We start from the raw sequence: 249,514 nt of genomic DNA on the forward strand, positions 1-249,514 counted from the left end.
AAATTTCTTTAAACTTTTTAAAAGGGAAATTTTTTTAAATTAATACAAAGAAATGAATGGATTTCCCAGGACTTTCCAAAAATGAAAATTATTTATCAGTTACTTTATGACACTTCCTCTTGTATTTATTATTATTGGTTTTTTGAGACAGGGTCTATTTATTATTATTGGGTTTTTTGAGACAGGATCTCTCTGGCTGCCCTGGAATTCACTCTCCAGACCAGGCTGGCACTGAGAATTCACAAAGTTCTGCCTGTCTTTGTCTCCCAAGTGCGGGGATTAAAGGCGTGCACCACCATGCCCAGCTTTTCCTATTGCATTTTAAAATTTCATATTACCAGTACCTTATTATTAGAAATACAATAGGTTGTTAATTGAAAAATTATATAAATATATATGACTTTATTTATATATGCATATGTAAGTTGAAAAAAAAAGGCAACATTAAGCCATGATATTAAGACAAAAAACTATATGGCAAAACTTCCAAAAAACATAGGCAGTAAGAGATTATCAGGTCAAACAACAACAACAAAAACAACAACAGCAAAAACTGAACTGTGACGAGCAGCTGAGGGACAGCTAAGTACGTGTGCCATGCAAAGTCCTTGTTCAGATTTGGTCTCCTTAGTGCTGGGATTACAGGCATGTGCCACCAAGCCTCACTCTTCCTGTAATTTTCTTTATGTGAGCTTTGGACAAGAAAAGTGATTTAAAAACAGTTCTTGACACTCAGGCCTTTGGACAGTTTATTTACTCTCAGAGTTTCCTACAATATGACTCTGACTCTGTGAGACTCCAAGACAACACACAGGAACAGGCTTTACATTCATAGTATTGTTCTTGCTTTACTAACTCATTTTTCCTAGAAATAAGCCACAAAGACACATCTATTTTTCTAATCTGATGTTTTACACTCAAAGTTTAAGAACAACAACAATAGAGACAGAAGAAAAAAATAAAACAGATCCAAGGTTAAAAATTGGTAAGCGGTGGTGGCGCACGCCTTTAATCCCAGCACTCGGGAGGCAGAGCCAGGCGGATCTCTGTGAGTTCGAGGCCAGCCTGGGCTACCAAGTGAGTCCCAGGAAAGGCGCAAAGCTACACAGAGAAACCCTGTCTCAAAAAACCAAAAAAAAAACAAAAAAAAAATTGGTAAGAAGCCAGTAGCGGCACACGCCTTTAATCCCAGCACTCAGGAGGCAGAGCCAGGAGGATCTCTGTGAGTTCGAGGCCAGCTTGATCTACAGAGTGAGTTCCAGGACAGGCACTAAAGCTACACAGAGAAACCCTGTCTCGAAAAACCAAAAAAAAAAAAAAAAAAAAGGGTAACAAATGGGCTAGGGGAATTTACCAGTGTTAGCCCACTATCGTGGCATGCTTGAAACCCTGGGTTCAATCCCCAGCACAAAAAAATAAAACTTAAAAAAGTCACTAAAATATGACCAAACCCAAAAGGTGCCAAAATCAGTGATTTGATTCTACCCAACTCTTCCAAAATTCAAATTATGCTACATATCAGTTAAAATAAAGTGGGCTGTTAACTTATATTAAGAAATTATTTCCTTGGCCATGCTGGTGTACATCTTTAATCCCAGCACTTTAGAGGCAGAAATAGGGGGATCACTGTGTGTTTGAGGCCAGCCTGGTCTACACAGTGAGTTCTAGGACAGCCAGAGCTACATAGTAAGAACAGAACAAAGCAAGCAAACAAAAAAACAAAAAAAACAAATTATTAAGTCACAACAGTATCTCAAACATAAATGAAGCCATAAGTATAGGACAGTTTAATCAGACATTTATATGCCACCATTCAACTATCTTTACTTTTAAATTTCCACTCTTTCACCTTGAGTGTAACATACCCAGTTTGGTAGCAAACAACGCCAGTCAGATACTATTATCAGCGGATAGCACACAAATCACATAAAGAGTAGTCAAAGGAATGAAAGTTGGGGAAACAAATGATTTGGGCCCCATACACAGAATAATAGCCTGAAGGCTGGGATACGGCTAACAGCAGAATAATGTGTTTCTGTGTGCACATTAGGGCTCCTTCAACAGTACCAGAAAATAAACACTAACAGTTGGAAGCAGAAAGGGGCAAACTTTGATGCAAGATAAAAGGGGAGGTGATATTTATATAATTCTATGAACATACTAAAAAATACTTAATTGTCGGGGTTGGGGATTTAGCTCAGTGGTAGAGCGCTTGCCTAGCAAGCACAAGGCCCTGGGTTCGGTCCTCAGCTCTGGAAAAAAAACAAACAAACACTGAATTGTCTATTTGAAATGGGTCAACTGTAAGCTATGCGAATTATACCTCAATAAAATTGTTACTAAAAGGGAGTGAATCCAAACAGGGAAAGTAAGGAGGGACAAGACAAGCAGGGACGTGACGGGCAGGACACTGGCAAACACAAACGAGGAGCCAGGCTTCCAGTCCTGGTCCAGTCTCTCACAAGACTCTCAGTCTGAAATCTAGAAAGCTCTCAAGAGTACTTGCCTAGCATATATGAAACTCTGGACTTATTTTCCCAATGTGAGTAAAACAAAAACAAAAACAAACAAACAAACGAAAAAAAAACCCAAACAAAGCCAAACCCCCAAACAACCCAGAACAACCCCACAAACCCTTAGTCTTCCTGGGCAGGAAACAACCCATTCACAGAACTAGAGCACGCACGCACGCACGCAGCAGACTCTTTCTTCTTTAAAATGACTGGTTGTAATTTGCAGCAGAAATGTTAAGATGTCTGAAATGACATATTGCCCAGACTCCGATGGGATAATAAAACAAGCTAAATGCATGTTATTACCCTAGAAAAAATAAAAAAAGAATTCCCAAATCCTGGATCCCAAGGCTCTTGGGACAGAATTATGGAAAGAGGGAAAAGTCAGAGCAAGGTGAAAACACCAGGTACAAAGCTGATGACGGGACCTACAACAGGGACAGGATGGTGGAGGGGAGGGAGACGCTATAATGCATACTACCAGTCAATAAACTTAACAAAAGAATTCACATTAAGACAAAGCACCAAGCACGTTTAGTAAAAGATAGTTAATACAATTTTGACAAGGCAAAGCTCTTCAAAAACTTGTTCCTCTTAAAAAATAAATAAATAAATAGTCCCTGCTCCCAAAAAAAAGACGTCAATCAAAGCCAGAAAGAAACCAAACACACAAAGACAAATCAAAGAAACAAGACATGGATTCAATAAAAAAGAGGCTCTTACTTTTCTAATTCTTCAGGATCAAACTTCCACCAAGTTTCCGGTTCATGAAACTCTACTCTGTATCCTTTTCCTATGGCCTACACAGGGGAGGGAGAAGACAAAGCCAGAGAACATGCTTAAGGAGAAGAAGGCATACAGACAGGCGTTTCATCTGACAACAGGAAGGCCGCTCAACCAAGAAAAATGCTTCTTGGCAAAATGTGGCTTAAAAAAATGTTAAGACTAGCCGGGCGGTGGTGGTGCACGCCTTTAATCCCAGCACTTGGGAGGCAGAGCCAGGCGGATCTCTGTGAGTTCGAGGCCAGCCTGGGCTACCAAGTGAGTCCCAGGAAAGGCGCAAAGCTACACAGAGAAACCCTGTCTCGAAAAAAAAAAACCAAAAAAAAAAAAAAAAAAAAAGTTAAGACTATATAATTGGACGAATTCCAATTATTATCTTCAAGTCCAGGAGTAACTAAGAAGAGCACATTCAACCATCATAAACACCATTCCCAATTTTTTTTTTTTTTTTTTTTTTTTTTTTTTTGGTTTTTCGAGACAGGGTTTCTCTGTGTAGCTTTGCGCCTTTCCTGGAACTCACTTGGTAGCCCAGGCTGGCCTCGAACTCACAGAGATCCGCCTGGCTCTGCCTCCCGAGTGCTGGGATTAAAGGCGTGCGCCACCACCGCCCGGCCCATTCCCAATTTTTAAGCTAAAAAAAACCCCACAAAACTATTTAGAAAACAAGGGAAAATGTCTTAATAATAAAGACAAACAGACCAAAATTTCAGAATATGAAAATCTGTTAAGAATAAAAAGACAAGCCAGGCGGCAGTAGCGCATGCCTTTAATCCCAGCACTTGGGAGGCAGAGTCAGGTGGATCTCTGTGAGTTCAAGGCCAGCCTGGTCTACAGAGCGAGATCCAGGACAGGCACCAAAACTACACAGAGAAACCCTGCTGAAAAACGAAAAAAAGAAAAAAAAAATTAAAAAAAAATAAATAAAAAATAAAAAGACAAAAACTTGCATGTCAATTACTTACCATTTCCACATATGGTTTCATTTCCCAGGCTTGTGTATTAGTGTTGTCTATTATAACTGGAGATCTCCCCTGATCAATAGCTTGTTTTGCTGAAATAAAAACATATAAGTAAAATTTGAATATTTGATATTAAGAAATACAATACATCTTTGCATTTAAAATGAAAACTGTAGTAGCTCTTCAGTAAGTGCCATGAAATAGAAGACATAGAGATAAAATACAAGATATGTTCTGGACTGGATGCTGGTTTTAACAAAACAAACAAACCAACCCCAACAAACTACAAAAACACATCTTGGAGTGTTTTGTCCACTTACGGCTAACGAAGTTTTCAGTCTAGACCCAAATTTCATTAACAGGAAATAAAGGTGATAAAGAGCAAAGTACAAGAAGCAAAGATTTACTTACACAGAAGGAAATTTTTACATGAAAAGTCTAACACAACACTGAGGCAATAAGTAAGATCTTTTATAGGTCAAAATAGTTTTTCTGTAATATAAAAATGATGTGAGAGATGGCTCAGATAAGCGCTTGCCATGCAAGCCTGAAACCTGAGCCCATTCCCTGGAAGCTATGTTAAAAAGCAGGGGCAATGGTACACATCTACAATTCCACAACTCTTACAGCAAGATGGAGGCGGAAACAGGAAAACGGGTCTAAAACTTCCAGTCCAGCTAGCCTAGAGTAGAGTGCAGCAACAGATACAAGAGAGATCCTGCCTCAAAACAAGACGGAAGGAGAGATCACTCTTGAAAAGAAGTTGTTCTTTGATCTCCACACACACTGAGCACATGTTCACCTGCTCTCTCTTTCACACACACACACACACACACACACACACACACACACACACAAACACACACAATAAATAAATAAAAATGGAAAAGAAAGTTGGGCATGGTGGCGCATGACTTTAATCGCAGCACTTGGGAGGGAGAAGCAGGTGGATCTCAATGAGTTCAAGGTCAGCCTGGTCTACAGAGAGAGTTCCAGGACAGCCAGGGCTACAGAGAGAGTGGTACGATAAATATACTTAGAATTACTAATGGGGAAATAGCAAGGTTGTTTTTTAGATTTGTTTGGTGAATAAATACTTTGGAGTGATTATTGGTTGGAAAGGTGGTTAGTGAGGTGGAGAAAATTAGGCGTGTGTAGAAGGTAAGTTGAGTAGGGCTGTAACTGCTATTAGTGTGACTAAGGGGAAGTTGTTATTTTTCAGTAGTTCAGTGATAATAATTCACTAGGTGGAAACCCTGTTAGCGGAAGGCGGCTTCCCCCAGAAAGGAGAGCTAGGGAGATGACAGGTAGTATGACTGACAGGTAGTATGACTGGTGTTTTGTTTCCTGTAAGTGACATGGAGTTGACTGACATAAATGAACAGGTGTGGAGCATAATGAAGAATGAAACTGTGAGGAGGATACACAACTTTAGAAGTGTGAGGGAGAGGTTGTAGGGGAGAGTAGAAATTACTTATCCTATACGGGTAATAGATGAATATGCTGTAATTCTTTTGTGTCTGTGTCTAGTTGAGTTCATTTCATGCTCCAGTAAGGACTGAAAGGGTTGCTGATATGATGAGGATATTTGGGTCTATGAGTTCATTAATTTGGAAAAGAATTGAAAGGGGGGGGGCAATTTTTTGTCACGTAAGGAGAATTAGGCCTATGTGGAGTGGGATTCCTTGGGTAATTTCTGGTAGTCACGAGTGGAATGGTAATAATCTCAAAGGAAAAAAAAAAAAGGAAAGAAAACTTTTTAAGTGATGCTTTTGAACATTAGTATAAAAGAAAGGCACTACCCACAAGTAAAATTTCCTATGTCAAGTAGCTCAATACCATAGTTCAGCTGATTTTTGTGGAATTTCCTATGTCAAGTAGCTCAATACCACAGTTCAGCTGATTTTTGTGGATTTCTTAGAATCATGATTCTCAAATGTGTGACTGAAGGAAATGCAACTGTAATTCTAAACTCTCTTTACTGCAATGTCATTCACTGACCCTGAGGGAAGAGTCACTGTCACAGAGAGCAGAGAGCCATTTGTTAATGACAGGAGTGTATGTATACCTCAGGGATAGCAGACAAGAAAATTAACTTCTGAGGCCGGGCGGTGGTGGTGCACGCCTTTAATCCCAGCACTCGGGAGGCAGAGCCAGGCGGTGAGTTCGAGGCCAGCCTGGGCTACCAAGTGAGTTCCAGGAGAGGCGCAAAACTACACAGAGAAACCCTGTCTCGAAAAACCAAAAAAAAAAAAAAAAAAAAAGAAAAGAAAATTAACTTCTGAAAAATGATCAGTTGAATGCAAAGATGGAAATTTTCACGATATACAGGATTCAAACTACTAAATTCAATATAATGTAATGAGGCATGTCCAACCTGCATTTCATAGGCCACATGTGGCAGAGAATTGTCATGATTTGTGGCCCACCACAAAATTGTAAACTCACTTAAAACATCATGAGATTTACTTTCCGCAACTTTTTTTTTTTTTGTAACCAGGCTCAACAGTTCTCAAGAGTGAACTTTGCAGAGCACAGGGTTGGGTTGCAATGTCAAAGGACTGGACACACCTGTTTATGGTAGGAAAGGGGAAATGCCCCCCATGGGCTCACATGTTCAAACAATCAATCCCCTAATGACAGTAACACTGTTTTGGAAGGCTGAGGTACCTGTGAGAGGTGGGGGCATGGCTGGAGGAAAGGGGTCCTCTACTTCCTGACAGCAGATATGACGATGATGATGATGATGATATGACCAGCTGCATCACTCACGTTCCTGTCATGCCTTCCCTGCCAGGTATCCCTTCTTAAACTGTGAGCCCAAACAAACCCTTCTTTTTCTTTTTTTTTTGGTTGAGACAGGGTTTCTCTGTGTAGCTTTGCGCCTCTCCTGGATCTCGCTCTGTAGCCCAGGCTGGCCTCGAACTCACAGAGATTCGCCTGGCTCTGCCTCCCGAGTGCTGGGATTAAAGACGTGCGCCACCACCGCCCAGCTAACAAGCCCTTCTTTAAGTTGCTTCTTGGGTATTGGGTCTCAGCAACAAGAAAGTACCAAGTACAGATATGTTTAGGGCAGGCAGATCCTAGAACCTAGTTAATGCCTTACTCACTGAGCCATCTTGTCAGGCCAAAAGTAGGTTTTAAAAAGTAACTTATAGCACATGTATTTTTTAGATAGTTCTAGATCTATCCCAAATTATAATCATTTAGAGGATTAAAAACAAAAACAAACACAAAAAACCTGGGGCTAGAGAGATAGCTCAGCTGTTAGGAGCACTGATTGCTCTTCAGGGATGCAGGTTCAATTTCCTGCACCCATGTGGTGGCTCACAACTGTCTGCAATTCCAGTCCCAGGGATCTATATCCAAGTAAATCACCCATACGCATAAAAATTTTTAATGAAAATATTTATTTTAGGGGTTGGAGAGATGGCTCAGAGGTTAAGAGCACTAGCTGTTCTTCCAGAGGTCCTGAGTTCAATTCCCAGCAACCACAAAACACATGGTGGCTCACAACCATCCATAATGAGATCTGGTGTCCTCTTCTGGCATGCAGGAAGAACACTGAATAAACAATAAATAAATCTTAAAAAAAATTTTTTTAAAGGTCCAGTTTTTAGGCCTTATTCTAAACCAAATTGAAGCAGAATCTCTAGGGCTGAGCCTCAAGGACAGGCCCTTTTTTAAAGGTGAGGGCATCCCTATATGATTCAAATGGATTATCAGGATTGAGACCACTATTTACAATGGAAAGAAACTGACCCATGTCTTCTAAAACTGAAGTATTTGACAGGGTTCTCATAATATCAATGAGGAAAACTAACACAGGCATTGTTTAAGATTTAAGGACATCAGCATTATACAAGGTGGAAACAGCTTTCAGAATACAAAATAAAGGTATAAGATTTCTACGAATTAGTTATAAGGTGCAAAAACAGGAAGCATATTGAAATGTCCCCCACCTGTATTTTATCAGCTTATATTTTCTACAGGCCATCCCATTTTATCTAAGTTCACTGATTCTTACAAACTTTACCCAAGAGGGCAAATATAATTACTATCATGTCTTACATAACAAATTGGGACTCTGGGTTATTAACAGTCTGTCAAAGTCATTCAGCGGTAAAAGTGTAAGTTAAAATAAGACCCAGGTACGACTCAAGGTCAAATACTCCATCCCAGGAGCCTTGGCCCAAAACAAACCTCTGCTCTGGTTCCAGTCATGGGCATCACCAAGTTGATTAACATTGTACCTGTACCCATCTTGATGATGAAAATAGTCATCAGTGCTGAACACGATGCCATCGCGACTCTGACCAAGCAGAATTCTGTTAACAAAAGAAATCATAAGGTCTATGACAAGCTAGCAATGGACACCTGGCGTTGACTCCTTAAGGCCACTGCAGGCAGTGGAGGAGTAAAGGAGCCAATCCTTTCAGACTGTCCAGATTCTAAACATCACTTCAAACTTCACTCTATCCAACGACAGATATGAAAACTCTAGACCAGCATTTGCATTGTGACTTTAAAACACCATGCATTGCTTCCCAAATAACATCAGCTAACAATTATGCATGTTTTAACTTTGTGTGAATTGGTACTGAATACCTAGAACTGTCTCTCTGGTACAAGTAATCTAAAAACCAAGTAAGATTAAGTAAGAGATCCATCTAGGAGAAACGTATTTGATCCAAAACAGCTTTCACAAACTCATTTCCATTAAGCACAAACATAGAAGATTCACATGTGAGAGTAAGAAATAGCCTAAGACATAAGATTGCAAACAACTTGTGCTCTTCCAAAGTATAACAAACTTTAGAGATTGTTACATGAAATTAATCACTGAATACTAAATAAAAATGTCTTAGATCAGATCAGTAACAAGTAAGCTCTGCTTTGAAAAAAAGAATGATGCCATCTTACAATGATATAAAGTAAGTGGGGATACGTGGACAGAAAGACAACAGAAGCTGAAAATTCAGAATCCTGGACTACCAGTTCTAAAGTTCTTGGCTATTCAACCACAGTATTTTTCATAAACAACAAACAAACAAAAGGAAACCAAATCCACTACACTTACCTTGGCCTGTACAAGTAATTTACTTTACATATCAGGAGGCAGAGCCAGGCGGAGCTCTGTGAGTTCTCGGCCAGCCTGGTCTACAGAGCCAGATCCAGGACAGGCACCAAAACTAACAGAGGAAACCCTGTCTTGAAAAACACCCCAAAATAAACAAACAAACATGCTCAAGCCCTGAGTATACAACTGTGTGATATTTGCATATGAACTACATACATCTTACACATACTTTAAACCATTTTTGGATTACTTATATTACCTAATACAGTGTAAACAGCCATGTCCACCACACTGTTTAGGGAGTGATAAGAAAAGCCGTCTGTAGTAATGAAAGTTCCGACTATCAAGAGAATTCCCATCAGCAGTGAGACTGGGGGTGAGACAAGGATTTGGACCCTAGAGAAAACATCCTGCAGTCTCACTCTTCCCTCTCAATCAACAACCAGGGAACATAGGACCATGTGAAGGAGGTAGAAGGGGTAGTTGGTAGAAGTAACTGAAGAGTAAAACAATCCAGTCCTAGGATGAGTCAAGAGTACCTCCTACCAAAAAGTAGTAGGGAGGACTTCCAACTATTAACATGACAAATGCCTTTGCTCCACCCACAGCTTTTAAGACCTTATAATAAAAATATAATATCATGTATCAAAGTGGCAAACTTTAAATTTAAATTATTAGTGTATTTTGTAGTAAGTTATAGCAGAATTACAGCAAATTACATTAAATAAACTAAATGGAAGTTAAGGTTTGTGTTGTCTATGTATCTCTTTGGAGGAAATAGAGTTGGATTTCAAGTATTTTTTTGTTTTTGTTTTTTTGGTTTGTCAAGACAGGGTTTCTCTGTGTAGCTTTGGAACCTTTCCTGGAATTCATCTGTAGCTCTTGAACTCACAGAGATCCACCTGCCTCTGCCTCTCAAGTGCTGGGATAAAAGGCATGCGCCACCGCCCTGCCAGATTTCAATTTTTTATAGTTTTTTCCGAACTATAGCTGACATATCTATATTTTCTTAAGTAGATAACTTGAGATATAAAAAAATGCTTCAATTATGTGTATTTATCTATGTGCTGTTTCTAGGTCAGAAAATTAGAAAAGGGTCACGAGAGGACAGAGAGCTTACGGGAGGGAGAGAAATGAAGGTAACATACCACACGTGAGATAAAGCAGGAGAATTAGCTGAGGAAGAAAGGAAGCCAGGTGGGGTGGGGGCGGGGAGTGAACAATAATTCATGAAATGCCACAATGTAATTGATTAGTTTGTATGTTATCCTAGAAAGGCTGATTTCAAAAAAACTACAAAAAATTTTTAATCCTTTTTTTGTGAATGGAAAACAATTTTTTGAAATTTTTTTTTTAAATTTGTTGTTTTTTTTTAAAAAGATTTATTTATTTATTATGTATACAGTGTTCTGCCTGCATGTATTCCTGCAGGCCAGAAGAGGGCATCAGATCTCATTATAGATGGTTGTGAGCCACCATGTGGTTACTGGGAATTGAACTCAGGACCTTTGGAAGAGCTGCCCAGTGCTCTGAACCTCTGAGCCATCTCTCCAGCCAGGAAAACAATTTTTAAAGCTAAATGTTGGGGCGATAGAAATGGCTCAGTGGTTAAGATCACTGACTGCTCTTGCAGAAGGCTCAGGTTCAATTCCCAGCACCCAGCTGACAACTATGGAGGGAATCTAATACCTCTTTCTGATCTCCAAGGGCACCAGGCATGCAGACACAGGCAAAACACTTAACACATACACTTTTTTGTTTTGTTTTTGTTTTTTCAAGACAGGGTTTCTCTGTGCAACAGTCCTGGCTGTCCTGGCACTTGCTTTGTAGACCAGGCTGGAACGCAGAGATCTGCCTGCCAAGTGCTGGGATTAAGGCGTGCACTGCCACTGCCCAGCCCCGAAGACCTTCTTAAATACATAAATCATAATGAGTAACAGTTGAGGCTGACTTGAGACATTTTCTTCCCAGACAGCAGGAAGTGTGCACGCATCCTTTTCAAACTCCACGACTATCTCAGGTATGAAGCTTCACTTCAGGAAATTAAAAAAGAGCTTATCAACCTAGGGGAATGGGATACTCTATCAAGCATCTGAACCAAAAGAACAGTATTTTCAAAATTCTTATACTTGAATTATCTCATCAAGTCTTCTAGATGGATTCTCAAAATATTAGTATCTTGGAACTAAGTAAATCAAACAACTAATTAAACACTATCAGTGGCCATTTGAGTCACAGTTTCTCAAAAGAGCTATCTTTTGAGAACTTACCATGACTCACACATCTCTATGATCTCATTCAATTCTCAAAACCCTGACAATCTGGTATTAAACAAGTCCAGGAAAGAAAATAAATACAACAGTTCTGCTAGTGAAGCTGACTATGCAGTAGGAAACAAGGGTCATGAAATCAAATTCTCAGTGCTGGGCAAGGGATACCTCTGCCTCCCAAACCAGTGGCCTATAATGATCCTGTACAGTCTCTTCCCCAAGAGGCTTCTGAATAGATTTGGTTACTAGCTTTTAAGGTGGACCTCTGGGTTCCAGGGCAGCCATGAGATCTACACAGTAAGTTCTAGAGTTCTAGGCCAGACAGGGCTAGTATTCCAAACAACCAAAACAAACAATCTAAGTGAACCTGGCACAGGCTGAGACCCTAGTGCAGAAGCACCGTACTCAAGCACTTTGGAGCATCTACCTTATTTTCTCAGATAAGACATAAAGAACTTAAGACCAGAAACAAGTATCTCCTACTGAGTTCAACTAAGACCACTCTCTTCCAAAGAAAGGTAGGAAAAAAAATCTCTTTCATTACTTCAAACAGTGCTTTTAATTCCTATAGTTACTGTAACAAATGATCTGAAAACAACCAGAACTTATTATCTTGCAGTTCTGAAGGTCTTTCTCTGTGCTCTAGAGAGTGTTGTCTTGTCTTTTCTAGTTTCTAGGTTAGGCACACTCACTATCTTGGTTTATGGGGCTTTTGACCATTAGTACAAAGTGGGCAATGTGGAGTCTTCTCTCCTCTCTGACCCCTGCTTCTTGTGTTTATATCTGTGACTTTCCTTCCTGCTACCTTCTTATTAAGAAGCTTTGTGGGGGCTGGAGAGATGGCTCAGCGGTTAAGAGCACTGACTGCTCTTCCAGAGGTCCTGAGTTCAATTCCCAGCAACCACATTGGTGGATCACAACCATCTATAATGAGATTTGGTGCCCTCTTCTGGCCTGCAGGAATACATGCAGGCAGAACACTGTATACATAATAAATAAATAAATAAATAAATCTAAAAAAGGAGCTTTGTGATTATACTGAGCCCACACAGGATAAAATCACTTCATCTCAAATATTTAACCCCAAGTCCCCCTTTCCTCAGAAAGTAACATGTACAGCACTTACCACACTAAATGGTTTAAAGAAAAATGTTAGCACCAGCCAGGCGGTGGTGATGACCACCTTTAATCCCAGCACTTGGGAGGCAGAGGCAGGAGGATCTAGAGTGAGTTCCAGGGCAGCCAGGGCTACACAAAGAGACTTGTCTGGAAAAAAACATAATCAAAAACCAAAAAAAGGCCAGGCGGTGGTGGCGCACACCTTTAATCCCAGCACTCAGGAGGCAGAGCCAGGCGGATCTCTGTGAGTTCAAGGCCAGCCTGGTCTCCAAAGCGAGTTCCAGGAAAGACGCAAAGCTACACAGAGAAACCCTGTCTCGAAAAACCAAAAAAAAAGTTAACACCAAACGTTTTCTCAAGGTTTTTTTTGTTGTTGTTGTTGTTTTGTTTTAATTTCCTAGATGGTAAATTATTAGGTATTTTTAGCAGCTCTTTACTCTTTAGCAACAGTTATTTCGTGTGTGTGTGTGTGTGTGTGTGTGTGTGTGTGTGTGTGTTGTGAGGGCACACATGGCATGTGGGTTCCAGGGATCAAATTCTGGTCATCAGGCTTGACGGCAGGTGCCATCATCTTGTTAGCCCAAATTACGATATTTCTTCAAGGTATTTTTTAAAGGTTTATTTATTTTATGTGTATGAGGGCTCTAACTGCATGTATACCTTTAAGCCAGAAGACGGCATCAGATCCCACTATAGATGGCTGTTAACCACTATGTGGTTGCTGGGAATTGAACTCAGGACCTCTGGAAGAGCAGCCAGTGCTCTTAACCACTGAGCCATCTCTCCAGCCACATCTATCTATCTATATATATTTACTTTAGTCCTTTATCCATCTAGTAGTTACTTTTTGAATGACAGAAGGCAGAGTTTTACATTTTTCTCATCTACTGTCAATTATATCCTCTTACCATTGCAGCACATTTTCCCAACTGCTCTAAAATACCAGTTCACAGTACAGAACTAAATATGCAGCATTTACATTGCATTGGTATTTTAAGGAATCCAGAGATCATTTAAATACACATGTGGGAATATATGTATAAGAAATATACAAATGTGATACCCTTTTACTCAAGGGACTTAAGTATCAAAAGATATATGTATAAGAAATATACAAATGTGATACCCTTTTACTCAAGGGACTTAAGTATCAAAGGATATATGTATAAGAAATATACAAATGTGATACCCTTTTACTCAAGGGACTTAAGTATCAAAGGAGTTTGATATCTGTACAGGAGCCCACAACCAACTCACTCAAGAACCAAGGGACAACTGCATAGTCTCTTGCCTTAGAATCCTCAGCAAAAGCTAGATATGGCGGTGCAAGCAGGAAATTCACAAGTTTTAGTACACCCTGTACTACGTACTGAGACCTTGAATAAATAAATGAAGCCATCAGTAAATGTCTAGGGCATGTATCATGTTGGAGACTACATCGTTTTAGAAAAAAACAAACAGGCAAGTTCTGAAGTTACCTCTAGAAATCTAAAGTTCTAGTTCTAGAGATGGCATGTTATAAGCTTACTAAACCATTCTATATCCTCATTTGTATAATTATTAATACCTCCTCTCAGGGTAGTAGCTCTGTATATAGACACTGAACAAATTACAGCTGCTGTCGCCAAGCTTGGTTCTCTGCTCACAATACTGAATAAATTTGAAATATAAAGTATATACTATATCCAACATAACTGTTATAATTTACCTTAAAATATTTTAGCACAGATATGAGACCATTTGAATGATTTAAGCTATGGCCCAGGCAGTTGTCTAATCAGAGAAATCATATCCCTTGCTAACTAAGCAAAGATGAGTCTCCGAATGTGGACTACAAACTGTTACAAATGTCTCAACCTCCCTTTATCTTTGATAATCCCTCTTTTGGCCTGCAGTTGTATATGCAGGCAGAACACTGTATACATATAAATAAATAAATCTTTAAAAAAAAAAAAAAAAAAAGCTAGCAGCAAGCCAAGTGTAGTAGTGATTCATGTGTGTAATCCAGCACCCAGATGATCCTAAGTTTGAGGCCAGCCTCTGCTACATGGCAAATTTCAGCAAGCCTTCGTTTTCTAGAAAGACCCTATCTCAAAAAAAAAAAAAAAAAAAAAAAAAAAAAAAAAAAACACAAAAACACCAAACAAACAAACAAACAAACCAACCAAAAAACCCTAGGGGGTAGGGGATGAAGTTCAGTGGGAGAATGCTTGCATAGGATGCACAAGGCTCAGGTTCTATCCCCAGCACACACACACCCCCCAAAAAAATCAAATAATAATAATAAATAATAAAAATTAACAAATGGTGGTGTGGTGGTGGTGGTGGTGGTGGTGGTGGTGGTGCATGCCTTTAATCCCAGCACTTGGGAGGCAGAGCCAAGCGGATCTCTGTGAGTTCGAGTCTGGTCTACAGAGAGAGATCCAGGACAGTCACCATAACTACACAGAGAAACTATGTCTAGAAAACCAAAACAAACAAACAAACAAAAAACCAAAACCAAAACAACCCAAATGGTTGGTAGAGTTTCCCAGAAACAACTAACTCTTGCCTTCATATAACTAAAATGGCTTAGGTCAACTGTTAATGAACAAAAAGATAATGCTGACTTGTACAGCTTATACTGAACACAAAGCAGTAACGGTAAAAGCTATATAAATTCAGAAACTACTAAGGATGCACAAGAGAAAGAAAAGCCTCAAAAGTAATGGCATATGCCTACAATACCAACACTTGGGGAGCCGAGGCACCAGAGAGCATGAGTCACAGAACAGCCAGAGCTCCTCAGTGGGTTCCGGGACATGCTGGACCATACAGTAAGTTCCAGACTAGCTCAGGCTACTATAGTAAGTCAATATCTCAAAACAAACAGGAGGCATCTAAAGCAACCTTTAAAGAAGCCACTGCACAGCAACAGGAGCAAACTAACAATGCAAACAGGTAGTGTGGAGGTGGTGAAATAAGGACTAAACTAGGAGTGGGGCTCATTAGCAAAGGGAAGCTGGCTTACTTCTCCAGATCAGCAGGGTTCTGATCCAACAATTCTGTATTCTTTCCTTTCGTCAAACCTTGTGAAAGCTAACACCTCTATGAAGCTGTGTATGGTTTTATATTCGATGCCAAATAACTCAGGGGTTAGAGACTTAAAAGTAAAGGAGTCAAGCCAGGCTGGTGGTGGACCTTTAGTCCTAGCACTTGGGAGGCAGTGAGTTCAATACCAGCCTAGCCTATAGTGAGTTCTAGGACAGCTAGGGCTACATAGAGACCCTGTCCCAAAAAACCAAAATCATACCAACCAACCAAACAAACAAAACAAAAACCACAACAAAAAGAGGAGGCTGTCTTCATTAAACAATGTCCATCAATCTAAAGAGGTACTCCTGTGTGTTTTGTGTGTGTTTTCCTAGCTCTTTAACCAAGCTCCCTGAAGTGAGGAATCACACATAAAGTACGTATGTAGTAGGTACTAGAAATGACGGCAGGGACACCGAGGCATACACACGTAAATACAGCAGACAGACAGATAAATAAAAATTTAAAGCCTTTAAAAATGAAAACATGGGGGAAAGCACATTACCATTTTGATCTCTTATTTTCCATTCTGAGGGAGGAAGGGGTTTGGTTTTTAGTAGTAGTAGTTTCTGTTAACCTCAACTATTTCCTCTAGGCTTTGAGCCTATAAAATGAAAACAACCCAGCTCCCCAAACTTTCCTATGTCAAAGTACTCTCTAAACTGAAAACTGACACAAATGGCCCTTGCTACTAAGCATCCGCTTAAGAGACTGGTTCTCTATGTTGCCCAGGCTAGCCTACAACTTGGTCCCTAGCCCAGATTGGCCTTGAATCTGAGATCTTGCTGCAGCCTTCCAGTCTTAAATGTTCCACCTTCTTCTCCTCAAGCAAATACCCACAGACATAATCACCTCTACCTAATCTCTCAGGTCTTCTTGAAATTCTATTGAGTTCCATTCCAATATTCTCCAACCTGTTGTCCTAATTTTCTTTTATTTTTTAATATTCAGTTCTAACTAGTAGACCTACTTCAACAAATTTCCAAGTCTCAACTATCTGTTTTCTCTGATATAGCCTAAATCCAGAACACTGTAAGACAACTTCACTCTTCTGAGTCTCAACTTCATATTCTCTACAAAACCTTCACAAAAACATGAATCAAATAAAACAGCTTAACTTGCTTGAAAATCTATACTATAAACTGAATTTCTGTTGTTGTCTAAAGAAATTTTATTTATTTAGGTCATATTACAAATAAATATAAGTATCTGTAAATTCTTCAGATACTAGTCTTCACACAAAGATACTATTTTTTTTAACCTTTCCTATATAAACTACAAGAAATTTATAGTTTGAGTATTTTCCACACTTGAGCAAATTGTGACAATGCTGTCTTTAAATTGTAAAGAAAATTAGAAATCTGAAATATTTTGTAACAAAAAAACACCACCAGTTCTAACACCACTAATCAGAGTGCTCAATTCAACATAGTAAAAATTTAAAACTAGGGCTAGAAAGATGGCTCAGAGGTTAAGAGCACTGACTGCTCTTCCAGAGGTCCTGAGTTCAATTCCCAGCAACCACATGGTGGCTCACAACTACCTGTAATGAGATCTGGCAACCTCTTCTGTATACATAATAAATAAATAAATCTTTAAAAAAAATTTTTTTAAACTAAATAGCAATTCAGTCCCACAGGGCTGGAAAGACAGCTCAGTGGCCAGGAGCACTGCACTGGCTGCTCTTGCAGAGGACCTGGATTCAATTCCCAGCACTCACATGGTGGCTCACAACTGTAACTCCAGTTCCAGGGGAACTTTTCTGGCCTCCTGGAAGCAGTGCACAGATACACATGTAAACAAAACTCCCATACACATAAAATATATATATATTTTTAAATCACTATCCTGGGCTGGAGGGATGGCTCAGCGGTTAAGAGCACTGGCTGCTCTTCCAAAGGACCTGGGTTCAATTCCCAGCACCCACATGGCAGCTCAAAGCTATCTGTAATCCAGCTCCAAGTGCTCTGACACCCTTACCAAACAAAACACCAACGCACGCAAAATAAAAATAAACCTTAAAAGAAAAAAATCGCTATCCTAATTAGGTACGAACATGGCATAATGCTCAATAAATTCTACGAAAATAAATATTCCTCATTCCATTAACAAGCAGCAGAACTTGCCCAACAGCAGAGTGAAAAAGTACCAAAGCCCAGATTTCTTAGTGCCGAGTCCAGCTTTTCTTGAATAGCTGACTTTTACTGGCTACCCAATTCTTAAGTAGCATTGCTTGTTGCCGTTTTACTTAAAGTTTACTTTTAAAGCTCGTATAAGAAACTAAATATATATACAGCAATTCTCCCTTTTCCACTGGAATACATCTTTTAAAGTATTTCTAGTCAGATGTCACTCCCAAACACAGTGGATAAATTTTCTACTAGAAACATGAGAGCGTTTAGCACTGATCACTCATTTAAGTAAGGAATCATCAAGTATTCTCTTGGTATCCTTTACTTACCGAGACAATGTTGTTTTTCCAGACCCAGGGAGACCTCGCAGAAGAATAAGTAATTTCTGCAGTTTGTTTAGCTTCTCCTCTGGAAACCACTGGCTCACCAACCTGTCCGCTCCATTGTGCTCTCCCAGAAGAGGCTCTCTCCAGCACTCTCTGATTTCACAGAAACCATCCCTCACACTTTCCTCCTGCACACTGTAGCCATTTCTGAAGGGCTGAACAGTACTGCTAGTCATACCGTAATGAGCATACTCATCGTTCTGATCAAAAGTTAAACAGTTCCAGCTATCCTGATAACTATCTATGTAACACTCGTTCTGCATCTGAGAGTCATCTTGCCCATGGAAAATATTTGGTGGTGGATTTAGTGAGGCATTGAATCTTGGAATATTAAAATGATAATTAAAACTGGGAAGAGGAGGACCATGGGGTATGACAAAAGGATGTACTGACTGCCATTCAGGCCCGAAGGAAGAGAATGAAGTATCACAAAACGGAGGCATCACTTGTTCATCACAGGGATGTCTGCCGGGTTCATTCGCCAAGTACTGCTGGTAACCACAATGTGACTGAAGAGCATCACTGAGGTCTTTACTCTCTTCCTCGGACTTTAAGGTACCATAGGCTTGGTCATAAGGAACAGTTTGTTCTGGGGAAGGCTCTGGTACCTTACAACTGCCTTGTGAAGCATCATTTTCATTTTCCAGCTCTTCAATTTCTTTGTAAAACTGGGATAATTCCGTGTCAATCTCCAATTTTTTGGAGATAAATTTCTGTTTTTCTTCTCGTCTTCTTTTGTCATCTAAACTATTGAAACTGTCCGTCTCATGCTTCCTTTCTCGGCATTTCTTTTTTTCAGGGGGTTTGTAAATGGGGCCTATGAATGCTTTACTTGTGCTATAGATTTCGTCATCCTTGGATAGCGATGAAGGCTTTCCATCCTGCAAAGCTTTCGAACCACTGGATTCAACACCACCTAGTTTATCACCAGGCATCTCCTTGTACAAAGGCTTCAACACATCTGTAGTTCTGGTTTTGTCTTCCTCAGGACAAATACGTCTTCTAAAGTTAATGGTGGCCACGGGGATCCTATTATTTCTGGTTTTCTCTTGGAGTCTGTGACTTTCAGGACCACCTCGATGGGACAAAACACAATCATCTGCAGCTGATTTCAATTTTTTAGAGCATGGTTCCCTTGTTAGTTCTTTTCCAGGTCCCAAAAACTTAGCTTCAATTTCACTAGAGGGCATCTGAGGAGTAAAGCACACAATTATCAGGTCATATTTTTAAAAATTTAAACAAAAGCTTTTTCATAAGGAAGAAATGTGAGAAAAAGATTTTGTGACATAAGCATTTAATAACCAAAGCCAAAGTGTAATTTTATAACCACTTATTTTTTTTTTTTTTTTTTTTTTCGAGACAGGGTTTCTCTGTGTAGCTTTGCGCCTCTCCTGGAACTCACTTGGTAGCCCAGGCTGGCCTCGAACTCACAGAGATCCGCCTGGCTCTGCCTCCCGAGTGCTGGGATTAAAGGCGTGCGCCACCACCGCCCGGCTATAACCACTTATTTTAAGTCATAACAATTTACAGGAGGAGTCTCACTGAAGTTAGTATCATTTAAAAATATATGTGCACCTCATTTTTTGGAGGTGCAGAAGATGAACTTATGACATCATGCATGCTAAATGAACACCTTTTTCCTGCTGAGACAGTGTCTCACTAAGTTGACAAGTGTGGCCTTGAATTCTCTGTGTAGAGTTCAGTGAGGCCCTACCTGTCCATCCTCCTGAGTAGTTGAGATTACAGGTCCGTGCTAACAGTCCTGTCTTTAAACAATCCATTCCAGAGTTTAAGGACCTACGTTTGGAAACCTGAGTCCGTATCTCGTGTATCTACATATCTGCATGTGTGTGTACAGATACATCACTGGCATTTGTTTCTGAACTGGCTAAGGTACACTGTATCATGAATCCCTTCCTGTTTAAAATCACTGTCTTTTGGAATACGGGCTTCAGTTTCCATACTTCTATCACCTGTCTTTAGCATCGATACGAGATGAACTAAATTACAGTCTTTGTGAACCTTTTTCCTCCAAGTAGTATAAAGCAGTTCCAAATTGAGTGCAATAATTTAAAAGAAAAAAAATAAGAGTTTGAGGATACAAATTATGCTTAGGAAAAATAATCAGAAAACTCGTCAAAATCAAAGCATTCATCTTTTCTAGCAGTTTCTCTAACTTAAAAATAAACTTTGCAGGCAGGCTGGTTTATAACTGCAATGCTAGCATTTGGCAGATGGAGGAGGAAGATCACGAGTTCAAGACCAGCCTGGACTACATAGTTAAGTTCAAGGTCAGTCTGCAGTACACAAGACCCGTCAATAAATTAATTAAAGCTACACTTCTCTTGACAGGCAGTGGCTCAAACCTGTAATCCTATCAATAGGCGATTTCAGGCCAGTATGGGCTGACTACACAGTTGGGTTCCAGAGCGTCCTGACTTACAGAGTGAGATTATGTCTACAGAACAAAACAAAACACACCTTCGCGTCTCTTTAAATTTCTTCGAACCCTTAAGAAACCAAAAATCCCGTACTTCATTCGGCCCGCTCTTGGACTCAAAACCCAAACCCCACAAACCAGGGAAGAAAGCAGACAGGCCATTAGCAGAGTCCAACAGTGGAGGAAGCCATTCTCCCGGAAACAGCCCCCACCTCAGGCACATGTTCCCGTCTCCCCATTCAGACATCGAGATCGCCGAGAAGAGTGAAGGGTGCACTGACGCGGCCAGCCTCCTAGCTGCGCCTCAAGGCCTCCTGACCGCCAGGCAAGCCGCCCGGCCTGCGGCCCCCCGGCTTCTCCGTCCTTAAGGAAAACGACAAGGCCCCGTCTAGAACCTGCGGGGGCTCCCGAGGCTGAAAGGTTCTCTTCGGGCGTCCACGCTCACAGTTAAACGAAGGAGTCGGGCCAAGCCGCGAGTGAACACTTGAGCCGTTCGCCTCAGACGACACCGGAAGCACCTCCCCCAACTACACCGGGGCGTCTGCTCACCGCAGCTCTGCGTGCACGCCCACCCACCCCCTAAAACAAAACAAAACAAAACAAAACTCCCGCAAAGACACGAACCTCCGAGGGAGCGAAAGACCGTCCGAGAGGCAGCTACAAAGCCGACCGGGAGAGATGCGGGGCTGGAGTAGCTCCATACGCAAGATGGCCGCCGCCGCTCGGATTTCCCATGCAGAGCCGCGGGCTTGCGCCGGGCATTGTGGGAATTGAAGTCCAGCGGTCCCTGCCATGCCAGTTTACCTCGTGGCACCAAGACTCGGTCTTCCAGAGCCCCTTGCGTGACGTATGCGCTGATTTGGCAACCAACGTAGGTGCAGGCTTGTTCCCCGCCCGGGAATGGGGAAGTTATTTAAAGAAACACTAACTTTGACCGAAAAAAGCGACCGTCACTGGCGTTCTCCTCCGAAGGAATAGTGTTTGGCGCCTCCAGGTGGATGCTTAAGCCCCTCGCAGAGAGTGAACGGTTTTCTGGTTCTTTTTAGGACACAGAAGAAATCAACCTACATTTCAAAGGAAAAAACATTTTGTATAGCAGAGTTGGGTGGCTGTGGTTTCTAAGAAACGCTACCAAGTATAATTTTGAGTTCCTGAACTTCTGTGGAAGGATAGAGAACCTGCACCGCAGAACCCTGTAACAGAGAGGTGTCGCTTAGGGGGAAAATTATAACGGATCTTACTGCCAGGTAAGAAAAACACTGTTATATAAATATGTGTTGAATTAAAAATAAATATCAACCAAACAATGACTAGCTTCACTTATCGGCCTTTTTTTTTTTTTTTTCTCTTTCCCACTACCATTAGCCTGCCCCTTTCCACCGCCCCCCCCCCCCCATGTTTCATTTAAGTCTCTACAAGGAAATCAGCAGTCTCTTCATATTTGAATAATTCTTGACTACAGCACAATAATGTCTTAATTTATAAGTATAATAGTTAAAAAACACAAGGTAGGATATTTACATCAGAATACTTAACACCATTGTGACCCAGAGGGCTCACAATCTATCTTTCCCCTTGCTGAGTCTTCCTGAAATTTTCACTGCAACCTTTGTTTCCTCGTGTTTAACTTCGGGTTATGCATCTTTTTTTTCTTTAATAAGCACATATTTTATTTTACACGTGTGACTGTTTTACCTGCATGTATATATGTACACAATGTGCGTGTCTGGTGCCCAGGGAAGCAAGAAGAGGCAGAATTTCATAGAGCCCAGGCTAACTTCAAACTTCCTGTGAGCAAGGAGACTCATGGAATTCCCGATTCTCTTGCTGGGATTACTGGCCTGCGTCACCATGCCCACCCTAAGAAATATGATCTTTTTTTTTTTTTCCCGACATTCACGGTGATATATCATTTTAATACTTTACATTTTGATAGTGTATTATTTGTTTGGATTTAGAGATGAGATGAAAGGCTAATTAGTAGAAATTCTCTCTCTCTCTCTCTCTCTCTCTCTCTCTCTCTCTCTTTCTTTCCCTCTCTCTCTCCCTCCTGAGTTGCTAGGGGTCGAACCCAGCACCTTGTACATGATGGGCTGGCAGTTTTCTACTGCCATACCTCCAGGCCAGTATTCTGTCACATATGTGGGTCCTGGGGATTGAACCCAGGTTGTCCGACTTACTCACTGTTCCACCATGTGTTCTAGGCTGGCCGGCCTGTAAGCTTCTGGCTCATTCTCCTGTCTGAGTGGCCCATCTTGCTGTAGGACTGCCAGGATTACAGATGTTGCCACCTCATCCAGATTCCTATCCCGGCTTCTGGCGCTTGAACTCAGGTCCTCAGTCAGGCCCCACACTTCTTTCCTGAGCTACCTAGACTCACTCAGGTGGGCTCTACAATAAAGTTCATCACCCTTAGTATTGTCAACTGGTGACTAAGTTTTGAATATGAAGGGAGGGACACGCATCTAGACAACGTCTCTGCCCGGAGACGAGAGGATCCAAAGAGTCCCCCAAGCAGAGTGAGGTGTCAAGAGGCAAGTGTCATAAAGAGCCCCAGAAGGGGACTTGAGTGAGGGGCCAGTGACAGTTGACACTTGTTGAGAGTGAGGATGCTATAGACAGGTCAGAGTGAAGAGGTGGGGGTGGCAGAGAAAGGCCATTATCTAAAAGAGAGAAAACCCACGGACTTCATGAAGCAACGCAAAGCTGCAGCCAGTGTCCTTGCCATGCTTGTGTTTAATCCCCATTTCTACGCTTCGGTTGTGAAGAATCTGGTGGAGTTTTCCGGAAGGCAACACCAAACCTTTTGTTTCTTTGGCACATTGATACCTCTGTACCCCTAACACCCCCCTACATCCCATCATCCAGCAGCAGCTGGAAACATGCCAGACTGGTCATACTCCTTTAACAGCCACTGACTTTTTTTTTCCTTCAGTGCTGAGACTTGAACCTAAGACCTCAAGTGTGGCAAGCAAGGCCTCTACCACTGAGCCACCCGTTCCACTCTCCACTGACATCTTGTAACATATTTGATATTCATAAAAGTGTATGTGCGCCGGGTGGTGGTGGCGGTGGTGGCGCACACCTTTAATCCCAGCACTTGGGAGGCAGAGCCAGGCGGATCTCTGTGAGTTCGAGGCCAGCCTGGACTACCAAGTGAGTTCCAGGAAAGGCACAAAGCTACACAGAGAAACCCTGTCTTGAAAAAAAAAAAAAAAAGTGTATGTGCAACCCTCTTCAGTTTATGCTTACTATGGAGCACCGGGAGCTGAGAGCATCCTCTGAATAAAAATGCCCTTGTAAACAATGCTTCTGGTCTAGTTGTCAGAGATCACATCTGTGATGGCTATCCTGTCTCTCTCTCTCTCTCTCTCTCTCTCTCTCTCTCTCTCTCTCTCTCTCTCTCTCTCTCTCTGTTGGAGCCCACAGAGGTTTCCTAGTGAGATCTGAGCTTGCTTTACCCAGCAGGACTGCATAAGAGGATGGTTGGACCACGGGCCTGGGTACCAGGTGTTTGGAAGGCATTGTTATGAAAAGCCCTTTTGAATAACATTCTGGGCTGATGAATATTGATCCAGGTCCTCTCAAAGCTATCCTGTGTTTCTGTGTTTCCTCTTTGTCAGCTAGGCCTATCATTCTGTCATTCCTTATTCCTCTCTCCTCCTCATAGGAACCCTGTAAAAGGTGGGGGCTGGTCCCCTACATCTCTCTCTCTTTCTTTTGTGTTTTTTTTTTTTTTTTTTTTGAAACGGGTTTCTCTATGGAGCTCTGGCTGTACTAGAACTCAGTCTGTACACCAGGTTGGCCTCGAACTCACAGAGATCCTCCTGCCTCTGCCTCCTGAGTGTTGGGATTAAAGGCATGCACCACTACTACTGACGTGATGGCTATTCTTGGTTGTCAACTTGACTGGATCTGTCATGAACTACAATCCTAAAGTGGAGGGCACACCTATAACAGATTTTCTGCTTAGTTTGAAGTGGGTGAATCCATTTCTAGTCTGGACTTTGATCTGGATCTTGAGGCAGGAAGACACAGGCCTTTAATTGGATCTTGAGGAGGGAAGACACACCTTTAATCTGGGCTGTACCTTCTGCTGGAAACCTAAGACAGAAGAAAGAGAGGTTTGCTCTTCTGCTTACCCTCGCCTTGCTAGCCCATCCACCCCTTCACTGGCACTGGAGCCTACTTCTCTGGGATTCCAGCACATACAGAAGACCCGCTGAGACAACTAGCCTTGTGGAGCTGAGCAACAACTGGGGTCTTGGGCTTTTCGTTCACAGCCAGCCATTGTTGGATTAGTTGGACCGCAGCCTGGAAGTCATTCCAATAAATCCCCCCTTTACACACACACACACACACACACACACACACACACACACACACACAGATTCATTACATAAGTTCTGTGATGCTATAGAATCCTGGCTGCTACAACCTATCACCATTCAAATATATAGCAGTTTGATGTGTCATTTTGTACAATCTATTACTGAGATTTTCAGAACTACTGCAGCATATTTCAGAAGACTCCGTTGCTGTAATCTATATTCATAAATGATGGGTTCTCAATCCCGAGCACTTAAGAAACAGTTCTAAGTGTATTATATATTTGATTCAATCTACTTTAGGTAGTGCTCACCTTGTTGACTATCTTGTTTTATATACTCCATCTGACTTACCCACATCTATATTGTGAACTGATGTTCCCAGAAAAAAAGAAAAAGAAAGAAAAGAAAAAACAACAAACAATGATTGTGTTAAAGATTCTAAAAGGGGGTTGGGTATGGTGACACCCCTCCCTTAATCCCAGTATTCAAGAGGCAGAGGCAGGCAGGGTCTCTATGAGTTCCAGGCCAGGCTGATCTACATAGCAAGTTCTAAGCCAGCTAGGGCTACCAAGTCAGTTCTGTTTTTAAAAAAGAGAGAGATTCTAAAAGGGTGATTGACTGACCATTACGTTGTGATGATACATACTTGGAATGCTGCAAATCTACACCAAGGTTATCCTGGGCTCTCTTTAGTCCCCTAGTAACCATTCATGCCTTTCTCTATCTCTGAGCTAACATCCTTTCAATTATCAAGGAAAACCTTTGGAACATAGCTACTTAGCAAACCGCCAAAGAGCTAAGGACTGTATCATATGCAATCTGAGACATAGAACAGAGATTTTCACCTTTGCTGTGATCTGCCTTCCTGCGGTTCCCCATGAATGTCTGGAAAAATACTTTTATTTCTGGTTTTGTGTTCTGTAATTTTAATTCCACCCCTTTCATCACCATAAGAGCTGGACATAGCAGTATGCTTCTGTACCATTGGCACTAGAGGATCAAGACAGGCAGATCCTGCGGGCTCACTGGCCAGTCAGTTTAGCCAAAGCAGTGAGCTCCACTCCAATGAGAGACCTTGTCTCAGAAAAATGTGTGTGGAACAATGATAGGTAAAGACACCCGACATTCCCCTCCATATGCACACATGGGTAAGTACACCAACACACATACACACACACACACACACACACACACACACACACACATACACTTGCATGTAACCATTTCTATGCTGAAATGTGGTTATTGGCCAGTGTGGTACACACGCCTTTAATCCCAACACTTGGGAGGCAGAGGCAGGCAGATCTGTATGCGTTCCCAGCCTGTTCTACATAGTGAGTTTCAAGCCAGCCAAGGCTACATAGTGAGACCCTGTCTCAAAACAAAAACAACAACAACAACAAAAACCAAACCAAACAAACAAAACAACAACAAAACCCCAAAAACTAGAAACAAAACCAAAAACCCAAATGTGGTATTGAGGGCAACCCAATTGAGGCAATCCTGGGCCATGAGTCCTCATGTTTAGATCAGAATTAACACTCTCTTATTTCCTTTAGGTAAGGTAATTGGTTTTATGTTTTTATTTCTGGGCTGGAGAGATGGCTCTGGGGTTAAAAGCACTGGCTGCTTTTGCAGAGGACCTGGGATTGTTTCCCAGCACCCATGAGGTACCACAACTGTCTGTAACTCCAGTTCCAGGGATCTGATGTGCTTTTCTGGCCTCCACAGGCACCAAGTTTGCATGTGGTGCATGAACATACATGCAGGTGAACACTTACACACGTAAAAATAGATACATCCTTAAAATAAAATAAAATAAAATTCATTTCATAGTTTCATACATTAACCTCTTCCATCCATTCCCTGTCACTGAACTTCTTTTTCCAGACAATTCTACCTCTCACTTGCTTGTCTTTGGTGTGCGTGTGTGTGTGTGTGTGTGTGTGTGTGTGTGTGTGTGTGTTTCATGAGAGGGGACCCCCTGAGGTTATGATTATAGAATCAAAGGAGCAAATGAAAATGTAGAATTAATAAAATCGTTTGAGATATTCCAGACATTGAAGAAAATCTGTAAAGTATAAATGGCTATAGAGACAGGGGGAACCTATTCGTTTTTCTTGGTTTGCTTTTTTTTTTTTTCTTTAAAGTCCTATTTATTTTTCTTTTATGTATCTGCAGTGACCAGAAGAAGGCATCAGATCCCCTGGAACTGGCGTTAGAGGCAGCTGTGAGCCACCATGTGGGTGCTGGGAATTGAACTCAGGTCCTTTTTTTGTAAGAGCAGCCAATGCTTTTAACCACTGAGCCATCTTTTCAGTGCAATTAAGAAAATGTGTTTTGCTGGCATGTATGTATGGGCACCACATGCATGAGGTACTCAAGGAGCCTAGAAGGGGGTGTCAGATCTCTTGGAACTGGAGTTACTGATAGTTGTGAGCCACCATGTGGGTGCAGGGAACGCAACCCAGCAAGAGTAACCAATGCTGTCATCTACTGAGCTATCTCTCTAGGCCTGGCTTTCTTTTTTTTTTTTTTTTTTTTTTTTTTTTTTTAGCACATACTGTATTCTTGATTACTTTAACTGTACTTATAATTTTTGTATCATGGGATGAAAAGGTACACAGAGTCTGCAGAAGTCTCCAGGTGGTATCTGTCATTCTCCCACTCTCTGCAGTTTACATCTACTTTCTGGGACTGCACATAATAAGTGTGGCATCCTTTCATGGTCTCCTGGGAATTTAAGTCCTGCCGCAGACTGTCGGGGATCATTTGACTGGCCTTGGGGACAAGCCTTGAGTTAGGTCGGTCTCCTCGTTTCCCAAAGCCCAGCCTGCTTTGTGGTGTGTAGTAAATGTTCTGTTGCTGTTGAGAAATCAATTATAGTATGTATAGGCTACATTCAAAATGCAATAGCACAGTGGAGGTCTGTTTAGGGTAGACTGGTATTTTCTAACTTCCTAATCTCTCTAACCTTAATTTTGGACCCCATCAAAAATAGCTAGATAACCAAAACAAGCATGATGTGGTTGGCAGAATGATGTCTCCCAAAGATACTCATGGAGACCCTTTTAATATGTGAGGGGACATCATGGTTAAAGATTGAATAGAGTTTTCTTATCAGATTATTTTAGACTAGGGAGATTATTCTGTATTATTCACCTGAGCCTGAGTCATCAGGATTGAAAAGTGGGCCAGGCAGTGGTGGCGCACGCCTTTAATCCCAGCACTCGGGAGGCAGAGCCAGGCAGATCTCTGTGAGTTCCAGGCCAGCCTGGTCTACAGAGCGAGTTCCAAGAAAGGCGCAAAACTACACAGAGAAACCCTGTCTCAAAAAACAAAAAACAAAAACAAAAAAAAAGAAAAGAAAAGAAAAGAAAAAGAGAGAGAGAGAGAGATACTGCGGTATTGACTTTGAAGACAGAGGAGAACAGACATGAACCAAGAAAGTCAGCTTCCATAGGCCAGGAAAGGCATCTATCTAGCATCTTTCTGTCCACCAGCCTCCAGAAGGGACCACGGCCCTGTGGACACTGCAGTATTAGCTCAGGGAGACACGTGCTGGGCTTCTGAACTACAGCTGAGTAAGTCAGTTGGTGTTGCTCTATCCACAAAGCTATGGCAGCAAGCATGAACGAGGACGAATGGGGGCTGGATGTGTGCTTTTCATGATCAAAGAAAGTTATAACCACGTTTGTGTAAGACCAGTGGTTTTATACCATTCCTTCTTCCAGGACTAGAAAATACAACTGAGTTTTGGAATACTTCCTATGTCCCATCAATTATTTTATCCTGATGAATTTCAATTTGTCTATTTTTTTTTTCCCTCAAGACAGCGTTTCTTTGTGTAGCCCTGGAACTTACTTTGCAGACCAGGCTGGCCTCGAACTCACAGAGATCCACCCGCCTTTGCCTCCCGAGTGCTGGGATTAAAGGTGTGCACCGCCGGGAGGCACTCGGGAGGCAGAGCCAGGGGGATCTCTGTGAGTTCGAGGCCAGCCTGGGCTACCAAGTGAGTTCCAGGAAAGGCGCAAAGCTACACAGAGAAACCCTGTCTCGAAAAACCAAAAAAAAAAAAAAAAAAAAAAAAAAAAAAAAGGTGTGCACCACCACCACCTGGCTAAGTTGGCTATTTTTAAATCCTCAAATGTGAAGAATATTTTTGTTTTGTGGGGATGGAGAGATGGCTCAGAGGTTAAGAGCACTTACTGCTCTTGTAGAGGACCTGGGCTTGGTTCCCAGCACCCACATGGTGACTTCCAGCTTCCTGTGACTCCAGTTCCAGGGGATCTGACACTGTGTCCTGACCTCCAACCCTGGACTCATTTGGCAGCATTATTGGGAACTGGTGGAAATTAGGATAGGAACTGTCGTCAGAGGAAGTAGTCACAGGGGCCAGGCTCTGAAGTGTAAACTGTATTCAGAGATGTCTCTCTAGCTGCTTTCTGGCTGCCAGGAGGTGACCTGCTTTACCATGATGCTCTGTTTCACCCAGGCTCAGAAAGAAGCCAGCTAACCATAGACGGAAACCTCGGAAGTCATGAACCAAAATAAACCATCTCTCTTCATCAAGTATTTTGGCACAGTGTTGAAAACTGACTAATGCCTGGTAAAACTGGCAACACCTCAGAAAGTAACTCTAAAACTTTCGAGGCCCTACCCCGCACACATGTGAAATGAAAAACAACATTCTTAGCCAGTTGCACCCCCAAACAGGACTATTTACTGAGCACTCGTTCTATGCTGAGTGCCTGTTGTGTATAAACAACAGGAATCATGGCAGTGAGTAGTTTCAACATTCTTGCTCTCAATCTGCTGCTCCTAAGAAACTTACTTGGTTTGTGTCTTTTTTTTTTTTTTTTTTGGTTTTTCGGGACAGGGTTTCTCTGTGTAGTTTTGGTGCCTTTCCTGGAACTCACTCTGTAGCCCAGGCTGGCCTTGAACTCACAGAGATTCACCTGCCTCTGCCTCCCAAGCACTGAGATAAAAGGTGTGTGGCACCATGCCATTTCAAAGAACCAGAGTTTTTTTAGACTTACATGGGTCCCCTATTCTGTCCTTGAGGGGAAACTTTGAAGGTGTATAGGGAACTTCTCCAGGCTTAGTGGATGTGTAAAATGGGTAGAAGCCTGTAGTTCTGCCTGTCAAAAGAGTGGATGGTGAGGACAAGCAGAGCTGCCCTGGGGAACCTGCTGTAAGAGGAAATGAATAGGTGTGAGTGTCTGAAGGTGCTTGGCCTGCCAGGATTTATGGCTCTTCTTTTCTAGTACAATAACCTTGGCTTATAACGCTGTGTTGCCTGTGCTTTGTTTCGAATGATAAATATCCTAGCATACACTACTAATTCACCTTTTGTTTGTTCATTGTCCAAACACACCCTCCAACAGAGTCCTAGTACCAGACACTCATGGCAGGGAACTGGTGCTCACTGCAGGGATGGGCTCTAGCAAAGCAAAAAGAGAGCACGTCTCTGGTCAGCTCTGGCAGGGAGGCCACAAGTGGCAAGGGGGGTGGTGGACAAAACTCATTTTCTGGATGGCATCTTTGTGGCCTTCACATGACATCCCTCCCCCCCAATAAGGGGGGTTCTGTGAGCAATGAGATGCTTTGCTACAGGCTGAACACTGGATCCCTAGGTCAGCCACCTAGTAAGGAGCCAAGTAGACATTAATGCTCACTTCGTTTATACAGCACAAGATCCGTGCTGCATCCCAGCGTTTAAAATATCACACAAGGTGGCACACACCTTTAATTCCAGCATTTGGGAGGCAGAGGCAGGTGGGGCTCTGTGAGTTCCAGAGCAGCCAGGGCTACATAGTGAGACTCTGTCTAACTAAACAACAACAATAAAAGCCAGGAGTGGTGGCACATGCCTTTAAACACTCGGGCAGTAGTGCCCGGAGGCTTGAGGCCAGCTTGGGTTACATAGTGAATTCCAGGCCAGTCAGGGCTGCATATGAGACCCTATTCTCAAATAAAATACTTTACACTTTTTTTTTCCAGGAAAAAAAAAAGAGCGGGACATAGGGCACACACCAGTGCTAGGGAGGCAGAGGCAGCCAGATTTCTGTACTTGAGGCCAGCCTAGTCTACACTGTGAGTTCAAGGCCAGCCTGGTGAACACAGGGCTGTATAGGGAGACTCTGTCAAAAAAAAAAAAGGAAAGAAAAGTCGGGCGGTGGTGGCGCACGCCTTCAATCCCAGCACTCGGGAGGCAGAGCCAGGTGGATCTCTGTGGGTTCGAGGCCAGCCTGGACTACGGAGAGAGTTCCAGGGCAGTCAGGGCTGAGGGCCGTTACACGGAGAAACCCTGTCTCGAAAATCCAAAAAAAAAAAAAAAAAAAAGACAAGAAAAAAGGCAAAAGCCAGCGGCCTACGGCAATCTACAGATTTCCCGCCAAAGCCTGGGAGGCCGTGTCAAGGCTGAGGACGCAAATGACAGCTGCCCATCCCTCTGCTGCTAGGGAGACGGCGGCGGCGGCGGCGGCGGCGGCCGCGCGCGGGCAGGGGCGGGGCCTGCGCGTGCGCGCCGCTGGGCGGGCGGGCGGGAGGGGCGGGCTGGAGGGGGCGGAGCCCGGCGCGCGGGCCACGGGGCGCCTGCGCGCGCGCCTGGGCGACCCGCCGCGCGGCCGGGCGGGCGGCCGGCAGGGGGCGCTGGGGGCCCACGCGCCGCTCTGCCTGCCCCCCGGGCGCCGTCCGCCGCGGTTCGATTGGAGCAGCCGCGGAGCAGCTCTTGGCGCCATTTTGAAGCGGCAAGGAGGAGGAACGGCCTGGACTGGCTGCGGAAGGGGAGGGGGGGGGAGGAGGCGATTGGATGCGGCGGCGGCGGCGGCGGCGGCGGCGGCGGCGAGGGCGGCGGATCCCCGAGAGCGGCGGAGCGCGAGGCGTGTAGGAGCCGGGCAGCCGGAGGTAGGAGCGACTCGGGTAACGGAAAGGGAGCGCCCCTTCCCCGCCTCGGCGCTCCACGCTCCCATTTTCCAGCGGGGCGTGCGCGCGTGGAGCCGCCGCCCGCCGAGCCTCGCGTGTCCCGGTGTCCTCGCGGGGCCGCGGCGGGGGCCGGGGGCCGGGGGCCAGGGGCCGGGGCCGGGGCCGGGGGGCGGGGGAGGCCTCGGGCCGCCGCTGGCGCCGGCCGCCCCGGAGTGACCTTTGCGGGGGCCGCGGCCGCGCCCCTCCCCCTCCCCCCGTCGAGAAGCCCCCCGCGCGGCTGGCTTCCCCCTTCCGGCTGCCCGAGGGGAGGCGCGCTCGCTTGCCGCGCTGCTCGGGAGTCGGGGAGCCGCGGCGAGCCGGGCGGGCGGGCGAGCGGGCGGGCGAGTCCTTGGGCGAGCGCGGGTGCAGCCCCACGGCGGTGCGGAGGGCGAGCGGTGCGGGCTCGCCCGCCTCTGCACCGTTATTCCACTGACACTTGAAAAGTTTGCGGTCCGGGAGAAGCCCTTGGCGGCGGCGGCGGCTGTGTGGGTCTGCTTTTTGTTTTGTTTCGTTTTTTTTTTTTTTTTTTTTGCTCTGTACGTTAAAGACTGCTGTTTGCACGTCGTAGCAGGCATGGACCCTGCAGCCGACAGGTGTTTGCAGGGCTGACTCTGAACCCCGAAATTCAGCACCTGCTCTTCGGAGGTGCGTGCTATTCCGGTGTGAGCTCCGGAGGGGTTTGAAAGAGGAGTGAGCCACCCGCTCCATCCTCAGGAACCCGACCAAGAGTTAACAGTCTCCTCCCCCCACTCCCCCTTTTTGATCTCAGAGAACGCTCCTCTGATACTTGTGTTAGGATCTGATGGGTGGAAGTACTGGCTCCTAGGTCTCTCTGTTGAGTACTTGTGGAAGCTTTGAACGTAGTGTTTCATTTTGAAGGTTGGTCTGGGGCCCTGAGAGAGTTGGGGAGTCCTGTCACCTCACTAATAACCCTTAACCAGCCATGTGTGTTTAGATGTAGGAGGTGGGCTGTAGCTAAATCGTGACTGAAATCTTGAATGGCAGTGTAAGCATTGTTCCCAACACATGTAGATAAGAGTTCTCTGTGTTAACTCTCCAAGAAGTCAAGTAGAATAGCACACACTCGGGTTTCATCTCTTAGCTGTGCAGAAGTCATGTCAGATGGGAGTGTTTCGGGACAGTAAAATGAATACTTGTGTGGTATGGCAGGTCACTGTGGAACCTCATGGTGACAGCATAAAACCGAACTGGATTTCCAGCGGTGAATTTGGAGGTAAAAGTTACATGGCACATAAGATTAATAAGATAAATTTATTCTCAGAACTGAAGTATAAAACACTTTTTGGGGGTGGGGGTAGTATCTCCCTATGGTAGCCCAGACTAACCTGGAACTGGTGGTGCTCCTGACCTGATATGCTGGGATTACACTACCACACCCAGCTCATAAAACACATCTTGAATCAAAACGTTATTTCTTTGAACTTATATTTGCATATGATGTAAATTTACAAATGTGTGTGTATATATATATATATATGTATATGTAGAAAAGGTGTGTTGAAGTTACTACTAAAGTAGTAACTTTTCCCTTAAGGCACAGATGTTTTCCTCTTATCTGGGTTCTGTTTGAAGCGCCCCTGATGAGAAGGTAATGCTGGTCTTTTTGCTTGCTTGCTTTTTAAAAGAACTGTCTTTTGGTTGTAGTTTCAATGAAGGTTCGTGATTAACTTTGCTTTTACTGCAGCTTTTGTTAACACTTGCAGTTGCCTGTAACCCCCGGCTTTGGTCCCCTCTCCTTTTCTCCTCAGTTACAGGAGATTGTGTGGTGATGGTGATTCTTGTCATAGGATGCTGTGTTCATGTTTAAGTTTATCCTGAAGTTCTGTAGCTTTGTTTGACAGAACAGTCTGAGGACCAAGCTGTTTGATGATCACAGTTTTCATTTACGTTTATCCTGAAGTTCTGAGCTTTGTTTGACAGAACATTCTGAGGACTAGGCTTTGTCAGTCACTCGCTGAGTCTAAGAAAAGTGACACCTTGTTTTAGACAGGTCTTGCTCAGGTGAACAGAGAGGTGGTGGGCTGCCTAAACTTTGAGGAGAAGGTGGTGATGTGGGGCTGTGTTTTTTCCTCATTTCCCTCGGCACATTTCGAGACTGCCCTTTGGCTCCCACCATGCTACCTCTTGGATCACATTTGCTTAGCATTAAGAGGAGAGCTCACTCTGATGGGTTACAGAGTCGTAGTTAACACATACTGTATATAACACTATAAAAGCAGAAATTTATGTTTCCTTTGTAGGTGGTAGAAAATTAGAGAAACTTGGGGATGGTTGCCAGCCTTTTTAATGGATGAGAAATTAGGTTCAGATTATAATGTACCTGAAATTAGCAGGGTCACAGTCGTACCAAGTGGGGGAGTGAGCAGTCTTAGAGCTTCAGAAGCCAAGAAGTTCCCTGGTGGTCTGTGTGGCTTCGTTTCGGACTTAGCTGGAACTACAGTCATCGGGATAGAACACCTTAGTCTCCATCCTGCTCTCACTTTCACTCATTCAGCCATGGATGTAAAGCTTCAAAGTCAGCTGTCTGTTTTAGACTCCAGCTTTAAGAACTACTATCCTGGATTTAGTCCACCTAGCTGCTCTTCGAAGATGACTGTCTTGCAGCCTCTGTGTCCTAAAGCTGCTTGCTCTTTTGTTGTTTGACACTGTTTGATATTTATTTGTCTGTCTTTCTATGTAAATAACAGTTTTTAAACTTGTAAGCCAAACTGATTTGAAAAAGTTAGTATTGAGCTTGTTTTGTGACTATGGTGTATATAAGTATATTGTTTATATACACACGTGTGCACACACACACACACACACACACAGAGTATACTCGTACTCAAACTCAGTTATGTGACCCAAGTCGTTTCTCACTGCCATTTACAACACACGTTTTATGTTTTGTGTATTCCTGCTTGGCGTTGTTAAAGATTCCAGAAGTAATGTCGTTTAAAAATAAAGCGAGTGATTTCCCAAGAATGTTAGTTAGCCTTTGTTTTTTGAGACACTGTCTCACTCTGTAGCCCAGGCTGTCCTCAAATTCAGGAATCAACCCTCCCATCTCAGCCTCCTGAGTGCTCGAATTACAGGTGGGAGCCAGCATGCTCTGCCACTGTTTTCTAAGTTTACTTAAAAGCTGCCAAGTGCTTTGTGGTCCTGACACCTTGGAGAGTGAGCCCTTTCTTCTCATTACTCTTTCATGAGCCACCTGATTTTCACCATTTCCCTCAGTACTTGGAATATACTTTATAATCCTTTCTCACTAATTAGTTCAAAATTAATAAGCTTGCAACATTGCGAGTTACTGTTTTTACTGGCACAGATTGTTATGTGCCATGAGAAAATTAAGATGATAAAGCGTAGTGCATAAAAAGTTAATGCTTTAAAGCCATCAATCTGAGGTATCTAAAAATATCTATAATAGTTATTGCACTTTAATGATTACACATGAATAGTAAGCAGCTTGTCTTGGTTGAGTTTCATAAAACTGAAAAAGTGTGGAGGACAAACTGAGCAAAGCAGGAAGCTATTTTGAGACATCTTTTAGGTCTGAAAGGACTCCTCTGCTCTGCTGCACCTCTTTTTGAAGAGAATGCTGTGAACTGATTCATTGAAAATGTATAAATACCCACTTGGTGTACATCCCATTCTAGGGATGATAGAGCAAACAGAATGATACCTGCAGACCTGTAGCAGTAGGGAACGAGGGTTGCAGACCTGTACCGAAGTGATGAGAGCTGAGTGGAGTAGCATCCCTGCTGCATGGATGAGGTGAGGTTGCTGTTCCTGTAGCAGAGGGAAATAGGCCAAGACTGGGGACTGTAAATAATGACCACAAGATGTTACAGTCCCAGCAGTGTCCTGTAGCCAATGGTGAGGGCCCTGAAAGGGAAAGAGAGTTGGAGGCAGTAAAGTGTTTGTTTTCTTCCCTCCTGTTGTGTGGCAGAGGTGATTTTAGGAAACGTCCATATTCCGAAGTATGTCTCTTACTGAGATTCAGGCAGTTCTAGTTAGCTAGCCTTCAGACTGGAGACTGGTTGGGGTGGAGATCGGTGCTGGTGAGATGGCTCAGTCGGTAAAGAAAGGCATTTGTAGCCAAGCTTGACAACCACCTCTGGGACCCATGGAGGAAGAACCAACGCTGGCAAGTTGTCCTCTGATCTCCACATGGACATGTGTGTACACACACAATAAAGTAAATGCAATAAAAAAAATTGTATATTTTAAGCTAAAAAGTTATGCATGTAAAGAAGAACCAAATCCTTCTAGTGGTACAGAAAACTGAAAATAAAAATTATAGTTCTTTTGGAAAAGTAACCCATTGCTAACAAATGCCAGAATATTCACTTTAAAATATTTCTAGAGAAACTCTTAACGGGCGGTGGTGAGGCATGCCTTTAATCCCAGCACTCAGGAGGCAGAAGCAGGCGGATCTCTTGTGATTGAAGGCATCCTGGTCTGCAGAGTGAGTTCCAGGACAGCCAGAGCTACACAGAGAAACCTTGTCTTGAAAAACAAATAAGAAACAAAGACACTTCCCCCTTTCTGCTAAAGAGTTCTTTCCATACTGCCATATAGATATCACCAGAATCGAAGATAGAGTATTTTATTCAAATGCATATCATACCTGAGTAATACTAGTCAGCAAGGACTAGACATCATTGGAGGTTTATTCAACATTTTGTTGTTGCCAGTTTGAAGTGCCACATGTGCTGGCTGCTCTATGTCGCTCTATGTCAACTTGACACACAAACTAGAGGTATCTGAAAGGAAGGAACTTAATTGTGAAAATGCTTCCATAAGATCCGCTGTAAGGCATTTTCTTAATTAGTGGTCGATGGGGGAGGGCCCAGCCCATTGTGGGTGGGGCCATTTCTGGGCAGGTGGTCCTGGGTTCTATAAGAAAGCAGACTAAGTAAGCCATGGGGAGCAAGCCAGTAAGCAGCACCCCTCCTTGGCCTTTGCATCAGCTCCTGCCTCCAGGTTCCTGCCCTGCTTGAGTTCTTGTCCTGACTCCTTTGGTGATGAACAGCAATGTGGAATTGTAAGCCAAATAAGCCCTTTCCTCTCTGACCTGCTTTTTGGTCATGGTGTTTCATTGCAGCAATAGAGACCCTAACGAAGGCACCACACCTGTCTTATTTTGAGTTTGCATTTCTAAGACAGTATAAACATTGTCTCTGTGTTCATTACTGGGAAGTCACTGCAGTCCGGTTACAGTAGTTTAATTTACTTGCTGACTCTTCCTTACCTGGGAACTAAGGTATCTGAGAAAGAAAGGTGAGACTTTTGGACTTTTGAAGAGGAATAAGATTTGGAGATAATGGCACCTTGAGGGGGATTGATGTTCTGAAGGAAAAGGCTGCTGTGCTAGGCTTTGAACAGCGAAGAGTCAGGCTGAGGTGTTGTAAGCCCAGAGGAGAGGCAGCCCAGAGGAAGGGTGGGGATGTGGGAGCCAGGAGAGATGCATTCTGTGTAGAGTCAGCTGCTCTGCACTGTCCCGCCGCTCACTCCCCACCTTCAAGTGTTGTTACATCTACTCAGACTGTCATTTGAGTCATTACTCTGCCCTGGCATGGGTGACACTCTGGACCTTGCTTTTCCAAATTTGAGGGCTTAGCTTTCTTAGAAGAGAAACTGAGTTTCCGTCAGAGCAGTAATGGTAGCAGTTGTCAGCATCCGTTAGTTCTAGTTCCTAGTCCTTCCTTGGACCTCACTGTAAATTTCTGCCTCTTATGCCGAAGTGTGTAGAAAACGTGGGACGTTGGTATGTCTGTAAAAGCTTTGGCTTCTGTTCAATTCCTGCAGAGTGTATCCCCATCCCTCCTCCCCTGCGGGTGCAGGTGTGTGCAGATGCATGTGTGCCACAGTGTGAGTGGTGTAGGTCAGGGACATACAAGTGTTCAGGAGTGGGTTTTCACTTCCCACCTTGTGTTTAAGGCAGGATCTGTCCTTTTTTTTTTTTTTTTTTTTTCCAAGACAAGGTTTCTCTGTGTAACATCCCTGGCTGTCCTGGAAGTAGCTCTGAGGACCAGGCTGGCCTCCAACTCAGAGATGTGCCTGTTTCTGCCTCACGAGTGTGGGGACTGAAGGCGTGGACCACCAGCAGCAGCTAAGGCAGGCTCTTTCTGTTTCTGCTGCTGCGCTGCACCCTGGAGCTTGCAGCCAGCTTGTCTCCACCTCCCATCTCCCCACAGGAGTGCTGGGGTTGGAGATAAACACTTACTTACCAAGCAATCTGGCAGCCCCAATTTCACTTAAAAAAGTGTGTGTGTATGGGGGGGGGGCAAGTTTGTTTGTTTGTTTGTTTTAGCCTAGGAGATGACTGATTTAAAATACTCTTGTCTCTACTTTTCATATGTATACATATCACTATCAAATGCTGGTACCTTGGTCATGTTTATCCCTAGTCTAGGCTATTGGTTTTCAAAGGGATGATTTTGGCCCTCAGTAGTTCGTCCTACTCTGAAGACATTTTACAGTGTCTGAATTTAGTTACTACAAATAGGGGACAAGATAGGTTTGCTGCTACTGGGTAGAGGCTGACATGGTGTCTGCTGAACATTCTGTACTTAGAACATCTTTCTACCACAAAAAGTTACCTAGCCTAAAAATGTCAGTTGTGCTAAGCTTGAGACACCCCTGTCTGTGCAGAATTGGCCTGGTAGGCTTGTATTCACTTTTGGCTGAATTAGGCATCCCCACAACTTAAGTCATGGAAACCAAGCGGTAGTGGTGCTTCACAGCCTTACACTGGATCTTTTGGGGAGTCTCTTCTTTATTTTCAGCACCTTTCTTTTGACTTTTCCTCCCCAGCTTGATGATGTGTCATGATTAGATCAGGTCTTCATAGTCTCTCAAAGTTCTAGCATTTAAGACTGAACATCCAGCCCAGTGTGGTTGCCCACGCCTTTAGTCCCAGCACTCGGGAGGCAGAGGCAGGTGGATCTCTATGAGTTTGAGGCCAGCCTGGTCTACAGAGTGAGTTCCAGGACAGCCAGGGCTACACAAGGAAATCCTGTCTCAAAAACAACAAAAAAGTCTCCAAACCAACTAAACTGAAGGATTGAACAATTATAGCATATTTAAGCATTTGATAAGTTGCTTAATGATTGAGGACAGCATCAGGAGCTTGACTGTTACTCATTTAATTTCAAGTCAGGACTGCTAGAGTTTGTGTCCTGTTTCTGTTACTAACTAGCCACGTGCAAATCACTCAGTTTTGAAAAATCTCAATTTTTTTTTTTTTTACCATCTGTAACTAAGAATAGTAACAGATAACTCATTTTTAAAAACAGCTTTACTGAGGTATAATTCACATATCATATGATTTTGCCTACTGGAAATATATCATTCATTGTTTTCCAGTATCTTTAAAGGTCCCTATAACCGTCACCACAGCCTGGTTTTGGAACATCTTGTTACAGAGAAACTCCAAAGCTAGGAGGCATTACTTTCCATTACTCCTTATGCCATTAGTTTTTGGGATAAGCTAGGACAATGTTTAGAGTGGGGACAACTAGGTAAGGACAAAGTCAAACGTTCTTGTGACTTTTTGTGGGGTGGCAGGTATTGCAGTGCACGTCTGTATATCCCAGCACTAGGCAGTTGCTGAGGCAAGAAAATTGGGAGTTTGAATCCACTGTGAGCTACATATGATACCCTGTTTCAATCAAACAGAAATAACCAAACTGCTTGCAGGGAGACTATTGGTGATAAAAGGTCTAACTACATCACTTTATGGAAGATAATGGATATTTGCATGTTTTATTGTTGGAGAAAATTGCTCTCAGTTCTGGCTAGAGATAGAAAGATGGAAAATATTCTTGTAATAAAAATATATGCCCCCCCCCACATATATTCATTGCAAAAGGGGCTGTTAAGAAAATCATAAAACGCTGGGCAGAGGTGGCTCATAACTTTAATCCCAGCACTTGGGAGGCAGAGCCAGGTGTATCTCTGTGAGTTCGAAGCCAGCCTGGGCTACAGAGCGAGATCTAGGACAGGCACCAGAACTACATGGAGAAACCCTGTCTTGAAAAACCAAAAAAAAAAAAAAAATCATAAAACAAGGTAGAATATGAAATGCATATTCAGCGACAGGAAGGAATCTGATCAAGGTGAACATGTTATTCTGTGTAGGAGTCATGAAAGACTCTTGTCAAAGAGAGACATTTGGTCAGGCATCAGTCAAGTCCTGCAGAGATGGGCCTTTTGGTCCTGGTGATGGCCACTTAAAGACAGGTCTTAATTTCCCCTTACGTTGCTTTAAAAGATTGCCTCTGGCAGCCCCACCCACCTTAGATGTTTTTAGTTTACTGTGGACCTGGGCAAGTAAGTGTTTTCACCAAGCTTTAAGTGAGTGCTTGCTGTCTTTAAGAAGAGGAGCCACCTGCATTCTTGGGACTGAGAACTTGCCTTTTAGTTTATGCTCTTGAGGTTTGGTTTCACCCCAGGTTAATTGGCTTTTTATAGGAGAAGTAATTCCTAAATTAATTGGGTTTTTATACACATTTCCCTTTGTCTCCCTCCTTCATTAATTGCATCCTGTGGCTTCTTCCAAATGCCCTTTTTCTAGTGGACTCTTGGATGTGTTGTCTCTGGTGTAACGTTTCCAAACTCAGTTTCCTTCCTTTTCTCTACCGTTTTCCCAGTGTTCGCTTGAGGTCAGTAACAGACCCCCAACATCTGTTGTCCTGGGTGACTGCTTTCACACTCAGGTGGGGAACCGGAGCGGCTGTCATCCTGATCCTCCGTTTCTTCCACCTCTCCCAGCAGGTTTTAGGAAGCCACACCCACATGTAAAGAGCAGCCTATACTCTTTTCATGTGTGTCATTTCCAGGGGCCTGTATAATTTGTACATGTTAATGATTTCTTTATTTTTTTAAAGAATTATTATTTTTAACTACATGTTAGGGGTGTGTGTGTGTGTGTGTGTGTGTGTGTGTAATATGTGTACACGAGAAGCAGGTACCTGTGGAGGCCAGAGGTGTTGTCAGACTGAGGGGGTTGTAAGCCACCTAATGTTGGTGCTGGAACCGAACTCAGGTCCTCTGAAGAGCAGCAAGTGCTTTTAACCACTGAGCCGTCTCTCTGTTAATGATATTTTAGTAATAACAGCTGCGTACAGATACATCCCACCTCAGTCTTCTCTCGATTTTTACCTAATACTGGGAACCATTAACTTCTCTGCCTTTTATTTTGAAAAATATACCCTGGAGATCTCCCCTTACTTGTATATAAAGTACTTCTCTCCCTCTGGACAACTGCAGTGTTCATTTTTATGCCATACTTTGACTAGCTTATTGATTGTTTCCAGTTTTTACTGTTATAAAATTGCTATTATTGTGTACAAGTGAAGGTTTGTTGGTAGTGCAGGTTCTAGCCATGGAATTGCTGAGCCAGAATGCAACAGATAAAATTTACATAGTGTCATGTTGTACTTCATAAACACCCTTGTAACACTGTTGTATCTCTGAAAATACTTGTTTCTCTGTAGTGTTCTAACAGTACATAATCAACCTTTTAGGAACTTTGTCAGTCTGACAGATGAAAAACAGTATCGCCTGTATTTTAACTTACATTTTCCTGGTGCATGAACCTGAGCATTGTTTCTTGTGCTTGAGTCATTTTTATATTTTCTGAGCAGCGTGTTTCTCATTTTCCTCTCTCTCTGTGTGCATGGCTCTTTCGGACATTTCAGGCCTCCCCCTGTACCTTCGTGTCTGCTAAAAAGAAAAGGTTGCTTGCTCACTGCCCTGCATTTGTCGTCTCGGTGGCCTCCCTGCCGCAGTGTCACTCCCTGTGTGACGTTGTTCTCAGTCCTTCTGAACATGTATTTGACTCGCTCATTCTTCCGGTTGAGAATCCTTACATGAGCATGGCGCCACATTTACTTCTTCTGGTTCCTTCTAGTGTCCTGGAGCCCCACGATCACTGAGCTGTTGTAGCCCCCTCACTGTGGTAGACCCTGTGCCGGCTGTATCCTCCCATGCATCTTTCGGCTGACTGCCCGGTGCTCATTTCTGCTTGTGCACACATCTAAAGTTGAGCATATTACTTAGCATTGACTTCAAATGGTCAGGTTTTTGTGATTTCACTCTTTATTTTTTTTTTTTTATTTTTTTTGGTTTTTCGAGACAGGGTTTCTCTGTGTAGCTCTGCGCCTTTCCTGGAACTCACTTGGTAGCCCAGGCTGGCCTCGAACTCACAGAGATCCGCCTGGCTCTGCCTCCCGAGTGCTGGGATTGAAGGCGTGTGCCACCACCGCCCGGCTGATTTCACTCTTACTTAGGCAATGAATGGACAGAGCTTTCTTCTCATGTATTACTTGTGTCAGTGGGAACTTCCACACTTCATGTTATTTAGGATGTTTGTGCTTCCTTGCCCTAGAGTTATTTATTTATATTTATTAGTATTGACAATTTTTCCATGTAGCCCTGGATGGCTTGGAGCTTGATTGATATTTAGACAGACTGGCCTCTAATCTGCAGCAGTGCTCCTGCTTCTGTCTCCTATAGTTGTGTACCTCCATCCTTCAGCTTGGGTAGCTTTGATACTGACATTGGTAATGATCGTTAGGTAGTCACATAGTTACTGACAGTTACTGTGTTTGTTTTGGTAGAATTTCCCTCCCTCCCTCCCTCCCTCCCTCCCTCCCTCCTTCCCTTCCTCCTTCCCTTCTTTCTTTTCCTTTTTTTTTTTTTTTTTTTGAGACAGGTTCTCCCTATGTAGCTCCAACTTTCCGGAAACTCACTATCTAGAGTAGGTTGGCATTGAACTAATGGAGGTCCACCTGCCTCTGCCTTCCAAGTGATGGAATTAAAGGTGTGCACCACCACTCTCAACCTGTGGTAGAATTTTTCTTCACATTTTTTTATTTGTTAAAAAATTGCTTTGCCACCTTTAATCCCAGTACAAGGGAAGCAGGCGGTTCGAAGCCAACCTGGTCTACAAAGTGAGTTCCAGGACAGCTAGGACTGTTACACGGAGAAACAAAACAAAACAGAAAACAAAAATAAACAAAAAGTTGCTGTATTGGTTGGTGGATGGTGGTCCACACCTTTAATCCCAGCACTTGGTAGGCCAAAGCAGGTGGATCTATGAGTTCAAGGCCAGCCTGGTGTACACAGTATGAGTTCCAGAACAGCCAGGAATGTTACACGGAGAGACCCTGTCTCAAAAAAACCAAACCAAAACAAAATTGCTGTGTTAACTGTCCCCCTCCACCCCCATCCCCCCGACAGGGCTTCTCTGTGTAGCTTTGCGCCTTTCCTGGGTCTCACTCTAGCCCAGGCTGGCCTTGAACTCACAGAGATCCGCCTGCCTCTGCCTCCTCAATGCTGGGATTAAAGGCGTGTGTCACACTACTTTTTTGTGTAGAAGATTCTTGGTTGTGTTTCCTTTACTATACCAAATAAGTGAGATAATTAGCAGTAAAGAATTGGGTTGCATTTGATTACACCTCAGTAAAAGTAAGAATAATTATTAATGAATTCGTGAGCTTGATGTTGTATTTATGTCCTTCTTCAGCTGCCGTCTGTGTATTTGGAGGTTCCTCTCTGTGATCTGGTAGCCATTGCTGGTGGATGGGGTGTGGCTGGAGAGTGAGAGGGTGAGAAGGACCTGGAGTCCCATGGCCCGGCCCTTTTGAGGGACTACTTAGTGACTTGAAGACCTCCCGATGGGCAGCACCTTTGATAGGTTCCACTAACACTTGGGGATCACATAGGCCTTTGGACACCACTCAAGATCCAAAATGCAGTCTTTCCATACAGAGATTTGGTCCATTTCAAACTGTGTGTGTGTGTGTGTGTGTGTGTGTGTGTGTGTGTGTGTGTGTGTGTGTGTGGTGGGGAGGGAGGCAAGGAGGGAGGGAGGGACTAGAGGGTTAAGATTCATTAAAAGAAAAACAAGGCGTCTTCATTCCAGCACCATTGTTAGCTTCCCTGCACTTAGTCGGTTGGTCGGTCGGTCGCCTTTGTCCCCTTCCCCTAAATATTTGAACCTTACATGTGTTTCTTTGTGGCCTCTCTATTTGAATTTTATTCGTCTTTTTGTTCTATGAAGGAATCAGATTATCTGGATTACTGTGGCATTATATGGAGAGGTTTGTTTTATTTTGTTTTGAGACAGGGTTGCTCTATGTAGCCCTAGATGGCCTGGAACTTGCTATATGGACCAGGCTAACCTCAAACTTGGAGGTTCTCCTGTCTCTAGTTTCAAATTGATAGGTGGCTAGCTATACAGTGAGCTTTAAAATTGGCTGAGGGTGGGGAACGGCTCAGCAGTTCAGGGTGCTTATTGCTATTTTAGACGCTAGAGTTTGGTTCCCAGCACTCCTGTCAAGCGGCTCACTACTGTCTGTCCCGTCCCGTGTCCCGTCCCCCCCCCCCCCCCAGACAGGGTTTCTCTGTGTAGCTTTGTGCCTTTCCTGGAACTCACTCTGTAGCCCAGGCTAGCCTCGAACTCTCAGAGATCTGCCTGCCTCTGCCTCCGGAGTGCTGGGATTAAAGTCACTACTGTCTTGTAACTCCAGCTCCAGGGAATCGGATGATGACCCCTTCAGTCACCCCTTAGTGCTTCCCTAGGCACTTGCATGTGTGTGAGCTCGTTCTTTCTTCTTCCCTCTCCTGCTCTGTGACATACACACACACACACACACACACACACACACACCCCACAAATAATATAAATCACATAACATGAATCCTCTTAACATTTTTATCACCACTCTAGTTTTCTTGTGTTTCATCATATATTTTAAAGTCAGTTTTGTCAGTTTCTAACAAAGTAAGTCTTTGCGGGCACTGAGTGTGACTGTGTTGAGCAGTAGATATAGGTATAACTGCCTCCCTAACATCACTGAATTTGGTAGTCAGCCTCTTTCATGGTCCTAGTAATCCCTGCCTCCTGGTATTTTGCGCTCTTTTGTAGCCACCTTGTACACAGTACCAGCATCGGTTTGTGTAGCAAGAAAGCGCTATTTTTGCTAACAGATTATAAAAGAAAAATCATGACTTGTGTATTGGTTATCAGTGGTCATTCCAAGGAAAGCCAGTTGCTACTAATTAGAAACATTCGAGATTTTCCTTTGCTTGTTTCCTAGCAGGTTGTACTGCTGCTGTTTCATATATGCTTAGGGACAGGAGACTCCTGGGTTAGGAGTCGAAGGCTCCTCCAGTTTTCCATTGACTACAGACCTAGCTAACTTAGTTTGGCTGCGTCTTCATGAAAGAATGGAGCCATTGGGGAGCTAACTGGGCCTTTGCACATGCTAGGCAAAGCACTCGCCACTGAGCTGCATGCCTAGCCGGTTGGTGGACTCCCCCCTTCTGTCTCCTTTCTTACTCTCTTTAAGGCAGTGTCTCAGGTGGCGTGGATGGCCATGAGCTCAAAGTGGTCTTCCGGCTTCCACCTCCTGAATGCTGTTCACACCTTCCTCCGGTGGCTTTCTAAGCTCTGCCCTGTAATTTTGTAGTGGTGCTCTAGGAAGTCCTTGCTCACTGTTGACTCTCTTAGCTGGATCACTGCCTATCAAAGACCCTCACAGTAGGATTGCGTTCAGCCTTTGTGCTATTTACATGTTACTTTCTTTAAATAGTTACTTCTTAAAGAGTTTAAGAGAGATTTTTTTTGTTTTGTTTTGTTTTGTTTTTTAAGACAGGGTTTCTCTGTGTAGTTTTGGTGCCTGTCCTGGATCTCACTCTGTAGATCAGGCTGGCCTCGAACTCACAGAGATCCGCCTGGCTCTGCCTCCCAAGTGCTGGGATTAAAGGCATTCGCCACCACTGCTTGGCAGATTTAAAGACTCTTGTAAGTAATTACATATTTGTTATTCAAGTTTTCTTTATCTTGTATTTGAGTCATTTCTTGTCAACATTTATTTATTTTTTTATTTTATTTTATTTTATTTTATTTTTTTAAAGATTTATTTATTTATTATGTATACAGTGTTCTGTCTGCATGTATCCCTGCAGGCCAGAAGAGGGCACCAGGTCTCATTACAGATGGTTGTGAGCCACCATGTGGTTGCTGGGAATTGAACTCAGGACCTTTGGAAGAACAAACAGTGCTCTTAACCTCTGAGCCATCTCTCCAGCCCCCTATTTTATTTTTTTAAATACAGGGCACTGTATAGCTCTGGTTGGCCTGGACCATGCTATGGAGAATAGGCTGGCCTCTAGCCAGCACACCCAAGGAAATACTCTTAAATGTTGTTGCAGAATGTACATTTTAATGATGGTCTTTCAGCTTTTAAGTGATTACATAGTTTACTCCTATTTTTCTAGTTTTTCGTTTTGATTGTTTTTCTGGTTGTATAATTGTAACTTAATAGTGTAAAAGATTTTTTTTCAGGTTTCCATTCAGTTTTAAACAATCTGATATGTATTTAATATTCAATTTGGAGTTTGCTGAACTTAATTTGTAATTGATATTCTTCAAGTTTGAGACGTTGTAGCCATTACTTAGAAAACACCTTTCCTACCCTATTCACTTTTATTGTTCTTTCCAGGATTCATGTTGTGTGCTGTCCTACAGTTATCTTTTAAATGTATAAAATTTTTCCCTCAATTTTTCAGTTTGAATAATTTCTGCTGTTTCGTCATTTAGGTAACTTTTTTGTGTTATTTCTTGTGTGCCGTTAAGGCCATTTTCAAATAATGTACCTTTTAGTTCCTGTTTTCATTAAACACTCTGTCTACTGAGATGCTTGATGGTGGCCGTGCTTTTCTCTATGCACTGAATGTATTGATAACAGCTGCTGTAAAAGCCTTGTCAAGTTCCTCACCAAGGTTATTGGAAACAGTCTTTCTCTGTTGGCTGCCATCCTCTCATTTGCCATTGGGTTACAGTTGTTTCTTTTCATGTTTAGAGAGTTCTAATTGTAGAGTGGACTTTGGATCATATGTATCTCTAAATTCTCTTATCTTCCTCTTTGAAACATTTATTTTTAATTATGTGTGTGAGTGTATATGATCATATGGCTTCCTTCAGAGGCCCAGGGAGAGCATCAGCTGTCCTGGATGCCCTGGAATGACAGGAGCTTGTGAGCCGTCTGAGGGAGTGCAGGGAACTGAACTTGGGTCTTCCGCAAGAGCAGTACATGATCTCAACCTCTGAGACATCTCCCAGTCCCCTCTTTGTCTTCCTGTTCTGAATAGAGTTAGAACTACACTTAGTGGCTGGCTGTTCGGCTTCACTTTATATAGGTGTGTAGGAAGCCTGGCCATCCACTCGGCCTTGCTCACCTGACCAGCTCCTCTATTCTGCAGTGGAGCTGAGCTAGTGCTTTCCTGAGCCTTTGTTGCTCTTTGGGAGGCTCCCTGAGATCCTAGGGTGTGTGAGGCTCAAGGATCAGTGAAGAACTCGGAGGGATTTTTAAATTAATGCTGTCCTTGTGGCTCTGACCATTTTGAATTTTACCTTGTAATTTGCTACATTGTAGTTGTGCTTCCAGAACAAGGTGGTTTTCCACTTGAATCGCAGCTGTCCTATACTGCTGCAGACTCTGCAAAGAACTTGCAGGAAAAGCTGGTTGTACACAGGTGAACCGCCCCATCTTTCTTTTCTTCCAGTGCTCAAACCTCTGCTGTTTTCTTTCTCAGGCTTGCTTGCTTCTGCTTTCAGATTTCCCTTAAAAATATATTTTTTTAAGACTACAATTGAGTGGGAAAGGCTAATTTAATGAGTTGAATGGGTGCTGTACTACCATATCGAGAGAACTTTTTACATATTCATTTATAGTAAGAGTATGTCTTGAAAACCATTGCTGATTTTATATGCAGCATGTTTTAGGGTTGTGTGTTTTTAGAACATGATACAAACTCACTATCACTTTCTTGCACATTCTTGGTCTGCACAGGTAATATAGTAGATATATAGCACTCAGAGATGTCTGGTGAAAGGAGCAGCTGCATGTCTACAGCACCACATACATGACTAAGGCACCACATACATAGCAGACTTACACATGATGTTACTAGATGACACAGGGAAAAGGCAGCACTTTTCATGTTTAAAAATTTATTTTTAATTCTTTTGGTATTTGTACTATGAGGAAAAAAATCACTAAAATGTAAATATTTATCTGAGTGGTTTCTGTTTCAAACTTGATAGGGTGGTTGTATGCTTATCTTTAAAATGGTTAGCCAGGACTAGCTCAAGTCCAGAGGACCATACATAAGATCCTTCAGGGTCGTTGCACACCAAGTTTATGGACTGCTCTAACTATAGAGATATTACAGTGTAGTTAAGAGGGAACTAAGTGAGCGAGTTTTAGAGATGGTATATATGTTTTTATAAATCTTTTTTAAAGATTTATTTATTAATTATATACACCGTGTTCTTCCTGCATGTATGCTTGCAGGCCAGAAGAGGGCACCAGATCTCATTATGGATGGTTGTGAGCCACCATGTGGTTGCTGGGAATTGAACTCACGACCTTTGGAAGAGCAGCCAGTGCTCTTAACCTCTGAGCCATCTCTTCAGCTTGGTACTTGGTTGCTGGGAATTGAACTCACGACCTTTGGAAGAGCAGCCAGTGCTCTTAACCTCTGAGCCATCTCTTCAGCTTGGTACATATGTCTTTAAATGGATTTGTTTTGTATTGTTAGCACAGATATAAGGGGAGACATTAGTATCATCAAACACATATATTAAAGTTTGACAAGTTTTAATTCTTTTAGATTGTGGACAGTAGTCACTCCATTGTGTTGGAGTAAATCACTTGCGAGAAGAGTATATTAAAACCTTCTAACATTTATTTATTGTCTTAGTTGGGTTTTCTATTGCTGTTAAGAGACACCATAACCACGGCAACTCTTATAAAAAAGAAACGGGGTGGCCTATAGTTTAGAGGTTTAGTCCGTTATCACTGTGGTGGGACATGGCAGCAGGCAGGAAGACATGGTGCTAGAGAAGGAGCTGAGAGTCCTACATCTTGATTGGCAGGCAACAGGAAGTCAACTGAGCGTGTAACACCGAGTGAAGCTTGAGCAAAGGAGACCTCAAAGTCCGCCCCCACAGTGACACATTTCTTCCAGCAAGGCCACACCTACTCCAACAAAGATACCTCCTAATCAGTGCCACTTCCTAGGAGCTTATGGGGGCCAATTACATTCAGACTACCATATTTATTTGCTTGTGTGTGCACGTGCGCACACACACACTGGCATATATGTGAGAGTCAGAGGACAACTTGTAGGAGTACTTTTTCCTTCCACCAAGTGGTTTCTGGATTTATTAAGCCAAGTGACCAAGGCCTAATAAACATCCTAGGATTTCTGTACACCCTTATTTCTGTATTCAGTGCCACAAATCAACACAAGTCAGCCATTAGGCATAGTTATAACTATATTCAAAAAAGACAGACAGACAGACAGATAGATAGATTGTGTGTGTGTGTGTATTCCACACCTGCTGGGCCATCCCATTAGTGAAGAAGGTACATTTAAAAATTGGAACAACTTGTTCTTCTAAGAAGTAAATACCTTTGAACCGTAGTGTTGGTTGGTTTGTTGTCTTTAAACTTAAGTCCTCAGATAGTTTTGCTGATAACAGGAAATGAGCACATGTCCAAGGTTATGTGGGCATGAGGTACAGTAGCTGGAGATAGGCAGTGTATATGCATGGTGTATAGAGTAGCCTGACTCACAGCTGTAGTCTCTTCTTTGCCAGTTTGAGTCTGGTCAGAGAAGGAATTGTTGTGATTATGTGGGGGATTGATTTATTTACCTTTATTAGATAGAAGAATTCATTCTCTCTGCTCAGTCTGCTGGTGCTTGAAGTGTGTAGGATTGACATTTTGGAAGGGAACGTAGACATGAAGCTGAGGAGAGCTAACTGGAATCTGCAAGGTGGACTTGCAAGTCATGGAAATGGGCTGAGCCATTAGCCCAAACCTGTAACTTTGAGATTTGAACCCATAATAGGCGGAACACACTTTGCTTTGAAGGTGGACACAGATGTCTCAGTACTGTTTGAGGGAACCAAAGGAGATCTCACAGAAGCTGAAAGACCTGTGGGCCCAGGTGAGCCAGGTGAACCAGAGACCTAGATGGTGACAGTTTCTGACCTTTTTTGTTATCTTCTGAACAGAAGCATGGCTACTTCTTCACTTTCTGTCTCAGGAATTTCTTTGAGGCCATCCCTAACCCATGGCCATGCAGAGAAAAGAATTTGGAGAAATGTAGTTACCATCTAAAGACATTAATATTGTCATTCATAGTCTGTCCTTTTAATTACACCTTTGCTGTGTATTATACAGGTGTTTGTTCAGATAGCACACAAGCTTAAAGTTATGCTCTCCAGTTTTAAAATAGTTTCTCTTTACATAAGTCACAATGAATACTCACTGTTTTGTAACTTAAATATCGTACCATGAGGTTAGCTGTTAGTAGGTGGATATATAGAAAGGGAGCTAAAACTGTAAATTGGTTAATATATACATACTTTTGTATTAAACTAAAGCAGAAATACTCAGTTATTTCTGCAGCTAGTTATGTGGCTCTTGTCATCTATAATTACCTCTTCCACTGTCATTCCCCAGTCCCTCTGTCTTTGGCAGGTATTCCAGCTGTTTGTGGTTTCTCGTGTGGTGAGGTGACTCAAACGTATTCTTGAAGGGTCTGGGCAATTAGCAGTTCTCCTGGACTGTTTCACTGCTTTAATTACAGTACACGGAATGTCAATGCATTCTAGAGGAGCGTCTGCAGTCCAGACGGTATTTGTCAGTCTTCTTGTGCAGTGGCAAGCCAGTCACTCTAGGTAGTTGGTTGATTGAAGGCAAGGTGGTGGTGGTGGTCTCCGTTTACAGTTTAGTGACACTGTTGCAGCATCCCTTCGTTAGTAGCCAAGAGAGCACCCTCCTGAACGCTCTCCTCCACCCCATACTGGGGATGCTAGGCAAGAGTTACCGCAGAGCCATAGCCCCAGCTGTGATTAGGATCTAGATTAACAGGAATCTTAAGTTGGGAGAATAGGAAGAAAAAAAAAAAAGGTGGAAGAAATAATAACATCTATATGCAGGTAGAAATAAGCTGATAAAGGAAAACAAATGATGAAGATAGAAATTTATGGTTTTCTGGAGTAATGCCTTAGAGGAAGAAAGGGTTATCAATGCAAGGGTGTTTTTTTTTTTGTTTTTTTTTTGTTTTTTTTTTTGTCGGAGCTGAGGACCGAACCCAGGGCCTTGTGCTTGTTAGGCAAGTGCTCTACCACTGAGCTAAATCCCCAACCCCGCAAGGGTGGTTTTATTTGGAAGTGCTGACCCTTTCTTGTGTGAGGAGATATATGTGATCATAGCATACATATGTGATAGATGATGTGATCTATAGCTCTCAGTGACTCAGGAAGCAAAGCTGGCAGTTAGAATGAGAATGAAAGCCTGGAGTAGTGGTGCATGCCTGGAATATATAAACAGATCATGAGTGAACTAACCAGTACAAGCTAATATCCATTCTCAAGTTAATTGTACCTAATACAACAGTGTTTACTTACATTGTTAGCCCTGAAAAGTACAGACTAAATTAGTGCACAGGTATAGCTGTTAGCAATTAAGCTCTTCTTCTAGGTAAATCTGGTAGACATTCTGATTTTTGGGGTGAGGTTTGTTTGCTTAAGGCAGACAATTACATTAGAGTTTTTACAAGTTAATTTTAAATTAATGTGAAATGCTTTGGATAAGATCTTTTCAGAAAGGAAAATACTACTGCAGCATTGATGCCAGGGTCACTTGTGCTTTGAGGAAGGGCAGTTTCCTGCCCAAATGGCTAGCTTTGCCACAATGAAAGCCAAGTCCACGTGGAGGTTATTCTATGCCCATCATCCTCTTAGGAAGTATTAACCATCTTAAATGCCGTATTCTGTAGGTCTCTGAAGCATTTGAAGGTCATCTATTTATCTCAAATATATCTGTTTAGCCTTGAAAACATACCTCACATGACTACAAGTTTGATTGTTATAGATGCCTAACTACTAACCTGCATTTTTTAATTATCCTAAACAGTTTGAAATAATAACTTTCAAGGACTAGAACTTTATATTACATATTAAAATGAGCTGCATAGGTACAATACCTTAAACAAGAATAGAAACATATATACAGTATAATAAAAATAACCTTAAATTTCTATCAGTATACAAAAATCCACACCAATGTGAAATATTTGAGATGAATAGTTGTCTTTTTATCCTATATTCCTGTATCCTCCAAACGAAGACAAACATTTTTTCTTAAAAATTTTTTAAAAATTTATTTTGCAGCCGGGCGGTGGTGGCGCACGCCTTTAATCCCAGCACTCGGGAGGCAGAGGCAGGCGGATCTCTGTGAGTTCGAGGCCAGCCTGGGCTACCAAGTGAGTTCCAGGAAAGGCGCAAAGCTACACAGAGAAACCTTGTCTCGGAAAAAAAAAAAAAAATTTATTTTGCATACCAACCAGTTTCCCCTTCCTCTCCTTCTGTTCTGGTGATATTTTATTTTGTACTAAAATGTTATTTGTATATTAATAAATAAAGTTGCCCAGGGGTCAGAGCTATTAGCAAGCCATAGGAAAGCCGGGCGGTGGTGGTCCATGCCTTTAATCCCAGCACTTGGTAGGCAGAGCTAGGTAGATTTCTGTGTGTTCAGGGATACAGCCAGCATTGGAGACACATGCCTTTAATCTCAATACCAACCATAGAAGACCTGGAGGTCTGTACAGACAGGCAATGACGAGGCGGTCATGTGGTTGGGTTTACAACCAGTGAAAAGGCAGAACCGAAAGTCTTTATAAAGACTTTAACACAGGAAGTAGCTCTCTTTCGGAGAGGTAGGCCCACCACAGGAGGAAGGGTAAGGTTTTAGCTCTTAGCTCTGACCTCTTGGCTTTCTTCTTTGCATTGGTTCTGTGTTTCTTATTTAATAAGACGGTTGGTTACATCTACATGTTCCCTTTCCCCACCTCCTTTCTACCCCCTCCATCCACTCCTCAGAATGGATCAGGCCATCCATAGGAGTCAACAACGCGTGGCATATTAAGTTGAGGCAGGACTGAGTTCCTCCTCAATGCATCAAGGCTGAGCCAGGCATCCCACCGTAGGGAATATGTTTCATAAAGCTAGCTCATGTGCCAGGGACAGTTCCTGATCTCACTGCTAGGGGCTCCACAAACAGACCAGGCTACACGACTGGAAGACAAACACTTATAACTGACCAAATGACCAAAAACCACCCATCCCACCTCTTAGGAATGTGGGCATTGTGTACTCTAGACTGCTTCCTGTTGTCTGGGGATGACAGCATCCGCAGGGGGCCTTGAGAGAATGGAGATAATGGTCAAGTCCTGAGAAAACTAATTATAATGTTTGCTGTCCATTCTCTGTGTAATGGGAAGTGTAAGGCTTATCTGAAGTCCTGGCTACAATAGTCTGTGAGGCTGGACCATCTCAGCCAGCAGCCTTGAAGTTGTTCTGAATGTAGAACTGAGGAAACTGCAGCAGAGATACTCTGAGAGGCTAGATCACCTGGGCCACCCGTTTTCATTGGTGTCTGGTCCCCTTTCTCTGAAAACACACAAACTTTCAAAGGTAATATACGTATCTGCATTAACACAATATGGACTGTGTGTCGTACACAAGCCAGCCAAAGATGATTTTTTTTTGTTTGTTTGAGCAGGTAAAAGACATCTGTGAACTTTATACGTTTGTTTGGACTGTATAACCAAACCTCTATCCATGCCATATGAAAGGATGGCATGTAATAATAAGTCATGAGGACTCTGTAACAAACAAGACTTATGTCTCATCTATTCTCAGAGCTGTTCTCATGTCAAGAGATCCGCATATATGTCACCTGTCTTGCAGTTTTTCTAGGTTTATTTCTTTATGTCTGTAGCCAAGATTTTCAGGGGGTCTCCCCCAGTCAAATCTGGTCTCTATTAATTTTGAAGGAATCCACAGCCTTGCATTTCCTGTGGAAATAAAAGCATAACCTCTCCCTCAATTCAATACATTTTCTGAATTCCATTTTAAAGTTAAGATTCTTCTTTTGAGAATTCTCTGTTTAGCTCCTTTAGCCCATTTTTTAATTGGATTGTTCAGTATTTTGATGTCTAGTTTCTTGAGTTCTTTATATACTTTGGAGATCAGTCCTCTGTCAGATGTGGGGTTGGTGAAAGTCTTTTCCCATTCTGTAGGCTGTCTTTTTGTCTTATTGACCGTGTCTTTTGCCCTACACAAGCTTCTCAGTTTCAAGAGGTCCCATTTATTAATTGTTGTGCTCAATGTCTGTGCTACTGGTGTGATATTTAGGAAGTGGTCTCCTGTGCCAGTGCATTCAAGAATACTTCCTACTTTCTCTTCTATCAAGTTCAGTGTAACTGGATTTATGTTGAGGTCTTTGATCCACTTGGACTTGAGTTTTGTGCATGGTGACAGAAATGGATCTACTTGTAATCTGTATCATGTTGATAGCCAGTTATGCCAGCACCATTTGTTGAAGATTCTTTTTTCCATTGTATAGTTTTGGCTTCTTTGTCAAAAATCAGGTATTTATAGGTGTGTGGATTAATGTCAGGGTCTTCAATTTGATTCCATTGGTCCATATGTTGGTTTTTATGACAGTACCAGGCTGTTTTTATTACTATAGCTCTATAGTAGAGCTTGAGGTTAGGGATGGTATGCCTCCAAAGGTTGCTTTATTTTATAGGATTCTTTTAGCTATCCTGGGTTTTTTGTTTTTCCATATGAAGTTGAGTATTGTTCTAAGTCTGTGAAGAATTGTGTTGGGATTTTGATGGGAATTGCATTGAATCTGTAGATCGCTTTTGGTAAGATTGCCATTTTTACTATGTTAATCCTGCCTATCCATGAGCATGGGAGATCTTTCCATTTTCTGATATCTTCTTCAGTTTCTTTCTTTAGAGACTTAAAGTTCTTATCATACAGGTCCTTCACTTGTTTAGTTAGTGTTACCCCAAGATATTTTATATTATTTGTGGCTATTGTAAGGGGTGATATTTCTCTGATTTCTTTCTCAGTCCTATTATCATATGTGTATAGGAGGGCTACTGATTTTTTTTTTTTTAATTAGGCTGGCCTCGAACTCGTGATCCTTCTGCCTCCCTCCTTCAGCAAATCCTACCGGCGTGCGCCACCACAACCGGCGGCTACTGATTTTTTTGAGTTGCTCTTGTATCCTGCCACCTTACTGAAGGAGTTTATCAGCTGTAGGAGTTCCCTGGTAGAATTTTTGGGCCACTTATGTATATTATCATATCATCTGCAAATAGTGTAAGTTTGACTTCTTCCTTTCCAATTTGTATCCCCTTGATCTCCTTTTGTTGTCTTATTGCTCTAGCTAGAACTTCATGTACTATATTGAATAAATATGGGGAAAGTGGACAGCCTTGTCTTGTTCCTGATTTTAGTGGAATCACTTTGAGTTTCTCTCAGTTTAATTTGATGTTGGCTGTCGGCTTCCTGTAAATTGCCTTTATTATGTTTAGGTATGTTCCTTGTATTCCTGACCTCTCTAAGACCTTTATCATGAAGGGGTGTTGGATTTTGTCAGTCTTTTTCAGCATCTAATGAGATGATCATGTGGTTTTTTTCTTTCAGTTTGTTTATATGGTATATTACATTGACAGATTTTCATATGTTGAACCATCCTTGCATCCCTGGGATGAAACCTACTTGGTCATGGTGGATAATTTTTTTGATGTGTTGTTGGATTCGGTTTGCCAATATTTTGAGTATTTTTGCATCAATGTTCATGAGGGTGATTGGTCTGTAGTTCTCTTTCTTTGTTGCATCTTTGTGTGGTTTGGGTATCAGGGTAACTGTAGCCTCATAAAAAGAATTTGGTAATGTTCCTTCTGTTTCTATTGTGTGGAACAATTTGAAGAGTATTAGAATTAGCTCTTCTTTGAAAATCTGGTAGAATTCTGCACTGAAACCATCTGGTCCTGGGCTTTTTTTGGTTGGGAGACTTTTAATGACTGTTTCTATTTCTTTAGTGGTTATTGGTCTATTTAAATAGTTTACCTGGTCTTGATTTAACTTTGATATGTAGTATCTATGGAGAAAATTGTCCATTTCTTTCAGATTTTCCAATTTTGTGGAGTACAGGTTTTTGAAATATGACCTGATGAGTCTCTGGATTTCCTAGTTGTCTGTTGTTATGTCTCCCTTTTCATTTCTGATTTTGTTAATTTGGATGCTCCCTCTTTGCCTTTTGGTTAATTTGGCTATGGGTTTGTCTTTCTTGTTGATTTTTTTCAAAGAAATAACTCTTTGTTTCATTGATTCTTTGTATTGTTCTCTTTGTTTCTGTTTCATTGATTTCAGCCCACAATTTGATTATTTCCTGGCATCTATTCCTCCTGGGTGAGTTTGTTTCTTTTTGTTCTAGAGCTTTCAGGTGTGCTGTTAAGTCATTGGTATGAGATTTCTCCATCTTCTTTATGTGTGCATTTAGTGCTATGAATTTTCCTCTTAGCACTGCTTTCATAGTGTCCCATAAGTTTGGGTATGTTGTACTTTCATTTTTGTTGAATTCTAGGAAATCTTTGATTTCTTTCTTTATTTCTTCCTTGACCCATTGGTGCTTCAGGTGGGCATTATTCAGTTTCCATGAGATTGTAGGCTTTCTATAGTTTTTGTTGTTGTTGAAATCTTAACTTTAAGGCATGGTGGTCTGATAAGATACAGGAGGTTATTCCAATGTTTTTGTGTCTGTTGAGATTTGCTTTGTGACCAAGCATGTGGTCAGATTTTGAGAAGGTTCCATGGGGTGCTGAGAAGAAGGTATATTCTTTTGTGTTAGGGTGGAATTTTCTATAGATATCTATTAAGTCCATTTGAGTCGTAACATCTGTTTGGTCCTTTATTTCTCTGTTAAGTTTCAGTCTGGTAGATCTGTCCATTGGTGAGAGTGGTGTGTTGAAATCTCCCACTACTAGTGTGTGGGGTTTGATGTGCAATTTAAGCTTTAGTAATGTTACTTTTAAATGTAGGTGCCTTTGTATTTGGGGCATAAGTGTTCAGAATCGAGACTTCATCTTGGTAGATTTTCCTGTGATAAATTTGTAATGTCCTTCCTGATTTCTTTCGATTGATTTTAGTTTGAAGTCTATTTTATTAGATATTAGGATAGCTACACCAGCTTGCTTCTTAGGTCCATTTAATTGGAAAGCCCTTTCCCAGCCTTTTACTCTGAGGTAGTGTCTGTCTTTGAAGTTTAGGTGTGTTTCTTGTATGCAACAGAAGGATGGATCCTGTTAGCCTGTGTCTTCTTTTTTTTTTTTTTGGTTTTTTCGAGACAGGGTTTCTCTGTGTAGTTTTGCGCCTTTCCTGGATCTCGGTCTGTAGACCAGGCTGGCTTCAAACTCACAGAGATCCGCCTGCCTCTGCCTCCCGAGTGCTGGGCTTAAAGGCGTGCACCACCACCGCCTGGCGCCTGTGTCTTCTTATAGGTGAGTTGAGACCATTGATATTGATGGATATTAATGACCAGTGATTGTTAATTCCTGTTATTTTTTTGTGGTAGTGTTGTGTTTCCTTCTTTGGTATTTGTTGGTGTGGATTATTTTTTGCCTGAGTTTTCATGGGTGTGTTTAATTTCCTTAGGCTGGATTTTTCCTTCTAGTGCTTTTTGTAGAGCTGGATTTGTGGATAGGTATTGTTTAAATCTGGTTTTATCATGGAATATTTTGTTTACTCTGTCTATGGTGATTGAGAGTTTTGCTGGATATAATAGTCCAGGTTGGCATCTGTGGTCTCTTAGTGTCTGCATAACAGTTGTCCAGGACCTTCTAGCTTTCATAGTCTCTATTGAGAAGTCTGGTGTTATTCTGATGGGTCTGTCTCCCTTTATATGTTACTTGGTCTTTTTCCTTTGAAGCTTTTAATATTTTTTCTTTGTTCTGTATGTTTAGTGTTTTGATTATTATGTGGTGAGGGGACTTTTTTTTTTTTTTTAATCCAGCCTATTTGGTGTTCTTTTATCTTTATAGGTATTTCTTTCTTTAGGTTAAGAAAGTTTTCTTCTATGATTTTGTTGAATATATTTTCTGTGCCTTTGAGTTGGTATTCTTCTTCTTCTATCCCTATTATTCTTAGGTTTGGTCTTTTCATGGTGTCCCAAATTTCTTGGACGTTTTGTGTTACAACTTTTTTGGCTTCAGTGTTTTCTTTGACAGACGAATCTATTTTCTCTATTGTGTCTTCAACATCAGAGATTCTCTGTTCTAGCTCTTGCATTCGGTTGGTTATGCTTGCATCTGTAGTTCCTGTTCGTTTACTCAGAATTTCTCTTTCCAGTATTCTCTCAGTTTGTGTTTTCTTTATTGTCTCCATTTCAATTTTCAAATCTTGAACTGTTTCCTTCATCAGTTTACTTACTTTTTCTCGGCTTTCTTTGATTTCTTCTAATTTTTTGTTTGTTTTTTCTTCCATTTCTTTCTTTCTTTTTTTTTCTTTAAAGATTTATTTATTATGTATACAGTAAGTATTCAACGTGCAGGCCAGAAGAGGGCAGCAGATCTCATTGTAGATGGTTGTGAGCCACCATGTGGTTGCTGGGAATTGAACTCAGGACCTCTGGAAGACCAGTCAGTACTCTTAACCTCTGAGCCATCTCTCCAGCCGTCTTCCATTTCTTTAAGGGAGTTTTTCATTTCCTCCTTAAGGGAGTTTTTCATTTCCTCCTTAAGGGCCTCTGTCATCTTAAAGTCTTTCTTTTTTTTTTTTTTGGTTTTTTGAGACATGGTTTCTCTGTGCAGCTTTGCACCTTTCCTGGAACTCGCTTTGGAGACCAGGCTGGCCTCCCGAGTGCTGGGATTAAAGACGTGCGCCGCCGCCACCACCACCCGGCTTAAAGTCATTTTTAGGATTGATTTCTTCTGCTTCTTCTGCCTTGGTATGTTCAGGTCTTGCAGGTGTAGAATTACTGGGTTCTGATGGTGTCATATAGGTCTTTATGTTGTTGCCTGTATTTTTGCACTGTTGTCTACTCATCTCTTCCTCTGCTCGGTGTAGGCGGTGTCTGTGTCTGAAGGTGCCTCTCTTGTTCTTCTGATTGATAGTCTTGGTCCACTAGGAGTTCTTGGTCGAATGGGTGCTGTTGGGCTCTGTTTCTCCGGGAGCAGCTTAGTCCAATCAGTGTTAGTGGGTTCTGTCTCAGCAGTTGTTCCCAATTGGTGTAGGGTGGGCTTATGGCTCCAGTGGTTGTTGGGTTCACAGGGATTGGTTTTTTTTTTTGTTTTTTTTTTTGGTGAGGGAGCAGGGAAAGGAAGCTGTCTGGTCCCTGGGGCTCTGATGGCTGGGGCCTAGGGGCTAGAGACCTGGTCTGCTGGACTGGAGATGGGGCCTTACCTGTTCCCAGTCGGTGTAGGGTGGGCTTATGATTCTGGTGATCCAGGGGCTGGAGAGATGGCTCAGAGGTTAAGAGTACTGACTGGTCTTCCAGAGGTCCTGAGTTCAATTCCCAGCAACCACATGGTAGCTCACAACCATCTATAATGAGATCTGGTGCCCTCTTCTGGCCTGGAGGCATATATGCAGGCAGAACACTATATACATAATAAATAAGTAAAATCTTAAAAAATTAAAAAAAAAAAAAGGAAAGGTTTCTGGTGATCTTGTTCAGTGGCTGGGCATTCTCAGGTTGTGTTTTGCTCACTTGGCAACTCCTCAGCTGATCCTGTTTCCTCAGACTGCAGGCTATAGGCTTCTGAAACCTCTCCCGAATGGATCTCAGCTGAGCCTTTTTTTGTTTGTTTGTTTGTTTGTTTGTTTGTTTAGACAGGGTTTCTCTGTGTAGTTTTGGTGCCTGGATCTTGCTCTGTAGATTAGGCTGGCCTCGAACTTGCAGAGATGCACCTGGCTCTGCCTCCCAGTGCTGGGAATAAAGGCATGCACCACCGCTGCCTGGCTCAGTAGTACCTCTCAAAGGAGCTGTATCTGGTTATTGTTTTTTTCTTTTCTTTTTCAGCTTTCTTAGGCTCTATGTGGAAATTCAATTTGGGCCCCAGGTTAGGCGCCATTTGCAGTTGGCATTTTCTTTGGGCTGCCAACCAGCTTCCAAATATGGAGACTTATTATTAGTTATGAATGCTCAGCCTTAGCTTAGGCTTGTCTCACTAGCTCTTTTAACTTAATTTAACCTGTTTTTCTTCATCTACATTTCGCCTTGGGGCTTTTTGCCTTTATTCATTATGAATGTCCTACAATCAGGTGCCTTAGGCAGGCAAGGTAAAACAGCAACACAGCTTTACATAATTAAACAAATTCAACACGTCTTTACATAGTTAAACAAATATTCCTCAACATAAACAAATGCAACACATTTTTACATAGTTAAATATTCCACAACATAAGCAAATGTAACACATCTTTACATAGTTAAACAAATATTCCACATCAACATGGGAAGCATCATTTATTATAAGAGTAATAAGAATTACTCATGTGCTGAGCAGTGGTGGCACATGCCTTTAATTCCAGTACTCGGGAGGAAGAACCAGGTGGATCTCTTGTGAGTTCAAGGCCAGCCTGGTCTACAGAGGGAGCTCCACGACAGGCACCAGAAAACCTGTCTCGAAAAATAAAAAACCAAAACAACAACAAAAAAGAATTACTCATGTACTTTTTATGACTAAATTCTTACAATAATCCTGTAATACTTCCATTATTTCCTTATATTTGAGGAGACAGGGTGCCTAAGTTAATAAAGCAATGGTTCTTAACCTTCCTAATGCTGTGACCCCTTAATACAGTTCTTCATGTTGTGACCCCCAACCATAAAATTATTTTTGTTGTTTCTTAATGACTGTAAAGAATCGTGATGTAAATATGTGATATGCAACCCCTGTGAAAGGGTAATTTGATCTCCAAAGTGGTTGTGACACACAGGTAGAGAATCACTATACTAAATTGTCAGTTAAAATTTTTTTCTTTTAGTTAATGTTAATGTAAACTCTACATTTGAATAAGTTGCTGCCCCCTTCGCGCGCGCGCGCGCGCGCGCACACACACACACACACACACACACACACACACGCACACACCTACACCTTTAAATACAATGTTCTTCCCCCCTCGCCCTAAGACAGGGTCTCTCTGTGTAGTCTTGGCTGTCCTGAAACTCACAGAGATCCTCCTGAGTGCTGGGATTTAAAGGCATGTGCTACAATGCCTGGCCCAAAGTTCTTGTTCAGTTGTTAAATACATGGGCTTTGGAACCTTACTAAGTCTTGTTCTGCCTTTAGTAGCTACTGAGCTTAGGACAAACAGCAAATCCATGTCTCTGTCTAGAAAAGAGGGTGCTCTGTGGATTAGTTTATATTAAATGTTTAGAATTGTGAGCTGGGACTAAGTGCTCAGTATGTTATTTTCGAGACAGAGTTTAGCTCTGTAGACAAGGCTGGCATTGAACCTAGAGATCCTCCTGCTTCTGTCTTCCCAGTGCTGGGATTAAAGGCGTGCACCATTACCTGACTTATCTAAACCTTTTAAAACCTTCTTTATTGAAAAGTTTGAGTGAACCCAAAATTGTTACCCTTTTAGTGCCATCTAAGTTTTTTTTTTTTTTAAAGATGTATTTATTACGAATACAGTATTCTACCTGCATGTGCCCCTGCAGGCCAGAAGAGGGCACCAGATCTCATTACAGGTGGTTGTGAGCCACTATGTGATTGCTGGGAATTGAACTCAGAACCTTTGAAGAGCAGTCAGTGCTCTTAACCACTGAGCCATCTCTCCAGCCCCTATCTAAGTATTTTTTTTTTCTTTTTTTTCCCTTTATTTTTTTATTTTGGTTTTTTGAGACAGGGTTTCTCTGTGTAGCTTTGCGCCTTTCCTGGAACTTGCTTTGTAGACCAGGCTGGCCTCGAACTCACAGAGATCCGCCTGCTTCTGCCTCCCGAGTTACTGGGATTAAAGGTGTGCACCACCACCGCCCCCATCTAAGTTTTTAATGAGTAGTAGTTTAAAATTTTTTTTGAAGTAGTAGCTTTTTAATTAAATCTTTATTAAGTGGTAGTTTTTTAAAAAATAGTAAAAAAATTATGATTAAATTCCCTAATGTAGTAATGTTTTATTTTACTAATGTGAAATTGCTACATCGGGGCATTTCGGCTTGGAGAATGATCCCATAGTATTTTCTCCTTCTCCTCCCCTTCCTGTACTCTCCGAGGAGCATCCGTGGATCCCATGGTGTTTGCTCCAGAGTCAGCTCCTCAAGTTTGCACTCGTGACTTTCACACGCTTTTCTTCTCTTTCTATATATGCCTTAATCCGTCTCTTCCTCTTTAGGCTTGCTGCTCTTGGTTTAGTCAAAGTCTTTATCGTTTCTAATAAAATATTTCCATTATTAAATTACTTTAGCAGCTTAATTAATTTGTACTTTTTATTTATGACTAAATTCTTATAATAATCCTGTAATACTTTCATTATTTCCTTATATTTGAGGAGACAGGGTGCCTGAGATACTAAAGCAGTGGTTCTCAACCTTCCTAATGCTGTGACCCCTTAATACAGTTCTTCATGTTGTGCTGACCCCCAACCACAAAATCAGTTTAGTAGCTTTCTAACTAGCCTTCCAACTCTATATTACCTCTTCTACTTTATCATTTAGGATGCTGTCAAGACAGTTATTGTGAGAGACATTTGATCATTTTACACCCCCCCCCCAAAAAAAAAAACCTTTCCAAAGTTTCTAAGGGAAAAAAAAAAACAAACAAAACACCTGAGCAGCCAAGGTTTTTGATAATCTGCTTTCTTCTCTAGCAGGGTCTTCTATTACTCTGAGAAGGATTTCTGAGTTATGGTGTCTGAGATGGTTGGTCTGTTATGCTCCCTCCACTTCTGTGCATGTGCCTGCACAGCGTGTTCTCTTGGTAGTCTTTAAGATTTCACTGTGTGGTTTCCCAAGGGCATTCAGACTCCTGGAGTTTGGACTTGCTCTGGTACATGCTGTTCATTATAGCAGTCAAATCACATTGGATATATATCTATAGCTACACAATATCTCTAGTATATGCTTTTAAATTTTTTCATTATGTAAATTCATTGGACATGGTACCTCTGTGTCTTAATGTTCTATTGCTGTGAAAGAGACACCATGACCAAGGCAGCTTAGAGGAGAAAGCATTTAATTGGAGAGTTACAGTGTATAGGGCTATTTCATGACTATCATGGCCAGGATTATGATGACAGGCAGGCAGGCAGGCTAGGTACTGGAGCAGTAGCTAAAATCTTTCATCTGATCTGTAAGTTGTAGGCAGAGGTGGTTGGGGGAGCAGAGGCAGAGAGACCTAGAGACAGGGCCTGGCTTGGGATTTTGAAACCTCAAAGCCCACCCCCAGTGATAGACCTTCTCCAACAAGGCCACACCTTCTAATCCTTCCCGAACAGTTCACCAACTGAGAAACACAATGAGCCTGTGGTGGGCCACATATTTTTCATCAATCCCTTTGTTGGACACCTTGGTTGGTCATGTAAGTTAGCTATAATAAGTAGAGCTGCAGTGAACACCAATGTGCAAGTGTCTCTGTATTGTACTGACTTGGAGTCTTCTGGGAAATACACAGGAGTGAGATGTATGCATGCCCCTCCCCCTCCCCCTCCCTAGTCTGTGTATTTATTTTTTGGCAGCGCCAGGAATCGAGCCTAGGGCTTTGTACATGTTAATTAAATACTGACCACTAGGCTGTATCCCTGGCTCTGCATGGGTTTTTAAAAACAGCTTTATTTAGTTATGACTCACTTGCCATATAATACACTGAAGTGTACATTCAGTGGTTTAGATTTTTCTGTCTCTGTCTCCTGAGTACCAGGACCTTTGCACATCTTGTAAAGATTTATTTATTTTCTAAGATTAATTAATTAATTAATTAATTATGTATACAACAGTCTGCCTGCAGGCCAGAAGAGGGAGCCAGATCTCATTATAGATGGTTTTGATCTACCATGTGGGGAAATTGAACTCAGGACCTCTGGAAGAGCAGCCAACTCTTTTAACCCCTGAACCAACTCTCCAGCTTGTAAAGATTTATTTTTATTTATGTGTATGTCTCTGTGCAGGTGCCCATGGAGGCCAGCTGAAGGTATCCAATCCCGTGGAGCTGGAGTTACAGGCGGTTGTGACATGCCAGTATAGATGCTGGGAAACTATGGTCCTTTGGAAGGGCTGCAAGTGCTCTTAAGTCTGAACTGCTGAGCTATCTCTCCAGCCCCGCTCTTCCTTTTAAAAGTTAGATTGTCTCTTTAATCATTAAATTGTAATAGTTCTTTATACAGTTTAGGGACAGGCAAGTTCCTTATTGGGTACATGATTTGTATAAAATTTCCTCCATTCTGCAGATTGTTTTTCTCATTTTTGATGGAATTTTTTTTTTTTTTTTTTTTTTTTTTTATGAGACAGGGTTTCTCTGTGTAGCTTTGCGCTGTAGCTGGAGTTTTCCTGCCTGGCCCACAGTCAGGATAAATCTCTCTCACCTGCCAGTCCCACAGCCACTCAGACCCGACCAAGTAAACACAGAGACTTACACTGGTTACAAACTGTATGGCCGTGGCAGGCTTCTTGCTAACTGTTCTTACAGCTTAAATTAACCCATTTCCATTAATCTATACCTTGCCACATGGCTCGTGGCTTACCGGCATCTTCACATGCTGTTTCTCATCGTGGCGACTGGCAGTGTCTCTCTGACTCAGCCTTCCACTACCCAGCTTTATTCTCCTCCTTGTCCCGCCTACACTTCCTGCCTAGCCAATGGCCAATCAGTGTTTTATTTATTGACTAATTAGCAACACATTTGCCATACAGAACATCCCACAGCATTGTGCCTTTCCTGGATCTTGCTCAGTAGACCAGGCTGGCCTCGAACTCACAGAGATCCACCTGGCTCTGCCTCCCGAGTGCTGGGATTAAAGGCGTGCGCCACCACCGCCCGGCGGAATTCTTTTTCATACAAATTTTAATCAGTTTATTTTTGTTCATCTTTTTGCTGTCATAGCTGGGAACTGTTTGCACTGCCTAATTAATGCAAAGTCATCAAGATTTAAACCTGTTTTCCTCTGAGAGGGGTGTGTGTGTGTGTGTGTGTGTGTGTGTGTGTGTGTGTGTGTGTGTGTATCTTAGATTAAACCTTTATTTTTTCCACAGTGAATGTTTGTATATGATGTGAAGTTGTTCCACACACTACTATTTAAAAATCTTTGTGTGGATATGCCATGTATATTCCCAGATAGACAGCAAGACCAGAATAAGCTATAGTTATTAAGGCAGTGAGTCACTACAGGGAATCTTGGCTGTTTGCTCATATAAATGAAAATATCTTTAAGGGGCCTTGAATTTATATTTGGGGTGCTTTGAGGTACTAGATAATTTGAAAGCTCTTTGAGGTCCCTTAATATTTGTATAGATCTGTGGAATGTTTTGAGAGGAGGACTGACATTTTTAATACTAAACATCTTTAGATACGAACACAGCATATCTTTAATCATTTAGATTTTATTTAATGCTATTTAGTAAAATGTTATAATTTTCTTTACATAGATTTGGAATATTTTTGTTAGCTTTTAAACAAGGAAAAGTTTTGCTTTTGTTTCTTTTTGTTGTTGTTAAAGATTTATTTATTTATTATATATAGTGCTGTGTCTGCATTTTGCCTGCAGGCCAGAAGAGGGCATCAGATCTCATCTTAGATGGATATGAGCCACCATGTGGTTGCTGGGAATTGAACTCAGGACCTCTGGAAGAGCAATCAATGCTCTTAACCATTGAGCCATCTCTCCAGCCCTTTGTTTCTTTTTTGTTCAAATGAAATGAAGCAATTTTCTTCTTTGAATTTTTGGAAATTTCTGTGAGCCTAGTGTTTCTTTGTGGGAAGATTTAAGTTTTCAGTGATATTCAAGACTTTTTTATTTTCTCATCTTGAGTATTTTTTTTTAAAGATTTATTTATTAATTATGTATACAGCATGTATAACTGCAGGCCAGAAGAGGGCACCAGATCTCGTTACAGATGGTTGTGAGCCACCATGTGGCTGATGGGAATAGAACTCAGGACCTCTGGAAGAGCAGTCAGTGCTCTTAGCCTCTGAGCCATCTCTCCAGCCCCTTGAGTAGTTTTTGTTACTTAAGTTTTTCTAGGAAATTATGTCACAGATATCAAATTTATTGACATAAATTAAGAGTCTTCAGCCAGGCATGGTGGCACATGCCTTTAATCCCAGCACTTGGGAGGCAGAGGCAGGTGGATCTCTGTGAATTTGAGACCAGCCTGGTCTACAGAGCGAGATCCAGGACAGCCAAGGCTGTTACACAGAGAAGGCTTGTCTCAAAAAACCAAGAGGGGTAGGGGGAAAGAGAGCCTTCAGGGTGTCTGCTTTTTTGCTAATAAAATTATATTGAAACATATTCATTCATATTGTCTGGTTGAGATGTGTAGTTATGAAAGAAGATATGAGCTCCAGAAAAAACCTGTGCTATGTGATCTTTTATCTTAAAAAAAAAAAAAAACAACAAAAAAACAACAACTGATTCCTGGTTTGAAGTACTATTTTTTTCTTCTTTAAATTCTTTAGTTTCTAGTGCAGCAGTCTCCGTTTTACTCCCCCCGTTTTATTCCCAGTGTTATTTCTTTCTTTTCTATTAATCATCCACTTTAGAGACTTGTCCATTCTTTCAGCTTTTATGCAGCCTATTTAATTTCAACTCTTAGCATTTTTACTGCTTGTTTGGAACCTTTCTTCTTTTCAATATGAATGTTTTACACTCCAAGAGTTTCTAAGTATATGACTGTCTCTTATTCCTGTGTTTTATATGTAATATGCTAATTTTAAAATTATTTTGTTTTATGTGTATGGGTGTTTTGACTCAGTATCTGTGCATCACATGTGTGCCCGGTGTCTACAGAGACCAAAAGAGGATGTTGCTCGGGTCCCTGGAACTGGAGTTACAGATGGCTGAGAGCTGCCATGTGGGTGGTGGACTGATCCTGGGTCCCAGTGCTCTTCTGCTGTACCATCTCTCCAGTTAGAATTATTTTATGATTTGTTTGCCTTTTACATTTAACATAGGGTATCTCTCTCTCTCTCTCTCTCTCTCTCTCTCTCTCTCTCTTTTTATGTGGGGGCGATTTTTGAGACAGGGTTTCTCTGTGTAGCTTTGCACCTTTCCTGGATCTCCCTTTGTAGACCAGGCTGGCCTCGAACTCAGAGAGATCTGTCTGGCTCTCCCTGCCGAGTGCTGGGATTAAAGGTGTGTGCCACCGCCGCCCAGTTCAGGGTATGTCTTTTTGATTTATTAATTAAATTGCATTTTAGTTAGGAAGATATGGTGGGTTAAGGTTTGGGTCCTTTTGAATTTGTTAAGACATGCATTGTATGACAGATGGTCATCAATTTTTGTGAATCTTAGATTGCTTGTTTGAAAAGATTCAGCAAGGGCTCTGGGTTCTGTAAATCTGAGTTTCTTAAAACTTTTTCTACTCACGCCGGGCGGTGGTGGCGCACGCCTTTAATCCCAGCACTCGGGAGGCAGAGGCAGGTGGATCTCTGTGAGTTCGAGGCCAGCCTGGGCTACCAAGTGAGTTCCAGGAAAGGCACAAAGTTACACAGAGAAACCCTGTCTCGAAAAACCAAAAAAAAAAAAAAAACAAAAAAAAAAAAACTTTTTCTACTCATGACCCCATCTTGCCTGAGAAATGCTTATTTGACCTAGGGTATAAATGTAAAGTCAGATGTACAATTATAATATTTATTGATAATTATATATATTTATATATAATTTATTTTTTCATTTTTCAAGACAGGGTTTCTCTGTGTAGTCCTGGCTGTCTTGGAACTCACTCTGTGGACCAGACTGGCCTTGAATTCAGAGATTCACCTGCCTCTGCCTCCTTGGATGCTGGGACTAAAGACATGTGCCACCACCGCCCAGCTATTTATTGATAATTATAAAGAAATTTATTTTAAAACAATTTTTGGTATTTATATAATTTTACCATTTATCAAAGAAAATAATATATCTGCATACTAGCAAAATAGACCTTTTTTTAAAACATAAAAATTGAGTCTTGGCCGGGCGGTGGTGGCGCACGCCTTTAATCCCAGTAACTCGGGAGGCAGAGCCAGGCGGAACTCTGTGAGCTCGAGGCCAGCCTGGGCTACAGAGTGAATTCCAGGAAAGGCACAAAGCTACACAGAGAAACCCTGTCTTAAAAACAAAACAAATTGAATCTTGGCTGAGTATTTGATACTGCAAAATTAAACATTTCAACATTTTTCAGCAATCAGTATTTTAATTTTATAGTCATCAATGCTGAGAACAGCCTTCACCTAAATATGTAGTACAGAATGGCAGATGCATGCTTAGGGCTGTTTTAGAAATTGTTTGAAATTCTGTCTTAATCACAAGCCAAAATATAATGATTTTTTTGTTGTTTTGGCCATTGTGTGTGTTGTAGTGCGTGCCTGTGTGCCTTTGTGCCTGTGTTTGTGTGTGTATGTTGGTGAGTCAGAGGCTGGTGTTGGATGTCCTCCTTGGTAATTCCATCTTATTTTTGAGATATGTATTTCATTAAGCCTGGAGCTCACTGATATGGTTAGACTGGCTGGTCAATGAGTTCCAGGGGTCCGCCTGTGTCTCCTCTTCCAGCTGGGGTTACAGACAGCATTGACACATTCAGCTCTGACATGAGCACTGGGGATCCAGACCAGGTCCTCATGCTTGTTCAGCTGACTAAGCCAGTTTTCGAGCTCCGTAGTTAACACTTTCCTAATGAAACTCAAGTTAGCAACTCAGAAGGGCTGTTTTTATAATCTCGCATGCTAACGCAGTACAATCTGAAGATGACTTCTTATTGACATGCAGAGGAATGACAGTAGGAAATAGTAACTACACCACTAAATTCTATAAGAACAGAAGACTGTGTGTCCAGTGAAAACAGCACAGTCTACTGCACACCTCTCAGAGCTGGGCCCAGGTGCTGTGTGGTGGTGTTGGTGGTGGTGTGTCGTGTGATCTTACATACAGTGCTGTGTGTTTAGAACCAAGGCTGCATGAAGTTGTGTGGTGCAGAATTGGTGAGGTCTTATTTATGTTGTATAGTCATTGTACACCTATCTGATTTTGGTCATTATGTGCTAAGAAACATTTGAGTACTGCCAGAGTTTTTACAACCCTCATATTCAATTACATGACCCCAAATGGGACTTGTGATCCATAGCTTAAGAAGCTGGGCTCTAAAAATTAATCAAATTTGTTAATTATAACCTCTAGTTTTTCTAGTGTATAATCTGTCAGTAGTGGGAAAGATATTTTAAAACTTGTACTGTGAGACAATGAAAAACAAAAAACACCCCCAAAATTTGTATGATGTTTGTATCTGACATAAATTAGGTTGATTAATTTTCATGTTTAATAGTTTACATAAATTTGAATCACTTTGCTTGTGGCTTGAATCCTAATCATTTCTGGATGGAATCTTAAGCTAGGCTGCCTGGCTGGCCAGAAAGTCCTAGGGATCCTCTTATTTTCACTTCCCCAGCACTAGGATTATGTGTGTAGGGGTGTGTGTGTGTGTGTGTGTGTGTGTGTGTGTGTGTGTGTGTTATAGGTTCTGGAGCACAAACTCACATACTTACGTTTTCAAGGTGAGCACTTTACTGACTGAGTCATTCTCTCCAGCTCTTCTTTGTGTTTTAAAAGCTGCTTGGTCTGTTAAGAATATAGGCATTAGCCAGGAGGTGGTGGCACACACCTTTAATCCAAGCACTTGGGAGGCAGAGCCAAGCGGATTTCTGAGTTTGATGCCAGCTTGGGCTACAGAACAAATTCTGGGACAACCAGGACTACCCTGTCTCAAAACAAACAAAACAAAAAAATTATATATACATAAACATGATATATGCATAAATATATATGATACATGCATAAATATATCATAATACACACACACACACACACACACACACACACACACACACAGGCACCGAGGCTCAGTGGTTAAGAGTGCATACTGCTTTTGAAGGAGACCTGAGTTCAGTTCCCAGCACCCACATTAGGCAGCTCACAACTGACTGTAACTCCATCTCTCTGGGTTGGATAGCCTCTTCTGGCCTCCTTGGGCATTGTACTTAAATGCACATATCGAGACACATAGACACATATTTGAAAATAAAATAAATGATACAAAAAGAATATAGGTACCTGATTTTTGTTGTTGGCTTCTAGTTTATTTTTTCCTTTTCTTGGCCTGTTAAGACAAAATCTTGCTGAGTAGCCTAAGGTGGCTCAGAATTTTCTGTGTAGCCCAGACTAGCATCAAACCTGCCATCCTTCTGCCTCAGCCTCCAAAATGCTAGAATTTTAGCATTTTGTCTTTTGCTTTTGTCTACCATGTCTGTCTTCTGTGTTTACTTGCATGCTTTAAAATGGTTCTCTGCATTTGTCCACGTTTTTCTTTTTCTTTTGGTAGGAAAGTTACCTACAGTCAACAATGTCCTTTTTCTTTAAAGAAACTGTTACCTTTGGAATTCTCACTGTTAAAAAAATTGACACTAAAGCTGGGCTGTGGTAGCACATGCCTTTAGTCCTAGCACTGGGGAGGGAGAGGCAGGCAAATCTCTGAGTTCAAGGCTACCCTGGTCTACAGAGTGAGTTCTAATACAGCCAGGGCTACACAGAGAAACCCTGTCTTAAACAAAACAACAAAATTGACATAAGCACAAAGGCCTTTCTGATCACTCTCCTCTTCCATTATCCATGCTAAAGTTGTTTAGTATTTTATTTTATTTTAGTTTTTTTTTTTTTGGTTTTCAAATTATACTTGTTTTTATGTGCAGTGATTGATTTTGTATGTATTTATAGTTTTTTTTTTTTTTTTTTTTTAAGAGGCGTTCTCACTATGTAGCCCTGGTTGATCTGGAACTCTTTAGACTGGGCTGGCCTTGAATTCATAGAGATAGGCCTTGAATTTACTCTGCCTTGAGAGTGCTGGGATTAATGTGTTACTGTGCTTAACACAATTTTTAAAAACCCATTTATTTATTTTGTGTGTATGTATTTGTATAGTGAGATACTGCATGCTTGTGGAAGTCAGAGGACAAATTGTGGGAGTTATTTCTCTCCATCTACTATGTGTGTTCTAAGGAGCGAACTCCTATTGTCAGGCCTGATTGCAGGTGCCTTTGCCTGCTGAGCCGTCTTAACTGGCCCCTAGCATGTTTTGTTTTGTTGTTTTGATTTGTATTGGTGGTGCTTGCTTTATAGAAAATGCCGTCTTGTATTCATATTATTCATATATTGTACATACATTTAAGTGCAGATTACAGCATATTGGCTATGCCAGCACAACTTCTTTTTAAAAAAAGTTTCTTCTTACATTTATTTATTTGTGTATATGTATTATGTGTGTGGGGACACATGAGGAGGTCAGAGGACAACTTGGGGGAAAGTAGGTTTTCCTACTGTGTAGGAAAATCAGGTCACCAACCTTGTCGCCAAGAGCCTTTACCCTGTAAGTCATTTCACTGACCAGATGTACACCCATGTAATGGTTATATACTGTATTCTACACTTCATGAAGCTATAGTCTTGTCGACGCCAGATTTTTCTCATTTTTACAATAAAAATATTTTTTAAATTAAAAAATTTTAACTATTATACACTATCTCCTCCCTTAAGAAAGGTTATAATTGCATTTGAATATTTGACAGATGAGTAGTTTTCAGAATATTCACTGAGTACCTTCTTGACATACAAGGAGTGTGTTCATTGAACTGCTCTTCACTCAGACAAGCACTGGGCATTGTTAACCAGGCTTTGGTTAGAAATGAGCTTCATGAGTGAAGTGAGTTTGAAGAAGCCTTCTTCTGCAGAGTTACATACCCTAGATTAACCATACCTTGTGATCACTGGCCTTTGGGTATCTTATGTTGCTACACATTGCTGCATGACTTGAATAGTCTGAATTGTACTTTGGCTTGCATTGAGATATAAAAATGAGTAAATAAAATGAACTCCTTTAATTCTAGTATAGTGCAGGTTTTTGTTTTATGTCCATAGGAGTTCAGTAAAAACTCAGTTGTCAGGAAAAAACTCTTTATTTTTCAACTTGTAGATGATGTTGACCTTATAGTTGATATTTCTGTCTTACTTATTTTAGGATCTTTGAAGCTTGTTAGATTATTAGTTATCTATTTAAAGTGCTTTATATTTTATTTTGAAATCTATAAAGCCAGAAGTTAGGAACTACTATTCTTGTTTCTAGTCATGCACAACATAAGCAGCAGATAGGGTCTAGTTCTCATTCTGCTGTTCAGGAGCTTTTGTATGCTAGACGAGTCATTGATATTCTCTTGGCTGTCCATTTTATTCACAGAGGAAATAATTAAAAGTTGCTTTCCCCAAAAGAACTTTCAGCAAATTCAAGGACTATATGTGGTATTCCAAAAAGAGGGAAAAAAAAAGAAAGTATAAAGTAAGGCAGTGATCAAAGTGTAATCAATTCTAAGTGAGTATTTGGAAGGCAAGTAGCTCAGAAAGGGAGTTTATAGGTATTGTGTAATCAGAGGCTTTTCTCTGTCTTGCCAGTGATTTCCAAATAACCCAGCAGCTGCTTTCCAAATAATTGACTTGGAGGTTTAAAATTACTTATAAATGCTTGGCCAGTAGCTCAGGCTTATCACTAGCTAGCTCTTACACTTAAATTAATCCATAATTCTTATCTATGCTTAGCCACGTAGCTTGGTACCTTTTCTCAGTACTGTATTCTCATCTTGCTTCCTCTGCATCTAGCTGGCGACTCCTGACTCTGCCCTCCTTCCCATCATTCTCAGTTTGGCCTTCCCACCTAACTTCCTGCCCAGCTACTGGCTTGTCAGCTTATTAATCAATGACAGTAATAAATACTTACAGTATACAAGAGGATTACTCCACAGCAGTGTTGCACTTTATAACTTTAAATAGTAACACACAAAACAACACATTCCTGGGCCACAGTTAAAAGTGCTTACTGGCCAGGCAGTGGTGGCGCACACCTTTAATTCCAGCACTCAGGAGGCAGAGCCAGGTGGATCTCTGCGAGTTTGAGGCCAGCCTGGTCTACAGAGCAAGATCCAGGACAGGCACCAAAACTACACAGAGATCTCAAACAAACAAACAAACAAACAAACAAACAAAACCCAAAAAAGTGCTTACCGTGTGGATTCCTAGAACCCGTTGGTGGAAGGAGAGAACAGACTCCTAAAGAGTTGTCCTCTGACTTCCGTGTGTGTGTGTGTGTGTGTGTGTGTGTGTGTGTGTGTGTGTGTACACGTACATACTGCATACATAATAATGACATATAAAAAAAAACAAATTGAACATGATCCTTAACTTTTCATTTGGGGATCATGAACCTTCTAGAGAATATATATAAGCTATGGATTGTCTCTGAAAACGTACCCTGTTCCTATGTATGCAAACTTTATATACTTATATACTCTTTCACATGTCTAGATAGACCTTCTATAGACCATTGATGGGTTTCCTACATGAACTTCTTTTGGGGTGGCTGTTCATCATCTGGCTCTTACAATCTTTCCACTCCGGTTACACATAGATCCCTGAGCCTTGAGAGGAGGAATTTGATAGAGGCTGCATGCTCAAATCTCTCATTCTTTGCACGTTGTCCAGTTGTGAGTTTCTCTGTTAGTTGCCATCTACTGCAAGACAAAGCTTTTCTGATACGGGTGGAACGAGGCACTGGTATAGTGGTGTGTCATTAGAAGTCATTTTATTGCTATGCATCTGTTTAAGAGCTGACCTAGAACATTAGTTCTCAATCTGGGATGATTTTGCCTAGGAGGGGACACTTTAGGTTTTCACACCTCAGAGTGGTAGTGATGTGAAAGTGCTACTGATATCTAGTGGGCAGAAGCCAAAGCCACTGCTAAATTCCTGTAGCACACCAAATGCTTGATCCAGACTTCTTCTGGGTAGACTCAACACACACATCTACTCATCCCAGATAGGGAACTCATGACAGACCAAATATGGATACCACCAAAGTCCGCATTGGTGAACCAATGAGTTTTATTGGGGCTACTTAATGAACTGAGGGCGAGGGGTTACTTAGAGGAACAGAAAAGACCCAAAGACAGCTGTATCATCAAAACCCACTCAACATGGGTAACAGCTCATAAAAACTGGGAATCTGGAGCATGCTGCACAGCCTGCAGGCAGCTCAATATGTTGAAGGGTATCCTTTTCCAGGTGGCTCAGTTGGTCTAGACCTCTTCTATGTAGCTTGGCCGTTTTCTGCTTTTTACAGGCAGCTGTTCGGGTCTCAGTCTTATTTTTCTTTGCAGCTTGTCTTGTCTGAGAGTGACTCTCAGTGGTCTTTATTGTTCACTCTAGAGGGGAGAGGCCTAGTCAATCTGGGCAGTTTCAGGGACTTCCTGAAGCTAATTGGAATGGTTTACTTTTGTATTGAGGAGCTTCCCTGGGAGATGGAATGTTTCAATCTCAGAATGTTCCAATCTCAGAGAAAGCTGCCGTACAAAAAGAGGCTGGGTAGCAGGGAAAGAAGTAAAGGGGCTAAGTGTGACCAGTAAAGTAGAAGAAAAAAAAAAATGAGTAAAAAGTAAAAGTGTACTAGAGATGTAAGGAAAGTAGTGTCTCAAGAAGGAAGCTCTGATCAGCTCTATGACATACTGCTTACATGGAGTACGTAAGGGTCAGAAAGTGTTTCATTTGATTTAGTAACTTAGAAACCTGTGGCTTCCTTCAACTTGGGCTGTGCAGCACATCACCCATGACTTAATTTCCAGTTCCAGTTCTACAGATTGACAGTTTGTATTTGGACGGAGTTGAATGATCAGGGTTGCTCTGCTGATCTAGGTAAGGCTTCTCCAGGTAGGTATGTATATGTAATTTCTTGGTGGTTTGCCTAGGGCTGACTTTTGGATGACCATGTGTAGATTAACTGGCTCCTTTCTTTTCTTTTCTTTTCTTTTCTTTTCTTTTCTTTTCTTTTCTTTTCTTTTCTTTTTTCTTTAAAGATTTATTTATTTATTATGTATACAGCATGTATGACTGCAGGCCAGAAGAGGGTACCAGATCTCATTACGGATGGTTGTGAGCCACCACGTGGTTGCTGGGAATTGAACTCAGGACCTCTGGAAGAGCAGTCAGTGCTCTTAACCTCTGAGCCATCTCTCCAGCCCGGCTCCTTTCTTTATATGTTTTTTAATTTTGGTATTTTGAAATGGGGTCTCATATAGCCAACAAGCTGTCTTCAAACTTGGTATGTAGCTGAGGATGACCTTGAACTCCCTAGTTTGTCTACCTTGTTTGGATATAGATATATGCCACCATGCTTGGCTCTCTATTCTCATTTAACTAATGGATAATTACAAAGGGATATTGTAGGTTCACTCAACTGTCCAGAACCCGAGGCTAGTAAACTCAACACCAAGGACCTTATTGAGTTTGCCATTTTCTGGTCATGTTAGGTAAAACCCTGGTCAGATTTAGATTCAAGGCTAGAAACCTTTCTTAACTTGGTGGTACTATGGATCAAACCCAAAGACCTCAGTCATGGTAGGCAGATGCTCCACTGAGCTATGCCCTTAGTCCATCCTTACATCTTAATTTTTTAAAATTATTTTATGTGCATTGGTGTTTTGCCTGCATGTATATCTGTGTGAAGGTGTCAAACCCCCTGCAGCTGGAATTACAGACAATTGTGAGCTGCCATGTGGGTGCTGGGACTTGAACCCAGGTCCTCTGGAAGATCAGCCAGTGCTCTTAATCATTGAGCCATCTCTCCAGTTCCCCATCCTTACTTCTTGATGGGAAAAGCAAGTCACATTGCATGTTTGTAGAGAGGGAAATGGTTGCCCTTTCTGCAGTTTGCCACAATGATGATGATGGTGAAAAAATTACAGCTGATTTTAGTGGATTTGAGAAGCTGTATTGGAACAGTATGAGAAATGTAGTCTAAGCACATGTGCTGTTTGTCTTTCCTTCTGTGAACACACCTGCCTGCCTTCTTCGAAGAGCAGTGTTTAATACTGAAGAGACCTAGAAGATAGAGTAGGATAGGTTGAAGAGACCTAGTAGAGTAGATAGAGTAGGATAGGTTGAAGAGACCTAGTAGATAGAGTAGGATAGGTTGAAGAGACCTAGTAGATAGAGTAGGATAGGTTGAAGAGACCTAGTAGATAGAGTAAGATAGGTTGAAGAGACCTAGTAGATAGAGTAAGATAGGTTGAAAAGACCTAGTAGATAGAGTAAGATAGGTTGAAGAGACCTAGTAGATAGAGTAGGATAGGTTGAAGAGACCTAGTAGATAGAGTAGGATAGGTTGTGGAGAGACAAGAGAACTTGAGAGAAGCTCTCAGGCAGCTGCAGAGCCTGCGAGCCTGGGCACCACAGTGGGCTCCACAGTGGGCCCACAGTGGGCTCGTTCCTTTCTGGGAACAGTAGAAGATGGGTGCAAATGTGTCTAGACATTTGATTTGGTGATAGGAGGCTAAGGAAGTTCCTCTTGAGCTTCCATATTCTCAGTGGAGTCGTCTACTAAGAGAAGGGGTGCAAGAATGTCTGCCTGAGATGTGATAGTAGAGAGGTTCAGGAATTTTACTCTGTGACTAGAGAAATGAATGGCTCTCAGTAAATGACAGAGGTTTGCCCTGTTTATATAAAACATACAACCTCTAACGAGATTTAATGGAACACTGTTTTTGAGACCAGGTTCTATTATGTAGTCTCGGTTGTTCTTGAACTGGGTAGACCCTGCTGGCCTCAAACTCACATAGATCCATCTACCTCTGCTGGGACCAAAGGCATGTGCCATGCCCGACTTTTTAAAAAAGATGAATATGAGATAATGACCATGCCTTTTTAAAATATAACATTAACAAAACACAAACTCAAAAATTGGTCTGTTTTCTAAAAGAACTATTGGAAACTGCAGCCATTTCCCAGGGTCTGTTGGATTGGTTCCAGAATCCTGTTGGATTCCAGAATCTGCAGATGTTCAGGTCCCTTACTTAAAATGACCAAATATGTACACATAGACTTCCGCACATTATCCTTTTTTTTTTTTGATGTCTAGATGACTTTGTTTCCTAATACAGTGAATACATTAAGTAAAGATTTGTTAAAGCTGTATTGCTTTGAGAATAATGTTAAGTCTGCACATGGCACAGAAGTAAAACAGAACATTTAATTGAGTTACGAATGTGCACCAATACAGAGGGAACAACTCTACTTTATTAATAAGAATAATCAGTAAACGAACATGTTTTCCCTGAAAAGAATGAATTAAAACCAGGTGTGTTATAGTGGTGGGTTTTCTCTCTTCATCAGACAGGGCATTGCACACACTCCTGACACTGGGAAGTAATCCTCTTTCAATAATGAGGGACGACGCTAACACTGTCGTCATAGAAGCCTTAAGGAGTTCTGACAACGCCTGTGCTGTTTGAATTCGATGCTAGCTGAGTTTCCACTGTGCGGAAACAGCCTTTTGTTTAAACACTTGGAATATAAATAAATGTTGCTGGAAGGATATGTATTTAGGGGAGAATAGCTTCATTTATTTGTCTTTTTTTCCCCGTTAGGAGTTTCTCTTATTAGATTTTTCCATTGTCCTTGACAAGAATAAGCCCAATTTCTCATTCTGTTTAATTGCTGTATGGATTGTCTTTTAATGAGTGTGCCACCTGCTGGTTCTCAGATGTACAGTGGTGGGGAAGACTTTTGGTTTAGAGTTTTTACAAACTCTATAGTTCTGCCTTAAACCTGGAGTTGAAATCCCAGGAGGAAAAACATCTCTTAATAAACACGACCATGTAGGGATTCTAGTAGTAGCTTGTTTTGATTCTGTAATAGTGAACTAAATGAAACATTGTGACTCATTAAGAAAAATCATTAAAATGTCATGATTCATTTCTAACTAAGTCTTCTGAAAAAAATAAGCTGTTGTCTTGCTCTTGATTCCTCTCAGTGCTATTTTCCTGTTCCATCCAGTGGAAAGATCTTATATATCTTGAGTCAAGAATTAATGATTAAATTGATTTTCCCTCCTTCTTCTTAGGACTGTTGGTGTGTTTGTAAAAGAGACAAATGTTTCTTGTAGATGGTAGAGTGCTCAGTCCTAAATGGACTATGCCTATCACACTCCTATCCCTAAGGCTCAGGGATCTTTGAGGAAGAGGGAGCAGGAGTGATTTTTAGAGCCACAGGTAGTGGATAGCTTCAAGGAAACAGTGTTCTGTGGACACAGTGGGGGCAGTTGCATGTATGAACTCACAGCAATTGAGATGGGCACAAAATCCCACCAGAGCTGAGGAGCTAGTGACATGTGGTAGCTCCTGGGAGAGAAGAGTCAGTTTTCTTAATGGTATTACCCTAGTAGGCCAACCACACTAAGGGCAAGGCCCTGTTCTGAGTTGTTGGGCAGCACACCTTGGACTCCATGGGTTTAAAAAAGAAAAGACAAAAACAAACAGACAAACAAACAAAACCCCCACAAAACTCAAACTTCGATGGATTGGGAGGTGAAGAGGAGGGATGTGGCTATGACCAAAATACATTGTATGAGCACGCCTTTAATCCCAGCACTCAGGAGGCAGAGTCAGATGGATCTCTATGAGTTTGAGGCCAGCCTGGTCTACAGAGCGAGATCCAGGACAGGCACCAAAATTACACAAGAAACCCTGTCTTGAAAAACAAACAAACAACAAACAAACAAACAACAAACAAAATACATTGTATGAAATTCTCTAAGTATTAATAAAACTACTTTTTAAAAACAAAGTATACTTATCTTGTGTGTGTGTGTGTGTGTGTGTGTGTGTGTGTGTGTGTGTATTGGGACAGGATCTCACTATGTAGCTCTGGCTGTCCTGGAATTCACAGAGATTCTCCTGTCTCTGCTTCCCCAGTGCCGGGATTAAAGGTGTTTGCTGCCACACCTGGCTTTAAAAATAAAATACATGTTTCTTTTAAATAACTGAGTTTTACAAAGATTATACTATTTAGATTATTTCCTTATATCTATTGTTTATACCAGACACAAAATGTAAATGCAACAACATACATATAATTTTTAAATGTAAGTGCTTTCTGAACCTTTCAAATCATCCACGAAAAAGTAGGAGAATCCCAGGTTGTCATCTTTTTATTATAAATTCAGTTGAGTTTTTTTATACTTATTTTTATTTTATGTATATGAGTGTTTTGCCTGCGTGTATGTATGTACACCACATGTGTGCTGTACCTTCAGGGGTCAGAAGAGAGGCATCAGATCCCCTGGAACTGGAGTTACAGTTGGTTGTGAGCTGCTAAGTAGGTAATGAGAAATGAACCCAGGTCCTCTGTAAGAGCAGCTAGTACTCTGAACCACTGAGCCATCTTTTCAGCACAATTTAAAAAAGTGTGTATGAATGTTTTGCTGGCATGTGTATATGTGCACCACATGCATGTGGTGCTCAAGGAGCCTAGAAGAGGGCATCAGATCTCTTGGAACTGGAGTTACTGATGGTTGTGAGCCACCATGTGGGTGCAGGGAATGCAACCCAGCAAGAGCAACAAGTGTTATTAACCACTGAACCAACGCTCCTGTTGTAGGATATTATTTTAAGATGTGTTACATTTATTTATGCTGGGGAATATTTGTTTAATGATGCAAAAATGTGTTTCATTCTTTTATGTTGCATTTGTTTAACTCTATGAAGCCGTGTTGCTTTGTCTGCCTAAGACACCTGATGGTCTGATAAAGAGCTGAACAGCCAATAGCAAGGCAGGAGAAAGGATAGGTGGGGCTGGCAGGCAGAGAGAATAAATAAGAAGGGAAATCTGGGAGGAGAGGAAGAAGGAATGAAAAAAGGAGGACATCAGGGCCAGCCACCCAGCTACACAACAAAGCCACGGAGTATACAGAAATAGAGAAAGGTAGAAAGCCCAGAGGCAAAAGATGGACAGGATAATTTAAGTTAGAAAAGCCGACTAGAAACAAGCCAAGCTAAGGCTGGACATTCATAAGAAAGAATAAGTCTTCATTTATATTTAATTGGGAGCTGTGTGGTGGACCCCCAAAAGAGTAAAGAGTAATAAAACAACCAACTATACTCTCCAGCCCACAAAGTTTGTATTTTTTTAAATTTGGTTTTTACTAATTTATTGTTCATCTTTTGGAGATAGTCTCACTATGTAGCCCAGACTGGCCTTGAGCTCTAGTCTTCCTTTCTCCGCTTCCCAAGTCCTGGGACCATAGGCATGTACCGTCACCCACAGTTAAAATTTGTGTTTCGAAATGGAGAAGAAAGTAAATTAGTACATTGTTTCCTAGTATGTATTGTATATAAAATAGCTCTAGTAGGGTACATTTTTATATAAATTCTTTTTAAAGCAGTTACTCTTCACTCTTGTTTTATGGTTATCAGGTGAATAGTTGAAATTCTGTTGGGATGAGCCCTAGCAGATCCCCTTAGGTCTGTCTGTCAGTCGGGAGGAGCATGTCTATCTCATTTTCCCCCCAGCAGGTGTAGATCCCGTTTCCTACATTCTCTCTTCTGCCTTGTTTCCTTTCTGCTTCCTTTACACCTTTTTATTTGCCTTGTAATTTGGTTTTATCTTCCAAGAACATTTTTTTTTTTTGTTTTTTTTGTTTTTTTGTTTTTTGGTTTTTTGAGACAGGGTTTCTCTGTGTAGCTTTGCGCCTTTCCTGGGACTCACTTGGTAGCCCAGGTTGACCTCGAACTCACAGAGATCCACCTGGCTCTGCCTCCCGAGTGCTGGGATTAAAGGCGTGCGCCACCACCGCCCGGCTTCCAAGAACATTTTAAAAATCATCCAAGTTCAAGGCAGTATTTGCTGAGGTCATTTTGTATGTCTTCACTGAAGTACTCGCCACCGTGTGTCACCCTGTCTTCAGATATCCTCGTCCCCAGGCGTTTGTGTCTGTTATGCTTCTTGACGTTCTTTCTTGATTTCTCCCCCATCAATCAGTATATTTATCTCCTCAGAGTTCAGTCTTGGAATTTGAGCTCATCCAACCCCATCTTTTGAGACAGTCTTACTTCTGGCTGGCCTGGAGTTTGCTACACAGACAAGGCTGACCCTGGCCTTGTGACAACCTTCCTTCTGTCACCTGCCTGCCACTGTGCTGGAGTTCACGTGGTCTGTCCTCCCTCCATCACTCCCTCCACTCTCCCTTCATCTGTCTTTCCTCTTCTCCCTTCTTGTGTGCAAGTATGTGTTTTTGTGCAGGTGTGTTTGTGGTTGTGTGTGTACAGGTACATGTGGAGGTCAGCCTTAGGAATTGTTTTTCAGGAGGCCATTTCCCCTCTTGTTTTGGGCCGGGAATCTCAGGGATCTTTCCATTCCTATCGCTGCCTCCCTTGTTCTGGGATTGATTACAAGTATGCACCACCACACCTGTCTTTTTATGTGGATGCTAGGGATCCAGCGCAGGTCCTCAGGCTGAGGTGACAAACACTTTACTGCCCCAGCCATTTCCTCAACCTCACATTCCATTTTTTTTATGCATATGGAGGTTTTGCCTGCATCACATGTGTGCAGTGCATGCAGAGGCCAGACATGGGCATTGGATCCCTTGTGAGTCTCCATGTGGGTGCTGGGAATCATACCCATGTCCTCTAGAAGAGCAATTAGTGCTCTTTAGGGCTGGGCCATCTCTCTATCCCCCGCCTCACAGTTTCATTATTAAACTTTTAAATTGGCATAACATAAGCAGTAGATGTTATAAAACAGTATAATCTTACTTTTCTATTAAACTTTAGAAGCTAAAGTCTAGTTCTATAAAATAGAGTTGCCTGTTAGATGAAACTTAATTTACCTCAAGATCTGGTGTGTTTTGTCTACCGTCTCTGTTATAACCAGGGCATACATCTTACATATTGCTTATTACTGTACTGGTGACTGTGTGCTGGCCTGTGTGCTCTTGTTGCAGCCAGAGCTGATGTTGGGTACTTCCTCTGCAGTCCTCCATGCCGTGGCTCTCCCTGAGCTTCCTGGTGAACCTGAAGCTCATGTTTAGCTCGACTTTCTGGCCGTCCAGCCCTGGTCTGTGTGCGTCCTCTCCCAGTGCTGGGCTGCAGGTCACGCCACTGTGTCCAGCCTTTGTGCAGGTGCTAGGGGATCAGCACTCCGACCGAGCCTTATGCTTGTGTAGCCAGCGTCCTCCACATGGAACAGTCTCTTCAGCTGCTCACTGTTGTAGTTTTAGTACCTAGGCTGTTGCACCAAGTGAATTCTCAGTTAAGATTTAAATAAGCAGCTTTTCAGGAACTAATACTTTGAATTTTATAGTAGTCTTCTCTTCTTCTATTAGAATTATCTGTAACTGAGTCCGTTTTCTTGTATTATAGCCACTGCCTATATTTCTTTCTTTATCATTGTTTCCTAACTGGTTTCACTCTGTTTCAGCGGTTCTCAATCTGTGGGTTGTGATCCCTTTGGGGGTCAAATGGCCCTTTCACAAGGGTTGCCTAAGATCATTGGAAAACAGATATTTTACATTATGGTTCATAACAGTAGCAAAATTACAGATCTAAAACTAATTCTTTAGTTGGGGGTAACTCTAACATGAGGGGTTTTATTAAAGAGTCCCAGCATTAGGAAGGTTGAGAAAATGGTTCTGTTTGGTTTCTTTCCTTGTCTACTCTGTACAGTTTATTATAACTATAATTTCTCAAAATAGTTCTCATTCATTCAGCAAGTACTTTCTGAGTACTTATACTAGTAATGCCTGTGATATGTAATAACAGCAGCATACAGTGATACCTGTGCTTGTCTTAAGGAGTTAATATCGAGGGGAGAAAGAAGTATAGTGAGTACAGTGTGATAAATGCCGTTTGTATAGGCTCAGAATGTGACTGGGTATTGGGGGAGGAACACAGCTCTGCTAAGTGGAGGTCAGAGAAAGAGAACATGTACACTTAGACCTTTCAGGTTCATGGAGCTTGTTTAGTGGGTAGGGAGTGGTAAGTGTGTCTCGCTCTTGAGAATAGCCTATGTGTACTCACAGCCGATTAAACTCTGCCTATAAGACTCAGTGCCAGCTCAGAAACCTGCCCCCTTGTTGTCTCTTACCTTTTCTTTTTTAGCTCCCTTTTCTTTCACCTGCATTTTCCATGGGTCATAGTCCTGTGTCTCCCCCTCCTTCCCCCTCCTTCCCCCTCCCTCCCGCTTCAGTGATAAATTCTGAACCTTGCCAGTCTTTTTCTCAGTTATACCATCCTCTCATACCTTTATAGATTCTGTTTGCTTAAATCCTTTCTCTAGGCTTCGTGTTTTCTGTTTCTGTTAGGACGATTTAAAAATCGACTGTGGTTTAGTTATTTAGGGTTATGTGTTTCTCTTGGTAGACTCTGAGTGAGGTCCATTTTAACTCATTTCTCCCACAGTTACTGCTGATATATTATGCAAAAAGTAGGTGCATAGTAACTTGAGTACATGGCTACGCGCATTCTGTACTGTCTACACTTGTCTACACAGCTCCTCTGTGCTGACGATTTGTGACGCCTGCTGCATTTAGGTATGCTCTCCTTTGGGGACTCTTGTTTGTGTAAAGGAGCACACCTGTGAGCTTGGATCTTGGCAAACAGTGCTTATTCTCTCATCACATTCTAAAGGCTTTTACATTGGGGCTTGATACCTGGATTCCATCTACCCAGAATTCATCTGCTCTTTGTGTGAAGTATGGGAACAGCAATACTTTCTGTTCTGTCCTTACCGGCAGATACTGTATTATCTTGTCACTGTTTTCACATAAGTTTCATGTTTTTGAATCTGTTTTTTTTTTTTTTTAGATTTATTTATTTATTATGTATACAGAAGAGGGTGCCAGATCTCATTACAGATGGTTGTGAGCCACCATGTGGGTGCTGGGAATTGAACTCAGGACCTCTGGAAGAGCAGTCGGTGTTCTTAACCTCTGAGCCACCTCTCCGGCCCCTTGAGTCTGTTAGGCCTTCTCTTATGCTACATTGGATCTGTTTCCTCTTACCAATACCACATTGTCTAAATTACTTTAGCTTTGTATTGACTTTGAATATTTGGTAGGACCAAGTCCATTCACTATCTTTAATTCCTTTAATGTCTTGGTATTTGAGGCCTTTTATATATATTTCTAGAATAAATTTTCCAACTTTTTTTTTTTGCCTCAGCCTCTTTTCTCCTTTCCTTCCCTTACAGTCTTTCCCTCCATTCTCCTTTGTCCCTTTTCTGTCTCCTTCCTGTTTTGACCTTTTTCATATTTTAGTTAATTTTTAAAAATTAAAATATGAGTTTTACCTTCATATATATATATACATATATATATACAGATATATATGTATATATATATTTGTCATACATGTGTGAGTTACAAATGGTTGTAATCTGTCGTGTGAGTGCTGGGAATTGAACCTGGGTCCTCTGGAAGAACAGCTAGCACTTCTAACCACTAAGTTATCCCTCCAGCCCTAGGATGACCCCAACTAAGACTCCTAGCAATAGTGGAGGAATTGCCTGAACTAGCCATCTACTGTAATCAGATTGGTGACTACCCTAATTGTCAGCAGAGAGCCTTTATCCAGTAACTGATGGTAGCAGATCCACAGCCAAGTACTGGGCCGAGCTCTGGGAGTCCTGAAGAAAGGGAGGAGGGATTGTAGGAGCCAGGGGAAGCCCACAGAGACAGCTGACCTGAGCTCGTGGGAGCACACGGACTCTGGACCAACAGTTAGGGAGCCTGCATAGGACCGACCTAGGCTGTGTGTGTGTGTGTGTGTGTGTGTGTGTGTGACAGTTGTGTAGCTTGGTCTGTTTGTAAGGCTGCTAGCCATGGGATCAGGACTGTCCCTGGTGCTTAGCTGGCTTTTGGGAACCTGGTCCCCATGCTGGATTACTTCGCCCGGCACTGGGAGGAGCTTGGTCCTGGTCCTGCCTCACCTTGATGTGCTGTGCTTTGTTCAAGCCCATGGGAGGCCTGCCCTTTTCTGAATGGAGCGTGAGGAGGAGTGGATGGGGAGGGAGGTAGATGGAAGGTGGGTAGGGAAGGAATAGGAGGAGAGGAGGGAGGGGAAACTGTGGTTAGTATGTAAAATAAACGAAAAAATGTTAAATAAATTAAAATATGATTAGATCATTCTCCCCCTTTTTCTTTTCTTCCTATCTCCTAATTGACACCCCCAGCCTCTACCTTTACTCCCTCTTGAAATCATGATCTCTTCCTTTGTTATTGACAAACACACACACACACACACACACACACACACACACACACACACACACACACTAAATGTATACATACCGTCATGGTTTTTGTTTGCTCTTTTTTTTTTTTTTTGTTAATACAAAGCCTCACATAGCTCAGGCTGGCCTGGAAATTGCTACCTATCAGACTAGTCTTGAACTCCTGATCCTCTGTGTCTAGGATTACAGGAGTGTCCCCTGTGCCCAGCTGTCATGTCGCTTCCCCCAGCCAAAGGCCTCCTTGATGGAACCCAGGCTCCACTCACGGAGCCGCATCCTCAGTTCAGAACCAGAGCTGAATTTGATGATGTCATTGACTGACTCATCTGTTCGGGAAGATGTATTTTCGCAGTGTTTCTGACTTTTAGTTCTTTATTTCATGATTTCAGTATCTTTTCAGATACTTAGAGTTTTCATAATTTCTCAGGCTTCAGGAAAGGGCATCTTTCCTTTGTGCTTTTCTGTCTGTGTAGATTGTGTTTTTAAACTTCTCTGTTGTTTATGTGACTAAAGGTTACTTTTTTTCAATTGAAAAACTTTCATTTTGGAATAATTATAAACGCAAAGTTATCCAGGTGGTGGTTTTTAATCCCAGCACTCAGGAGGCAGAGGGAGGAGAATCTCTTGAGTTAGAGGCCATCTTGGATTTACAAAGCAAATTGAAAAACCAAAAACCAAAACAAAACACAGAAAGTTGCAAAAATAATATTTTGAACCCATCATGTATCTGTCCCCTGCACACTTATGTAACTATAGCAAAACCAAGAAGTTGACATGGGTATGGATTTCACATAATTTACTCTTGAATTTTTTTTTTTTTTTTGAGACAGAGTTTCCTTTTATAGCCCTGGCTGTCCTGGAACTCAATCTGTAGACCAGATTGGCCTCAAACTCAGAGATCTGCCTGCCTCTTCCTCCCAAATGCTGGAATTAAAGTTGTGGACCACCACCCCCAGTGAATTTTTTGTTTTTAATTTATGTGTATGGGTGTTTTTGCCTGCATGTATGTAGTATGTAAATCATTTTTGTGGGTAGTGCTTGCAGAGACCAGAAGAGGACATCAAATTCCTTGGAACTAGAATTAAAACCAATTGTGAGCTGTTACGTGGGTGCTAGGAGTTGAACTTGAGTCCTAGAAGAGCAACTAGTGCTATTAACGCCTGAACCATGTCTCTGGTTCCCTTATTTCTAAGTTTTTGCTCAACATTCTTTGCAGTATCTGTGTGCCTGAATCCTTTAGAGCATTGGCTTTCAACTTTCCTAATGTTGGGACCTCTTAATACAGTTGCTCATGTTGTAGTGACCCTCAACCAAAAAATGATTTTTGTTGCTACTTCTTAGCTGTAATGTTGCTGCTGTTAGGAATTGTAATGTAAATACCTGTGTTTTCTGATGGTCTTGACGACCCCCGAGAGGTCCCAGCTCCCAGGTTGAGAACCACTGCTGCAGAGCTTCAGTAGACGCAGTTGCCTGTTTCCTCCACTTGGTTTCCTGGAAGCTGCTCACCTGCTTTCTGTTTCTAGGTTTTTATCATTTCAAGACTGTTAAACAAACCATACCATATATAACCCTTTGAGCCTGACTGCACAGGGACTGTTAAATTACTGCATGTATCAGCATTCTTTAATATCAGTTTTCACTGAGCAAAAAACATTTGGAGCCGGGCGGTGGTGGCTCACTTGGGAGGCAGAGCCAGCCTGGTCTGCAGAGTGAGTTCCAGGACAGGCACCAAAACTACACAGAAAACCTTGTCTTGAACCTCCCCCCCCCAAAAAAAAAAAAAAAAACCCACCACATTTGGAATGCCTTCAGTTTGGGGATATTTTCTATAAATGTAAGTTTTCATTTTTCTTAGAGAATGTCTAATAATGTGTTTACTGGCTCTGGTTAAATACTTGTTTTTTCATTTTAATAAGAAAGTGCCAGAATTATTTTACTGCGGCTATACAACAGTAATGTCTAACAGATGAGCTTCTTCACACCCTGCCCGCATGACTGCCACTGTCATTTCATTTGGTCATTTGTCTGGAGTATGATTGAGGTTTAGTTTGCACTCTTAGAGAAGATAAATACTGCCGAATCTTAAATTCGCCTGCACTTACCTGTTGCTTCTGTGCTTTCCAACATGTTTGTTTCTTTGGTCACTCTGTTGTATTTTTCAATTTAATTTATTTATTTTACAGCCCGACTGCAGCCTCCCCTTCCCTTTCTTCTCTCCTTCCGTTCATCCGGTCCTCTCCACCCCACCCCATCCACTCCTGTTCCACATTCACTCAAAAAGGGGCAGGCCTCCCATGGGTATCAATAAGGCATTTATATATCACAAGTGCTGGAAGATCAAGCACCGAGATTCTCCTGTGTGCAGGCTGGACAAGGCAATCCAGAATGAGGAATAGGTTCCTAAGAGCCAGCCAAATTACTAGGGATAGCCGCCAAGGAAAGCATCTCTGAACCAAGAAAGACAGTGGAAAAGTCGAGATATGGTGATGATAAGAATACTCCAAAAGCGGAGGGAAATTAATTCAAAATCTCTTAGCTTCCCTCTACCCAGCTCTCCCATCCCCTGCTCCTATTGCCAGGAGTCCCACAGATAGACCAAGGTACACACTGTCATATGTGCAGAGGGCCTAGGTTGGTCCCATGCAGCTCCCTGCTCATTGCTTCAGACTCTGAGTTCCCGTGAGCCAGACTAGCTGTTTCTGTGGGTTTTCCTGTGATGGCCCGACCCTCCTGGCTCCTATGATCCTTCTTCCCTCCTCAGCAGGACTCCCCGAGCTCTGGGCTGTGGGTCTCTGAATCTGCCTCCATCAGTCAAAACTCACAGAGATAATTTCTTAATTCTGATATTTTTACTATCTGCAAATGAACTTGTCTGTTGACCTTTTGTTTATTTGCTGCTCTGTTTGCATGCTCGAGCTTTTGTTTTTATAATTATTCCTTACAGATTTTCAAAATTGTCTTTTATTTAAGTTTGTAAGTCTAGTTATTTTATGATTTCCATAAATGTAATAATAGCTGAAGGAGCCGGGTGGTGGTGGTGCACGCCTTTAATCCCAACACTGGGAGGCAGAGGCAGGCGGATCTCTGTGAGTTTGAGGCCAGCCTGGTCTACAAAGTGAGTTCCTGGAAAGGCGTAAAGCTACACAGAGAAACCCTGTCTCACAAAACCAAAAAAAAAAAAAAAAAAAAAAAAAAAAGCTGAAGGATTCTGGTTTTGTTTGATACTTTGTTTTTAGTTGTTGTTGTTGTTATAAGAAGGATACCCTGTCTCCTCAGGTGCTTGCCTATTTTTTAATTCATGCTCTCTTAGAAACACTGTGCTTGAGTTTCTTCTGTGCCTAGGATGAAGATGCTTTCTCGCAGACAGAACTTGAATTTGCTTATGTTTGGGTTCTTGGGATTCCTACCACTTGGCTGCTGTGGATGGGCTTGTGTTCTGAGGGTCTCAGGACGGTGTGCAGGGTCATGACCAAAGCCAGCGGCTCCCGCCCTGTGTCCGTTACTGCTTCACTCTGTTGCCTTCTCTGGTTTCTGGGGGACCAGATTGGTCTCTGGTCTCCTCTCTTGCTGTTGTAAGTGATTCTCTTCCTCAGGCGGGGTGAGGGGCTGGGGAGAAGTCCATATTAATTTCAGGAGAGTCTCTTGACGGGTGTAGATATTGTGTCCCTTTTGTCGCATGTGGACACTGGAGCCAAATCCTGGTTTTCTCGGTGTTGGCAGAGAACTTCAGAGACCAGAGAGATAGAAGCTGTAGTGTTCAATTCTCTGGGTTCTTGCTTTTCCTAGATTTTTTTTTTATCTGAATCATTTATGATACTTTATTTTTTTAATTAAATAATATATTTGTATTCTTGGAGAATTTCATACAACTTAGTTTGATCATAGTCACCCTCATTTCTGTCCCACACTTTAAACATTTATTTTGGTTATTTTTTTCTATTATATAGCTTGCTACAAATGGAAATAAATTTGTTTTCTTCAGTAATTTTGGGAAATGTTCAGTAAAGTAGTTTTCATACAATGACTAAATTAGGAGGCAATTACAAATTGTGGAGGAACAACTTATCTTTTATATTTATTATAGTACATGTCTGTTTTTACTTGTACCTAATAATTTTCTTGCTTTAGGGGTACAGACATTTCCATCATGGCTCATTCAAAGACAAGGACCAACGATGGGAAGATTACTTACCCTCCTGGTGTCAAGGAGATCTCCGATAAAATCTCTAAAGAGGAGATGGTGAGGCGCTTAAAGGTATGTGAACAGTGTGTGGCTCCGACAGCTGGGCAGTGGGGGGCTTTCCTGGGGGTCGTCCTGCAGGGCCATGCAACTTGCTTTGCTAGGGTAAAAAAATTAAAGGCAGCCAGTGGCAGAGAGTGAGTTTGTAGGAGTAGGGCAGATAAGGAACAGTGGGACCCTACTGCTACCGGGAGAGTGATTGGCACATACGTGTCCCATGATATTTTCATCCTGTCCACTTGATGCTCACTGAAGTCACCTGCCCCCACAACTCTTCAAGTATGGGAAAAGGAATTTTAGGTATTTCTAGGAGTCCTCGGCTGTAGGTCACCTCCTGGTAGCTTAGTTTTAGAGTAGTCAGAGCTTGACTGATAGCGGTTTTTTCTGTTTCTGGCACACAGTAACAAACCACAATGGATGCTTACCCTTGCGTGAGGCATTTTCCTTGACCAGGGCCTCTTAGATTATGTTTGAATAATGCTTCACCTTTTTATTTAGGGCATTAACAGTCCCTGAGACTGTTATCATGTTTAAAGTAACATTAACAGACAAGGTGCATGTGAACCTGGTTGACCAGTTGCTCAAGATCACTTTTCTTCCTTCCTTCCTTCCTTCCTTCCTCCCTCCCTCCCTCCCTCCCTCCCTCCCTCCCTCCCTCCCTCCCTCCCTCTCTCTCCTCTCTCTCTCTCTCTCTCTCTCTCTCTCTCTCTCTCTCTCTCTCTCTCTTCTCTCTCTTTTTTTTTTTTTTTTTTTTTTTTTAGCTGAGGACTGAACCCAGGGCCTTGCGCTTGCTAGGCAAGCGCTCTACCGCTGAGCTAAATCCCCAACCCCTCAAGATCACTTTTAACTTGAGCACTTTTTTCCTTCTGTGTGTATTATCTAGACATTTGTCTTATATAACACTCATTTCTTTGAACTGATGCAAAATATAAAATTATACTTATTAGTGGGTCATATGTAGTATTTCAACATGTACATTCTGTAATGTTTACTGATCTGTATTCTGATTGTCAGTTTTGGAAAACTTTTCTTCATCACTGAAGGTCCAGAAAACCTTACAAAATAGTGATATGTTCAGTTGCTGTGTGGTGTATGCACATGTAAGTGATGCTAATACTACCATAAAGAGGTCTGGATATTGTTTACTTTTCCTTCATCTATTAGAATTCAGCTGTCAGAAGTATAGTACTGAAAGAAAAGGTACTTTATCGCAGATAAGATACCCATCCACCTCCTGACAAGCTCAGTCTAATAGGAACTTGTGTCTGTCTCATTTGGTAGAGCCAAGCTCAACTCTTTTATGTATGAAGTGTTTACTCTTCTATGTATTTATCTTTTCTTGACCTGTTGAAGTTTTGTGAAACCAATACATTTATTTTCTCAGGTTTATCCTAGAAATGATATTTACTTCTCTGTCATGCTTGTGGAAAAAGTGCTATGAAGACAGCATACACATACAAGCTGATTAACACTTAGTAACTTTTATGCATACTATTTTCTCAGATATATCTAAAATTTAGAGGTCTCATCTGAGTTATAATTTAGGGCCCCCCCTGCCCCTCTTGAGGCCATTCTTGCTGTGTAGCTCAGGCTGGCCTGGAACTCCATATGTAGCCCAAGCTGGCCTTGAATTTATAATCCTGCCTAAGCCTCTTGAATGCTGGGATTAGTGATAGTTGTTAATGGAATTTACAACACTATTTGAGTACACAATAGTGAAAAATTGCTGTTATCTGGGCTCAGAGCAAATTCGATTGTTTCATTGTCTTCACGTTCAGTGTTATGTAGTGTGCTTTTACTGTCAGCTACTTATCAGCAAGCTGGCTAATGCACATTTTCATCGTTTTCTGTATTTACACCTGCCTTTGTGATTTTTAGCATCCTCCTCCTCCTCCTCCTCCTCCTCCTCCTCCTCCTCCTCCTCAGAGAAATAAAAAATAGATTTAATTTTGGATGATAATACTTTTTGCTATTTATAAATACCTATATAAGCTTTATGAATTATAATTTGTTAACATATAGGTTGTCGTTCTTATATAATTTCTGGGTTTTCCTATACCATTTTATTAAAATACACTTCATTTCCCATTCTTGTTTCAAGAGATTGTTAGGAAAAATAATTAGTTCTATGCACCTAACTCTTTATCCCCTCCTGTGTCTTTTTATAGGCACAAAGGTGTTGAGAGCTTACATTTTGAGAATAGTACAGTTTGTCCATGTTGTTCTGTTGGATTTGGCATTGGGCATGGCAAAGCAGAGGGTTGCTAACAGCATTGTCCCCACGGCTGCTCCATGTGTTCAGTGTAAATAAAGCATTTTTTACTGCAGAACTCCAGGACTCCAGCAAGTGGAAACCACAGGCTATGATGCTCAGTGGCCCTGTTCAGCGTTTAGTATGTGTAGCACCACCTAGTGGATGCTGTGTGGCTACCTTTTTGTCGGAGTGAGAGCGGAATGTATTCTTTCAGGTTCTACAATTTTCTTGATTCTCATTTGAAGAAAGAATACATTTTGTTGAGTTTTATTTGAAGTAAGGATAGGACAGCTTTAGATAATCATTTCTACTAATACTAAAGTTACAGAAAATGTTATAGAATTTAAGCTCTATAAATTCTCATTTAATTTGGTTTCAATCCCTCTTTTATAAAAATAATTATGAAGACAGATCTGTTTCTTGCAACTTGTTTCTGTGTAACATATATGTGGGTTATCTCATTGAACCAATGATGTCCATATTGTATTTTCTTTTACTGTGGCCCAGAAATATTTTTTTTACCTATGCTGTACTGAATCACTTCATGGTAACTGAAGGATGCATTTTTGCTTACGAATACATCTTTGAAATCCTTTAAAACAAGTGTTGTTGTTGTTTTAATTTTTTAATTATGTGTGTCTCTAAGCTGAGTATGAGCACACATGAGAATGCAGTGCCCACAGAGGCCAGAAGAGGGCGTTGGATCCTCAGGCTCTGGAGTTGCAGGTGATTGTGAGCTACCTCACGTGGGAGCTCGGGAGGAGCAGCACATGCTGGGATTGTTGAGCCAGCCTTAAGCCCCAGACATTCCTTCTTGACTCTGCTTTCATAGTCTTGTGGAGAGGCTGAAATAGAAAAGTCACAGCTTGAGTGGGTTAGTGGCTAAAATGATATTGTTGCTATGGCAAAATACTCGGCAAAAGCAATTTTAGGAAAAGAGAGTTTATTTGGGGCTCAGCTTGAGGGTACAGTCCATTATAGCAAGGGAAGGCCTGGAAACAGGAGTGTGAGGCAGTTGGTCACATTGCATCCACAGTTAGGAAGCATGGAGATGAATATAGCTCTATACTGTTTTTCCTTTTCATTTAGTCAGGAGCCCAGGCCACCCACACTCAGTAGTGGGTCTTATGTCTGTAGGAAACAGTCTCATAGACACTGCTAGAGGTATGTTTCCATGTGATCCAAATCCAGTCAGGTTGATAGTGAAGATTAACCGTAACACATGGAAACTGAAATGTTCATACTAGGGTTTTCTTAGGATTAGGACTATTAGAAAAAAGGAGAAAGGGATGTGATTTTTAAGCACTATAGAACTCTTACTATACTTGTACAAGTGAGGCAACAAATCTCCACAGATGTAGACCCTGAATAATGGCCACAGCATAGGGGGAATTTGAAATTTAAAGATATGGACAAATGACAAATACTTGCTTTAAACCAGTGGTTCTCAGCTCGTGGGTTGTGACCCCTTTGTGGGTCACATGAACCTTTCACAGGGGTCGCCTCCCTTTGTGGGTCACATGAACCTTTCACAGGGGTCGCCTAAAACCCTTGGAAAACACAAATATTTACATTACAGTTCATAACAGTAGCAAAATTACAGTTGTGAAGTAGCAATGAAATGATTTTATGGTTGGGGTCACCACAACATAGGAACTGTATTAAAGGGTCGAAGCGTTAGGAAGGTTGAGACCCACTGCTAAAGTTAAGTGTGTATACATATACACTTATATATATGTATTCTTTTTGAGTTTTGCTTTGTAGCCCAAACTAAACTTGAAATCATTCTCCTCCTGCCTTATCCTTCTGAGACTTGGGATGACAGGCATGTGCTACTGTGCTTGGTTAAAAATACTTTAGTTATACTTGAGTTATATTTTCAGGATTGTTCACCCTCCCCTTGTAGAAGGATCTCACTCTATACTGTTCTGATGAAAGTGTATTTGAGTGAACTTTCCTAAGTACTGTCTCTTTCATCTGACGTGACTGTTTACAGGAAACATCTGACTATTTGATGATCTTTGTTTGTGTATAGATGGTTGTAAAAACGTTCATGGACATGGATCAGGACTCTGAAGAGGAAAAGGAACTTTACCTGAACCTAGCTTTACATCTTGCTTCTGACTTTTTCCTCAAACACCCTGATAAAGATGTTCGTTTACTGGTAGCTTGCTGCCTTGCTGATATTTTCAGGATTTATGCTCCTGAGGCTCCTTACACATCTCCTGATAAACTAAAGGCAAGTACTGATGGGAAGCACTGCCACATTGACACTTTTCTTTGCATTAAATTGAATGAAATAGTTAAGTAATTCCTTTGAATTCTGCTCTATTGGCTGGATCAATCTTTATTATTAAAATTCTGTTTCCTGTGACACTTAACTTTTGAAATACAATTTCTCACTTCCAGAGTAAGCAGATTAAGACAGTGTTATTCTGGAGCCAAATATGAATGACTTTGGCCCAAGAACATGGGTTTAGGTTATCCAAAATACCACATTCTCCAGGTGGTAACAGTTTCATGAGGTGTCTATAGTAACAGAACAATAGAAGTCATGAATCAAGGCCTCTTTTAAATACATTGGTGGAAACACCAGGTAGATGGATTACAGCAGTATGGAGACATCTCTGCTACAGGCCTATGTCATAGAGCCTTTGGCTTGGTGGAAGCATATAGTCCATTTACATATTCCAGAGGCACAAGGTTGTTAGGTCAGACACAGAGGTCTGGACATGAAGGGTTATGAGGAGGGCTAAAGAGAACCCAAGATGGTTTGTCTGTAGACCTGCAGCATGCAGCCATGTCATCGCCACGGGACTTTTGTTACGTCAGTCACTTTGTAAAATGTCCAGCATCACCAAGGCTTTTTTTTTCTGGGAACTTTGGCTTATATAGTGAATGCTGTAGTTTTCATATTATAAAACCATGATGCTGTGTTTTTCCATTATGATTTTGGGACACTCCTTTTCCTTTTGAAAATTTATAATAAAAACCATGTTCATTATTTCAAAGATAGCACTACTAGAAACCTGAATGAAAGCTGTTCAAAAGATACCAAGTGACTGTGTGACAAGTCATGTAAATGATTTTGGAACTATTGGTCAGAAAATTACTTTCCTTAGTATGATTATTTATCCATTGTAAGAAAAAGTAGCAGAGAGTTTGCTTCACTTAAGAAATGGTATTGTTAGTTATTTTTCATGAACTGAGTGCAGGGTTAAGGGAAAGCAATAACACTCAAATCAGACATGGACCTCGGGCTTCTGTAATTTCTTCCTGACCCTTGACCACCTCTGCCAACTGGGCAGCATCCCCAGTCTGGTTTGGGATGGTAGTATTACAAGGAATATCAACACGAGGGAAGTAGAGGACAGTATTATTGGTCAGTAAATTCGGATCAAGTGTCAGACTTAGAGTAGTAGGTCATGTGAACTGGTTGTGTAGTTACTTTTCCCCTGGATTGCATGATACTTGAATGGGTTAGAGAATGATATTTTGTGTGGTGGAAGCCAAGGCTCTTCCTTACCATGTGTTTTGTTGACGTTCTCTCAACAAGAACTATAAAGAGCACCACTGTGCAACTTATTTACCTCTCTTGTGGACCTCTCAGTTGGTGTAAACAACTGAGAAGTGACCTAGCTTCAGGCTTAGGAGTGGTGAAAAGGAACCCCGAAAGAACAGGTACAGATCTGTTCTCTGTATCAGGACAGTTAGGAGAGGACTATCCAGTAGAGGAGATAAATAAAGGCCTGTGTGGACTATCTGAAACACTAAAAAAGTCGTTCTGCTTCTCTGTCTCTAGAATCAATCTTTTGGTCTCATTTTACATACTCCCTTTTTCTGTCTTGGGGATAGAACTGAAGAATCACTGTGTTTTTAAGGATGCTTTCTAAATATTTGTGGGGTAGTTTTTAATTATTACTAGCTCCAAGGCCATATTTTTGTCTATATTAGTGCCACGTTGGTTAATATTACAGAATAGAAAAATTTCCCTTTCAGTCTCAGGTTGTTACTGTCGTGAACAACCCTGATTGGACATTTGGCTTGTTATGAGTTAGGAGTGAAGTGACAGTTGTTTCCAACTTCTGAGAGATCTAGTATGCCAAGTACTCTCTTTCAGACAATAGAGGGAGATTGTCTGAAAAGCTCATTAACGAAGATTGTTTTATACATTACTTCTCTCAAAGCAGCCAGTTTTCAAAGATGTACTTTTTATAGTGCTCAAGTCATTTGCATATAATTTTGCCTTTTCAAATGTATATTATTTTACTTATAGAGGAATGTCTTTCTTATTGATTGGTAACAAAATTCCTTTGAGGAATTAGTTTTTACTATTAGTTTTTTAAGTCTTTTCGCAGTTTTCAAAAACTGAAACTCAGGAAAATTTAACTGAAAGTGAATTTTTTGTCTGTCTTTAAAGACCCAGGTAGGTACAAAGGGAAATATTTAAAAAAAAAAAAAGGCTAAAATAAGGATAAGGAGAGATTGAGAAATGATTTGGGGAAGCAATTGACTCCAATGTAATGATGATTAAGAAGCTAGACAAACTGACTTCAATTTCTCCTTCTCAAATGTCTAAGCTTCTAAGCTTCTATAGTGATGTATTGTGTTGTTATTTGGGAATTTGGGGATTTTATGTTTCCTAAATTGTTTCTTGCTACATAATTGTGTTGTTTTCATGTATAGTGCTTTTTGAAGGGAGTCCTTAGCTCTCAGTTATTGCAATACCTTTATTCTAATAGTAGCATGGATTTTATTTGACTCACATTTTGAGCCTATTTGTTTAATTTGCTGAACATTTTCTTTTTGTATATTAACATTATGTGATATATGTAATGATTTCCTATGAAGGATAATAAGTGTACCATAGTTTTCATGTATCAGGATCTTTATGTAAAGCTGTACTGTAATCTTTTTGTTCTTTACTACACTTTATCCCTCTGTGCTTACAAAGCTGGTGAGTAGCCGTGGTTAGTCCTGCTAGTGTAACATGTGTGTCCATTCTGTGTCCATCATCTAAGCACAGCTCTGTTTCTTTAAAGGATATATTTATGTTCATAACGAGGCAATTAAAGGGACTGGAAGATACAAAGAGCCCCCAGTTCAATAGGTATTTTTATTTACTTGAGGTAAGCAATATATTATAACTTGAGATGATACTTAAATTTAGTGTTTGTTCTTGTATACTTTAGCAACTAAAATATTTGCCTTTTCCCTTTTACTTCTTTCTTTTAGAACATTGCATGGGTTAAGTCATACAACATATGCTTTGAGTTAGAAGATAGCAATGAAATCTTTACTCAACTATACAGAACATTATTCTCAGTTATAAAGTAAGTTCATTTTCAAATAAGTAACACTTCTTAATTGTAAACATTTTCAGTTTACAATGGATCCACATAAACTGTTGTGATAGTGGCTTAAGATTATAAATTAACTTACATTTATTCTCTATATAGTTCTAAATGGATAGAACTTATTGTTATGTATTTATTGGTTAGAAGAGCAAATTAGACTAATTTTTTGGTATTATTACTTGTTTACATACTATATTGACTTTTGTTGTTGTTGTTGACATAGTCTGTGTAGCCCTGGCTGTCTTGGAATTAACTGTATGTAGACTAGGATGGCCTCGAACTGACAGAGATCAGCTTGCTTCTGCCTCCCAAATGCCAGGATTAAAGCTGTGTACCACCTCTTCCAGTTCATATTGACTTTTTAATATATGTGATTGTTTGAAATTTTTGTGTATCTATAAAACTTAATAGCATTTCAAAATACTTTGTCCAAATTTAAGATGAAACTGAGATTGCATTTCGTTTAACTACTTTGGTTGTGAGATGCTAAAATTATGGGCAAATAATTTAGTGTAGTTTTTTCCCCCTTGGTGTTTTTTTTGGTTTTTTGAGACAGGGTTTCTCCGTGTAGACCCAGCTGTCCTGGAACTCACTCTGTAGACCAGGCTGGCTTGAACTCAGAAATCTGCTTGCCTCAGCCTCCCGAGTGCTCAAATTAAAGGCGTGTGCCACCACCACCAGGCTTAGTTTAAAAATTAATTTTTATTACCGTAAGAGCAGAGAGAAAGAAGCTTGACAGTAATATAGTTTTATCTCACCCTTTTTATAAAGTATAATGTTTACTAGTATCATATCATATCTATCTCAGATACATTTGAAATAAAATAACTGTTTTGGATTTCAGCAATGGCCACAATCAGAAAGTTCATATGCATATGGTGGACCTCATGAGCTCTATCATTTGTGAAGGTGATACAGTATCTCAGGAGCTCTTAGATACAGTTTTAGTAAATCTGGTACCTGCCCATAAGGTATGTGAAATGTGTCTAAACTCTGTTACGTGAATATTCAAAATTTATGCTTATGTTGTAAATAGAATTTATCCTGCTTTAATCTTAGTTTTGTAGACTCTTGATATTAAAATACTTACTGTTTAAGGTATAACAAACTCATTGCATTTCTTAGTCACCAATTAAGTGAATAATTAATGGATTTAACTCATACGATAAAAATATTTGTGGTCAATGAGTTTTGTGTAGGGTGCATTTTACAGTGTCAGGTCCAAAGTAGTTTGGGACCCATGGCAGTCTGTGGTGCCTACTAGCATACCAAAGCACATGCTGACTGACGTTCTGACTCTTCTCACCCTGCCCCCACCCTGAACATGCTCGGCTCATGGCCTTCCCACTCCTATGTAATCCCACCGTTTTGGCCGTGTGCTTTCTTGACTCTCTCTGTATCTCCTCTCTTGCTCCTCTTCCCTCCTCTCTTGGCCTGGTCCAGGCTGCCGACTATGTTCAGTCTACTACTTTGTCTCTCTGCTCTGGACTCTTCCAGATGCCTCTGCCTGTGCTTTCCTTCCTACCTACAATAAAAACCTTCCCCTCAGCACACCTTAGAGAGGTCCTAGCCTTACTTTTCTCCTGCCCAAACCACCACTTTATACAGCAGTGAGTCCTAGCTGCTTAAATACTGTTATAGGACCATGTACTGGCACAGGGAACTAGCTGGGATTAGTTGAAAGACTGGACGGATGTAGAGACAGAGGTTAGAGACCACTGGTTTTCACCTGAGTGTTGTCAACCAAGAGGAGTGTGCATTTCACCTGTGTGTGTATGTGTGCTTTGACTTTGGGAAGTCTCTGACTCCGGTAAGTAGTTGGAACGGCAGTTGGATGATTGAGAAGGGGTTGGATTTCAAAAGAGGAACCTAGGAATTACCAATATAAACAAACATTTATTTAATTTTTCTCTATTTAAATTTAAGGACGCTGTAGCATTATATTGTCTTAGTGTACAGTTACATAACATTGGCACAAATAATCCTTCATTGGAAATTAACCCCATTTTTGGATTTTTTTTTGGGGGGGGCAGGTGGTTTGAGACAGTGTTTCTCTGTGTAGCAGTCCTGGCTGTCCTGGAACTTGCTTTGTAGACCAGGCTGGCCTGGAACTCACAGAGATCCGCCTGGTTCTGCCTCCCAAGTGCTGGGATTAAAGGCGTGTGCCGCCACCGCCACTGGCAGAAATGAACTCTTAATCTAAAAATTTAAAACATTGGAAATCTATTAATGCTAAGTTAAGAGTAAGCAGGCTCAACAGTAAATTAACATTAGACCTCAAAAATTCAGATGCTGTATTTATTAAATGAAAAAACGGAGGTGTTGATGTGGGCTCTGATTGCCTCCATCTATTCTGTTGCTATGCAGGTGTTTGGTTTGCCTCTTGCTAATTCTGTCAGTTCAGCTATATACCTGTCACTGATAAATAACAACCGTGAGAAGGGAGGCAGGAAGTAGAGAGTAGACTCCAGTGAAGCATATTGTACACGCCTCCAGGCACATTGCACCCCTTCCTGAGGCTCCTGGTACCTCCTTTGCCTAAAGGGTAGGGGCCCAACCTGTTTGTTTGAGGCAACCCACCAGGAGCTTGGTCTGTTGTCTCAAGCTCTTCACTCTCTAATGAGGGAGGAGGCCCAGTGTCAAGAACTCTACCGTAGGGCATCTTAGGAAGGCTTTCAAGAGTTGATGAAGCAGGCTCCCCAGATTCTTAGTTAGCCCTCAGGAACCCACATCCATGCCAGTACCTGGGAGAAAGGGCTTTTCCAGACACAGGTTAAGTACCAGCTTGTTGTCTGCACTCGGCAGGTGACTACCAGGGAAGCCTAGACCTCTGTCTCTCCAGACTATTGTCATGAAAAAGTCCGTTTGTCAGGGGAAATAAATAGGCACTGTTTATGGAGGGTGTAGTTCGGGGGTAGCTAGGTTGCCTCGCATGTGTGAGATCCTGAGTGTACTTCATAGAGCCACTGAAATAACAGCGTACACAAATGGATACTTCTGAGTCCTGTGTGTTCCTTGGCCCACTGCATAGACCTGTGTAGAAACAAGAATGCTGGGATCTGACCTCTTCTCTGTGAGAGCAGCTGAGCTCGTCTTGTTAGCTCCTTACAGTTTAATCCTTGGCTTAGCCTGCTTAACGTAGATGGAACAATTTAGGGGTAATTCCTGTTGTCAGCCATTTATATAATTGTAGTTCTTTATAGCTTAGTGAATGCTGTGGTACTGAATAACACACTCAGTTGAAGTAACGCAAACAGAGGTGCAAACGAATCTAAACAGACTAAAGATGGAGTATATTTCAGTTAATTCAAGGCATCTACAGAGAGTTAAGGTCATTGAAATGGTCAGTGATCAAAGCTTGGTGACCTGGAGTGTGACCCCTGGGGTCCCCAGGAGAGAATCCTCGCTGAAAGTTGTCCTTTGGCCATCCTGTGCTTGCTGTGGCCTGTGTGTGCGCACCACACACTTTCTAGACAAATAGAGTAAAAATAAGAGTGGAAACCATAGTCAGCCGGGCGCTGGTGACACATGCCTTTAATCCCAGCACTCAGGAGGCAGAGACAGGTAGAGCTCTGAGTTCGAGGCCAGCCTGGTCTATAGAGTGAGTTCCAGGACAGGCTCCAAAGCTACACAGAGAAACCCTGTCTCGAGAAACAAAACAACAACAACAAAAACAACAACAACCAGAAAAGTCCACAGTAGGTGGGCATATAAAAATAAAATTAGGAGAAAAACATACTAGGAGTGAAGTCTAATCATTGGGCTAGTTGAATGTGGACTGAAGTGTATTCTTAAACTTTTAAGGAATAAGAGAAGGAAGGTTGGCAGTAATGTAGACTACTGAGTTTACCACATAACATAGGTTGTCACATTGAGCTGAAGATTAGTCCAGTTGGTTGATGATAAGAAGACAAACAGTTATAATATAGCCATGGAAAAGGCTGATTTGGACAATTCTGAAAAAGACTTGACAGGTTACTTTATATTAATATTAGTGACAGGGACGTAGCTCCGTTTATAATCTGATTGTGGACCTAAATTTGATCCCCCAAACCCAAGTAAAGCCCTGTGTAGTCTTGTGAGTTGTAATCTGAGTGCTGGGGAGTTGATGCCAGATGAATCAGCTACCCTAGCCTACTGAAGGAAAAAAAAAAAGGAAGAGGAGGAGAAGAAAAAAGATGATCGGTGTCTAAGGAGTGACACCCCAGGCTATCTTCTGCCTCTGTCATGCATGTGCGTACATATGTGTATACACTCCCTCCTGTCTAGAACATGTATGTGCATACACCCACACAAAATAGTATACAGAGTAGGCTTTTGAAACAGGAGCTCATGTATTCCAGACTGACTTCAGATTCATTTTGTAACTGACTATAATCTTGAGGTTTTGATCCTCCTGTCTCAACCTCTTGAGGTCTTCTGGGATTACAGGTGTGTGTCACCATACCCAGTTATAGAGTGCTGGAGGTCTAACCCAAGCAGTCTCCCCTGTTGGACAGACACACTCTACCTGTTGATTTTTATCTTTAAACAAAAATTATTTACTTTAAATTGGTGTCCATTGGTGTTTTGTCATGGTTGTCTGGTCCACTGGGACTGGCGTAGACAGTTGTGAGCTGTCATGTGGATGCTGGGAGCTGAACCTGGCTCCTTTGAAAGAGTAGTCAGTGCTTTTAACCACTGAGCCATCTCTCCAGACCCCTGGTCTTTATCTTGAGCCCACACGTAGTCTTTATTGGATAAAAACAGGGTTTATCCGGTAAAGTAGGTAAAGCAAAAATTAATGAATTGTGAAGAGAATGAAACAGTCACTATTTATTGGGTCATTTTAAGGTGCTTCCTAGTGATTATAAGTCAGACCAAGGGTTTGTAGAAATACTGAGTGTTTGGAACACAATACTACAAGCTTAATGTCAAGCATCATCAGTTTGATAAGTTATGATGACAGCTGTCTGGTGTAAGAAGTCATAAAACTATCAGAATAAAATATACAAGTAACAGAAAAGCAGTTGAGTTGAAATGAAATAGGAAACAGTGACATTGCTTGAAAATGCACATTAATATTTTGAAAAATATAGTAAGTAGACAAACAGCAAATTGAATCAAAGAAAGGGTTATGATATCAATATACAGTTAAAATGAGCAAGAAATATAAAGGCCATTAAAGGACAGTTACATGAATAATAATCTCTGTGAATACATTTGAAATTAGAATAAACTAATTCTCAGAAAAATATTATCTGCCCAGTGCCCTAAGCAATAAAAATTAGTTGACTCTTAAAACTCTACTCAGAGTGTAAGTCAGCAGCAGCAGCAGCAAAGTGTTTAAGCAATAAAAGAACCTAAGCCGACCTTGGAGAGACATCCATTGACTAGTCATGGGGCAAATAGTCTACTATATAGTCACCAGAGTCCAGAGCATAGGAGAGGGAGAGGTACCGCACAGCCCACTTAGCACAGTGTGTGAGGAGAGAGCGAGTCAGTGACACAGGCTAACCCACTGGAACAGATGCAGGGGTAGTCAACAGCTTCCAGAGTGGCAGAAAGTTATATTGATAAAGACCAAATTGGCTTTGTTTTAGATACGCAAAGACAGACTAACATTACAAAATGGTAATGATAGAATAATTATTAGTAACATGCCAAAGAAAAGACTTCCAATAGTTATGACTAGGAACAAAAATCATTGTAACTTACCATAAAAGCTTTTAATCAGTTTGAAATAAAAAGCAGCTTTAATATACTGAAATACTCTATGAAATCAGAAATGTGAAAAATGCTGCTTCAATTTTGAATAACAACAGGTATGTTGTTTCTAATCAGGATTCTACTAGGGGTCTTAGTATATAAAACTAGGCAAAAAGTAAAAAGATTAGAAAGATAAAAAGCCCTAAAATTATTTGTAAGTGATATTGTCCAGAGAAGTACAACATAGTATACAGAAAAATCAGAAAAAAAGATAAAAATCAGTTAGTATAACAAGTTTTCATTTGTAACTTTAACAGAGATACGATATACATAGCAGCTTAGCCCATGACCTTAGAGTTTATGCACTACTTTTGTGTCAAACCATTGTAGTCGGTGACAAAACACAGTAGAAGGCGGAATATGTTGAGAGATTTGCTGTTTGTAGAGTATAAGACAGTATGTGACTTCAGTTTTCTGCATATGGATCCATAATAAATAGAGCAGCTGGTTTAACAAATAGGATCTAAAATTCACACAAAAGGGCCAGTGGCCAAGTAATTTTGAAGAAGAGTAGAGAAAGTGGGGACTTGCTATTAAGACTTTTCCCCATGTCTTCTATAATTAGGCAGTAATGGACAAAAGGGTATCTGGAGGTAATGGAATGCACAGTTATTTTAGAAGCTTAGAGTGTGTTGTAAGTCAATGGGAGATATTGGACTATAGTTGTGTTAAGGTAGTTGACTACCCATATGAAAAATAAAATCATTATTCCAAACTGTATAGAAACATTACAGCTAAAGATCTAACTCTAAAATTAAGCTCAAGCTGCATTAAAAAGTGTGTGTGTGTGTGTGTGTGTGTGTGTGTGTGTGTGTGTGTGTGTGTGTGTAGCTGGAGAGTTTCTCTCCGGGTCCCGCCAAGCCCTGGCAGTCCCATAGCCCACTTATAAAATAAACACACGGACGCTTACATTATTTAAACTGTTTGGCCTAATGGCTCAGGCTTCTAGTCAGCTGTTCTTATATCTTAAATTAACCCATTTCTATAAACCTATACCTTGCCACATGGCTCGTGGCTTACCAGTATCTTACATGTTGGTACTCATGGCAGCAGCTGGCAGCATCTCCTCACTCAGCCTTCCTGTTCGCAGAATTCTCTTCTCTGCTTGTCCCACCTATACTTCTTGCTTAGCTACTGGCCAATCAGCACTTTATTTATTAACCAATCAGAGCAACACATTCACAGCATGTGTGTGTTTGTGTGTCTATGTCTGTGTCTGTCTGTCTGTCTGTCCGTCCGTCCGTCCGTGTCCCAGAAGAGGGCACCCATGTCCCTGGTGCTGGAGTTAAGAGAGTTCTGAGCTGACTGACGTGGGTGTTGGGAACTTGGGTTTTCTTTTCTGAAAGATCAGAAACTGTTGTTACCCCTGAGCCATAGCTCCAAGATGTCTTTTGATGTTGTGGTCTATATTTGTATCCACCTGAACACACTTGAATTGGGGATGATATTTAGGATCACTGAATACTTCCTTTATCTAGTAAACATTCATTGACCATTTCTGTATGGTTAATCTGTTATGAACAAAATCTGAAAAGAATATAGTTCTTTTTGCTTGGAAAAGAGAATTTGTGATCCAGTAGACCAGACTGTTCTAAGAAAAGTGAGTTTATTTTCTTTCTTTTATGGATAGCTCTCTCATTCCATTTATTCAAGAGGCTTTTAAAATACAAATAATATTTTGCTTTTCATAGTTGAGGTACAGGACTGGGGTTATAATTCAGTGGGAGAGTTCAGTAAGCCCAGCACATACGAGAATCCACCATTGCAGACAAACGTAGCTAGTTAGCTTTGTAAATATGTGTATTTATGTAGATGTATATATACATATGTATGTATACAATTCAGATACTGTTTGTGTTTTCCAGAACTTAAACAAGCAAGCATATGACTTGGCAAAGGCTTTGCTGAAGAGGACTGCTCAAGCTATTGAACCATATATTACCAATGTAAGTTTCGCACTTGGTTTTAGAAGGATTAAGTGAAATTTTAAAGACTGTTGGAAGCAAATCTCAGCAAGTAGCCCACACTACTTAAGTTGCTGTTGCTGTTTTCCCAGTGACAGTTTCATTTTCTTTCTCTTCTTTCTTGGTTACTTTTGCTTAATGTTTTTGGGAATGCTAGCTCTCTTGTTTGAAGTTCCTAGAGATAATAGCTTTTTGGAGGGGCGGGGTTAGCAAAATATAGTTTCTAATGTTAGCAATGGAGTTAAAGGTAGTTAGATAAAACATATGGCACTTTCTGCTGTTCAGGGAAGTTGCTTACATCTTTTTGGAGATTAAATTAATCTTTAATTAAATTAATTAAATTAATAATAGGAACCACTATCAGGAGGTAGAAATTTTAGACAAGTTTGACTGCCATAGCAGTTTGGTGGAAGTTACTTACACATTGTTAGCCCTGAGGGAGGTTTATGTAAATGTGCCTTTTCTGAGGAAGAGGGAGATTGGTGGTGAATTGAACCCTTTTGAATATCGCCCCAGCTTTGGCCGCTTATATCGACCATCTTGTATTGATCTTAGAAGAAGTCGTTCTTAGCTCCGTCGTTCATAGGAGTTTGATTTTCTCTCCACAGCTCTTTGAGTTGTGTCACTGTAGGGGGCACCATCCACGCCACACTGATGTGCTGCCTCTTGTTAATGGTAGCTGGACTTGTGTAACAGTTCTTCCCCCTTGCCTTCTGCTCTCACCTCCCTCAGCAGCTAGAGGGATGTAGTCTGTCTGCTTGAGCAGAGGGAGACAGTCTTTTGTTTGTATGTACTTCATTATTATGAGTTTATTAGAAGAGAATTGTTTTGTAGTACGTAAAAATTTAAGGTCAGGTTATGAAGATGCTATGAAGTGACGTCCTGATAAAGCATACCATAAGACAGCCTTGGTAAATCCTGCCTTTGTTTTTGATTTCAAACAAAATTTTTGGTTTAGAAACAAAATTTATTTTGAAGTGAACTTTCAAAATCTGGAAGATTAATGCTATGACTTACCTTAAGACCTCCAGGGTTGTCAGCAGGTTCCAAATTTGGTTTCTGCAGTCTTGACACTTGGGTCTTGCTTGACATTCATTGGTTGAATTGAGTTTGTCATTATTGACTCTATGGCACTCCTGGTATGTAGACCCAGACTCAGGCTTTCTAGTCATCTCTGGCCTTTGCTTGTTTGAAGTGGTTCTGAATGAAGATTTCCACACCCAGTCTAGCACACAGAGTGAACTCTGCCTCAAGTCAGATGTGTTTCAGAAGAACACTTACCTTATTTTGATGCCTTTTTCTAAGATTTAGGAAAATAAATATTTGAGCAATTAAAGAAAGAAAAGTGAGTAAAACAATGTTTACTGGAACCGCATGATTTAAGATGATTATACTGGTCTTTGAACTTGAGGGTGTGTTTGAAAAGGCAGTGTTAGATAAGGAAGGAAAAAAGGCCCAAGGGAATGTTTTCAGCAATCCCAGATAAATGGATGAAGAAACACTCCTCTGACGCTTACATTAATCTCCTGCTGTTCTCGCCTATAGAACTAAGTGACCCCCTCTCCCCCATGTCCGTAGTTTTGTTGTACTCTTTAGAGTTTGGGAGTGGGCAAAGGCAGTAAGTAGACTAGTGCATTGCCCCAGCATATTTTCAGTCACATACTTATTCCTGGAACCTTGTCCATTGTTTTCTCTTTTTATCTTGAATGGCCATTCCATTTATTTATTTAGAGAGCGTGTGTGCATATCTGTACATGTGCACAGATGTAGATTGTGTTGTATACATGTGTATGTGCCCACCCGTGTGGATGTTAGTGTGCATGGTGTGTGCACACATAGAGGCAGAGATTGATGTTGGAGGTCATCTTCTATAGCTCTCCAGCTTTTAAAGATGACTTATTTACTTATCTTCAAGGCAGGCTTTCTCAAAGGACCCGGAGAGTGACAGTTGTGTTAGACTGGCTGGCAGTTAGCCACCAGGACTCTTCCATTTCCACTTCCCTAGCACTGGACTATAGGTGCATGCCAGTGCACCCAGGGGTGCTGGATAGTCAGGTCTAGCTTCTCAGGCTTGCTCAGCATACACTTTGCCCACCGAGCCATCTTCAGCCCTCCATGATTATGTTTTCCTTTGTTTTTATTCCTTGCTTTATTTGAGGCTCAGTAATGACGTCATTGACAGTTGCTTTTGCCCTTCCCCTCTAAGTCAGCCCCTTATAAATCTTACTTTCCGCTTGAGTTTTGTGTACTTACATGTGGAATCACTTTGGAGTGAACCGAATAGCGTTTTGTGTGTGTGTGTGTGTGTGTGTGTGTGTGTGTGTGTGTATGTGTGTACACACACACATACATACGTACATACATATATGATAGTAGGAGACGGGTGCAGTGGTAGGATTAGGTGAAGTGACTCTACTTACCTTCCTCACGCAGCACTGACAGGAGCAGCAGAGGTGGTGATGGTCCTGCTGACCTCCTTTCACGGTGTGGTGTATGCTCTTGTGCACACTAACAAGCTGCTTTTTATGTGCTGTTCCTACATACATAAACACTGAAGAAATCTCTCTCTCTGTTTCTTCATTTTCCTTTGTTCTGTCCATATATATGTATGTATGTCTGTATTTATATTTTCTATAGATATATTCTCATCTGTGTGTTGCATTTTTTGTATTTTTATTTTTATTTATTTTACATACCAGTCACAGATCCCCCTCTTCCCTCCTCCTGCCCCTCCAGCCTTCCCCTCCTCAACCCATCTCCCATTCCCTCCTACAAGAAGGTAAGGCCTCATGGGGAGTCTATGCTGCGTTTTTTAATGTTTTTGATGGAATGTGTGAGACACATCCCCAACTCCCTTCTAGTTTGCAAGTTTTTTTCCAGGCTAGTAGGGAAGGTAGTGATAGTTTGACCAATGTGGTGGCCAGACTGGCGGAGGATTATTGTTCTTTATTAAGGAAAAGGTAGATTGAGGGATTTTAATTCAGTGGTTTTAAATTTAATTTTATTATTTTGTTTATGTGTTTTGCCCATATGTATATCTGTGCATCACATGTATGCAGTGAGTACCCCCAAAGGCCGGAGAGTGCATCAGATCCCCAGGGATTGGATTCAAAAGTCAGTGGTGAGCTGCCTCGTGGGTGCTCAGAATTGAACCCTGGTCCTCTGGAAGAGCAGCCAGTGTTCTTAACCACTGAGCCATCTCTCCAGCCTCCTTACTAATTTTTTTTTTTTTTTTTTTTATGAACAAGAGAAAAATTTATAACTACAAATTTTAAGGACAATAAAATTTAACCTGAAGAATTTAATATCTTGATATTTTTGTTTCTTTTCCACAAAATTGATGAGTAGGAAAAAAAATCAAGTTGTTTTAGAAAACCAATAAATAAAGGACAGAAATTTGTCCTTTAAAAAAAATGATGTTTTCATTCTTTGGTAATGTCTTAGTCTTTGTTATATTTCTGTGAAGAGACACCAAGACCACCACAACTCCTATAAAAAAAGCGTTAATTGGTGCTGGCTTACAGTTTCAGAGGGATAATCCGTTATTACCATTTTGAGAATCATGGTAGCAGGCATGGCAGGCATGGTGCTGGTGAAGTAGCTGAGAGCTACGTCATGATCCCCAGGCACCAGGTAGAGGGCGACAGGGCCTGGCTTGGGTTTTTTAACCTCTAAGCTCACCCCAGTGACAAATTTCCAGCAAAGCCATACCTCCTAATCTTTCTAATCTTTTAAAGGGTTTCAGTCCCTGGTGACTCTTGGTTCATGTGTGTGAGCCTATAGGGCTATTCTTATTCAGTCCCCCCCAGGGAATGTCATACAGTGTATTTGATTTTCTCCTTTCTTTCCCCATGGCCTTCTTTCTTGGGTTGGGCAGTCTGCACTGTTCATAGTATTCATTTATAACTGCCAAGAGCTTGAAGTAAGCCAAGGAGGTGTGAGGTCTTAGTCATTGTACCTTCATTATGGAAGTACAAAAGAAGCCAAGTTATATGTTAATTGGCAGAGGCAAGCAATCAGAGAACCTTGTGTGATACAGATCTTTGACTCTTTCTCTGAGAAGACATAGGAAGCTGCTAAGAATGTGTGATACATATTCTGGGTCAATTTTACACATTTTGAGAAGTTTTTATTTATTTTAAGTTTTTGAGACAGAGTCTCTGGCTGGCCTGGAACTTGCTATGTAGACCTGGCTGGCCTTGAACTCAAAGAGATCTGCCTCCCTCTGTTGCTGTCTCCAACGTGCTGGGACTAAAGGCATGCACCACCAACACCTGGATTAATTTTTGGAAGATTTTAAATATAAAGGAATTTGGTCATTATGCTTGGTATATTTGCTCTTTTGAGTTGTAGTGTGATGAATGGTTTGACTTGGAAGTTAAAAGCCTGTTGTGTTTATTCTTGGTTGGATTTTAATTAGTGTTGCAAACTTTATAAATGTACACATCATTTATCAGAATGCAAAGGAAGATGAAAAGGACTAGAAAGACATTTTATAATAAAAATATAAATCTGTGCAGTTGAAAAATAGAGTAGGTGCTGCTCTGAAGGTATAAGAAAGCTCGATTTTAAATGCTGCAATTTTCCTTATGCTAATGTAAACAAGATATGATCTCTTGTCATTAAGGAATTTATGTAATGATGTGATTAAATCATTTTCCTAGGCTACTTAAGAGAAGCAAAACTGATAAAATGTGTGTGAGGGTGTGTGTGTGTGTATGTATACATAAACACATATGAGAAAATTTACTAGAATTGGCTCATACTATTTTGGAGGTTGAAGAAGTCCCGTGATAGAAGCTTGAGTGCCAGGGAAGCTGATAGTTTAACTCTCTGTCCAAATCCAGAGGCCTGAGAACACAGATGAGTGTTGCTAGTGCAAATCTTTGTAACCAGAGTCTGAAGAACCTGGAGTTCTGATGTTCATAGGCAGGAGAGGGAGGTTACCCTATTTCTAGAAAGGAAGGAGGAGCTCACTTCTCTCTGCCTTTGCATGGTGCTTGCCCATATGGACACTAATATCCCTACTTCTACTCTGGATTCACAGTCTTCTCTGAAAACTTCTTTGAGGATAAAACAAAAAATAACATTTTACCATTTGAGTTGACCCAAAAATATCACAGTTAGGATATAGTTGAGTATTTTAGTGGAGGAACAAAATATTTGGGTGGTAAAGGTGTTTGCTGATGTTGATCATCGGTGAGTCAATACAGATTATCTGCGTCATTGTCTACAAGATGAATTCTCTGTTTTAGGTGGGAGTAGTTTCTCATGTAGAAAATGTTTCTGTGTGCTTGTTTGACTTCATTTATAACAATAAAAAATTTAATTGAATAATAATCAAAACTTCAGACAGTTTGTCTGTGGCATTTCTTTTAATGACAGATTTTCTTAACAGTTTTTTAACCAGGTTCTGATGCTTGGGAAAACGTCTATCAGTGATTTGTCTGAGCATGTCTTTGATTTGATTTTGGAACTCTACAACATTGACAGCCACTTGCTGCTCTCTGTCCTACCCCAGCTTGAGTTTAAGTTAAAGGTAACTATTGTAAAAATACAACTGCCAACAAGTTCAACAAAGAGCATTGCTGTTGCCTTTCAGTTCTTATCCTCGGCTTACTGAAGACATCAGGAGAAAGAATGTTGTTATTGTTCGTTCATGGGTTTGTTTGTCTCTCTGGATCTCTGGTGTGTGGCATGATGTCTGCCAGTTTAATAACTCCCACTTACAAAATGAACAGCAGTATGACATCATCCTCCACATATTTTCTAGGATGGATCTGGGCTTAGGTTAACTTTTGAGACAAGCTAAAGCTTCTGTTTTCAAAGCACAGTTTGTAGCACTCTCTTTGACCTCTTGATTGGGCATTAAAAGTAGCTTAACTCATTGTCTGTATGGCCTGCTCTTTCTTTTCTTGTGTTACATAGCTACCCGTGCTTTAAGTTTTCTTTCTGTAGTAAAACATCTGAAATTTTTTAGCATGTCTCTATTACCCTGACATTAAATGATGCTACAAATTGAGTTTTATTTGAAGAATTGGGGAGTATGGTTTCTCTCCCAACTCATTACAAGATTAAATACAGCTAGTTATAATTTCTAGTTTTTGATGGATCCTAGTACATAACCCAGAAAAGTAGATTTTTCATGCAACATTTTCTTATTTCTAAAAATTTTGATCTATTACTTTCAAAACCAAAATAAAGCAAGCAGTTTATATTGGTATTATATGGTCACTAAATAACCAGTAACTTGTTCTTATTTTAGTCTAGAGTATTTTTTTGGTATATTTCTTAAGTGAGCCCTTTGATTAAGTGGCCTTCCTATTGCCTTTTAAATGTGATTAGTAATTTTGATTAGGCCAGACAACCAACGTTTCTAATTACTTATTAGTTAATGTGGTTTTCTCTAGAAAACCCTAATTGCATTTTCCTGTACCCTATGAGAAATATAAAAATAAGTAAACTCTTATCCCTGCTTTCAGCCAACGTAGCATGTAGTATGGGAGGGCGAGGGACAGTGAGCGCTGTTAAACAGACCAGATGCTGTGAGATCAGAAGAGATGCAGACAGCAGTGAAAGGGGAGTCAGAGCTGGGTACATTTGGAGGGCAGAGCGTACGTGTCACGCAAGGCTCTACTTCGACCTCCATTTGTGGAGCAGATAAACACGGACCAAAAAGACATAGGCCATATGTTGGGGCCTCTTGAAGGCTAGCCCGAGGCACTGTCGTAAAATGTAAGAAATCCTTATATAGCGCCATCCATAGCACCTTGAATTTGGTCCTGTTTGATAGGCCTGATTGTTGCACTCTCTTTGGAAGTCTAGCATTGGAGTTGGTCATTTGTTGGTAACAAACTCAACAATAAAACTGTGTTTTCACCTGGAGGACGCCTGTCACACAGTGGATAAAGCAGAAGTGTGCTTGCGGTGTGCTCAGCGCTTCGTCACACTGTCGAACTTCCTTTAGGAAGCTGATGTTTGTACAGTGGCTGCTCTTAACAGTTTTCAAGAGTCCTTAGTAGGTCTTTAAATTGACTCTGACTAGAAAAGAACCTTAATTCTAGCAGAGGCTTTTTCAGTAGTTAGTAGGAATCTTGAGACACGTTTTCCCATCACAGTACTGCTTTAATGTGACTTGAGGTGATTAAAGCATTTATTGTAACATTCCATTTTGTGAAACATTTTCTGAGTATTGTTACACACTTCACCATCTGGGTTCATAGAAGTTTTTTTGTAAATTAGAGAGGCCTGGAAATCCTAGGAATAGGTCACGTTTTCAGTGTTTACTTTGAAGTTTAAACAAATTGTGCTTTGTTTTAGAGCAATGATAATGAAGAACGCCTCCAGGTTGTTAAACTTCTAGCAAAAATGTTTGGGGCAAAGGATTCAGAACTGGCCTCTCAAAATAAACCACTCTGGCAGTGCTACTTGGGCAGGTATATGATTTTGTTTTTTTTGTTTGTAAGAAATACGTGTTTATATCTATTTCTATTGTTTTTTAAAAATTCTGCACACATTTAAGCTTTGTTCTTAAGTCATAATAAAGGGATTTGGGGTTGGTAATATAACTCAGTTGGTACAGTGCTGACCTAGTGTGTCCAAGGCCCTAGGTGGGGGTTCCTAGCACCCCATAAACCAGTAAGTAAGGCAGAAGGATCAGAAGCTGAAGGCCAGTCTTTGCACCAGCCTGGCCTTACATGAAACACTGATTCAAAAATAAAGAAAGAAAGGATTTTTCATTTTGTAGTTTTTAGTGTTGATTATAATTGTCGTGTTTAAAATTTTCTTTTATCTTTTCATTTTATTTTGTCTTTGGTGATTTATTTTTTTGGAAAGATGATACATTTTAAAAGCTAACTCATGGTTTTTGTTACAACCATAAAATAATAATAGAAGCAACTGAAAGTGCAGCTTGCAGTGATGCAGTCCCTCCCCCAAAGCCGTATCTAATTGGATTGTTTGGCTGTACTGGATAGGTAAGGATGCTGATGAAATTAACAACAGATGACGTAGCTGAACGTGGTGGTGTCCATTTTTCCAGCACTCCAAGCAGAGGCAGGCAGACCTCTTGAGAGTGTTTGGACCAGCCTGGTGCACCCAGCCTCCCTTCTTCCTTCCTTTCCCTTGGTCCAGAGTGTTTGCTTCTCCTGCCTTAGCCTCTCCAGTGCTCGGGCTCCATCCTTTAAGTATGTTCTATCAAATACAGCTCGCTAGCTCGTCCCTCCCTCCCTTTTTCCTCCCTCTTTCCCTTCCCTTTCTTTTTTTCCCTTTCCCTTTCCCTTCCTTTTCTTTCTTTCTTAAGAGGGTTTCTCTATGTAGCCCTGGCTGTCCTGGAACTCGCTTTGTAGACCAGACTGGCCTCGAACTCACAGAGCTCCATCTGCCTCTGCCTCCCAAGTGCTGGGATTAAAGGCGTGTGTCACCACCTCCACTTTATAATTAAAAAAATATATGGTCAGTGTACAGCTAGTTATGTGTAGTTGAAAGGGATACATCTTAAGACGTTTCCATAGGAAATTGGTTTTGCAAATATCTCCGTGCACCTTCATGAACTAGGATGGCATCGAATTGCCAGCAAGAAGAGTCCGAGATGGACTGTTGCTGTGCATGTGCTGACACTGAAGTGGTTGTGTAGGCACTTGCTGTACTTTCGAATTAGGAATTAGATTAGCCAGGCCATCCAGGTAACACACTCTCCTCGAAAATCCTACTGTCAACACGTATTCCCTTTCTGATCCACTGCAGCTGCTGCTTTTAATTTAAGGACATCAAACTTCTCACCAAATTAAATATCACTGCATCTGGTCTGGGAATGGAGGTCCATGGTAGAACACTAACCTCGCATGTGTGAGGCCCAGGGTTCGATTCTTACCACCACAAAAAGGAAGAAACAAAAAAGCCCTCTACAGCCCGTGTGGTAATGCACACCTTTAATCCCTGCACTAGGGAGACAGGCAGATACCAGCCTGTTCTACGTAGTGGGTTCCAGGTCAGCTGGGACCCGTTCTCAAACAAAACCAATGACAAAAACAAGTGCCCATCACAGTAGAGGAGCTGAAAGTATTTTAACAGAGTTAGTTACAGACAATGGTGGTAAGTTACAGGCTTGTTTAAGAAATGGTGAGTGTTGCAGTGTTGCACACCTGGATTCAAAACACACCTTACCAGGGCCATGAGAGTGTTGTACTTCCTAGAGTAAATGGTTTTTCCTGATGAGAACAACTTAAGTAATGTGCTGCTGCTGGCTTTGAGAACATGTCTTCTTTTAAAAACATACTGCTTTGAGGGGTGCTAGGGCTACTGAGGGTTGAACCAGAGTCTCGTGCGTGCTTGGCAGTCGCACTGCTGTTGAGCTCCATCCTCAGCTTCATCTTTATACCTTCATGGATTCCAGGGATCAGATCTTCAGGTGTTTTTACCTGCTGAGCTGTCTGCCGGCCCTAGATGTTGTTTCTTTCGGTGTTGAGCGATAAAAATACTTGAGCCTTTTGATTTTACAGAAGTAAGACACAGACTTACAGACTGGAAACCCTTGGCTTCAGTGTTACTGACACTTAAGCCAAATTGAAAAGTCTTGGATGAGCTGCTGTGTATAGATGTTGAACATTGCTAATTGAAGGGCAATTAGATGTCATGTGCATGCTAATGGAGGAATACAGTGCTGTCTATTAGATAGTTTTGCTAAGAAATTCGAATCCCAATACCCAATACAGTCATGTGTCCAACTTTGACTACCAGTTTCTAAGGTTAGGAGTGAAAGGTTCCTGTTAATTGACATAAAAATAAACATATGAAGAATATCTAAATCGTAGGAAAGCACTCTTTGAGTGCTTAGTTTTTATAGATAAATTGTAGATAGAGTATAAAGATGGCCTTGTTAGCCGGGCGGTGGTGCACGCCTTTGATCCCAGCACTCGGGAGGCAGAGGCAGGTGGATCTCTGTGAGTTCGAGGCCAGCCTGGGCTACAGAGCGAGTTCCAGAACAGGCTCCAAAGCTACACAGAGAAACTCTGTCTCGAAAAACCAAAAAAAACAAAAAAAAAAAAAAAAAAGAAAGATGTCCTTGTTATTAGTTAGAAATGAGATAATTCTGATGGCTAATTGGATAAGAACAATTTTTGGATACAGTTTAGAATCATAGGATAAAACTAACACAGTGTAAGATTTGCCACATGTTAATTTATGTCCTATAATTAGGAAAAAACATTTCAAGGAAATCTCTTCTCAGACATGATATGAAATTGAAGTGTTTCTCTGAAATTTAAACATATGCACACGTATATTTATAAAACATGACATATGCAGACATACTTTGACACTTACTCAACAGACACATTTGAAAGTCAGTACTGATGGGAAAACATTTGTTACTATTATTCCAGTGGAAAACAGAGACTCCCTAGAATTTTACAGTCCTAAGAGGACCTAATTGAGATTGCTCTAGTTTATGTATGGCCCCAGACTGTTAGTCTTGTTAGACTTTGCATTTTCTTTAGTATGTGTATGTGTCTGCATGCATGCGAGTAGACCCGTGGATATGTGCTTGTGCACATGGAGGCCTGATGTTTGCCTTGGATGTCATCCTTCAGAGGCTGACATCTACTCTGATGGTGAGTACTGCAGTGGTGCCTGAGCTGGGGTACCCCCGCAGTACCTGAGCTTGAAGACTGGGCTGGGCTGGCTGGACAGGCACTTCTACTTGCTCAGTTGTGGGGTCAAAAGGGTGTGCCGCCACATCCATCTTTTTATGCAGATTCTGGGAATTCAACACAAATCCTTTACCAAGCACTTTACCAATCCCATTATCTTCCCAGGCCCCACTTTGGATTTTCATGTAAACATTTATTAATGAATAAGAGAAATAAATACAAATTGAGTATAGATTAAATTTGTCCATTTTGATTGTTTTAGAGTACTCTTTTTAATCTTTTATCAGGTTTAATGATATCCATGTGCCAATACGCCTGGAATGTGTGAAATTTGCTAGCCATTGTCTAATGAACCATCCTGATTTAGCAAAGGATTTAACAGGTAATATCACATATTTCTGGATGTTCTTCAGTGGGAAAAAATAAGCTTTGTAGTGAAACCCTTTCTTCTAGGTGTTTCTGGTCGCTGTCTTCTCTTTCCATTCATCATCATGGAACTTATTTTCTGAAGCGACGGTGTTTACCATGTAGTTCCTTGTGCACACTGGAAGCAGTTTTTTGGAAGTAACTTCATGAATTAAAGTAGTTCTTTTGTTTAAGAATAGCTGTGCACATTCTCACATATTTGAGTTTGAATGGGTCTTGATTTTGAAAAAATTTGAAAATGCTAATGCTCTGATACTTTAAGAACTTAGTGAAAGTCATTTAACTATAAACTAAGTTAACCATAGTTAGTGGAGATAACTTAAACTCTGTATAAGCATTAAGTATTTCACTTCCAAATTTTGAAGTAATAAGAATACCATATACCTATTTAATTTTTTAAATTATGAGATAGTTCATGAAATGAAGGTTACTCTAATAGTATGCATGTCTTTTGTACAAATGTTAGCGTTTACTGAAGTGCTTAGGAGCTAGGCAAGTGCGGGAACGGTAAGTCCTGCAGAACCCTCCTTGCAGCAGCTCTCCTGGGCTGCTCTTGAGTTTGGTCTGTGTGGTGTTGTGGTTTTATAATCGTCTGCTTATTTGTACCTGTGTGTGGCTGACTTAGTGTTGTCCTGTGGAAAGCATCTCATTGGAATCATGTGACTTCGATGGAGTTCTGTCTTTATTAAGTTTTTTTTTAATTGCCTATTTTCTTCCCTTGTGTCTCATAATTTTTCTTTGTTCTAATTTTTCTTACTCTGTTTTCTCACTCTATTCTTTCGCATTGAACAGTTATGTAAGTCCCAAGTTGTACATTTCAGGCTGCTTTTGCTTATCAGTGCTCCTTAAAGCCTTCTATTCCTTCCGAGTTTCTCCTGAAGAACACCATAAATTATATCCATCTGTAGTATTTTAAACAGTAGCTTGTCACAGTAATGCTTCCAAGTATATTGAATTATTTATTGTCAGTCAGATTTTTTTTCATTTCATTTTTATTTTTATTTCTTTTTTTTTTAAGATTTATTTGTTTATTTTGTATACAGCATGTATGACACTAGGTCAGAAGAGGGCACTAGATCTCATTACAGATGGTTGTGAGCCACCATGTGGTTGCTGGGAATTAAACTCGGGACATCTGGAAGAGGAGTCTGTCAGTCAGATTTTTAACAGCCTGTTTTTCGTTTGTTTTGTTTTTAAGCCAGTGTCATCCCTTTTTTATGGAGACACCTTACTTGGACCTTCTGTCTTCCTACTTACATCTGGATCACCTCTTTGTAGCTGCTGTACTATGGTGCTTCTGGGGCTACTAGCTTCTTTACTCCTTGGCCCTCTGCTGCGCGCACGTGTGTGTGTGTGTGTGTGTGTGTGGGGGGGGGGGTCTATGGTTTTTTTTTTTTCACTTCTTGCTCTCCCATCCCCACTCCTGTCTGTGTGGATAGTCTTTTGGGAAGGGGATTTGTCACATCCTTTTCTTGTATTACGGATGCAGTATTTTCTGAAACTGTTAATGTTTGTTTTGGTGGGGAGGGTTTTTCTTCTTTTAAAAAAATTTACAACTTCTTTTTCACCATTTATTTGCTTTTGTTTGTTTTTATACGTTAGTTCCTTACCTCAGAAATCTTGGTAATTCATAGCCATGTGCTCATGAGTAATAGTGTGTGTACACTAAACAGAAAGCCATTTGAAAAAGTGCTAGGTGTAAGCATTGGTCTGTAACTGCTAAGACTTTCTTACTGTGATGAGTTTTTTTCCAGATTCTTAATTTAGATACTTGTACTTCAGTTGGATCACATGGAAACAAGGTCCTGTCAGCCAGAATCTTAGCGTTATTCCTTTAGTAACCATATTCAGAGTTTCACTAATTACAGCATAGAAACGATAATACTCATTATTTCCCAGTAACACCAGCTGAGTTGAATATTTTAATTCATTGATATAGAAAATGATAACGACATCCTTAACAGTAATACATCTGTTAATGTATATGATTAGCTTAATGAGTTAGAGACAGCCTTGTCAACTTTCCTGTCCTGGAAATGGAGCAGAATTTCACTTTTCAGTTGTACATGACATTTAGTTTGTGAGGAAGCCAGCCTTGCTTCTTCCCTCCTTCCTTTCCTTGCTCTTCATTTTCTTGAAATATTGAACATTCTGCATAAGGTTTGCTGTAACATGAATTGCTAAACGGGCTTATTAATAAAAAACCCAAAGCCAGATATTGGGGTAAAAGCTGAAAGATCAGAGAGGCAGATCAGCAGCCACTAGTTCTTACTCCTATGAAATCCTCCGCCGAAAGAGAGCGAGCTCCTCTCTCCACCCCGCCTCATCACTTCCCCTCGTCTGTCTGTACAGACCTCTATGGTTAACTAGTGGCTAGCTCCACCTTCTGATTTTCAGGCAAGCTTTGTTAAAGCACAAATAAACTATTACCACAGTTAGCTTTTGCTCTGTTGATTTGCGAAGGCCTTTCTAATTTTCTAAAGCAATATTGTGGTGATGTATTGTGTACCCCAGTGAAGCTTGCCTGGGGATCAAAGGACAAAGCCAGCCACTCTATTAAACATAGATAGAGGTCAGGCAGTAGTAGCACACACCTTTAATCCTAGCATTCGGGAGACAGAGAACCATCCGTATGTGTGAATTCAAGGCCACACTGGGAACAGAGCCAGGCATGGTGGCACACGTCTTTAATTCTAGCACTAGGAAGGAAGTAAGATGGCAGGGCACAGAAAGGTATATAAGGCATGAGTAAACAGGTAGTCTCTCTCTTGAAGCTGAGGATTTTGTAGAGGTAAGAACATGGCTGGCTTGTTGTGTTTCTCTGATATTTCAACTTTCACCCCAATATCTGGCTCCATTTTTTTTTTTTATTAATAAGACTTTAGCAATTCATGTTATACAATATGATAATTATTAAAGTTTCCATTTTAATAAGAAACTCTTACCTTTCAGAGTATCTTAAGGTGAGATCCCATGACCCTGAGGAAGCTATTAGACACGATGTTATTGTGTCTATAGTAACAGCTGCTAAGAAGGATATTCTTCTTGTCAATGATCACTTACTTCATTTTGTGAGAGAGCGAACATTGGACAAGCGGGTAAGTAGGAGAGTAGGTAAATCCCGGTGGCTTTGTCTTGTGTTTGTTTGTTGTTAAATTCTATTTTTGAGACAGTCTCTCTATGTAGTCCTGGATGTCCTGGAACTCACTATATAGACTAGGCTGGACTTAAACTCACAGAGCTCTGCTTGTCTGCCTCATGAGTGCTGGGATTAAAGATGTATAACAACAGACCCAGCGGAGTTTTATTTTTAATACTTGAAGTTTAATAGTATTACATTTGAAAATACTTATTTTTCCCTAAATAAATTATAAATTGAAAATATCTGAGGTCTGGATAAATTAGGGTGTAAAATGAGGAGTTGAATACTGATGCTGAGTTGGCTTTCTTTTTCTTCAGTCAGGGACCCTACTCTATGGGATGCTTCTGCTCACATTAAAGAAGAATTATTCTTTCTCGGTTAAATTTGCCTGGAAATCCTCTTCATAAATGTGCCTAGTTTGTTTCTTTGCAAGTCTAAATCTATTGGGGTTGATGATGAAGATGAACCAGCAAGCTATTCTAATGCATTTATGTAATAGAAGAAGCTTTTGCTTTTTTCGTTTGTTTCGTTTTTTTCGAGACAGTATTTCACTGTAGCTCTGGCTGTTCTAGAACTCACTGTGTAGACCAGGCCAGCCTTGACCTCTCAGAGATTGGCCTGCCTCTGCCTTTCAAGGGCTGGGATTAAAGGTGTGCGTCACTATGCCCACCAATAATGGAAACATTTTTCCTTATAAAGAGAACTTTATCTGTTTTTGTTTAAGTGGAGAGTACGAAAAGAAGCCATGATGGGACTTGCCCAGATTTATAAGAAATATGCTTTACAGTCGGCAGCCGGCAAAGACGCTGCAAAGCAGATCTCCTGGGTCAAGGACAAGCTGCTCCACATCTATTACCAGAACAGCATCGATGATCGGTAAGTCGGGGCCACGTGCAGACGTGCTTTTCAGTGATGGGTAAGTTGTGGATGTTACATACTCTTTGTATTTTCTTTATGGCTTTAAATACCCTCCTGTCTTAGTACATGGCAAATGAGATGCATAGTTTTGTTGCCAACAAAGCCACAGATGAAGCAGTCCTGCATAGGTAACATAGTGGATGACTAGAACTTTCTCATTTGTTTTCATACATTTAACTTTTTACAGAGGAATATCTAAAAATAGGAATATAGCTGTTATAATTTAAAGTTTTGTTTTATAGAAAAACACATTAGAAGGATGTTTTGTTTGATATTCAAGACAGGGTTTCTCTGTATTCCTGGCTGTCCTGGAACTTGCTCTGTAGCCCAGGCTGGCCTCAAACTCGGAGATCTGCCTCTGCCTCCTAAGTGCTGAGATTAAAGTCGTGTGCCACTACCTCCCGGCTGTTAAATTTTTAAACATAGTTCAAATGAGAATCATTTGGAAGTTTTAAGTCCCACTCAAAGCTGGGCGGTGGGGTGCACGCCTTTAGTCCCAGCACTTGGGAGGCAGAGGCAGTGGGATCTCTCTTCCCATTTGAGAATAAAAGCAGTTTGTAAATTTCTAAAAGAGATGTTATCGCCCTAAAAGTAGATGGTTCTTATATCAATTAGAGCCAGTTAGCCCTTAGATCCCTCAGTTCTGTTTAGAATCTGAGTTAACAAGTTGCTAGTGTATCCAAATGTGTATGTCTGTAGCAAGCCACTTGAAAAAGAAGCCATAGAACAGTGGTTCTCAACCCTCCTAATGCTATGGTCCTTTAATACAGTTCCTCATGTTGTGGTGATGCCAACCATAAAATTATTTTGTTGCTACTTCATAACTATGACTTTGGTACTGTTATGAATTGTAATGTGTTTTCTGGTGGTCTTAAGCGACCTCTGTGAAAGGGTTGTTCGCCCCCCCCCCAAGGTCATGACCCACAGGTTAAGAGCTACTGCCATAGACTGTGCTAAAATGTTATGAAGTATTTTAGGGAGTGCTTTTGTTAAGTCAGTTTTTACCCTTGAGTGTGTGGCACCAGTGTGCAGATTCCTATTCTGATTTGATAAGACATCTCTGTGCCCCTTGTCCGGGAGTCTGGACGCAATGGCAGTGAGTGTTGCCCTGGTGTGTGCAGGAGCTGGGCTGGGCCACAGCAGCTCCTGGCCTATCTCTCTCTGTTTTTAGGTCAGCTGTGCCTTGTTTCACAAGGACCTTGGTTCATGTGATGAAAATCAAAGGAATCTTTGTAGCTTTAACTCATAAAAAATGATATTTGGATCTTTAGAGGGGTCTGGTGCAGTTTTTTGAACTTTCCTCTACAGATATGGACATGTAGTCTTTGATACACGGTTTACAACCTGTAGGATTGTTGCAGACATCAGAGCCAAGTCCTTCCTTTGGACCCTCTTAGAGGGACATACATCTCTTCTCCGCTCTTGACAGAGGGACTTACTAATTGGTGATTTGTACAGTTTGTATAATTCTAACTGCAAACTTAGAACACTTAAAGAGCTTCTCTTTTACAGGTTGCTTGTTGAGCGGATCTTTGCTCAGTACATGGTTCCTCACAATTTGGAAACGACGGAACGGATGAAGTGCTTGTATTACTTGTATGCTACACTGGACTTGAATGCTGTGAAGTAGGTCTCCAGTGTCATGTGCTCTTTCTTCTGTCTTGGAGTGTATGGAATGGGTGTGGGGGATAAACCTTAAGTATTTAATGTAAACGTTATAATAATCAGGCATTGTTTAAAGGTTCAAGACACAATAAATTACTGGGCTATTTCTTTTTCTTTTTAGAAAGGTCTGTCGCCAACATTTGATTAAGCAGATACAAAAACAGTTAAAGCTGGCTAGAGCTACTTGGCATGAAACCATTAAGGATTTGATTTTTCTTTCTCTCTAGATTTTCATGTTGATGGCATTTCAAGAAAGGTGATATACCTATCCCCCCACCCCCAGGTGTTAAAAAGGTCCACATTATGAAAATACTATCTTCCTACTCTTAACACGGTACTAATTTAAATTATTCTGTAGTGCAGTAGAGTACAAATTTCTACGCTGTTTGTCCTCAACATAATGTTGTAGGTTAGCATTAGGGCAAGTCTTACAGATACATTTTTATTCCCAGGTGTCATTCAGAAAGAACCTTTGGATGTCTGAGAAGGGAGTTGGCATTCTATCTATAGTAGAGATACTTCTCATCTAACTGAATCATATTAAGGCCTGGAGATTTCCTATAGGCTTAGAAATTTAGGCTCATGATATTCCAGTAAATATAATTAGAGCTATAAAGGAGTAAGCGCTCTGAAGTTGGAAGTCTAAGGATACTTGAAATTTTTAATGGACTTGTGTCTCATTGCCGTAGTTCCTTGTGCTCCTGTTCTTTTATGTGGAGTTGTGGTTTGGAGTACCAGAATGTGTGTGCGCCTTGTCTCTGCTCTTACACTGCAACTGAAAGGGAGCAGTGGACAGACAGAGTGCGTTTGAGAAAGATAGATGCAGCCATACAGAGCTGGATCTGACGCTCAGGAAGTAGTAAGACAGCCAGGATTTGAAGTCCGTGCTGACGATAAGTAGTGGCATATATACTATTTTCTTTCCTTTATTATGTTGGAAATTTTTCTCGGGTTGGAGTATGTTCTCAAATTGTTGGTTTACTTTCGTTGAGTTGCTCCTCCTTTTCCTTTGGTGCAGTTGACAGCCTGTTTGAGTGGATGATATGATTGACATGTGTCCTCCTAGAACACATGCCAATTAGAAGTCTCAGTCTGGCCTTGACCGTATACCACCTAAGAGTAAATTAATGAAGATGCTTTCAAGTAAGAATCCAGAAGTAGCACTCAGAGATTCTATATGAAAGAACTTAAGAATATGAGTCTGTCTGTATATTTATTTTTATTTTACAAGAAAGGCAGGTTTAGAAAGAAGGAATTGTGTTCAAGAAGCAAAAACAGTTTCAAATATTTCTGTAAATCTAAAAAACCGAGGACTATGGGAATGTGGCTTTAGAAGGAGGAAGTAGGAAGCATGTAGGCTGGGACCTAAACTGCAGCCATGGACATTGTTGCAGGTGTCCCGGAACCCTCTCCCGCACCTTCATTGCCCACTGTTGTGATTGGTTGATGTCATGCCTCTGTGGGAGGGAAATTAATATTGTCAGATAACACATAAAAAATAGGCAGGAAAAACATTAAAGTTTTTGTTTTGTATTTTGTTTTGTTTTGTTTTTCAAGACAGGGTTTCTTTGTATAGCTTTGGCTCCTTTCTGGAACTCACTCTGTAGCCCAGGCTGGCCTCAAACTCACAGAGATCAGTCTGCCTCTACCTCCCGACATTAAAGTATTCTAATATCTTTCTATCATATGAGCACTAGGACAGAAATATCAGGTAATTGATACATTTGTCAGGTGTACATGTAAGAAAGCTGATAATCCTCCCTGCAAAAAGCCTCAGAATATGAGGCTTCTAAATTTAAAGAGGGAAAGACAATTGGTGGGCTGTTAATGCCAGAAATAGAAATGAAAAGAAGAAAACACCTCTAAATAAGAAGGGTGTATAAGGAGCAGCCATAACACTAAACAGGAGCTACTTTTTCCTTAAATTTAAGTGTATTTTATTGAATTTAAAAGTGAAGCACTCATTTTTAAGAGATGTGCTGTGAAATAATACCAATAAAAAGCTGAAAAAACTACTTGAACTATCATATAAAGGTTTTAATTTCACAAACATAGTCCATGAGTAATATGTAGCTGTTGAAGGTGAAGTTTTTAAGGTATTATTGAAAAGTGACTTTTATTGTCACCGACTTTGTGAAGTTAGCTGATCATCTATATTACCTTAATTTTTAGAACTTAATTATTATATTTATCTGTGTTTCCTCCCAAAGCCTCTACATTTTCTTATACATATGAGGGATGAAACCTGGTGATAGTTAACATGACTGTGAGTGTGTTACCCAACTATTTTATCCTCTGTCTTCCTCAACGAGGACTGCAGTCATTTTCTTACCTATTGAAAACAGCTTGTAGGACTCATATGTATGTATGTCTATGTATGTTTATTTCCTTTAATCACTTATTTTTTCACATTTTGCAAATAGGGTTATCATGTGTAAAATCTTCAGTGACGTTTTGCACTCTTTTTCTTGTATTTTGAGACAAGGTCTTACTTTGTAGCCCTGGCTGGCCTGGAGCTCACAGAGATCCGTCTGCCTCATCCTTTGGAGGGCTGGGATTAATTGTCACTCCCATTGCCTTCTGTTACCCCCTTTACTCTCATTGAACTCCTTCCCATCAAGACAATATATGTGGGCAAATTGTCTTGATATTTCAATTAAAATTCTTAAGAAAATTTCCTTAGATACATTGTAATATAAATTCTTAGTCAGTGGGGGTTATTTTTCAAAATTTCAGCTATGGTCATGTTTATAATGCTTTTAGAATTTCTTAGGATTTCATATTTAAGTGATAAATATACTAGATTATATAATTTCATCTGTTTTAACTCAAGACCAGTATCAACATGTGGTCTTTTAGAAGTTGTAAATCATCATTTTTCTAGGAGACAAAGAATGTCTGACATCGGAGTTCAGAAGTAATTCTCAGAAGTGTTTCTCTGAAAGTTTTTGTTTAATTTATGCAACTCATGCTTTGTTTTAGATTTTCATAGTTCTCCAGTAAGTGATTATTTTGCTTTCACTTAGTTTATGAATTTACATTAATTAATAATGCAGTGAAACTTTGTGGAACTTTCACACTCAAAAATAGTAAAGTGTCACACTGAAAATTTAAGGCATCCAAAGATGAAAATGTTGTAATATTCTTACTGTTAGCAAGTTTCTGAATTTAAAGTAGGTTGTATTCTTTTAAAAACACACAACCAAGAGGCCTTTTCAGACCGTTGATAACGAGGACAATGGACATATTGAACAGTTGTCGTTTCTGTCCAAGTTGGAAAGCTTGTGTTATGCGGCTCTGCATGTTGGCACTGTCCGTTGTCGGTGCTCACGGCCGTGTGGGATTGGAAGCGCAGCACTGGAAACAAGTGGTGGCCTTAGGAGATGGCTCCGTCAGGGGAGCACCTCAGTTAGGCCATTGCTCTGCAGTTGTGAGGCTTGAGTTTAGGTTCCCAGAACTCAGAAAAAGCCTGGTGCACCGCAGTGTAGAGATGAGAGGTGCTCGCCTAGCTCACTGGCCAATGAGAGGCCCTGTCTCAAACAGAAGAAGGAAGGTGCCTGAAGAATGACCCTTGAGCTTGTCTTCTGACCTCCGCACAATGAACATACATACATATTTGTGTTCGTACATGCACACAAAGTAAACTGATGAAAAATACTTTTTAGTAAAATTTCCTTAGAAATAATGTGGTGCGGAAGCTCTAACAGTGTAGTTATTAGGAAGATATATTCCTAACAATAGATAATTTCAGTTTGGAGTTGACATATAATGGGATAAATACTTCACAGACACGTACACCCTTTTTCTCATGGGTCTCACTCTTCTGCTTCCCCTAGATTCCATCTTATCAGCACCTTTTACAAGACGACGTTTTGTCAGTTCTTCATTTCTCCGTTTTACAGTCTTGTCAGCCCTACCTTTAACTTACAAATAGGCCTCACTTTATCTGTCTTTCTACAAAGCCAATGCAGCATCACAAAATCCCTGCCTAACGTCCTTGCCGCTGCTCTTACATTCGAGTCTCTGCTTCTGGGTTGCCGGTTATTTCATCTGTGAATTTGACCTCATTTCTCCTGTCTTGTTTTTTTACCTCCCACACTCTTTTATTAAAATGAAATAGTTGGAATATTCGGAAAGGAGTTTTATCCTGTTTTGTTTGTTTTTGTGTTTTTCAGAGCATTAAATGAAATGTGGAAATGTCAAAATTTACTCCGACATCAAGTAAAGGATTTGCTTGATTTAATTAAACAACCAAAAGTAAGTTAAGTTTTAAAGAAAAACTTTTAGAAAGTTTATATAATCATTACCATAACTATAGCTTAATGTCTTTATATAAGTTTACTTAGAATGAATATTGTGGTGATTTTTATTCTGTGGTGGTGTTCTGTGTGTGTGTGTGTGTGTGTGTGTAGGCTTGAGAACAGTCTCAGGTGTTTTTCTCAGTGCTGTCTATGTTTTTGTTTTTTGTGAGTTTTGTTTTGTTTTGAGACAGGGCCTCTGATTGATCTGGAAATTGCCAGGTAGCTTGGGCTGGATGACCATTGAGCCCTGGATGTCCCTGTCTCCGTCTCCCACCTAGCACTGGGCTTACTAGCGTGTGCCATCATGCCAAGCTTGTTCTGTGGGTTCGAGGGATGAAATTTAGGTTCTGGTACTTGCACAGCAAGCAGTTTGCTAACTGGAGTATCTTCCCAGTCCCTGAAATTGTGATACTCATCCAGTAAAGACATATTTTAATTAGGGGCATTTAGAATGATTCTAAGTCCCCTCCCTTTCTGAAAACATTACCTGTGAAATATATTAATCTAGAAAGTGTATCTGATCATTTTAAATTACATTCAGGGGACCCAAATCAGTTTGTTCTTTATTATAGCTCACAGTTGTCTTCTTTGACCTCCTCTGTCACATGCACTACTGGGCTAGGACAGGAGTGAGGGGATCAGTGCTGTTTCTCAGCTGCCTGCCTAACAGTCTGTTACACTTTTTTTGAAAACTTTCGTGATGTGAAGATTTTAAAAACTATAGAATTTTACTAAGGAATTGTTTGCATGGTTGAAGTTTACGTTTGAAAGGTTTTTTGTTTCTGATTTTTAAATAAACTTTTTTTTGTTTTTGTTTTTGATTTTTCGAGACAGGGTTTCTCTGTGTAGTTTTACGCCTGTCCTGGATCTCGCTCTGTAGACCAGGCTGGCCTCGAACTCACAGAGATCCACCTGGCTCTGCCTCCCGAGTGCTGGGTTTAAAGGTGTGCGCCACCACTGCCCGGCATTTTTGTTTGTTTTATTGGGTGGGTTTTTATTTATTTTATTTATTTATTTTGAGACAGGGTTTTTCTGTGTAGCCCTGGCTATCTTGGAACTCACTCTGTAGACCAGGCTGGCCTCGAACTCACAGAGATCTGTCTGCCTCTGCCTCCAGGTCCAGGGTGCTGGGATCAAAGGCATGTGCCACCTCCACCACTACCACCACCATCAGGCCCCCCCCCCTTTTTTTTTTTTTTTTTTGAGTTAAGAATCTCACTAGGTAGCCTTTGCTGGCCTGAAACTTGACATGTAGATTGAACTGGCTTGGAACTCACAGATATCCACCTGTTTCAGCTTCCTGAGTGCTGGGATTAAAGGCATGCATTGCCATGCCATTTTTTTTATTGAATGTAATTTAACCTTTTTTCTATGGTCATTGAGTACATTGAACCTGTTGGGATCTGTTTTCTTCAATAATTCTTTAGTGGCTTCTGCTGTCAGTAGGCATGGGCTTCAGTGTTACAGTGCAGCCAGAAGCCTTGGGAAGTTCTTCTCTTTGTTACCCAACTTTTTATTCATTAACCGGGGTGTAAATGCACAAAAGTGTTACTGAAGTATGGCATGTTCTTGTATTCACATGGGTAGCCTTAGTCTGGATTTTAGGAGCCATTGCAGTCGGAATAGGACCCAGGCAGTGTGTTCGGAGCTTAGATCAGGTGTTGACTGACTCAAACAAACGTGCCTGCTTTGAAGACTCACTGTGGAGCTCCTCTTCCTACCTGGTCACATGGCTTCTCTACTTCCACCCAATTATCTAGGATTTAGAGAGAGCTAAAGAAAGATACAAATGTGGGAGCATTGTTGAAGGTGCCTGTGGGTTCTTCTTAGGGATTTTAATTGTGCATTTTTGTATGTGATTTACAGACAGATGCCAGTGTGAAGGCCATATTTTCTAAAGTGATGGTCATTACAAGTAAGTTGTTTTGAATCTTTAAGTTTAAAAGTTAATTGAAGGTTTTATGTAATTTAAATTATGTTAGATGGTGGTAATCTAAGAAATTATTAAAGTGTTTTTGCTTGATACACACCAGACAGTTCAGTTTTCTCCCTGATTTTTTTTTTATTCTGTGTGCTATCCAGAATTTAAAACTTTCTTTAGTGTCTTACATGAGAAAGCTTGAGAAGTAGTGTGTTCGTTTATTTTTGAGAATTGTCGTACCCCGAGATGACTGTTGACACTGAGTCTGTGCACTTGTTGACAAAATCATCGGGAACACCTGCCTGAGTGAGTGTGCCACACTTCACTTGGTGATAACGAAGAAGTCATGGGCTGAGCTAAACACTGCAGCTGCATTCGAACGAACACCAAGGCACTAGAGAACAGTAACTTAGTGACTGTGTCTTGGTTGCTCACTTGAGTTCCGTTTGGAAGAGAGTATTCAGAACTAGGGTGCCACTGAGAGTAGAGCAGTCTCAGCCGGCCCTTTCCTGGGGCTCACCAGCATCCAGGCTTGTCCTCTGCAGCTGGCTGTGGATGCTGTCCTCTGGAGGACCTCATTCTTTGTTGTCTCTCCGTTTCTTTTTTCAGTGTCTATCAAATCACTGCAGGCTTTTCTAGGTTCTGTTTGCAGGAGTGCTAGTGTCCTAAAGGTGTTCACAGTGAGAGACGGGGAAAGAAAGGATTCTTATGCATTGATAAAATGCTGGGGTTTTGTTTGTTTGTTTTGTTTTTTGGTGCTGTTTTCTCTTTGTCTAGTACCATCCTTTTTTTTCATTTTTCTAAAGAATAGGCCTTTAATATGATGCCTGTCTGTGATTAAAGGGCCTCTTAAATGTCATTTTCTAAAATTATATAACAACAATGTTAAATCCTCAGTACTTTTAAATTCTAGTGAAGTGCTAATAATCTTTGGAACATAATTTATGAAAGTTCTGTACTAGAACTTTTAAAAGCTTGTCCCCAAGTGCTTCTCTGCCTAAATCTTACTGTTTTAAGATGATTATGCAGATATTTGTCTTTTGTAAGTCATCATGTTTATATATTTATTTTTGAGACAGAATCTCACTATAGAGCTCTGACTGGCCTCGAGTCACATTGTAGAGCAGACTGGCCTTGAACTCAGAAATTCATCTGCCTCTGCCTCCCAAGTGCTGGGATTAAAAGTTTGTGCCACCAAGCCAGGCCTGCCTTTATTTATGCTAGTTTTTTTCTTATATAGAGAGACATGAAAAGGCCATATAGCAAGTGTTTAATATGGTTAGTGTTTAATGTGATAGTGGTATCGTTACCACAATTAGTGATTAGTTATTTTTGCCAAGACTTAAAGGTTTTCAGAATTGTGTGATAATTTAAAGAATAAATTTACTGTCATTACATTTAAGATATTTATAATTTCTTTTATTAGTTATCCTAGTCTAGTTTTTTTCCAAGCAGTTAAACAGCCAGGAAAAACAAAGCCAGTTAAAGTCAGCATTTCCTTAGCTGTGAGAGCTGTGGGGCATGAGTTAGCAGAATGCTGTGGAGGTTTCTGCAGAGAGTGACTTAAGCTAGCAGTCACACACACCAGGAGTGGTCTGCACACTGTCTGTCAGCAGCCTGTGCTGCATATCTGTGTGGATAATCGGGGAACACAGGACATAATGAACTGGCCTCCTGGGGACTCCTAAGGGACAGTGTGAGCAGCGTCTGAGGAACAGATGGTTCTACTTAGGCTGACACTTGGTGTCTTCCAGTACTGTAAGGGACCCTTTAGAACAAGCTTCTCCTCGTCTGCAGACATGGCTTCACTCAGAGACTTCTTCATATTTTCTCCAAGCAGATTTCTCTCCCAGATTTTGACTATAAATGATGCTTCACAATTTGTTAAACTAAGGGCAGTTTGTAGATAAGGATTATTGATTAGAATTACAAAATAGAAAGTACCCTTTTTAAAAAAATCAATTTGAGAAATTATGAAACTTCATTTCATTTTAAGGAAATTTGCCAGATCCTGGTAAGGCGCAGGATTTCATGAAGAAATTCACACAAGTGTTGGAAGATGATGAGAAAATACGGAAACAGCTGGAAACCCTTGTTAGCCCCACATGCTCCTGCAAGCAGGCTGAAGGCTGTGTGGTAAGGGGGGAATGGGGAGAATGAGATCATGTTATAAATGAATTTTACACATTTCATTTTCATTAGGGTTGGTTTGTTTTTGTTTTGGTTTTTTTGAGACAGGGTTTCTTTCTGTGACAGCCCTGGCTGTCCTGGAACTTGCTATGTAGACCAGACTGGCTTCAAACTCAGAGATCTGCCTGCTTCTGCCTCTGGAGTGCTGGGATTAAAGGTGTGTGCCACCAAGCCCGCATCATCCATTTTTTATAGTGTTAAATTTCATAGCTCATAGCATGCCATTTGTGTGTGCACTGCAGCTTACTGGACACCAGCCCTCGGGGCTTTCCCACCCTCCTTTCTCTCTCTCTCTTTTAGAGTGGGGTCTTGCTGCCAGGACTAGACTGGAGCATATGCTCCTGCCTTAGTGTCCTAAGGAAACAGAGACTATAGTTTCATACCCATGCCTCTGGCTCTGCTGGGTAACACTTTCATAGCTGACTATTTTTACATCTCCATTCCTACAGATTCTAATTACATGGGGTTAAAGGTACATTTTTAATGCCTTTAACATGTATTTCTCAATCATATGCTGTCCACTCATTGTTAGGAACAGAACCCAAATAAAAACAAACAAAGTTACTTTGATAGGAGTTGTGTTTTTTAGTTGCTTGGTTTCTGACTGCCTTTCTCCAAGTTTTTTTTAACCATTTATATTTCTTTTGTAAGTTGAATGTTTATAATCTTTATTTATATAAAATATTTTTCTGTATCTTAGAACTGGTTAGTTTATGATATGTCTTTTATTATTTTTATTTTTGTTTTGTTTTGTTTTGTTTGTTTTTGAGACGGGGGTTTCTGTATTGTTTTGGTCCCTGTCCTGGAACTCACTCTGTAGACCAGGCTGGCCTGGAACTCACAGAGATCCACCTGGCTCTGCTTCCTGAGTGCTGGGATTAAAGGCGTGCACCACCACCTCCTGGCTGTAGTATGTCATTGTTAAGTTGCAAATCATTTTTCTGTCAGCTGTATTTTGCCCTTTTGTTTTGTTGGTGATACCCTTTTTATGTCATGATTTCTATTTTTGCCTAGCTGTGGATAAAATGTACACCTCATGGGTTTTGCTTTTGGTGTCTAATTATGAAATTCTATTCAGTTGCAAGTTACAATAGTGTTAGTCATCAGCTGGACCCATAATACGGTCTCTGGACGTGTGTGTGTGTGTGTGAGGGATTATCTTGATTATTTTAGGTAGGAAGATCTACTCACTTGTGGGTGGCCCAGTCCCCAGGCAGGGCATCCTGGAAGATGAGAAAGAACTGAGGGCAGATGTGGTATGACTAGCTCCTTCCAGCTCGGTTTGCTGTGATTGACAAAACTTGGGAACTATTAGCCAAAATAAATTCTCCCTCCCTTAAGTTGTTTTTGTCAGGATATTTTATCATAACGGGAAAGACACTAAGACATCTTAGAAATATTTATTAGTGTTTTTTACTCATATATCTTGATATATATTTTTAAAAAAGATGATTCTTGATGCTTTCCCAGATAGGCTGAATGAGAGTCTTCAGAGTGACACCCAGGAATTTAGTATCTAGTTCTCTCTGTTAGTTTTGCTCGGTGGTTTGTCTCCACCTCTGGTTTTACTCTTACATTTTTATTCTTTTGAACTATTTTGATGTATGACATGAGATAGGAATCTAACCTTGTTTTTACTTAAAATACCTGTTCAGTTTTTTCTTTGTCATATTGGATATTGTACATCTTATTTACTTAGGTTGTTAATAATAATGGACATCTTATTTGCTTAGAATGTTAATAATAACGTACATCTTATTTGCTTAGAATGTGCTCAAATCTTAATCTAATTTTTGTTACTTACTTAGCTTCTCTTGATTTGTGTTTTCCAGCACCAATACTTCAGAATGTTAGAGGTTCTTAGCATTTTCAAGTTACACTGTGTTTAAATATATTCTTTTAATAATTTACAAATCTGCATTTCAGCGTGAAATAACTAAGAAGTTGGGCAATCCTAAACAGCCTACAAATCCTTTCTTGGAAATGATCAAGTTTCTTTTGGAGAGGATAGCACCTGTACACATAGATACTGAGTCTATCAGGTATTTGTCCTTAAAAATATTAAGGTTTCTTTGTGTTTTCCAGTCATGCATGTAGTAGGTCAGTCCCAGGCACCACACCAGCTTCTTACCTGTGTTTGTATGTGCAGTCATCTGTGCTGCATTTGTGCAGACAGCTTGTGTCGTTCATGTTCAGATGGGCCACTTTTCTTGCTTCTCACTCTGCTTTCACTTCATTATTTACTTCAGAGAGCTCAAAATGCTATCTCTGGGAGGAGGTACGATTTTACCTAAGAAGGGAGCGTAGGTAAGACTTTGCTTTTACAGATAGGGGAGAAAGTGTATTGTAGGAATTGAGATTATCGTAAGCCAAACTCCCTAGATAGGGTGTGGGTGTTTTGAAAGTAACTGCTGTCTGTTCCGTTATAGACTGGAGAGGTGTGAGTGCTTTGTGCCCGGGCTCAGATATGGACTGCTATTACCACTGAGCTTTGGGGCTCTTGATTTACACCCTTAGTCTTTGGAAACCACAGGTTGAGGTGGTGAGTGGAGGAGGGGAGAAGAGAGAGCTTCCTTAAGGCTTTGTTGTGGCGTCTGTGCATAGATGCTAGTGTGATGGGAAAGAAAGAACATATTTGAGGAAGGTTTTCAAAGAGCATCCCTAAGAGACTGCTTCCTGGCTACACATATGAGATAAGGAGTCAGAGTACAAGGTTTCAAGTGCAGAAAATGAATCCTGGTACCTTGAAGAGAATAAAAAGGGCCTGTTTTTAAGTAGATGAGAAAGACAACATGTAATTATTAGTTGGACATGACAAAATTTCTTTCCTTCCTTCCTCTCCTTCCTCCTTCCTTCCCTTCTTTTCTGTCTATCTTATCCTTATTTAGATAGGGTCTCATGTAGCTCAGGTTGTCCTTGAATTAACCTTGTAGCTGTGGGTGACCTTGAACTCCTGATCTTCCTGTGCTAGGATCACTGGAATAAACCACCACACCTGGCTACATTTTTTTTTTTTTTAAATCAAATGACATTGAGTTTAAAATGAAATTATGAGAACTGACCAATATGCTAAAATTAAGTAGAAAATGAAAACTATTATAGACAGATATGGAAACCTTTTTACAGTAGGGAAATCAGAGAGATGTAAGAAGACCAAGTTGTTGCAGGATTCTAAAACTTAAAAAATGGTGAAACTTTTCACAAATAAGGTATATGGTATGAACTGACAGACTGATGACCAAGAGTGGGCCCTTGGTTTCAGCAATCAGGAACTTAGCAGTGATCCAGAAGGTATGTTAGCGCATAAATGGCAGCAAGAAGTAGCAGTTTCTGCTTATAATCTATGTGGGAGAATTCTAAACAGTGGCCCTGGTCCAGAGAGTATGATTGCCTGAGGGGACTAATGTAGCCTCTCTTTGGTGGCTCTGCAGCCACTTCCTGAGTCCAATTAACATCCAAGCCATTGTCCTGTACCTGTCAGGCAGTTCTCATTCCATAAAGTTACTGTTATGAATTCTCTGTTATAGATGGGTGAATGGTAGGTAGTACCTGATGATCAGATGGGCAGGAGTGTACATGGATTCAGACTTTCCTTTCCCCAAGGACATGAGGGTTCTTTGTGTGACTTGTATTCCTAGTTACTTGTGTGTTTTGGCTTCTCAGTGTGAATACATTTCCCCTCTGTGCTTTTTAGCTGACTTTTGCTGATAGAGAAAAAAAATCACTGTTGTTCTGAGAGCTTTGTTTGTGTCACCTTGCTGAATTCTCTTGTTAATCTCTTAGGCTAACATACGGAGTGCATTTCATTATGTTTGATGCTATACTTATCATTTGTTCCTCATCGAATTCTTAAATAGCTTTTGACGTAGTTTTCCGATTGTTTATCTTCCTGGCCGTGTGTGTGTGTGTGTGTGTGTGTGTGTGTGTGTGTGTGTGTGTGTGTGTGTGCGCGCGCGCGCGCACGCGCGAGTATGTGAGTGATTAGCTCGTGTTCTGCTGCTGCTTTCTGTCGCAGAGCTCCGTCCGTTCTTAGCGGCCACAGAGAAGGAGCTTCATTTTCTCTCAGGACTCTCTTTGCAGTCCTTGTTAGCTGATACTGTTAACGTGTGTGTGTTCACTCACTTGTGGCCTTCCTTCCCATTGTTACAGAAGAAAATAAAAGTTAAATTTTTTAATGTTCCTACTGTACAGAGGAATCCTGGTACTGTTGGGAATAAGATTTAGGTTGGAGATTTTCATTTGGGTAATTGGAAAAAATTCATATGAGAATAGGGAAAACTTGTTTTATGGAAATAGGAAACACTAGGAAAACTAAATAAATGGAAACACTTGATAGAAATAAATGTTTTTAATGTGTGCATGGTTACGTATGTGTATGCGCATAGAGTGGTGCACATGTGAAGACCCACATTTGGAGGTCAGGACAGCTTGCAGGATCAGGATCAGGTCTTTCCTACTGTGTGGGTCCTGTGAATCAGCTCAGGCCGGCAGGCTAGGTGGCAAGGGCCCGTAAACCCGGAGCCATCTTGTCAGCCAGAATTGTAGGTAAGAAAATTAGACAGACGCACTTCATACTAAGTTTCAGCATAAAATATTTTTTGAAGAAACAGCTCTACTACATATTTCAAGAAGTATTGCATAAATTTTTGTTTTGGTATGTTTTATGTCCATACTGTTACTTTATTACTTGAAATTTGTAAAAAGAGCAACTGCCCAGTGGTGTGATTGATTGCTTTAAATCATTATCAGTGAATTACTAAAGTTCATTTGCAATAAGATCAGCCTGTCTCTAAAACTGGAAAACATTGCTGTTCTTTGTCTGGTGTTCTCTTTTATAAGGTTTTTTTTCCATCTGTTTCAGTTTTAGCAGCAGGACTGTGGTTTCTAACTCTTGGATCTTTTGTCTGACACAAATCCATGTTGCATTTTTAGAGTACTTGACGCTGATCTTTGATTGACATGTATTTTAGACCAAAAAAAAAAAATTCATATGTTTGGTGCTAGGCCTTCTCTGGAAAAGACACTAATAAAGGTACAGATGGCATTCAAAAAGGGCAAATCAAGTAACTTTTTGGTTTCATTTGAATGGGTGAAGGAAAAGAACTGATTTTGAAAAGATATTTTCCTGTGATTTGTTTTACAATAATGTTTGGTTAACAGCCATATAAAATATTATACACTGTGTAGTTATTTAATATTTAGGAACTTTTCTCAGATACTGCTAACATATTACAGTTGAAAGAAATCACCCTTTTGTTTTCTTGTCATACTTTAGTGCTCTTATCAAGCAAGTGAATAAGTCAATAGATGGAACAGCAGACGATGAGGATGAGGGTGTCCCAACTGACCAAGCTATTAGGGCAGGCCTTGAGCTGCTGAAGGTAAATGCTTGTCTAAACCTGTTTCTCATTAGACAACTGGGTTGTGTTGTTTGGTTGTGTTGTGTTTTGTGTGTGTGTGTGTGTGTGTGTGTGTGTGTGTGTGTGTGTGTGTGTGTGTGTTCAAGGCAGGGCCTCACTGCTGTGTATCTCTGACTGGTACAAACTATAGCTGCTTATCTTACAGCATCAGGAATCAGAAGTGCACCCCCAGTTACCTACGTTTTATATTCAACCATATGAAACCATAAACTGTGTTTACTCAAATTACGTTGATTATTTAAAATGCTATATTTTCTGAGTGATTTTTATCCCTGCAATCAAATCTATCATGTATTTCCCTGAAATTTCTATTTATTTTATTGAACTTTTAGCTTTCTTATTTGCATCTTTGTATATATCTCTAAGTAACATTGTTTATTTTGATCATTTATAAACCTTTGAACTATGACACTCCAGTTTTGTTATTGTTGTTATTTAGTATTTCTACATTCTGTATTTGAACTCTATTATTCTCCACTCTAATCCTGTAATGGGGCTGAGAAGATGGCTCCATGGTTGAAGTGCCTGCTCTGTGAGCAGGAGGACCCAAGTGTGGACCCCAGGATGGTGGGTGTGTGCCTTCAACTCAGTGTAAGAGCCTCCGCCAGCTGACCCTGTGAGCTGCAGAGTCAGTGGGGGGGCCTCATCTGAACAAACAAAGGTTGGGAGTGATAGAAAAAGAGACCCAAAGTGACCTCTGAGTACTACATGCTCACAGACAGATGAGCACACTTATATATATGCACACTTGACACACACACACAGACACATAGATGTCCAGAGGTTTGTTTTTTTTTTTTTAATTTAAACACAACCTATTATTTTGAAAGAACTTATAAAGGAGTGTTTGATATGATTTTCTCATACTAGATACGTAGCTTTCTCAGGATGATTACTTTTCTGTTGCCTGTTTTTGTTTGTTTTGTTTTGTTTTGTTTTGTTTTGTTTTGTTTTAAGACAGCTCTCAGTATGTAGAGCTGGCTACTTCAAACTCAGAGATCTGCCTGCCTTTTGAATGCTGGAATCAAACATGTGAAACACTAGACCCAGTTCAGTTGCAGTGTTTTGTTTGTAGTTTTTGTGTTTGAGACAGGGTCTCTCTCATGTAACATTGCAGAGAGTTGAGGATAGCCTTGACGGTCTTGTCCTCTATGTCCACTCCCTGATGATGGAATCACAGCCATGCACCACCAGTTTCAGCTCTATGCAGTGTGGGGATCAAACCCAGGGCTGTGTGCCTGCTAGGCATGCACCCTCCCAAGCTGAGCTGCATGCTGTTGCCTTCTTGAAACTCTATTATCATCTGTGTCTAGGTTCTTAAAAATGCTGATCTTGTTGCTTTATCTTTTTGTTTGATGATTTTCTCTACTGCTTTTTTTTAATGTTGATTTGGCTATGGTACTTATAGTTCGTTTTATGATCTGGTAAATATACATTTCCTAATTTACTTTAAAAATAATTCTTACCTAGTCTCTTTTAATGGTTATTTATAAAAAAGAGATGTTTTATTTTCTATATGTTCCTATTTCTCATGCCCTTGTTATGAAAGAAATAATCATCAATCAATGTCCAAATTATTTTGACTAGAAATATATTGACATTCCACAGAGGAACATAGCGTAGTTAATCTTGAATTGATTATTGATTAGTGTTATTTCTAATATGTACTTTAGGTGTATATTACAAACACGAAGAGATTTTACAGATGACGTTTATAAACCCTTTGTAGGTCCTCTCTTTTACACATCCCATCTCATTTCATTCTGCTGAAACATTTGAATCCCTTCTGGCTTGTCTGAAGATGGATGATGAAAAGGTAGCAGAAGCTGCCCTACAGATTTTCAAAAACACAGGGAGCAAAATTGAAGAGGATTTCCCACACATCAGATCGTGAGTTGGGCTTTTTCTAATAAATACTTTGGATATAGTATCTCTTGAGTTCTGTAGTAATTGAGTTTTGAGGAAAATTGTTGTGTGTTAATTATTTGTGCTAGAATGTAGACTTCTTTTTTGTGAGAAAGCATCGGTTGGTATTTTAGATTTATAAAATAGAAGATAAGCATGGTATATCTTTGTGATGCTTCAGTGTTGCTTAAAGACTTAAAAACCATTTCATGGTAGTTCCCGGATCGGCTGTAGAGAGTTTCTATTAAGTGCTGGCAGTGTTCAAGAGTCTGTAATCTCCCAACAGAATACATCTTCATTCTTTCTGTCATCACTTGTTTCTTGCACATCTTTCTCCCCAGTTTCTGGAGGGAAGATCCATGTGTGGTCCTGATGTTACAGGTGATTGGTTTCACTTCTGGCTAAGAACTACCCTTCCAGGGAGTTGTGGTCAGGATTGGATGCTTCTTCAGAATTGGCCTGTAGCCTTTTTCTTCAGTCCACATTAAGTAACTTTTAGAGGGAGGTGTAACTTGCTCTTCTGTTCTGGACATGTGAACTGAAGTGAAATGAAGAAGCCATTGGTAAATAGGAAGGAGGTATTATTTCAGTGGTAATCCAAACCTACCAAAATTGGGGGCTGGAGAGATGATGGCTGTTAAGAGCATTGGCTGTTCTTGTAAAGGACCTGTGTTTGGTTCCTAGCACCCACATGTTTACTCACAACCATCTGTAACTCCAGTTCCAGGGAGTCTGATACCCTCTCCATGGGCACTAGCCATGCACATGTTATACATACAAACATGCAGACGAACAGTCAAACACATTAAATCAATCTAAAGAGCAAAAAAACCTACCAGGATTTTATAACAGTAGTCTTTTTTGATAGGAATATGTAACACTATTGTTTAAATGAGTTCATGATGTGTGTTTCTCTATCGGATGATTCTCTTGCTACACAAATCAGATCAGAGAGCAGAGTGGACTGTGTGTAACTATATACCATGTATTGTACATTCACCTGATAACAGAACGTGGTTATTAATGTGAGTGAGGAGTCTAACATCCAGATAGGCATATAGTTCTAGGTCATAGCAGCAAGTGGCAAATCTGTGATTTGAATTTAGGCTTGATTCGATTATCCATGGAGCTATACCTTTGGGTATAGTTTCTATTTTCTTCTTATTTCTTTTTTTTTGGGGGGGGAGGGGGGGCAGGGTTTCTCTGTGTAATTTTGTGCCTGTCCTGGATCTCACGCTGTAGAAATTCACAGAGATCCACCTGGCTCTGCCTCCTTAGTGCTGGGATTAAAGGCATGCGCCACCACCACCTAGCCTTATTTTTTTTTCTTACTGACTTTTTTAGTTAGCATGCAAGATGATGGGTTTTATTACACATACTTGCGCACGTATATGTATGAAAAGTACGTATCTTCTTTTACCTTGCTTGGATTTGCCCATTCCTTAACAAACTTTTTTTTTTTTTTGGTCCACTGAACTCTTGTTGGACATCTTGGCTATTGTAAGTAGTGTAGCAGTAACATGAATTTGCAAATACTTCTATGACATACTTAAGATTCCTTCTGGCATATACCCAGGAGAGAGAGATACAACAGGATCAGTTGGTAGTTGTACTTTTGATTTTTTTGAGAAAACTGCTTACTGATTCCCATAGCAGCCCTTGAGTTCCCATCACCACCAGCCAGGTTAAGGTCCATGTCTCAGACACCCTTGACAGCACGTGTTGTTTCTTGATGAGACGGAGTCTCGGTGTGTCACAGTCAGGGTTTCTAGTGCTGTGAAGAGACACCATGACCACGGCAACTCTTATACAGGAAAACAGTTCATTGGGGTGGCTCACATTTTCAGAGGTTCAGTCCATTGTCATCATGAGGTGACATGGTGGCCTGCAGGCAGACATGGTGCTGGAGAAGCAGTCGAGAGTCCTACGTCTTGATTTGCAGGCAACAGGAAGTGGTCTTTCTCACTGGACGTGACCTCCACAGTGACACACTTCCTCCAACAAGGCTACACTCCTAACAGTGCCACTCCCTTTGGAGGCCATTTTCTTTCATATCACCACACTGTAATTTTACTTTGCATTTTTCTGATGACTAAGGGGTTTGAGCACTTTTCCAAGGTGTTTTTTTTTTTTTTTTTTAAATCTTATTTTGGTAAATGTCTATTCCATTAATTTGGCCATCATTGATTCATTTTGGGGGTGGAGATCTTTGTTTGGTGTTTTAAGTTTTGGGATACTTTATAAATTTTAGATAGCAGTTTCCTGTTGGATACATAGCTAGTAAATTTTCCCATTCTGTATACTGTCACTGTTAGTTGTTTCCTTTGTTGGACATTAGGCCTTACATTTTATGCAATCCCATTTCTTGATTCTTGGGATTATTTCCTGAGCTGTTGATAGTCCTAGCCTATGCCTGGATCTTGAAGCTGCTTCCCTCTAGAACTTTCAACATCTTACATTAAGGACTTTGATCCCCTTTTGTTGAGAGTGAGATTTTTCCGCATGCTGAGGAGACCCAGGTTTTCCTGTACAGTTGAAGAGACTGGCCCTTTCCCAGTGGACGCTTTTGCCACTTAAAGATTCTCCTGTGACTAAGTTCCCTTCCAGGTTTGCTTTAGTACTTTTCGGAATAGTGATGCGGGCCAGATTTGCTTCCGTTCACTCTTGAGTCTGCGAATGTGTGCCATTGAAGTATGCTTCTTGGATACAGCAGATAGCTGAATCTTGTTTTATTATCAGTCAGCTAGTCTATGTCTTCAAATTGCAGCGTTAACAACATTTGCATTTGGTCAATGAGAGAGGTTTGCTAATTCCTGAACTTTTTTGGTTATCTATCTATCTTTCTTCCTTCCTTCCTTCCTTCCTTCCTTCCTTCCTTCCTTCCTTCCTTCCTTCCTTTTCTTTCTTTCCTTCCTTCCTTCCTTCCTCCTTCCCTCCCTCCCTCCCTCCCTCCTTTCTTTCTTTCTTTCTTTCTTTCTTTCTTTCTTTCTTTCTTTCTTTCTTTCTTTCTTTCTTTCTTTCTTTCTTTCTTTCTTTCTTTCTAGATTTATTTATTTATTATGTATACAGAAGAGGGCACCAGATCTCATTACAGATGGTTATGAGCCATCATGTGGGTGCTGGGAATTGAACTCAGAACCTCTAGAGGAGCAGTCTTAACCTCTTAACCTCTGAGCCATATCTCCAGCCCTTGGTTATTTTTCTAATTGGTTGGATTAATGTTCATTTCTTTATTTCTTCCCTACAGTAGTTTTAGGTGCTGAGGGCTTACATGTTGAGTGTGATAGATTGCTTCCCAGGTTGTCTCTCCTCATTTTTCCGCTCATTGGTTTCTTCTGCTTTCTTGATTGAGACTTCTTGGTGAAGAGGAAGGAACAAGAGATTAATAAACAGAAAAAGGAAAGAAGATTGCTCAATAATGAAAAATGCCACACATAAGTATAAGGGAACAAAAAGTAAAAAATCTAGAATTCTATTTCTAAGAACAGTAAGATAAAGGCAGATCGTACTAAACATCCACTGGGGTGAAGTACAGGTGGAAAGGGAGAAGACCTCACCAACAGTGGGAAAGTGAGCAAGTGTGGGTGAATACACCAAAGTCTAGTAAAATGAGAGACACAGGGAACCTCACAACATGTTGGAATGGCTTCTTGTTCTACTAGACAGTTCTGGGATGTCTGCCAGAGCCACCTCACTGTAGTCCTTTCCCTGTGGATAGTGGGGGTGTGGCCTCATTTGGTTTGCAGTGGGGGGGGGGGGCTGAGTGGATTATCCCAATCTGCCCAGAAGGGAATTGGTCAGCATGGAGGTGGCTGATAGCTGAGCTTGGATGTGTTTCCTAAGTGCAGTGCCCCAGCCACTGCCTACTCATTTAGAGTGTCTGGTCCCTCTTCCCTGAAATGAACATGGGTTGTGTTGTGTACTTGACAAAGACAACTTATCAGTGACTGCAACCACTGAAGAGGATGATACATCACTGGCAACCATTTACTGACTGTCTATGGCCACTTGGGGAGGGGAAGGGCCTTTGAGAGTCTCTTTCTCCCAGTGCTAGGATGTTGATGGGTTCAGTCTTAGGCAGGTAACCACCCCTGCTGTGGCTCCATGGACACAACAGACATGTCATGTCTAGAAGACCGTATTTCATTCCCTTTGCCCCCTCCTTCCTCTGCACTGTCCACTGAGCCTTAGAGAGGGTGATCTAGATGTCCTGTTTGAGACTGAGCACTCAGCAGTCACTTGTTTGACAAATTATGTTTCAGTATTACCTATTCCCGCTACACACAGAAGCTTCTCCGACCTTGATTGAGATAGTACTAATCTGTGGGTATAAACATAAATTATCCTTTTTTTAAGTTTATTGCTTTTCTTTCCTGTTTTTTTTAGAGCCTTGCTTCCTGTATTGCATCACAAATCCAAAAAAGGACCACCTCGTCAGGCCAAATATGCCATCCATTGTATTCATGCCATATTTTCTAGTAAAGAGACCCAGTTTGCACAGATATTTGAGGTAATGAAAAAATTTCAATTCATTAAAAAATAAATACTGATTTTGCAGAATATTCTCAATTGGAGATGTATCATATTGTGTATTATCAGGATTTGAATCAGTAAAATCAACATCAACAGTAGTTAAAATAGGAAAACTAGTTTCCATAGGTTTAAGGCTACTTCAAAAGTCAAATACTGCATGATACTTTCTGACACTGCTAGATGTTGATTTTTGGAGAGTTTTCATGGTGTGATTATTGTATATAATCACAGTCAATGACAGTATGTAATGAACTTACCCTGTCAGTTCACAGGTTTAACAGTTTGAATTCCCAATGTAAATTGGTCCCGATGGTCATGTAAACAAGTTTAGATTGAATGACTGAGCTAACCCTGCTAACATAAAAGTATATTTTTAATGTTTCTTCCTATTTTCTCTACACGTTAATTAACTTTCACCTTGAGTAGGTGTTTTATTGCAGCCAAGTATAAGAATAGTCACGTTATTATTAAAACAGAAGCTAGCAGAAAAGTCTGTAAAAAATGATTTATAATTTTATGTCTGGAGCTTTGAATGGAAGTCAAAGCATTTTGGAGATCATACTAAACCTCCTACCATAAATATTTTGACATTTTATCCCTGAGGTACAAAATTTTATGGTTATTTTATCATATTTTCATGTATCATGTTAAAATTCCTGAATAGGTTACATTTTGCATCTTCCAAATAGCACTTTGGTTTATATGGCAAGTAACTTACCTTAATTTGTATGCATTTGGGGATGTCTCTTTTTACTTATACAGATGACTTCATTAGTTAGTGTTGACTTACAGGAAAATTTGTTTTTATTGATTGATCTTTTTTTTCCTTTAGTGATGGTCACTGAGAAAATACTGATATAACTTGGCTTTGTAAAGATGTTTGCTGCATTGCTCTTATCATAATGCAGAAGGTTTGCTGGCTTTCTGAGAGAGTACTTCCTGGTGGTCACTAGCCTTTTTGCAGTTGCCAGTATTCCATGATCTGGCCATTAATTTTTCTTTTGTCAAAAATAATTTCATTAGCCGGGCGGTGGTGGCGCACGCCTTTAACCCCAGCACTCGGGAGGCAGAGGCAGGCGGATCTCTGTGAGTTCGAGGCCAGCCTGGTCTCCAAAGCGAGTTCCAGGACAGGCTCTAAAGCTATACAGAGAAACCCTGTCTCAAAAAAAAAATAAAATTCATTAATGTATTGTGGAAAATTATCAGTTAATAAAATAACTGACAGTATATTTATGCCACCATGTTGTTGTTTATAATGTGATCAGCAGAGTGATACTTAGGTATGGCCACAGTGGAAGTATGGAGAGAAATGACCAGGAATAGCAAAAGGTCAAGTTACCAAACATTCCTGTTTCCTTGCTGAAACCTCATATTGCCCATGTGTGTTGGAAAATCATAGTTAAAATGCTTGTCAAGTTTGTAATAGTTGATGTTCAGTGTTAGAACATAGAACCTACATTTGCTTTTTCTATGTGTTCCTGTGTGTTTACATGTGTGCATATGCGTAGGCCATGCTTTTAGAGACCAGAGGTCAACACTGCATGTCATCCTCAATTTCTTTGCACCCTGACTTTTGACACAGGGTCTCTTCCTGAATCTGGAGCTCCTTCATTCAGCTAGACTAGCTCTCCAGATACCCTCAGGGCTGCTGCTGTCCCTGCCCTACAGCATTGTAATCACAGGTGCACTCAGCCTTTTCTTGATCAAGTGTTGAGGGTCCGTACTGAGTTGTTGATGTTGGTGCATGAAGCACTTTGCCCACCGAGCCAGTTCCCAAGTCCTCGTATTTTTATTCAAATGAAGCATTGGTGCTTCTGCTGTGTACCCTCTTCCCGTTCTAGCCAGGTGTTTACTTTCTGCAGATCACTGAGTGTTGTCAGTTGCTGTAATGGACTTTCCAGAGGCACTTTATTCCTACACATGTAAGGATGTAGCAATCACACATTTTGTGTGTCCTCCCCCTTAACACTTAATGATGGCATAATTTAGTCACTCTTCTGATTTTTCTAATTTTAAAGTTTAACAACACTTTTCAGTTATCATTCTAAAAATGAGTATGACATTGTTTTGTTGTAATAAGATACTTATTGATGGTTTGGTTTTAAATCAAATGAAAAATAGTCTTATTATGGAATTTAGTATTTGATGGTATAATTTTTCAAGACATTCAAAATTCAGTTAGCTATACATAGGAAAGCTTTGTTTTGCTACTGAACATTGGATTTTGGTGTTCAAAAGGCTTAGGGGCACATATTCTTTCTGACTAGTGGTTCATTGTGTTCCTCCTGGAGTCCTGCCTGCTGGACTTAAGTCAAGTAAGTAGAGCGTGTACCTGGAGAGACACTCATTGTGGGCCAGTGTGGCCTACCTCCTTTTCATTCCCACTTCCTTGACAAGATCTTACATGTCCTCCTCCAGCTGCAGATGAAGCTGCAAGGTGGAATCTTCTTTATGCTTCGGAAGGAGGAGTGGGTATTGATTAGCCCTAGCAATCTTTCACATTCATATACATGGTCATAAGTGATACGCTATGTAATAAGATTGATGCTGAAATGCACATTACTTATAAAATGTGAGCTGGGCAGAACTGAAAATGCTTAAACTTAATGTCATCTAAACATAGGTTAATTATAGAAGTCTACACTTAAGCTTGAGTTGCTACTTACACAGGATCTAAACTTCTGTAGTGTTCATAATTCAAAGGTGAAAAACAGGAGCAGTTTTATTTGTTGTGTCTGTAGAGAACTGAATATATTTCCTGTCCTTCATTTTCAGCCTCTACATAAGAGCCTGGATCCAAGCAACCTGGAACACCTTATAACACCACTGGTCACTATTGGTCATATTGCTCTTCTTGCACCTGATCAGTTTGCTGCTCCTCTGAAGTCTTTGGTAGCAACTTTCATTGTGAAGGACCTTCTCATGAATGACCGGGTGAGCTCCATTTTCAGATTGGTTATCTTCGTAGTGTTCTACATGTCGTTTATAGTAAAGAGAGGTGGAATGCATCATGACACTTGTACTTGGTTGCTTTCATTTAAGGTTTCATCAGAAATACAGTGACATTGGCACATCTTGTTTGAACGCAGGCATTTGATCTGAAGTAGACCCTCTTGGGAGTTGTGAATTAACACCCAATTGTGGCTATTTCGGTTTTCCATGAAATGAAATTATATAAGAACATGAAGTTTTGATTCAGTGGTAGACTTTTGGGGAGGAGACAGATAGGATGTTACTGTGCAGCCCTGGCTGGCTTGTAACTGGCGATGTGGACAAGTTGGGCTTGAACTCACAGAAATCTGCTGTTTGTGCCTCTTGAGTGCTGGAATTAAAGTTGTAGACCACCGTACCTGACAGTTCTTTTGTGGGGGTGGAGGGGGATACTGCAGAGTGAACCTAGGATCTCGTGGGGCAAGCACTTTGCCACTGAGCATATCCTAGCCTGGCTGACTTTTTAATATGAAAAGTAGAGATCATTTGAGGTTCTCAGAATTTATATTTGGCGATGAAGATTTACTCTCAATCCTGGCAAATAGTTAAACTTTTGTCAGGCCATTTTGGTCCAGTTGGAAACTGGGCTCCAGGCTTTTTTGATTGATAGTTTTGTTTTTCTGGTGCTGGGAATATAACCCAGGAGCTCATGTGTGCTGGTACCATTGAACTTCACCTATCCTTGGCTTCAGTTACTGGTAGGTTGCTGTCTTCTCTTTGTCTCTAGGGTGCATTTGTTTGGGAGCTCCCTAATCTCTCAGATACTCATTAAGGCCTCTGTTACTTACTGGGTCCATGATTCCCAATTTTTCCCTTACGGCCTGTGACATGATGACAGGATTGGTGGACCTCTCAGCCGCCTCTTCTTCCACTCGTAGAACAAGAAATCACCTTAGTCAGAAAAGTAACCTTGATGCCAGACTCAATTCTTTTGATGTATTCCTTCGTCTGAGCATCTGCCCTGCTGTTTGGTACAGCTTTGGTGATTCTTTATTATTGCTTGCATACTGACTTTAAATAACCATTTGGTCTACTCTTTCTAATTGTTCCAGGAGGAAAATTGTTAAAAATAATCTAGTTCTGTCTTGTCAGAGATTAAATTCCTTCATGCCACCGTTAACCTAACAATTTGTCCTGTTTTATGTCATATAAGATATGGACAAATGCAAGGATGATACACTTATTCCCCTTGTATGTAATAATACTGTTCATGCATGGCTTTATTACGCAGTAATCCTTACTTTCTATTTCCTTCCTGTTTTGGATACCCACTTTTCTGAATTTGGAGTTTGTTCCTCAATCTAGAAAAAATTATTTCATATTTATCACCTCATCCTCATCTCACACATGTCTGACTAGCATGCTTCTTTAATCTTGTTTGTTCTGGAGTCTTGCAACAATTCTGTCCTGTGCCCTGTGCAGGTGTCCTTACCTCTGGGTCCACTACTGTATGGTTCTCAGTTACTGCTGCTGTTGGCTACCGGCCCTCATTATCAGATGGCTGACCTGCTGCCCGCCTCATAGATACAAAGTTACACTCTTCCTCTGCATTGCCTTTGTCCCTGCTGTCCCTTTGCTCCTCCTCACCATTCATGCTGCTCTCCTTCTGTTTCTGCAACTGCTCACAATGTCCTTTGCATGTTCGCTCATCTTTCCTGTAGTGGGTACATGTTGCAGAATAGTCTGAAGGTCTTATTTAAAATGCACGTTTTCACTCTCCTTGTGTTGTTCTTTGAATTGGTTGATCTTTCTTGTTATTTTCACATCCTCTGTAAGAAGCTTACTCTGCTCCAGTGTCATAAATAGTCCCCATGGTTTGAGCCTGAGGCTTGCCTTCTGGTACATTGAGTTTTAGTCCGTCTAGAACTAGTTTTGAGTTTCCACCCCAGAGGAACCTCCCACCCTTCGTGTCCTCCTGGGGATCATCTGCTTTCCCTTCACAGTTGATGGAGTCTTACCTTCTCCTCGTCATCCCTTTGTTCACTCGTGAGAGTCTGTCGTTAGCACACCGTAGTTTTCTCTACCACCGTAGAATACTGTACTCTCTAGACGTTAGATACTATAGCCTGTGTTGTGACTTTATATCCATTTCTTGCAAAAACTGCTCTATTTTTAATTATTTGTGAAGTTTTTCCTAAATTTGAATATTTTATTTCGGTTTCATCTTGCAGATTTTAAAAGGTATATACCTTCAGGTCTTCTGCTTACAGCGTTTAAACTCTTTTTTGAAAAATGGTCTTTTAGTTAATTGTTTAATTATAGCTGCATAAATTAACAGATTTTATATAGTAGTGATAGAGAGGATGTGCATTAGTGTCCTGCTTATGTCAGTACCACAATGAAACCCGTGTCTGGTTTTTCATTTCTGTCCACCTGCTTGTCCACCATGTAGATCTCATTCTGCCACAGCAGTGACTTTTCTTGTGGCTGCTGTGATCATAGTTAAAGCTTAACATCTTGCTGTCCTCTGTTGACCTAGTTTATAATCTGTTTTAAGTTCTCAGATTTGTAATTACTGATGGGGATTGGATTATCTTGTAAGTTGAGTATCGTAGTATACTTTATCTTTAGTTAATTATTTGAAACTATATTCCAGTTTGCAAACCTTGAGTTCTGGTGTTGCCCCTTGAGCGGTAGAACTCAGTCCCTCAGCACAGAGGGTTTAGAGCACGGACTTTTGTCATCCAATTCTGCGGCTGAGAAACTGGCAGTGATTTGATTCTTGCTTCTTCGAAGAAACAGTCTTGAGCTCTGGGGTTCCTCTTGACATGCTTGGTCTAGAAATTTCATCAGAGTGAACCTAACGGGACTCCCTTCTCCTGGTCTCAGTGCCGTGTGTTGAGACACTTACCAACCACTGACTCTCTGGTTCTGGAAGTTCGCTTTTCTGGGTGTTGGGGGTTATCTGTCACATTGCCTGGGCCTTACCCGAGCTGATACTTACTTCCTCTTTTCTTTCTTTTCTTTGAGAAACAAATTGTTTACATTTATTTATGTAACAATACGGGGGGGGGGGGAAGGGTTATGCACACATGCCGTGGTGTGCCTGTGGAGGTCAGAGAACAGCTGGAGCAAATTGGTTCTCTGCTTTGACCACGTGGGTCCCGGGATCGAATCCAGCCTTGACCCCCTTGAGACATCTCACCAGCCCTGAAATCCTCACTTTCTGGTTTGTTGATGAAAGTAAGAGATCAGTTGTTCCAGGATGGCGTCAACTCTTGACCATCTTATTTACTGACTGCCTTTGTAAATTCACATTTCACAGTACCTGCATCTTACCTCAGGGTTAATTTATGGTTGTGCTGAAAGAAAGTAATCCAACTGTTTTTCTTTTCTCTTTTGCTTATGTTGAATCTGCCTTTCAGAAAGTAAAGCCCTTAAACTGTGTTAACATTGTACCATACCTTTTGTATTTTCCAGAATTCTACGATTCTGCTCTTTCTGCTGCCCCTCTGTGTTGTGTTTTGTGTGTGTGTGTGTGTGTGTGTGTGTGTGTGTGTGTGTGTGTGTCTGTGTGTGTCTGTGTGTGTCTGTGTCTGTGGTGGCTCACACCTTTAATCTCAGCACTCAGGAGACAAAGGCAAGTGGATCTCTGAGTCCAAGGCCAGTCTGGTCTACAGAGTGAGATCCAGAACAGCCAGGGCTACACGCAGAGAAGCCCAGTCTTGAAAAACAAAACAAAACAAAACAAAAAAAGATTTTAACTTTTGCAGTTGGAGTTGAACCTACTTACCCATGTCATGAAAGCACTGCCCCACTAATCTACATCTCTACCCCCCCCCCTTTTTTTTTTCTTTTTTGGCATGTTATTTCACTGAGTTGTCCAGGCTGGTCTTAAACTACTATGTCCTGGGCAGGCCTTGAACTTGTGATTCTCCTGTCTCAGTCTTTTGATGAGCTGAATTACAGACTTATGCCACAAAGCCTGGCTAAGATTTTTTTAAAGTATCTTTTCTCTTGTTTAAAACTACGTTTTTTGGATCTGGTGAGAGAGCTCAGTGAATGCTCACTGCACAGCTTGGAGAGCAGAGTCTAACACAGACTCACATGGCAACCAAGTGTATTGGTTTGTGTTCATGGTCACAGAGCTGGTGTGATCCCAGAGCTAGCTACTCGGACATAGGTAGACCCTGGAGCTTGCTAGCCAGTAGGCCTTGCTAAGTCAGTGAGGCCCAGGTCCCATGGAGAGAGCCCTTGTGTCTAATAACAAGTTGGACAGCATTCAGGGTTGACTCCCTGCCTCTAGATACTCAAGTGCAGCATATACACAAATGCACACACTCTTCTTAATGCTGGGGTTTTATCCTTGTCTTTGCTTGCTAAATAATGGACTCATCAATCTTTTAAAAGAGTCTACAGAATAGATTAGCCCACACCTCCAAAGGATATTCAAATGCCCCAGCCAGGTGCTGGTGAGAATTTTGCTTTCAGGGCTATTTAGTAAATGGGGTTAGATGAATCATAAATATTGTCTGTTATTGTTAGGAAGGTAAAATCTTTTTTTTATTCAGTAATTTTTTTTATATTTGGTTTTTTATTTTTACATCCCTGCCGAAGTTTTCCCTCCTTTCTCTTTTCCCAGCCCAACCCTACCCCCATCCACTCCTCCTCTTCCTCCATTTCTCTTCAGAAGAGGACAAGCTTCCATGGATATCAGCCAGCCATGGTATATCAAGTTGTAGGTAGGAGGAAACAGTCCTAAAGGTCAGAGCCAGCCCCTGCTCCCACTGTTGGGAGTCCCACAAGAAGACCATGCTACACAACTGTAACATACATGCAGGGGGCTTAGGTCAGTCCCAGGCAGGCTTCCTGGTTTTCACTGCAGTCTCTGTGAGCCCCTGTGAACCCAGGTCAGTTGATCTGTGGGTTTTCTTGTGGTGTCCTTGACCCATCTGGCCTCTGCAATCTTTCCTCCCCTCTTCCACAGTTTTCCCTGAGCACCTAATGTTTGGCTGGGGGTCTCTGCATCTGTTCCATAAGTTGCTGGGTGAAGCCTCTCTGATGACCATTGGGCTAGGCACCAATCTATGAGTATATCAAAACATCATTAGGAATCATTTTATTGACTTTTTTTTTTTTTGCCAGTTGGGTATGGTTGTATCCTGGATCTCTGGGCTATCTTGCCTCTCTCTGGGCTATCTCACCTCTGAGCCCTGGCCCTCCAAGCAGTTTATGCTGTGGGATGTTCTGTATGGCAAATGTGTTGCTAATTAGTCAATAAATAAAACACTGATTGGCCATTGGCTAGGCACGAAGTGTAGGCGGGACAAGGAGGAGAATAAAGCTGGGAAGTGGAAGGCTGAGTCAGAGAGACACTGCCAGCCGCCACCATGACAAACAGCATGTGAAGATGCCGGTAAGCCACGAGCCATGTGGCAAGGCATAGATTAATGGAAATGGATTAATTTAAGCTTTAAGAACAGTTAGCAAGAAGCCTGCCACGGCCATACAGTTTGTAAGCAATATAAGTCTCTGTGTTTGCTTGGTTGGGTCTGAGTGGCTATGGGACTGGCAGGTGAGAGAGATTTGTCCTGACTGTGGGCCAGGCAGGAAAACTCTAGCTACAAGTTTCAGGGGTGAGCTTCCTCTCATGATATGGGTGTCAAGCTGGACCAGTTATTGGTTGGCCACTCCCTCAGTTTCTGTGCCACATTTACCCCAGCACATCTTGTAGGCAGGACAAATTGTAGGTCCGAGGTTTTGTGGATGGGTTGGTGTTCTAGTCCCTCCACTGGATGTCTTGTCTGTTACAGGTGATGATCAGTTCAGACTATGTAACCCCATAGCTAGGAGTCTTAGCTAGGGTCACCCTCAGATTCCTGAGAGTTCCCATTGCACTATATTTCTAGCTGTTCCCAGAGATGACCCCAGATTCCAGTAGTCTCTCCCAGAACTCTCTCCCTCGATCCTCCCTGCACCTGATCCCTCCTGTTCCACACATACCCTACCCAGACCCCTCCCCCATCCATTCAACAGCAATGTTTGTTCTATTTCCCCTTCACAGTGAGAGTCAATGCATCCCCGCCTTGAGCCCTCCTTGTTACTTAGTTTCTCTGAGTCTGAGGATTGCAGCATGGTTATCTTTTGCTAAACAGCTAATATCCACTTATTAGTGAGTACATACCACATTTTTCTTTCTGAGTCTGGGTTACCTCACTCAGGATGATCTTTTCTAGGTCCATCCATTTGCCAGCAAATTTCATGATGTCACTGTTTTTAACAGCTGAGTAAATACTCTATTGTGTAAATATATGAAATTTTCTTTATCCATTCTTCAGTTGAGGGAAATACATCTAGGTTGTTTGCAGTTTCTGACTATTATGAAAAGCTGCTATGAACATAGTTGAACAAGTGTCCTTGTGGAATGGTAGAGCGTCCTTTGGGTATATGCCCAGGAGTGATATCGCTGGGTCTTGAGGTTGATTGATTCCCAATTTTCTGAAAAACCACCATATTGACTTCCAAAGTGTCTGTACAAGTTTCCACTCCCACCAGCAGTGGAGAAGTGTTCCTATTGCTCCGTATCCTTGATAGCATGAGCTGTCACTTGTGTTTTTCATCTTGGCCATTCTGACAGGTGTCAGATGGAATCTCAGCTTCACTGTGATCTGTGTTTCCCTGATGGCTAAGGATGGTGAACATTTCTTTAAGTGTTTCTTAGCCATTTGCGATTCTTCTGTTGAGATTCTGTTAGATCTGTACCTATTTTTTAATTATATTATTTGGTTTATTGATGTCTAGTTTCTTGAGTTCTTTCGGAGATCAGCCCTGTGTAGGTTGTGGGGTTGGCGAAGATCTTTTCCCATTTTTGTAGCCTGCCATTTTGTCCTTTTGATGGTGTCCTTTGTGTTATAGAAGCTTTTCAGTTTAATGAGGTCCCATTTAGTAATTGTTGATCTTAGTGCCTCTAAAAGATTGGTATTCTGTTCAGGAAGTTGTCTGCTGTGCCTATGTGTTCAAGATTATTCCTCATTTTCTCTTCTATCAGGTTCAGTGTATCTGGTTTTATGTTTAGGCCTTTGATCCACTTGGACTTGAGTTTTGTACAGGGTGATAGATATGGATCTATTTACATTCTTCTACATGCCAACATCCAGTTATACTAGCATCATTTGTTGAAGATGCTTTCTTTTTTTCTCCATTGTATAATTTTGGCTTCTTTGTCAGAAATCAAGTGTCCATAGGTATGTGGATTTTCTTCTTGGTCTTCGACTTGATTTCATTGATCCACGTGTCTGTTTTTATGACAATACCAAGCTATATTTTTTTTACTATAGCTCTACAGTAGAGCTTGAAGTCAGGGCTGGTGATACCTCTAGAAGTTCCTTTATTATACAGGATTGTTTTAGCTATCCTGGGTTTTTTTTTCCATATAAAATTGAGTATTGTTCTTTCGAGGTCTGTGAAATATTGTGTTGGAATTTTGATGGGAATTGTATTGAATCTGTAGATTGCTTTTGGTAAGATGGCCATTTTTATTATGTTAATACTACCGATCCATGAGCATGGGAGATCTTCCCATCTTCTGTTATCTTCTCCAATTTCTTTCTTCAACGACTTGAAGTTCTTGTCATACAGGTCTTTCACTTGCTTGGTTAGAGTTAGACCAAGATATTTTATATTATTTGTGGCTATTGTGAAGGGCGTTGCTTTCCCTGATTTCTTTCTCAGCCCATTTATCATTTATGTATAGGAGGGCTACTGAAAGTTTCTCTCTGTTTAATTTGATGTTGGCTATTGGTTTACTTTATATTGCTTTTAGTATGTTTACGTATGTCCCATTTTTCCCTGATCTCTCCAAGACTTTTATCATGAAGGGGTGCTGGATTTTGTCAAAGGCTTTTTCAGCATCTAATGAGATGATCATTTTTTTTTTCACTTTGTTTATATGGTGTATTACATTGACAGATTTTCGTATGTTGAACCATCCCTGACATCTCTGGGATGAAGCCTACTTGATCATGGTAGATGATCTATTTGATATGTTCTTGGATTTGGTTTGCGAGTATTTTATTGAGTATTTTTGCATCAATGTTTATGAGTGAAATTGGTCTATAATTCTTTTTCTTTGTTATGTCTTTGTGTGATTTGGGTATCAGGGTGACTATGGCCTCACAAAATGAATTTGGCGATATCTCTTCTATTTCTAGTGTGTGGAACAATTTGAGGGCTGTTGGTATTAGCTCTTTGAAATTCTGGTAGAATTCTGTGCTGAAATCATTGGCCCTGTGATTGATTGATTGATTGATTTATATATATATATATTTTGGTTGGGAGACTTTTAATTACTGCTTCTATTTCCTTAGGGGTTATAAGTCTATTTAAATTGTTTATATAATCTTGACTTTGCTTTGGTAAGTGGTATCTATGGAGAAAAGTGTCCATTTCTTTCAGATTTTCCAATTTTTTGGAGTACAGGTTTTTGAAGTATGACCTAATGATTCTTTGGATTTCCTCAGTGTCTGTTGTGTCCCCCTTCTCAATCTTGATTTTGTTCATTCGTACATTTTCTGTCTTTTAATTAATTTAAGTAAAAATTTGTCTGTTTTGTTGATTTTTCTCAAAGAACCAACTCTTTGTTAATTGATTCTTTGTTTTGTTCTCTTTGTTTCATTTCATTGGTTTTAGCCCTGAATTTGATCATTTCTTCTTGGATATGTTTGTTACTTTTTGTTTTAAGAGCTTTTAGGTGTGCTGTTAAGTTGCTAGTGTGAGATTTCTCCAAATTCCTTATGAAGGCAATTAGTGCAATAAACATCCCTTTTAGTACTTCTTTCATTGTGTCCCATAAGTTTGGGTATGTTGTGCATTCATTTTCATTGAATTCTAGGAAGTGTTTAATTTCTTTATTTCTTTCTGGATCCAGTGGTCATTCAGGAGAGACTTCAGTTTTCATGAGTTTGTAGGCTATCTGTTGTTTTTGTTGTTGTTGAATTCCAGCTTTACTCCATGGTGGTCTGAGAAGTACAGGGGGTTGTTTCAATTTTCTTGTATCTGTTGAGACTTGCTTTGCAACTGACTGAGTATGTGGTCAATTTTGGAGAAGGTTCCATGAGGTACTGAGAAGAAGGTATATTTTTTTGTGTTGGGGTGAACTGTTCTGTAGATTTATATTAGGTCCATTTGATTTATAATGTCTGTTAGTTCCATTTTTTCCCCCTGTTTAGTTTCTGTTTGGCAGACATGTCCACTGGTGGGAGTGGGTGTTGAAGTCTCCCACTATAAATATATGGGACTTGATGTGTGATTTAAGCTTTAGTAATGTTTCTTTTACACATGTGTGTGCCCTTGCATTTGGGGCATAGATGTTCAGAATTAAGATGTCATCTTGGTGGATTTTTTTCTTTAATGAGTATGAAATGTCCTTCTCTATCTCTTTTGATTAACTTTGGTTTGATGTCCATTTTGTTCGATATTAGAATAGCTACTTGCTTCTTAGGTCCATTTGATTGGAAAATCTTTTTCCAACCCTTTACTCTGAGGTAATATCTATCTTTAGTGTTGAGGTGTGTTTTTTGTATGCAGCAGAAGGATGGATTCTGTTTTCGTATCCATTCTGTTAGCCTGTGCCTTTTTATTGGTGAATTGAGTCCCTAGATATTGAGAGATATTAATGACCAGTAATTGTCAATTCCTGTTGTTGTTGTGGTGGTGGTGGTGGTGGTGTGGTGTGTGTGTGTGTGTGTGTGTGTGTGTGTGTGTGTGTGTGTGTGTGTGTCCCTTGTTGTGGGATGGTCTGTATGTCAAATTGCTCTGATTGGTCAATAAATAAAACACTGATTGGCCAGTGGCCAGGCAGGAGATATAGGCAGGACTAACAGGGAGGAGAATTGAGAGAACAGGAAGGCGGAGGGAGAGACTGCCAGCCGCCGCCATGACAAGCAGCATGTGAAGGTGCCGGTAAGCCACGAGCTACGTGGCAAGGTATAGATTTATGGAAATGGATTAATTTAAGCTATAAGAACAGTTAGCAAGAAGCCTGCCACGGCCATACAGTTTGTAAGCAATATAATTCTGTGTTTACTTGGTTGGGTCTGAGCGGCTATGGAACTGGCGGGTGACAGAGATTTGTCCTGACTGTGGGCAAGGCAGGAAAACTCTAGCAACAGTCCCTTCTTTGGATTTTGCTGGTGTGAGATTATATATTGCCTGTGGTTTTTGTAGGCGTAGTTAACTTCCTTGGGCTGGTGTATTCCCTCTAGTACCTGGTTTCAGGGCTGGAATTGTGCATAGCTGTTATTTAAATTTGACTTTATCATGGAATATTTTGTTTTCCCATCTATGGTGATTGAAAGTTTTGCTGGGTATAGTAGTCTGGGCTGGCATCTGTGGTCTCTTAGAGTCTGCAAGTTGAAGTCCTTCTGCTTTTAGAGTCTCAGTTGAGAACTTAGGTATAATTCTGAAAGGCCTGCATATATGTCTTATTTGGCCTTTTTCCTTTGCAGCATCTAATATTCTTTCTTTATTCTGTGTTTATGTTTTATGGCACGGGGACTTTTTTTTTCTGGTCCAATCTATTTGGAGTTCTGTAAGCTTCTTATGCCTCTATAGGCATGTTCTTCTAGGTTAATAAAATTTTCTTCTATGATTTTGTTGAATACATTTTCTGTTTTTTTTTTTTTTTTTTTTTTGTTTTTGTTTTGTTTTTCAAGACAGGGTTTCTCTATGTAACAGCTCTAGCGGTCCTGAAACTCTCTTTGTAGACCAAGCTGGCCTCTAACTCACAGAGATCCACCTGCCTCTGCCCACTACATGCTGGGATTGTGCCACCAATGCCCAGATTATTTTCTGGGTTTTTGAGTCGGGATTCTTCTCCTTCTTCTATTTCTATTATTCTTAGGTTTGATCTTTTCATAGTGTCTCAGATTTCCTGGATGTTTTGTGTTAGGAGTTTTTTAGATTGCACATTTTTTTTGACCAATGAATTTATTTCTTCTATTGTGTCTTCAACACCTGAGATTCTCTCTTCGATCTCTTGTCTTCTGTTGGTTATACCTGCGTCTGTAGTTTCTGTTCTCTTACCCAGATTTTCTATTTCCAAAATTTTCTCAGTTTGTGTTTTCTTTATTGCTTCTATTTTGATTGTCAGGTCTTGAATAGTTTCCTTTACCTGCTTGTTTTTCTTGGTTTTCTTGGCATTAAGGCATTTATTGATTTCCTCCAATTTTTTGGTTGTCTTTTCCTCAATTTCTTGAAGGGAGTTTTTTATTTCCTCTTTAAGGACCTCTGTCATCTTAATTAAGTTGGTTTTACGGTCGTTTCTTATGCTTTGGCTGTGCTGGAATTTTCAGGTCTTGCTGTCATAGGATCTCTGGGCTCTGTTGGAGACATACTGCCCTGGCTGTTTTTGGCAGTTAGGCATCTGGGTTTGCGATGATTATAGGTTGTGGTATTGATTTGTAGTTTGTCTTTGTTGGATGGGTGTTTTGCTCCTTAGTTTCTGTTTCCTCTTTGGTCTTCTAGTCTTTGTGACGTGGATATCTGGCAACTGGCGTGACCTCTGATCCAGTGGGGAGTCTCTGTCCAGGTTGGGAGCAGCTCTTCTGGTGGTTGGCTTGGCCTTTGTTGTAGCAGGGGTCTCTGTTCTGACTGGTGTTGCTTGTATCTCAGGAGTGGAAGTCTGCTGGGGTTGGTTAGGGGCAGTGCCCATCAGAGGCGGGGGTGATGAGGTGGGAGGGCAAGGGCAAGGCTGTGCGATAAGTTTGGGGACAGAGTCTAGGGAGTGGGATAGTTCACCTGGCAGGCGAGTGACTCACCTGCTCTTCTCTTATTCAGTAAATATTAATTGAACATAAGAATTCATGCTTATGTTTTAATGTTTCCACCTTTTGTCTAGCTACCAGGAAAAAAGACAACTAAGCTTTGGGTTCCAGATGAAGAAGTCTCTCCTGAGACGATGGTCAAAGTGAGTAACATACATAGATTTGTTTTTCTTAGCACACTCACTTTATCAAGTAATAGATGTGGGTGGCTATTAAAGTTGAGAATTTGCCTTTATTGTGGTACAGTGTTTCATGTGTTACGAGATTGTAGGACAGTGAAGTGCAACCCAGGGCCTTCTGGGCAGTAGCATGTAACCTAGGGTGAGGGGAAAAGATTTGAAATCTGCTTCCATATTTCTGCTTCTTTGAAATTAGCCTTTTAATGGACTGACTAGTGTTATCTCCTGGATGTACTTCTGTTTAGTAATGATGCTAATCCAGGTTTTAAAATTATCTTTTCCTTGGGATTTAATCAAAGTTTTTATTTTAAAAAACATTTAATAATTCTTGAATTTGGGTTTATAAATAAGGAATTACTTGTTACTAAAATATAGAGCATTGGTTTGTTAAAGTCATGTGGTAAGTGTCAACTTTATTTCAGTGTATTTGTGAAGGTTTAAAAGTTAGGAGCAAATATACTGAATGTTGATATGTTTTTCTTGGAGTTTCATACCACTCTTCTGGGCTCACTCCCACATTGTCTGTCCTGCCATCTTTCTCTTTGTGTGTATTTGTTTATGCTCCGTATCTTGAATTATGTTATAGCATATTGTTGCAGCCTCGGATTCTGACTTGTCTGCACACTTGTAGAGCAGCCCTTCCTTTACATCTGTGGTTCCATCACTGAACGATACTGGCTGCATTTGGGTCTCAGCATAGTCTTAAGCAGCAGTCCTGTATCATAGAGGCAACACTGGATGAGAAGACAGGCCATTTAGGCCGAGTGTGCACTCACCGGGTGCTGTGTGCTGGCACTCTTCAAGCTCAGTTATTGTTGCCTTTGTTTTTTTGAAAGTTGAGATATGTCAAAAAAAAAAAAAAAATACAGAAAGGTATGTCCAAGACTGTCATAAGTGCAGAAGTACTCACATGCTTCATCATCATAAAGTGTATGAAAGTGATGTCCATTCTTAGGCAGGCAGTTGGGAACTCTTTCTGCTTAGGGGAGTCAGCATCATTCTAATTCTGGTCCTAAAGGATAAGGTGCATGCTTTGGAAACATTCAAGAACAGCAACAAGAGAACTCATCTTTAGGGAAATGGGTTTGGTTTTTTGTTTTTTGTTTTGTTTTGTTTGCCACTTTCCTGGAGGTTGAAACAACTCTGACTTAAAACACCGTTATCTTCCTGTACATAGAAAGAAGTAATTCATTTTGTCTTTTCTTAAGATGCTCCCTCCTTTTTCTAGTTTTTAAAGTTGATGTGGAAATTCTTTAAACATAACAATGCTTATTGGTCAATTTTTTTTAATAGATTCAGGCTATTAAAATGATGGTTCGATGGCTACTTGGAATGAAAAATAATCACAGTAAATCAGGAACTTCTACCCTCAGATTACTAACAACCATATTGCATAGTGATGGAGATTTGACAGAACAGGGGAAAATTAGGTATGTAGTTATTGTTTCCAGATATTTGCGTTGTATATCTCAACTCCTGGTGTAACTGTTATATGTTAGAATTTCTTTTTAAAAAGATAATTAGGCTGGGCGGTGGTGGTGCACGCCTTTAATCCCAGCACTCGGGAGGCAGAGCCAGGTGGGTCTCTGTGAGTTCGAGGCCAGCCTGGGCTACAGAGCGAGATCCAGGACAGGCATCAAAACTACACAGAGAAACCCTGTCTCAAAGTGGGGAAAAAAAGATAATTAGTATTATTTTGTAGGTATTCATGTGTTTTATTGTAATTTGCTTTTACATGGTGTAATATGCTTTTACATTATATTACATAATAATATAATATGGATAATATAATATCACATGTCTGATAGGGTTCTGCCATCTGGACACTGCAAGTATTTTAAGTGGTAGATTCTTGCTTTCCGTCACAGTCCATGTATAACTGCTAGTGCGGAGATCTAGAACTAATGTTTGACAGGTTTGCTAGTGTCTCACAGGAAAAAACAAGTTAGTGAATCTGTTTCTAGAATGCAGAAAACAAAAAATTTAAAAATATGCTTGATGCATGTCCTTTAAAATGCACACACTGTTTTTGTTTGTATGATGAAACATAATTTAGTGCTCCCTGTTCATAAGTCCACATCTATGGAATTAGCTACCTGTGAATCTAAAATACCCAGAAAGCAATTATTTTCTCTGTGTTGAGAGCACATGGCCTTCCCTTACCATTTCCTGCACCATGCAGCGTAGCCGCTGTTCACATTGTAATCCAGAGCTGAATGAAGGTATGTGGGGATCCAGGCAAAAATGATGTCACTTTTCTATGAGGGACTGAAGTATTGATTTTGTTGTTTTAAGGGCTACCTGACTGTACTGTGATTGAAACTCAGATTCAGATCCTGAAACTACATACTCCAGGCAGATTCAAACCTTGGCTCTTAGCACTTTCTAGTTGGCTGAACTTTACAAAGTTACTTCAGCTTCTCAGTGCCCCACACACCAACTTAGTGTACCACTGTAGTACAGTTAAATACGTTAGGGTATTTGAAGTATTCCCAACATTACATAGCATATAGGAACATGGATGATAGTAGGGATTATTTTTATCAGCATTAGATAAATGTAGAGTTGGTCTCAGATGCTGTTTAGTGACAGACACTTCTTAGTAATCTAAAAATAGAATAATTTCCCTCCTTAATACATCTAAGTTCTTTAATGAGAAAACCAGACGGTGAGTGTCAGCTGCCTTCTACCTTTCCATATTCATTCTCTTCTTCCAGCCCACCCCCCAATCTCACTCTCCATTTTGATAGTACTGTACTGGACATCAGACCTAGGACTTTGCATGCTAGACAAACACTATTAACACTGAGCCACCACCTCCACCCCTAATCTGTTCTCCTTGCATGTTTTATTCATAGTGTCCACTGTGCCTAGAATTTAACAGTACATATTTCCGAAGTGAAATAATAAAAAGAAAACTTAATACTATAGACAGTTGATGTGCTTACCATTTTTATTCTAACTTGTTGCTTTTCTTTAATAATTTAGACATGTCTATTACATTTAAAAATGTTTTGATTTAAAATTCATGCCTCATTTGAGATAAATTTGCATTGGTTAGCTCAGCCTGGAGAGAAAATCTTTGGTACTAATACAGTTTATTAATTACATTGTTCTGTATGTAGTTGCTTATGTTATTCCTGGCTATACTTAAGAAGTTAAGAACATTGACAGGCTGCAGGCAGACTACACACATTCAGATTCAGATCTACCATTTATCAGCTGCTTTATTGTGAGCTATTTCACTTGTGTATGCCTATGGTAGTACGTTAGCTACTCCACCTGCTTTCATGATTCTTTTTTTTAAATTATTTATTTGTATTTTATGTACATTGGTGTTTTGCCTGCATGTATGTCTCTGTGAGAGTGTTGAATCCCCGGGAACAGGAGTTATAGACAGTTGTGAACTGCCATGTGCGTGCTGGGGATTGAACCCAGGTCCTCTGGAAGAGCAGCCAGTGCTCCTAACCACTGAGCCGTCTCTCCAGCCCCCTCATGATTCTTGTTGTATGTTTGGTGCAGTAGTTGTGAGAGTTCTGTGCTGTATGTAGACTGACTGCTGTGACCCCATATGGTAGCAAGTACAAACAAGCTCCATGCCCCATCGTCTTTGTAAGTCCTGAGGGTTCTGCCCTCTCGACCTCATGCCTTTCCAGGAAACTCTCCTTTGGAGCACTGCTTTGGCCTAGGATTTCAGAGTATGCATTCTGAGGAGGTGGTGAGTGTTCAGAGCCTAGGACTGTCTGCTTTCTTCTTACAGAGGGTTGTCTTAAGCATTAGATGAGTGGGGTGAGAATGGTCCCCCACCCTGCACATAGAAGTCTTGTTCACATCGGTTTGCTTTCTTTTAGTAAACCGGATATGTCACGCCTGAGACTTGCTGCTGGGAGTGCCATTGTGAAGTTGGCACAGGAGCCCTGCTACCACGAGATCATCACATTGGAGCAGTACCAGCTCTGCGCACTGGCCATCAATGTAAGGGCAGTGGCTCGTGGGGATGTCATTGTGTGCTCTTGGGCACAGGAAGAGATTGCTGCAGTAGCGTCATAGCCTTGAATGTTTTCATGAGAAATACTGCACAGTCTAAAATTGGCATTTGGTTTCCTACGCAGCACAGTGTGTAACTACATCATTGTTCTAGTCTGCAAACTTCCCACAAGCACTGAGTGAGCCTTGCACTGGCTGAACCATTGCTCCGCAAGGAGATACGGGGAACTTGCTTTAAGACTCTGGTCAGTGTACAGTCTTGTTCTCTGTGTATCTGCTTAAGAACACCTCATTTATGTGCACAGCTCTTTAACAAATGCACCACCACTCATTCCTCAGTGAGGCTTTACTGTAGCACATACATTTTTCTCTGTAAGGCACAGTGTGGTCCTGTGCTGAGGCTGCGGCATTTCATCACTTGTTGGGAGCTGTTTAAATGTCGGTCACCAACAAGAACAGCATGGGTACAGTGTGTCACCAGGTAGACCACGGAGACGAGGCTGACCTTCTCTCTAGGGATGGGCACAGCAGGCTCCTTCTGTGTTGGATGCCCTGCACATCTGTTCGCTAATGACTCTATCATTGATGCAGGTGTTGACTTTGGATTACAAATAAATGATCAGGCAGATTCCTAAATATGGAATCTGTGAATAAGGAGGAACAACTATTACCAATATTTTATAAAGCTATGATCCTGGGTTTTCATTTTTGAAGACATAGAGTACACAGTTTCAAGGTAGAAGTATTCAAAATAAATTTTTTTAAATAAAATAAATCTTTAAAAGTGAGAATACATAAACATATGCATCAGTAAATCTAAAACATGACCTAAGCTTCCCTCCTTGCGTATTTTTCCACTTGTTGCAGAAGCCTTGACGCTCAGAGCTACCTTCTGGTATGCGGTAACTGTCCTGCTGCTACACTCTTCCAGGCTCCTAACAGTCTCTCACCAAGACTGTTTTTCGGAGACCTTGTCTATTGTTGGATACATGTCCCTAACCACAATTCTCATCTTGTTATTCTCCTGGTCAAACACATTTAAGAGCTCATATGTGCTTGAAATGGGGTGGTATGTTGGGGGGACACACACACGTGCTTTATGACCTGACATTGGAGCCTCTCTACTGTTCGAATCTAAACACACACTTGGACATCTTTAATGCTGCCTCTACAGTAGTGGTTCTCAACCTGTGGGGCACAGCCATTGGAAAACACAGCTGTTTACGTTATGATTCATGATGATTGCAAAATTGCAGTTACGAAGTAGCAACTAAACTATGGTTGGGGTCACCACAACGTGAGGAACTGTACTAAAGGGTCATAGCATCAGGACGGTTGAGAACCACCGCTTTACAGTAAAGCACCATTCATCTCCTTCATTTCAGTGGAAGCGAGTACTTTTATTTATCCTGTGTTCTGTTGCTTGTTTTCCTCTCCTCCTTCCATCTGCACACACCGGCATTCACCTATTACAGGAAGGCTCGGGTGTGATCTTTCCCACAAGATTTGCCCAGTTTTCCTTGCTGGATGCAGTCTCTATGTTGGAACCCCTGCAGATTTTAGTCTCACCCTGCCGCATACAGCCTCAGCCTGTGCGTGCGGTCACCTTCTCTGCTCGTGCGGTCACCTTCTCTGTCCGCGCGCGCGACCACCTTCTCTGTGCATGTGCTTTGTTTGCTTCCTGGAGTTGGGCCTCTGTGAAAGAAGTATTGGTGTGGGCCTACAGAGATGGCCCAGCGCTCTTCAGAGGACCTGGGTTCAAGTCCCAGCACCCACATGGCAGCTCACAACTGTCTGTAACTCCAGTTCCAGGGGACCAAACCTCCCATGGCAAAACACTAATACATTTAAAAGTTTTAAAAATGTAGTATTATAGCCGGGCGGTGGTGGCGCACGCCTTTAATCCCAGCACTCGGGAGGCAGAGGCAGGCAGATCTCTGTGAGTTCGAGGCCAGCCTGGTCTACAGAGCGAGATCCAGGAAAGGCACAAAGCTACACAGAGAAACCCTGTCTCGAAAAACAACAACAACAACAACAAAAAAAAAATGTAGTATTATTGTATATTTGAACATTAAATGTGCAGGAATAGATAAAGACTGAATAATATGACAACACAGTTCATAATTGCTTAGGTATTTAGAACTTGAAATTCAGTTCATGAAAAAATGTACCTTGTGTTATTTTGAGCTATATGTTGTTCTAGATATTATGAATGCAAAGCTGAATAAGTCATGATTGTAGTTGTCCAAAAGCGAACAGCCTCTTAGAATAGAAAATACAGATAAGTGTTGATAATACAATGAGGTACACAGAGTAGCTCAACTACTTCTGAAGTGCTAAAGAAGTTCTGAGAATAGTTTGTGTTCAGGAGGCCTCTGAGAGTAGACCGAGGTATGTGAAGACAAAATCAAGTTTGTAGCAGTGAACTAGCTTGGACTCCAACTTTATATTGTGAGGCAAAAAAATGTGTAATTTTTTTCTTATTCTTAACCAGTTATTTTTTTATAACCATAGTTATGGAAGTATAAGTGAGAGTTTGTTGTTGGTAAAACTGTATTGCTATTCTGTATTATACATTTTCATGTGAGTAAGGTGCCCATCTTCTTAAGTTTGTGAGACCCCAATCCCTTAGTAGTAGCAGCTCTTGAGACACCCTCTGCATTCAGTTTGTCTCTTCTGTGGTTAATTCTTAGCTCCTTGTCTGTGAGCTAACAGTCTTCTGTCATTAATAACTGAAGGCTGGTTATGTTGAAGTGATTGATTAGCTGGCTTTGTAACAAGTTTGCCTTGGGTTATTCAATGCTGAGCTGTTGGTGAGAGGGACAGAACTGTCATGAAGAGCGTCTCAGTAAGAGGGTGGGGTGTCTGAGTGGGGTCCTTTTTAAAGAATGGTCTCACACTGATGAGTAAGTTTAAAATAAGTTGACTTTGATTATGAAGTTTGTAGTAAATTGGATATTTTCATGATAGATGTATATATTTGTTCCTCACTAATTCTGATGAAGGATAGCTTATTGAGTGTGATAGTAGAAAGACTGAATTTCTGTGGACACTTGAATACTTTTTTAAAAGTAGTAGATACACTGAAAATGAAATTAAATGAAAGGGAATAAATACCATAAGAGCTTAAAGACTGGCATATGACACGCCCCTACCCCAGCTGCATTAACCAGGCATAAGGGTACCTGCCTATAGTCTCAGCATTAAGGAGCCTCAAGTGGTAGGATAATGAGGCCTTGTGTCAAAAACAAGAACAACAAACCCAGAAACGAAGTGTTGGGGCTGACAAGAAGGCTCACCCAGCAAGAGCACTGGCTCCTCTTCCAGAAGACCTACGTTTGGAGGCACACAACTGTCTGTAACTCCAGTTTCAGGGGACCTTACTCCCACTTCTGGTCTCCACAGGCACCAGGTACCCACTTGATGCACATTACATACATGCATGCAAAACATATATGCACATAAAAATAAAACTCTGAAAGAACAAAATCAGAAAATGTCCAAGTGCTATAGGTAGAGCCCAGCTAGTGTAGAGCTCTTGTCTAACATTCTGGGGGCGTTAGGATCAATCCCTGTGTTATAGAGGAATAGTAAAGATAAGTGCAAGACATATAAATGACTTAGACTTTGAAGAAATAAGGTACCTAAAGTTGTAGTAGTACTAAGAGAACACACAAGTTGAGAGGGTATAATTATGAAAGTGTCTGTATGCATGGAAACAAATTGGACCTGTTTCCTTTGTAGAAGAAATTCTGGGGACTGGAGGGGTGGCTCAGTGGTTCAAGAGCTCTGACTGCCCTTCCAGAGAACCAGGGTTCTATTCCCAGCACCCGCGTGGTAGCTCACAACTATATGTAACTCCCAAGATCTGACACCCTCACATAGACATGCATGCAGGCAAAAATGACAATGCACCTAAAATAAATACATTAAAAAAAATTTAAAGGGGAGGAGGAGGAGGAATAATTCTGATCCACTGTGTGCTGGTTACTGTGCTAATCCTAGATACAAGGGTGCATAAAGCATTGTTCCTGTCTTAAAGACATTGTTCCTGTCTTTGAGGAACCAACAAATGAATAAGGTAGATGCCTTAACCAGTCTCGATCTGTGCTAAAGATCTGCAGAGTGCTCAGAGCATAGGCCAGCCCAGGATCCAGGTTACATGCTGCTTTGAAGAAGGTAGATGAGTTGCCCTAAAGAACAAGGAGGAGTTTGCTGGAGAGAGATGGGTTGGGTGAAGCAAGTTGTAAGGTCATCAGATAGTTTGCCTAAGATGCCAGTGCTGTGCTGAGCTGTATGCTCAGCTTCTTATTTTATTAGTGTTGTTTTAATCATACTCAGTTAAGTTGGAGAACGTGTACTGGTTTCATCTGTTCTAAGAGTGTATTTATTGTCTAACAGTGTAATTGACAGCTGTTGGGTCCAGTTGAATACTGCAGCCTTGAGGTAGAGTCACACCCTGTTATGAATGCTGACTCGGGGTGTATATCAACTTAGTCATATCTAGAGTTGTAACTTCTTACTACTTTGTAGATAATACCTGGAATAATTTTATCTTTACAGGATGAGTGCTATCAAGTCAGGCAGGTGTTTGCTCAGAAACTTCACAAAGGGCTTTCTCGATTACGACTTCCACTTGAGTATATGGCTATCTGTGCACTTTGTGCCAAAGACCCGGTGAAGGAGAGAAGAGCTCATGCTAGACAGTGCCTCGTGAAGAATATCACCGTGAGGCGGGAGTACCTGAAACAGCATGCCGCTGTTAGTGGTGAGTGCCTGGGTGGCGCAGAATGCAACTTCCAGTCTGCCAGTTGCAGTCTCATAGAGCAAAACACCTTACAACTGTTCTTTATTACACAGGTGTACACTTCTTTAAAACGTCAGCATCTTTCAATAGCTACTTTTCTCTTACTATATTTAAATATGTATGTATAAATGTGTGAGTATTTGAGTTTCATTTTCTGTGTAAATGGTGAAATGAACAGAAAAATAAGTCTGACATTGGCGGTCTCAAGAAAACAGTCGGGTTTGCGTGTTTATGTGTGCTGTGTCAGCACTGCCTTGGGTCTTTTTCTGCGTGTAGCTCACATTCATGTCGGGTGCTTGTGTGCCTGCCTTCCCTGTGCTCCTGTGCCTCCCAGAGCAGTTGGTGTGCCCTGCACTTCTGTGCCTTACCACACAGCACACATCAGCACCTCCCAGGTATCCACGGCCGATGAGAGTCAATGTTGGCCCTTCTTCCAGATGTCACCTGCTCTCTTATATATATATATATATATATATATATATATATATATATATATATATATATATATATATACCAGCTGTACTTGACATGGATGTTTGTAGTTACTCTGAGTTCACACCATGTTGTAAATGCCTTGTTTCTGTCCCTCCCTTCCCCTCCTACCCTACCATACTGTGCATTACCCTTCAGAACAGACCAGTCTTCCCTTCCTTGTAGGTTGAAATACATGTAGGTTCTCAACTGCTCATGAATCACATTGACGCACCGATGGCTGTTCATATTTATACTCAGCTCAAGTTTAAATTCTGCCATGTTTACTTACCACTGCTGTTCCCTCCTATGTGCCTGTGCTCAGTGTGCAGGGTTACTTGAAGTTTTGTGCAGCCTGCCTCTCCCTACTCTGTTCTGAGCTCTGGAAATCACTTGTCTTCTAGACGACAGAGCTGGAAATAGATAAGAGTTTACCCCTTTGAGTCATTTGAGATACAGTTTTAGTGGTCAGTTGGCCACTATGATCCTCTTTCTCTTTTTTCTCACCTTGGAAAAAGTGAAGGCTGTGAAGTCACATCCCACCTCTGCAGTTTATGGGCTGTGTTTGGCCAGGTTATGTAGTTCATGGCCTAGTTGGCTTGTTTGTAAATTTGATATAATTATACTCACTGGTTGTGGTTGTTACATGGATTGAAAAATGATGTGTATGAAGCACCTAGCATAAAATAAATGGCCAGAGAAGTCATCAGTAACAGTAGCTGTTCTTATTTTAGGTACTTTCCCCATAGCTTCCATCTCATTTCCATCACACATTTAGTGTGAGTGAGTGCCTTATCTGGTCTTATTATCTTTATATTTTTAATTATCTTTATATTTTTATATTGTATGGATACAAAGTAGTAAGCACTCTGTAAGTATTTAATTTAACTTAAATATCACTGAAATTTGAGCCTTGCTGTTTTTTTCTCTCATGCTTGTTCTTGGCCATCCACACAGAAACTCTTCAAAGACAGTCTGATACTTACTGGCATGCATTATGCTCCTGGTTGAACATCTGACTAAAATGGAATTAGAAGACTGAATCCAAGTCTTTTTGTATACTGTTTCCCAAATACAGTTTGCATGCCTTTCTGACCTCTACAGTATAATTTGCTATTCTCAGTCAACAGATAAGATACTTGGATTTAACCTGAAAAGTTGTTTGTTATTTACACTGTCCTAGGAGCTCTGTTCTTTTGTATGGTCCTTCTGTTAAAAACTGACCATTACTTCTGTCCTTATGTCCACTTGGATAGCTTGTCAGAGAATACCAACACACAATTGCCTTTAGCATAAGGAAGAAAAGATCTTACATCTCAGTCTTAAATAGTTTGTGTGGCTCACTCTTTCCGTGTGCATTTGAAAACTGAACTCTTGGTCCTCGTTGCTCAGTACCTGGCGTGTGACTGGGCGTTTTAAACTGCTCTCCACGTCTCGGCACAGGGTACCCGAGTGTGTTGCTCTGCCAGCCATAGTGTGGTAAATCGCTGGGGTGGAGGAGATAGACAAAAGAGCATGAGATTGATCTTTCTAACCTGGATGCTTTTGTTTGCTTTTTGTCTTCCTTTTATTATTTTTGTTTTGTTTTGTTTTTTGTTTTTCAGAAAAATTATTGTCTCTTCTACCAGAATATGTTGTTCCATATACAATTCACCTTTTGGCACATGACCCAGATTATGTCAAAGTACAGGATATTGAACAACTTAAAGATGTGAAAGAGTAAGACTTTTCATCCCATTTTCCTACTTTCTGAATGTTGTTTTACCTCCTTCCCGCCGCTGCTGATGGGGTAATGATTAGAGTTGGTATGTGTTTCATTCAGTCACTTTCTAGTCATTTTTTTTCATCTCTTCACGTTGCATTTCTTACCTAATTTCCAAAAAATGTCCCTTGCACTACCAAACTTGGGTTGTGTTTCTCTGTGGCTGTGGCACTGCTTTTCTACTGAAATAATGATGCACTCGGGCTTTTCTCTTCCCATTCTCATCTTTCATTTCCTTCTAATGGTAGGTTTTCATGGGAGGAGAACTGGTAATCTCCTCACCAGGTAGTGAGCACATTTATCTTTGCAGTAGCTGTCTCTATAAAAAGAAAGAGTAGTTTCTTCCTAATGGCCACATTTCACAACCAGGGGAGTAGTCTTGGTTATAACTTCATCACTGCTCTCTGAGTAGAGATTACTTACTGCCTGTGTAGAGAGAGTAGGGGATATGACACCGAGAGGCATTTTAAGACCAGCATAATTCCTAGAGTAAACCTGAGACCACCTGGGCGGGGCTCAGTTCTGTTATAATGAAAGGTGACGACTGTGATTTTGAATCAGTTAATTTAGTATGTAAATACACTAGTAAAAATGGTTAGTTTCTTGATTCATAGAAATATAGTTAGTTATTTAAGATATTGCAGGAAAATAAAATTAAATTACCATTAGCTTACTGTGACAAAGGGGAAAATCCAGTGTCTTTTTATTTGCCATATCTCTTTCTGAGATGCTGTCTCTGAAAATGAATTCTATGTTAGAGTGATTATCAGTAACGAGGAACCCTGGCTGCCTTTCTTTCTCTGAGAGCACTGGCTTTTGAACAAATGGACTACCTTAGAAATGCACTTGACAGTTAGTTCCCTTCCTTGATTGCCCGGCTGTCTTCATTCATGGAGCACAGCCTGGGTGATGGCATTTTCTCTGGACAGTTAGTTCCCTTTTCTGTTACTGCCCTCCTTTATAGATCAACCGTAATTCCTTTCCTTTCTTACGGAGAGGGGCATTTAAGTTGTTTTTTCCTTAGTCAGAAGATGCAGTGTGGACGGGTGTCAGCCTTGCCTGCCTTTCTCATTTGCCCGCCTGTTCCTGACCACTGGCTTAGGTGTCCTGTTGAAGCGTCCCGTAGAGCCCAAGTCACCTCAGTGTTGTATGGCCAGCCTTTCTCCACTGTCATAGCACAGAGTTCAGTGGTTCCATCCTTCCCATTTCTGTGTTTTCTTTACCCCCTCATGTAGACTCTGACGAGATTCTGAGCTCACATCTGCATTGCTGACCTATTGTAGTAGACTAGACTGCTGTGTGTAACTTGGGCTTTTTCCTGCTATTTCATTTTGAGTTTGTAGCTGCTGCTTTCAAATTTTTTCCTCTTCTGGAATTACAGAATGTTCATTATGTTCATATTGGGAATCATTGTATCTGTATTTAACAGAAGATTGTTTTCTTCTTTTTTGTATTTTTTCGTTTTGTGTTCTTAGATGTCTTTGGTTTGTTCTGGAGATACTGATGGCTAAAAATGAAAACAACAGCCATGCATTTATCAGAAAGATGGTAGAAAATATTAAACAGACCAAAGATGCTCAAGGACCAGATGATACAAAAATGAATGAAGTATGTAATTCACGATAAGTATTTTGATGCCATGCTGATTTAAATATTTTGGTATAGGGTACAACTTCTTTAACATTTTAAACAGTATTAGTTTTTCTATTAGTGATAATTGCTAACATAGACTTATTATACCAATACTAGTGTTAATTTAGTAGTAATTCTAATGCTGAATCATGTTGTTGATCTTGTACTAATGTACACAGTAATATAAGCCACAATATTTATCCTGAAGGCTTCTTTCATTAGTTTACTGTTTGATCTAAATACATGTTCTAGAATTACCCCTAATTAACAGAGTCTAAGATGCCAATCTTAATAACTAACTAAAAAAATACCATTTCAGAAATTATACACTGTGTGTGATGTTGCCATGAACATCATCATGTCGAAGAGCACTACATACAGTTTGGAGTCTCCTAAAGACCCAGTGCTACCAGCTCGGTTTTTCACCCAACCTGACAAGGTAGTTACTTTAGAATTTGTTTGTGGGAGGTGAAATGAAGCGTGTGCTTCTCACTGGGCTGTGGGAAGACAAGGGAGGATCAGGAGTAAGAGCTGCCCACTGCCAGCACTGTGGGAAGGGCACAGGCTCAGAATGTGACTCTAGACCAGGTGTAGACCAGAGTGGAGGCCACGATGGGGTGATCTGGAGTTTGTTTCAAAGTCTGAAGCCATGCCAAAAGCACAGGCAAAACTTTGCCAGAGAATTTGTGAATTAATAGCCTTTGATCCAGAATGGGAATTGGAATGCTGATCTGTAGAGTCTGAAGTTGCAAGCCCTGGATGAGGTCTTATAAGGTGGTATGAGGAAACACAGAGAGCATAGGCATTTCGATAGGCCCAAGGCTCTGGGAGCGCTGCAAGAGTATTCACAAACCATGTCCCAGTACAGTGTTACTCAGGCCTTGCTAGAGACTCTCCTCTGTGCTGATTGAGTGACAGGTGGAAAGCACCATCGTCCTCTTTGAGATTTAAAATGGCCTTGTGGGTTTCCATAAAGTTAAAGGGCTTGTCACTTTTTTAAGTATCACTTTGATATGAGCAGCATAGCCAGGGACTGTGTGGCTTCATCTCTCGAGTGCTGTGCAGGAATGTGTGTTGTCCGGCACATTCACTATTGGAAATGCTATGAGGTTAGTCTGTCAGAACCACAGCCTGAAATTTCATGTTTGAACTGATTAATTGAAACAAATAGGAACTTGGTTGGCTCTTGTCTCTCACTGCTTTTTCTCTTGCTTTCAGAATTTCAGTAACACCAAAAATTACCTGCCTCCAGAAATGAAATCATTTTTCACTCCTGGAAAAGTATGTTTTGAGAATTGTTTTAGTATCTATGTGCTAGTTAATTTTAGTATGATTATTGGCCTAATTGTGCTGTTTTATTTCTTAAATAATTTTTGTGTCTCAAGGTAGGAAATATAATTAGCTATCTTCCATTTGTTGATTAAAGAATTAATTGTTCTTACTATGTAGATGCCAACTAAGATGCACTTAAAAAAAAAAGCTTATAGCAAAACTATGAAGACCTTTATCCTATAGACATCTTATACCAGTCTAGATACAAATCTTAAAGACAGTGTCTTACATCCTTCCGTAGCAAGGCTCTGTTTTCATGATTGGTCTATATTTCATTTGTTGTCTTACAATGGAAACCTTTTCCTACAAATAATTAAAACTCAGTTGCTCTGTTGTCTTTGGGAGTTTGCTGTTTGTTCTGAAATGACCTTGCTAGGTAGCCCAGGCCAGCTTTGAATTTGCAGTCGTCCTTCCTCAGCCTCCTAAGTGCTAGAGTTATAGACCTGCACTGTTACAGGTTTTTAGTTTGTAGAAGTAATAATTCAGTTCATCATCTTTATTTTGCTTAAGGATAGATAAATTTTTTTGTAATTTGTGTGTAAACATGTTGAAGTTGTTGCTATGAGTTCTTGATATTTGAGTTTCTTTTAATTAAATAGGAAGAGTTACATATTTCTCGTTTCAGCCTAAAACAGCCAATGTTCTAGGAGCAGTTAATAAGCCGCTTTCATCAGCAGGCAAACAGTCTCAGAGCAAATCATCAAGAATGGAAACTGTGAGCAATGCAAGCAGCAGTTCAAATCCAAGCTCTCCTGGAAGAATAAAAGGGAGGCAAGTGCACAAGAGATGTCACGTTTTGTGTTTGATTCCAACAAGGCTGTAAGATGTAGAGTAATGCAGCTATAATATTTGATGCCACTGAGTAGAGATGAGTTGGTAGTTACTGAAGAGGAGGAAATACTTAGCTTTTCATGTGTAAGCTTACTGGAGTGATCTCTGCTAGTATACACAATAAATATTTGACCTCATTGTTCATACCACTTTATGGTTAGTTGTTCACTTACGGTTCATTCATCCAGTGGAATACCTGAATCATTAGAAATAATGATCGGGGATGGAGAGATGGCTGAGCGGTTAAGAGCACTGGCTGCTATTGTAGAGGACTCCAGTTCAGTTCCCAGAACCCACATAGTGGCTCACAACCATCTGTAACACCAGATTCGGGGATCCAGCACCCTTTTCTGCCCTCTGCAGGCGCTGTGTGCATGTAATGTATAGACATACATGCAGGCAAAGCACGCACACACATAGAATTCAGGGGCCAAAGGGTTGGCTCGTGTGTAAAGGCACTTTCTACCAAGACTGATACCCTGAGTTTGGTCCCTGGGACTGACCTGGTAGAAGGGGAGAACCAGCTTCCTTGGGGTGTTCTCTGTCCTCCACATGGTTGCATGCAGTGCTTGAATGCACACGCACATGCAAAGTAAACGAAAAGTGTTTTGTTGGCTTTTTTAAAAAAATGTATTACCCATTAGGTCTGCACTCTGATGGGAGTCAGTGAGTGAGATCAGTTGTGTAGAGCAGAGTTGCAGGGCCTTTCCTTTGGAATGGCTTCATAATCACATTGGTTTGCACCCAGTAGAAACTTTTTGGGAAAACATAGATCATCTTATTATGTTCATAATAACTTAACGGGGGGTGTGTATTTTATACTATTTGAATTAATTTTTACTATGAATATATATATATATATATATAATATATATATATATATATATAAACTTGGTTGTTTGTTTAAAACGTAGTTTTAACAAGTGTAGATGTAACCAACCGTCTTATTAAATAAGAAACACAGAACCAATGCAAAGAAGAAAGCCAAGAGATCAGAGCTAAGAGCCTTACCCTGCAGCTAGCCTCTTAAGCCAAGAGACCTCTCCGAAAGAGACCTACTTCCTGTGTGTTTGTCTTTATATAGTCTTTCTGTTCTGCCTTCTCATTGGTTGTAAACCCAAACCCATGACTGCCTCGTCACTGCCTGTCTGTAGAGACTTCCAGGTCTTCTATGGTTGGGATTGAGATTAAAGGCGTGTATCTCCAATGCTGGCTGTATCCTTGAACACACAGAGATCTACCTAACTCTGTCTACCAAGTGCTGGGATTAAAGGCGTGCGCCACCACTGCCACGCTCTTGCTATGGCTCTAATAGCTCTGACCCCCAGGCAACTTTATTTATTAACATACAATTAAAATCACATTTCAGTACAAATAAAATACCACCATAAACAAGGATTCTTCTTTTTTCTTTTTCTTGTAAACATGCACCTTCTTGTTGGCCAGAGCTTGAGATTTATGAGTTCAGCAGTATGTAAACAGATTGGTTTGTTTGTTTTGAGACAGGGTCTCTCTTTGTAGGCCTGGCTATCCTGAAATTCACTGTTGTGACCAGGCTGGCCTTGAACTCACAGAGATCCTCCTGCCTCTGCCTCCCGAGTGCTGGGATACGTAGATAAAGTTAATGCAGAAAGCTAGAACTTTCTAAGAGCACAGAGCATTTGCTTTACTTCATTCAGCAAGTCTGTTAAGTGCCTGCTCTGAGCCCTGCACAGGTTTCCACACTAAGTAAAATTTGCTTACGCCTGGTAACAGGCGGAAGAAGTCAGATAAGGAATGTGATGACTTTGCATGTTACTGCTGCAGAGGAAGTGAAGATGGGGTAAGGAGAGGACAGAGCAGGCTTAAGCTGCACGTGGGCCAGCTGGACATAAAACAGCAGGTTTCCGTGTCGGAGCTGCTGCTCCAAGATGGAGTCTAGTTTTCAAAACATCATATGGTAAAATGAATTTATTATTTATTTCCTTAATTCATTAAATGGGCTACATTGCTTACTGATTTGGAACTAAATACAATAGGAAAAATTATCTTTAAAATGAATGAAGTCTTTGCTTATGAAGTTATAAATCTATATAATGAAACAATCATAAAAGGCTTTTAAGGTTATTTGATTGTAGAAATAATTGCAGATATCTCTCTTCAAAGGCTTGATAGCTCTGAAATGGATCACAGTGAAAATGAAGAGTATACAATATCTTCACCTTTGCCAGGAAAAAAAAGTGACAAGAGAGACGACTCTGATCTTGTAAGGGTGAGATGCTTGGTTGAGTGTGTGATGCTGTTAATAGTAATAGTTTTATTCGGTTTTGCTCTTTAGCTGGATATTACAATCGTAGTCAAATTTGGGATGTGATATACTTTTTGTAATTTTAGTTTCAAATTTGATATTATAGTTTAGTTTGAGTTTATTTGATTCTTGTCTTTGGGTAAATAATCTTAATTCTTTGTCTTTAGAGTCAAACATGTTTGTTCCATATTCAGAATTGTTCGTTTTTCTTTTTAAACACAGTGTTTTAGTCATGGCCTTAGGAAAAGAGAGTGGAATGAGGTCCCAAAGTCTACCTCTTCCTTTTAGAAAGTCCTTGTTAAGTTTTTAAATATTAGTACAAGTGGCTATCACTTGTAAATGTTACTTGAAGACAAACAGATTTGGTGAAATTTGCTGAGATCAGAATCCATGCTCCAGTGCAGCCCGGTGGGTCTGTGGTGCCTGGGCCCTCGGACTCCCCAGTTGAGCTCTGACCATTTCTTTGTTTTTTGTTTTTGTTTTTTTTTTTTCCATTTTTCTTTATTAAGAAATTTTCTACTCACTCCACATACTATCCACAACCCCCTCCCTCCTCCCACCTCTCACCCCCCACCCCCCAGCCCTCTTTCCCAAGCCACCCCGCAACCCCACATCCCTGAAATCGAGGTTTCCCATGGGGAGTCAGCAGAGCCCAGCACACTGAGCCTAGGCAGGTCCACGCCCCTGAGCTCTGCCCATTTCTTGAGTAACTGACTGAGCTTTCTGAATTCGTTTTCTTGTCTGTGAACTGGATAGTTTAGGCTTGTCAGCCTAATAGTAATGAGTTATTATTCATTAACTGAATAAATGAATTAGCCCAAATAAATTGTTGATGCTGTGTCATTGTTACAATGATTCACCCTGTTGAGCAATAGTGACCGTAAAACAAGTATGTCTGACTCTAATTCAGAAGCAGAGATGGGAGTTATCAATAAAATAGTTACTTTTGCTTTCTTTGGAATTGTATTTGCCCTTCTTGTCTCCCACTGGCATATTTCCAGTATTTTCGAGTTTCTTTAATTTATCTAGCGAAGTTTTACCCAGTGGACTGGCTCAGCAGTTAACAGTGCTTGGGTGTTCTTCCCGACGCCCCAGGTTTGATCCCCAGTAACTGCAGAACCAGGGCATCCAAAGTCCCCTTCTTACCTCCATAGGCACCAGACGTGTGTAATGCACAGATACACATGCAGGCAAAAAACACCTTTACACAGTTTTAAAAGTTTTATCCAAGTAGAATTAAAATTTGATAACTTAGAGAAATGTTGGATCAATAAAAGAAAGGAGTCCTATTGCTGGGTTTCTAGAGATAATACTTAAGTTAGTAAAAATATTTATATTTTTTAATTCTACGTCTTAATCAAGAAAATCCCTGTAATCATGCTTAAAAACAGAGTGATTGATCAGCTCATGATTTCTTTCTTTCGGTAGCAGAGACAAGGGTATTCTAAGTGTGAGACCAGTCCTGGCTTTATAGTAAGCTCCAGGCCACGCTGAATGCCATAGGGAGGCTGTCTCTCTCTCTCTGTCTCTCTGTCTCTCTGTCTGTCTGTCTGTCTGTCTGCCTGCCTGTCTCTCTCTGTCTCTGTCTCTCTGTCTCTGTCTCTGTCTCTCTCTCTCTCTCTCTCTCTCTCTCTCTCACACACACACACACACACACACACACACACACACACACACAACAACAACAATAACAACAGCAACAAACAGGGCTAGGGCTGTAGTTTGTGCTTGTCTATCCTATACAAGGCCCCAAGTTTGATCCCCAGCACTGGAAAGGAAGATCTAGAAAGAACGAAAACATACATATGGTGTCCATGTATGTATGTGTTCATGCATATAGCTCGCTTCTCTCTGGTGAGTTTGCTACACATCAGATGGATTCTGTTCATCATAGTAACAGTCTGAAACAGAATCTAAAAGAAGTAGAAAGCACTTGTGTGGGAAATCTCACAACCAAGAGACTCAGAATGTTGTGTGTTCTTCTGTGAGAAAGAAAAGGTTGGAATGGTGATAGTTTTCTCCCAAGTGAATATGTAGTAAAATTTTAGTGATTTTTTAAAATTTTTTAATTTTTCCCCAATGTGGAAAAATTAGTGGACAATTGAAAAGGGACAGTGTAACCGGCACCAGCCCAACAAGACACAGATCTGTTTAGCTGTGGCCAGTGAGATACAGTGTACTGCTGCCACAGCCCCTAGACACTGTTTCCTAGGGTGGAGAGTCTATAATATCTTCCTGACTCCCCTCCATCAGATTATCCCCTCAAAGCCTCATCTCACATTGGGATATAAAGTCTGCAACACACGAGGGCCACAAACTCAGACAATACCAAAAAGAAAATAAAGGTTAAATATCTTTAAAAGAGTACATGAATATAGGTAAAGTACTAGGTTTCCCAGAAAACAATCCAGACAGAAGAAATAATACCAAGAAACATCCCCTGGGGGGCTTTTCTTTTTGCGATGGAGTCTAACATCCCCCATTCTGGCTTTGAACTCAGTATGTAGCAGGTGATGGATGATCTTGGGCCTCTGATGCCTCCCCTTGTGCATACTGGATTGCTGCTGAGTGCAGCCATGCCTGACTCTATGAAGTGCTAAGGAGCAGTCAAGATGAGCACTTTACCCGCTCAGTCACTTCCTCCAAGTTACAGCTTTTGTTGATTTTTTTTTTTAAACAATAAAATTTTACTTACTAGTATTTATTTTATGTGTTTGGGTGTTTTACATCACATGTGTGCCTGGTGCCCACAGAGGCTGGAAGAGGGCATTGGATTCTTCTAGAACTGGAGTCACAGATGGTTGTGAGCTGCCATGTGGATGCTGGGAATTGAACCTTGATCCTCTGGAAAAGCAGCCAGTGCTCTTAACCACAGAACTGTCTTTCCAGCCCCTCTCTCTGTTGAAAATTTTAAGAGTATAAATTTGCACAGACTTTGTAGAAGTTAAGTCGTACCTACAAGTGTTCATATACTCTCTCATTCTTAGGTCTCTAAAGAATCTTCTCAGTCTCCATTTTCTTATTAATACATAAATTCTCTGAAGATAAAGTAAGATTTTATTTTAAATTTGAAAACCATGGTCTTTTTTTGATTCTTTGTTTTTTATACTGTTCTGTTTTGAATTAGTTAAATCTGGAAAGAAGGTCTCTGGCTCAGAGATGTTTCTGGGTTTTTAGTGTATCCTATAACCTCCATTTAGAAAATAAAAATAGTTCTTTAGGACATCATAGACACACAGAGCACATGGTTACTTTATATCACACACACTGTGTGGTCTAATCACAGCTAGGTGAGCACACTGGGGACAGATGCTTGAATGTCACCTGTCTACCCAGTGACTGAGTTGAGGTGCTCATCTTAACTGAGAGGCACACATATAATAAAGTACTGATTGAGACGACGGCTCCCTTTGAAGCTCTGCATTCTAAATTTACGAATAAAGACTTGTAGGTTGCACACCAGCAGGTAGCCCATACCTAGGAGTGTATGGGGAGCACAAACTAGAGTTTGGGTTTTTAAGAATTAGGAATTCGGAGGGACCTTGGAGGAGTGGGGGTGAGTGTGATCAAAATACACTGCATCAAGTTCTCCAGGAACGAATACAAAGTGTTGTTTTGAATGGAATTCTACTCTTACTCCAAGGACTTGAATAGCCTGGTGAAGCTGCACGTGTGTCATCCCAGCCACTCTGAACTCTATCATGAGAAGAGAGTTTGATGCCGGCCTAGGTGACCTGATGAGGCCTTGAGTCTGCACACTAAATCCAAGAAAAGCAGTACAGAGTTGTGGTTGCAGTCTGTTTAGAGCTGCACATCTCGATAGATAGTCGTGACCAAAGTAGACCGCAGAGGTTTAGGAGTTGTCACGTTGTTCAGAATGCTAAGTGTGTTTGCTTGGCACGCTGGCGCTTCAGCCCAGGGCCTTGCACATGCTAGGCAAGAAGTTTTCTATGAACCACACCCTGAGCCCTAACAGTTTTATTTTTCAAAACTTAATTTTAAAAATTGTGATCCTCCTCCCTCCAGTCTGAGTTGGAGAAGCCTAGAAGTCGGAAAAAAGCATCTGTCCCAGACCCGGAAGAGAAGTTAGGGATGGATGAGCTGACTAAGCTGGTACAGGAACAGAAACCTAAAAGCAGTCAGCGAGGTCGGAAGAGAGGCCACGTGGCTTCGGAGTCAGACGAGCAGCAGTGGCCTGAGGAGAAGAGGCACAAAGAGGAGCTCCTTGAGAACGAGGATGAGCAGAACAGCCCCCCCAAAAAGGTAAAACGAGGCAGGCCGCCAAAACCTCCTGGTGGAGGGTCGTCAAAGGAAGAGCCATCAGTGAAAACATCCAAAAAAGGAAACAAGAAAAAAACTGTCCCTCCTGTGGTAGACGAAGAGGAGGAAGAAGAAAGACAAATTGGAAACCCAGAGCAGAAGTCAAAAAGCAAACAGCACCGTACATCGAAGAGAGCACACCAGAGGTGAGTATGTGTGACCCTGAACTGCGTGTGACCATCGATGCAGTGAATATACTTACCACAGTGTAAATCATAATTTGATGCTATCCACATTTGGGTCTTCCCCAAAGCAGAGCAGAATCTCCTGAAACTAGTGCAGTTGAATCCACACAGTCCACACCACAGAAAGGACGAGGAAGACCATCAAAAACGCCATCACCATCACAACCCAAAAAAAATGTGTAAGTTGTAAATAATATTAAACTTCAAACCAATTTCAAAGTATTTTGCAAAAATCATAAATTTATAAGCATAATTATTGCTGTATTTAAATTCCAAATATTTTGTCCCATTATACTAGGTAAGATATTTTTATAAACTTACCTAGGGGATTAATGGCCCAGTTAATAGTTGTACATTTTTATAGGTCTAGAGAAATCATTATAAACAAATGCTGAATAGTTAGTTATATGGACTTATGGTATAAAAACATACTTTTCAATAATCACTATGCATCAGCCAGGTTTCCTCATTGCTGCAGACTATGATTTTTCTTAATCATTTCTCTCATCAGCATTTCCATTTGGAGAAAAAGAAATGGTACTACACCTTGGTTTTCATCCTTTGAACTCGTATAAAGCAATAGGCAGCACTTTTCTTAAATTCTGTCCATAGAAATGACTGCAGGTTGCTCTTAAGCTTTAAGGTGGTTGGTACTTGCCTATTCACGAGAGAGAGCATTGAATCTACTCGAAGTCATCACCATAATGTGAGCACCAGCCCTGTCGGCTGCGGACCAGGCAGGGCTGTCCTCTGTAATGAACGTAGAACCAGAGTATCATGTCCTGTTAGCCAAGTGTCATCTCTGTTCCTGAGCATGCTCAGTATGTAACTGTACCCAGTACTTGGACTTTTTTTTTTCATAATTAAAACTTTATTGAAAAATTGGCACTGAAATTGAAGTTCACTGTTGGATACCTTCAAAATCAAACATAATTACAGTCTTGGTAATAAGTCTACCAAGACCTGATATTTTGCTTGACTTTTCAGAGCTTCCAGCACGTCTTAGCTAAATGCTTGGGTATCATAGAGTTTTTCCTGTTCCTGTGTGTTCCACAGGAACAGGAAAAGCTGCCTGAGTATCAGTCAGTGCTTCATGCTTTCTTCCGTATAACGTTAGAGGTAAAGGTAAGTGTATTATTGTGACCACTTCCAAAATGTGTTTGGTCCAAAGAACAAAACCGGTCAGATCACACTTTTCAATTTCTCACCCTTATAACTTACTTTTTTTTAATGCGGATATCATAAAGTTAAGGGCTCAAATGGTTGTGATATCCCTTCAAATTTCATAACTCTGTGTTCTGTGAACATTCAAAACCTAACTGTATCTTACAAAATCAGTACAGAAGGAGACTTTTTGTTTTACCTTACACTTCTGGACAGTTCTTTTTCAGAGCTGGAGTAATAATGTGTTATAATTTGTCTGCATTTTGTGTTCTAACTGTAATATAATTGAAAAACATAATCATCATCTATGTAATTCTGTATGGTAGCACAGAACAGACAAGAGTTTTTTATTCTCTTGAGACGTTCTCTCCATTGGGCAGGGAGACACTACGTAGTCATATAGGAATGTGGAACTATAACTCTGGTATGTGTCCTGAAAATATTAGAGCCTTAGAAGAGAATATGGTGGAAGGATTTGGGAGTTCGGAAAGTTTTCTTTTTGGAATGTGACAGTGAATTGATTACATGAAAATACTAGGAGAGAGAGATGAGATGAGGTGAGATGGGATGAGGTGGGATGATGGGATGGGATGATGGGATGGCTCAGTGGTAAATACACTTGCTGCCAAGCCTGCCTGTCTGAGTTCAATCCCCAGTTCTCACATGGTAGGCGAGAACCAACTCCCTCAAGTGTCCTTTGACTTCCACAAGTGCACTGAAGCACACATATGTTAACACATAGTATATAGATATAAAACAGAAGAGGAGAGAGGAGGGGAAAGACCATTCGGAGAATACGATAGTTGAAGTTTCTGAAGTGTGAAAAAATTGGTAAATCCAAGAAACTGGAAAAGGCAAGAGATTTACTGGATTGTAACTAACTGTCAGGAATAGACAGGTAGGCCGGGACAATGTGAAGGAATTTCCAGGGTTATTGGTTCAGTGCAGGGGTTTGTTGGAGTGATACTACCTGTTCTGTGTTTTTCAAGGGTCATTTTGTAAGAAGAACCCAGAGGTAGGAATGAATGGTGGGGAGGAGTGGTGGGTTCAGATTCCTCTCTGTACAATCTAAGGAGGTAAGAGGAAAAGTGCCCAGTTCTCTACTCAGAGGATGCCGCCCTGAGCGGCTTAGTGGGACAGATGTTCTGTGAGGAGGAGGAGGAGAGATGGAGTGGGCATCAGCTTCAGGCTGTGGTGAAGTCCTTTGTGGTAACAGTCTTGGTCACACCTTCCTTCCTTTTCTATAATCTTTGTAAGATTCTCAGAGCAATGCTTGAGAGTCAAAATGGAGATTCATCTCTTACGACATAATTGAGGGTAAAATGACAAGAATTCATGGGTCATTTAAGCCATTTCTTCCAGTGAGTTAATCCACGACTTAGGGTTGGCATTCTCGTTTTTATTTGGTGTGTTTTGCCTTAGCCGTGTAGGACGCTCCAGACAGACAGCTACTAAAGAAAATGACTCAAGTGAAGAAATGGATGTCCTTCAGGCCAGCTCTCCTGTCAGTGATGACACTGCACAGGAAGGAGCCGAAGAGGAGGACATCTCTGCAGGAAGTGTACGTGCTTATTGGAGTGTCGTGGGGGGGTGGGGGGTGGGGGGCGGGTTACAGATGCAGAAAGAGAGCCAGGAAGTATTTCAGTCAGCTCCATTTAGCACTTGCTGTTGGCTCTAACTCTAGATATTCATGCTTTTGCTTATTAGTTTGTCATGTTACTCACTTACCAGCTTGAATAAGGGAAGAAACAAATTTGAGGGGAGCTTGAACTTCCATGAGAACGATAGGTATGGTGATCTCCAGTGAACCTGTCAGCTGAGTGCTGAGTGGTCCCAGGAGTGTAGCGGTGTCATGTTGCCAGTCCAGGCACTGGGATCCACGAACTGTTTATTTGTATTTCACAGATGTTTTTGATGTTTCTGTTTTGAGTCTAATGATAGAAACCAGAAGAAAACCACACAGAATAAAGCTGAATCTTGAAGTAAAATCAGCGTTGGGATTGAATGTCAACTGGCTTTGGCACTGGGTGCTGCTTGTACAGAAGTAGGAGCTGGTGCTCTCCAGGGACATCCTTCTTTTAGATAGCAAATGGTGTTGCTAGTTACCACATATTCTCACTGGAGAAAGAGGAAATTAATACACATAGGAACTGTTTTCTTGACACATTAACACAAAACTTTAGATCAGTTCAGTCAGTTTTCTTCATTTGGGAAACTTGAGTTTGGTCAGTTCCTACATTCCCAGAGCTGGCCTCTGTGGGTTGATTCTCTTGAGTGTGTTCAGCATCCCATCTGCCCAAGGTGCGTTGATATGAATTGCTCTAAAGTGTCTCAGAGCTGGTCTGCTTTGTTTCTTAAAGACTGAGGAGAGGGATTTGAAAGTAAGACTGAATCATCCTCCATAGTAACGGGGAACAACTAACCCTGAGGAGGTCGAGTCAGTTAACCCCTGTGCCTTTTACTTACGCTGTTTTAGACTGACCTTGTTGGGGGTTTTCTATGTTTTTTTTCTTTGTTTGTTTGTTTTTTTTCGAGACAGGGTTTCTCTGTGTCCTGGCTGTCTGGATCTCGCTCTGTAGACCAGGCTGGCCACGAATCTCGAGTGCTGAGATTAAAGGCGTGCACTATCACTACCCAGCTCCTGACCTTGTTTTTGAATCAGAGTTTTAGGCTTCCTCTAGACCTTGCCAGTAAATGGTAGTATGTTTGAACTTGAGGTTGTGTAGATGTGTCTGCAGCGGTTGGGAGCCAAACTCACCAACTTCTGTCCAAGAGTCAAGTATTTTCTTTGCCACAGAAAGTAAGGAGAGAGATGATGAATCTGAGAGTAATTGTTGTGGGCTTGTCCATGTGCAGATACCGTACAAGCTGAGTACCTGAAGATAGAAAGAAAGGAGGAGACAGGTTTAGGGGAAGAAATGAGAAGAAATTCAGAAACGTGCAGGAATAAAGATTGTGTAAAAAGCAATGGTTGTTACTATGGTAAATGTGAATATGCTCACATTAGTTATCTGTTGACTTTTCTCTTCAGCTACGACGGAGAAGTTCCAAACGAGAGAGACGATGAACACATGTCATTGATTTTCATTGTGAAAGCTTTGGGAAAAAAAAAATTAAAAAAACATTTTTTTTGTCAAGTATGAGGCTAAATAAAGCCTTTGATGCACAAAACAGGACTGCCAAAGTGTGGACAGTTGGACCTTTGATGGCCATGAATTTGTGGTCACATGTGTCGGCCATTCACATAGTGATAGCATTGACTGCCGAGTCATGTGAAGGTTTCATGTGTGATGGCTGTATAGACATACGAAAGAAGAAGCGTGTAAATAGCCCTGCCCCATTCTGACTTCTGAAGTGCTTGTATAGCTTCTGTCTGCGGCTTTAAACTGACAGGCCCACTGCTCACGGGACCTGTTCATCTGAAGAGCATCTGTTAGGACGGATCTCGAGCACTGGTCAGTCAGTGTTTGTATTTGTATTCTCTGCAACTTTACTGTGAAATTTGCTTTTCAACAATGGTGTCATTTTCCTGATGTCACTCTTTGTTGGCATTAAATAGTCTCTTCCCCTCTTTGTATCCCAGCTGTGTTTACCCAGGGCACCCTTCGTCTGGAGAGGTGCTAGAGCCTCTCTGCCTGTACACTAGAGCAGCGCCTGTCGGGAGGACACCACACAGATTGTGAAACAGTCCTCAAGTTATTTGATGACTTTACACCTCAGTATTGGTCCCAGAATTTTCTGGCCTTTCATGGCAATGAAAATTTTAAGAAAGAGATTTAAAATATTTTAATTTTAAAGAGTGTGTTATAAAATAATGTACTAAATTCTTTATTCCATTCTATCATCTTTTTTTCAGTTTATATTAATCTACTGTATCAATAAAATTCTGTAATATGATGGGCTTTTAATAGTCTAGAATGTTATTGTGTATAGATACTACTTCTTGAACATTATGTTCAGAAAATGCAAATTATTACACTATAATATAAAATCTGATGTATACACATTAGAAAAGTTCTCTCCATAACCATGTAAAGTTAATCAGAAACAAAAAGTTTTATTGATGCAGTGTATCTTTATAAATCTGTTCTTGAAAGCCAAGTGTTTTGTATTTTATAGTGAGTTGCATGTTCATGAAAAAAATTGCTGATCATGAGATGTGCTTTTTCTGTAAATTCATACTTAGCCATAGTATATGATAGATGACCCCTTAACATAGTTTTTCATCAAGAGTTTATAATTGTACTTTATTTTGGAGCCAAAAAAACTTGTTTGGTGGGGGGTGGGGGTGGGGGTGGCAGTGACATCTGGTGTGGGCTGACACTGTAGGTGTCACACTCTGCTGACACTGAGTCCACTGCATCCAGAGCAGGAGAAAAGGAAATTTGCCTGAGTTCATCTTAGAGATCTGTTCTGTTGTCATTTTATCTGCAAAGTCTAAAAATGGGTTATATAGTTGTATGAACTGCATTTTGAACCGAAATGTATTGGTTACCATCTTATGCTCACCTGAATTAACTTTACTTTTATGGGTGCTGAGTTGTTTTTGCACATTGTTAACAACAGAAGAGAAAACCACATTCTAAGTTACCAAGTTTATTATATCAGATACAGAGCATTTTCATAGAGTATACCTTTATGTTTAAGGTATGTTTCCAGAATTGGCTATAGTAGATTGGGGATGCAATAAAGAAGTGACTATTTTAGAAAACAACACTTTGCTATTTTCCTGTATGTATCGCAGATGATGTGATTATTTTTCTTTTAAATATCTCCTTATGTTTATGAAACACTTTATTTTTAAAAAGACGTTTGAATTGTGTCTTAATCTTTCAGTGTTGAACAGTGCTGACACCAATGGGGATGGGAGGCTGCTGTCTATGGGCAGCTCACATTGGATTATGATACTTGGGAGTTTCAATGTTTCCTTAGCTCGGCTCTCGAAACAATGCTGTTTCAATTTCAACAGTACAAAAGCACGTTTTTAAATCTATGCCATAGATAATAAAGGATAGCTTTGTATTTTTGTCATCAACTAAACTGCATTGGAAATATTTATGGAAATATATCTTTAAAGCCATTTTATAAAACATACAAAAATTATTATGGAGGATTTTTATTTGCATGATCATTGTTCACCAAATTTCATTGCACATTAATGCTGTGCATCGGTTCATGACAAAACCACGGTCATTGTAGATTTCGTTTGTGTTCTTTGCCAATAAGTCTATAATTTTTTAACCTGTCTGTTCACTTTTTGGGAGGATTATGATCTAAAGTTTTCATTTTTGTGTAGAGAAATAGGTGCAATAATGATCAAAGTTTTTGTCCTGAATCTTCATCTTAGGGACTTACTCTATGTTTAAATATTAACACTTCATGCACTAATATTTGGAGAGCCACATACTTTACAGTAAAGCTAGGTGTGTATACGACATTAATTGCCGACAGTTGTTAGCACACTGCAGTGATCATACTCCCTTTGAGAATATCTGACATCGAGGACCTGTGTAGCTCATTGTAACCCGCGGCCCGTGGGATCTGTTGACTCCCAGGTGAGCTTTGCTTGTTATGTACAACACTAAGTGGATTCAGTGCTCTCCACTGTGTGTGAGTTAGAAACATGCTGTAGAACTGTACTTGACATGAAAGCTTAAATGACTCTGTGTCGTCTTCTTACAAGAGTTCCTTTTGCCTACTGGAAGACTATTGGGGGTTTAATGATGTGTTTAATGTAGGCATCTCTCTACCACATAGTATTATGTTACCATAACGAATGAATGGTTCTTAGATAACCAATTTTCAGACAGAGTTTTGGGTTTTCTGTGAAGTTAAATAAACATAAAAGCTCATGTAATTATATTTTTATGTGACTCAATATATATTTACCAGAGAAAGTCATGTTTTGTGATTTTTAATTTTGGAGTCTTTGTTCCTCTGTGACGTTTATCTAAACTTTATGTTTAAACTTTTCATGCAATATCTTGGCTGCCAGAAATTTTACTAAAACCTAAGTTAAAGAATTACCGAACTAAGAAATAATGTAAATTTTGAAACTAAGTGCTATGAAAATAAGTTACTAGACAGCTTATTTATTCAGTAAACATTATGAACCTATTGCATGCCAGTCACTCAATTTTTTATTCAGGGTGAAGTTGAAGTTTGATCAAGACAGACTAGTCCCCTGCCTTTGTGGTATTTATGTTGTTTGGGGAGTAAGTGTGTTAAAAAAGAAAAGTTGTGCCGGGTGGTGGAGGTGCACGCCTTTAATCCCAGCACTTGGGAGGCAGAGGCAGGTGGATCTCTCTGAGGTCAATGCCAGCCTGGGCTACAGAGTGAGTTCCAGGAAAGGCTCCCACCTACACAGAGAAACCTTGTCTCAAAACACCAAAAAAAAAAAAAAAAAAAAAAAAAAAGATTCTTTGGAGGGCTGGAGAGATGGCTCAGTGGTTAAGAGCATTAGCTGCTCTTCCAGAGGTCCTGAGTTCAATTCCCAGCACCCATGTGGTGGCTCACAACATCCGTAATGAGATCTGGTGCCCTCTTCTGGCCTGCAGGCATACATGCAGGCAGAACACTGTATATTAATAAATAAATCTTTAAAAGAAAGAAAGAAAGAAAAGTTGTGAAAAATGCTGTGAACAGCCCTGGAAGAAGCTATTTGGGAAGAAGCCACTTAGGTAGACTTAAATAGTTGAGTTATTCAGAAGTGAGTCTGGAGCTGCTGTGTGCCGACCGGGATCTGTAACTATAGGGTATCTTGGGCCTACGAGTGTGCTAGCTGTTGGGACCTGGTGCTGAGGCAGTCTGCTCTGGCTGCTGTTTGTTTCTTGTGTTTGCATCCTCAGGTTGCATGTGTGTGTCGATGGCACTTGCTGATGTGGGGGCCTGTCCTCTAACTGATCCTCTAAAGAGGAGGAATCCTTTGCATTAGTTATGAACTATTAACTCGGGTTTCTCTCCTCCATCTGTCCTTCATCATCTTAGACCTTTTAGCTCTATAAAATGCTTCTGTTTTCTTTGATCTCTTGTAGTCGTTCTTTAATTTTATATTCGGTTGTGTTCTTTAGTGGTTTCCCTGTAGGTTACAGTAGATGTTTGACTTCCTGTAGGTTCACACACTGTTGTGTTTGCCACCTTCACCACAGGTGGGAAGTTCCTAACAGTTGAGATGTTCGCCACTATTGTGTGCAATAGTCCCTGTGTACGCATGCTCGGTTACGCATGCTCGGTGTGCTGGTTACTTTTGCGTTACTCTGTGCCTGACAGCAGCAGCTTGGGGAGGAAGAGTGTATTTGGGATGTAAGAGCATATACCTGCACTGGGGTGAGGAGCTCAGAGCAGCAGATGGGAGTCTTGAGACTCTTTACTGAGATCTCTGGAGATACCTTGGTGAGACAGGAAGCAGGTTGGGTAGTTGGTTTTTCAAGGCCCTCTAGCCCCAGAGAGCCAGTTCCTTTAGCTAGGCCTCACCTCCCAAAGGCCACCAGTTCCCCAAACCAAGCAAACAGCTGGGGGCCAGATGTTTAAACATGAGTCTATGGCCCACAATTTTTTTTTTTTTTTTTTTTTTTGGTTTTTCGAGACAGGGTTTCTCTGTGTAGCTTTGCGCCTTTCCTGGAACTCGCTTTGGAGACCAGGCTGGCCTTGAACTCACAGAGATCCGCCTGGCTCTGCCTCCCGAGTGCTGGGATTAAAGGCATGCGCCACCACCGCCCTATGGCCCACAATTTATATCCAAACCATAACTTCCTACTTGTGCCTGCTTAGGTTTATGGTCCTCTCAATGCAATATCCAGCTTCAAAAGTCCCCATAGTTTCACAGTTCCAATACTGAACAAAAGTTCAAAGTCTCTTCTGAGAATCGGGCCAGTCTCTCAAAACTGAGTCCTGAAGAAGTGAAAATCCAACTTAGCTTGCACACAGCACATGAGGGAGCAGAGTCAGACAGCATCTCAGGAAAAGTGGGACATAGTAACACCAACACACAGCAGCAGGTCAACCCCAAGCCCTACGGTTGTCCCCCACATGTGCTGCAGGTGCTCTCACCTGCAGCACGTTGACCTCTCCGCTTGGAACTTGTTGTTTTCCTCACTGAGTGCTCATGCTGTTGGGTCTCCCCTGCAGGTCTGGCTTCTCTGGATCTCTTGGCTTCCTTGCAAAGAATCAGGTCCTCCCCGTTGATGTCCACCCTTGGTGCCTTTCTGAGACTGGCACAAGCTTCCATGACCTCTTCACTCATTCTTCACCTGTAAAACCAGCACCATGTAGATAATAGCACCAAGTTCTACTGGCTTCAGGTGTAGCCTAGTCCTTTTCTGTGGCAGTCAGCGAGCAACTGCCTGGCTAACCACAGGCAGTGTTCCAATAGGGAAGGCTGGAGGAGCCTTTGATGGGTGCGGCCTTAACCAGCGCAGTGTTTCTCTATTCAGTTTAATCAGCGCATCAGTTTCTTTGCAGTTACAGCTCCATTGTTATGTCTGCCTGTCCACAACTTTAACAGTGGCTGTAAACCTTTCCCTAGCAAATTACACCATTTTCATGTCTTTGTGATCTAACTTAAGCGTGAATGAGTAGTAACCACGTTGTAGGCTTTCTGTTACTCTGTCTTAAGATTTCTTCTGCCAAGCGGCTCAGTCTATGGCTTTTTTAATTCAGCCACGGTCATAATTCCAGGACATGAGCAGAATACAGTCAGATTCTTTGCTATAATGAACATGAATACTCTCTAACTCAGTTCCTCTAGAGCAGTGGTTCTCAACCTTCCTAATGCAGTTCCTTTAATACAGTTCCTGACGTTGTGATGATCCCTCAACCGTAACATTATTTTCATTGCTACTCATGACCTTAATTTTGGTACTGTTATGAATCGTAATATAAATATCGATGTTTTCCAGTGGTCTTATGTGACCCCAGTGAAAGGGTCATTTGACCCCCAAAGGGGCAGAGACTCACAGGTTGAGAACCACTGCTATAGACAGTTCCATCTCTGAACTTGCTGGGATGGGGCCTGTGCTGTCTCTGTTTGGCGTGCTGATCTTTTGAGGCCCCACCAGAGTGGCCCATTTGTGCATCTGTATCTTCTTACAGCATTCTAGGGTTTCTCTAGCGTGTAGCTCCAACATCTTCAACATTTCCCCTGCAGACCATTTCCAAGAGCCTATGAACTACATGGCCCTATTTCTTGATACCAATGACCTGTATTGGTAACTTGTCTCATGTCTCTGACAGGAAGTCTGATGAAAGCAATGTAAGGGAGGAAGTAGTTTTTGTTTGTCTGTCTCCTGGCTCACAGTTTAGAGACTCCAAGTCCATCATGGCAGGGAATATGGCTCTCTGATAATAGAACATTCAGCTAGGACTTCACATCTAGGCAGAACAGGAAGCAGAGCCTGGATATAAATTTCAAACCTCCCTCCTATCCTCATTCTGAGTCATGTCCCCTAGGTCACACACACACACACACCCCCACCCCCGCAAAGAGTCCAAAGCAGTGCCAGCAGCCATAGACCATGTGTTGGGACACATGGGCATGTTGAGGACATTTGACATCTAAGCCATATCGTGGCATCTGAACATTAGTGGCTTTGTTCATTTGGGAATGGAGAGCAGCGTGACTGAAGCAAATTTACTTGGAGAAGGGGTGTAGGAGAAGAGCACTGTGTGTGGAGCTTTAAGACTAAGCTACCAAAGGAGCAGCAGCAGCTTCTGGAACAGAAGAATGGGAGTATGAGGCGGAGGCGCCACTGTGGTCGAGAGAGAGAGAGAGAGAGAGAGAGAGAGAGAGAGAGAGAGAGAGAGGGGGGGGGGGGCAGGCGTGCGGGGAGGTCTGGGATGTTGAGGGACAGAGTTGGGCAGTGCAGTTAGATAGCTGTCATGTATAAGGAGCAGCTTAACTGCCTCAAGATTGTCTTCAGAAGTTTGCAAATAGAAATTGCTAGAACCAAGTTCTTTAGTGCCATTATTCAAATGGCAAAGCTGTGCACATTGAGTAGAAGCCAGTCAAACTTTAAAGAACCAACTCAGAGGCAACTGAAAGGAAAGTAAGGAAATAACTTCTGAGATGAAGATTGGGGTGCTTGTTTTTATTCGTATCTATTTGTTTTTAGACCTAAGCCATACTCAATACCTGTATTTCTTTTGTTGTTGTTGTTTTGTTTTTGATTCTTATATTTTTGGTTGTGAGCCTAGCCTTTAACGGCTGAGCCATCTCTCCAGCCCTTGTTTTTGATTCTTCAAGACAGAGTTTCTCTGTGTAACAGCCCTGGTTGTCTTGGAACTCACTCTGTAGACCAGGCTGGCCTCGAACTCAGAGAGATCTGCCTGCCCCTGCCTCCCAGAACTGGGATTAAAGGTGTGCTCCAGTATGCTCAGCAAAACCTATCTGTCTACAGCCTTTGCCTTTATACTCTTTAAAAGTAGTTTGTCAGCACACGCTCATGTGACTCGTCCCTTGTAGAAACTACATGGTGTGGCACGGGCAGGCCAGGGTTATTGTCACTGTGTTGTTGTGGCATTCACTGTTGCAGCTGGGTCCCTGCACGGAATAATGCCTGTGGCCCTTGTGCTGGTCCTGTGCAGGGGCGTGGAGAGACCCCTGGAAGTAATTATATATTGCTTTTGAAAAAGCCCGATACTGGCTTTGGTTTTTGCTAATTCTGTGACACAGATATTCATTGTTCATTCTCATCGCTACAAGTGAAGCAGCATTGTCCAGTGTTTTCACATTTTTAAAAAATTCATTTTCTGTGTTGTCTATATTTCCTGTTTGTCTACTTTCCCTAAGTCCTTTTTTCTTTTTTTCTTTTTTTCTTTTTTTTTTTCGAGACAGGGTTTCTCTGTGTAGTTTTGTTGCCTGTCCTGGATCTCACTCTGTAGACCAGGCTGGCCTCGAACTCACAGAGATCCTCCTGGCTCTGCCTCCCGAGTGCTGGGATTAAAGGTGTGCGCTACCACCGCCTGGTTTTTTGTTTGTTTGTTGTTTTTTAATCATTATTTTTTGAGAATGGGTTTTGAATTTTAGTCATAGCTTATTTCTTACTTTTAGTCATACCTTATTTTCTGTGAAGAGACACCATGACTAAGGCAACTTACACAGAAGAATGAGTTAATTGGAGGCTACAGTTTCAGAGCATAAGTCCATTATCATCATGCCAGGAAGCATGGCCACAGACAGGCAGGCATGGCATTGGAGCAGCAGCTGAGAGCTTACATCTGATCCACAAGCAGTAGGTAGAGAGCTGGGAATGGTGTGGGCTTTTGACTCTCAAAGCCTGCTCCCAGTGACACACCTCCTCCATCAAGGCCACACCTTCTAATCCTTCTCAAACAATTCCACCAGCTGGGGACCAAGCATTCAAACAATATGAGACTATGGGGGCAGTGTAATTCAGACCACCACAACTTGTGATATTTCATTTCCTATTTTAAAAGATAGTGTATTTTGGGTTTGTACATATGCTGTGTGAGTGCATCACCTTCCTGGGGTTCTTTACATACTAAATTTTCTTCCAGGATAGAATTTTTTTTTTTAATCACACACTATAGAAATGTTTACTTTTAAACTTTTTGGTTTTTTTGAGATGTTGGGGATCAAACAGTCTGCATGCTGAATTAAGTAAGTGTACTACTACTGAACTATACCCCAACCCAATTCCCACCTTTACTCTATTTTGAAAAATAAAATGGACTGTGTTGTCTAGATTAGCCCTGGACTCACTGCTTTCCAGGCAAACCTTGAGTTTGAAGTCTTCCTGCATCCTCCAAAGTCCCTTAGTATAACTCGGCACTACCAGGCCCGGCTCCGTCTTGTCACTAGCAACTCAGTGGTGTTCCTGTTTCATCTGGCTTCTGTGTTTCATGTTCATTATAAGATATTGAAAATACCTTCCTATTTTCTTCTGATACTTTGACTCTACATTGTTACTTAATCTCGGGACTATTTTGCATGTTGCTTGTCACTGTAGTTAGAAATGACACAGATCAGGAACTGCGTCTTCCCTGCACCTCAATCTGTTTCTGACTTACGTCATTGGTCTCTTCGTGCTCATGTCAACACTACCTTCCTACATCTATGTGGTGGTTTGTTTTTTATATAATATTTTATTGTACTGTTTTTTCTTCCTTTTTTTTTCTTTAGTTAAAAATTTTTTTAATTCGTTTTACATACCAACCACAGATTCCCCCTTTCATCCCTTCCTCCAAGAGGGTAAGTTCTCCTGGGGGGGACAGCAAAGGCTGGTACATTTAGTTGAGGCAGTACTCAGCCCCTCCCCCCTGCCTCAAGGCTGAGCAAGCTCTCCAACCATAGGTAATGGGATCCAGAAAGCCAGCTTATGCACCAGGGATAGATACTGGTCACACTGCCAGGGACCCCTCAAACAGACCAAGCTACACAACTGTCTCCTGTATGCAAAGGGTCTAGTCCGCGCTCCCATGCGGGTTCCACAGCTGTCAGTCTAAAGTTTGTGAGTTCCTATGAGTTTGGTTCAGTTGTCTCTAGGTTTCCCCATCATGATCTTGATGCCTCTTTTTCATAGAATCCTTCCTTCCCTTCGACTGGATTCCCAGAGTTCAGCCTGGTGCTTGGTCTCTGCATCTGCTCCCATCAGTTACTGGATGAAGGGTCTATGATGACAGTTAGGGTATTCACCAGTCTGTTTACCAGAGTAGGCCAGTTCAGGCACCCTCACCACTATTGCTAATAGTCTAATCTGGGGTCATCCTTGTGGAGTCCTGGGAATTTCCCTAGCACCAGTTTCTCCCTTACCCCATAATGTCTCCCTCTATCAAGATATCTCTTTCTTTGTTCTCCCACTCCATCCCTTCCCTAGCTTGACCACCCTGTTCCCTCATGTTCTCATTCCCCATCCCCTTCCCTCTGTTGCCCCCCTCCATCCTCAATTTATTCATGGAGATCTCCTCTGTTTCCCCTTTCCAAGGTGATCCGTATATCCCTCTTAGGGTCTTCCTTATTGGCTAGCTTCTCTGGAGCTGTGGGTTTCAGTCTGGCCATCCTTTGCTTTACATCTAGTATGCACTTATGAGTGAGTAAATACCATGTTTGTCCTTCTGAGTCTGGGTTACTCACTCAGGATGATATTTTTTAGTTCCATCCATTTGCCTGCAAATTTCATGATGCCATTGTTTTTTACAGCTGAATAATACTCCATTGTGTATATGTACTACATTTCCTTTATCCATTCTTTAGTTGAGGGGCATCTTGGTTGTTTCCAGGGTCTTGCTATTACGAATAATGCTGCTATGAACATAGTTGAGCATGTGTCCTTGTGGTAAGATTGAGCATTCCTTGGGTATATGCCCAAGAGTGTGGTATAGCTGGGTCTTGAGGAAAATGGATTCTCAATTTTCTGAGAAACCGCCATACTGATTTCCACAGTGGCTGTATAAGTTTGCATTCCCACCAACAGTGGAGGAGTGTTCCCCTTGCTCCACATCCTCTCCAATATAAACTGTCTTCAGTGTTTTTGATCATGGCCATTCTGACAAGTGTAAGATGGTATCTCAGAGACATTTTGATTTGCATTTCCCTGATGACTAAGGATGTTGAGCAATTCCTTAAATGTCTTTCAGCCATTTGAGATTCTTCTGTTGAGAATTCTCTGTTTAGCTCTGTAGCCCATTTTTTAGTTGGATTGTTTGGTATTTTGCTGTCTAGTTTCTTGAGTTCTTTATATATTTTAGAGATGAGCCCTCTGTCAGATGTGGGGTTGGTGAAGGTCTTTTCCCATTCTGTAGGCTGTCTTTTTGTCTTATTGACAGTGTCCTTTGCATTATAGAAGCTTCTCAGTTTCAGGAGGTCCCATTTATTAAGTGTTGCTCTCAGTGTCTGTGCTACTGGTATTATATTTAGGAAATGATCTCCTGTGCCGATGCTTTCTAGGCTACTTCCCACTTTCTTCTCTGTCAGGTTCAGTGTAGCTGAATTTATGTTGAGGTCTTTGATCCACTTGGATTTGAGTTTTATGTGTTTTTATACTTACTAGAATTGTTTCAGTTTTGATTTTAAAAATACCTTGATGATTCTTAGCTAATCTTAGTCCTTTCTCAGACAAACTGCTTGCTAACTTCCATTTTGAAGATCCAGGTGATAGCTTTAGAAATGGCCTTCCATATATAAACTACTTAAGACTGGAAGTCTTCATACTTGCCCCCAGGGGATGGTTGTGGGGGTGTATAGTGTCCCACTGTGACAGAGCACTCCATAGACAGTTACACTCTACATTTTCTTCATCAACTGCCATTCACTACACAGAGAAGCTTCTCTGAGGAGTTTTGAGAGTCACATTAATCCATGGTGTCACTGATGCTGTACATTTGGCCAAGAGCCATGGCTGAGCTCACTGGCTCAGGGATGAACCTACTAGTATTAGTTTGAAAATAGTAGTAGAAATGGACAGAGTATCAAGCTACCCTCTAAAATTATAACTTAACATAATGAATTCCATTAGTAGACTGCACGTGTAACCCTTGTCAAATTAACCAGTTCTATCGGCTGTTAGATTCAGTTTGTGAAGATGTCACTGTTCATACGTGCATGTCAAGTTCAGAAACATAATTTCCTATGTTCTTATTCCAGGATTGGTGTATTCCAGGATTGGGTCGTCTAGAATGAATGTAATTGGGAGATCCATCTGTAGTTTTCTGTGAAACAATATAGTATAGGATTGTTCTGAACATTTTTCTTTTTTGAGACAGGTTCCTCTGTGTAGTCTTGGCTGTCCTGGAACTCGCTTTGTAGACCAGGCTGGCCTCGATCTCACAGAGATCCACCTGCCTCTGCCTCCTCAGTGCTGGAATTAAAGGCATGTGCCACCACCACTGGGCTGTTTCCAAACGTCCCTAAGATTGCACTTTGTTAATATTTTTTTCAGTTAGAATAGTTCACATAACCAGGAATAGTATAATAAGCATGGTCTCGTGCTCCAATTTAAAGGATGTTAGCATTTTGTTCTTTGTTTTAGTGTGTACAAAGTCTGCCCTCCTTGTTCTCCCTAGTCCCTGTAGGTAAGCAATAAAAACCTCTCAGGAACATTTAACAAACTATGGTTCTTTTGCTTAGTGAACATTTCCTGTGTGCAGATGTCACAGTGACTGTGGAATGACCAAGTTTGTCCCTGTCTGTTGGAGAGGGTAAACTCACCTTTAGCAAATAGAATATCTATGGAAAGCTACAGTTCCTCTGCTTGTCTGTTTTTAAGAACTTAACTTTTAGTAATATGAGCAATGTTAAAAAGTGCACCTAGTGCTTTTAGCTGCTCCCCGTTCATACATCATTTTAAAATCAAAACATTCGTGTGTGTCATCCCCATGCCTGTTTGCATCTCCATTTTACGCAGATTTTCAAAATCTTTAGTGCAATTTGTCTTAAATTTTTACAGAAAATGCCTATATCTTGAAATTTGTGTTTTACCTTTGAGATTGTGCTGTCAAAGCATGTGTCATAAACTCAGTGATGGGATCCTTGATCCAGTGATGCTGTCCACTTCCAGACAAGAGGGTAATAGTCCTTAGAGCACTTAACAGAAAAGATAGAAACGTGGATCGTTGCTCTTCTGGTCGCTATGACAAAGGACTTGACGAATACAGCGTAAAGATGGGAGGGGTTACTGCACAGTTGGCAGGAAGCGAACCCCTGGCTGTGGCAGCGGGACTGTGAGGCAGCTGGGCACATCGGTCCATAGGAGGAAGTGGAGAGATCAATGTTGGTGCTCAGCTTGCTCTCTGGTGGGTGACTCAGGCTCACAGTCCGGGTTGAGCCTCCTCTTTAAGCCTCTCTGGAAATGCCCTCACAAACATGCCTAGGGGTATGTCCTTAGGCTATTCCAAATTCAGTTGGGTTGACATCTCGACATATAACTGAGAATATTTGTGCCAAAGGTAAGTGATACCTAAACTATGTTGCTGTGTTCTGGTATCCACCCCTGGTATTTTTTCAAACCCCAAACAATTGCACATTACCCAGACTATAGTTAGTCTGGCCTGTTATTTGCTTTATTTCCTATTTATTATATAGTCTGTCTGTGTTCTTATCCAAGCTTCGTCTTCACTGTCCGCTTATGACCTACATCTGTTGATTTGGCTTATGGCTCCAGACGAATAAGAGACCATCACGGTGGGAAGTGTGGCAGCAACAGTGGACATGGCAGCTGAAGCCGAAGGCTCGCACTTGAACCACAAGCAGAGTGGAGAGTGTAAACTGGAGATGGTGCAAGCCTTTGTTTCCAAATCCTACTCCTAGAGACCTACTTCCTCCAACAAGGCCACACCTCCTAGACTTCCCCAAACAGCACCATCAACTGGGGACCAGATATTCAAATGCCTGAGACTGTTGGGGACATCTCATTCAAACCCCTGTATGACTCATTAGGCTTATCCTTTCAGGCCAGGTATGATGTGCATGCCTTTAATCTCAGCACCCAGGGAGGCCCGGACTGCTCTCTGTGACTTGGAGACCAGCTTGGTCTACATAGATGGTGCCAGGCCAGCCAGAGCAGCGTAGTGCGAACCTGTCCCCTACTAAATACCCGCCCCACAAACAGACAAAAAACAACAACGAAGAAGATCCTTTTCGGGGCTCGAGTGGTTCATACTACAGCTACAACTGAAAGTGACTTTTGAAAGTCCTTCACAGAACCAAAGTGACTCGGCTTCACAGTGTCTCTTCCAGGAGAGACTCCTAACTCACACTGCGGGACTCTCCACCCAGCGACCTCTTCTCTCTTCCTGCCCACATCGATTCCATCGGCCATCACTGTGACCATACTTTCGTTCTTCCAGTCTTCTGGGAAAGGGACCTGCGTAGAAGACTTAATCGTTTAAGGCTTTCAAAGTAAACTTGGCTTTACTTTCCACTCACTGCAGCCCTTGAAAACAAAAGAGCTAAAAGAAGCCGAAAATTGTATATTCTATTAAAGAAGCAGCCCTAAGATCATGTCACAAATGAGGAAGAATATTTGCCAAGTTACTTAGACCTGAACCAAGTGAACCCCCAAAGCAATAGGTGGCACAAGCTTGGAAAGGAAATCTGAAAATGTCACCACCATGAAAAGTCCATAAGGACTCGGTTCACATCCCCTGTGACAATGATAAAGATTGAGAGGGCCTTTGGTGAATCACTTACCTTTTCTCCGTCCTTCAAATGGAGGGAGAGTTGATCTGGGAGCAAGAACTAACCAAGGGGAGCCGCACCTGCATGCCTCACTTGTAGCTGTCCACTGAATTCGCTTAAGGGAAGCATCGAGATGGGTCTCCGGGCGTGGGTGGAGTGATGTAGAAGCTGAGTCCAGATGTGCCCCCAGATGTGCCCTGCCACCTTGCGTGAGACCATTGTGAAACCCAAATTGAAACATGCGACCAGTAGCCAGTCTCTCCCACAGTGCTCTGGGTATTGCAGATGACAGGTCTGGGTAAACCTGTCATTCTCAGAAGATGAGTAAGGGGCGGAAATGAACCATTGCAGGGGCTGTGAATAGTCACCCCAACCTGACATCCGGGTCCTTCTACCCCCTTTACCTCCTCTTCTCAAAAGGGGCAGAATAAGGAAAGACAGCATCAGGGACGGGTTTAGTTGAGATGTTCGTCCTCAGGGAATTACAGGACTTGGGTTCTGGAAAAGACCTCACAGAAATGATTGTGAGAGAAAGAACGAGCTACAAATAGAGCTCAGAGCATGGAAAGGAGCAAAATAATGTTAAGTCCTGTGTCCATGAAACAACACCCTCTCTGGCTGCCACGGGCACCCCCACACACGTGGTATCCACTTAGACACATAAGAAATACCCCCTCTTCTGAGGCAGGGTTTTCCGTGGTAGCCCTGGCTGTCATGGAACTCACTATGTAGACCGGGTTGACCTCAAAGTCAGAGATCCCCCAACCCGTGCCTCCGAGTGCTGGGATTAAAGATGTGTACCACCACGCCTGGCTAAAATCGAATTGCTTGGGAAATTTTTCTGATTTTCCCAGGTCAAGTGGGAGGTGGGGGCAGGGGTGTCCTAGATGAATACCCAAAATGTGCTGTAAGTTTTTCTGCTTCTCAGGCATGTAAATAACCTTGACCAAGTTACATAACTTCTCAGATTCAGCCAGGCATGGTGGCACGTATACTTTAATTCCAGTACTTGGGAGGCAGAGGCAGGTTGGGTCTCTGATTTCAAGGCTAGCCTGCTCTATATAGGAGTTCCAGGGTAGCCAGGGCCACATGATGAGACTCTCCAGTGCCAACAGATTGCATACATATAAGAGCATACTGGGCACTGAAGTGCTAGAAGGAAAGTATGGCTGTTTTCCAAGATGGCCATTGTGACTAGAGCGCAGTAAAGGAGGGAGAGCTGTGCACTCCCTGAGCCCCGGCCATCAGAAGGACGAGGAAGGCCTTATTCTTGAAAGAGGAAGCAAAGTAGTCATATGCAGAGGACCCTCTGACGACTGTGATCAGGACAGACTGAAAGAAGAACGGAGGCCGGAAGGTTCATTCAGGGGGCTGCTGTGCTAATACGGGTAACAGATGACTGGAGTGGCCTCAGTGGACTGGGGAGACGAAGGATGTAACAAAAGCAATTGGATCGGGATAGTCATTAAATGTAGAGGCCGCAGGTGCCTGATGCATTCTCTGATGCCTTGTTGGGTATGAGCTGTAAGAGAAGGCACCTGACCAAGCAGGATGGAGTTAACATTAGCAGAGGGCCGCTAAACCATTATGAAAGGAAGTCACGTGGCCTCAGTTGGAATGAGCCTATTCCCAGATCTTAACATGAGGAGCTTAAGCCGACACATGTGGATTCCTGGTTTCATTCAACTCTAATGTTCCCTCCAGAACCTGGAGAAATTGGACAGAGGAGCCCGTGCACTTGAGTGGACACAGTTGAGCCCAACACAGATCGCTGCAGAAGCGCCTTACCTTCTGCTTGTCTCTGTTGTGGGATATTCACCAGAGAAGACTGCTAAGACATGGGTTTAAGTCTGTATTAGCCAGCTGGTAACTACACTGGGATCCCAGTGTAGCCCTGAGCCTTTCTTAGGGTGAGCTTCTAAGCACAAAAACCATGTCCTGGGTTGACATACTTCAGTTAACGAGCAGTTAGCCAGAAGCAGAACTACAGAAGCCAAAAAGCAAGGTTAGTACATTTAGAGACTTTCCCAGAGCTATGGACTTGGATGGAATAGGTGTTTTAGTTTTGGCAGGTGGTTCTGTGTACATGCTGAGTTTTACAGCCTGAATGGTACTTCCATCATGGAGTCAGTTGTGTTAAGACTCAGGGGCCCCGGCCCATTCTTCTCCAGCCTTTCTACATAGGAGCCAGCACTGCTCTGCTTAAAATCTCCTAGCCCATCACCACTAGAACGAAAGCCAGGGTACCCACAGTGGGCTGTAGAGACCTGCCATCTGGCCTTTGTGATGTTTCTGATTTCATCCTCTCCTGTTCTCTCCCGCACGCTCTGCCACCTCACAAACGTGTTCAGCATCCCTCTAAAATACCAGGAGATGTCATGCTCTCGTCTGACCCAGCAGCCCTTTCCCTGACTTCTTACTTAAACCACATTCCTGTTACTCTTTCCAGTTTTGACTTTTTCCTCCATAGACTCACCCCCTCCGAGTAGATGGTGTAAATTTTACATTTTATTGCCTGTCACCATCTGCTTGAATAGGAGAGTCCTGGCAGGCAGCCTGCGCGTGTGCAGTGTGAACAAAGGAATTTCACTTTGTAAGTGCTCACCTGAGAAGAAAGAAGCATTAACTCTCGAGTTGGCAGCAGCGTTAGGAAGTGAACCAAGGCAGCCTTGGTTCAAAGGCCTTTGTAACTGTAACCAAGACATAAACTTTTTTTTATTGTACTGACACCAGTACACGTGTTAGTGAAAGTGAACAGTCACATTTTCCTTTCCACTTTGACTCCTGTCTTCTGCCCTAATTGCTCTAATTAATCTCTAATCTGTGTAGCAAATACCATGAGCAAGACCCCCAAAACAAACTTCCTCCATTGCTGCCGCAGCTGCCTCCAGATCATTATGGAGCCAGTAGTAATTTCTGTTAGAGTTTTAAAACTTTGATTAAAAACTATAGACCTGACTGGAAAAACTAAGGGGTACCAAAAAAAAAAAAAAAAGATTGCCCTCCCCAGTCAAATACGTTGTAGACTTTCAAAGATGGTAAAGTCTTACATCCTTTCCCACGCCTCACCATGCTGCCCGATCCACCTCTCAGATTTCTTTGTCTTTAGTGCTCAGTTCTCTTTCCTGTCCTGGACTTAGATGGTACCAGAGGTCCTGGTTGAGGTCACACTCAATTAGAAGGTGGCCAAGGGCAAGAAAGAGGCCCCTTTCTCTCTAGTTCTCATCACACCCCTGGGGACTTCTCCTAGAACTCTACCAAGACTAATGCTTCCTCCCCAAGGCCTCGGTGTGGGTCTCCAGCAACACCAGGCGGTGTGCGTTATGTTTCTGTCAGAGGAGCTCATTGTCCTCTTTATTAAAGAGGCTTCCAGGAGGATAAACAGCTTTCCTCCACTTTTGCCACCAGGCAAAAGACATCATCATCTCCACCATCAAAACATGGCGCACATTCTCCACCTCCAAACGCATCTCCGCAGTCACCAAGAGGCACTGCACTGCCTTCATACCATGGAAACACGGGAAAGTGTGTTCTCGGTTTTAATTCCAACCATGGCCAAACCAATTGCATTTGCTTTTGCTGTGGCCTCAAATGTCTTAGGCTTCTTCTCTTTTTTCCTCTGCCTGCTGGAAGAGGAGCATCACTTCAAAGCAGGGAACCCCTCTTCCTAGAGGGAGAGTCTTTAGGCCTGTATATCCCCCAGTGGTCGGCTCACTAAACCCTGGTAGGTAACGAAGGCCCACCCTTCCACCTGCCTCACAATTGACCACCAGCACTTCAGATCAAAAGACCAAGGCCTGTCAACAGGCAGGCAATTTAGACTCCAAGAAGAATGTAGAAAGGAGAAGACAGAAAAGAAGGACGAGAAACATAAAAAGGTCAAAAGCACAATACACAGGAAAAGAAAAACTAGATGTGGCATGACCTGCCCATTGGTACAGGAAGAAGGAGGGACCAGAGCCTGAGGGGGGAATTCAGTGGGCCTGAGGATGTGCTTGCAGAAAGGCCTGGGAACCTTGGGTGAGGGTTAAGGGTGTTCCACCCATGTTCTTAACTGGAAATGTTTGTGATGTAAGTTGTGTTTGGTTTGGATACAATTTGGTTTCAAAATTACTGAAATGTGTTTGTATCTTCGACTCTTTTTTTTTTTTTTTTTTTTTTTTTTTGGTTTTTCGAGACAGGGTTTCTCTGTGTAGCTTTGCGCCTTTCCTGGAACTCACTTGGTAGCCCAGGCTGGCCTCGAACTCACAGAGATCCACCTGGCTCTGCCTCCCGAGTGCTGGGATTAAAGGCGTGCGCCACCACCGCCCTGCGTATCTTCGACTCTTACCATTTGTTACAGTCGTCATGCTCAAGTTTACTTTGTGAAAAAGGAAGGCCCTGGGTTTGCATTGCCAAAGGTGTCCACAATGTATTGGTGATTCTTTCTCATTGATACCCAGAGTGAAGTATTTTATGCCAAGGAAAATTCCCTTTGAAAAACCAAGTGAATAGTGCATGCCTTTGATCTCAGCACCTGGGAGACAGAGGCAGGTTGATCTCTGAGTTCCAGGACAGCCTGGTCTGCAGAGTGAGTTCCAGGACAGCCAAGGCTATGTGGAAAAACCCTGTCTCAAAAAACAAACAAACAAACAAACAAACAAACAAAAATCAGGCTGGGCATAGTGAAACACTCATCTAGTCCCAACACTTGGGAGGCAGAGGCAGGCAGATCTTGGTGAGTTCGAGGCCAGCCTGGATTACATAGTGAGTTCCAGGCCAGCCAGGGCTACATTATAAGACCCAGTCTCAAAAAACAAAAAGAAAATAGACACACACACAAAAAACATTGGCCTCAACTATAAAAGGCTTCTTATTGTTCCTTTAAATATCCCTGGCTGTCTCTTTTCCCTTTTTCTTGGTGTTTTTTCCCACTTGAGACTTAGTACTCATTATGTTATAATTCTCCTGACCTTGCTTACTTTGTCAGTGTGCCCAGGAACAGTCCTGGCACCTCCTGCCACAAGCAGAGCTTCATTTTTTTTTTGTTTTTTTTTGTTTTTTTTTTTTTTGTTTTTCGAGACAGGGTTTCTCTGTGTAGCTTTGCGCCTTTCCTGGGACTCACTTGGTAGTCCAGGCTGGCCTCGAACTCACAGAGATCCGCCTGGCTCTGCCTCCCGAGTGCTGGGATTAAAGGCTTCATATTTTAATGCTGCAATTGTTCCTCTACTCTGTGGAATCTGCTGTAGTGAATCAACATTTGTGTTCTGGGAGAGAGAAAACGGTATGTTGTTTGCCAGGAAACCGAGTTTATTCTGATCGGAACAGGTTGATTTGGAGTCGTGGAATTTCAGGCTTTTCTTTTTCTTTTGTAAATGCGTTCACTAGTCCCAGAGACATTCAGTCAGAGACTGAGAGATCTCACTGGATGAGATGCTTTGGCTCTGCCGGCAATTCTGTCTTGGTCTTTTGGATGCTATATGCAACTTTCAAAGCTCTGGTATTTGGAGGATAGAAGGGTGCAGACTTTGAACGAGTACCATATCTTCATGTTTTACCTTTTAAACTAAAGCTACACAAAGCTGTTGTATAAATAAAACACTGTCCAGGGGTACTGTGTTCAAGGAAAGATCGAAAAGCAAAGGAAGGAAATACACACAGCAAATAACAAGAAAAATAGAGTTACAAACGTTTGAAAGCAGGTGTTCTGGAGACATAGCATCAGTATTTACAGTATTTATATTTATAAATACTTAAATATACAATATTTATATTTATAAATACAGCATTATCACTTAGAATAAAGGGTTCATTTCCCTGGGGGCTATAGCTCATTCTGTCCGTGCATGAATAAAATAGCTTCAACACGAAAAGGGGTGGGTAACGAAGAGAACCAGGAAGCCTGGCATCAAAATGTGTGAGGTTAGTGCTGCACTCATCCTCCACCGAAAAAGCTGCTTACTGCAGAAGCCAGAGTGCCAGAAAGTGACTCTGCAATGCCTTGGATGGGCGTCTCTATCGTCCCCTCCAAGGCTCCAGGAACATCATAGAAGACAGTGAGGAGTAAAAGCCAGAGAATGGGGTGGATGTGCAGTAACAGGATGCCCTCTGGACATGACAGAGCCATTGCGCCCGTGAACTCTCTAACGCTCTGGTTACCTGTCTGCATTTACTCATGATGGACAAGGAGCCATGAGAGCCCAAGAGATGACTGGAAGTGAATGGTTGCTGGATGGCCCACTTAGGTTTCCACTGCTGTGAAGAAACACTGACCAAAAGCCACTTGGAGAGGACTTATTGGCTTACACATCCCTATCACAGTCCAACACTGAAGGAAGCCAGGGCAGGAACCTGGAGACAGGAACTGAAGCAGAGACATGGAGGAGTACTGCTCACTGGCTTGCTCCACATAGCTTGCTCAGCATGCTTTTTTTTTTTTTTTTTTTAACAACCCAGGACCACCTGCCCAGGGATGGCACTACCCACAGTGGGTTGGGCCCCATCTTTATCAACTAGTAATCAAGAAAACACCTCACAGACTAGCAAATAGGCGACCTGATGGAGGTATTTTTCTTTTCTTTTCTTTTTTTTTTTTTCTCGAGACAGGGTTTCCATGTAGCTTTGTGCCTTTCCTGGATCTCACTCTGTAGCCCAGGCTGGCCTTGAACTGACAAAGATCCGCCTGCCTCTGCCTCCCGAGTGCTGGGATTAAAGGCATGGGCCACCACTGCACAGTGAGGTATTTTTCTTAATTGAGTAAGAGAAATCAGTCTGGGTTACTTTGATTAAGTCCAACATGCAAAACGAATCCTGCTTTGTTTGAGAATATATGTTTTGTAAGTTCCATGTACTTCTGTTTGCAGACCGGATGCACTGAAATGAGACACGGAAGAGAAAGGATGAACAAGGAGGGGTACCCTAAGTTTGGACACAGCTCTATCTGTGCATACGCTGTGCTGGCATTGGGCGGAGGGCAGCCTGCAGGAGCTCAGTGCCCAGTGCGTTAGGAAGAGCCAATTGCCCCAGCCCTGGCCCACCACCCCGCTCCTTGGCTTCTAGAAGGAAAGAGACACTCTGAAAACAGCTTATGGTTTTTCTCACGTGATGAGGGCGTGGCCCAAGTCTTTGTCCTGGGGAGAGAGAGACAAGTGTTATCCACTGCACTGCGGTGAGTCGCGGTATAAGATGCACTCAGGTTCGGGACACTTGTAAGCAAGCATTACCTGAGGGAGGGCAGCCATGTCTCCCTGTGGAGGCCGAGTGGAAGCGACAGTGTGTAGGTGACTCTTGTGAGCCTTCCACATGGCAGTGCCCTTTAAACACGGAGGTGCTGTGGGGTGGAGGCAGAGGGGAAGGGGGACGTGGTGTGTGCATTCATGGCTCCTTAGTCAGAGCTCGGACAAGAAGAATGCAGCTGAAGGAAGCGCACATCCTCATCTCCAAGTGTATTAGTCATCGGAATAATGTGGTGCCAAAGCAGAAACATGTCGATGGAAGAGGATCGAGCCTGGAAACAAACCCACAGGCCTACTGTCTGGTCTCCGTGAAGGTGTAAGAACACAACAGGAAAAGAATACCTTCCTTTGAAAATGGTGTTCGGAAAGCCAGATATACTCATGAAGAAGAATGAAATGGGACCCAGGTCTCCCCCCGCCTCTCTCTCTCTCTCTCTCTCTCTCTCTCTCTCTCTCTCTCTCACACACACACACACACACACACACACACACACACACACACACACACAAACTGGAAGTGGATTAAATGCTCTCCAACGTAAGACTTGAAACTGGTGCTCCTGACAAGATGGGAAAATCTTTTCAGGGGTCTTGGTCATGACTGTTTTCCCACAGGATGGGAAATAAAAACAAAAACGGTCAAGTAGGCTGTGTCAATCTACAAAGACTGACGCAGCCATGGAGACAGCAGAAGAACCCACAGAACACGAGAAAGTATTTTCAAACTAATGATAAGTTAGTGTTAGAAAAATATAACTAAAAAAACTCAGCGAAGAAACACTCCAACTAAAAATGGGCAAAGGACTTGAAGAGACAGTTCTTAAAAGATGATATAAGAATGGGCAACACGGGGCTGGAGAGATGGCTCCACAGTTAAGAGCACTGGCTGCTCTTCCCAGCACCCACATTGTGGTTCACAATTACCTGTAACTCCAGTACCAGGGGATATGATGCCCCTTCTGGCCTGTGAGAGCACTGCACACACATGGTGCACATACTTACAGTCAGACAAAAAACATACGCATAAAACAGATGTTTTTTTTAAAAAAAAATTTTAAATAAGTAAAGGAAAAGGAACGAGCAACAAGCCAGAAAAAGAGGCTTGGACTAGTCTCAAGGGAAATGCCAATCAAAATACGTGGTCGTGCCCACCTCATACTTCTGAGGATGGCTGTTACTAGAGAGTCAAAGATGAGTTGATGAGGTTGTAGAGAGATGGGATTGTAAGGTGCTATAGCCATGATGAAAAAACAATATAGAGAGTTCTCAAAAACATAAAAATAATAAAAATTTTAAAAAAGGTAAAACTACTCTGATTCAGAAATACTACTCCTGGGTACTCATACATAGCAAATGAATTTTTGAAGAGGTTTCTGGATATTCCCATGCTCAATACAGCATTATTGATAGCAACCAAGATCTGGAGGGCACCTGCATGTCCACTAGCAGATGGACGGATAAAGAAAATGCAGCAGATACATGATGGGCTGTTAGTGGCCTTCAACAGCATGGAACCCCTTGCCTGTGCTGACAGTAGTGATTGACCTGGGGACATGAACAGAAGTGTAATAAGGCAGACATAGACTCAAACAGGACATGATCTCACTTCCGTGTGCAATGTGAGAGAGTCGACCTTAGGTGAACAGACAGCAGAATGTCTGTTTCCAGGTGCCAGGAGGCAGAGGGGAAATGGAGGGGGCTATGGGTCCTGGGGGTAGGGAGCAAAAGTCAGTTATGGTTGATGAATGTGCCCTGAAGCTCTAACTTACAGCATGGAACATGTACGTAATATTGGATTGTGACATGGCCAAGAACTGTTACACACACACACACACACACACACACACACACACACACACTGATTAGGTGAGGTGCTGGCTGTGTTAGTTACTTTGTGATTTGTGGCTCACTTTACATCATATATGTATATCAAAACCTGTCTAGCAAGAACAGCATTTTATCTTTCACGTGCACCTTCAATCTGTGAGAAGAAGCTGGGGAAACTGAATCTGGTACTCAAGACAGGATTTTTCTGTCTGGTCTATATCCACAACAAAGGAGCCATTTCTGTCAAAGAGAAAGATCGATACATGCTGTGGCTTCACGTGTGGGGTCCCGGTGACTGCTTCTCTCTCCCATTCCCTTCCACTCCGGTCTGCTCGGCCCCCGGTACTGCTCAGGGCCCTCCATCTTCACAGCGGGATGTCACGCTTTCCTCGGCCCCCTCACCTACCTGGTCCAAGGAGCAAGCCTGTTTCCCACTGTGTCTTGTTCCCGCGGTATGAATAAGATATTAGTGCTTCCATTTTGCCCTTTCTCTGGTATTGTGCTTCTTAACTTGACACACGCTGAACAAATCTCTTAAGAATCTTCATATAATTATCTATGTTCTTTGTGTAAATGCCAAGGTTGACAAACCATTCTGAGAAATTTAATTAAAAACTGAATATGCTTAGTTGAAAATTGAGAAGTGGCATTTCATTTGCTCCTAAATATATTTACATATAAAGAGGATGTCATCTGATGCTGGAACTCAAGAGATACTGAGCACGTATGAACAGATTCAAATTATGCAGATTCGATCAAATTCAACAATGCAGACCTTGGTGTTGCTAAGGCTGCTGGGGAGGGGCCCGGTAGCAACCTGTGCTGTGCTGCAGGCTGCATGGGAAGCGATGAGCATGTTTCCGAGACCCTGAGGCAGGTTATTCTGTCATATATGGACACGTGCCTGTCTCTAGCTGGCACCATGGCTCTCAGAGAGAGGTTTCCTCAGATCAGATGAATAAGTGACCACCAGTCAATACACTCACACTTTAGCAGTTACAGCTGTGAGCATTGAACTGGCATTCTGTAAAGTCAGGTAGACACCCTCGGCTTCTAGAAAAGCAGCGTCGTTAGTCCCAGAGCTCTGTTGGGCTACCTATTAGAGCATGATTAGATCTGTTGTCAACATTACACAAACAGTGACTGCTGTCTGATCTCTGAGGAGCTGGAGGATGAACGCTCTGATCATAAATAATACATGTGTGGTAAGAACAGCTCGGGTCTTAATAGGGATAATTGATGTGGGTATAGCTTTAATATTGACACTGTTTTTGAAGCGTCTCAATCTGTTTTAAAGAGTCTGGCATGAAGAAAACACATAGTTCTTTAAAGTTGTAGCTTTAGTTAGGCTTAGGTTTTTTGTGATTCTTTTTTTTTTTTTTTTTTTTTTTTTTAGGGTTCTGTGCTCTCCTCCATGTATTAGGAACAGAACAGAAAATGGATATATTGAAAGGGGGTTATTAGAGTGCCTTCCATTGTATAGTCCGGGTAGTCCAATAATGGCTGTCTTCACACTAGAAATGCCAGTAGTTCCTCAGTCCCCAAGACTAAATGCTTCGCCGGGCAGTGGTGGCGCACGCCTTTAATCCCAGCACTCGGGAGGCAGAGCCAGGCGGACCTCTGTGAGTTCGAGGCCAGCCTGGGCTACCAAGTGAGTCCCAGGAAAGGCGCAAAGCTACACAGAGAAACCCTGTCTCGAAAAACCAAAAAAAAAAAAAAAGACTAAGTGCTTCAGCAGTCCCAATCTGGTGCTGAAGGCCTGGAGGCTTCATGGGGAGCCACTGGCGTTGGGTCCATGCTGGAAGGCTGAAGAAGCTGAGTTCCATGTCAGGGAAGAAGGCATGCAACAGCGTTATCCCTGCAAGTAGCGGAGACGGCAGAGGAGATGCAGGACACACACAGGAAGGCAAGCAGGTAACAGAGCTTGCCCCTCAGAAGGTCCCGCCCACATTCAGGGTGGGTCCCGCCTTCAAATAATCTTATCAAGAACCCCCGCCCCCCAGCACACACACACAGGTGTGCCCAGTGGCTTAGCTCTTAGTCCACACCATGTATATCCAGTAAGTTGAAGACTAAGAGAGACCATCACATTCCAACAACCAAACCACGACAGGGTGCAGGCTGGAAATCAAGTCCGTTCCCAGCGGGTCAAAAGCAGAATTATTAGCCAGGTGTAGTGGCGCACACCTTTAACCCTAGCACTTGGGAGGCAGAGGCCGGTGTGCGTATCTCTGTGGGTTCGAGGCCAGCCTGGTCTACAGAGTGAGTCCAGGACAGCCAAGGCTACATAGTGAGACTCTGTGGCAAAAACAAACAAACAAAAGGATAATTGTTAGCATCTTAGATTATAATGTTCAAATTTGAAACAGTATCCATGAGATGAATTGTTGGCAAATCAATAAAGCTAGATCAATCCGGAATATTCTGCATTTGGGTCTTTCCATAGTGATGGCTTGAGATGCTGAAAATATACAACACTTCTCTCTGTCCCGGGTCCTTATATGTGAAGTGGCTAATTTGATCCTAGAAAACCCCCACTTTGTTGGCTTAAACAAAGACAATGTATTCTGTGTAACCAACATCTTACTCAGGGTTTAACTCTTTCATGAGCTAACTCATGGTCGGTAGCCAGTAACGCATAAGTGATTACAGGTATTGCTGGAATCGAGGCCCTCAAAAAGTGGGGTGACCCTGCCAGCAGGGGAGCATGATGGTTCCCTTTTGTGAGTGAATTCTCACAAGTCTTTTGGGGAACACATACGCACTTTGATTTTAAGTCACCTTTTAGTGTACTGGAAATATTAAACTGATTAAATAAAATTTGTTGGTGTGTGTGTTTGGTCTGGGAGGCCATGATGTATTTAATGCTACTTTGGTATCCAGAATGTACATTTTCTACTGGTCATGGCATGACTATCTTTTTATATTTCTAGGTACATTCCCAGCAGGTTTTAAAAAATATATATGCATACATTTATGGCCTTCTATTTTATTTGGTGATTAAAAGCCTTACATCGACCTAGGTATTAATTAACATAAGAGTACTGGGATCTTTACAATAATGAGTTTTCCAATTCCTGTTGTTTTTTCAGGTGAAATCTCAATGTGTGTTCCACACGTCAGATGTGTGGTTCTCCTGCTTCAGGCCTCCCAAGTATGTGGGTTATAGGCATGCACTACCATGCCTGAGTTTTCTCCTTAAATCTTTTTAAAATGTATTCTTCCCCCACATATTACATCTCGGCTGAAGTTTCCCCTCCCTCCACTCCCCCAGTCCCTCCCCCCACCTCCCCTCTCCTCCACAGGGATCTTAATGTAGAGAACGTGGATTCCCAGCCAGCACTTTCGAATGTCTCTTCTGAGGAGAGACATGGCAGACGCTGACGCTAAAGTAAGAACCCTAAACTTCTTGTTATGATTGTAATTTTGGTTTTTCGAGACAGGGTTTCTCTGTGTAGCCCTGGCTGTCCTGGATCTCGCTCTGTAGAGCAGGCTGGCCTCGAACTCACCAGAGATCCACCTGCCTCTGCCTCCTGAGTGCTGGGATTAAAGGCATGCGCCACCACTGCCTGGTTAAGTAAGAAGCTTAAATTTATGAAAACATGAGATTATAGTGCACTCTGTGCATGCACGTCTCTCCTGTTCCTGGAGCGGCTTCTTCGTGTCTACCACTTACACTCAGACACACAGTTTCGCTTCTGTACTACTGGGTTTGCATGGCAAAGGTGCGTCACATGCTGAAAAAATAAAAGAAAATTATTCAGCATAATTTAGATTAACCATGGAGGGAAGGATTCTTTATTTTTTAATTTATAAACATGTATTTATGTGTATGGGTGGTAGCCTGCATGTTTATGTGTACCGTGTGCATGCAGTTCCTAGGGAGGCCAGTAGAGGGCGTCAGAGACCAAGGAACTGGAGTTACAGATGGTTGTGAGCAGCCATGAGGGTGAAGGGACCTGATCCCAGGTTCTTTGCAAGGCTAGTAGGATTTGTCCCTCTTGGTCTTCTGGTACAGGGAAAAGTCACATTCTTGTCTGCATCGGATCGGAGCCCAGCTAGGTGGCCCAGTACCATGCCGGCAGCAGTCCACTAGCACAGCCTGAACTGCAATGGCTTTTTTTTTTTTTTTTTTTTTGTAAACAATGAACCTGAACTGTGACTACTGAGTAAGGCTGCTGCTCTGTGAAGCGGAGACCATATCTGAGCACACTCGAAACTGCCGTGAGGTTTGCAGACTTCTGATGGAGTTGAAAGACAGAAGAAGCAACCAGTTCCAAACAGCACAGCAGGCTCGTATTCTTTTGATTTTTAAATAAAAGTGACTTTTCTGTTTTAGTCAGATATTTGAAAATAGTGCATTGTAGAGAATCACCGTCTGGTGTATTTATAAATGGACAGTAACACATTTCCTTTCAGGTGGCCTGCAGAGAGCCAAGACCTAAGCAAAGACCCAAAAAAGATTTCTGACCCTTCCTCCAGGCCCTTATGCACGTTAGGCCAGCATTCTACCAGTGAATTGCATCCTCAGCCCGTATGGCTCTGAATCTGGCAAGAATACTCTGTTATCGACACCTTGGCACTCATGTTTTTTAAACTTGCTGTGAGCCTCCAGGTATAACCACCATGGCTAGACTCCGTTCCCGTGAGCCTCCAGGTATAACCTCCACCACGGCTAGACTCCATTCCCATGAGCCTCCAGGTATAACCTCCACAGCTAGATTCCGTTCTCATGAGCCTCCGGGTATAACCACCACAGCTAGACTCCGTTCCCGTGAGCCTCCAGGTATAACCACCACGGCTAGACTCCATTCCCGTGAGCCTCCATTTACTTGTCTTTTTATATAAGACTCCTTATTTAATACATGTTACTGATTCATTAAGGTTGAACTTCAGGCCAATGGCACTGCCACTCATTCTTGAATGAAGCTTCTAGAACACACACTTTACCTCCACTAGGCACTCCCTAACTTTCTTGCACTTAGAAACACGAGGCACTGTGGTTGGGGGACATTTAAAAATATTTTTGATTAATCTTTGAGAACTTCGTACAGTGTATTTTGCTCATCCTCTTCCCTAACCCCTCCCACTGACTTCTCCCAGAACCACCCCCACCTGCCTACACTGCCTCCCCAAATACCTGTCCTCCTCTGTTTTTTGTTCCGTGGTACTACTGGGTGTGGACCATTCACAGGAGCACACTTGACTAGCAGGGGTCATACCCTTAAAGAAAACTGATTCTCCCTCCCCAAGAAGCCAGCTATCAACAGCCAGTCAGTTAGGAGTGGGGGGCTCATTAATCCCTCTCCAGTCCAGGCTAGAATGTTGAGTACCTTGATGTTGTCCAGGCCCTTTGCAGGTAACCACAGCTGTGGGTTCAGGAACGCAGTGGTCCTGTCATGTCCGGAAGCCATTGTTTGGATCTGGTCCTCCCAAATGTCTTAACAATACTCTCTTCTCTTCCTCCGAGGTGCTTGGGGCCATTTTAAACAGTGGTATTGCCAACAAAAACCACAAAAATGCCAAAAATGTGACAGTGACTAGCCTGTGGCTATAACACTTACTTCCGCCTCTGCTGGCTGTACAAGACGAGCTACTGAAATGTCTGCAGCGTTGCCCCTGCCCCTGCAGATCTTTAAAGACTTGGGGGAGCAGATACATTTTAGTGACAGGGTAAGTTCTTACCTACAGAGTATGTGACTAGTGAGGACTGAAGCCTTCAGCACCCACCCTGTATTTGTTTGTTTGTTTAATCAGTGAGCTAGAGATTTCAGTTCCCATCAGAAGACTTCTGGGAAGAGTCAATGATGTAAAGTTGGCTTGTGCTCGGTCGCCCTCCTCTCCGGCTTCATCCTGACCTCGTCCTGCCCGCAGGCACACCCCTCCCGTCCCCGGTCTCCGGTCTCCGAGGGCCGCTTGCCTGCATTCCTCTAATCCGTGTCTTCAGAACTTGCTCTGGGACAGGACTTTGGTGTTCTGGGTTAGTCTCATGTACCCGAAGTTTATCCTGTTCTTGTTTAAGTGGCCACTGCTTGAAGTCTGGCTTTTATCTCTTGGTACCTCATCCTCCATGAAGGCAGATGAAGACCACGCCTTCTCTCCTTCATGTTCCTTACACCATGATCAGCCGTCTTGAAGGCACTCTGTAATGATTGTGTATGCATGCGTGAATGTATGCGGTTTTATTTTTCTGTTTATTGTTTGTTCCTTTGTACCTAGAACACTGCTTACGGTGTGTTTCTTCAGCCAATGAGAAAAATATACTGGACTCATATGTAGCCCTTTGTTAGTAATTATTTTGTGACTTTCATTAAAGTCCAATTTTCTTATTTAGGTGAAAGATGATTTTGGCATTTAAATGTCATGAGTACATTATTGATTCTTCGGGTTCTCTCCACATCATCAAACTCTTCTATGGTGTTTTGTTATCCTTATATATTTAGAAACACCTTTGTCATCTTCTGTCTCCTGAGTCTGGGATGCACTTTAACAAAGAGCCGTCTATGAATGCGAAAGTAGTCGTGTTTTTATTTACGTTTATCTTCCTCACCGTGCAACAGAGGATAAGAACGTGCCCTTTCAATAACAAAGGGCTCTCTTGCTATCTTTTTGATTGACTGAATAAGCAAAGAAAATACCATAATTGTGTGAAATGGTCTGATTTAGAGACTAATTATAAGGCACACCACTATCTACTCATGAAATATGCATGTAAAGGCCTGATTTCCTGTTCCTAGTATCACTGTGGACAAATGTGGAGCAGGCAGTAAACTTGCATAGAATAAATAAAAACCCACCCGATTCTAGGTCATGTCTGGGAATCTCTTGATGGCCAACATGTCAGAATGAAAAACTTGGACCCATTTTCTCCGGCAGCCATCTCACTGTGATGCGAAAGTGCTGGGTGGGCGCCTGTGTGTTCACACCCGCGTGGCACCTGTGTGTGTGTGTGTGTGTGTGTGTGTGTGTGTGTGTGTGTGTGTGTAAAGCCCCTCGGTTCTCATAGCAGATGAATCATTAAGAAGCGGATATCATCCACTCAGCGTCCCCAGACTGTGCATGGAAAAAGGAGGGAACTGCAGGCCGTTGCTTCCCAGTGTGATGTGTGGGTGCTCTCCTCTGGAAGGAGGCAGACAGGAACTGAGCTTCTGCCCTCTCCTTCTTCCCTGGAGACTTTATGACAAACTGGGTACCACCAGAGACAGGTGTCGTAGACAGCAAGTCCAGAGGTGACATTTGCTGTGGGCATTAAGTGACTCAGAGCAGGACGGTGGAAGCTTAGACAGGCTTCAGACCCTTTGTCCCCAAGTGTTCGCGTCACTTACGCCCATGACGTCGGAGCTGATTCTCCTATCCCAGGGCTTTCTTGACTGAAATTGCCTTTCGTGATTCCATCCCCTCAGTGAGCTTCTTTAACGGTCAGTTGTTGTGTTCTATCACTTCAAGACATTTATGTCGTCCATGACGCTGTTATGGGCCCAATAACAATAATAAATACATACGTTACTTTGTACAATTGCTTAAAGTTAGTTTAAAGGCGAAAGAAGGACACACGAACATTTGTACATCTTTTTATTCCAGGATGACTTTACTGTTGCTCTTTCCCAAACACCATCTGGGGTCACTTGGTTTTCAGCCTGAATCCTGCCACTTTCCCCCATACAGCTGGTGAGGGTCCAGTTGTCTACAAACTCAAATTTCTCCTTGGAGCTCTGTCTCTGTCCTCTTGCTGCCCCTCTTCCTGTCCCTTCTCAGAATGTCCAACAACACTCATGACATTTCTTTGTTCTTTTTTTTTTTTTTTTTTGAGACAGGGTCTCTCTATGTAGCCCAGATGGGCCTCAAACTCACAGAGATCTGCTTAGCTCTGCCTCCCATGGGATTAAAGGCATACAACACCATACCCAACTGATTAAATTTCTTATTTTATTATTATTGCATTATTATTACTATTAGTACTATCCCTGGGAAAACCCAGCAATCCTAGACACAGTCTCTGCTACTGCACTGCACGCCCAGCTCTGTCTAGCAGGGCCTGAGTCCTTTGGGCTGCCCGACCAATCAAGTGACTGTAACACACTCCTGTTACAGTCTTTTTCAGTTGTGGAGGCTTGAAAGTCTCAGTTTCAGGTGACAATGAATTGGTTGTCTGGTGGGGACCCACTTTCTGGCTCACACACTATCTCTTTGTATGGTGCCAGAGTAAAGGAGTTCTCTGAGATATCTTTTATACGGACATCATTAATAACTCACATCCCAAAGTCCTCACTTCCACGACCATCATGTTGTGGGTTAAGATTTAAGGCCTGAATTTGGGGGATACACACATTCACACCTAGAAGCTGGGACTTCAGACATTGCTTAGACAAGGGAAGAAGTCCAACTCACCATGAAAGTCAAATCTCACCCTTCAAGGGTATTTTTAAATACATTTCTAGAAACCTGGATGATCCCAAATACATAGGCTCATCAGCTTCGTTACTGTAGTACAGGACTGAATGAAAGAAGAAGAAAAAAGAAACAAAAGAGTGTGGTGATATGTGTTCCCCAAAATATTGTGCACTCTAATAAACTTATCTGGGGTCAGAGAACAGAACAGCCACCAGATACAGAGGCTAGAAAATGGTGGCACTCACACCTTTAATCCTAGCATTCCAGAGGCAGAGATCCGCCTGGATCTCTGTGAGTTCAAAGCTACACTGGAAACAGCCAGGCGTGGTGACTCACGCCTTTAATCCCAGGAAGTGATGGCAGAAAGCAGAAAGGTATTTAAGGCGTGAAGAGCAGAAACTAGAAGCTTTTGGCTGGTTAAGCTTTTAGGCTTTTGAGCAGCAGTTTGGCTGAGATCCATTTGGATGAGGACTCAGAGGCTTCCAGTCTGAGGAAACAGGATCAGCTGAGAAGTTGGCGAGGTGAGGAAGCTGCGGCTTGTTCTGCTTCTCTGATCTTCCAGCATTCACCCCAATACCTGGCTCCAGGTTTGATTTTATTAATAAGACCTGTTAAGATTCGTGCTACAAAAGAGATGATTTGCTGAGTGCGGCCAAAGGAAGGAATCCCTCGGCCACGGAGAAAATGGACCACCCCCTCCTCGAAGGCTAAAGGCAGAGAGAAGACCACTCAGAGTACTTCAACTGCAGGGCTGATTCTCTGGCTGTCTGCCATCCTGCCCCCCCCCCCCCACACACACCCCGAGTTTCGGCTGCTTCTGCTGACCGAGGGTAAGCTCACCTTCTTCAGACACCAGACCCCAACGGGCCGGCAGGGGTACAAGAGAGCTCTCCAGGGCAGTGGGGTTTGCTGCTTCGGGCGAGGACGTGACACAGTTGGGAGACAAACCAGAGCCACATCAAAGACTGGAGGGGGGACTCAAGGGCAGAACTTTGACAAGAGCAGACAGACAGACAGACAGAGATCTGCCTCAACCCACAGCAGCTGAGCGTCCCCGGCTGTGGAGTTCTGACTTCTGTCTCGAGCTTTTCAGCTTCAAGAAAGTTATTTAGGGGCCGGGCGGTGGTGGCGCACGCCTTTAATCCCAGCACTTGGGAGGCAGAGCCAGGTGGATCTCTGTGAGTTCGAGGCCAGCCTGGACTACCAAGTGAGTTCCAGGAAAGGCGCAAAGCTACACAGAGAAACCCTGTCTCGAAAAACCAAAAAAAAAAAAAAAAAAAAAAAGAAAGAAAGTTATTTAGGAATTTGTCTTAATTTCCTGAGTTATACATTTCTTCGAGACTCTGTTGGTTGTGTTCAACTTGGAAAGCCTTTGTGCACGTGCTGGCGAGGACACAGACCTAGGCATACCCCGCAAGAGGGACTCTCAGCTGAGGAGCTGCCTCCATCAGACTGGCCTGTGGGCATGTGCGTCGGGGGGCGGGGCATTTTCTTGTTAATTATTGTAGAAGAGCACAGCACTGTGGGCCATGCCATCCCTGGGCAGGTGGGCCTGGACTGTAAGCCAGGAAGCAGTGTTCCTCTGAGGAGATCTTCCAGGAAGAGAGAGTGGCCACAGCCCAAGCAGACTACCAGATAGCCCCGGAGACTACGAGATAAACCTAGACGGAACTTAGAGTGGACCCATCTGGCTGATCCTTCCGACGAGGGAGCAGCTGAGCCCTCAGCCACAGCCTGGTGGAAGTTAGAAGCAGGACTCTGTAAGTTATGCCTGACTCCCGACTCACACAAACTGTGAGGAAGTAAACCGTTGTCTTAAGACACTGGCTTTTAGGACGAATTGTTACAAAGCCGCAGATGATAACACACACTCGTGACTCTCACCGATGGGCTATCCAGACTGAGCCAGCCGCTCTGTCCACTCTGCCCAGGCTGCCGCTCTTTCTACGGAATCCCCCCAGCTTCCTGTCTACTTGTTACGGGCACATAGATACACGCCGTATGGGTTCCCCACATTTAGAAATAAGTTAGGAAATAGAAGTTGATAAAGGAAAATGGATTTATTTATAGTTTGGTAGAGAAGAGCAAAGCCAAATTTCTTCCCCACAGTCCAAGGCTATCCTTATGGATGGGAGCCCAAGACCAGAGCTACAGCATATGCAAATTATACTGTAAGACAGGCTTCTCAGTCCTTTTCTGGGGGGAAGGGGACCTGGGCCCCGGTTATCTCAAGACAGCTAGCTTGTTATATTTACATCTGGCAGAGGAGAATGGGGTCTGAAAGATCCGTCTTGTTGAAAGCTGAAAGAACTGGGTTTAGCACACAGGAGTCTGCATCCCACCACAGAGCCCTTTGCACGTCTGTGTTCTGTGTGGCTCTGTTCACCTTAGCCGGGAAATGGGATCAGCCTAGATGTCAACAGATAAACGGACAATGAAATTGTGGTTCATTTACACGTGGGATTTTATTCAGCTGTAGAGAAACGGAAGGCCATGAAATTTTCAGGGAAACGGGTGATCTGTAAAGTGTTATGTGAAGCAAGGAGACCCAAGCTCAGAACAAAACACATGTGTCCCCTCTCGTGTCTGTCCTAACCTTTAATATTTGTATGCATGAATATAGATAGGCGTGAGTGTGGGTACAGACCACGGAAGCAGAAAGGCAGCCGGGAGATGGGAAAGAGAGGTGTTGGGTGAGGGAGGAGGCGAAAGGGCTCATGGGATGTCAAGGTAGGAAAGGAGAAGGGGGGAGCAGGGAGGAGGGGAGAAGGAAAGGGGGGAGAGGGGAGAGAGCAGGGGGAGAGGGGAGAGAGCAGGGGGAGAGGGGAGAGAGCAGGGGGAGAGGGGAGAGAGCAGGAGGAGAGGGGAGAAATGGGGGGGGGGAGAAAGCGGGGGGAGAGTGGAGGAAGTGGGGAAGGAAGATCAACCCAAGCAGATTTTGTTTGAAAATGACAAACTGAAACCTAATGTTTTGTATGATAATTTTTAAAAAATTAGGCTTGTAGACGCTCCCTCCACTCTGGGTCTGGTAGGGTTCTCCCGGAATGACTCCATTTCTTTGCTAGGAAGATACTTTTTGTATCTTTCTTTGGAGGTCAGTGTCAAGACCCAGGTTCCTAAGCTCATGTTAAACACACTAATTTTAGTGCGAGAGGGAGGTCATGTGATGGTGGGAAGGAGTGGGTGCAAGTGTGGAGTTAGTTCTGATTAACATGAATCTCTGCTGGTGCCTGCCTCCCTGCCAGCCTGGCACTCAGCCTGGACTGGGGAGCCAGGGAGCCAGGGAGCTCTTCCCTCTCGGTCCCTCACTCTCCAGTCCTGCTCACACTCAGTGGTGTACCTGCTTCTTCTCCAAGGCCTGTCTGTCACAGAGATCTCCACCAGACGTGAGACTTCCTCCCCTTTCCCAGGCCAGACCCACACCTCCTGCCCACCTCTACTTCCACAGGCTTTTTCCCTCGATCAAGATGCCAAACTAATCATCCAGTACCACTGTCTCTGGAGGAGTCTATCAAGATCCTTCAGCGACTAGCTGTTTTCTTCTCCTCCACCAACTGGCCTGCCTCTGAGGTCCTCCCAGGTCTGCCCCGCCCCACACCTCTCCCTCCATGACAGTAACTTTTGATTGACAACTTGATTAGACTGAGAAGCTGCCTAAAAAATCGGAGAAGCACACTTCTGTGTGTGTCTGTGAGGGAATTTAACTTAGAGAGGGTGTGGGTGGTGGCATCTCACAGGCAGGGGGACCAGATACTGTAGAAGGGGGAAGAAAGAGACCCACCAGCTTGGCATCATAGGATTATCCTCTCTCTGCTTCCTGGCTGTTTCGTTCTGGTGTGAGCTGACACATGCTTTGGCATATGATGGGCTAAAACCTCAGAAGCCAAGACTCTTAACAGGCCCTTTGGTCCTTCCTTGGTTTTCTTGGGCTCTTCCTCACTTGGATGAAAACTCACCTGCTGTGGGATGGTCTGTATGTCAAGTGTGTTGCTGATTGGTCAATAAATAAATCACTGATTGGCCAGTGGCCAGGCAGGAAGTATAGGCAGGACAAGGAGGAGAATAAAGCTGGGAAGTGGAAGGCTGAGTCAGAGACACTGCCAGCCTCCACAATGACAAACAGCATGTGAAGATGCCGGTAAGCCACGAGCCACGTGGCAAGGTATAGATTTATAGAAATGGATTAACTTAAGCTGTAAGAACAGTTAGCAAGAAGCCTGCCACGCATACAGTTTGTAAGCAATATAAGTCTCGGTGTTTACTTGGTTGGGTCTGAGCGGCTGTGGGACAGGCAGGAAAACTCAAGCTACACTTCACCCCTCCTCTCTTCCTTCTACCAGGAAGCACGGTTCACACCTGCTCCCCTCCCCCATCCCAGTTAAGTTTCCGTGATGTCACCAAACCTCATCTGGGGAACGTGCCTTCCTGTCCTTGGGTCTGACTCCTAAGTTCTACACTTTGACCAGAGCGCAGCTCAAGCCCCTGTCAGTGTCAACCAATAACAGATCTCATCTGAGCAGCCACGATGAGCTGGGACTTGAACTTCGGGCCTGAGGTTCAGCAACAAACCAAGCAGGCTTGTCTTCGCTTGTGAGAAATTTATAGCCCAGTGAAGAGACAGTACAAATACAAAGTCAGTAAACAAACAAACAAACAAATAAATGATAAGTAAAAGCAAATACAAAGTAATTCCACACCTCAAGTCGTGACAAACTCCAGAGGAGAAATGGTGAGTAGAGGCTCAGAGGCCTTCCCTGAGGAGGTGACTTTGTGACCAGACAGGCAAAGTTCTGTCTGAGGCACAAGAGAGTGGAGGATCTTGGTTCTGGCATGTCTTCATCTTCTCGGATTCTCTACAAATGGCTCACACAGCTCGCCATGCTGAGAGAACTTTCATGCCTTGTCTTCCCAACGAAGCCACAAAGTAAGACTGTGTCTCTTCCTTCACTGTCGTTTCTTCAGGACGTCGGAGAGCTATGGTGACAGCAGAGTGGACTAGGATTAGGAGGCACCAGCTGATGGTCCGGAACCTGAGAGCCTGGGTCCCAGGGGCCCCAGTGCAGATACTAAGGCAAATGGAGGCGCAAAACACACGGAAGAGACAGTTTCTGCCTTCCAGAGCAGCCTTGTTCCACTACTGCAGGAGGGGACCTCCAGCCGTGGCCCCGGTGACTCCATCAGAGCTCTCTGCAGCAGGGCTATCCTCTGCTAGGTGCAGTGAGACACCCAGCGCTTCCTCCCACCTCTGCTGGCGTACCTTTCGCTGAGGATGGGATCGCTCTGTCGCTCCTCCACTGACGTGTTGACTCACAGTGGCCGCGTCACCTTCTTCAGAGTCGCACTCAAACTGCGGGCGACATTAACGCAGTGACAGGACACATGTAGCCACTTTAAAGACGCCCAGGTCTGAGTTCGATTTCCCTTCGCACATGGGTGGCCCAGAGCCCACAGGGTCTGCCCTGCAGAGATGCCCAAAGCAGGAAACTTCTAGAAGATCCCAACGAATGGAAATGGCAGGGAGAAAGAAGTGTCACACGGGGTCTCATGCCAGCTTCCCATCAGCCGTCTAGTCCTTGTGATCTCCCTGGGGCCGGGAGGAGGGGCACGGACAGGTTATCAAGGAAGGATAACAGACGGAGGAGTTTATTACAAGGTGGTGTACTCTTCAAGGGGCAGAGTGGGCAGGGGTCAGGGAAACATTCTAGGGGTGAGACAACTTGGCCAGAGGGGCCACTGTCTCAACCACATTTCTCAGAGGACTTTACAGTAGTTTTTAAAGTCTCTAGAACAGGGGTTCTCAATTGGTGGGTCGCAGGCCCTTTCACAGAGGTTACATACCAGATATTTACAGTATGAATCATAACAGTCATAAAATTACAGCTATAAAGTAGCAACAAAAGTAATTGTATGTCTGGGGGTCACCACAACACAAGGAACTGTATTACCGGGTTGCAGCGTTAGGAAGGTTGAGAACCGCGGCTCTAGAACATACAGCTTTCCTGAGGGGCATTTTCCTTTCTAGGTAACTGACATGTTCATTTGGATGAACGTTTAAGGGAGAGGACAGTGTCTTTGCCCTTACCAGAAGGCCCCCAACCAGCTCGTCATCCTGTGGGCAGCTCAGAATGCCAGGTCTCCGCCCAGGTCAGAGGGACCACGCAGACCCCATTCTGATGTTTTGGTTCTGCGGTTTTAGGTTTGGTTTCACAAGCTTCTGTTTCTGAGAGAAGTTACCCGACATGAGGACACTAAGAAGAACGGCCCGGGGTGTAGGATCCCAGCTCACAGGCAGATGGGGTTAGTAATGGTCGTTGTCATAGTATGACCTTCTCTTTTGCTCCACCTGCTTTGTGCACCCAGAAGCCATCATGAGTACTACAGCTTCCCAGGACTTGGCAGGGTATGTCATCAACAGTGGGGAAACAGCCACCAGCTTCAACACAGCCACCAGCAGTCCGAGGGATTCCCTTCCCTCCCTGGGACCCACCCTGTGATGGTCAACTTCATGAGATATCAATGAGTGACCTGGGAGATGGTCTCTGGACAAGCCTGGGTGGGGTTATCTTAGCTGGGTTAGCCGAGGTGGGCAGCACCATCCCCTAGGCTGGGATTCGGAACCGTGTGGGGAGAAAGTGGGCAGAGCACACTGCTCTCTACCTGTTGAGCGAATGCCATGTGACTTTCCTACCATGGTGGGCTGTAGCCTGAAGCAGGGAACCTGAGCAAACCTTTCCTCCCATGGGTGGCTTTTGTCAGGGTGTTTTATCATGAGCTCGGTGCTTGCCTCTTCACCTTTACTCCACTGTGCGCTGGGCGGTCAATCTCTTGCTGCTCAGTGGAGTTCACTGGCCTCTTGAGAGTGCTGATCAGACTTGATGATGGTTTGGTGCAGTTTGCACTCTGTATAAAGATATAAAGAAAACAATGTATAAGGCTATGCATACTTCTGAACCTTTTCAGAAAAAAGACCTGAGGCAAGGAAGAGGCACAGGTTCATCTCCTCTCTGGCCCCAGGAGATGGAAGACTGCAGAACGAGGATGCTCCTTCCCATGGGGAGGTTTTCCTCTGCAGAACTTGGTATAGACCAGCAACTGTGTACAGTGAGTGGTCCAGCCGGTCAGAGGTCCGGCTGGTTAGAGCAGATTCTCTTCCCACCGTGTTTCGGCATCTGCCAAACTCGATTCTTTCTTTCTTTCTTTCTTTTTTTTTTTTTTTTTTTTGGTTTTTCGAGACAGGGTTTCTCTGTGTAGTTTTGGTGGTTGTCCTGGATCTCGCTCTGTAAACCAGGCTGGCCTTGAACTCACAGAGATCCACCTGGCTCTGTCTTCTGAGTGCTGGGATTAAGGGCATGTGCCACCACCACCCGGCAGACTACTAGACTTTTAAAAGGTAAAAATACTAGGCACACCTTTAATCCCAACACTGGGGAGGCAGAGGCAGGCAGATCTCTGTGAGTTCATGGCTAGCCTACTCTACATAGTTCTAGGTCAGCCAGGGCTGCATAGTGAGATCCTGTCTTTAAAAAAAGACAACAGTGATAGAATGTTCATGTAGCAATTTAATATCTGAATCACTTGATACGTGCTAGATGTTAAGGAGGCCCAGAAAGTAAATAATGGTTCCAGACCTCAGGAATCTCATAGGGACACTTACTGTAATAATAAGTACCATATGTGTAAGCACTAGGATTTGTGGGGTTACACAGGCTCAAAGAAAGGGCTTCTTGGGGCAGATGAAATGTGATCTGCAGGTTATATTATATTGACATGTCAAGAGATGAGCAGGTGCATTTCAGGCAGTTGGGTCAGTTTAGTGGGTTTTCTTTCTTTCTTCCTTCCTTTCTTCCTCCCTTTCTTTCTTTCTTTCTTTCTTTCTTTTTCTTTCTTTCTTGTTTGTTTTTTGAGACAAGGTTTCTCTGTGTAGCTTTGGAGCCTTTCCTGGAACTCACTCTGTAGCCCAGGCTGGCCTCAAACTCACAGAGATCCGCCTGGCTCTGCCTCCCGAGTGCTGGGATTAAAGGCATGCGCCACCACCACCTGGCTCAGTGGGTTTGTTTTTTAAGATTTGTATTTTCTATCTTATATGTATGAGTGTTTTTCTGCATGTATGTATGTGTACCATGTGCATGCACTGCCCGTGGAGACCAAGAAGAGGGCGTTGGGTCCTGTGGAATCGGTGTTGCAGGTGGTCACGAGCCATCATGTGGGTGCCGGTTTTCTACAAGAGCAGCCAGGGCTCTTCACTGAGACGTCATCTCTCCAGCCCGATGACTGGAGTTCTTATAATGGAGTGCTTCAGAACAAGGGAGTAGAGGCCGGGTTGTTATACCTGGGAACTGAAGCGTGCAGGAGTGTGTTGTGAATATTCCTGTTCCAATAAAAATGTGTGTTCTAAAAACAATGTGAAACTACAGAACCCCAAGTTCTCCTAAAAATGAGCAGAAACTGTTGACATAACACAGCAGATTCCTCTTCAATAGTAAACTGGCTTTGCAAGGAGGAGGGGAAGTCCCCTGCTTCTAGAATCAGAGAGAAAGGAAAAACCACAATGCTAAGGTCCTCATGTTCATTTCCTGGGTCAGGGAAAAGCGTAGCTAAGACCTCGGATTTTAATCCTCACTTGGCAAGAGCACATGAGCTGAGGAAAGAGACCTGTAACAGAACCAAACTCCTCCTTTTAGCCCAGATGTTCCCGAGAACGTGTCCTCAGTGAGAGGTGACAAGGCGCATCTGTGCCCTGGCTCAGAATACAACAGTGTGTGTGTGTGTGTGTGTGTGTGTGTGTGTGTGTGTGTGTGTCTGTCTGTCTGTCTGTCTGTCTCTCTCTCTCTCTCTCTCTGTCTCTCTCTCTCTCTGTCTCTCTCTCTCTCTCTCTCCCCCCTAACTCCAGACCACAGGCCTGTGTCACATCTGAGCTTTGATTAATGACTTTATACCACACAGGGTCCAGCAGTCACCAATTCCAAAAATTTTCATGAAAATATCTCCCAGACTGGGCGCATAATTAGAGCAGTTTGCAGGAATAAATGTAAAAAAATTAATTACATTTATTTATTTATTTATTACTTATTTATTTATTTATTTATGTGTGTGTGTGTGTGTGTGTGTGTGTTTGGAAGACAGTTGCCCTGACAATCTGGCCCAGGGCATCATGCATGGGAGGAAAGTTTATTCTTTAGGCCACTGTACCCTTTGACTCTGCTGTAATGGTTGAATGTCTCATAATAGTTAACAATCACCTCAACTAAGAAACCCAAATTATATTCAACACTTCCTCCTCCTCCCTCTTTTTTTATTTTGACAGGGTTTCTCTGTGTAGCCCTGGCTGTCTCTGTAGACCAGGCTGGCCTCGAACTCACAGAGATCCACCGGCCTCTGCCTCCTGAGTGCTGGGATTAAAGGCGTGTGCCACCACTGCCCAACTTCAACATTTTTCTTACTTTTCATTTTAAAGCAATTTTAGACTTTCAGAAAAGATTTAAAAAATTAACAGCTATTTTACACAAATTCTTTATGGCAATCCCCTAATATTAATTACTTAATATATCTATAGAATAGTTATGGAAAGAGGGAAATCTAATATTGATATATTATTTATAGTACAATTTCCTTCTCCAGTTCAGGTCCTTTTTTCTAGACCAGAGTTCAACTCCAAGCCCCAGTTTTCTCTCAGTGGTCATGTTCCCTGCGTTTGACAGTATCAGCTAATATCTCAGCCTTCCTCTGTGTCCCAGGAGTGGCGGTTTTAAAATGCCTAGTCAATTATTTTGAGAAATATCCCCCATTTTAGGCTTTTAGATACTGCCTTGTGGTTAGATCAAAGCTATGAGTTTCTGACAAGATACCACCAAGCTACCTTGACCTTTTCTGTCCATCAGCTCAAGAAGCAGATGCTGTTGACATGTCTTAATATGTGTGATCTGGTCGGTTGTTCAATGGCGTCTCCCCACTGACAGGCTGCTGTTTTCTCTTTTTATTTAACACGTTTTGGGGTGTTGTGAGATAGGTCAGGTGGTCAGGTGCTTGCCGTATGAGCATGAGGAACTGAGTTTGGATCACAGCTCCATGTAAAGACACCGGGCATTGCCAAGGAGCTCCTGTAGTCCTAACCCTGAGGAGAAGACTCACTGGCCAGCTATTGGCTGAGTCAGTGAACTCAGGCTCCATGAGAGACTGTCTCATAAACACAGTAAAGAGTGACTGAAGAAGACGTCGTGATGTGCCTACACACACACACTCACACATATATACACACACACATTCACATACTCACACACTCACACATATACATACACATTTACACACACACATAAAATACACATACTCACACATATATACACACATTCACACATACATGCATATACACACATTCACACATACAGTCATACACACAACACACACATACACATACACACATGCATATACACACATTCACACATCCAGTCACACACAACACACACATACACTCACACTCACACATACACACACATACACTCATACACATATACTCACAAATATACACACATATACTCATACACATATACACATACACACTGACACACTCACATATACATTCACACAATCCACTCTTGCACACATACGTGTACACACACACACACTCACACACACACACATACACACACCTGCTCCAACAAGCCCACACCTCCTAACCCTGTCAGGCAGCCTCACTCCCTAATGACCAAGTGTTCAAATATAAGAGCCCATGGGGTCCATTGCTATTCAGACCACCACAAGGGCCCTGCACTGGCTGGGAGAGCAGCCCTCTACTTGGGGCTACTAGCTGTGGAACTTTCAGAGCCCAGGGAGAGGAGGACGCAGGACAAGGTGTTGTCCAAGCTACGGAGGGTCTTCTCACTGGGGAAAAGTGTCATCCCACTGCAGGTATAAAGGATGAGGCTTGACCATCCATCACGAGGAAGACAACTTTTTCATCAAAGCTTAAGAAAAGCTAGATTAGTTTATGAAGCGAGTAGGAGGCAGCTGAGTGTTCTTCGTGGGTGTCAGTGACCTTGGTAATTCCAAGCAAGATTCTCTCTGGTTTTACTGCCCTGGGGTCAGGTTCTTCCTACAGAAGCATCATTCTCCTCCCACGCCTTGTCTGCACAGATGCCTGGCTGGCCATCACGGGGGCCAAGTCAAGTGTGCTCCTTGTCATTTTAATACATCTTTTCCCCCACGGAAGCAATCGACTCCTAGAGGGACAAAGGCAGAGGGCCAGCTTTCCAGCACTATTTTTTTCTAAGCTTGTTTTAAAAAGGCCCAGGACGGCAATTCAGGACAGAGAGCAGATACGAGCCACTGCTGAGAATTACAACATGAGGAGAGAGTTACGATTATTAATAATTAGCCTGTAAATATCTTAAAAATCCAGGTGACTCAGCCAGAGCATGAAACTGGGGTCTGTTTGATCTCTTCAGTGAGCTGAGGGCTGGGGCCAGGCCTGGGAAAACGGAAGTGGGGAGTCGTTGCCTGAAGGGGATTTGGCTGGGTCTCTCTCTGTAAGAAAATACAGAGAAAGAATGTCAGGTGCGTTGAGGTTTTGCTTGCTTCTTCCAATACTGTGGCCTGTATCCACAGTTCGTGCTTTCTTCCTGTCCCCTTGACGGAAGGGCACCGTGTTTTCAGGAGCTCTGCAGGTTGTCTACTTTCTTGAGCCCATTGGCCCGTTACAGGTGTGGCTCAGGAGCAGGGCAGCTGGAAGGCCCCAGAGAGGGATGTGAGGAAGGACGCAGGGCACCGAGCAGCTGTGAGCTGGAAACACCCACTGCCCGCCCTCCTTCTGGATAGCCTGCCCTTCTTTCCACGACAGAGGGAGAATCCTGAGACCCAGACCTTGACCCACCACCGCCCATTTGTGGGGCTCGGAGAAGCTCACTTGATTTGGTGGAGAGCTCATTAGAAGTAATTTTGGAAGTCTGAAACCTGGCACTCTCCCATTTTTACAAAACCAACAGCTTTCCCCTCCTGTCTTGCTCACTGTGAAGGGGAGGGTCATGTAGCTGGTAGTTCATCCTTTGACCTGGGTTTAAGAATTAAATGCCAAGGTAGTGATGCCTAACGATAGTCTACTGTACTCATAGACTGGTACCTCGCCCAGTGGTCATCAGAGAGGCTTCATCCAGCAACTGATGGTCAGACGGAGCTCCTGGAATCCTGAAGAAAAGGGAGAAGGAGGATTGTAGGAGCCAGAGGGGTCAAGGACACTAAGAAACCCACAGGATCACCTAACCTGGGCTCACAGGGGCTCAAGAGACTGAACCGACAACCAGGGAGCCTGCATGGGACTGACCTAGGCCCTCTGCATGTATGTTACAGTTGTGTAGCATGGTCTTCTTGTGGGACTCCCACCAGTGGGCGCAGGGGCTGGCTCTGGCTCTTTTAGCTGGCTTTTGGGACCTTCCTCCTCCTCCTCCTCATCATCACCATCACCATCATTTAAAAAAAGAGTTTCCAGCCGGGCGGTGGTGGCGCATGCCTTTAATCCCAGCACTTGGGAGGCAGAGCCAGGCGGATCTCTGTGAGTTCGAGGCCAGCCTGGTCTCCAAAGCGAGTTCCAGGAAAGGCGCAAAGCTACACAGAGAAACCCTGTCTCGAAAAACCAAAAAAAAAAAAAAAAAAAAAAAAAAAGAGTTTCCAGGTGGTAGTAGTGCACGCCTTTAATCCCAGCACTCGGGAGGCAGAGGCAGGTGGATCTCTGTGAGTTCGAGGCCAGCATGTTCTACAGAGTGAGATCCAGGATAGGCACCAAAACTACAGAGAAACCCTGTCTTGAAAAACCAAAAAACAAACAAACAAACAAAAAACAAAAAATAAACAAACAAACAAAAAACCCAAAACAAAACAAAATGAAAACAACAACAAAACAAACAAACAAAACCCAAAAAACAAAAAACAGTTAAAGCTCTTAGCTGGATATGATAACACAGACTTTTAATCCCAGCACTCAGGAGGCAGAGACAAGTGGATCTCAGAGTTCAAGGTCAGCCTGGTCTACAGAGTGAGTTCCAGGATGCTGCATAGAGAAACTCTATCTTGATAAACCATTAAAAAAAAAGTGGGGGAGGAGCTGGAGAGATAGCCCAGAGGTTAAGAACATGTATTGCTCTTGCAGAGGAATTTGGTTAAGAACATGTATTGCTCTTGCAGAGCATTTGAGTTCGATTCTCAGCACCCACATCAGGCAGCTTACAGCTGCTTGTAACACCAGCTCCAGAGGATGGCCCTAACCTCAGGTATATGCACATATACAGATACATACACATGTATACATAAATAAATAATAATAAAAATATTAAAAAAAGAAGGCTCTTCCTATCTTATACCGCAACAATTAGTAGGAAGAAAGAATCAGTGAGAAGAATACCAAGTAACCAATAAGCAACGTAACTAACAACGGAACTATATGTTTAACTTGATCTAGCTGAATGCGCTATAATGGCTGCATCTTAGTATTATCTTTCTGTGGTCACAGTCTTACCCATGTATGCTAAGTAACAATCGTAGAAGAATCCCCTTGGTTTCTTCCTTATACTGTCTTCAGACTTGTTTATCTGAAGTATCACACCTCTTCTTTTTTGTTTTGTTTTGTTTTGTTTTTTGAGACAGGGTTTCTCTGTGTAGTTTTGGTGCCTGTCCTGGATCTCACTCTGTAGAACATGCTGGCCTCTAACTCACAGAGATCCACCTGCCTCAGCCTCCCCAGTGCTGGGATTAAAGGCGTGCGCCACCATCGCCCAGCTACACCCCTTCTTCTTGTGTCATACGAGAAAAGATCTCTCTTCTCCAAGCTAAGGCTCAGCGTGCTACCTATGGGTCCAGATCTTGTGGCCCCGTCCATAGCCTCCAAGAACACCACCCCCCTTGTCTATAGCCTCTGGGAACACCACTCTCCCTCCTGGATCTTCAGCTGCTCTAGTCTATTCATGATGACATCATGTTTTGACAAGTCTCAGTGCTGGTGATCATGGCAGGGGAAGGGCAGAGCTCATGGCAGCTGGTGCTCGTGGAGACCTTGATGTGCCATCCTCAGTAGGTTAATTCTACACAGTAGCTTGGAGACCATTCTCATTTCTCCAATGGACTATGGAAAGAAAATCATTCATTTCATCATGAATTTTAAAGCCTGCATGGGGACATGGGTGTCTTAGTCACTGTTCTATCGCTGTGAAGAGACACCATGACCAAGGCAACTTATAAGAGAAAGCACCTGGCTGGGGACTTGCTTACAGTTTCACAGTTTCAAAGGGTGAATCCATAACCATCATGGCGGGAAGCATGGAAGCAGGCTGGCAGGCATGGAACTGGAGCAGTAGCTGAGAGCTTACATCTGATCTACAGGTGTAAGAGGCAGAGAAAAAGAGAGAGATTAGACCCACTGTGGGCTTTTAAAACCTCAAAACTCATCCCAGTAACCCATTTTACCCAGCAAAGCCTCACCTACTCCATCAAGGCCACACCTAAGCATTCCCCAAACAGTCTACTAACTGGAGACCAGGCATTCTAATATGATCCCATAGGGACATTCTCATTCAAACCATCAGAGTGGGTGTGTTGGCACACATCTGTCATGTAGCACTCTGGAGGTTGAAGCAGGAGGATTGTAAGTTTTGGGATGGCCTGAGATGCACGGCAAGACCTGTCTCAAAAGCCGTGCAGCAGCAGCAGCAACAGCAACAAAATAAAATAATAATAATAATAATAATAATAATAATAATAATAATAATAATAATAAAGCCTTCCCTGAGCCTTGCCCAGCGGGTCTCAGCTAATCAAAGGGAGTCCTGAGAAAACTACTCAGCCTGCTTCACTTTTCTCTGCCTCCTACTCAGCCATAAATTGCTGCACAGACTGTGGAATAAATTGGCATTAAAAATTGTTGAAGGAATGAGTCGACAGTTTAGGGAACTCACAGCCTCCTTGGCAGGAAGAGCCAGGCAGGGCAGCGGGGTGATCTGTGTATTACCTGAAAGTTCAGGAGGACTCCCAGAATTCAGAGAGGCCTGCAAAGGCCCATGGAACCTCAAGGTACCCTTGACTGTGACACCGAGTTTAGTGGTTGGCATGTGTAAGTCTCTCCTATCTTTCCATAAACATCAATGGCTTCCTGGGTGCCACACCCCTCCCCAAAGTGACACTTGCCTTTTCCATATTGCCTCATTAACGTGTCCCCTTGTAGCACACCGACCTGCTGCTTCTCTTGGGCCCTCTTATTCAGCTCTTGTGTTGCTGTGTTTGCCGTCTCTACGAGTGCAGAAAGACTTTCTGATGTGTAAGAGACTGGCTGTGCTGTGGAAACTGTCTCACGTGCTTCTGGGCCTGACATCTGGAGGAAGATGTCTAGCTGTGACTTCTCATCTGTGCGCGAAGAACAGATATACTCACGAGGACTCTTGTGAAACAAGATGAAGCCGGTCTGGACCTTAGCGATCCTGCTCTGTGCCTAGGTGTGTGGAAGGTTTATTTCAGCATTTTCTGAAAATGACGTGAGATTTAATTACACGGTTATTGGACAGAAAACATTCTGCAGGCTGTGTGTGCAGTAACTCACTTGATGTCAAGGATTGCAAGTGAAGCTAAATTTCTTATATTTTATAGATGTGGAGCTGTGGATGTATAGATATTAAATACTGTGCTCAGGAGACAGGGCAAGCCAATTATGGAATTATAAATTTAAGCTTAGAATATCTGGCTCTGTGGGTCATGCTCTTAATCCAAATGCTGTAGGAGAACTTAAATAATTTTAAATACATGCCCACCCATCTACTCATCCATCATAATCTAAGCCCCCTATGAAAAAAATAGATTATTTAAGATGGCCATGGCTTTAAGAAAGACATTAAATGGGGTTGGGGATTTAGCTCAGTGGTAGAGCGCTTGCCTAGCAAGCGCAAGGCCCTGGGTTCGGTCCTCAGCTCTGAAAAAAAAAAAAAAAAAAAAAAGAAAGAAAGACAGACATTAAGTGTTTTTTTCTTTTTGATTTTTGATTTTTTGAGACAAGATTTCTCTGTGTCCTAGCTGCCCTGGAACTGGCTTTGTAGACCAGACTGGCCTCAAACTCACAGAGATCTGCCTGGCTCTGCCTCCTGAGTGCTGGGATCAAAGACTTGCACCACCACTGCCCGGCTGACATTAAATCTTTTAGTCCACCTGTTCTTAGTTGTTAATCTGGTGAAGAGTGAAAACATGCCTGGTGAGGAATGTCCAGGACATACTGATCTGTTTACAGCTGAATGTTCTAGAAACCATTGCTTTTTTTTTTTTCCTTCGGAGCTGGGGACTGAACCCAGGGCCTTCTGCTTGCTAGGCAAGCGCTCTACCACTGAGCTAAATCCCCAACCCCGAAACCATTGCTTTTTGAATCAGCCATATTGGGAAGGAAGAGTTTTCTCCATCCTGTTCTATGTGTTAATTTGTAGTTATGTATTTTTTTTTTTTTAAGACAGGGTCTCTCTATGTAGCCCTGGTTGTTCTGGAACTGGCTCTGTAGACCAAGTTGGCACTGAGCTCCCAGAGATCCTCCTGCCTCTGCCTCCTCAGAGAGAGGATTGAAGGTGTGCACCACCATGTTTGGCTGAAGTACTGAATCTTTTCGTTCCCGGAGCTTGCAGAGGCTTTCTCTCCACTAAGGATTAAATAGCGTTATGCAAGAATGTACCTTTGGTCTAATGCAGTGATTCTCAACCTCTGGGTCATGACCCCTTTGGGATCCAACGACCCTTTCATAGGGGTCACCAAAGGCCATTGGAAAACACAGATATTCACATTTACAGTTCATAACAGTAACAAAATTTCAACTATGAAGTAACAACTAAAATAATGTTATGGTGGGGTCACCACACCATGAGGAACTGCATTAAAGGGTCGCAGCCTTAGGAAGGCTGACAACCACTGCCCTGATGGAAACATCACTGGCTGCTCAAAGCAGGAAGAGGGACTTGAAGGAAATCTGGACTCAGTTTCCTCAACCGTGAGTGTAGGAAATGAGCGAGACGACCCAAAGGCATTCTCTTGTTCTAATAATCTGATTCCTCACACTTCTAGTTCCGTGTCTGGAAAGCCATGCCTGCTTCTTGCACATTTTTCTCACTGTGTATGTCAAAACCTTTGGTACTAGTTTTTTGACATCACAACACTTAGACAATCCTTTCTGTCTTGGAGAAATAGCATGCTGGAAAAGCGGTGATTAAAATTCTCATTTTAGACCAGTTAATAAACCTCCTCCCCCTGCTCTTCGATTTGTTTGTTCTTTACCATACCTTCCTAAATATTGAGTCCAGGGACCAGGTGAGGGGGGTAGGGTGGGAGGGTGTCCCCATCACCAAGTAACCGTTAGTGCTGAGCCCTGACCTACGGCCGCTTTCTGAGCTGTCCGCAGGTTCCCTTTGTAGATTAGCAGGCCTTTTAATAGGGATAAAACGCTGGTGTGGCCGCTGCTCTATTGGCCCTCGTCCCGGAATTTTGCTAATGTTGCCTCCATATTCTAGATCTGGCTCTTTTGCCCCGTTACCTTAACATATCTTTGTTGTTAAAAAGGAATTCAACATCATTGGAAACTAAAACACTGGAGTCTGAGATCAGCAACAACTTAGTGGCATGAATAATAATATTTAGCATCTCCTGGAGACTTCCTGTGTGAGACACAGACTGGCTCATTTGATTTTCTACAAGGTGGGTATTATTTGTTCCAAGTTCCCCTACCAAGGCACAGAGAAGTTGATCCAATCACATGATTAATTTTAAGAGTGGAGTCCAGGTAGGCTATTGGTTAAAACCTTGCTCCATAGATTAGGGAGAATGTAGTTTAGTGGGTCTCAATCTTCCCAATGCTGCGACCCTTTAATTCAGTTCTTCATGTTTGGTGACCCCCCAACCGTAAAATTATTTTTGTTGCTACTTCATATCTGTAATTGTTCTACTATATGAACCACAATATAAATATCTGTGTTTTTGAGACCCACAGATTGAGAACCCCTGCTGCAGTTGATGGGAGACTGGCCAACCACATTCCAGTAGTTCGACATTAGCATTTATTGGGGAGAAATACAAACTATTTCTGATTTTGGATGCTTGAGAACTGAAGGCATGCACGGTAGCTTCGTTTATCACAAAGACATTGGTGTAACATCTGCTATGGACCAGTGGCTTCCGGGACCCTCTGAAGAAACAAACGTTGTTGGATGGTAGCTTCCTCCAAACTGAAATATTTGATGGACAGGGCAGGGGGGCTCTCCCAGGGCAAGGGGGGCTCTCCCATGGCAGGGGGCTCTCTCCCATGGCATAGAGGGGCTCTCCCAGGGCAGGGGGCTCTCCCAGAGCAGGAGGGGCTCTCCCAGGGCAGGGGGGCTCTCCCAGGGAAGGAGGGGCTCTCCCAGGGCAGGGGGCTCTCCCAGAGCAGGAGGGGCTCTCCCATGGCAGGGGGGCTCTCCCAGGGCAGGGGGGCTCTCCCAGGGAAGGAGGGGCTCTCCCAGGGCAGGGGGCTCTCCCAGAGCAGGAGGGGCTCTCCCATGGCAGGGGGGCTCTCCCAGGGCAGGGGGGCTCTCCCAGGGAAGGAGGGGCTCTCCCAGGGCAGGGGAGGCTCTTCCAGGGCAGGAGGGGCTCTCCCAGGGCAGGGGGGCTCTCCCAGGGAAGGAGGGGCTCTTCCATGGCAGAGGGGCTCTCCCATGGCAGGGGGGCTCTCCCAGGGCAGGAGGGGCTCTCCCAGGGCAGGGGGGCTCTCCCAGGGCAGGGGGGCTCTCCCAGGGAAGGAGGGGCTCTCCCAGGGAAGGAGGGGCTCTCCCATGGCAGGAGAGGCTCTCCCAGGGAAGGAGGGGCTCTTCCATGGCAGGGGGCTCTCTCCCATGGCAGGGGGGCTCTCCCAGGGCAGGGGGGCTCTCCCATGGCAGGGGAGGCTCTTAGGCTCAGGAGGTAAACCAAGGCCTTGTGTCTGGAAAAGCTGAAGCCTGCAAGGTTCTCCAAGGCCCCTCCCCAGCTTTGTAGAAACAGTCTACAGTTTGGGAGGAGCAGGCTGCTGCCTGGAGGAGACTCTGACCTGTGGAGCTGTGTGCAAGTCACTCAGAGTGCTCAAGGGATGCTTTTGTGGATCACCACCTGTGCCGGGGTGGGCTTTTTGGTGATGCGGTTGCTTTTGAGTCAGCTCTGCTCCCCTGTGCCCCTGCTAGCCGCCTCTCCCCCCTGTTAGCCACCTCTCCCCCCTGCTAGCCGCCTCTCCCCCATTAGCCGCCTCTCCCCCCTGTTAGCCACCCCGCCTCCCATTAGCGGCCTCTCCCCATCCCCCCTGTTAGCCACCCCCCTCCCATTAGCCACCTCTCGCCACCCCCCCCATCCCCCCTGTTAGCATCCCTATAAAAACTCACTGACTCACCAAGCTGGACTTCAGTGCAATCGTTACTTTGGTGTCTTGGGCTCCCTTTTGGGGTCAGTGGACATGTGTGCTGTGTTGCTCTCACCACAAAAAAGTTTCTCACACGAGGCTGAAGAAAGAGATGGCTTCCAGCTATAACAAGAGCCAACAGCTGGAAACACCTCTGGCCTTAGACGACTTTACATGACTACATGGACAATGACCACAATAATGCCGTGTAGACTTAGAAGCCCCAGGAAACTGTCGTGACAGGAAGGGTGGGCTGGGACCAACAGGGGAAAGAGTGAATTCTAAACAAACAGGTGCCATTTACAGGGACTGGAGCTGTGTCCCTGAGAAGAGAGAAGAGAGCGCTGAGGTGTTGATCATGACGCTTGGCTGTCAGCAAATGCCAGTCACTCTTAAAAGAGCCATCTACTGATGGTGACGAGCCAGACACGGCCTGGGAAGAGCTGAAGGTGTTGGGGAAGCCGTTCCGGTTTGGTAAGTGAAACTCAGGGTAGTCAGACCCCAGAAACCCGAGGAAAGGAGATCGGTAGGTCAGTAAAGACAGCCTCGGGCAGCCCTGGCGGTTAGGCTTATTTCCCACGACTGTGGCCGGGGGCTTTAAGGGATGAGTGGTGATGTAGCTAACACGAATGCCAAGTAGCTGCAACCTGGATGATACGATCAAAAGTACACAGCAGCACAGACGTTCTCACTAGAACTCCAGGGAGACGACGGGGATGGGTGGTCACATTTCAGGAGGCACTGTGTAGTCTATCTGCCCTCTTTAGGGCAACCAATGTCTTCAGATGGCGACAGACAAGCCTGCCTTTGTAGGCTGTTCATTGCTAGGGTGATAGAGTTTCCTGGGCTCAGTCTTACTTCAGATGGTTGTGTAGATAGCTGGGCCGGTTTGCCCTCTGTTTTTGATTTTTTTATTTAAAATGGTATTAGTAATTAGTGTAGGCATAGAAGGATTCTGTGCTGTTTCCAGCTTCCATCATTCTCCGGCTTCAGTGTGTGCCGTTCTATGCATGGCAGAGTCCTTTAACCGGGAAGCAACCAGACAGAACCCACCTGCAGATGCAATCATGTTGGAAGTAAATGAGAGGTTTCCTTTCAGGAGCCGCATGCCGGGGTCTGGGGGACGGCTCAGTTGGTTAAAATGCTTTCTCTCCAGGCGTGGAGACCTGACTTAGGAGCCCCAGCCCTTCTTTAAAAAGCAGAGCATGGTGGCACACACCTCTCTGTAATCCCAGTGCTGGGGAGGCGGGGAGAGGAAGATGTAGATGTAACCAACCTTCTTATTAAATAAGAAACACAGAACCAATGCAAAGAAGAAAGCCAAGAGGTCAGAGCTAAGAGCTAAAACCTTACCCTTCCTCCTGCGGTGGTCCTACCTCTCCGAACCAGAGCTACTTTCTGTGTTAAAGTCCTTATATAGAATTTCTGTTCTGCCTTCTCATTGGTTGTAAACCCAAACACATGACCGCCTCGTCACAGCCTGTCTGTATAGACCTCCAGGTTTTCTATGATTGATATTGAGATTAAAGGCATGTGTATCGAATACTGGCTGTATCCCTGAACACACAGAGACTTACCTAGCTCTGCCTACCAAGTGCTGGGATTACAAGTGTACGCCACCACTGCCCTGCTTTCCTATGGCTTGCTAATAGCTCTGACCCCAGGCAACTTTATTTATTAACATACAAATAGCATTTTAATACAAATAAAATATCACCATAGGAAGATGCCCGGGGTTGCCGGCCAGGCAGCATAGCTGAATCACTGAGAGCTCTAGGTTTGCTGGAGGGTCTGTCTTCACAATAACGTTGGACCGTGATTGATGAAGACATCTGACAGTGGGATCTAGCCTCCACATAGACATGCGCGCACACGCGCACACACACACACACACACACCCCACAAACGCACCACACATACCCACACACCACCCACCCACACACATACCACACACACACACACATACCACACACACACACACCACACACCACACACACACCACACACACACACACACACACACACACACACCCCACAAACGCACCACACATACCCACACACCACCCACCCACACACATACCACACACACACACCACACACACACACACCACACACCACACACACACCACACACACACACACACACACACACACACACCCCACAAACGCACCACACATACCCACACACCACCCACCCACACACATACCACACACATACACATACCACACACACACACACCACACACCTACACACACCACACCACACACACCTACACACACACACCACATCACACACACACACACACACCACACACACACACACACACACACCACATCACACACACACACACACCACACACACACACACACACACACACACACCACACACACACACACACACACACACACACACACACACCACACCACACACACCCACACCACACACACCCACACACCACACACACACACACACACACACACACACACCACAAACAAAACAAAAACCTTGTCCCTAAGCGTTTGTCAATATTTATTACCCATCATGGGACCCATCGTGCTAAAAGGAATCATTAAAGACAAGAGACAGGGAATTAATGAAGAAGCATAAGTATTGGCTTCAGAAACGAGCATTTTGAGAAGATCCTGTCTGAAGATGACGTTTTTACCTCCAGTCACAAGACGAGCCTCCACTCCGTCACTTGGTTGGTAACAACTTTTCATCAGATCAAATTTCCTCCAGATTCAACTTTTCTCCTTCTCGATCCCAAATGTCTTGGTCATTTGTAGAGTGGAGTGATGGGTACACGTCTGCCTCATTCCCAGGGTGGTCTGGGCTGATAATGTTCACGCCATTAGTAAAAGACTTTAACAAAGAGCGGAACAAAAGACGTTTCCATGTCATCGTCATCAGAGCTTCAAGAAGTTGGCTCATTCCAAAGCATCGGACTCACCATCCATTCCGTGACACCAAAGGAAAGCTTCCTGAAGTTCCCTGTCGTGAAGGGACCATTATTTAACATCAGAGGTAAAGTCATTTATTTTTACTGTGATATGACGATAGCAATTTTAGTGGGTCTAAGTATTGTGGCAAGAAAAGTGTTTGTTATTTTACTTTATTTCTTTACGATTTCATTTTTAATTTACGTGTGTGGTGCTTTGCCTGCCTGTGTGTAAGTGCACCATGTGTGTGCATTGCTGGCAGAGACCAGGCGAGGTCGTAAGATCCCCTGGAACTGGAGTTACAGGTGGCTGTGAGCCACCATGTGGGTGCTGGGAACTGAACCCGGGTCCTCTGGAAGAGCAGCCAGTGCTCCTAACTGCTGAGCCATCTCTCCAGCCCTACAATGACTCTTACTAATGGAAAACATATGGAGCATAAACAGAATGGGTTGTCAGACACACATACTATATTGCTTCATCCAATTAAGTTGTAATGCTTTGCTAATTGAAATAGAACCTGTAGATGTTACAATGTTAATGCTTATACATGATCACAATTATAGTAATTGAGCTATAAAACTTTTGTGACTATTACATTTTTTTTTTTTTTTGCATTCATCAAAAATGGATGCACTGCATCTCTGCTTCGAACTATGAGCCAGTGTTTGGTTACATCTGTGCCTTTGAGGGATGGCTTTGTGTTACAGCGACATTGAACTTTCTGGATTTTGTTCACAATTAGTTGGCATTTTTGACTCCTTTATTTGAAGGATGACACATGAAAAACTTTATTCTCATGAAACTTTTGGTGAATTGTAATTACTGAGAAAACAGTTTACAAATAGAAAGATCTTAAATGCCCCTTTAAAGAAAACACAGAACAAACTAGACAATGATATCTCAAACTGTTTTTAAATTTTAATTTTGGATTACTCTGTTTTCACCTTGGAATGTATTGAATTGCACAGAGATTTTTGATGGTACTCTCACTTTAATTAAAAATTTATGTTCTGTATCAAAAGACAGCCTTTGACTTTGCAGTACTGACATTTGACGAAACCTTGAAAACAATAGAGAGAGAGACAATGTAGTTGTTGAGGTTTTTTTTCTCATAGAAATATTTGATTAAAATAGAGGCCATTGATGATTCCCTTTAAAAATATTTGGTTGAAATGCACGTACGCATTTCCAGATGAGAGGAGCAGAGGATGAAAAGAGCTTTCCGTGCTTCTAAGAGGGGTAAATGTCCAAAAGTGTTGAGAGAGGAGAGGAGAATGCACGCCCTTCCTGTGACATCAAAGCATGGCTCCTCTCGTGGTAGTGACTAGATACCTTGGAGGGCCATGCCATGTTGGGGGGCTCGGTGTTGGCTTCTGTTTTGGATATTGGTTGTTCAGGAGCCGCTATAGTGAACGAAGGTGTTAAAAGAGGAGGCCACATGTGCGGCATGTTCCAGTCCTGCTCAGCTGACTGGCAAGGCACCGAGTATGCTTCTCCCTACCTGACGATCACGAATGTCCTCTATCACCGATGGGTCTGTCAGGCGTGTACGTGGGCTGTAGACACGTTCGTGCTCCATGCTCGTTCTGAAACAGCCACCCACGTGTCTTCACCCAGGCTTCGATGTCGTCTGTTCTTTCCAAGTCTCTGAGCAGGCAGTCCGATGAGTCATTATGGATTTGTTCCCGAGCCCTTTTCTCCTGCATGGAGTGGGTGACCGGATGTACCACTCAACATCCTGCCCACCAGGATAATTACCCTTCATCTCCATCTTACTCCCAGCCCCTGGGGTCTTGTGGTGCTGTAGGTATTCGCTTCTGGATGGTGACCACACAGCCACCTGATTCACCCTTACATAAGGCCAGTGCTTTATCTTCTGATATCTAGACATACTAGACTCCCCTCAGAGCCATGGGTTTAGGGGAGTCTGGAAGCGGCAGAGCTAGGGTCATAAAATTAGAACCAGTGATGCCTGTGTCTTCTTCCTCTACTTAGACAGACTTTCCTGCGTGGCATTAGCAGTTTACAAGCAAGTGTTGATGTGCGTATTCATTTCAACAGTTTGGTGGACTGAAATCAGGATGGGAAATTTAGGCTTGAACCACAGCCTAAATCTGCTGAGGAACCCTTTCTTGATGGCTACACTCACAACTGCTAAAATTCTGGTTTCTTAGTAAAAGAAACATAACTTGCTACCCTCAACAAAGGTTGACCCAGCTTTGCCGGGCAGTGGTGGCGCACGCCTTTAATCCCAGCACTCGGGAGGCAGAGCCAGGCAGATCTCTGTGAGTTCAAGGCCAGCCTGGACTACCAAGTGAGTTCCAGGAAAGGTGCAAAGCTACACAGAGAAACCCTGTCTCAAAAAAACAAAAACAAAAACAAAAACAAAAAACAAAAACAAAAAAAAAAAAACAAAGGTTGACCCAGCTTCATGCTTCTTTCCTAGTAAGTGGTTTGGATGCAACAAATTGGCTCTTACAGAGATCTTACAGAGAGAGAGAGAGAGAGAGAGAGAGAGAGAGAGAGAGAGAGAGAGAGAGAGAAAGAGGCAGACAGACAGAGGCCCATACCCTTCCTTGCACTAGGCTCATAGAAACCAGTACAGATTCTCTCCTGAGATATGTAATGCAGCTATAGCTTTAGACATGAAAGGTACTCGATACAATCTTCTCACCATGACCAATCATTGTATATTGGAAGCACACAAAGATCTGACACATCGCGGCAATCTTAGGTGCATATCAGCATTGAACCCCATCTTGGGAGCTGGGTAGGTCCTGTCAATGAAGATCCTGCAGATCAAACTAAAACTGTGGAAATTATTTGCAACAGTGAGGGACACACAGCACAACCCACAGTCATTCCTCACAACTGATCTGACCTTTGCTCCCACCAAAAGAGTAATTAGGGATGAGCTAGGAACCACCATCCTTTCCCTCTCAAGTCTTTGATGATGGCACCCACGCCTGCCCTTCTAGCTTTTCCTCCATGTGTGAAGAAACTAGAGGGATGTCTGGCTGATTGATCTGTTATCCTGTTTCCACTGTAGAGTACGTCTCGGTTTGGGGATAGAGACACCATCTATGCCCACAGCTCCACAAGTCCTGGAGTTAGATGGACGAAGACCACGACCCCTTCTAACACCAGCTTCCACAAGTGCCCACACTAATTTGTGGTCCAGGAGGAATTCTGAGCTCTGTCTGATGTGTGCATATTTAGCTAGAGAGATACTCACAGTCTATAGGTTGCAGCAGTGTTGGTTTTTTTGACTGTGACTTCCTGCTGTGTTGGGTAAGATGCAGGGAGAGTGTGCAGGACTTCCTGGAAGTATAGTCCTCCATAACCTGCGTATAATTAATCCAAAGTGAAAATGTATGAACTTTTGCTTTGCTAGGGTATTCAGAGTAGAGAAGAATGCAGCAAGGTCAGTGTCTGGCACAGAGAATAGACCCATATGCACATGCTCACACACTTGCCACTCTAGTACCCCACCAATGAGGCGTGAGCTTTGAACTATTTATCCATCATGCATAACTCTGCAGTCTTCCCTTTGGACCTAGGGTACTACTGATAAAACATCTGGTGGAGATAAACCCCTCCCAAAGATTGGCCCTTAACCAGCATTGGTGACGGTGACTATGACCTTCTGAAGTCAGGCATACTAGAGCCTCACCTCTACCATCTGGGGGCAGCTGCACAATGATGCAGAGTGTGGCAGTTTGAGTAGGTATGGGCCCCATAGATTCATGTGTTCGAATGCTTGGCCTATAGGGAGTGGCACTATTAGGAAGTGTGGCCTTGTTGGTGGAGGTGTGTCATTGTGGGGGTGGGCTTTGAGGACTCATATGCTCAAGCTGTGCCCATTGTGGGATACAGTTCACTTCCTGTTGCTTGCAGATCAAGAAGTAGACCTCTCAGCTCCTTCTCCAGCACCACGTGTGCCTGCAGGCCACATGCTACCTGGAATAATGGACTAAATTAAACCTCTGGAACTGTAAGCCAGCCCCCAATTAAATGTTTCCTTTTCTAATAAAAGTTGCCATGATCATGGTGTCTCTTCACAGCAGTAGAACCCTGACTAAGACAGAGGGTAGAGGTGGTGGTGAACATGGTAAGAAAGCCTCTGTGAACAGAAGATCTTGAGATGAGGGTCCTGAGAAGAAGGATTAGGACGAACAGAGACTTCTCTCCTGTTCAAAAATCAAAGAGCTCTGATTCTGGCTCAACTAGAATTATCTAGAAAGATGGGGAGCTGCTGTTCATTTCTGGGCTCAGGCTTGTTTAAGAACTTGGGCACAGAGTCTAAATACGTAATTAAAGTTAATCTTGTTGCTATTACCTTATTCATTACTGAGATTTACTGATTGCTTTCAGGGATCATTGTAAAACCAGTTTCAAATGAAAGCTGTCGCCTCTCTTTTTTACTGTAATTTCTAAGAGTGCCTATATTCTTCGGTTGCTAAGGAACACATGGATAATGTGTTATCACACTTCTATCTGGTGCTATTTGGATAATTTCAGTAACTACTCAAGAGATTGCTTTAATAGTATATCATCTTAAATGGGAAGAAATGACTAATTCTAGGCTGTTTGGAGAAAAATGACTGAAGTATTTCAGAGGCAGGAGGTTCATCAGCTAAGGGAGAGAAGCCAGTTAGGGCCTCACCCCTGCCTCACTACTGCTGCCTTCCAGAAGTTCACCTCTGCCTTCAGTGTCTCAGTGTGCACAGGCATCCAGAACTTTCCAGACTGTCAGAGGGCTGATGGATCCAGAGGAGGGATTTTTTAAAAAGGAATATTTTGTTCTGGTGACTTTATTGTTCTCCATTAAACTGGGTAGAGATGCAAGCAGGGATTGGAGACACCACCCATGTTGTCCTGGTTGGAGTTACTGAGACTTGCTGGGCTGGTCAAAGACATAGCTCCCTGATGGCATGTTTTCTTCTTTGTCTTACGAGAGTGTCCTGGAACAGGTGGCCCAAGCTCAGAAACTGCTCACCTGGGCATGGGATCAATTAGCTGTGGTGCAGATCTTAGCCTTGAGCACAGGCACCATGTTTACTGATCTCCCCTCCAGCTCTCACAATGCTGAGCAGCTCTTGGCTGGTTCAGGTTGTAGGAACACTATGAGACCCAGCAGCTTTCTTCACCCACCCTCCTCTCCCATTGCCTGGATTCCTTCCTTTATCTTGGAGAGTTTGAAGCAGAAAAGCTACTGGTGCCATCTGTGTGGCCTCTCTGTTCCTTTAACCTACATCAGGGCACTAATCTGTCCTTTCCAAGGTCAGTGGTGACCTCTGTGACCCTCGTCCTGTAGAGCATCTCTGTGGCATTTCCCACGGGACAGCATCTCCTCATCCTTGGCTCTCTGCTCTTCTGTTTGAAGCTCTGTCTCTCAACGCTCTGTTTCTCTTCCTTTTTCTTCTTAGTCCTCTTCGCCAGCTCCTCCTTTCCGTCTCTATGATTGTGGTGCTTGGCAGGATTTTTTCCTTAAGCCTGTCTGGTTTTACCTCTGTCTTGGACACCCTTTGGCCTAGACCTAGAGTGGTCATCTCAGTTCTGCCTTGTGCCTGTCCCATGCTAGTGCTGAAGATACACAGGTGACTGAGCCTGTGACCTCTGATCTTACTCGCATTCTAGGTCTAGAAGGAAAGACTGGCAAAGAACAAGAACACATTAGCTGTTCCACAGTCCTAGTGGGGGCCAAAGCAAGTGTGCATGATGGGAGAAGACAGGCTAGACAACACCTGGTAGTACAATAATTAAACATGGTGGCTTGAGAGGTGGCCACCACTGCTACAGTTTCTGGGATTACCATCTCATAATTGCTTACTACAGCTAGCACAGTGGAGACCCTGGCAGCAAAAGTAGCTACCACAGTTAATTAATCTTTCATTCTATTGGGCATGATAAATTTAATTCAATAGTTATATACATTTTGATTGGCTTTGAAAATTATAAATTTATAAACTCAAGTTCCATTTGCTTTTGGGATACCATCTTACAAGAACTCCAATTTGCAGTAAGGCTCATTAAGGAAGGGAATGGCTCAGTTGCCTTTAGCCTACTGTCTATGAATGGGTTAGGACTTCTCTTGGTCTTTTCTGTGTTGAACACACAGATTGCAAGCCCAGCGCCACTTGAGATCTTTGGCAGCAGTTAACTCTGCAGCTCACACACAATTGAGCCTGTATGATAATGAGTATTCAAAGATGGGTAATGTCTGGGGGGCGCTCACCAACCTAAGACAGAGTGCCTGTGTGGCCTGGGCAAGTGTCTCCATAACGGGTAAGATGACCTGCTGACTTCCCATGCAACCTAAGTCAGAAGCTCATTTATTAGTATAAGGGGGACCTGTAGGGCCCTAGCCCCTGTTTTGGGTAACTGTTGCCTTGCTTGCTGACCTTGACCTTGATATCTTCCCTATGCTAATTCCCTCCCAGGTTTCACCCTCCTGAATGCTTAAGGGAAGTTCCTTGTCTGTGTATCTGCATAATGGGCATTAACACCTTAGATGCAAGATTGTAAAACATCGGTAGCAAACTTCTGCCTTCTGGGGTTCTCCCATTGTGCTGTAAGCCTGTATTTAAGACCTCTTCCCTCCATCAATAAACAGCATTCGGCAAAAAAAAAAAAAAAAAAAAAGAAACCATAAAGAGCTTGGAGTACAGGTCAATATTAAAACTCTTGCCTAGTGTGTTTCAGGCCCTGGGTTTGAAACCCAACTACACACAAAAAAAATAAAAACAATACGAAAACAGAAAAAAAATGGTGACTTGGATTGGGGGGCTGCCATGAAAGTGATGATGGGTAAGGAGGGCAGAGGGGCCTCTTCAGAGTGCACCCTTCAAAGCATCAGGCCCAGCACATCCCCTTGAGGACTGAATTCCCTGAACAAAGGAAAGATCTGACTCTTTACAACCTATAGAGATGGTGGGAAGTTCCACATTATGTGAGTTGGTTCATTGTAGCATTTGTGACAGGAAACACGGGGAATCCAGGAACCATAAACTGATGTTGTCTAGTCACAGCACAGACTGTTTCTTAATTCTGTTCCAGAGAAAGCTGGGAGAGGTGTGTTCTGACTAAGGCTATGGAGTCAGGCCTGAAAGTAAGGCCAACTGGCTAGTTTTATGTCATCAGAGTCATCTGAGAGGAGAGAACCTCAATTAAGAAAATTCCTCCATAATTTAGGCTGGAGGCAAGACTGTGGGGCATTTTCTTAATTAGTGATTGATGAGGGAGGGCCCAGCCGATTACAGGTGGTGCATCCCTGGGCTGGTGATCCTGAGTTCTATAAGAGAGCAGGCTGAGCCAGGCGGTGGTGGGGCACGCCTTTAATCCCAGCACTCAGGAGGCACAGCCAGGCGGATCTCTGTGAGTTCGAGGCCAGCCTGGGCTACCAAGTGAGTTCCAAGAAAGGTGCAAAGCTACACAGAGAAACCCTGTCTCCAAAAACCAAAAACCAAAAACCAAAAAAAAAAAAAAAAGAAAGCAGGCTGAGCAAGCCAGTAAGCAGCACCCCTCCATGGCCTCTGCATCAGCTCCTGCCTCCAGGTTCCTGCCCTGCTTGAGTTCCTGTCCTCACTTACTTCTGTGATGAACAGTGATGTGGAAGCCTAGTAAATTCTTTCCTCCCCAGGCTGCTTTGGTCATGGTGTTTATCACAGCAATGGCAACCCTAACTAAGACCCCAGCATTCCAACAAATGTAACTTGTACTGATGGGTCATTTGAGAGCTCTGCCCTATACCTTCTCTCTCTGGAACTCAGGCTGATGGAGAAAACCATCATTTGACGTGGGTGGTCAACAGGACAGAGGGAGAAAAGAATGTGACAGGTCATGTAATCTGAAGCTTCTGCTGGAGGATGATGTCACCTTTCCTGGAGAATGACGTCATCTCTGCTGGAGAACGATGTCACCTTTCCTGGAGAATGATGTCACCTCTGCTGACATTTCATTGGCTGTCAAACATCTTTTATAAAAGATGGTCTTCCTAGGTACAAGCCTCTGGCTTGCTCTGCACTCCATACACCTCCAGAATTTGCCAAGGGAGCAGTCGGAGATAAGGAGGTGGCCTGCCCTGGAGGGCGCATGCTCTAGTGAGGGACGTGCATGGACAGACAGAGCACCACACTGATCTGGAAGGAAGAGCAGCTTCTCATGCAGAGAGAAGGGAATTTCTTATAGAAACTCTGTAAGTGGCTTGTCTCATTGCCAGGGCCTCATGGATCTTAGGCTCAAGCCCCACAAACCTCTGCATCAAATGACTACTTTTCTTTTTATATTTATTTATTTTTGTTTTGTGTGTGAGTGTGTGCCTGCATGTGTGTCTGTGCACCACATGCATGCAGTGCTGGTGGAGGCCAGGAGAGGGCAGCAGATGCCCTGAAACTGGAGTTACAGATGGTTGTGAGTCGTCATGTGGGTGCTGCAAATGGAATCCAGGTCCTTTGCAAGAGCAGCCAGTGCTCTTGACTTCTGAGTCCTCTCTGCAGTCCCGCTCATGCTCACTTTTTACATTTGCACTTTAGGCAGCTGGCTCGGTTGGGATTGTTTGAATGTTCCCGTCTCTTCTCCCCTCTAGCTATGGAGTGAGGTCACAGAGACAGAGCTGACCTTGGATCAGGCAGAACTGTTCTCATTGGTGTTAACTTCTCAGCACTAGGCATTTGCTTAGCACGGGAATGGAGAGACTGAAGGAATGGCCAACCATGGATGAAGTGCCACCATTAGGAGTTTCTCATGGCCAGTCCCACCAGTGGTCTTACCCCCTTTCTCTGAATTCAGGGTGCACCTCTCTTGCTGGGACATGGGTGTCGTCGATGGCCGTTCCACCTTTTCCCTCACTGTGCCCAGGTTATTGGAGACTCATCTTGCTCAGGAGGCATTTCGGAGAACTGTGGAAGGCCAGCACAGGCTTATTTGTCTCAGGCCCCTACAGGTGGGAGAGGCGGGGAGGGTGGTGTGGAAGTTGTTCCAGCCTTGCTCTCTGGAGTCCTGTGAAGATGGGAAGTGAAATGGTCTAGGGCATCATGATAAACAGCTATGTCCTATAAGCTCTGTCATGTTCCTGCCTCAGCTTTCCTCCTTGTTCTCTCCATCCCAGCCCCATCCTCAGCTGCCACTCCCCCCCAGCATAGAATTTGATCAGACTCTTGTGATGCCAATAGCTAATGTTTGTTAAGAGGTATTGCTGCTAAAATTCCTTCTCTAGGGGAGACATAAACACCACCTTTCATTCCTTCTGAGGTCTCAAAGGCAAACTGAGGCAGGACTCATTAGAGTTCAGGCTGGAATCCATGAGTTTATTGGGCCCACTTACAGATCCATGGGTAAGAGGTGACCTTAAGGCAGCAGGGTCTGTACCAGCAGGAATGGTGGCTTCCCCGTGGCTGGGTGATCAACAACCCCATCCCCACCTCGATCCTTCTCCACCTGTGTCCTCTAGCCTCTTCCACAAGACCGTGTGCAACTAGAAAGAAGTATATACAACTGCCTGGAAGGGGCGGGCATATACTCAGGTGAGGTCCATGACCATCCCCATCCCTGCATTCCATGAGGGAAGGCCAACAGTCAACAGGGTACAACGCTCTTCTGTGAGCAGGCCCGGCAGAATTCCTGAAGGTGGCAGCAGTTTGGCCCGGGGACAGTCCTCCACAACACCTCACAACAGCCCCGTGAGCTAGATGATGTTACCCCCGATTATGGATGAAGAAACATGCCTCAGAGAGGCTAAGTGGCTAGCCCAAGATCACATAGTGAACAAGTAGCAGAGGAACGATTTGAATCTAGATACTTAAACCACAAAGATCCTGCTCTTAGTGCCCCAGGTCCTAACAGATATGTTTATCACAACATCCTTCCACAGGATTTTGAATATGAATCCTGACTCCACTATTTACTAACCAAGTGCTTGTGTGTATGTACATAATGATGTATGTGTGCAAATATACATGCAAGTGTGTGTGTGTGTGTGTGTGTGTGTGTGTGTGAGAGAGAGAGAGAGAGAGAGAGAGAGAATAGGCCAGAGCATAATCTTGGTGGGGGGAGGTGGGTCTGCTGTGGGATGGTCTGTATGTCCAATGTGTTGGATTAGTCAATAAATAAAACACTGATTGGCCATTGGCTAGGCAGGAAGTGTAGGCGGGACAAGGAGGAGAATAAAGCTGGGAAGTGGAAGGCTGAGTCAGAGAGACACTGCCAGCCGCCACCAGCATGTGAAGATGCCGGTAAGCCACGAGCCATGTGGCAAGGTATAGATTAATGGAAATGGATTAATTTAAGCTGTAAGAACAGTTAGCAAGAAGCCTGCCACGGCCATACAGTTTGTAACCAATATAAGTCTCCGTGTTTACTTGGTCGGGTCTGAGAGAGGCTGTGGGACTGGCAGGTGAAAGAGATTTGTCCTGACTGTGGGCCAGGCAGGAAAACTCAAGCTACAAATGGCGCCCAATGTGGGGCAAGAGTTTCCACCTAAAATCTGAGAGAAAAGATTCTAAAACGGAGCTAAAAACAGCTTCCTAATTGTCTCTCTCAAATGAGCAGCAGCTGCTGGTTTGAGCTACTGGTGGGTTCCTAGTGTGCGCATTCGACCTGCAGTATGGCAGGAATGAGGCCTCTGCAAGTGGCACATTAAGCTGCGTGGTGGATTTAGCCTTTGCTAGTATAAAACAAAAAAAGAGGTTTCTGGGCTACACGCTGCTTTGATAGAAGCATAGAGACCCACGATAGCTCCCAGAGCTGGTGGTAAACATAACACCAAAATGTTGGGAAACTGAGGTGGGTGGAACCAGCAGCCACAGCTGCTGCAGTTTAAAGCAATAGATTCACAATAAGACAGATTCAGATGTAATAGTTTACAATGTGTGTAAAATATATGTAGGCTTGAAAGAGACAAAAAAAGTGATATATACAGTTATATAAACAAATACATAGTTTTAAAAAATAAAGTCTTTAAAGAGACAATAAAATTAATATAAAAAATAAGCCACATAAAGATGAATATTACACAGAGAATCTGGATTGTGTTGTTTTTGGGATTCTTAACTGCAGAGAGATATTTGATTGTAAAGAAAGCTGAGTTAAACCAATATGCATATTTTAAAGATATCTTGATTTCAAAATTTGGATATAAGGATATGTTGCTTTGGAAAAGAGTCTCTTTTGTTTCCACAGAAAGCCAGAGGCTATGGATTTGTTCCAGATTAAGATACATCAGGTTTGACCAGCCAAGACCCCCTGAAAGGTCTCCGATGACACCATGGCCCAGATGATCCAACATCCAGAACCGTTTCAAGGTGACTGGCTCAGACGATACACCCCCACGAACTACTCCATGATCCTAAAATTTTCTTTGTGTCCCCATAAGATACAGCGCCCCCCTCCAGCAGGAAGCAGTAAGAGAAGCTACGCCCAAATTCCCAAATTATATGTAATTTTACTTTGTTAAGGTTAAAACCTTCTTTTTGGAAAAAAAAAGGGGGGGGGAAAGTGCTGTGGGATGGTCTGTATGTCAAATGTGTTGCTGATTAGTCAATAAATAAAACACTGATTGGCCATTGGCTAGGCAGGAAGTGTAGGCGGGACAAGGAGGAGAATAAAGCTGGGAAGTGGAAGGCTGAGTCAGAGAGACACTGCCAGCCACCACGATGAGAAACAGCATGTGAAGATGCCGGTAAGCCATGAGCCATGTGGCAAGGTATAGATTAATGGAAATGGATTAATTTAAGCTGTAAGAACAGTTAGCAAGAAGCCTGCCACGGCCATACAGTTTGTAACCAATATAAGTCTCCGTGTTTACTTGGTCGGGTCTGAGAGAGGCTGTGGGACTGGCAGGTGAAAGAGATTTGTCCTGACTGTGGGCCAGGCAGGAAAACTCAAGCTACCTGGGTCATTCTTCAGGCACCACCTACCTTCCAAGTGCTTTTATGCACAAATCATCTCTCCTGTTTGAACTCCAACTTCAATTCCGTGTCTGTGTGGGGTTGTAAGGAATGAGTGAAATAGTGTTGTCAAGTGCCTAGAACATAAATAAATAGTATTTATGAGAAAGAACACGCTGTCCCCAGCATCCTGTCTCTTCCACTCATAAATGGCTCTTACACAACGCAGACTGACAAGTTGGAGAATAGCTTTGGCCAGCTGATTGACCACAGGACACCCCTTGAGATGAAATCAAGACTGTTTTCTCTTGAGAGAAAGCTGCAAGCCATTTTTGCTGCGCAAGAGTAGATATTGAACAGATCTGGGGACAATCTCATGATGTCAGGTGGTGACCCCTTCTCTCCTGGAGACACACAGGACATACAACTTCGCTATCTGAGTGGCTGAGACAAAGATATGACAGAGCCAGAGGAGCTACAGCTTCCTGAGAGGAGAAGCCATGATCCCCCGGTCAGAGGCACTGCTAAAATAAAGGCATCATGGGAACTCAGTGGGCACAGAGCAAGAGAGGCGGGGTGGTGGCCAGAGGAGGAGGGACAAGGAGGAGTTTGGGAGGGGGCGTCCCCAGCTTTTCTATTCACTTTATGCTATAATTACTGCAGAAAAGAAAATCACCATGAAGTAAGATTTGCTCTCAAAATTACCCCCAGGGCATACATGAAATGATTGTCTTTTCAATGATAACCTTATTTTGGAGGGAAGAGCATTAGCCTGAAGTGACCCATCTGAGTCATCTGATAGAATGAGGGAGAGAGATTCAGTTTCACCAATTAATCCTGGAGGGAATGACTTTAGCATAGCTGGTCTTCTCTGTCGGTCTCAGTAAGTCCTGTAAGGATGGGGGAAGGGTACAGGACATCTGGGTGTAAGATCAGCGGTCAAGGCTACACATTGTGTCTCTTCGATGACTCTCCATGGCGCACCACCAAACACTGATAGCAAGTCAGTTCATGCTGTAATAAAATCCAGTGGCTCAACACAACCCAAATATATCAACTCGAAGCTCCAGGCTGGGGGAGTGTTGGGGGGGGTTGA

The 249,514-nt window shown here is 42.3% G+C and overlaps 2 protein-coding genes and 1 non-coding gene across 10 annotated transcripts; 1 reads left to right on the top strand and 2 right to left on the bottom strand.

Moving 5' to 3' along the window:
* Positions 1-3,232: 3,232 nt before the first annotated feature.
* LOC131897951 (NEDD4-binding protein 2-like 2) lies at positions 3,233-21,140 on the bottom strand. The gene is made up of 5 exons (XM_059248979.1): positions 20,796-21,140; positions 18,258-19,504; positions 8,459-8,583; positions 4,259-4,347; positions 3,233-3,313 (listed from the first exon to the last, which is right to left on the bottom strand). The coding sequence occupies exons 2-5, from the start codon at positions 19,502-19,504 to the stop codon at positions 3,233-3,235; spliced, it is 1,542 nt and encodes a 513-aa protein (XP_059104962.1). The 5' UTR covers positions 20,796-21,140.
* Positions 21,141-31,879: 10,739 nt separating this feature from the next.
* Pds5b (PDS5 cohesin associated factor B) lies at positions 31,880-184,356 on the top strand. 8 transcript variants are annotated; one of them, XM_059249704.1, is made up of 35 exons: positions 31,881-31,994; positions 89,428-89,554; positions 93,829-94,032; positions 96,836-96,922; positions 97,029-97,126; positions 97,995-98,121; positions 104,764-104,844; positions 110,261-110,401; positions 112,183-112,298; positions 115,799-115,893; positions 118,890-119,035; positions 119,804-119,955; positions 121,510-121,623; positions 125,838-125,919; positions 127,830-127,878; positions 129,881-130,020; positions 132,001-132,116; positions 135,350-135,455; positions 137,224-137,384; positions 141,786-141,909; positions 144,708-144,866; positions 156,760-156,828; positions 158,158-158,294; positions 160,716-160,839; positions 165,415-165,619; positions 167,734-167,848; positions 169,367-169,499; positions 169,843-169,962; positions 170,742-170,804; positions 171,481-171,626; positions 173,832-173,937; positions 178,000-178,439; positions 178,547-178,657; positions 181,065-181,203; positions 182,674-184,356. In XM_059249704.1, the coding sequence occupies exons 2-35, from the start codon at positions 89,447-89,449 to the stop codon at positions 182,707-182,709; spliced, it is 4,350 nt and encodes a 1,449-aa protein (XP_059105687.1). In that variant the 5' UTR covers positions 31,881-31,994; positions 89,428-89,446; the 3' UTR covers positions 182,710-184,356. The 8 variants fall into 8 exon arrangements, with proteins under 8 accessions (XP_059105693.1, XP_059105694.1, XP_059105687.1 ...); XM_059249707.1 differs by having other exon boundaries at positions 173,832-173,931; XM_059249706.1 differs by having other exon boundaries at positions 31,882-31,994; positions 178,550-178,657.
* A 46,131-nt stretch (positions 184,357-230,487) lies between these two features.
* Trnaa-agc (transfer RNA alanine (anticodon AGC)) lies at positions 230,488-230,568 on the bottom strand. The gene has a single exon. It is a non-coding gene; the product is annotated as a tRNA-Ala (tRNA).
* Between the last annotated feature and the right edge of the window lie 18,946 nt (positions 230,569-249,514).

The sequence above is a fragment of the Peromyscus eremicus genome, chromosome 23 (assembly GCF_949786415.1).
Source record: "Peromyscus eremicus chromosome 23, PerEre_H2_v1, whole genome shotgun sequence".
Taxonomy (NCBI): Eukaryota; Metazoa; Chordata; class Mammalia; order Rodentia; family Cricetidae; genus Peromyscus; species Peromyscus eremicus.

Bases quoted from the DNA above. Each gene is read 5' to 3' on its own strand.
- LOC131897951 (XM_059248979.1), bottom strand. From the start codon at position 19,504: ATGCCCTCTAGTGAAATTGAAGCTAAGTTTTTGGGACCTGGAAAAGAA. The intron at 8,584-18,257 runs GTAAGTAAAGGA...TTTTGTTAACAG, and splicing joins GGAAAAACAACATTGTCTCG to AATTCTGCTTGGTCAGAGTC. The intron at 3,314-4,258 runs GTAAGTAATTGA...TCCCCTGTGTAG, and splicing joins TGAAACCATATGTGGAAATG to GCCATAGGAAAAGGATACAG.
- Pds5b (XM_059249704.1), top strand. From the start codon at position 89,447: ATGGCTCATTCAAAGACAAGGACCAACGATGGGAAGATTACTTACCCT. The intron at 98,122-104,763 runs GTATGTGAAATG...TGTGTTTTCCAG, and splicing joins ATCTGGTACCTGCCCATAAG to AACTTAAACAAGCAAGCATA. The intron at 115,894-118,889 runs GTAATATCACAT...CTTACCTTTCAG, and splicing joins TTTAGCAAAGGATTTAACAG to AGTATCTTAAGGTGAGATCC.